Raw genomic sequence first — 288,358 nt, 5'->3', positions numbered from 1 at the left:
CTGATGAGCCTCGATATTGCAGCAAGAATGCTGCAACTCCCAAGGCTACCGACTTTAATTATCAACCCAAGGTTTGTACAAACTTAAGAGGTATAAGCACTATATGTGCAGTATACAATGTGTCCTTCCTTTTTTGTCATGAGAGAAAATAAATTCTTTCTATTTGCATAGATGAAAAACTGAATTTAAAAATTCTTGTAAAGTAACATGAAATCCTCTATCTACTTATTAACACACTTTGCTTGCAAAAGAACCCTATTTTAACCCTATTTGTCACATGTGATGTTTTAACTAATCTAAGCATGAAATCAGATCTAGAGACTACTAACTGATGTGTGCATGTGTAAATATAAAAGAACTCATTTTTAATCATTTTTCTTTATAAATGCAAATGTTAATCATTCATTGTTCTTTGGCAAGGAAGACAGATGTGGAGCAAGAGGGGTACAATGATTTTGATGGCTTGGAGGTCAAGTAGGGGTGTAATCCTAGCTTCAATGATGATTTTCCTCAATTCGGGCTAAAAACAGGCTGTTACAGGATTTCCTAAAGGATGTATTAGTTCTCCTATAGGATCCCCCAATTTACTATAGGATGATATAGATTTACTATATGAAATTACAATTCATCAAGTGACCAAGAAAATCAAATCCAAATTGGATGGGAATTCTTTTTTTATTGACTAAGATGTCTTAGGTCCCCATTCCAAGTGGAATCACTCAAAAATACCTCTGTTAACCCATGCTAAAAAATAGCACAAAATTACTAGTCAAAAATCTAGAAATTCAAGAACTAGTGAGCTAGTAAATCTATAAAATGCCTAGCCTAATCAAGTGAAAATGCAGTGGGGTAATTTTTTTTATGAACTAGAATTTTTTTTGATCTAATGCAAGTGGAACCAACGCAATTGAAGCTCGTTAGCATTGCTCTAAAATATAGCAGAAATTTATTGTTCTTTGCCACAAAGGAGTTCCAGAAATCTAGATTAGGGAATAAGAAAGCTAATCCAAGTAGCCTAATGATTACTATGAACTTCCAAAGCTCTTCCAAGGATGAAATGATGCTTTTGATCCTGCAAAAGAACTTACATAAACCATTTAACTCGATCCTACAACAAGAAATTATTAATACTAAATGCAGAAATAGAAAGAAAAAAACAAGAGATGCATGTGAATAAGAAGTTAAAAGAAGGAAAGAAAATGATACAAAAGGGCTCTGAGGCTCTTGGGATGGTCAAGCCCAAGGAAACTAAGAGACCTATGGAGGAGAACAAAATTTAGAAGATGAACATGACACCAATCTTCATTATTTTCATCAATACAATTACATCCCTGCAAGAAAATGCAATGGAACTATAGAAATACGAGTTCTCTCCACAAGAACACTAATGACAATCTATCCCTAGAGGCAAATTCAACTTGGTACTTATAAAAAATGATTAAGAATCATTCCCCATGAAAGTAGGAGGCTTTCCCCACCAAAATCCCTTGATTAGTGGATCTGGTTCCCAATGCTAGGAATCTGCATTAAATGGCAGGGAAGACATTCCTAGATTTTCTCAATCATTGGAGTTCCACAATCTGTTCCATAATTCCATAATATCTTGTTGATTTATTATTTAATAGTGATCCTCCTGTAATAGGGAGAAAGTCCCTAAATTATCTCCTCCTCCAAATCTTCATAATCAACCAAATATTCTCATAATATTCCACAAAAATAAATTATATTAGGCACAAATATGCAATTATTCATAAACATTCCTAATGAATATATTAAAGTTAAAAATACATTATCTATTGCAAAAAGAGAGGTTTAATATGTTGAAGGATGGTCATATGCCTTAATTTATGTTTAATTTAGAGGCATGGGCCTTAATTTATGTTTAATTTAGAGGCCCATCAAAGTCCAAGTAAGACTGATATGAAATGCAGAAAATTAGATCGTTCTTTCTCTCCTTGGAAAGAATAGTTAAATGATGCTTCATGCAACTTTGTTAATCAGTTTTTCATTATGGATGATTTCATCACATGTGAAATTAACTGTAAATAACTTTAAACAAAAGTTACGCAATCAACAAGATAGAAACATCGATGTTGATGACGGAGTTCACCCCGCCTGGGCTACGTCTCTGAGCCCTGTGAAAATGGCTAGGCCGCTCGTATTTCAGTGAATAAGAGGTATGTTACATTTGCTGCCACAATTGCGGCTATTTCCCTAGAATGGAAATGCTCTTGGACAGAGAGCTCTCGCAACTTCACATGGACATTCTACCAGTGAATTTTTCAATTACAACAAAACAAAAGAGTCTTAAATTGCAGACTCAAACCTCTACTAAAAATGAGAATATATCAACAACAATGAGAATACAAATCAAACCTCCCTCAACTTGACATAGGATTCAGATTGTCTTTGTACTGAAATCTGGAATTTTGGCTGCTTCATTCACCAAAAGGACCCTGTCAGTGTCTCCGGAGCACCTTAAAACCCCTGGCTAGGCTTTTGAATCACTCCATTTGGTTTCCGTATGACTTTGGAAAGCCCAAAAAGGAATGGATCATAACTTTAAGGTTCTCAATGCCTTGATCTGGCACAATGGTTCTCTACCTTCTGCGCAAAAATCTGGACTTCATCTCTTGAAATCGAATTGACTACTGCATCCTCTAATGCCTTCCTGAAAAGCTTCAAGAAGAATTCTCACACTTAATATGTGTTCTCCACAAGTGTGTTCCTTGTGCTTTAAACATTCGAAGCATTTATAGGATGGATGAATGCTACATTTAGCATAGTTTGTTTTAACAAACTTAGAAGCTGGCCAATACAATGGCTCGGGGCTTTTATAGTTTCAAACTATATAAAAAATTCGCATGATCACATGGGGTCAAATGATAATTCTTGTCCCTTTATGACAAACCATATGTTAATAAAACATCTGACCACCATTCTAAACTTAACCCTAAGTTCTGATTACGATGGTGCATTAATGCATATTAGCAAACCCTTATCCTAAGTTCTGTTTGATGTATAGTGCATTTGGATGGATTCAACAATATTGTTATTCTACCCATATTTTGATGCTTAACCAAAGTTTCAAATGATTCCAGCTATCATATCTCATGGATGATTCCCGTGACCCAATACCTGGCAATTATGTCACTCCTCATGGCGTTAGTTGTTAACACCAACTCCATGTTGCATTGAGACCCTCCATTGGACTAAAACTTTATGACTTGACAGTGTGCAACTAATTCCAGCAGTCATGCTCCCATGGCAATCCAACTGTGCCACAGACACCTCCACACCTGATTACTCTGCTCGCTTCGACAGTGACATGGTACATGTTATGCTCCTATACCAATAGGTGTCATATTTCATGATTGACTTGATCAGCTCTGCAATATGCACATACCTTTTCTTGTTGCAAAGGTTTTCCATATTTTCAAAAAAATAAAAAATTTTAAAAAATGTAAAGAGGTTATACCCTAAAAGAAAAATCAATGGGTGAAAAGATAAATGGTCAAAAGAAAAAATGAAAAGAAATGAACCCCAAATGAAAATGACCAGGAAAGTGTGCAAGTCGAAATGCCACTACTATTTCATTTTTCTGTAAATTAAGCATCATGTACAGCTTGTTGAACTTTTTACCACAATTGATGAATGGCCAAATAGCTTAATCTTGGCCAGTTCATGTTTGAATTTCCTGTTTTAGAGATAGAGAATAAAAATCCGTCCAAACTGTTTAATCTTGGTAGATAAGTAGATAGGTTGAGAAGCTAAGGAGCTCAACTGTTTAATCTGAGCTCTTGGAAGAAATAAGGGTAGACTTAGATAGGCTTATCATGCAAAGAAAAGAAAATTGTTGAGGGTTTGCCAATCCAAGTGCACCCAAAGAAAAAGAAGAGAAAATGTTAGGTACAGTAGGCTGGGTAGGCAGTTTTGGTGTTGCAGAATGAGACTTGTGATAGGTTTTGTCTCTCAAGTTGTTCATCTTACTATTATCACAAGTACCATGGCAAATGTTTGGATACAACTCAAGCAAAGCATGACTAACTCCCCTTCATCCCTTTCCCAAATCATTTACTAAACTCCCCCAGAGATATTAAGATCTGTTTAATATCCTTAAAAGACACTCATTCCCTTTTTTCATCAGATACCTGAGTAAAACCCCATTTTTACTTAGGGAAATGGCTTCATTTCTTGTATAAATCCCTGTTTTTTTCCCTTTTGCCTAATTTTTTAAACAATATGACTTGGCGTTTTCCAATTCATTTTTTCATATTAACTTTAATTTTATTATTTAAATCCCGCCCCATTACCCTTTCCCATATTATGTATTTAGAATATAATCCTCAAAATGTTAAATATCCCCCCTGGTTTAATTATAAACCATATCACTATGTAATCGGGGATTAAAGGTTTATCCAAAACCTTGTGATAACCCTTCACGCGCATAGCCTTGGGATTTATTAACCTCTGGTTAATTAAATAACCAAACCCGCAACCCTGCCAACCAATTGTAATAACCCCGATGCATTATAAAACTTTAATTTATTGTGTGTCGGTCCCGCGCCTTAACCATCTGCCACCTCCGACGAGTGCCCACCGTCCGATTGGCGCCCTCCCATCGGACGACCGATATCTATATCGCACCCCCCTCCATCGTTGAACTTTACCGCCCTGGATACTGGCGGTATCACGCGCGTACCTTGGACGCGTGTCAACCGCCTGCGCTCCTCACGCCCCCCCCATCCGAAACCACTTAAGCCCATAAGCGGTGCGGGGTAAACCACTTACCGCCCTCCCCCTGACCCCTCGCTGGCGTCATCCTGCCATGTCACTACCACATCACCATCCCGTACCCTCCACTAAACGACAAAGATGTCCCGTCATGCTGACATCATCCGCTCAATAAATGCCAAAAATTACCCGCCAAACTGAATTTCGTTAAAAAACGATGAAATATCATTTTCACTGTAATTCTCTTTGTTCACGCTCCCATGCAAAATAACGACTGGAGCCACTGTACCAGCTTTCAACCGCCACCCGGCCGAAGAGACCACAGCAACGCGCTCTGCAATTCGTCATCTGACCTACAGTTACTCAATTTGCCTCCTTAATCCAGGTATTTATCCATTTTACCGGCAACCCTGTAAATTTCAGTTCTTCGCTGAAAATTTTGCCTGTAAAAACCAAATTCAAGTAAAAACAGTCCGCAGCTACCATAAAAAGACTCCTAAACCTGCTGTTTAGCCCAGTTTTCCACAAGAATCCCGAATTCCAGTTTGAAAACACAAGAACCAAACATGGAAGCCCCTGCAGCTCTGAGCGTCGCACCCATCAATGCCCCCCACAAAGACTTAGATTATCTGCCTCTTGCAGACAAAGATTTTCAAATAAAGGACTTAACCACTGATTATAATCAACTTCAGGCCTTCTGCCAAATTAGGGATAGTTATCTAAGCAACTCTGATATTTTTGGACTATGGGAATCAAACCTTCCCATGTACTTCCTTCCCTCAGTCCATGTTTTCCCAGATATCATTCACCAATGTTGTGCCAGCTATGACCCTGTCCATAGAGTAGTTATGTCACCTTCCCAAACTATCCTTTTTTCCATAACTGCTGAATCCATCAATGAGATGATACATTTCCATTCCTCTGAGCCCCTTGCTCATCTTTCCATGGGATTTTTGCTAGAAAAAGCTTCTAAATTTCCTAACTCAGAGATAACTCGCATTGCCCAGATGTTCATGATACCAATGCACCAACCTAAAGGCCCTCCTCCTTATCTGCGCGCCTTTTTCACTGAGACTGGAAAACTCATTCTTGACATGATATCCTTGATTTTGGGATTTAGGTCCAGTGAATATGTGGATGATATCACCCTGGTTCTATTATCAATCTTTACTCCAAGACAACCCCCTGCTGTCAAGTATGACTATGCCACTTTTATTGCCAACAAAATCCATGATCAGTTTATAAATTTGGATAGAGAAGGAGTCTTCAAATACACATCTTTTATATACCATCTGTTGTTATATTATCAAGCAGACAACTTTCCATTTCCCATCAAGAAATTAAACTCAAAAGGAAATCGGAGGTCTGTGATATTTTGGAGCTCAGTCTTCCATGATACCTATGAATCCCCTTATACTTATAGTGAATTCATTGACTTGTTTGTACACCCAGCCTCCACTCTATTGATAGGAGCTCCTCCTCCTAGGATCACTGGTGATATGAAGAAGATTTTGCAACTTTCTAAACAATACAGGATAGGTGACTGGTACCTATACCAAAATTACACAGAGATCAGAATGTATGGGTGTGAACTTTTCCCTTTTAAGTTGCCTAAATATGTGCCCATGAGGTTATTTGCATTAGAATATTTTAGGCAGCTCATCAATGCAGACTTAACCCACTTTTGTAATGTAAAGAAGAAGGCTCAGCTGAGAATCAAAAACCAGTTAGGCCCTTATGTTATCCATTCTAGGGATGCATGGAAAGATGCTGAGAAGATATTAGAAGACCACCTTAGATTGAAGAAAAGTTTTCAGTGGTTACCATATGACCCATGTAGTTTCATAAGTGACAGAAGGGTAAGGTACAGGCTATCAGTGTATGTACATCATAAAATCCCAGAAATTGAACAGTATGCAAATCAGGAAGAATGGGTAGAAGGGACCTTAATAGAAAAAATTAGTGAACATGAAAAGATGGAAAAGGCTATGAAAGATCTTGAAAAAACCCTTGACCTGGACTCTTTTTGACAGGTATCTTTCAAGCTGCTTCAACAATCAGGAGTTGGGACATCCTCTGCTGGAACTTCTCAGCAGCCTGCACAGAAAACCAGCACATCAGTCACAAGGACTTCAAAGGGTAAAGATGTAGATACCATAGAGTATCCTATAATGATATATCTACCAGCAACGTCAAAAGAACAGAATCAGGGACAAATTCCTCCAGCCCAAACTAGAGCACCAGAAATTCCAGCACTGCAAACTCCTCTAAATGAGGAAAGAAGCAAGAAGAGAGACAGATAAGAGGCGACACCTATCAGTGGACTTGCTGAACAACCAGGAGCAAAGAGACAAAGACTGAATCCTCTGTCAGAAGAGGAAATTATTGAAGAAACGACAGACAGTCTAAGAGGTGAGAGGGTAGTCAGCCAACAGACTTCCCCAGTGGTAGATACATCAACTAGCTCACATAGGCAGGAGCTAGAAAGGCAACATAGTGTAGAGGTGTTGTCCACCAGGCCACAAAGCAAGCAAGCCTCAGACATCAAGAAAACTTTCACAGAGATAAAGGCCAAGAATGATCCCGTGAGAATTGAAATCTATAATCAATACTTGAAAATGGCCCCCTCAACCCAGCAAAGATTGATGTCTGCCTATGACATTAAAGAAGGCAAAATGTTAATGAGTTATTTTAAGCCAAAGGTACAGCAACCCCAGTCGGCAGCAGATTACATCAGAACAAACTTGGAGGTCCTATCCAAAGACATTCATCCACTAGACCAAATTGAACTTCACAAACAGACTGGGGAAATGGTTTATTCCACATTAACTGACAAAGCAATGTTGGCCCACCAGTTACAAAGTTCCTTAGACAACACAACAGCTCAGTTACATTGGGAAAAAGATTCTTCTCTGGCTAAGGATAATAGAATCAAATCATTGGAAGAGATCATCATGGAACTAGGGCATGACCCCCAAGATGTTAAAGGCATAAAGACACTAATAAAGAAGAAAGAAGAGGACATTGCTGCCCTGAGGAAACAGTTGAAGCTACCTCCTTCAAGGCACCCTCAAACTGTAGAAATTATAGAGTAGAAATCAGAAGAAGACATGATGGACCTGCTCATGAAACTTAATGAAAGATTAACTGATACAGAGCAGGCACTCGAAAAAGCATTAAAAGAGAAGCAGGGAGAGTCGACCTCCCAACCACCTGAGGTAATTCCTACAGTCACAACTGCAGTCCCCTCAACAATTGGATCAGCATTGGCCCCAAATGTCCCAGCAACCACAACAGAGGTAATCACAGGTACATCATCAGTAAGAGTAGCACCAGGCAGCAGTACTAATATGAACACAGAAGAATTAATAAAGCCCATGGAAGAATTGAGACTCCAAGTGTCAGAATTGAAACGAGTGAAAGAGCAATTGGAAAAAGTAGAAAAGAGTTATGATAAATCCAAAATAAGTGTGGCAGAGAAAATAAGAGAGGTTAAAACATTAGAGAATAAAGTGAGAACATTAGAGAAGGATCTCACCATGGATAAGCCTCTGGCAGAAATCAAAGGAATTCTTTGGACCAACATCAATCAATCCATAAATAATGTTTGGCCATCTATCCAAGCTATTTATGAGCAGATTGACTTAGTGAATGCAGCACATGGAGAAATTCAAAAATCAAGAGCTTTATTAGGACAAATGCCTGATCAAGCCAACCAAATCATACATTTTTTGAATAGCAGAAATAGGGAACAACTGGAACAACTCGGCATCCCAGGCAGGACATGCACCATTTTGGAAATCAAAGGAGTTCTAACCAAGAGAATTTTAATGCAGAATTTGGAAAAAAGATGCCAGGATATGCAAGTAGAAATTAATTCTTTCATGGAAAGGTTTACAGTTTTGCAGGATAAAGGGCTACCTAGTCTTTTAGGAAATAATGATCGGCTTATGAAACACGTAGATTATGTACATAAGCTGAACAAATATGTTGTTGATCAAGTTAATTCATCAACAAGTGCTTCAGGAGTAAAAGCACTCCCCACAGGCCAAATTCTCTATGATAACTTAGAAAACTTATTTTATATTGAGCATGAGGTAAAACATCTGTTTCAACTCTAGCCTAATTTTTTCAGATATACAGAAACTGATGAAACACTGAGGAAACTTCAGAGGCATAAATTGCCAGAGCAACAATGGTGGGAAGACATGTTGGGGATTTTGTAAATTTCTCTTGGGTAAAACGTACATTTTGGGTTATTTTTTCCGTGATAAAGATAAATAGAGATAAATGAGGCTCAGGCATGTCAAAGTATATCTGATCAAGGTCAAAGAATGTCCGACAATAACGGAGTAGCCAATACACACTATCAGTGGAAGACCGCTGTAAACTGACTCGTAGAACCTACCTCCAGCACATCCGACAAAGATGGAATAGCCAACATAGCATCGATTCATCTTTTCCCTATTTTTGAGACTGCTTGTCTCTATCTTTTGTAAAAAAGGGATTAGTCATCACTAGATATTATCTCTATCAGATATTTTGATATTTTGTATAAATACCCCTCAAACAAAGTATTTGGGGTTGGTGGGTATTCATAGATTTTGGCTACAATACTGAAACTTTGGAATAAAAAGTTGTTGGAACCATCTATTATCTGGCCTATTGGATGAGGAATTGATGCAGAAGACTTATCAAAGAATTCTCGAATTAAGCTCTGGATCAATAAGTCCCCTATATCTCATGTTTTATAGTTTTCTTGTTTGTTATATCATCTGTTTCATAATCTGAATGGTAAAGAAAAGGATTAATTCAGAATTTGCTTAAACTGCACTCTGTCTTCAGTCTTTATTATTCTTTGTGTTTTCTTCAGAATTAATATAAGAAATGAATTCTTAGTTTCTCCTGCTTCCTGGTTCTTGCATTTTGATTATTTGCTAAGGAATTCTTAATTGCTCCTTACCAGTAATCATCCATTTTCTCTCTTCCAATATGTTGAAGGATTCTTAACTGCCCTTCATCTAGTTGAGTCCATTCCATCTGATTTTAGCCTATATTTGTTCCATGTTTGACTACCTTGCTCTTTGATACCATCCTCTGTTAAGAAACCAAATCCAGAAAGCCATCCTTCTTTGACTCCATCATGCCCAATGGACTGAACTATTCATTTTGCCTCACTGTTATATCGAATTCCACCATCCAAACCCAAAACAAAACCCTTGAACTTCATAACTAGCCTAACACATTTCAAAACAAAGCTAAATCATAAAGAGGGAGCCCTCTCTGGATACAGATTGGCTAGATTCTGTATCTATAAGATTGGTCTGTGGTTACCTCGGCCGTATTCCCTTTCATACAACTTTGGGGAACAACCTAAGTGATAATAGTACATAGGACTGAAAACTCGTGGCGGTGACATATGCATCAGCGTCGATGATGTGAACTTGTTGCAAGACCGAGCAATGCACTGATGTACTGCCTTCGTGGCAGTCTCGACCTGCTCCACAGTGCCACCTCCGGCAGTTAGCTGACTCGATGGTTTTGTTGGGTGGTCAATCTCGACACATCACCCTCCGGCATTGTAAACCTGCTCTATCATCTTCAAGTTGTGCAACAACCGTCTGCTGACCTGTGGCTTCGATAATGGTTACCTCTCGACGGTGATGGCGTAGCAGACTTTGTACATCTGGCGGTTTCACTAACCCTCATCGCTCTATCTCTAGTGCAGTCACACAAGTTCTAATGCTTCCAATCCATCCAGATCCCTGTGCATGCAATCTTGCTGCCTTATCTTACGATTCTAGTACAATTTGTCGATGATTTGGTGCTTGGAATATCTCCACCTTCCAGTGGTCTCGCCCTGCGCGATGGTGCCACCTCCACGCTGCTTAATTGCATGCTGACCTGTGGCTTCGATGGTTCTAACCTCCTCTTTGTTGGCCCGTTGTAATGATATTCGAATTAGCCTTTTGGAAATGGACTTCATGTGGAAATTGGCATTACATTACGTCACATGAATAAGCCATTATAATGACATAATTTTTAAAAATTCAATGCACCATTATCTTTTGCATATAGTTTATAACTCCGTGATGTATGTAGCTTATATCTATATAAACAATTTGATAAATATGCCATCCACTTTGCATATAGTTCATAAACTATGTCTTTAGGCTATTTAATGCGCCCACCATGGTCCACTTACTATACATGTGCCCACTTTGCATTGTATAGTTTTAAGTTTATAAAACTTAACCATATAACATGTAATATTTCCACCTAGGGTTATGAAATAATGCTACCATAGTTTAGTACCTTAGGTAAAAATGTGCACATATTATAATGTTTTGAAACCATTAACATTATTGCACCTAATCAACATCTGCATCTTACCATCGTTCTTTTGCAGGATTTTGAACATAGGATTCGATTTGATGCCACATGTCAAGCGATGAAAATACCATGTCGAGCAACGGAAACTCCATATGACCAGTGAGGCCTCTTTTGCGTCTGCGCTTCATAAACTTTGATGGATGATTTCTCCATCATCTGAAGTCCAAATGAGAAATTGTAAGAAGTTTCATATTCAGAACAACAGACACTTCAACGTGATGTTGTTCTCGGGATGATCTCAGGTTGCCCATTTTCTACACAAGTCGATAACCAATTGCTACATGGGACCATCTTGGTCGTTAAGAAAATTTTTTGACTTAAACTGCAAGATCCATTTTGGATCACACCTTCCAACAAAAATAACTTTTGGTTCTCCAATTTTTTTTATTACAAACATGAGTAAAAAATGCATTAGTTACAAAAGCATCTAGATCCTAGTTACAGACTCGACTAGGTCTACTAAAACCTTTACAGACACTTTTTACATAAAGCATGAAATATGTCCAGTTCAAATCTAGAGACTTGCATTCCTCGACTCCAGGTTCTTTTTCTCTATGGATTTTGATGTTGTCTCTCGAGGTAGCATCAAATATTTTCTTGTTGAATTCCCTTTCAGCTTGCAATGTCAGAAAACTCCTTCAGATTTTGTGCTTGCTGCCTTTTTATTTGACTTTCCCGCTCTTTGTCTAGAGGTTGCAGAGTCCTTGCCTGACTGCAGAAAAATCTTCCTTGGATGCTTCTTTACTTGCAGTGCTGCGTCATTTGTACGTGGTTTAGTCCTTACTACACCAACCTTTTTGCTGAATTCCTTCTGCTTCTAGCATTCTTCTACACAATGTGAATTACTACCACAAAATGTACATGGGTAAATCCTCTTTATAACTTTTAACATTAAGTTTTGACTTGAGGACTCACCTTCTGAATCACTACTTGATTGATTAAGTTGCTTACCTTTTCAGTCCTGCAACTTTTTCGACAACAGTTTAGGATGTAGAGACCAACATCGATCTGCAATATGGCCACTCTTCCTGCAGTAGTCACATATCGATTGGTCGAAGCCTAAGCCTTCATAATTTGGCCTCTCCTGTACTAAAATCAGCTGAAGTCTACCCTAGCCTTGCTTTCCAAGACCTTGTCCTTCCTGGTAACCCATCTTCTCCATGAGCTTCTTACCCATTCCTTTGGTATGTTTTTCAAATGCCCCAATTTCCTGCTCACTGGAAGACTTGTTCTTCTCCAAGTCTTTTCTTGGTGAGGCTGGTGCATAAGAAGTTTCCTTGGAAGGTGAGGAAAATCGCTCGATAGATTCTTCTACTGACTAACTTTTTGGAGTCGTGGATAAAGATGAATTGTCTCCATCATCTAGATAAATAGGGGAGACCTCTTTCTTCCTTTCAGTGGATGCATTGTGAGTTGATGCACTATTTATCATTCGACTCCTTTGCAATTCTTCAATCATTGTTTGGAGGTTCTACGTGTCCTCCTCCAGAGATTTCACCAATCACCGCAAAGCATTGTTTTTCAAAGCTTCAATCTTCTGGAGTTTTTGCTTGTCTTTCTCTAGAGAATCTACCATCCACCGCAAAGCATTGTTCTCTCGTTTGAGTTGCTTGGAACCATTTTCCATTCTTGCGCTGGATGATAACCGACTCTGATACCAAAATATGATCTGAAATGCGGAAAATTAGAATGTTCTTTCTCTCCTTGGGAAGAATAGTTAAATGATTCTTCATGCAACTTTGTTAATTAGTTGTTCATTATGGATGACTTCATCACATGTGAAATTAATTGTAAAGAACTTTAAACAAAAGTTATGCAATCAACAAGATAGAAACACCGATGTTGATGACAAAGTTCACCCCTCCTAGGCTACGTCTCCGGGCCCTACGCAAAAGGCTAGGTTGCTCGTATTTTAGTGAATAAGAGGTATGTTACATTTGCTGCCACAATTGTGTCTATTTCCCTAGAATGGAAATTATCTTGGATAGAGAGCTCTCGTGACTTCAGATGGACATTCTACCAGTGAACTTTTCACTTATAGAAAAATAAAAGAGTCTTAAATTGCTAACTCAAATCTCTACTGAAAACAAGAATATATCAACAGCAATGAGAATACAAATCAAACATCCATCAACTTGACATAGGAGTCAGATTGCCTCTGTACTGAAATATGGAATTTCAACTGCTTTATTCACTAGAAGGACCCTTTTAGTGTCTCTGGAGCACCTTAAAACCCCTGGCTAGGCTTCTGAATAACTCCATTTGGTTTTCGTATGACTCCGGAAAGCCCAAAAATGACTGGCTCATAACTTCAAGCTTCTCGATGCCTTGATCTGGCACAATAGTTCTCTACCTTTTGTGCTCAAATATGGACTTCAACTCTTGAAATCAATTGACTATTGCATCCTCTATTTCTTTCCTGAAAAGCTTCAAAAAGAACTCTCACACTGAATATGTGTTCTCCATAATTGTGTTCCGTGTGCTTTAAACATTCAAATCATTTATAGGATGGATGAATGCTACATTTAGCATAGTTTGTTTTAACAAAGTTAGAAGTTGGCCAATACAATGGCTTTGTGGTTTTATAGTTTCAACTATATAACAAATTCGCATGGGTCAAATGATAATTATTGGCCCTTTATGACAAACCATATGTTAATAAAACATTGGACCACAATTCTAAACTTAACCCTAAGTTTTGATTACTATGGAGCATTAATGCATATTAACAAACCCTTATCCTAAGTTCTGTTTGATGCATAGCGCATTTGGATGGAGTCAACAATATTGTTATTCTACCCAAATTTTGATGCTTAGCCAAATTTTCAAATGATTATGACTATCATATCTCGTGGCTCATTTCCCATGGCCCGATACCCGGCAGTTATGTCACTCCTCATGGCATTAGTTGTAAACTCCAACTCCGCATTGCGGTGAGACTCTCCATTGGAATGAAAACTGATGACTTGATAGTGTGCAACTAATTCCAGTGGTCGTGCTCCCATGGCAAACTAACTATGCCCCAGACACCTCCACACCTAATTACTCCATTGGCTTCGACGGTGACGTGGTACACAAGATAGAAAACTCATGGCAGTGACATATGCATCGGCTTAGGTGATGTGAACTCATTGCAGGCCCAAATAGTGCACTGATGTGCCTCCTTCATGGCAGTCTCAACCTGCTCCATGGTGCCACCTCCGGTAGTTAGCTAACTCGGTGGTTTTTTTGGATGTTCAATCTCGACACATCACCCTCCAGCATTGTAAGCCTGCTCTATCATCTCTGAGTTGTGTGACAATCGTCTGCTGACCTGTGGCTTTGATGGTGCTTACCTCCCAACGATGATGGCGTAGCAGACTTGGCACATCCGGCGGTTTCGCTAACCCTCATTGCATTACCTATTGGAAATAATACTGAGAGGGGTGGGTGAATCAGTATTAGAAAATCAATAACCTTTTCATTTCCATTATCATATTCATATACGCTACTTCAGTTAAGGCAACCCGCGTGTATATGCAACTATGTTTAATACAACTAGCGTATATCCAACAAACTTATGATTCAGTTAATTGATCTTTAATGAGTGCATCAGAACATTATTAACCATATAAACAGTAAATAGGTGCAGTAAAATAGAATAGATCATCACACATAAGAAGCACACATGAACACCATGATATAAGGTGGAAACCCAATGTGGGTGAAAACCACCTGCTGCAATCATCTCTATCTTTCTTTTAATAAGAAACTTCTTTTTACAATATTTTGTACTAGTGCAGTCTTATACCAGTATGCAGGCTTCTATCTGCAGAAGGCTACAACCTTCTCTCGTTCTCCAGCTTCTCCTGGAAGGGAGCTACAACCCCCTAGCTCTTGTACTTGCTGATGTAATAGTATGTAGGTGCTGACCTACAGAAGGCTACAACCTTCTCTTTTCTTCCAAGGACCATGTTTCATAAATTTTCAGACTGGATCCATCAATAACATCAATAAAATGTCAAATATATCTGCATCATCCAATCTCCTTTGCACTAACCAAAAACTGAATCAAACAATCACTTCTTTGAATGTTGTAACTAGAATACAGTAACAGTAACTAGAACCCAAAACACCGCAACAGCAATCAAAAGTAGCTAAAGCATATTTTATGAGGTGTACACTACTTCAATGTGATGAACCTGCGTGCATACGCACTTGTATCAAGGCAAACCTACGTATATGCACTTTTGAAATGCCGAACTAGCGTGTATACGTGCCTTTGCTATAAGGAACCTACGTACATATCTGTAAATGATGATTTAACCTTTACAATTATTCAGACATCAGATATACCCAGATCATCATATTTACAGATTACGACATGCACCAATTATTAAGATAAAAGATCAAAACCACACAAAGATACTTCTCTTCAAGCCTTAATATCTTGACCCATCAATAGAACTTATCCTTAATTAAGCGCTCAGGTTCATCCTTAATTCAGATCCAGCTGTGCACCATAACCCAATACCCTATAATCTAGATCTTCATTAGATATGAAATTCGTAAGTGACTTAGCCTAATTATCTTCTCCTCCTTTTATAGCCTTAGGCCTTGCTGAAAGTGCGTGTGTACGCTCATATGCGCATTTTGGTCTGCGAACCCACGTGTACACGCGTCTTGGTCAATGGGAACTTGCATATACCTTTCTTTCTTTATTTAGTGAGCTTGAACTGTGATCCGTCATATGTGAGAGTTGCCATCAAGGACAACACCTATGCCTTAGCGCCAAATCTGTGTCATAATGCCAACAATCTCCCCCTTTGGACTTGATGGCAACCCCAAGTCACTCTCTCCCTTAGTAGTGGCTTCTACTGTGATATTCTTTTTGCAATCCATCATAATGGTCATCTTCGAGAATCTGTCGACGACCACAAAAACCAGTCGTTGTTGTGCTTAGTAGAAGGAAGGTCCGACATGTAATTCATGGAGATGGATTCCCAAGGTCGACTAGGGGTAGGAAATAGAGTATAGATGCCTTGCTTCTCAATGGCCGGTTTGGAAATGGCACAATCAGTGTAGGATCTAATGTACTTCCCGACATCCTATCGAAAATTCGGCCAAAAGAAATACTTCTGTAGTACTGTGACTATTTTTTCGACTCGGAAATTCCCAACAAATCGACTGTAGTGCCCTTCCCCAATCATCTTGGCACGCTTGCTTGAAGGAACACAAAGGTGTCCCAGGTGGCATAACAGTGCATCCTAGAGGTAAAAATCCGGAGCTTGTTGACCCTCCAAGAGTGCCTGGTATGTGTGGCCGAATTCTGGGTCGCTTTTGTAGAGAAGTGGCCAATCAGAAGTCTCGTTCCCATAAGGTTTAACACGGTGGTTAACACCATGATCAGTGGTCGGCTGAGGCAGTATGAAACATTATTGTGTTGCCCTTCTTGTACTTGATATTCAAATGGAACTGGTGCAGGTATGTGGACCACTTCTAATTGAAATCATTCTGAAATTTCCCTTGCATATGTATGAATTGCAGGGGTCGGTGGTCTGTGTGGATGACCGTTTGCTTTCCCAAAATGTAATTCTCCTATTGTCTGCAGGCCTGCACAATGGAATACATCTCTTTTCATAAGTGGAATACTTCCGGACTCTGTCTAAAAGTGTCTCACTGTGATATGCCATTGGATTCCCCTGTTGGGTAAGGAATGCCCCAATAACATAGTCAAAGGAATTTGTCTCGATCTGAAATGGCTGTTGCAAGTCTGGTAATGTCAGCACTGGTGCAGAGAAGAGACGATGTTTCAACTCTGGGAGTGCCTTTTGTTGAGATTCAGACCAAAATAAATTTACTTTTGCTCCTACCTTGGTGACTTGACTCAAGGGCCAAGTGATATGAGAGAACCCCAACACGAACCTGCAATAGAAATTGGCAAGACCCAGAAAGTTGTAGAGCTCTGTCAGAGTGGTTCAAGCTAGCCAATCCCAAATGACTTGGATCTTGGCTGAATCCACATGCACCCCCGGTTAATCAATAATGTATCCCAGATACTGAACCTGGGTCATGCCAAAGGTGCATTTCTCCAAATTGGCACACAACTTGTGTTTCCGCAGTGTTTAGAGAACGTGTTAGATGTGGTGGAGGTGCTCTTCCCAACTCTGGTTGAAGATCAGGGTGTCATCAAAGTGTACCACTACAAATGAGTTGGTGAATGGCTGCAAGATGTCATCCATCAGCCTCATGAAGGTTTCGGGAGAATTTGTCAACCTGAAAGGCATAACCAACCATTTGAAAAGGCCCTCCTTAGATTTAAAGGCAATCGTCCACACATCGAAGGGTTCGATTGGTCCTAGTGATATCCACACTTCAAGGTGATCTTGCTGAAATATTTTGCCCCTTTGAGTTAGTCCATAAGGTCATCAATCTGTGGGATTGGGTACTTATTCCAGATAGTGATCTTGTTCAACGCCCGATAGTCAATCCAAAGTCTCCATGTCCCATCCTTCTTCTGTACCAACACGATCAGGCTCCCACAGGGTGATGAAATTGGCCAGATGTGACCTTTCTGCAGCAGCTCCTAAATTTTCCTCTTGATTTCGTCATTCTCCATAATAGAGCATCGATAGATTGGTCCATTAGGCAATGACGCACCTGGGGTCAGATCGATGGAGTGCTTGATTTGATAGCACAGAGGCACCCCTGTGGGGGAGGTGAAGATGTCCTTGTACTCCTCCATGACCTTGTCCATCTGTTGTTGTCGTGTAGAGGAGATGGTGGTAGGTGGTGCTACCTCAGGTATCTTATACAACTTATTTCCTAAGGTAACAATAACAACGCGAGGCCTTGACTCATACATAACATGTCGCTTCCGCAAGTATGGTTGGCCTAATAATACATCAAAAACATCAAGAGGAGCAATGTTACATAATACCTCATCCGTGAAGGGCTTGATGTTGTATGGAAGGCAACACTGCTGGTTGACACGAAGATCCCGACCTTGGTGAATCCACCCGATGGTGTATGGTTGTGGGTGTGTTGTAGTTGGTAAGCCCAACCACTTCACGACCTCTTTTGAAATGAGGTTCTTTTGGCTCCTGATGTCGACAATGAATTGTAGCTAGGAGCCCTTTACCCACATTTGGGAGTGGAAGAGGTGCTCTTCCTCCTCTGGATCTTTGGGTTCCTCCTTTTGGATCTTTGTGGTGGAAACAATGACATTAGGCTCTCCATCAATAATTTTCTTCCCTTTGTCATTCCCTTTGTCAGGTTCTGACTCAGAGTCGAAACATGCATCTTCTTTAGAGGCCTTCATCTCGGCCACAAATGGCTGCTTGGCCTAACACTCACTTGTGTTGTGAGTGGAGCTCTAATGGAACTCAAACCACTTTCCCGTGTCCTTCTTCAGCTTCGCAGTGTTGTTCTTTGCTTGCATCTTTAGCGAGTTGTTCTGGGCCGCCCTACCTTGGCTTTGTCCTTTGTTCTGCGGTTTGGGGCACCTTTCCCTTGCTTGCGATTCGCAGATCCAAAGTCTCACTTTTTATGTTTAAGCTTATGCTCGATCTTGACAGCATATCGGTACGTTGTGTCGAGCAAGGAGATGTCCAAGAACTCCATCTCATCCTGGATGTACCTGTGTAGGCAGTCGCGGTACTTGAGTAGCAAATGTTTCCAGGTCCACCATTAAATAAATAGTTACAAATTGAAGTACTAGGGTTTTGATATCATCCATCACTAAAGTTCATATATCAGTTATATACTAGACTCTTTAAATTGTATTCTAGACTTTTAAATTTTAATTTAGACTTTCTAAATTGTAATCTTGAGTATATAAATAAATTGAAAAATGAAACAATTCAAATTTATGAAAATTACTTCAAAATTATAATTTCAATTAAAAAAAAATAATCTTAATTATAATTGACTTTAAAATATGATTCAATTTGAAAAAAAAAATATGATTGTTTTTTACCGTTTTATTAAATAAAGAAATAGATAAATTTAATAAATTTTTGAAATATATTATAATGATATATATAATTTCTTATTCCAATAAATAATTAAGAAAAAAAACAAAAAAGAAACTGAAACAATTGGATTACTATTTACCCTTTCCTTATGCTAAAGAAATAAATAGGTTTAAATTTTTGAGATATATTATAAAGATATTTACAAATTTTTAAATTTACGTAAAATTCACTAAAACATTGTTTATTTAAACCAATGGCTAAAAAATAATTGACCGCAAGCAAAAAGATAGATTACAATAAACCATTATTTAGTGTAATTAGTACCAGATCATTTACAGTGAACTAGATATCATATTTTGATGTGAAATTCAAAATAAATGAATAAGTTAAATACATTTTTGTTTTTATCGTTGTCTTTTAATAAAATATTGTACAAGTACTTAAAAAATATAGATATTTCTATCTTCTACCAATTATGTACATCATAAAGATTACAATACCTATAATAGAAAATAATAAAAAAATTAAATAATATATTAGTAGTTAATGCGATTATTATTTACAAAATCTATATAGTATCATGATGACTTGCATGTTCATGACGAGTGGTACATGAAATCAATCTAATAAAACTCCTCCAAAGTCATGGTTATTATTAAATGAACGCTTTATCCACAATTAATTAATTTTTTTTAAATAGAACATTATATAAACAAAGTTGCAGGGACAAAAAAACATGAACATAGCAGGGAAAAAATACATGAACACCACCATACAAAAGTTATAAAAAAGAGAAAAGGCTCACGTCGAAAATTCTTGAACTAATTGGCTCCGTAAATGGCACATTAAAAGAAAAAACACAATTGTTATATAACATCTTGGAAAAAAACAACATGACAACAACAATATTTTCTACAATTTTTTGAGTAATAAATACATTTAACTGAAACTAATCACATTATAGCAATAAAAAATAAATTAGTAGCTAAATTAAACTAAGCCAAAGAGAACACTAGCTATAGAACCTTATTATGTATGTAAAAAATGATGATATTCCCTATCATATTTAATGAAAATATGATAGCTATCTTCTTTGGAAAAAAAAATTAAAACTATATGGACAAGCTGCATGTGGCATGTTTTTTTAACACACGTGACACATTTACTTTTATATTTATTGAATGAAATGGAAAAGTGGACCTTGGATGTTAGGCATTTATATAGCAGTTGTCTATAATGAGACTTTTTGGAAGCTTTTCTGGTGGGTTCTTCCGGTCAAAATCCGGCAGCAATTTATTGGAATCGCAAGTTTGATAGCTACTTTCTGCACAATCCAGGCGTCCCAAGGGTTTTTCAGGGTGCTGAATCCAAATATGCAGTTAAAAAACCATTTTAACTGCAACAAATAAAGATTTAACCTCAATTTCTCCCGCCGGATTCCGTCACCGGAATCTCCAAAAAGTCGCATTATAGACAACTCCATTTATATATAGCAATTTATGCTACTATGTTTCTCGAAAATAACAATGGCGCTTTCAGTTATACTACTGCATAATAGGGTGTTATTGGGGTTCAATAGAAAAAAGGGATGTTATTGGGGTCCGAGCTGTACACGACGTGCTCCAAAGAACAAGGTTTTAGTTTGTCAGTTGTATAACAATACACTATGCATAGGGTTAATGTGACACAATTATTAATCTAGGGATTCTGTGAGGTATTGTCTTTCAAGCTTGAGAGGTTCTACATTGTATCATTTAGTTGATTAAAAAATTTGGGGTTGATTTGTTATTCAATATTGTCGCATTCTGGGAAAAACCATTGTTAAATGTATAATTATTTTTAATGATAGAGTTAAGGTCAATGTATAATTTATTTTTATGATAAAGTTAGTTAAGTAATTCCATCATTTAAGTTGGATATTGGAAATAACTTGTGCAAGTTGGAAAACATGAAATCAAAGATCTCCTTAATGTAATAAACCAAAAAACTTAATGGTACTCATTGAAGTTTATATTGAAAGGACTAGGAAAAATGATATTAACAAGAGGTTCATTTACATTTTCCATGTTCGTAAATGCCATGTGTCATTCCGTGGAATGGCTAGTTATCACCTTGGTCCCTTTATGTTATGTCACCACTGTGATATGGTACATTTTGATTTTTCCCTGCACTTGATAAGTAATCTTCAGTAACCTCACCATGGTGATGTGGCATTTTACAAACTTTCCACATCTATTTAATCCTACCAATCTATGAGTTATGGTGCCTTATGGTCTTGTATTGTCAATCTTTGTCAATATTACCTAATTTGGATGTATGCCACTTGGAAAGATTTTGTTCCTTTGTGCAGATTTCATTTTTTGCATTTTTCCTCTGTGTGAATCATCATAATGCACCCAACACTCCTCAAACCCAAAACATTATATGATCTAGGTTTGGCACATCATCTAGTATGTGGTAAATGTTATGATCTTTGTAACACAAAGGTTTGGACATACCTAACCAAGTTGGACTTGAAAACCTTATAAAACATAATGCATTCTAATCATCAAGTCCAAGTAAGAGGCTATGCAAGCTAGAAACATAAGGACACAACCTTGAAGACCCTATAAAATGTAATTAATCCCAATCATTGAGTCTAAGTAGGGGTTGATGCAAGACAAAAACATAAGGACACAAAATGCATCAAACCTATATACCTAAAAACATTGTCAAATGATGTTATAGATCTATTCTAGAATATGTAGCAAACATGATTCAGATTGGATCATTATATTGTTTTTCATCCATATCAATGCTTTAATAGTGGAAACAGGGCAAGAATCAACTCACAAGACCATTTTTATAGGTGGGACCTAGTTTGGCAGATTGGGATTCATCAAACGACATATTTTGGGCTTAAATTTTTTCAACACAACACCTTTTTTTCCTATTCTACAAATAGGCACCTTTCCAACAACACAAGAACCACCTCAATAGGAGTTCAGATGCAAATGTTATGCTACTTGGAAGTCGATCTTCATGTTTTCACCACCATAATTTGAGAGGATGTCACGTTCAGCTCCATAACTCATGTATAAGGGGCAAGCCATATGATTATGATGATGAAGACTCTAGAAGAGTCCATATTGCAACTATGGTTAAGAGCCGAGGGAGTAAAACCTAACCACTTGTAGGTTATCGGTCTGTGTTATAACCAGGTCACTAAGAGTAAAAGGGGTTCCATTATTTTTGAGTGCATTTGTTTCATAAACAAGAAAAGTAGCCAAGAGGGATATGGAGAGAGAACATAGAGAGGATTTGTACATTGTACTAGCCCACGGCCATAAGCCTACTTCTTTGTACTCACAACTATTTTCTATTTAGAGAAAGAGACCACAGCGACCTCGCCTTCCAACTAGGTTTTCTCTCGAAAGGGTTTCACATGATATATCTTATGTCTAATGTGGTTTGCGAGGTTTTATTTCAATTTTTCGATATATTCATAAATTTTAATTTGCATGCATACACAATAAACAATAATCTACAGATCTATAAATCCAAAGAGGAATAAACCCTAATAGTGTATATTTCTTTTATTTTTTGGTACAATTTTATAAGATTTGTTGTGACAAACTATCTAGTGGAATATCCATGACATATTATGGATTATATTGGTAAAATAATAGGTTTCCTTGGGTATATCATGGATATTTATATAGAATCTAGATCATATAAGCCAAAATTCATAAAATTCTAGTCATGGCCAATGAATATGTGAATGACCCTCATGATGTTGTTGAGGAGAGGTTTTTGCAGCTAGAAGTGCAAGTTGAAGATATAAGTCGTAATGTGAATCTCCTCATGTCATCCTTGATAAATATGCCCATTCACAATCCCTATTTAAAATGGAAGTGAAGGTATATATCAAGTCATACCAAGGAGATATCGATGCTTTGAAGCTAAATCACTGGTTGTGATAATTGGAAGCTAATTTCAATGTTCATCATATAGAGGAAGAACAAAAGAAATCATTTGCGCAACAAAAATTAGAGGATCGTGCCATGACATGGTGGGAAATTCACATGGAGACATTGAAGTTGGAGGAAGATCCTCGAGTGACTAAGAGGGAGGACTTTAAAATCGTCATAAAGTCACAATTTTATGCTATTAGGTACATAGAGGACCAATGGATCCAGTGGCACTACTTCAAGCAAAAGAGGGGGCATAATGTATAGGAGTACACCACATAATTCTGAAAGATGGAAATAATGTTGGGTATCTTGCCAAAGAACCTAGATGTGCTCCTCAATTATTTGGGGGCTCTACACTACTATTTGTAGAAGAAAGTGATGTTGTTTAAGCCTAGATCAAAGGACAAGGCATGCGTACAGGGACAATACTTGGAAAACATAGGCCAAAGAAAAAGAAAATCAAGTGGATCCACGCAAAAGGAACACTAGGATGATCCTAAGGAGAGGAAGAACAAGTGCAAATTGGGAAAAAATAAATAGGAAATAGCAAGAACACACTAGTTCAAAGACCCCAATAGCCACTGCAAGCACTGTCATATTGGTGGTCATGTAGAGAAGAAGTGATAGAAGTTGCATCCAGAGCTTAACCCAAAGAACAAAAAGAAACATAATAAGAAGAATAATCTCATGGCCATTGATTAAAACAACTAGGTTGAAAGCAGTTAGGATGTGGATGAAAATATTATCTGTATGTCAGTGCAGAAGGAAGTGAATTTCAACAGCCTTTAGCAACAGGAAGAGAAAGAAACAACCAAACTCTTCCACATAAAGATATGGGTTAATAAGACAAATATTGATGCTCTATATGACTTAGGATCACAGGGGAATCTCATTGCAGCATAGTTCATCAAAACATTGGGATTGGAAGTTCATGGTCATCCAAGCCCATATCCATTGGGATGGGAAAAAAAGGATGCAGAGTTAAGGTAACAAAACAATGCATTATCAGATTTTGTATTAGTGCTTCTTTTATTGATGAAGTAGAACTAGATGTAGTTCCCTTTGATGTATGTGGAGTGGTATTTGGAAGTCCCTACATGTACATGTAGGATACAATATTCATGTTGAGAGTCAACCAATATTGGCTCATCAAGGATGAAAAATTGTTCACAATCAATGCACGCAAAGGAAAGTAAAAAAAATTGCTAGTAAGTGCCAACTAAACCAAGAAATTGATTAGTTCTAGAAAGAAGTATGTTTTGTTGTTTTCAAGAAAAAATCATTATGTAGAAGAGTCAGTAAGAGGCAAGGAATCCTAGGATGGGTGTACTAAGAAACATAAAAAGCAACTGGAAGAGTTGATACAAACATACAAGGATGTGTTCTAGGAGCATAAAGGGTTACCACCCAAGTGGGAAGTGGAGCATGAGATCTAACTATTGTCAGAATCCCCATTACCAAACATTGGGCTATACAGGAAATCTGTTATAGAAGAAAGTGAGGTGAATAAAATGTTGCATCAACTACCGAAATAGCGTGCAATTTGACCGAGTACATCACCCCGTGGGTCGCCCATCATCATTGTACTAAAGAAGGTTGAGACTTTGCGGATGTGTATTGATTATAGGATAGTGAATAAAATTGCACTTAAGAGAAGATACCCCATGCCCAAGATAGATTATCTATTGGATCAGTTGCAGCAAGTGAAATACTTCACCAAGCTAAACTTAAAGTCTGGATATCACTAGGTTTGATTCAGAGAAGAAGAAACCTTGAAGATTGCCTTCAAAACCAGAAAATGCTTGTATAAGTGGTTAGTCATACCATTCAACCTATGAAAAGGACCAACTACATTTATCAGGTTAATTAATAATATACTACTCCCTTTAATAGATTCATTTTTTATTGTCTATTTGGATTATATACTAGTATATAGGGTTACCTTGGAGGAGCACATCTCACATTTGACGTAGGTGTTAAAGACATTAAAGAAGAACCAATTGTTAGTAAATATTAAGATGGATGAGATTGCACAACAATATTTATTGTATTTGTGGTATGTGATAGATGGAGGTGAGATAAAAATAGATCCTTCCAATATGGATGCCTTTATGAAATGGTTAGTGCCTACTAATTTTTCTGACGTTAGGAGTTTTTTTGGTGTAGCACAATACTTGAGGAAACTCATAGCCTCATTTCCAGTAGTAACATCACCACTCCATACCACAACAACAAGTGGCAAGGACTTCCAATGGGGAAAGGGTTAGCAGAGGGATGTTGAGGAGCTAAAGAAGAATATTGGTCGTGCACCAGTTTTGGCATTATCAAACTTGTAACATCCCTTCAAAGTTGAGAAATATGTGAGTGGGTATGCTATGAGAGCGGTCTTGATGCAGGGGTGAAGGCCTATATGCTACCATTATCAAGAATTTCATGGGGATGTTCTTAACTACCCTACCTATGGTAAGGAGCTTTATGCCCTGGTGCAAGTTATGAAGAAGTTGCAACAGTTAGATTTGATGGGAAAGGAGACAATAATCCACATAGATAATCAAAAACTACAATATTTATAGGCCCAGAGTGAGCTACAAAACAACGGGAATTACAAGTGGATGGGGTTTCTACATTGGTTCATTTAGTGATCAAGTACGAGAATGGCAGCAAAAACAAATCCGTCAACATGCTTTCAAGGCCACCCATATCAACGATCACAACTTTGGGAATTTTGATGCACATGGAGCCATTCACCCATGATCCATACAAAGAGTCGTATTCATAGGATGAGGACTTCAAGGAGGTATTTCAGCAATTGTAGATCTAAAGACATGTGCACGATGATGACCACATCATTGAATACAATCTCCAATATGGGTTACTCTACATGTTGGATAAGTTACCATTCCTAAAGTTGAGTCATTGTAGGTGAATAGAGAGGCTCACACCTCTAATGTTGTAGGGAGCTTTGGTGTAGGAAAGACAATGGCAAACTTACAAAGGTATGTGTATTGGTCCAAGATGTAAGAAAAAATATCTAGGTTCATAAGAGGATGCATGCTTTGTTGTACCAACAAGCCTAGTAACAAGAAACATGTTCTAGATCATCCCTTACCTATACCCACTCATCATTAGGAAATCATTTCCATGGAATTCATGGGAGGTTTACAAACAACGAGGAGGTGATATGACTACTTATTCGTGGTAGTTGATAGGTTCAACAAGATGTGTGCTCAAATTCCCTATAAAAAGACCATCAATGGGTAAGAAGTAGCGAAATTTTTCTTTAGACAATTTTGGTTGCTCTTTGGGATACCAAGGAGCAAAATTTCAGATAGGGACACAAGATTTCTTAGTGCATTTTGGACTACATTTTGGTAGAAGGTGGATATGAAGTTGAAAATATCTACAACATTCTATCCATGGACAAATGGGCATACATAAGTAGTAAACAAGATTTTGGTGTAGCTTTTGAGGAGTTATAATCAAAATCATACAAATACCTACGATGAAAATATGGTATATATCCAACACTCTTATAATAGATCAGTCCACACTTCTATAGGTAAGTCCCCATTTGAAACTTGTTTTGGATATTTGCCACCTTCACCTTTGGATATTGCATATGGGAAGCAAGAATGAGTAAGGGAGGATCTTACCGGGGATGCCTTTAGGGCTAAATAATTTGTAGAAAAGATGAGGAAAATCTATATAAAGGTACAAGAGATAATGTAGAAGTCACATGAAAAATACAAGCCAGGCATGTTCAACAAATAATAGAGAAGTTGTTCAAGGTGGGAGACAGAGTATGGTTACAGTTGAACAAGGAGAGGCTATAGGGTGGTAAGAAAATCAAGGATCTTTGCAATATGGCCCCTTTGAGATGCTAGAAAAGGTGGGAGACAACACCTATAGACTCATCTTAAGCCATACATGCACATTTACTCAATTATGAACATAGAGAATGTGAAACTCTATGAGCCTTCCATGCTAGATCAAGAAGGGGAACATGCATTGCCTTGTTTGGATGATTTGGCACCAAATTCTTAGGTAGAGTTAAAAGAAGATAGCATTTCTAAAAAGAGTTCGAAAGGACAAATTCTAGGCAAGGTTAAGTGGAACACTTGAGAGGAGGAGGAAAAATTTCCCCACCTCATTAAATAGAAGCTTTTGGGGACCAAAAGCCTCCCAAAATGGGGAGGTGTGATTCAAATTATATCATTATATCACTTTTCATCCATCTCAATGCCAGCATAGTGAAAAAGTGGAGGAACCAGCTCATGGGACCATTTTTACCAGCAAGACGTAGTTTGGAAAATTAATGTTTGAAACCTTGTAGCAGAATTTTGCGGCATCAAATTATGCTTTTTGGGGATAATTTTTCATCCTTAGAATCAAACCATTTTTCCTTATTCTACACATAGATACCTTTCCAAAAACATAATAATAAACTCAATCAAAGTCTGTATGCAAAATTTATGCCACTTGGAAGTTGACCTTCCTATTTTCACCACCATAATTTGAGAGGATTCCATGTCGGCCCCCATGACTCATGGAAAATGGGATATCCATGTGATTATGATGAATAATAATCTAGAAAATTCCATATTATATCTTTGGTTAGGACTGGAGGGAGTCATACCTAAACATTAGTAGGTTATCGGGTTATGTTATAATTAAGCCACTCAGAGGAAAAGGGGTTCCATTCTTTTCGAGAGAATTTGTTCCATAGACGAGAAGAGTAGTTGGGAGGGATAGGGAGAGACAACACAAAGAATATTTTTACGTTGTAGTATCCCAGGGTCCATAAGCCTACTTCTTTTTACTCGTAGTCATTTTCTATTCAGAGAAAGAGAGCAGAGTGGCCTCATCTTCTAACTAGATTTTTTATCAAAAGGTTTTCTTATGATATATCTTGTGTTGAATGATTTTTGTGACTTTTTATTTCATTGTTCTTTGTTTTCTGCATAGATATTAATTTGCATGCATACACAATAAACAATAATCTACAAATCCATAAATCTAAAGAGGAATAAACCCAAATAGTGTAGATTTTTCGATTGTTAAGGATGATTTTATCAGATCAGTTGTGACAAACTGTCTAGTGGAATATCCCATTAAAGATATTTTGAGGTCTAAAATGGGCCTCCTAAGGAATATTATAAAATAATAGTGGAAATAATAAAATAATATTAGATTACATCATCAAATTTTAGAGGGAAAAAAGAAAAAAATACTTTTTCAAATTATCTCCTTATGGTTCAACTCAAATTTCGAGTGGGAGCACTTGTTGGATGAAAAATTTAATTCCTCATCCAAGGATTAACCATGTTGCATACATTTGATGGACCCTGCTACATGAAAAATGTGATTGCAATCACATTTTTCCATGTATTTCTCATTTTTCATGTAGCAGGGTCCATCGAAAGTATGCAACATGGGTACTCCTTGGATAAGGAATTAAATTTTGCATTGAATGAGTGCTCCCATTCTAAATTTGAGTAAAATCGTAAGGAGATAAGTTGGAAATATGGGTTGAAAAAAATATTTTTATTATTTTTTTAATATTTTTACTTTTTTACTCCAAAAATGGTGAATGGATCCCCCATGGTTGACATTGTCATCTTGAATCCTATTGATTCTTATAAAGTTGATTTTGGTTGTACATTTTTGTTTTGAGGCCTATTTTAGACCTCAAAATTTCTCTAATGCATGCAATTTACAGATCATATAATAAAGGCTTGAAACTACTATTGTTTCTTATGCCAAAAGATTTACAAAAATCCTTCTAGTGACTAAGTCACCAAACACAACTTGCCATAGAAGGAAAAGCTAGAGATAAATCAAAAAATTCCATGAGATAAATCAATGTTTGACCAAATATATAAAACTCAAATTCCTCTTGATGTAAAGGACCATTTGCAAGTGCTAACAAATACCTATCAATAGAATCACTATCCACATGGCTATGTCATTCAATAGTCTCCTCTTGATGTCTTCTTGGCACATTGTTATCCACCCTTTGTTTAGGCCACCAATGGATCTTTTGATACCTATCTAATGGCGCCTTAATATGAAACGTATGCCAACCCTATGGTTCAATGGAGATTTCATTGTCATACACCAAATAATATGCTATTTCCATCTAACCCTTATTATTTTTTGAGCTAAGATTCAAGTCAACCCACAAATTCCTTTAAAATCATAATACTAACTTGTGAAACCAAGCATGCTTTTAGGGAAGAAAATTTCATGGAAAACATAGGAATGAGGAGCTAAATAGAGAAAACATCCTTTGACCATAACAACCAAAGAACCATTTTCCAACAATTTTCTTCTTTGGAAACCAAAACTAGAGAGAGGGGAGAAAATAGCTTCAAATCATATATTGTCTAAGGTCATTTTAATATTTAACAACAAAATGAGAAACGAAAGTTGACTAAAATCAATATTAACCTCTCACGATTGTGTTGGCCAAATTGTATACCTTCTAAGAAAGTTGTTGAGCATGTAGTACCAAGAACAGTTCCAAAATGATCCCAAATAGAGCTAATCTTCAACCAAGTTCTTCCAAAATAGAACTATAAACTTGGGCTTGCAGAGATAACCAATTCCCAGCAACAAATTCAATGCAATAAGACAACTTTCTAATAGACTAATTAATGCATAAGAAATATAATGTCCATGTGAGGCCCCAACTTTAAATTTGCATCATTGATAAAAAAAAAACCACAACAATGCCAACCCTCCTCAAAACCAATGCCAATAATATCATGTTTCATATGATAAATACACATAGGGTGAGAAGCAATACTCCCATATTGTTGATTGAGTCCAAAACACTATACCATATCAGTTCCAACATGCTTGAATATCACCGAAAATATAATCATGTATATTAATCATAAGTGTGCAAATCATATACCATGCCACGTTAATGTTGTGTGTTGTATGCTTGTCAAGTGATAAACATTGAGGTGTGGATATAATCATATCTTTCCAATGTAATAAAACCACCTTTTCTTTATTTTTGTTTTTTATTTATATAAACCAATACCATTTGTTGTCATATATAAATTGACTGTCATAATGTAAAATATGAAACCCATATTCACGTACACAAACATTAGACAAAGAAGCATATTGTGCAAGTGTTCATACTTGTTTCTCCTTTAAAATTCTGCAAATTTCAGTTCAGCAAAATTAGACTAGTCATTTCCTTTCTTTTCCTTCTACATTTCCTTGCTTTCCTTTTCAATTGTGTAAATTTCCATTCAACAAGTTCATTTCAGCTAGTTGCAAATTGTTTTGTTCAATCAATTTTAGTTTCTGCAGGTACTATCAGTGTGTGGAAAAAGAAACAAAAACCAACCAAAAAGATTTCCTTTCATGCCCCGTAGAAATAGAGATAACTCGGGAAAATTTTTGCCCAACACCCCCACTGCTTCACACAACCAACCTTCTCTCTTCTTCGGTAGCTGCAATCAAGAAGAACCCTTAGGTGAACAGCCAAACATATTTGAAGAACCTATAGGGGAAGAAGAAGAAGAAAACATTCCTTTGGAGCCAATGGCTGAAAACAAAAATGTTAGGGGGAATGCAGAGAGAATAGAGGGTACCTTTCCCATTCGAGAGACCAATGGGGACACCAAAAGAAAGAATATAAGCCCTTCCTCCCTACCTCATTTCCATGGTCTGACTACAAAATATCTTGACACCTTCTTGTTCGAGTTTGTTGTCATCTATCGAACTTATGAATATGCAGAAGATGAGCAAAATTTGAAACTGTTCCCTTCTACTCTCAAGGATGTAGCACTGCGCTGGTTCATGGGATTACCTGGCAATAGCATCACAACTTGGGCTCAGATGCAGCAAGCCTTTAACAACAAGTATCGAGACTATTGTAGGTCAAGAGATACTAAAGAAGAAATCTTTTGAACGACCATAGGCAGTGATGAGTCCCTGGAAGACTATGAAGAGAGGTTCCAACTCAGTTACAAAAGGGCCAGGTGTACACTTGACCCTGAGTCTCTGAAGTTGGTCCTGCTCAGGGGAATTCAGGAAGATCTTTTAGACACCCTTCATCTACTGGTCAGGGGAGACATCTACCAACTATCCTATGAGGACATAAAGATTGTTTTTAGAAACCATTCTAGAGTAGCCAGAAAGAAAGGTAGGGGGAGCCAACCCATAGCCAGTACCTCTTCCTCCAACTCATCCATTAAAGGAGAAATTGGAAACACGCTGGAAGACTTCAAGAGTGAGATGTTGCAGACTCTCACCATGCAATTGGATAACTTACATATCAAACAAAAACAAGAGGAAGTAGAGAGGGCTTTGGTCATTTTTTTCCCTAGATGCACCAGGAGGCATCCTAGGAATGAATGCCCATTGAACTCTATAGAGCTATGTTTAGTCTGTGAGGAAAATCATTGTACAGATAAGTGCCCTTCATTGCCTGGACTTAAAGCTGTATATCAAGGGGCTGAGGGAGTCGCTGAATAGCTCTATTACATATACTAAAGAAGGCTGCATGGACCTAGACCATACCAACAGGGGATGCAAGGGACATCTCAAGCATACTACAACCCCAAACAAGTCACCTCCATACCTTCTTGGGGCCCTCCTGCTCATCCTTCCTGGTCCACGCCTCCTCCTTGGTCCTTCACATCTATATATCATGCCCAACCAACCACCCATTCATTTCAATACTATGCTTAGCCAAAACCTCAGTGGAATGCATCTCATCAAGGGTGGAGGCCCCAGTACAACCCTCTTCCCACTATTTTGCCTCCACCACCTGCCAAACCACAACCGTTACCTTCTACTCCACCAAAGCAAACCCAAATGCCTGCCCATCCAAATCCAAACCCAAAGAATAGACAAGCTCAGCAAGTGTATAGTGGGGAACCATCATGCCCAACTTATGCTGTGGAGATTCAAGAAATTAACTTGAGATATGGGAAAGTCCTCCCAGATAGCCAGCCTCCACCCAGGGAGGTTGAGGAAGATAAAGAGGAAAGCGAACCTAAAGCAAATCCACCCTTTCTTGAGAGACTATCTGTGACAGTCCAGCCTACCCCAGAAGAGACTGAACTCCTGGGAGAATTGAAACATTTATGTGTAAAGATACCACTTCTCCAAGCCATAAAATATGTGCTTATCTACAATAGATTGATCAAAGAGAAGTGCTTTAGGCATCCAGGAAGACGCAAGAGAGATGCCCCAACCATCAATGTCATAGGACAACTGTTCAACCTGATGTTGGGGCAAGTAATCTGTCCAAAATATCTAGACCCTGGAAGCCCAGTAGTTGATGTCCACATCAATGGCATAATGATCCCGCATACCTTAATTGATCTGGGAGCTGCCATTAATGTGATGACAAAGGACACAATGCTCAAACTTAACCTCCAGGTCTCCTTGAGGAAGACCACGACAGTGCTACATTTAGCAAACCACTCCACAGTGACCCCTGAGGGGATTGTGGAAGATGTGATGGTCTCCATTGATTCTTGGGAGTACCCTACTGATTTCTTAGTTCTCCAGCCAAAGGCAAAGCTCACTGGGTATCCTCTCATTCTAGGAAGACCCTGGTTGGCTATAGCCGATGCCTACATCAGTTATCGAGCTAGGAACATGACCATAAAGAATGGGCACATGTCCAAGAAGTTAATCCTATATCCTCCTGCCCAACCCTTGCTATAACATGATCTACCTCTCTGGTTGGAGGAGGAAGATGAGGATGAAGTTTATTCTGCACCACTTTGTGCATTAGAAATTGCCATGGGGGGAAAACAACAAGATGAGGATGATATGATTGAAAATTTGATTCAAAATCCACCTCCCAGTGTATCACCATTAGAGGACATAGTAAGAGAAACCCAAAACAACCCCTCAACTGATCTCTATGTGGCCAACTCCACTTCTCTCCGTGTTAAGAATATAGAGTTTGACCCAAAAAGAACATTGAAAATCAATCCATCCTTATCCACTTCCCAGGAGAAGGAACTGTGCAGCCTACTGAGAAAACATCTAGATGCCTTCGCCTGGAGTTATAAGGAGATGAAGTGAGTGCACCCTTTAATATGTACTCATCATATATACATCAAGGAAGATTGCAAACCAGTCAGGCAACCTCAAAGGAGGATGAATCCAGCACTTAAAGATATTGTTAAGGAAGAACTGTAGAAATTGCTTGATGCAGGATCCATCTATCTCATCTCTGACAGTGAATGGGTCTCTCCTTTGGTGCTAGCGCCAAAGAAAAATGGTAAGTGGAGAATCTGTATCGACTATCGGGAATTGGACAAAGCCACTAAAAAGGACCATTTTCCTTTACCTTTCATAGATCAAGTGTTAGATGGTCTGGCAGGGAAAAAGTTTTTCTCCTTCCTAGATGGGTTTAGCGAGTACAATCAGATTCAAATCAGCCCGGAAGACCAAGATAAGACCACTTTCACTTGTCCTTGGGGTACTTTTGCATACTGGGTCCTTCATTTTGGTTTGTGCAACACTCCAACCACTTTCCAAAGAGTGGTATTGATTATATTTTCTGAACTAGTTCATGATGTAGTAGAAATATACATGGATGATTTTACTCCTTATGGTTCTGACTTTCAGGAAGCTTTATCTAAGCTAGGAAAAGTTATGGACAAGTGTATTGAGATGAACCTATCCCTCAGTCCAGAAAAATGTGAATTTTTGATGACTGAAGAGACCATGTTAGGTCATGCAATATCTCAGCAAGGACTGCAAGTGGACCCCAACAAAATTGCCATCATCCAAAGGGTCCCACCTCCTCAAAAGGTGAGAGATGTTAGAATATTCCTAGGCTTAGCTAGATATTATAGGAGATTCATTAAAGATTTTAGCAAGCTAGCCTCTCCTTTGTTTGGCCTCTTAGGCAAAGATGTTGAGTTCATATGGTCAAAAAACTGTCAAGAAGCCCTAGATACCTTGAAGAGCAAGTTAGTGACTACCCCAATTCTCAGAGGCCCAAACTGGGCCCTACCTTTCCACATTCACACAGATGCATCGAACAAAGTAATAGGAGCAGCCTTAGGACAAATGGATGAGAAGTTACTTTATGCCATATACTTTATAAGCAAAAACTTGTCAAAGGGAAAGTTAAACTATACAGTGACCGAGAAGGAACTCCTAGCTGTCGTGCATTCCTTGAACAAATTCAGACATTATATCACAAGCTATCAAACCTTTGTGCACACTGATCATGCTGCAATTAGATATTTAATGAACAAACCAGATGTAAATGCTCGCATTATTAGATGGTTTCTTTTACTGCAGCAGTTTGATCTAACCATTATTGATAAGCCTGGTAAAGAAAATGTTGTTGCTGACTTTTTGTCTAGAGTAAATTTGCCTGCAGGTGAAGAAGGAATGGTGGATGACCAAATGCTAGATGAGCATCTGTTCGCGATATCAGTACTCTCTCCATGGTTTGCTGATATAGCAAACTACTTGGTTTTAGCACAGTTCCCACCACACCTATCCTCAAAAGAGAAGAGCAAGATAGTAAGGAAAAGCGCCCCTTTCACCTGGCTTGGGGGAAATCTCCTCAAACTTGGCCCAGATCAGATCTTGAGAAGATGTGTCAGGGAGGAGGAAGTCTTTGACATCCTCCTGACTTGTCATGATGGGCCTTGTGGAGGTCATTTTGCAAAAAAAAGAGTTACCTTCAAGATATTGCAAGCAGGCTACTACTGGCCCACTCTTCATCAGGATGTTAGGAGATATACAAGCCAGTGTGATTGGTATCAGAGGATGGGGAAACCTACTCCAAAGGATGAGATTCCGATGCAACCTCAAGTGACCTTTGAGCCATTTGAGAAGAGGGGCATGGACTTTGTGGGGCCTATTAGCCCTCCTTCAAAGTAGAAACAATACATCATTGTGTGCACCGACTACCTGACAAAGTGGGCAGAGACAAAAGCAATCAAAGCAGTGACAGAGGAAGAAGTAGCTGAGTTTTTGAGAGAAAGCATATTCTACAAGTTTGGATATCCGAGAGAGTTGGTCACAGATTAAGGTAGTTAGTTCACTTCCAACCTGATTGAAGACATGCTCACACATCATAAGATCAAGCACAGGACTTCCACCCCTTACCATCCACAACCCAATAGGCAAGTGGAGGTCACTAATAGAGCATTAGAAGGGATCTTAACCAAGGTAGTAAGCAGCAATAGAAAATACTGGGCGGACAGGTTAGTTGAGGCCACTTGGGCCTACAACACCACATGGAAGACCACCATCGGGTTCACACCCTATGAACTGGTCTATGGGAAGAAGGCTTTGCTGTCAATAGAATTTGAGTTCAACACACTAAAGATGGCAACTCAGCTGGACCTAGACCTTAGAAATGCATAGAAAGAGAGATTATTTTAGCTCAATGGATTGGATGAATACAAATTGCAAGCCCTTCTCCATACAGAGGTAGTTTAGCTTCAGAGAAAGATATGGCATGACAGAAATATCAAAGAGAAGCAATTCCAAGAGGGAGATTGGGCACTACTCTATGATTCAAGATACAAGGATGTCAAAGGCAAGCTGAGGACAAGATGGCTGGGACCCTACACTATGGAGAAATGCAATGACAATGGTTCAGTTCTAATCAGCTAGTGGCTGGTTGATTCCGGAAATCAACCAGCGACCAGTCGCCCGCCCGGCTGGTAGCTGGGTGATTCTGGGAATCAACCAGCCACCAGCTGGGTGGCCAGCTGATGGGTGGTTTATTCGGGAATCAACCAGCCACCACCACCAGCTGGCCAATCAACTGCTGGCTGGTTGAATCCCAGAATCAACCAGCCACCAGCCGGCCGCACCAGCCACCACCCGCCTGCCCGGCTGGTGGCTGGGTGATTCCGGGAATCAACCAGCCACCAGTTGGGCGACTAGCTGGTGGCTGCCACCCAACTGGTGGCTGGTTGATTCCCGGAATCAACCAGCCACCAGCTGGTCGTCCAGCTGGTGGCTGGGTGATTCCCGGAATCACCCAGCCACCAGCCGGGCGGGGGAATCACCCAGCCACCAGCTGGCCGCCCGGCTGGTGCCTGGTTGATTCCAGGAATCACCCAGCCACCAGTAGGGCGGAGCCCCCAGACGGGCGAGCGGCTGGTGGCTGGTTGATTCCCGGAATCAACTAGCCACCAACCGCCCGCCCGGCTGGTGGCTGGTTGATTCCTGGAATCAACCAGCCACCAACCGGGTGGCCAACTGGTGGCTGGTTGATTCCCGGAATCAACCAATCACCAACCAGTCGCCCTGTTGGTGGCTGGTTGATTCGGGGAATCAACCAGCCACCAGCTGGCTGCACGCCTGGTGGCAGGTTGATTCTGGGAATCAACAAGCCAGCAGCCGAGCGGAGCCACCAGCCGGGTAGGCGGCTGGTGGCTGGTTGATTTCGGGAATCAACCAGCCACCAGCTGGCCGCCCGGCTGGTGGCTGGTTGATTCCGAGAATCAACCAGCCACCAGCCAGGCAGTGATTCTGGGAATCAAACAGCCACCAGCCGGGCGGGCGGCTGGTGGCTGGTTGATTCCCGGAATCACCCAGCCACCAGTCGGGCGGGCTGCTAGTGGCTGGTTGATTCCCGAAATCAACTAGCCACCAACCGCCCGTCCGGCTGGTGGCTGGTACCAACCGGGTGGCCAGCTGGTGGCTGGTTGATTTCGGAAATCAACCAGCCACCTGCGGCCGAAATCAACCAGCCACCAGCTGGCCGCACGCCTGGTCGCATGTTGATTCCGGGAATCAACCAGCCACCAGTCGAGCGGAGCCACCAAACGGGCGGGCGGCTGGTTGTTGGTTGATTCCGGGAATCGACCAACCACCAGCTGGCCACCCGGCTGGTGGCTGGTTGATTCCGAGCCACCAGCCGGGCGGGCGGCTGGTTGCTGGTTGATTTCGGGAATCGACCAGCCACCAGCTAGCCGCCCATCTGGTGGTTGGTTGATTCCATGAATCAATCAGCCACCAGCCGGGCAGTGATTCCGGCTGGTGGCTAGTTGATTCCCGGAATCACCCAGCCACCAGCCGAGCGGGCGGCTGGTGGCTGGTTGATTCCCGGAATCAACCAGCAACCAACCAGGCGGCCAGCTGGTGGCTGGTTGATTGGCTGGTGGCTGGTTGATTCCTGGAATCAACCAGCCACCAACCAGGCGGCCAGGTGGTGGCTAGTTGAATTCCGGAATCAACCAGCCACCAACCGGGCGAACGGTTGGTGGCTGGTTGATTCCGGAATTCAACTAGCCACCACCTGGCCGCCTGGCTGGTGGCTGGTTGATTCCTGGCTGGTGGCTGGTTGATTCCAGGAATCAACCAGCCACCAGCCAGGCGACCAGGTGGTGGCTAGTTGAATTCCGGAATCAACCAGCCACCAATCGGGTGACCGGTTGGTGGCTGGTCGAATCAACCAGCCACCAACCGACCACCCAGTTGGTGGCTGGTTGATTCCCAGAATCAACCAACCACCAACCGGGTGGTCGGTTGGTGGCTGGTTGATTCCGGGGAATCAACCAGCCACTAGCCGGGCGGGTGGCTGGTGGTTGGTTGACTCCGGGAATCAACGAGCCACCAGCTGGCCGCCCGGCTGGTGATTGGTTGATTCCGGGAATCAACGAGCCACCAGCCACCCGCCCAGCCGGTGGCTGGTTGATTCCGGGAATCACCCAGCCACCAATCGCCCGCGCTGGTGGCTGGGTGATTCCCGGAATCAACCAGCCATCGGGCGGGCGAGTGGCTGGTGGCTCCGCCCGACTGGTGGCTGGTTGATTCCTGGAATCAACTAGGCACCGGCCGAGCGGCCAGCTGGTGGCTGGTTGATTCCCGGAATCAACCAGCCACTAACCAGGCGGCTGATTGATTCCCCCACCTGGCTGGTGGCTGGATGATTCCGGGAATCAATGAGCCACCGGCCGGGCGGGCGGCTGGTGGCTCGATGATTCCGGGAATCAACCAGCCACCAGCCGCGCGGCGGCTGGTGGCTGGTTGATTCCCGGAATCAACCAGCCACCAGCCACCCGCTCGGCTGGTGGCTCTGCCCGGCAGGTGGCTGGTTGATTCCCGAAATCAACCAGCCACCAACCGGTCGTCCGGTTGGTGGCTGGTTGATTCTGGGAATCAACCAACCACCAGTTGGTCGCCCAGCTAGTGGCAGGTTGATTCCGGGAATCAACTAGCCACCAGCGAGGCGGAGCCACCAGCCGGGCGGGCGGTTGGTAGCTGGTTGATTCCCGGAATTAACCAGCCACCAGCCGGGCGGGCGGCTGGTGGCTGGTTGATTCCCGGAATCAACCAGCCACCAGCGGGGCGGCCAGCTGGTGGCTGGTTGATTCTCAGAATCAACCTGCCACTAGCCGGGCGGCCAGCTGGTGGCTGGTTGAATCCCAGAATCAACCAACCACCAACCGGGCGATCGGTTGGTGGCTAGTTGATTCCGAGAATCAACCAGCCATCAACCGTGTGGCCCGCTGGTGGCTGGTTTATTCCGAGAATCAACGAGCCACCAGCTGGCCGCCCGGCTGGTGGTTGGTTGATTCCGAGAATCAACGAGCCACCAGCCGGTCGCTGGTTGATTCCGGGAATCATCCAGCCACCAGCCAGGCGGGCGGCTGGTGGCTGGTTGATTCCGGGAATCAACGAGCCACCAGCTGGCCGCCCGGTGGTGGCTGGTTGATTCAGGGAATCAACGAGCCACTAGCCACCGGCCGGGGGGGCGGCTGGTGGCTCGTTGATTCAACGAGCCACCAACTGGCCACCCGGCTGGTGGCTCGTTGATTCACGGAATTAACCAGCCACCAGCCAGGCGGCCAGTTGGTGGCTCGTCGATTCACGGAATCAACAAGCCACCAGCCACCAGCCGCCCGCCCGACTGGTGGCTGGGTGATTCCCGGAATCAACCAGCCACCAGCTAGGCGAGCGGTTGGTGGCTCATTGATTCCCGGAATCAACCAGCCACCAGCCGAGCGACCAGCTGGCGGATCGTTGATTCCCGGAATCAAACAGCCACCAGCTGGCCGCCCGGCTGGTGGCTGGTTGATTCCGGGAATCAATGAGCCACTAGCCACCGGCCGAGCGGGCGGCTGGTGGCTCGTTGATTCCCAGAATCATCCAGCCACTAGTCGGGAGGCAAGTTGGTGGCTCGTTGATTCCCGGAATCAACAAGCCACGAGCCGCCCGCCCGGCTGGTGGCTGGGTGATTCCCGGAATCAACCAGCCACCGGCCGGGCGGGCGGCTGGTGGACCAGCCGGCCGGCCAGCTGGTGGCTGGTTGATTCCCAGAATCAACCAGCGACCAGCCACCGTCCCGGCTGGTGGCTGGCTGATTCCCGGAATCAACCAGGCACCAGCCGGGCGGCCAGCTAGTGGCTGGTTCATTCCCGGAATCAACCAGCTACCAACCGGGCGGCTGATTGATTCCCCCGGCCCGACTAGTGGCAGGATGATTCCAGGAATCAACCAGCCACCGGCCGGGCAGGTGGCTGGTGGCTGGTTGATTCCGAGAATCAACCACCGGTGGCTGGTTGATTCCTGGAATCATCTAGCCACCGGCCGACCAGCCATCTAGTGGCTGGTTGATCCCACCCGGCTGGTGGCTGGTTGATTCCCGGAATCAACTAGCGACCAACCGACCACTTGGTTGATGGCTGGTTGATTCCCGGAATCAACCAGCCACCAACCGGTCGCCCGGTTGGTTGCTGGTTGATTTCAGGAATCAACCAACCACCAGCTGGCCACTCGGCTAGTGGCAGGTTGATTCCGAGAATCAACCAGCCACCAGCCGGTAGGAACCACCAGCCGCCCGCCCGGTTAGTGGCTAGTTGATTCCGGGAATCAACCAACCACTAACCGAGCGGCCAACCTATGGCTGGTTGATTCCTGGAATCAACTTGCCACTAGCCGGGTGGCCAGCTGGTGGCTGGTTGAATCCCGGAATCAACCAGCCACCAACCGGGCGACCAGTTGGTGGCTGGTTGATTCCGGGAATCAACCAGCCATCAACCGGGTGGCCGGTTGGTGGCTGGTTGATTCCAGGAATCAACCAGCCACCAGCCGGGTGGGTGGCTGGTGGCTGGTTGATTCCGGGAATCAACAAGCCACCTGCTGGCCACCCGGCTGGTGGCTGGTTGATTCCGGGAATCAACCAGCCGCCGACCGGGCAGGCGGCTGGCGGCTGGTGGCTGGTTGATTGCCGGAATCAACCAGCCACTAGCCACCCTCCCTGCTGGTGGCTCCGCCCGGCTGGTGGCTGGTTGATTCCCGGAATCAACCAGGCACCAGCCGGGCGGCCAGCTGGTGGCTGGTTGATTCCCGGAATCAGCCAGCCACCAACCGGGCAGCTGATTGATTCCCCTGCCTGGCTGGTGGTTGGATGATTCCGGGAATCAACCAGCCACTGGCAGGGCGGGCGGCTGGTGGCTGGATGATTCCGGGAATCAACCAGCCACCAGCCGGGTGGCCAGCCTGGTGGCCATCTGGTGGCTGGTTGATTCCCGGAATCAACCAGCCACCAGCCGCCCGCCCGGCTGGTGGCTCTACCTGGCTGGTGGCTGGTTGATTCCCGGAATCAACCAGCCACCAACCGGCCACGCGGTTGATGGCTGGTTGATTCCCGAAATCAACCAGCCACCAACCAGTCGCGCCACCCGACTGGTGGCTGGGTGATTCCGAGAATCAACTAGCCACCGACCGCCCGCCCGACTGGTGGCTGGTTGATTCTCGAAATCACCCAACCACTAGCCGGGCAGGCAGCTGGTGGCTGGTTGATTACGGGCGGCTGGTGGCTGGGTGATTCTGGGAATCAACCAGCCACCAGCGGCACAGTCGCCCGCCCGGCTGGTGGTTGAGTGACTCCCGGAATCAACCAGCGTGGCTGGGTGATTCCGGGAATCAACCAGCCACCAACCGCACAGTCGCCCTCCCGGCTGGTGGTTGGGTGACTCCCGGAATCAACCAGCCACCAGCCACCCGCCCGGCTAGTGGCTGAGTGATTCCGAGAATCAACCAGCCACCAGTCGCCCGCCTAGCTGGTAGCTGGGTGATTCCGGCTGGGTGATTCCGGGAATCACCCAGCCACCAGCCAGACGGGCTGCTGGGGTGGGGCGGCCCGGAATCTCCCAGCCACCAGCCGGGCGGGCGGGCGGGCCACCGGGGTGGTGCTACCCTAGGCTGCGCCACCCCGGCGGCCCGCCCGCCCTCCCGGCTGGTGGCTGGGTGATTCCAGGAATCACCCAACCACCAGTCCCCTGCCTGGCTGGTGGCTGGGTGATTTTGGGAATCACCCAGGCACCAGCCGGGCAGAGGGAATCTCCCAGCCACCAACCAGGCAGGCGGGCGGGCCGCCGAGGTGGCGCGGCCTGGGCTGGTGCCACCCTGGTGGCCCGCCTGCCCGCCCGGCTGGTGGCTGGGTGATTCCAGCCGCCTGGGTGATTCCTGGAATCACCCAGCCACGAGTCGGGTGGGCGCGGGCGGCTGGTGCCTGGGCGATTCCTGAAATCACCCAACCACCAACCAGCCGGGCAGGCGGGGTGGCGCGAATCACCCAGCCACCAGCCGGGCGGGCAGGCGGGCCGCTGGGGTGGCCCGGCCTGGGCTGGCGCCACCCTGGTGGCCCGCCCGCCCGCCCGGCTAGTGGCTGGGCGATTCCGGGAATCACCCAACCACCAGCTGAGCGGGCGGGCAGGCCGCCGGGGTGGCACAGCTTGGGCTGGCGCCACGCCGACGGCCCGCCTGCCCACCTGGCTGGTGGCTTGGCGATTTCGGGAATTGCCCGGCCACCAGCCGCTCGCCCGGCTGGTGGATGGGTGATTCCGGGAATCACCCAGCCACTGGGCGGGCGGGCCACCCGGGTGGCGCGGCCTGGGCTGGCGCCACACCGGCTGCCCGCCAGCCTGCCCGGCTGGTGGCTGGGGGATTTCGGGAATCACCCAGTCACGAGCCGTGCCACCCCGGCGGCCTGCCCGCCCGCCCAGCTAGTGGTTGGTCGATTCCCGGAATTGCCCAGCCACCAACCGGGTGGGCAGGCTGGCCGCTGGGGTGGCACGGCTGGGCTGGCGCCACCCCAGTGGCCTGCCCGTCCACCCGGCTGGTGGCTGGGCAATTCCTGGAATCATTTTTATTTTGTATCTAGCATGTTATGGTTGAAAACATGTTGAATTTATACTTAGGAAAGAAAAATGATATCCTACCAAAAACATTAATGTGTTTTTTTCCTCATAAACAACTTTGTTTGGCACATAAAATTTTGGTTTTACTAGCATTTTTTAAAAATTTTGATAATTGACCCTAAAAAAAAGAGTCATTGTTCTAGTATCATCACTTTCGTTTTTAAGCTATATTTTGCATGAAAATTTCGTAGTAAATTTCGTAGTCACTACCATTTTTAAAACATGTTCAAAATTGACCCCTAAAAAATAAAATCATCGTTCCAATATACACACTTTTCATTTTTAGCACTGTTTTTGATGTTTTTTCGGGGTTTTTTGGCCAGAGTTCCCGTTTTGAGTTTATAGTTCCCGTTTCAAAGTTTACATTGTTTTTTTAACGCCATGTCATAAATGCACGAATGATATAAAAATTATGTCATGAATAGAGAGACACATAAGTGAGATGTAAAGAACATCACACAACACAATTGAACTTTAGCCGTAAAGAACATCACATAGCACAATTGAACTTTAGCTGATATTTTTTTCCTGGGACCCACCTACTTACATTAATTATTAAATTTGTACAACGATAGAAAGAATTGGCAATACTTTGCAAATTAAAAAATAAGCACAAGGGTGTAACGTGTAGGGGTGTATCACCCCCACTTAGTTGTGCTCTTGTAGCTTGAAATGTCCTTAACTAAGAAACTATAAGTCCACTATGGAATCCACCTCTATAAATAGTGTAAAGAGAATTATTCACAATATGTCCCCAAGTCCACATTTCACATAGATGACATTTATCTCTATGATTATGGGTAACTTCATTTTATTATCTCTTTTGCTTACCACCTTCTATATCATGCATTATTTATCTCTTTCCCTTTTTTGATATTTATAAAGTCAAAGTGAATCCTTATTGATTTCTATGTGTTTTTTTACCATTTCCATTACCACGTTCACTGCCTTGGTTGGATTTCATCACATATGTTGATTTTTCTCTTATCAATTGTATTGGTAACTTCTTTCATTAGGGATACTCTTTGATATGACCCCAAGGACGGAATATATGGGGTTCAATATATATGATATGACCCCAGGAGGGGCCATTTATGTGGTTAAAGGTACATGTAATGTATAAATGTAAATGTAATAAGGTTGGCCTAATAATAAAGGGGCTACATGTGTAATGTGTGAGTATGTATATATAGAGATCATGTTTTCATTATTGAGGACATTTGATTTGGATATATAAATGTATTGAATATTTGGAGTAGGTTCTCGTATTATTTAAGGGTTTATTGTGTAACTTATCTCTCTTATCTATGTTGGAGTTGTGCTCCATGCTCACAATTGTGTACATGTTGTGTACTTTTAGTTTTTTATATATTTGGATCAAAATACTTTTTGCCTATTTTCCATGTTCTTCGATTTGGATTCATCCTCCACATCTTCATTAGCTTGAAAAATCTAAATTGTATGTAGTTCCTTCAATCTTCATCAAGGGTATTGTCTTTTGTAACAGTGGAGAGTACGTTGCATGGCCACACTATTAAAAGACCCTTTTTCATGTTCCTTAACACTACAACCATAAGACTATTTTTTACTAAACCTAGTTGAAAAAACATTATTTTTATATCTCAAACACAATGCAAAATCACTTACAATTTATTTTTTGAAATTATTTTCCCATACTTTAAATATAGGTTGAGATTAAGTTCAATAGTATGATTAAAAATGTTTGGGCCAAAAAAATTTCAAAATATAGGTCAAAAATCCCATCAAAATAGTGGGCCAAAAATATTCATAAGAGCATTGTTTTAGGTTCAGAAACATTGGTTGAAACATACATTACAAATGTCGCTGAAAAATGATTTTACGAATGACATTTATTACACATTTTATTATTAATTCAAAAATTGTATTGAAATTTTGTCTAGAGTTATAAGTCAAATTTTATATTAAAAAATAATTAAAAATAATAGTTCTTAGTCCTGAGTCAAACCTTAATCCTAATCTTGATCCATGCACTTGAATTTGATTTGAGACACATAAAAATGACATCCTTTGCCCATACATCAAAACCAACACAATATTTTAGTGGCCTAAGATATGTGATGTTAAACGATCACTTAAGATAATTCTTTATGGAATCAATTATCTTTGCTAAGTGTTGAAAAATGCAACAAGAAAGTCTCAAATTGATTTTGCCCTCGTCAAATTCAGAAAAAATTGAATTTCCACATCAACGGACAACTTGGATGTAGTTAGCTTGTGTGACAGGGCTTGTGTTACCCAGTTTACTTAGTAAATTAGAGTTAGAGGGCTTGGAGTTCAGTTAAGCATGTGTGATTGCTAATTTGTAGAAATCAAGGTGAGTTATTTCAAGTTGTTTTCAGTTAAACTAGTTCCAATTGTTGGAGGAACTAGTGGAAGGTCAGTTGTGCAGTGAGACTTTAGTCTAACTCAATGATCATCCAATTAACTAATCAATCAAATAAAATTAGCTAGTGCACGCAGAGAATTTGATTTCCCCAGTTATGGGAGATTCCAAGGTAGTGTAACATGAGTTGTAGACTAGTCTTAAGTGTACAAGTGTTGGATGCAGTTAGATGATCAACCTTGGGAATCGTGCAATCATTTTGGAGGAAATTACTAAATAATAGGGGCCTAACAGAGTTTCTCAGTGAGCAGAGAGATAGGTTATTCACTTGTAGGTTGAGCTAGCAATTGTAATACATCTCTATTCATCATATTAACGCAAGCAAGCATAGGGGTTTTTAGTAGATTGCTTTCCCATGGAAAAATATTTTGTGCATGTGTGTTATTTCTCATTGCATGTGTTTGGTAAATTAATTGTTCTTGATTTACTTCATTAATTGTCAACCAGCATTCGTGTACTTGTGAAATGTATGCGCACTATATATGCTAGGATTCTTTCTGTGAATTAATTGATTCTAGAAATGAAACTAGTTCTAAGCATGGACACAAATTGGAGAGCAAGTATGGGCATATTCTTCCAATCTAAAGTTATATTAAATCCTAATTAACAGAATTAAAATCCACTTCTTTATAGAAATTGAAAATTTATCTTAAGTTGCATAATTCAAAACTTTCTTCTAATTGTATGAAAGAAAAATTCTTAAAATCCAAATTCGAAGAAAGAAACGATCTAATCTTATTTTCAGAATTCAAAGCATTCTACACTAACTTGCAGAAGGAAACTCTTATACTAAATTGCAACAAAGAAATTCTAGCTTAATTGCATGGAAGAGAAATTGCCATAAAAGAATCTACTTGCAGAAAATGAAATGAAAATCTTTACAACTTTAGAATGATTACTTGTGTGCATATTTATCCTCTAAAGAGTGTTTCATCAAAAATTAAGAAATCGATTTAAGCTATGAAATGATTAAGTGCTGGAAAGCAGATGCTCTCAATACTTGAAATCTTTTTAATGCTTTTCTATTTATGAGTATCTGCAATCAAAATGAGAATTCTCAGTGCAACTATAATGGAAACAATTCTAAAAGAAACTAGAACACGAAGGATAAGAAACTAAAAAAAAAAAAACAACTAAACCTCACAGCTCGACAAGGGACCCGCCCGTGAGTGTAGGTCAACTAGTAATCACAAAATCTTCATGCATCCATTGAGAAAAGTAGCTTATATTAAACTGAAACAAAGTATATCAGTCTTCAAAGTAAAACAACTATAAACTTCAATATTCTAAATTTACGTCTCTCGTCCTGGTGTAGGAATTTACAGGGTAAGTTCCTCAAATAGAACACCAAAGGACACCGCTCACAAACAGATTATAGATCAATATATCAGTATTTTTGACGTGGTTAAAACCCTCAAGGAGGGAAACAGTCCATGGCCTGAGCCAACGCGGCCACTTCAGGCAATTTATTAATAAAAGAATGAAAATTTACATAAGCTTCTCTCATGGACGGTTACCCTACAAATGACCCTCCATGCTCTTTAAATAGAGATCATGGACCAATCGGGTGTTAAGCCATGGATCAAGTGTCGATAATACCAAGGAGAGAATGAACCGTCGGATCACTACATATCGTGACCGTCGGATTGTAAGTTACAAAATGTACATAGTAAAGAAACACACTTTACCTAACTCTACACTAGACCAAGTTATACTTAACTATTTCCTATGTGTCGGAATATCCTAACATCCCCCCTTAAGAACAACTTGGGATAGGATTGAAGGATTTACAAATATGACACAATAGGAGAAGGAAGGAGGCACTAGAGCCTATCCCCCCTTAGTGACAACTTCCTGACTCCAACCATAAATCGAAGTTTAGTGAACTTCGCCTCTGTGAGAGCCTTTGTAAAGATGTCTGCAACTTGATCATCTGTTGAACAATATTGCACTTCAAGAACATGGTCGTGAATGAGCTTTCTGATGAAGTGCATGTGCAGTTCAATGTGTTTGCTGCGCTGATGTTGGACTGGATCTTTGCATAGTTGAATGGCACTTTGATTATCACACCAAAGTGTAGTCGGATGTTGCTGCTAAAAGCCAAACTCTGACAGGATCTGACGAAGCCACAAGGCTTCCTTACTAGCTTCTACGGCACCACGATACTCTGCTTCTGCTGAAGAAAGAGAAATGGCACCTTGTTTCTTTCAAGCCCATGTAATAGGTCCTGAACCAAGAGTGAACACATAACCTGCAGTAGACTTCCGATCATCAGGGTCACTAGCCCAATCGAAATCAGTGAAACCAACCAATAGAGGAGATGCTTCGGCACTGTAATGAATCCCAAACTAAACTGTACCTCGAACATAATGAAGTATTCTTTTAGCTTCTTTCCAATGACTTTCATGTGGGTTTTGCATAAACCGAGCAACAAGGCCAACAGCAAAGGAAAGGTCAGGACGAGTATGGGTTTGATACAAAAGTTTTCCTACAAGTTGACGGTATAAGGTAGCATCAACTTCAAGAGAAGTACAAGTGACTAAAAGTTTGACTCCAGAATGAAAGGGAGAAGGGGCTGGCTTACAGTCTTCCATGTAAAAATGGCGTAGAATATCACAGGCATACTTGGATTGGGAAAGGGAAATACCTTCCTTGGATTGCAAGATTTGAAGACCAAGAAAATAATGTAAGTGTCCTAAGTCTGTCATTTCAAACTTCCTTTTAAGGCAAGACTTCACATGGTTTATAAGGTTGGGATCACTACCAGTCAGGATAAGATCATCAACATAAAGAACAAGAATGATAAGAGACTTGCCCACTTTCTTGGTGTAGACAATATTGTCAGAATGACACCTAGAAAAGCCATTTTCTAAAAGTAAGTTATCCATTTTGGCATACCAAGCTCGAGGAGCTTGCTTGAGACCGTAAAGGGATTTCTTAATCCGACATACAAGGCTGGAGTTGTTTGTATAAAGCCAATAGGTTGTTCCATATAGATTTCTTCATGCAAGTCCCCGTGCAAGAAGGCAGATTTAACATCCATCTGATGGACTTCCCATTTGAAAGAGGCAGCAAGGGAAAGAACAAGGCGGATAGAGTTCATTTTGGCAACAGGGGAGAAGGTTTCAGTGTAGTCAATGCCTTCAACTTGTGAAAAACCCTTAGCAACAAGACGAGCTTTATGTTTATCAACTTTCCCATCTGGTCCATACTTGGTTCTGTAAACCCATTTGCATCTAACAAGTTTTCGTCCCTTTGGTAGAGGAACAAGATCCCATGTATCATTTGCCAATAATGCATGATATTCTTCATTCATAGCTGCTTTCCAATCTGGATGGCCTGAAGCTTCTGCAAAGGTGTCAAGATCATAATTCACTGAAGCTTGAGCCAGTAAAGAAGAGGCTCTATCAAACTGAGAACGTGTACGTCGCTGATCTATAGGATCACCGGCAAGATCACCTGCTGCATCCCGAGTAGCACGGACCCATTTTGGAAGCTGAGGAGCTGAAGGAGGATCCTGAGAAGGTGGGGGAGGATTTTCATCCTCGCTTTCATCATCTGAAGAAGAAATATTTTCAAAATTAGAAGAGATAAGGAGAGGTGGCACATCCGCCGAACTAGGCTCGTAGGCCAATATATTTTCAGCAAACTTTACATCTCTTCTAATGATAACATTTTTGGACTTAAGTGGAATAAGTCTATATCCTTTGACATCTTCAGAATATTCAACAAAAATACATTTTTCACTCTTAGGTTCTAAAGCTTTATGTTTCTCATCTGGAATATGGGCCCATGCTTCACTTCTAAAAACACGAAAGTGACTTACATCTGGTTTAATTGAGCTCCATGCTTCTTCTGGAGTGATATTCTTTAAAACCTTAGTAGGAGTGCGATTTATTATGTAATTTGCACAGTTAATTGCTTCTGCCCAATAATTAAGACTAAGTCCTTTAGATTGAAGCATACAATTAGCCATTTCCTTTAAGGTGTGATTCTTCCTTTCAGCTACACCATTTTGTTGTGGAGTATATGGAACAGTATGTTGCATTTGAATTCCATTCTCAGTGCAAAAGTTGATGAATTTGTTGTTAACATATTCTCCGCCATTATCAGATCTTAGCTTAAGAATTTGATGTCCAGATTGTTTTTCAACAAAGGCCTTAAAGGCCAAGAACATTTTAAATACTTCACTCTTGAGTTTTAAGAAGTATACCCAAGTGCATCTGGAGAAATCATCAATGAAAGTTAAGAAATACTTGTAGCCAGAGAATGAAACAACTGGAAGTGGACCACATAAATCACTATGCACAAACTGTAAAGGGGCTGAGGCATGCCAAGAGGCATGTTTTTCAAAACTGTCCCGATGATGTTTTCCGAGTACACATTCAGAACAAACACCATCTCTGCAAGATACCATTGGAAGACCTGTCACCATATTTTCTTTACATAGATATGAAGAGAGCGATAGTTTAAGTGACCAAATCGCCCATGCCAAAGTTTGCTCACTTCATCATTATGAGCAACAAATACCAAGGTAAGATTTGATGACTCAAAATTGTGAAACTTATACAACCTTGTAGAATCATCAGCAATGCCAGTAGCTAAAATCTGTCTAGGATCTCTTAGGTCCTTAATTACAACATCGTGAGGTGAAAATTCAACGATTTTACCTTCACCTGAATGAGTTATCTGATATACAGATAGAAGGTTGTAGGATAAGGTTGGAACACATAATACATAATTAAATTGACCATTGTCTATATGAACAGTTCCAGTCCCTACAACACTAAGAGATCTGTCATCACCAACACATATATTTTTGGTGTTACAATCATTTAAGGAAGAAAACATGGCTTTGTTTTTGGCCATGTGATAAGAAGCTCCAGAATCAATGAGCCACTCATGAGAATGAGAAGAAGAAGATACATTTAGTGCATAGCCAGACCGAGATGCTTGACAACCACATGCAGAAAGTGCTATCCCTGAAGATGAAGTTGAAGTTGAAGAGTGCTCCAAATGGATGTTATGCTTCTTCATTGCTGCTTCCAAGGCTTCCATCTTCTTAAAGCATTTGGATTCTAAGTGGCCATCTCGATTACAAAAGTTGCAATGTCTATCAGTTTTCTTCCCTTTGTTTTTATTTTTCTTATCATTTTGTTGAAATGATTTTTCATTTTGAGGTTGAAATTGCTTAGGACCCTTGTTTGGTTGCTACTGGGCGGCTAACGCTTTCTTAGAAAAGTTTCCAAGATGAAGAAGACCAAGGTGTAAGAGTTTTTCTTGTTCTCTTATTAAAGAATCACAAAAGGAATCAAAGGAAGGGGACTTGTAGGCTTGCCCTTGAGAAATGAAGGCTTCTCTTGTAGAATGGAAGGTGGAAACAAACACAGAATAGGCTGGTCCCAACTTAGTAAGAATGGAATAGATAAGGTTACTATCTTCTTTCTTAACCTTAACACCTTCCAAGAGAAGTCTAAGGGTCTTGAACTTGGACAAAAATATTCAATGCAAGAAAAATTATTGGGGTCCAATGTAAGCAACTCATTTTCGAGTTGATGGGCTTTAATTTTTAATTCCAAAAACTTTAGTGATCTGTTTCATTGCTTCCTCAGGAGTATCAAGTTCTGCAATATGGAATCTAAGATTGGGAGAAATAGACATCCCTATCAACCCACGTGCTTGATCTTGCATATTTTCCCATTTAGCTGCCTTATCTTCATCTTTCGGTTTGGTTTCTTGGCCTGAGGCTATTCTGTAGAGACCTTTACTTCTAAGTAAATCCACAATGTAGGACAACCATTGAAAGTAGTTGGAGTTGTCAAGAATAACTTGCCATGGACTTTCCATTTTAATAGAAACTGAAGCTATAGATGCTGAAACTAAGTGTTCCAATGGAAAGATCTCAAAAAATTAGACTGGTTAAAAAAAACAGCTCTGAAAACGGCTTCCGGGTGAAGAAGTTATGGCTTTTTGAAGAAAAGTTGATGAAGATGCCGACGAAGTGCGAGAATGTGCGGAAATGAAAAATCCGCCCCCACAAAAAGGAGACTTGAACTCAAGACCTCTACTCTCATAAATTAGCTTTGGACCAAGTGAGCTAAACTAAAAGCTTGAGAGAGAGAGGGGGGGGGTGTTTTTTTAGTCACTGAAGCTTTGGGTTGCGTGCTTGCTTGAGAAAGCTCTTTTTCCCTACAAAACAAAAAAAAAAACACAAAACCCAAACACGGACATACAAACACAAACAAGCCTTACGGCTTGAGGTTAGCTTTACCCGGAAACTAAATATTTTCCTCAATGTTTCTGATTTTCCAAGATCACACTAAGGCGCAGCGGAAAAGAGCATACACATGAGAAAAATCCTTTCTCTCTGTTTCTGATTTTCCCAGATCACACAGAGTCGCAGGGCAAAGAGCATACGCAGAAATGAAAGGTATAGATCCAGTAATAAAAAAAAAGCTAAATAAACCAAAATAATAAACAGAGAGAAAAAAACTAGACACTGCAAATAAACACTGTATACCTCCAGATCTTAAAAATGATGTAGCTAGGGCTACCAGAAACCTTTTCGCGTGAAAGGAAAGGGGTTCCTCACTGAAACAGATGCTCCTAACACAACAGAGCGGTCCTCTCGGCACGAAAGCAGTCAGAAACAGTAGATCTAGGAAATGGTAGTCGGATGCAGTTCTACTGGCTTCAGATTTGGATCACCAACGGACGCAGCCCTCAAATAGCTCTGATACCATGTGGGAATTTACAGGGTAAGTTCCTCAGATAGAACACCAAAGGACACCGCTCACAAACAAATCACAAATCAATACACCAGTATTTTTGACGTGGTTAAAACCCTCAAAGAGGGAAACAGTCCACGGCCTGAGCCAACGCGGCCACTTCAGGCAATTTATTAATAAAAGAATAAAAATTTACATAAGCTTCTCTCATGGACAGTTACCCTACAAATAACCCTCCATGCTCTTTAAATAGAGATCATGGACCAATCGGGTGTTAAGCCACAGATCAAGTGTCGGTAATACCGAGGAGAGAATGAACCGTCGGATCACTACATATCGTGACCGTCAGATTGTAAGTTACAAAATGTACATAGTAAAGAAACACACTTTACCTAACTCTACACTAGACCAAGTTATACTTAACTATTTCCTATGTGTCGGAATATCCTAACACCTGGCTTACAACCTTTGTTACAAAATCTATAAAATGATTTTGAGAGTTTTATGCCTACATGACATGTGTTTTTTTGACATCTACGAGATAGATTTGATTTAAAACTCAATCTCTTTATGACTTGCTACTAAAAGAGAAAGTCATAGGAGATTCATCTTGATCCAAAATCTAACAGTTGAACAGGTCTTCAATCTTGCTCGCTTGATGTTGTTCTATTCCTTCACTGGTTTTTCTTGATCGCTACATGTCGTTTTCAGAGTTTGACTTCTAGATCTCGCAATCCTCGTAGCTTTCCAACTTGTGTTGACAGGTGGTTATCCATATGGTGGACAATTGTCATCTTCAGGTAGTCTTCATCCTTTATTTGAAGAGTTGAAAATTGTCTAACAATGAACATTATTGTGGAAACTAATATTAGCTACAAAATGTTTGTAATTCCATTACTGTAAGAATATTTTCATTATAATTCATTAAGAAGCAGAGATTCTAATTATGGGTGATGAATACCTTTATGAGAGTTGAAATTGACCTTGAACATGATGAGATTGCTACAAAATGGTGATAAGAAGGTGAAATAAGAGGGCCTAAAGGATAGTAAAAAAGAAACAATTCTAGACTTCAACAACATGTGTGTGATTGATGTTCTAAATTGTGAATTGAATTCCGTAGAGCAGTATAGTAGGTTTGTGTCTCGTGATTTTGATTAAAACTTCATGAGTAGTTGCAAATCTACACCATAATTTCTACACTATGCTATGGGTGATGACTAGATCACTAACATACACCATGAGAATCACAACCTCCACCCTTGCTCCTTGATCCAACATTTTCTATCATATGGATTACATTGGAATCCATGTTGCACACGCTGCTCATTAATCTTGATGTACCAGGCTTGCGGTTCCTACTTGAGACCATACAAGAAATCAGTAAGTTTAGATACCTTTCATTCTTGACTAGGTGCAAAGAATACCTCTGATTATGTCATGTAAACTTCCTTTTGTAGATTCCCACTTGCAAAAGAAACTTTTTAGTTCCACCTGATGGAACTTCTAACCTAATTGTGCAATGATAAAAAACCATCCTTATTGGCTTTATCTTATTTTCATATTCATTATATTCATATTAATTTGATACAAATATTCGCTTGTATTTGTCAATGCAGTCATCTAATCCGTACTTGGTCCTAAAGACATAGTTGTAATTGAAAGGCTTCTTCCTTATTGGAAGATCAACAAGCTTTTGGGTATTTTTCTTCATCAATGAATGATATTCTACATGCATGGATTCTCCACAAGGCTTTGACTCTTGAGTTTCATAAACTATTGAGGGATAAAAAGGTTCTACATTTATGCTCATAAGGGCCAAATTTACCTCCTCATGATCATTTTATGAGTTTATAGTACCAAGCCAAAGTGTCTAGGAATCCATCCAATTTTGCATGTTGAATCTGATTAATACACCATGTGGGTAGTACTTGTGGATTGTGGAGCTAGAGAACCTAGATGATCATGACCATCATCCTCATCATTACTTCCACCATGAATGCCTTCATTATCATAAAAAATGTTTACAAGATCAATGTCTATAGCAGATGAATGTGTGGTGGGTGGATTGACTCACCCTTCTCATCAATTACAACATATATGTATATATATGTATGGTAACTAGGCTGAGTGTAGGCTAGGGTCAGCCCACTTTTGGATGGAAGAACAATCTACCACTAGTGGGAATTATGTGAAGCTCGATTGAGCTTAGATACCCCTTGGGATAGTTTAATTCCCCCAAATGTGGTTTCCATTGTCAACCCCTCCCCATTAGGTTTGAAACTGAGACGTAGTGGGGACTAAACCCCACCTAAACCAACTAGTGTACACCTCATAAGTTTTGCCTATATATATATATATATATACACACACACTTGGCTTTAGGATCTATAAATAGGTAGGGAGTTTCGACTCTTTATTATACCCTTAAAAATATACATTGTAAAGGCTTATTATCTAATTTCTTCTTTTGAACATGCAAATGAGATTTGCATCAAGTACATGAAAATGAGAAATAGAAGGATTATACCCACTCCATGCCTCATGTGGCATGATCTCATCAAGTGCTTTGGTTAGTGCATGGCTCAAGAAGTAAACTTATGTGCAAATTGCTTCTGCCCAATATAATCGATCTAAGTTTGATTTTCAATCATGTTGTGCAGAATTTCCATAATGTTACAGTTCTACCTCATAACAACACCATTTTGTTGTCATGTACACAAAGCATTTAACTGTTGGTGAATGCTATGCACTTTCAAAGTGGTAAAAGAGCTCATCACCCAATATACATCCTTTGATTTGAGTGGAGGACATGAAAATGGCAACCATATTGTCACTCCAAATACTTACAGATTTAGCTCCTACTTGTCTTGTGCACATTGAATGAGATTCCCCATCGTAAACGTAATTTGGTTAATTGTTAATTAGTTGGATCTAGGATATTTAGTTTAATTAAAACAGTTCCTAGTTTAGTGTTTGGTTGAGAGAGAATGAGAGATTTACTCAATTAAATGATTGTGTGATTAAGATAAAATTTCTATCTTAAACCAATAATTAATATATTTACATATATTTAATGCAATGTAAAACATGCTTTTTAATGTGCACTTGGTTTTTCGAATCACTCCAAATGTGATTTGAATTCTTGGGAAAATTTTGATTTTTTTTTGTCTCAAGTGGTATAACCACATTTATTGCCGGTGAACATGTATAAAAATCTCAAAATATTGGACTCTACATAGAGCAATGTGCACACCGAGTCAGTTGCCTAATCTGTACTTTTATGTTGTTTTCTAGCTAAACAACCAGAGAAGAAATCATTTGTCCAGTGGACTAGTTGCCTTTCACAATGTTATGCCTACTGGGTGCACCGTGCAAGCAAGTATCCAATACTTCCCGCATAAACCAAAGGTTTGCAAAGTCTATCCAATACTTACCGCATAAACCAAAGGTTTGCAGAGTCTGTAGCTTTGACACAGAGATCTTGATTCTTGTATTTATCAATACCACTTTGGCAAAAACTATTCTGAAAGGATCGTTGATCTCATTAAATTCTCATAATTTAACTGCTCTGAATAACAAGATTAAAACCAAAATTACTACGTATCCTGATCTCCAACCAGCTCTGAATGAATCAAATTGTTAAACTACTCTTTAAAACAACAGAGTAATAGAATGGGAAGAAAAAAATATTCGCCAAATTCCAATCAAAACCGTTAAAAAAATCAATTTAGTTGTTTCATAATATATTGGTTGTTTCATAATATACCCAGTAACTGTCATCACCTGAAAAAATTCAACATGTCCACACAATGCTAAAAATAAGAATAACCGAGTTTTTGTTATAACAATGATTAAAAATATATGCACAAGGAGGTACAGACAATATGCCTTTTTAAACACATGTGGCACCCTTATTTTTACATTTGTGGAATGAAATGGTAAACTGCCAATTCGCCTCAACAAAGAATAAATTTAAGAAAGGGATCTAATGAGTGCTGAGAATTTCAGAGAATCCTAATTATCCTCAGTAAAATGAGATGCCTATACAGCCGAACGGAATAGCAATTTTCTTTACAAATGACACTTTAGCAACATTACTACAACTAATTATAACTCCTCAACTCAATTAGCACCTCTGGCAAGCATCTCCTGGTACTCCAACCAAGAAACTTGGCGCTGGAATTTGATCTGTTCATAAAACCTCTCAATAAATTCCTCTGCTTCTCTATCTACTTGCCCTGCTCCCTCTGCAAGCGGCGATGTACTCAAGTCCTCCCCTTGAGCCAACTGGTACGTCTCCATACTGCTCACCCCCTCAGGAGACTCGATGGTATTCATCTGCTCCAACCAAGAAGCTGCAGCAAGAGCAGGGGATTCTTCTGTCTGAGGCTGGATGCACGGAAAGTAGTGTTGAGCAGTAATACGCCTCTTCTTTGGTGGATTTGCAGGGCTGTTGGAGCACGAAAACTCGTACTCATGAAGCCCAAACCCGCGAGGAGATGCGGCCATGTGCTGTCGATGAAACAGTTGCAAGTTCTTTCCGAAAACCTTAAATCCTCTCTTTCTCAATACCTGCAAATCTTCCTGCAATAATGTTCTGCGCTTCAACAGTCCTCTTCTCATCACGAAAATGGCGATCCTCAACTTATTCCACATACGCCTCTTCTTTCTCAGAGCACTTGCTCCCTCTTCTAACCCCATCGCTCTTATGAGTTGCTTCACGTCTGTTACAGTCGAATGGATTAATGCCCAATCGCCCAAGCGTATCACTCAATTAGCAGGGAAGAATTAATGCTCAGAATAGGAATTGAAAGAGTGACCAGGGAAGAATTAATGCTCAGAATAGGAATTGAAAGAGTGTGCTGATCATTAAATTGCCAGGCGAACTAACACAGAGACGGTTAAATAAGAATGTTCTGAAAACTTATCGACGAAGTTACCTTCGCAACCTTTGCTGTCCGAGCTGTACACGGCGTGCTGCAAAAAGGCAAAAGTGAGAGTTTACGCGTAACGACTTCCTTTGCTCGAAGTGGACAACCTGTGTACGGAATGACAACTCATCTTTATCGAACTTTACACGGTTTTAGAGTGACACGTCATCACTCAAATCGTATTCAAACATTCATTAAAAAGTTTCGTCGAACATGACGAGAACAAGATTTTAGTTTAAGTTTGATGTATAATAACAATACACTATACATACGGTTAATGTGGCAAATTTCTTATTCTACGGATTCTATGGGATAATTTAAATAGTACAAGAATAAGAAAGTGTTTAACCGATAAAGTTAATAGTATAAGAGGTTATGCTAATATTTTGTAACATAAACAAGGTAACATAGTTAGTTTGTAATATAATAAGTGATTTTTTTATTAATTTAAATATATTTGAACAAGTAAAAAATGTATATTAATAAAAATATACAATTAAAATGTCAACGTAATTCATGATTGCATTATATTTGGCTTGAGAGATATAATAAGAATTATATTTGTGGATGGTTTTTTATAAACTTCAATATCATATTTTTTCATTTTATGTTCTGATCAATTTTTTTAATTTTTTTATTAAATTATTGTAGGGGAGAATTGCAAGGCATTGTAATCTATTTATCATAACATATCTATTTTTCAATAGACATAAAAATTTATGTATCAATTTTTTTAAATATAATCATGAGATTTATTATCAACCATTGAAATTATTTTATTTTTTACTTTCAATAATAATAATGAAAATGTTCTAGTATTTTTGTGAAAATTTGACTACTAAATTATTAGAAAAGAAAATTGAAATATGTTATATAATTTATTAGTAAAGTTATTAAAACTAATTTGCTTTTCATTTTCAATAATTATATTGAAAATGTTGTATAATTTATAAAAAAGATTTATTATTATAACATATCATCAATTTATTGTAATATATGTATTTAAAAAATATATATATATATATATGTATTTTCCAATATAAATATAAATTTTCATAAGATTTATTCCAACTATTAAAATATATTACCCTATAATAATTCAATATATATTCATTCTATATAATATTTCAATAAACAAAGAGTTTATGAAAGAGACAATCTACAACCAACTTTAAGGAAAAAGAAAGAGATATTAATGAATATGAACTTTTAACATTTATTCATAACTTAGTGTTTGATTTATTTTAACATCCAATGTAGATAATAAGTTAAAGATTGATTAGTTCCATGAAAATGTTTGTTGGGTCAATACTTATGCATCCAATTTTATTATTGGATAATTTTTATTTTTATTTTTTATTTTTTTAAATGGTTTTTAGTCTACATAAGATTTCAACAAAAATTTGAAAGCATATAAAAGGGAGATAAATTTGAAGATTATTTACATTTTCTACAAAATGTAGATATAGCATTTTCTACAAAATATAGATATGATATTTTCTATATTTTTTTGAAGAAGAAAAAAATAGAAATTGTATTTGGTATAAAATGTAGATAAATTTGACGAATATTCATGAAAGGATGAAAGTGTATACACATCATTGTATTGAAAATTTAATAGATTAAAAAGTTATTGTCGTATGTTAATTTTGTACAGTTTTATCGGTTAACAAAAAGCATGGTGTTGTTGATAAAATGTTCTTGTCTTATTTTGGTTAATTTTGTTTTAGTTTTATCGGTTAACAAAAATCATGGTAGTTCCTAAAACAGTTGTTTTAGTGTGAATTTTTGGAAGTTTTTCGGGTGGGTTTTTCCGATTTAATATCTTTAAAATTTGGCAAGAATTTATTAAAATCGCAAGCTTGATGGGTAACCACAGTGGAAGTGCTCTAGGGGTTTTTCAAAGTGTTTAATCCATATATAGTCAAAAAACTAGTTTAAATAACACAAATCAAAATTTCACCTCAAATTTTTCCACCAAATTCCGAAAAAATCTAAAACTCGCGGTAAAAACAACTCCTTCCTAAAATGTACCCACCATAGTGTGTGAAATATATTTCTTTCAACTTTAGTTTCCATTGTTTTTTCATGGTTAGAAATAATGTTTACTTTGCATTTACCTTTTATGATAAAAAAAATATGACCATCATCGTAGTTGGCTCTAGGAGGAGTCGAGTGCAAACCGATAACGGGGAAATGAGAGTTTGATCGACTCCCAACACATGTGAGTCACCAGTCAGAGGTCGGGTTTTGGAGAAGGCCACGGAATGAGCAAGGTGAGAGTCTCTGACTCTCAACTTGAGTATGCAATAATGACTTATGTATGAAAAACCAAGTGAAATTCTATTTTGCCAGAGAAGAACACACCCATTTGAAATTTCCCTTTTTAGTCCCTGCCTCCAGCAATGTAGGGACTCTAGCGATCGATACGGCATTGACCAGACATTAATTGGTCCTTTGACCAAAAAAAATTGTGCGCTATCAAAATTTAACCAAACTCTCAGGTTGCAATTTCCCTTCACGCAAATTTTATCCGAAGTTTTGATTTGAGACTCTTATTGGAACCTTTGTGCATCTCGAGGTAATGTTATATGACTAACAAGATTTTATCCAAAGTTTCAAAAAACTCATGCATCGACTGCCATACATGAATTTTTATAACATTTTAGGTTTCAAACTTCATACATCTCCCAAATTTTGAAACTGCATATATATCCAAACTTTTAGACTGCTTATGTGTCCTTATGCAAACTCTGTTACACTTGCCACTTGACACTTACACTTGCCACACGCCACACAGCTGCGCCTCTTCTTCAGAGCTCGGGAGGTTGTCCAACACTGTAAACCTATCGTGACAGAAGCGTACGAAGAATCTGCCTTTTCTTTACAGTGTTCCATAGTTTCAATCTGTTCTTGAGGCGGTGGGATGGTTTCCTCCAGTGGTGTGTGTTGATTCTTCTCCGCAAATGTTCAAGGATCTGATGAATGCTATGATTATTATCTTATTTATAAGGCACACGTCCTTCTCAAGCCTCAGTCCAAATATTTTACCAGGCAAAGTTCAGGTCTAAAGCATGTTATTCTAATTCTTCCAACTGCATCAAAAAGGAGAAAAACATGTGGGTAAGCTTATGCTTTAATATTCATGACCATCCCTAAATTTCTTAGATTTATTATTCAATGCAACTATACATTTTTTTAAGTAAATTTTTTAATGTTTCTCCATAAATTTATGAATGTTTTTATGCATTTTCTAGCATTTTCTCCCTTAAGTTCTGCATAAACTGAAAAAAAAGATTTATTCGACTAGGTATGCATTTCCTTTCCAAAATAAAGTGGTTTCTCAACAAAACCTGTACAAATATGAAAATTATTTGATACAACATTTCTTGTTTCAGTGAATAAGCTAGAATCTCTATCAATATACATAATTTGGATAAGAGTCCTATACCAGACTTTTAGACTGACCTGGATGAATGAGGTCATTGTATTTTTCGTTGCCTATCATCTGATGGATTCGCAGGGAACCCCACGACGGAAGCATCATCTATGGACTGGAAGACGGAAGCATCATCTTTGGACTAGAAGATCTGAACATTCCAAGATTTCGGGCCTTCAAAATGTGTGTTGGGCGGTAGGAGACCCGGTAAATCATAGAGCTTTAGGAGGAGGCTCGGATAAGCCTACTTTGTCCAACGCTGAATAAATTTCGTCAGGACATTGTAGGCAGAAATTAAGTGAACAGAAAGCATAATTATAACATCAAGACCAGAACCATGCATTGTAAGCCTTACAGAACCAAAACTCTCTGACTCTATTAAACTGTTAAAATCCTCACGGAACCGCATGGCCATTATCAACTAAAAGCAAATTAAAATCCTAACTGGTGCATTCATCACTGTAGCCTCGAATTCGAGCGCTGAGAAAAAACATCAGTGCAGAGAATACAAAATAACAGTGTACATGCGTTAAACGCTGTAAGAGGCAAAGCCCTCCAAATTATCAAAGGAGGAAAAGAACATCAAATATATTTAAAAGAGGCTATTGCCCTTAAACAAATACAGTCTGTCGAGGCCTTTAAGCTGTAGCACAAGCTAGGCTGTTGAAACTACATAAATAATAACTCTTATACGAGTTTGAACAAATACATAGACTACCCAGAACCCGAAATGCACTTGTGACATCGCCTGGGAGCACCAACGGAGATTGAAACCAAATGAGCAGCAAGCCGAGTATCAAGGCATGCCAGGGAAACCAGAATTCCCATGGAATTAGCTAGAGTTGACAACATAAGAGGCTGGTAAGGCCAAAACAATGAAAACAAATACGCCAAAGATCTTACCCTGAAGCAAAACCCTAATGGTTTGAGCCTGTGTGCGAAGGAGGAAGGTCGACGGACTGTAACCTGTCAACAATAGAAAGAAAAACAATACAAAATAAAAAATAACTAAGGAAAAAAGGCTTTGGTTTTTGTGTATCCCTTAAAATTTTGGTGCAGGCATCATTAGCAAAAAACAGAAACCAAAGACAGGGACTAAATTGTATGAAGTTAACACTTTCAGCTGCAGAACGAAGATCTGAGAGAAAAAAACTTAAAAAAACTTATTCATAGTCAGAAACATCGCCATGGTTAAAGCAAAGGAAGTTGATGTTGAGGGCCTGAGGAGTCGATCTATGATGTATCAGTTCAGTTGTATCCATAATGTAGACAGTTGGAGTTGCATGCACTACCCCACATGGTTTTCCATTTATTATATTTCTTACTTTATTTTTTATTAATATTATTTTCCAATTTTGAATGAGCCTTGGTGAGTTGATTATGAATTCATTCATTTAATTTAATAATAAAAAACTTTGTTGTTTGTCCAAATGCAAGTTGATTATGAATTCATTCATTTCATTCCTAATTCCTATTTTAAATAGTAATTATTTGCTTTTTTAACACACCATCTATCGTCCTTCAAATCCAAATATGAAATATTTTTGCCTTTTAATAAAGATTCATAGTTCAATGTTTTTTTCTTCTTAAAGATCCAGAGTAGTCTCTGGTCTTCACGACACGATAGTGCCTCTCTACGGCCTTGCATGTGAATGGCTTTACAGGTATGAATTTAATATACAGATATGCATTTAATATACGCGAATTTCCATCGCGTTTCTGAAAAGATTCCTGGTTGCAGCGGATCATCTGCTGCAATATTCTGCAATGTAAGGTACGTGATCTTTGGACGTGGCAGCTATCTTGCAAATTGAGTAGGTAAATATTGAGGGTTACTTAGGTGGATCGCATAGCTTGCTATTTATTGTTATTATTATTATATCATTGCTATTTATTATTCTTTTTGGTGGTAGATCACACAGCTTGCTGCATCTGCTAAGCTATCTAATGCTCTCATATCATGTGCCCCTCAGAGATGAATACGCGCATTTTCATGATTGCAAGCCGATCATCTGCTGCACTAATCCGCTATCAGTGACTTTCGAGAAGATCCAAGCGATAGCTAAGTAACATATTCTAGATATGAGTTATTTTGTCTTTCGTTTTTATGGAAATATCCACAATACTCTAGGCCAGGTGAGGTAGTTGTTTCCTTTTGTTGTGCCCTACAACAACCCCCCATTTCATATCATTTATATTTACAAAATTATTATATGAAATAGGGTCCCTTTAGAAATTAATTGGTATCAATAGCGCATTATTTTAAAGAGGTCCGCAAACTAAATGAAGGCATTATTTAAAAACCTTTTAAAAAAATCCATTGTTGATCAAATAAAACATTCTTTCATCATTGCGATAAAGCGATCGCAAGATCGCATATCGCAATGACATAAAAAAAACACAAATAAGTGGCACATTGGTCTCCGCCGATGCGATTTCGCGATCGGCTATCGGCAATACACATTTTAAAACGCCCCCATGACATAAGCCCCGATGCGGTGCGCAATTGGCGATACTTTATATGCAGTCAAAGCACCTTAAGCCATTTACCCCGATCCGATGCGATTTCGCAATCGGCTATCGGCAATATCCTATGCTTAATAATGAGGCGCCCAGGTTTTATCCCCGATGCGATGCGATATCGGCGATCGGGCAATCGGCGATACACTATCTATGCACATTGTTATGTCTTTTCACGCCGATCCGATGCGATTTCGCTATCGGCGGTCGGGGGTATGCTATCCATATGTTTATATAACACCTATTCTCCCGATGCGATGCGATATCGCTATCGGCGATTGGCGTTTCAAAATTGTCAACATAAAGATTTAAAGTGTTCCCGATGCCCGATCATGATATAGCGCGGATTTCGAAAAAGCCGTTAAATGGAGGGATATTGTGATCCATTCGTATTTAAAGTTTGATCTTTTAAATAATCGATCACCTGCACTCAACCGCCAAAATATCCATAGCACGCTTAAGCGAGTCATTCGGCCGAATTATGGTGTAATGAGCATTTAAGGGGTGGCAGGCCTTAAACGGCCATTTAATGTATCTGTAAGATCTTCCCATCGATTGGATCCGCAACCATTTTTAAGAGTTAATCTCTCAGCACGCTTTGATCAATATATCTTTCCCGTATTGGATTTTCATTAGCATATTTCTGTGTTACGTTTATTTTCGCCTCTGTGCAGAATTCATCCATAGAAGGAAGCTTGAGCAAGATGGGGAAGAAATCCAAGAAGACCGCGGGCGCTTCCGCTACACCAGTTGCAGGACAAGCTGTCATAGACAAAAAGAAGGGCTTAATATCTGATACTACGTGTACGGGTCTCACCAGAGTTACTTGGCAAGGCACTTACAATCTGATTGAAGCCGAGCAACCAGTAAAGACAGTAACAGAAGCTAGTGTGGATTTACTTCGGAAGTCTGAGAGTACTCTCAAGGATTTAGCCGACTCTTTCCTTCACAGGATAGCAGCCAGGGAGCAAATTCTCCCATACACAGACGTCGTGCGATGGGCGATTGAAGAAATCCCAATCTTGGACAGAACTTTCAGCACCAGAGATGGGAGGATTTTCGGATCATTCAAGGCAGATGATCTAAGGCAAATGTATCATTTGCCCGAGCCAGAGAAGATATATAACAAGGCGTTCCTGGAGAAGTTTGCAAGCGATAATGAAGTTGAATCCGAACCCATCCGGGATTGGAGACAGAATCCAGCCAAACACAAACACGAATCTTCCGGTAAGTACTCGGTTGATTCTCTGGCTTCTCCTTATTGCTATGCGGGGATAATGATGTGTAGATTATGGGGATTGCATGACTCTGCTAATTTTACCATAGAAATGGTTCCTCTAATGGAGGCAGCAGTAAACAATATAATTATGGATTGGGCCACTATCCTTTCTGACAAACTAGCACAAGCTGTGCTTGAGTTTAGAAGCAAGACCCGGATTTCTGAAAGAATAATTCCCCCATTTTACTACAGTGCCTATATTCTAGATACCCTCTGTTATAATTCTGAATTCCCCGTACTCGGCTGGAGGTGGACTGCGCAAGACCCCTCACCCATTCATATATATCACCAGAAATTGTGGAAGTCTTCTTATAAACATCATCTATACCAAGTCTGTAATGGTTTTATGTTGCCTATTCATTATTCCATTTTTGATAGACCTGCTCCCAAGATTTCTTATCAAGCCGGAATTGATTTAACCGGAATAGGTAGTTGGTTTGGAGAGGAAAGGTTTACCTACATAAGAGTTTTCGGCAGCCAAGCCAGACCCCATGTCCTCCCTCTGTACATACCAGATAAACTTCTAGCAAGGGAAATTTCTTACCAAATCATTTCCGAGAGTGTTACACAAACACTCAAGAAGAATAAGAAGCAAGGCTGGCCCTCTTTTCCTTTGAGGTGTGGTGTATATACCCTACATGACCTCAAACATGCAGAAAAGGAAGCCACAAAAATTCAATCCTTGACTCTAGCGACTCTCCCAAATAGGCATTTCGATCCAAGAAAAGTTGCCTATAATGCATTAGAACAGGCCAAACTGACAAGATTTGATCATAAGGAAGATATCTTTGATGACCTGTTCTCCTCAGCCGAGTCAATAAGCCAGGTTAGGTAATTCGCCCTAGCAAAGTATAATGATGAAGGGTTGACTGAATTTAATAAACTTAGAGAACAGAGGTTGCAAACTCTGCCTCTAGATTTACTAGCAACAACCCCAGCAACATCATCAAGCGAGCCTGGTCGGCAACAGTCAAGCGAACCTCCTGTTATAACAAAAGATCATAAAAAAGAACAGGAGGAAAGTCAGAGGAAAGAACAGGCAGAAAAGCAGAGGAAAGAACAGGCAGAAAAGCAGCGGAGAGCACAAGAGGAAAGACAGAGGAAAGAGATAGAGGAACAGCAAATGAAAGAACAAGAGGAAAGACAGAGGAAAGAACAAGAAGAGCAACAGAAGAAACAGCAGGAAGAAGTGCAGAAGGAGTCTGAAGCCGAAAAGCAGAAACAAACCACCATTGATGTCAATATAGATACTCGTATTGACCCCAAATTGCTCCAGGAATGGAAGCAATTTGACTCTATCATCAGTGGGTTGGAATGTTCCAAAGATACAGACACTTCCAAGACAAACGATACACAGGACATCACTTCACCTCAGGTTCTAAGTGGAACCAGCGGCCCACCCATTTCTAAGGATGTTGAAGTAATACCAAAAGACCCCTCCGACCAAATCATTCTACAAGTAGAAGATATTCCTCCCCTGGATGTTTTCTACAGCCCGAGGCATAGAGCAGTGGTAAAACGGCAAAGGAAAAGAAGGAAGATTGATCAACCTTCCCTTTTCCCAGAACAAACTGTTACGGGCAGCGTGGTTTGGAAAGAGGAATTCGACCCCTCCGATGACCTAACAAAACTGTCGCAGTATGCAGGAGCCTATTCGGCAGCGACAATCGACAAGGCATCGGAGGTAAGTCTTCTACTGAAGACTAAGGACCAAGAAATTTTCGCATTACAGGCAGAGTTGGCTGAATCAAAGCAGAAGGCAGAGCAGGCGGAGCAGCAATTTTTGACACAACAACAAATGAACAGTCAATTAACTCAGCAATTGCAGGCAGAGAAGCAAAGGATCGACCAAAGCGCGATCTAGAAACAGAAGGAATTATCGGAGGCATTGGCACAATTGAGGGCAGCAAATGAGAAAATGATGAAAACAAAAGATGAGCAAATCGCTCAATTGTCATCGCAGCTCGAAATAATAAAGGGCGCTCCACAAGTGGATGAGTTTAGAGCAGAAGCATTGCAAATAAATACTGCATTAATATCACAAATTAGGCTCCTGTGTCAACAACTCACTGAGGCAGAGCCATTGTGTGAGCTAACGACATCCATAAATCAGCAGGTAGAAAAGGCCAGGAATGAGTTAGACCAAGCCGAAGAGATCATAACCGCATATCTTGACTGGCAAGATTCTGATCAAGGGAAAGCAGCAAATTTGCCCAGGATCCTAGAAACATATAAGGATATACTCTTCACAGAATGGCAAACTCAGGTGATGAAAGCAGAGAGGGCGGCTTCAAGATGTAAATCAACTTCCAGCAATCTAGTTGATCTGGTTAACAACACTCTCTACTTAGCAAATATGATTTCCCAATGTACACCAGGAAAGATGACAACAACAAACATGTTGGAGCAATCATGTTATCCTGACTTGGAGGAAAAGGGGAGATTAATCGCCGGGATTAACAGTTTAACCTTCGATGCATATTGGCTCTTCCTGATTAAGCCGCACACACAGAGAGCCGCCCTTAAGTGTTTAACAGATGCAATCGGGTGTATAATTCCCGATATTCAGGATGCCACCTATGCTGCCCAGCTCAGTTCGCGCCTCAACAAACCGCCTGAAGTAGAGCCAATGCTTGCGATAAGTCAGCTCAGATTTAAAGGCAAGCAGCCTACTTGATGAATCATGCCGCCGATTGCCAGATCGCTGAGGGAAATAGGATCAATATTTATTGATACCAATTTAGTAGGATTTCAGTTTAATAGATATTTAGATTAATTTAGTATTTATAGACCCTTTCATGTTTTTAGAAAGGGTCGTAAAGTTTTGTATCAGACTTAATAGACTGAAGTTTGCACTATTGTGCTTCAGTCAATATTCTTTTATAAAACTGGACCAGTTGTTCTTAATTCAACAAGGAAGCTTTTTATGCAATTGTGCACTATTGTCTTTGTTGAGAGTGTTTTTGCGTTGAAGGAAGAACTACAAATAGCGATTGATATTGGGAGTGTCGCGCAGCTCATATGGTATTTCTATCTATGTCTGAATTCATTCCTTTCATATGAATTGCTATGTGATTATTTCTGCTATTATTGATTATATGCATGCGCCGTAACAACAAATCTGTATTCATTCCACTATTGGATGTTTTATGATGTGTTTCTTTTTAATCATGTATATGTCAATGATATAAATGATGAGTGTGGTAATATAGCTTTAATCGCTTTGCTTAACTATTTAGGCACAGTAATCTTGAATGAATTAATATCTATGTCTGATAGATGGAGTCATTTATATGCCTGTCTTTAGACGCAGACCATCAAACGCTGCACTTTAAAGCTCAGATAAGTTCCCGGGATAGATTATAGTTTATGTATTCTTGTTGATAGTTTAGTTATTCGCCCCGCTAGCTTAGATTATAAATCATTCATTCATCCCGTTTATCTACTTTTGGGAAACTGGTCCCATTATCCCCAGTCGGAGCCACTATTCCAAACGGAAAAGGAGTTGTACTAAGGTCTGGACCGGGTGGTTATCCCCAATGTTGTTGCAGCGATTTTCGAGGCCTCAACATTTTTGGCGCTAGAAGGAGGGCCAACTGTGAATGGCAAACAAACCCAAATCTGCAAGCCATTCTAAGAGTAATTCTCCCTCCAAATCCCCTCGAACTTCTCATTCGAATGCTGGTTCGCCAGTATCCGAACAAGAAGAAGAGGAATCAACTACCACTGCTCAAACCCATCATACTCCAGAACAATTAAGTCTTGAATCACCTGAAGTTCAGTCTCTTATCCATAATCTTCAGAGCTTCTCGATTTCGCCACAGAAATCTGAGGTATCACAAAGTAGTGCGACTTCGCAGTTCAATTTACCTCACCCTCTCACCAGACTTCAGAGCGAAAAGCTCGGTATTGAACCCACTGAGTTTCCTTTACCTAAAAGGAAAAAGGCGAAGAAAACTACTGAAGGATCTGACAGTGAAGAGCTTTCATCCGCATCCTCCATTTCAACTTCTTATCTGCAAAGTCAACCACCCACTCCCCCATTACATATTGTCATTCACCAGGGATTAGAAGCTTCAGCATCCCAACCTGCACATTCCTCAACATTATTTCCTTCCCAGACATCTGGAGTTCCAGCGGTAGTATCAACCACTACTGCTATTATAATGGCAGATCCATGGACCAGACCTGGTGCAGTCAATATGCCTGCACCATTACATCCATTACCAGATCTTCCTGAAAAATGGCTACCCAAGTTTAATCCAGATAATGGGACCCAGGCTGAGGAACACATCAATAATTTCATGTTGGCAGTCAACTTGAAAGGAGTAACAGAAGAAGATGTTGTTGTTAGGCTTTTCCCTTATACCTTGCAAGGATCAGCGGGATCCTGGTATTTTTCCCTACCACCTGGTTCCATTACCAGTTGGAACACTTGCCAAGAGCAGTTTCTTACCAAATATGGAGATGATAGGTCTTTGGCTACCCTAATAAATGACCTCTCCAATTTGAGAATAGAGCATAGGGAGCCAATTAAGGAATTTAATGCCCGTTTCAATAAACTCCTAAATAAAATCCCCACAGCCTCCAAACCAAGTGAACAAATTCGGAGCGAATGGTATATAACAGCTCTGCCTGCCAATATAGCCATCTTTGTAGACAGGGCTGGGAAACCTACCTTAGCCGAAAACATGAAAGAAGCGCTTGCTGTGGAGAAACGCATCAATGCCCTGGAAAAGAAAGCTGCCTTGGAAGACAGAAAAGCCAAAAAGGTCTCTTTTAAAGATGACTCAAGAAAGAAAACCTCTAAAGACCCCTATGACATGGAAGGTTTGCAAAAGGTTCTAAAAACTTTATCAAATGAAATGGTTGAAATAAAGAAACAGGTAGCTGAAACATCAACCAAAAGGCCCTTTAGAACTTTTAAGAAAAATGAATCAAAGCCACCAAATGTCATATCTAATGCTGATTCAGAACAAGAAGAAGAGGAAGAGGAATCGATCTCACAAACTAGCGATGAAGAAGAAGTAGTAGAATGTCACGGAATGTGGGATTTTATACTCCCCAACTCTGATACCGAAAACGAAGAAGAAGCATTTCCGGTCACTACTAGAAGCAAAAGCTTTTCTGAACCTGTTCAGATAACGTCAAAGAAAAGGAGTGCTGGTGCTGCTACAACCAAAGAAAGAACACCTGCAAAGAAATCACCTGTGGCAGTTCCCCAAAACCAACCTTCAACTTCTAATACTCCTTCAACATCTAAAACATTAGTGGTATCAGATTCAATGGAGTATAATATTGTTGATGATATGAAGAAAACTAAAGCAAACATTACTATGTTTGAACTTAGTAAATTAAAGCATCAGCAGAAATTACTTCTTAAAGAATTGAATGCTATTCCTTCTACACCTCTTCCTAGTGCAAAAGCTGCTAATGATTCAGGCCAACCTCCTCCAGGAATGGTTGAAGCTACCGATTCAGTTCTGATTGGAGACAGGTCAAATTCTCACACCCCACCCTTCCTTTTAACCTATGAGATTTACAATAGAAACTTGCACAACTGTTTAATTGACTCAGGGGCATCATCTAACATAATGCCAGCTTCATTTTGTTCTAAACTGAACATAGAACCCCAAAAGTCTGCTATTCATATTGTACAGTTGGACAGGACCAAAGTACAGGTGTTAGGAGAAATTAACTCTGTAACCATTAGGTTATCCGCTGATCCAAGAATAGTGCAGAGGATTGATATCCTAATAGCTGATATACCTGAGTTTTACGGTTTAATTTTGAGTAGGGATTGGTCTGAGAAATTGCATGGATATATTTCCACTGATTGGTCACATATGTGGCTTCCCTACAAGGGCAAGCCAAATCAAATAAAGATCGATCGGGAGAAACATATGACCCATACGGTTACTGAATTCGAACAAGAAAACCAGCCAGTAGCATTCAACAACAACATTTTGGGGAATTATTCATCAGAGTCATTCTTTGGTAACTTTGTTGCCCCACCATCCCCTTTCTCTGTTAATCATTTTACATCTCAGATTGAGAATTTTTCACAAACAGATAGGTCTAGATGTTTCAATGACGCTGAGAAAACTGTAAATACATTTGTTAATACCTCTTTATTTTGGTCTTTATATTTCGATGGGTCCAAGTCTAACGAGGGATCAGGAGCAGGTGTATTTTGGTTAGCCCACAAGGAGAAAAGACAATGCTGTCCTGTAGGCTAGAATTTGAATGCACTAATAATATAGCCGAATATGAAGCTTTAGTTCAGGGATTATATAAAGCAATCGGCCTTAAAGTGCAATATCTAAAAGTATTTGGCGATTCTGAAATTATTGTGAAACAGGTAAGAAATGCAATTCATTGTCTTTCAAATCACCTCAAACATTATCAATCGCTAGTACAGGAACTTACCTCGCACTTTGCTGCATTCAACATTTCTTCTATTCCCAGGTCTCAAAACTCGGCAGCCGATCTCCTAGCTAATGTAGCTTCCAAGCTCTTACCTTCTGAAGACTACAGCCCAGATAGATTTTCTGTAGAATTGCTTTTTAGGCCTTCAGTGCCTGATAATGTCACTAATTGGAGAGTATTCAATCATGATGAGGATGTTTTACAATTCTTAATTTCCGAAAAGTCCTATGATAATCAAATCATTGAGGAAGATGAACATGACTCCCAAATGAGAGAAACACCTCAGGAAAATGCAATTCCTAGGCCTGTGGTAAAGCTGGAAGATCTTTATGATATTAAAGACAGGTTTAAACCTGTAACTAATGCAAAGCTCCAAAGCTCTACCCTTAGGTTTGAATTGATAAATCTAGGTACTGAACAAGCTCCTCAAAATATTAATTTAGGATTAGGACTTTCTTTTGAAGAAAAAGAGGCATTCATTAGATTGTTAAAGAAAAACAAACAGGTCTTTGCTTGGAAGTATGATGATTTGAAGACTTATGATACATCCATTATCCAGCACACTATTCCAATGCTGCCCGACCAGAAACCGATTCAGCAGAAGTTAAGGAAAATACATCCAAACTTAGAGAGCCAGATAAAATCAGAACTTAACAAACTCTTGAAAGCTAAGATTATTTTTCCTGTCTGACACTCAAACTGGGTCTCTAATATGGTACCAGTCAGAAAGAAAAATGGTGACATTCGAATTTGTATTGATTTCAGAAATTTGAACAAAGCAAGCTTGAAAGACAATTTCCCATTACCTACTATGGAGCAAATACTTCAATCGGTAGCTGGCTCTGAATTAATGTCCTTTCTAGATGGTTTCTCAGGATATAACCAAGTACTGGTTCATCCTGATGACCAGCTTAAAACTACATTCAGAACAAAATGGGGAACATATGCTTATCAGAAAATGCCTTTTGGACTTATAAATGCAGGAGCGACATTTCAAAGAGCTATGGATATAGCTTTTAGAGGGTTGATTAATAGAACAATAGTCGTCTATTTGGATGATATTACTGTATTCTCTAAAGAAAGATATAATCATTTGCATGATCTAAATCAAATTTTTCAGCGTTGCAAAAGATATGGTATTTCTCTTAACCCTAAAAAGTCTTTCTTCGCCCTTGATCAAGGAAAGCTCTTGGGATTTATTGTGTCCAAAGATGGCATTTATATTGATCCTGATCGGATCAAAGAAATCTCTGAAATTCCTTTCCCACACAATAAAAAATCGATGCAGTCATTTTTAGGCCAGATCAATTTTGTTAAAAGATTTGTTCCAGATTTTTCTCAAATTATTTTGCCACTTCAAACAATGATTAAGAAAAATTCGGTCTTTAAGTGGGGATCAGCAGAAAAGGAAGCTTTTGATCTAATCAAGCAATCAATAATCAATGCCCCAGCCTTGAATACTCCAAATTTTTCTAATCATTTTACATTGTATACCATTGCATCCGACTTGTCTTATGCTGCAGTACTCACGCAACTAAATGATCACAATTTGGAAGCACCCATTTCATTTTTTAGCTCTAATCTTCAGGGTGCTGAATTGAATTACTCCGATGTAGAAAAACAAGCCTTTGCTGTATTTAAAGCAGTCAAGCATTATAGACCCTTCCTTTTGAAAACCCACACAAAAGTTATAGTTCCTTTCCCCGCAGTTAGGCAACTATTAATCCAAAAAGAACTGGGTGAAAAAAGGGCAAATTGGGTCACAGCGCTTCAAGAATATGACTTAGAAATTAAACCAGCAAAGATTGTTAGGGGTCAAGGTTTTTGCAGGATATTGGCAGGAGCATCCAACATTCCAGAATCAGGCGATACAAGTCAAACTGAAGAAATCAACCAGATAAGTGTCACTGATTCTCAATCTCAATATGCAGATTTAATCTTTTATTTGAAGAATGGTTATGCCCCTCCAAACCTGTCTTATAAAAACAAAAGGGCCCTTAGGTTAAAAGCAAAGAATTTCACAATTATTGATGACGTGCTTTTTAAGCAGAATTATGATTCTATCTTGTTAAGATGCCTTGAGAAACCTGAAGCCCAAAAGGTTTTGCAGGAGTTACATGATGGACCAGCAGGAGGACATTTTGGAGCTGACACAACAGCTCACAAAGTTATTCATGCTGGGTACTATTGGCCTACTCTGTTTAGAGATGCCCACGAATATGTAAGGAAATGCTTCAATTGCCAGACTTCTAGTGGAAGACAACGTAAATCAGCTTTCCCTCTGCAACCAGTCAACATTGAACAACCATTTGAGCAATGGGGATTGGATATCATTGGGGAGATTACTCCACCATCTTCCAAACAACATAAGTATATCCTTACTGCTACTGATTATTTTACTAAGTGGGTGGAGGCCATTCCTTTGAAGACAGCAAATTCCGAGGCAATCATTGAGTTCATAGACCAATTCATCATTACCAGGTTTGGTGTCCCAAATGCTCTTGTTTTTGATAATGCATCCTATTTCTCAGGCAATGCTATGTTTGATTTCGCTATTAAAAGAGGGTTTAAATTGAAGTATTCTGCTAATTACTATCCCCAGGGTAATGGCTTAGCAGAATCTACTAATAAGAATCTGATCAAAATCATTAAGCGAACTATAGAGCAAAATCATAAAAACTGGCACAAATCTTTAATGTTTGCATTATGGGCTGATAGGATAACACAAAAAGCTTCTATAGGATCTTCCCCATTCAATCTTGTGTATGGAAAAGAAGCAGTATTGCCCACAAATCTTGTTCTTCCTTCTTTAGCCCTAGTACAGTACATTGAGGAAACTCCTTCTTCTTCTATTCAGCTTAGACATGATCAAATTCTAAAATTAGAAGAGGAAAGAGAAAAAGCTAGGGTTACTCATGCCAAACATTAGCAAATCATCAAAGCAGCTTTTGATTCAGTCTCATCCGGTTCAAAACAATTTCAAGTCGGTGACTTAGTTCTGAAATGGGACAAAGCCCATGAGGATAAGGGAAAACACACCAAGTTCCAGAAGATGTGGCTTGGACCATTTCAGATCTGTGAAAAATTGGGCCATTCGACCTTTATATTGCAAGACTTATCAGGGTTGAGAGATTCTCTCCCTATTAATGGCCTTATCTTGAAGAAATTCTTTAATTGAGGAGGTAATCCCTTCTCCTTTTAGTTTGATAAATTTTTGTAGTTTGTAGGATTTGTAGAAAATAATGTTGTAAGGTATCTACTATTGACCTTTGCTGTGTTTGAAAATTTGATCTACAGAAGTACTATGATATTGACTTTTAAAATAATAGAACTCTTAACCAAAAGGGATAATTTCTAGGAAATTAGGTATCATTGTATTCTGAAACCACATTTCAAGTTTTGTGAACTCCTCTCAGAAGTTTAAAAGTATTGTAAATCATTTTCTGTTTTCAAATCGGTCTCAAAAGGTTATCAATATTAAGATAGAAGCTAATCCGATTTCAGCATCTTCAACTCTTAACCTGTCATCCATTTACTCTTAAGGAGAAGGTTGTTCATCCCATTCACTAAAGTTTATGATTACTCAGAGTGTAATTCTAAAATATTTGATATTAAAGATAAGAGGTCTTATTACAAGCCTGCTTACCATGTTCATAGGGAAATAGTTTAACCGACATTACCAATACTGCATACCAAAACAGGGTAATGGCTTGAAATTAAAAGACAAGGGGTCTCATCATGAGCCAACTTGTTCGGTTAGATTACTACCAATGAATGGCATTGTCAATAGCTGGCCACCAAACCAGGACAATGGCTTTTTATCTTATCAACAACAGAAAAAGGAAATGAAATACAAAATATGAAAACATGTTTTGAATTCATTCTGTTAGTCACACTCTTAATTGAATGGAACAATGGACAATAGCATGGTTAAAAGGTATCCCTGTCGAAACTACAAATGTTTGCTGGTAGCAGAGGCTCTACCTATGACAGAGGAGTTCATTTTAAAAGCTGATGTGGAAAAGCTTTCTGTTTTATCATTATAAACCCATAGAGACCTATTGAAAACTTAAAATGTATCTATTTTCTTAAAAAGAGAGGAAATTAGCAAGAAATAGATTCATTTCACTTGGAATGCATATATACCTAATTATATTAGAATTTTCCCCTTTAATTAGAACTCTATTTTGCAAAAGTTTAAGTATTCCTGTACTTTTCAGAGATAACTGGTTCTTCCAGCGAATCGCCAATTGTTGTGCCCTACAACAACCCCCCATTTCATATCATTTATATTTACAAAATTATTATATGAAATAGGGTCCCTTTAGAAATTAATTGGTATCAATAGCGCATTATTTTAAAGAGGTCCGCAAACTAAATGAAGGCATTATTTAAAAACCTTTTAAAAAAATCCATTGTTGATCAAATAAAACAATCTTTCATCATTGCGATAAAGCGATCGCAAGATCGCATATCGCAATGACATAAAAAACACAAATAAGTGGCACATTGGTCTCCGCCGATGCGATTTCGCGATCGGCTATCGGCAATACACATTTTAAAACGCCCCCATGACATAAGCCCCGATGCGGTGCGCAATCGGCGATCGGCTATCGGCGATACTTTATATGCAGTCAAAGCACCTTAAGCCATTTACCCCGATCCGATGCGATTTCGCAATCGGCTATCGGCAATATCCTATGCTTAATAATGAGGCGCCCAGGTTTTACCCCCGATGCGATGCGATATCGGCGATCGGGCAATCGGCGATACACTATCTATGCACATTGTTATGTCTTTTCACGCCGATCCGATGCGATTTCGCTATCGGCGGTCGGGGGTATGCTATCCATATGTTTATATAACACCTATTCTCCCGATGCGATGCGATATCGCTATCGGCGATCGGCATTTCAAAATTGTCAACATAAAGATTTAAAGTGTTCCCGATGCCCGATCATGATATAGCGCGGATTTCGAAAAAGCCGTTAAATGGAGGGATATTGTGATCCATTCGTATTTAAAGTTTGATCTCTTAAATAATCGATCACCTGCACTCAACCGCCAAAATATCCATAGCACGCTTAAGCGAGTCATTCGGCCGAATTATGGTGTAATGAGCATTTAAGGGGTGGCAGGCCTTAAACGGCCATTTAATGTATCTGTAAGATCTTCCCATCGATTGGATCCGCAGCCATTTTTAAGAGTTAATTTCTCAGCACGCTTTGATCAATATATCTTTCCCATATTGGATTTTCATTAGCATATTTCTGTGTTACATTTATTTTCGCCTCTGTGCAGAATTCATCCATAGAAGGAAGTTTGAGCAAGATGGGGAAGAAATCCAAGAAGACCGCAGGCGCTTCTGCTACACCAGTTGCAGGACAAGCTGTCATAGACAAAAAGAAGGGCTTAATATTTGATACTACGTGTACGGGTCTCACCAGAGTTACTTGGCAAGGCACTTACAATCTGATTGAAGCCGAGCAACCAGTAAGGACAGTAACAGAAGCTAGTGTGGATTTACTTCTGAAGTCTAAGAGTACTCTCAAGGATTTAGCCGACTCTTTCCTTCACAGGATAGCAGCCAGGGAGCAAATTTTCCCATACACAGACGTCGTGCGATGGGCGATTGAAGAAATCCCAATCTTGGATAGAACTTTCACCACCAGAGATGGGAGGATTTTCGGATCATTCAAGGCAGATGATCTAAGGCAAATGTATCATTTGCCCGAGCCAGAGAAGGTATATAACAAGGCGTTCCTGGAGAAGTTTGCAAGCGATAATGAAGTTGAATCCGAACCCATCCGGGATTGGAGACAGAATCCAGCCAAACACAAACACGAATCTTCCGGTAAGTACTCGGTTGATTCTCTGGCTTCTCCTTATTGCTATGCGGGGATAATGATGTGTAGATTATGGGGATTGCATGACTCTGCTAATTTTACCATAGAAATGGTTCCTCTAATGGAGGCAGCAGTAAACAGTATAATTATGGATTGGGCCACTATCCTTTCTGACAAACTAGCACAAGCTGTGCTTGAGTTTAGAAGCAAGACCCGGATTTCTGAAAGAATAATTCCCCCATTTTACTACAGTGCCTATATTCTAGATACCCTCTGTTATAATTCTGAATTCCCCATACTCGGCTGGAGGTGGACTGCACAAGACCCCTCACCCATTCATATATATCACCAGAAATTGTGGAAGTCTTCTTATAAACATCATCTATACCAAGTCTGTAATGGTTTTATGTTGCCTATTCATTATTCCATTTTTGATAGACCTGCTCCCAAGATTTCTTATCAAGCCGGAATTGATTTAACCGGAATAGGTAGTTGGTTTGGAGAGGAAAGGTTTACCTACATAAGAGTTTTCGGCAGCCAAGCCAGACCCCATGTCCTCCCTCTGTACATACCAGATAAACTTCTAGCAAGGGAAATTTCTTACCAAATCATTTCCGAGAGTGTTACACAAACACTCAAGAAGAATAAGAAGCAAGGCTGGCCCTCTTTTCCTTTGAGGTGTGGTGTATATACCCTGCATGACCTCAAACATGCAGAAAAGGAAGCCACAAAAATTCAATCCTTGACTCTAGCGACTCTCCCAAATAGGCATTTCGATCCAAGAAAAGTTGGCTATAATGCATTAGAACAGGCCAAACTGACAAGATTTGATCATAAGGAAGATATCTTTGATGACCTGTTCTCCTCAGCCGAGTCAATAAGCCAGGTTAGGCAATTCGCCCTAGCAAAGTATAATGATGAAGGGTTGACTGAATTTAATAAACTTAGAGAACAGAGGTTGCAAACTCTGCCTCTAGATTTACTAGCAACAACCCCAACAACATCATCAAGCGAGCCTGGTCGGCAACAGTCAAGCGAACCTCCTGTTATAACAAAAGATCATAAAAAAGAACAGGAGGAAAGGCAGAGGAAAGAACAGGCAGAAAAGCAGAGGAAAGAACAGGCAGAAAAGCAGCGGAGAGCACAAGAGGAAAGACAGAGGAAAGAGATAGAGGAACAGCAAATGAAAGAACAAGAGGAAAGACAGAGGAAAGAACAAGAAGAGCAACAGAAGAAACAGCAGGAAGAAGTGCAGAAGGAGTCTGAAGCCGAAAAGCAGAAACAAACCACCATTGATGTCAATATAGATACTTGTATTGACCCCAAATTGCTCCAGGAATGGAAGCAATTTGACTCTATCATCAGTGGGTTGGAATGTTCCAAAGATACAGACACTTCCAAGACAAACGATACACAGGACATCACTTCACCTCAGGTTCTAAGTGGAACCAGCGGCCCACCCATTTCTAAGGATGTTGAAGTAATACCAAAAGACCCCTCCGACCAAATCATTCTACAAGTAGAAAATATTCCTCCCCTGGATGTTTTCTACAGCCCGAGGCATAGAGCAGTGGTAAAACGACAAAGGAAAAGAAGGAAGATTGATCAACCTTCCCTTTTCCCAGAACAAACTGTTACGGGCAGCGTGGTTTGGAAAGAGGAATTCGACCCCTCCGATGACCTAACAAAATTGTCGCAGTATGCAGGAGCCTATTCGGCAGCGACAATCGACAAGGCATCGGAGGTAAGTCTTCTACTGAAGACTAAGGACCAAGAAATTTTCGCATTACAGGCAGAGTTGGCTGAATCAAAGCAGAAGGCAGAGCAGGCGGAACAGCAATTGTTGACACAGCAACAAATGAACAGTCAATTAACTCAGCAATTGCAGGCAGAGAAGCAAAGGATCGACCAAAGCGCGATCCAGAAACAGAAGGAATTATCGGAGGCATTGGCACAATTGAGGGCAGCAAATGAGCAAATGATGAAAACAAAAGATGAGCAAATCGCTCAATTGTCATCGCAGCTCGAAATAATAAAGGGCGCTCCACAAGTGGATGAGTTCAGAGCAGAAGCATTGCAAATAAATACTGCATTAATATCACAAATTAGGCTCCTGTGTCAACAACTCACTGAGGCAGAGCCATTGTGTGAGCTAACGACATCCATAAATCAGTAGGTAGAAAAGGCCAGGAATGAGTTAGACCAAGCCGAAGAGATCATAACCGCATATCTTGACTGGCAAGATTCTGATCAAGGGAAAGCAGCAAATTTGCCCAGGATCCTAGAAACATATAAGGATATACTCTTCACAGAATGGCAAACTCAGGTGATGAAAGCAGAGAGGGCGGCTTCAAGATGTAAATCAACTTCCAGCAATCTAGTTGATCTGGTTAACAACACTCTCTACTTAGCAAATATGATTTCCCAATGTACACCAGGAAAGATGACAACAACAAACATGTTGGAGCAATCATGTTATCCTGACTTGGAGGAAAAGGGGAGATTAATCGCCGGGATTAACAGTTTAACCTTCGATGCATATTGGCTCTTCCTGATTAAGCCGCACACACAGAGAGCCGCCCTTAAGTGTTTAACAGATGCAATCGGGTGTATAATTCCCGATATTCAGGATGCCACCTATGCCGCCCAGCTCAGTTCGAGCCTCAACAAACCGCCTGAAGTAGAGCCAATGCTTGCGATAAGTCAGCTCAGATTTAAAGGCAAGCAGCCTACTTGATGAATCATGCCGCCGATTGCCAGATCGCTGAGGGAAATAGGATCAATATTTATTGATACCAATTTAGTAGGATTTCAGTTTAATAGATATTTAGATTAATTTAGTATTTATAGACCCTTTCATGTTTTTAGAAAGGGTCGTAAAGTTTTGTATCAGACTTAATAGACTGAAGTTTGCACTATTGTGCTTCAGTCAATATTCTTTTATAAAACTGGACCAGTTGTTCTTAATTCAACAAGGAAGCTTTTTATGCAATTGTGCACTATTGTCTTTGTTGAGAGTGTTTTTGCGTTGAAGGAAGAACTACAAATAGCGATTGATATTGGGAGTGTCGCGCAGCTCATATGGTATTTCTATCTATGTCTGAATTCATTCCTTTCATATGAATTGCTATGTGATTATTTCTGCTATTATTGATTATATGCATGCGCCATAACAACAGATCTGTATTCATTCCACTATTGGATGTTTTATGATGTGTTTCTTTTTAATCATGTATATGTCAATGATATAAATGATGAGTGTGGTAATATAGCTTTAATCGCTTTGCTTAACTATTTAGGCATAGTAATCTTGAATGAATTAATATCTATGTCTGATAGATGGAGTCATCTATATGCCTGTCTTTAGACGCAGACCATCAAACGCTGCACTTTAAAGCTCAGATAAGTTCCCGGGATAGATTATAGTTTATGTATTCTTGTTGATAGTTTAGTTATTCGCCCCGCTAGCTTAGATTATAAATCATTCATTCATCCCGTTTATCTACTTTTGGGAAACTGGTCCCATTATCCCCAGTCGGAGCCACTATTCCAAACGGAAAAGGAGTTGTACTAAGGTCCGGACCGGGTGGTTATCCCCAATGTTGTTGCAGCGATTTTCGAGGCCTCAAAACCTTTGTACACTAGGAATCATCGAGCCATCCACTGCGTATGGGGCTAATTTGCAAATAATTTTTTTCTTGTTGCACGGAATCTTTCAATCAATGGTATGCCAGTGTTTGAATTGAGGTTGCTTATTTGTTAAAGACCACATAGTTGTTACAAGCAAGATGAGTATGGATGGCTCGTGGATCTCTCGGAGACTGTCCATGTTAGATCAAAGAATACATAACACACAGTGGATTCATACTCAGAGACTTAAACAACAATAGTAGAGAATAATTCATAGAGACATACAAATGGAGAAACAACAAGATTACTCAATCAGAAACAGTGGAATAGATAAAGCAATCATTGGAGAACAGAAATCACTTTGCATTACATAAAAAGCTTGGGCCTTGGGTTGCTTTCCTTGGCCAGAGAAATATCAAATTTATAGAGGCAGAAGAAGGATCTAGAATCCTGTATGTGATTCAGATGGAGATCTGGAATGATCTAGAAACCACTGGCGGTGTAGGAGGATCTAGAATCCTGGAGATCTAGAAAAATCTAATCTAGAATCCTCTGTGAATTTGGCTTCACACTTAACATTCTCCCACTTGAAGCCAAATAAGAGTCTTCAAGTCACACCGAGTCCTACCATGCCTCTACATAACTCATGTTTATTTCGTGGTAGAATCTTAGTGAGCATATTAGTAGGGTTCCTATCTGTATGGATCTTTTCCAAGGATAACTATTCTTCCTCCAACACATGCCGGATCCAACGGTACCTTAAGTCAATGTGCTTGGTTTTTGAATGAAATGCTTGGTTTTTCGCCAAGTGAATGGCACTCTGACTATCACAATATAGCACATACTTGTCTTGCTTTATTCCTATCTCTCCTAGGAATCGTTGCATCCACAACATCTATTTACAAGCTTCTGTTGCAGCTATGTACTCTGCTTCTGTTGTAGAGAGGGCTACTATTCTTTGTAGCCTTGACACCTAAGATACTACTGCACCTGCAAATGTATACAAATAACCTATTGTTATAGACATTTTTGTGCCCTACAACCCCAAGCATGAAATGTCCATAAACCAAGGGCTCCTAAGTCCCTAAAAGTGTTTTTATAACCCCTAAAGGAACAAGGTCAACAGATTACAGCTTCTCCCAAAAGTTCTCCACCAGAAACTGCTCAGAATTGGTCAAAACAGGATCATTGCAGCTGCTCCATTGGCTAAGTGCATTGCATCTCACCTAAATACACTGTGAGGGTGCATTGCATTTCAAAAGTCCCTTTTGTGGGGTGCGATAGGCGAGAAATGACAAATGGCAGTGTCATTCCGCGAGGTGGAGAGGCAATGGAAGCTTCCAGAATCTTCCCCTGTGACACTTGCCTTACTGAATTCGACCAAGGATGAGTAAGAGGCCTTCAGTCTCCAAGTGGAAACAAGAACTATCAGAGAGAAGACACTAATCAAATCACAAGCTTACTCATCCCCCTTACAGATATCTATATATGGATCCCTCATCCCAGAGATCCAGAGGCTGGAATTTTGCATATTGTAAGGAATTGTTGTTGGTTTCTAGAGACAAACATCAAATTGTTGGGTGATCTATGCTTTGTTTGAGGTGAAGAGGGGCTTCTTTTTTGGGAGGTTGATGCTGGGTCAGAACAACTGGTTGTAACTCCTCCTGGACCTTTTCTTGTTTATCAATAAAAGCTATTTGAGTTTTCCTCCATGCTTTTGTATCATTGATGCTTGTTACATTTGTATGGTCAATTTACATCTGATCCTAGATTGTTTATGATTATAGATCCATGTCTTTGTATAGTGCTATGTTTCTGTGATCTTACAGGTACTTTGTGAAGCTGGGCGTGCAAGGGAGCAGGTAGCTGAGGACTATCAAAGAAGAGAGGGATCGAATCGAAGGATTAGCGCAAGACAGAGGTTGGTCTTTCTGTTCCTCTCTATCTATAATTCATAAAGGAAAAACAAAAGTAGCTTTTCTCTGTTTGTTTCTAAGGCAGCTGTCACACCTTAGTGGGATAGAGCAGTTCTATATAGTCACTTTTCCCTGTAACAAAATGGCGACTCCGCTGGGGAGCTAATTAGTTTGTTTGTTTATCATTCTTTGTTTTTTGTTTCATCTTACAAGTAGCATTCGAACTGCATTTGCCATAACAAATGCAAAGTAGATAACTGTTGCTTCAATCCATTCACTGGATCTGTTTATGATTTAAACAGCTGATTCACAAACTATCTGATTTCCCTTGTGATAGCTCTTAGATCCTCCTTAGATCTACCCCTGATTGTTGCATTACTGATTGCTTTTTATTCGGCCAAAAACCAAGGACTGAACTGCAAACTGTGACCCGGAACCCGAACAGAGTCTCGTTTCTGGCCCAACACAGGTACTGTTCAGAGATTCTGAATTTCAGCGCACTTCCCGAGTGGACAACCTGCGCTGCATTTCAGATTCTCTGTGTTACAGGTGCGCTGATAAGACTAGCTTTGTGCAGCTGTGGCTTCTGTGCTTCATTCTTTCCAGTTCTATCCCTGAATTTTGCTGCCTGTGATTAGTATATGTCTGTTTGAAACCCATTTTCCTTGCTGTTATTCCACCTCCTTTGTACAAAAGAATTGTAGATGTTTTTGTGTGTTTGTTGAGTCATTTACAGTTCTCCTTTGCAAAAGTAGCATAATCGTACTGTCGTCCTTTGATTTGAATCTGTCGCAAGTGTCGATTTCGATCGTAGGAAAAAGTTTTATTGTTGTTGATGGTCGATTATCCTGTTACTATTGCTTTTGGTTTGAATTTGTAATTTTCTAGTGTCAAGAATGAGTGTTCATTTCAAAATCGTAAGGTGTCGTAATCATCTCTATTTTTGATTTCGAAAAAAAAAAGCTTGTTTATATTTGTCGCTTGAAAAGAAATTCAGATTTGTACATCAACTTTCTTTTTAGCATCCATATACTAAGAAAGTCGAAAACAAATACATGCATGTGCATTTGCATATAGACAGTCTGTTTGGCTTGATTTAGGAAAGTGCATTTACAGTGTGCTCTTTGCTCTTTGTGAAAAGATTCTGTCTTTCTTTTCCCTAGTAGCTAGGATTTTCATTGCACAAAAGAGATAAAAAGTTTGTTTATCATCTTTAGATTGCATTTTAGGAATTACATCTACATCTCATGGTGAACCCAAAAGGCAAACTTCATAAAAAAGATCAACTTAAAATAAATTCAATGAATCTAACAACGCTTTGGAACTTAACGCACAACATTTAGAGGTCTAGGCTAGAGACGTATTCCGGCGTCGTAAAGCCTGGTACCTAATGTTCTCACTAATGGTTGGGTGATTCCTCCACTTTGAGACGATAAGTGCCAGTACGGACTTGTGCTCCCACGTACCGTCGAGTATATTTTGGGAGACCCCTATAGGCTCAATCCTTTATCCATAGGAAGCCGTGTCTGCCGCCCTATCGATCGCAATGCACTGAACACAGCATTCGGGAAGATTGACTGCCGTAGCGTAAAAAGTATTCTGCAGTTTTGCGATTGGTTTGGTGCTCCCTCTACCTAGATTTCCAGAGCAGTCCCTTTCATTCCTTTTCAGACTCCTTAACGGAAAAGGTCCATCTAAGCACTTGTCACTTCAGGCTCATTAAAAATCGAAGGCGACTAGAGTCATCTTTTGTTTTTTCTCGACTCTTAAAAACTGAAAAAACAAGTTGTGTCAAAGCGTCTAAAATTTATTTTAAACGGAATATTCATTACCCTTTCCCGCGTTGATCTTGAGTTGAGAAAATGGAGTCCACCAACCAAGGAATTCCCCTTGGAGGAAATCCTAGTCCCTTCTCCTCTTGGGGAGATGTTGGTGCACCCCATATGGCCACATTGTCGCTTCCAAGACTGACAATTGGTTTGCCTGTATGGCTCTTCTCAACCTCTGTCGTTCAGAACACCACTATTCCTGAACAATCGAATCAGCAATTAGACGAGTCCAGAGTTACCCACCAACCTTCTACTTCCTCTAATTCTTCCTCTCCTCCTTCCTCTTCGCTTGATGGGGCTGGTAAAGCTGAAAGTCAAGTTCCTAAGGAGAAGAAGGAAAAAAAGAAGAAAGAGAAGAAGAAGAAGGAGCCAAAAGCGAATGGGGCAAACGAGTGTCGTCTAACGAAAATCCACACACTGCACTGACCAGGCCTAAATCGCCATGTGTCATTTGCAAGGGAGACCACTATCACAGAGATTGTCCTTGCATCCCTCGGATCTTAAGGGACTGGTCTCCTCGTTTGCACAACCCGGTGTCATCAACCTCTGATGATCATGTTGAAAACACACCGTCAACTAGTGAAAGTGAAGCCCTAGGACAAAAAGGAAAATATAGATTTCCTTGTAAACTGTGCAAAGGCAATCACGCCATCCACCGTTGTCCCTTCTTAGATGAGGCTAAAAGAGTTTTGGACGATCGTCCAGTTTCACCGTTACGACTTCCTCCTGGATATAAAAAACTCTTGCCAAGTTCGTCACCAGTTGAAAATCCGGCTGGCCCGCTCAGGTGGTCGGCTAAAGCATCTGTCATTGAAGATAAACCATCTGAATCCATACTAGACAAAAGTCAAAAGGTCGAGGCGGCAGTTGACCCGGTTTTGCCTTCAGAGGTTCCATCTTCAGATGATATAATCACTGAAGAGAACAAGGATGACACCGTCCAAATTCTTTTCATAAGCACAGACTCCAACGAACATGGGGGCATTTTACCCGTTCCTTTACCACAGGAAGGAAGTTCGTCAGAGTCGTACCCGGCCGTCTATTCGGTCCCACCTCCAAGCAACCTAGTTGTCTCCTTCGACTGGAATCAACTAGGCAGACCCCGTTTACCAGCTAGTGTACCATTCTGAATTATTGTTCAAATATATAGAATGGTTATGGCTAGTACCATCATAGATGAGGGGGCTTCTGTGAGTATCCTTTCCTCAACTGCTTAGAAAGCGCTTGGTTTTCCATCGCTTTTGCCTGACATGAGAAATCTGACAGGCTTTGATAAAGGAACCAGTCGACCGTTAGGGATCCTTCCCAATGTGCCCATAACATTGAGAGGGAAAACCATTCACATGAACGTGATGGTAGTTCAAGGACCCCTGGATTACAATCTACTCCTTGGACGAGACTATATTTATTGCATGAGAGCCATTGTCTCATCACTCTTTAGAGTGATGTGTTTTCTGCACGAAGGAAGAGTGGTCAAGCTCGTAGACCAGCTTTCATTTCCCGGATCACGCATAACAAATAGTCATATACCATCCCTAAATGGTCTTTTCACGCAAGAAATGTCTCAATCTCTAGTCCGTCCACCCGATGAGCGCGAGTGATTCGGGGGGACATGACTGAAACCCAGGGGACATGCACCCTGGTCTGCTTCAGCAGGAAAACTTCGGGTATAAGGTAGGTTTCCGCGAGAGAATATGACTAGTCTGTACCCCCGTCCATGATTGGAAGAGGGGGTTATTCTGGAACAAGATTCTCTTGTCAAAGTTATGTGAGTTGGCGGGCATCGCCGCTCACCTTTGTTTGTTTCGATAAACATCGCCGAAGAAGTGTTTTGTTTGTGCTGTGAATAGAGCAATCTTTGGGTAACCTGTAAGAGGTATGCCTCTCTCGGTAAAACAAATGTTTTAACGGACTAAAGAAGGGGTAACCTTGAAACTCTGTTTTATACCTGGGGGCATGCAAACCTTTTGGAGTGCAAGAGAAGAGCGACTATTTATTTTTTAAATTTATAGGACCTCTAACCCTTTAAACTCGTAGGATTGGTCGTTTCCTAACTTGCATAAAGAAAGGATGTGGGGCAAATCTCTAAAAGTTGCCGTTTTTATATGAGACATTCTTATCACACGACTGGATTAATCGAGCAGTTTTAGCACATAGTTCAAGCTCGTTAAAAAATAAACATAAGACATGAGCAAATGTTTCCCCCTGCGTTTAAGCTCGTTAAAAAATGAACTATTCCCCGGTAAATAACCATCGTGAATGTAGTACTTCAGCCATTAAAGCCTTGGTCATGTTTGCACCGTCACCTCCACTTTTTCATTGGCCGATCATTCACCTCCATTTGATTGTTTACCCATTTTGAGGAACAGCTGCGAAGAGTGATTTCACTAACCATCCTTGTGACACCGCCGTGATTGGAAAATTCCAAACCTTACCTGGAATCAGCTGCTACCCGTTTTATCGCTCGTTCCTCAAAAGACGAGTCTCCTTTAAGCTATTTTCAACTGACTCATAAAATATGAAAAGATTGCCGAGCCATTGGCCTTTCCAGCTCGTTAAAGGGACAGGAAGTGCTATCCCTCCTCTAGATTTTAATCTTTTTGGACCTGAGGGATTATTACACAAAAAGATCGAGCGCTTGTTTTGTTCAGCTCGTTAAAAGTATCGAAAATTCATCCCTTTTGTATTGTTTTATACTTTTTCGGACTTAAGGGATTAGATGACGAAAAAGGAATTTTGGAGTTACCTTTACGTTCCTTTTCAGACTCTCTAAAATTGAAAAGGATCGAGTTATCTTTGTCGTTAAACTCGTTAAAAAGATTAATAGCGACAAACTTGTCTATAGACGAGAACGAGTTTCACTATCGCTAGGCTTGTTAAAACATAGCGATGGGTTTTCCCGAAGGGCAAATTATAGAACAAGCATATGTTATCCTCCTCAAGCTTGACAAAAATAAAGAGGTACTGGTCAGCAATGATTGGGGAAAAATTGGGAAGAAAACTCAAAGAAACTTTGTTGGTAGCAAGTCCCTCTTGAACATGACACTTCCACTCCGTGTCCGAGTCAGGTTGGGTTGTTTCATTCACCGGTCACATCACCATGGTCACGCCATACCATCTATATTTGGGGTTAATGCTACCGATCCATCACATCAGTGTCGCCAATATGTTCAAGAGAAGTCATTCAGAGGATTCACCTGTGTCTCACCCACTACCATACATTATACTCCATTTTTTCATGACCGCCACACTGAACCTTATATCACCTGATTGTTTTCACCTCCATTAAAATCATTTGCTCCGTTCCGTGTCATTGATGTGGGATTCATTAAGGCCCTCCTGTGACGTATCACTTCTTGTCGACATCAGCTCATTATCCAAGAAGTTGATCTAGGAACACCCCATTCAGTACTTTGAAGCTTGCATGCCTCAATGGCAAGTTTCTCACTTCCGGCGATAGGTTTACATCAATGGCCTTCGACCGAAAGATTTTGCGTGGTGTTCGACGCCAAGTCCTTTATTCACACCACGTGAATTGTACTGCAGTACCTTGAGGGTCATTATCATTATCGATGGTTCCTCTCGCGCTTGTTAACAGTTTACATCATTGACTGGTAATCAAGCGATGTCTTTCCATGTTCGACTTCAAGACATTTCTCACGTGGATCGACTTGTACTTCGAGTGAAGATCAGACGAGATTGAAGACCCCAGATCTAGTTTCATCCATCTGGGCTACGATATATATTCAGGGAAATAAAAACATTAAATGTACATCATTGCAGCACAGATAATCATCCTACCAAAAGGATGATGGCTCTATCAGAGTCATCAGTCTACACTCAGACGGTTGTCTGTCCTATGTACATGAAAATGAATTTATAAAGCTGAGCATGGGAATGCCCGCCTCAGCTAGATCATGAAAATATTATGAAGATAATGTATTGTATTGTATCTTATTACAGGTCTCCTCCCAGCATTGAAAGAACTTCAGATCCTCATAATAAAGCATTTCGACACCAAAAGGTTAACGGCCTCATACTGTAGGGGGCAACTGTTATAGACATTTTTGTGCCCTACAACCCCAAGCATGAAATGTCCATAAACCAAGGGCTCCTAAGTCCCTAAAAGTGTTGTTCTAACCCCTAAAGGAACAAGGTAAACAGATTACAGCTTCTCCCAGAAGTTCTCCACCAGAAACTGCTCAGAATTGGTCAAAACAGGATCATTGCAGTTGCTCCATTGGCTAAGTGCGTTGCATCTCACCTAAATACACTGTGAGGGTGCATTGCATTTCAAAAGTCCCTTCTGTGGGGTGCGATGGGCGAGAAATGACAAATGGCAGTGTCATTCCGCGAGGTGGAGAGGCAATGGAAGCTTCCAGAATCTTCCCCTGTGACACTTGCCTCACTGAATTTGACCAAGGATGAGTAAGAGGCCTTCAGTCTCCAAGTGGAAACAAGAACTATCAGAGAGAAGACACTAATCAAATCACAAGCTGACTCATCCCCCTTACAGATATCTATATATGGATCCCTCATCCCAGAGATCCAGAGGCTGGAATTTTTCATATTGTAAGGAATTGCTGTTGGTTTCTAGAGACAAACATCAGATTGTTAGGTGATCTATGCTTTGTTTGAGGTGAAGAGGGGCTTCTTTGCTAGGAGGTTGATGCTGGGTCAGAGCAACTGGTTGTAACTCCTCCTGGATCTTTTCTTGTTTATCAATAAAAGCTATTTGAGTTTTCCTCCATGCTTTTGTATCATTGATGCTTGCTACATTTGTATGGTCAATTTACATCTGATCCTAGATTGTTTATGATTATAGATCCATGTCTTTGTATAGTGCTATGTTTCTGTGATCTTACAGGTACTTTGTGAAGCTGGGCATGCAAGGGAGCAGGTAGCTAAGGACTATCAAATAAGAGAGGGATCGAATCGAAGGATTAGCGCAAGACAGAGGTTGGTCTTTCTGTTCCTCTCTATCTATAATTCATAAAGGAAAAACAAAAGTATCTTTTCTCTGTTTGTTTCTAAGGCAGCTGTCACACCTTAGTGGGATAGAGCAGCTCTATATAGACACTTTTCCCTGTAACACCTATAGTGGACTTTCTGGTATCCATATCTCCAGCCATATCTGCATCTGTAAATCCTTCAAGCACGGTCTCATCATGACCAAAACATAAACAATAATGACTAGTACCCTTGAGATACCTTAAAATCCATTTTACTGCTTGCCAATGTTGTTTGCTTGGATTGGTAAGGAACCTGCTCACTACTCCCACTGAATATGCAATGTCTGGTCATGTGCATACCATGGCATACATTAAGCTTCCAACTGCTGAAGCATAAGGAATTCTACTCATCTCTTCTTTCTCTTTGTCATTTCTAGGACATAATTCAGTACTCAGCTTGAAGTGGGCTGCAAGGGGTGTACTAACTGGCTTGGCATCCTTCATATTAAACCTGTCAAGCACCTTCTTGATATATTTTTCTTGTGACAACCACAACCTTTTGTTTTTCCTGTCACACATAATCCGCATGCCCAATATCTGTTGTGCTGGTCCCAAATCCTTCATTGCAAATTTTCTACCCAAATCTTTCTTCAACCTATTGATCTTATTCTTATCATGCCCAACAATCAACATGTCATCCACATATAACAATAATATGATATACTTTCCTTGATCATACCTCTTGATATATACACAATGGTCAGCTTCCAACCTCTGAAAACCATGTTCCAACATGAATGAATCAAATTTCTTGTACCATTGTTGAGGTGCCTATTTCAACACATAGAGACTCTTCTTCAACCTACAAATAAGGCCTTCTTTGCCTTTTTCTATGAAGCCTTCTGGCTACTCCATAGAAATTTCTTCCTCCAATTCACCATGATGAAATGTAGTTTTTACATCTAAATGTTCACATTCTAGGTCTAAAGTAGCAACTAGACCAAGAATGACTCTAATGAATGACATTTTAACAACAGGTGAGAAAATTTCAATGAAGTCAATACCTTCTTTTTGGGAAAAACCTTTCACCACCAGTCTTGCTTTATACCTCTCCTTCTTTTCGTCACCTTCATGCTTAATCCTATACACCCATTTGTTTTGTAGAGCCTTTCTACCTTTTGGGAGGTTTACCAACTCCCAAGTTTTATTTTCCCGCAAAGAGTTCATTTCTTCTTCCATTGCTTTCTTCCATTCTTTACTGTGCTCAACTTTACAAGCTTCTTGAAAACAATTAGGTTCACCTTCATCAGTCAACAAAATATTGTTTGAAGGAGGATACCTTTGTGAAGGCTTATGAGGCCTAGAATATCTGTGAACCAACTGTGGTGGTGCATTATCAGGTTGAATCTCCTGTAAAGGTTCCTGCAAGATTCCTTCTTCTTGTTGTTCATTATTTTCCACTTGTTGTTCTTTATGCTCCTGAATTTGCTGTTCATTTTCTTGTATTGGTGGTATGTTTTCATGTTGCTCTTCAAACCTGTCAATAACCTTCTTAACCTCCAACTCACCTACAGTCCTCTTGAACATTTATGACTCATTAAATATAACATCCCTGCTTCTAATAATTTTATGTTTGACTGGATCCCATAGACGATAACCAAGATCTTCATCCGCATATCCCAAAAAAATGCATTTCATAGATTTATCATCTAGCTTAGTTCTATTTTCTTTGGGAATATGTATGAATGCTTCACATCCAAAGATTTTCAAGTGAGAATAATTCAAATTCTTACCGGTCCAAACTTCTTTAGGGATACCGCAATCCAATGCTGTAGTTGGAGATCTATTTATGAGGTAGCAAGCAGTGCTGACCACTTCAGCCCAAAAATTCTTCTCCAAACCGGAATTGAGACAACATACTTCACAACTTTTCCATAATGGTGCGATTCATCCTTTCTGTGACACCATTCTGTTGAGGAGTACCAGGCACAGTCTTCTCATGCTTTATGCCAAAACTGTTACAATATTCCTTAAATGCATTTGAGCAATATTCTCCACCATTATCTGTTCTTAAACACTTCAGCAGTTTGTTAGTCTCTCTTTCAACAACAACATGGAATTTTTGAAATATTCCAAACACTTCACTTTTATTTTCATATGATATGCCCAAACTTTCCTGGATGCATCATCTATAAATGTTACAAAATATGATGCTCCTCCTAATGATTTGATGTTAACAAGCCCAAACACATCTGAGTGTACCAATTCTAACACATTTTTCTTTCTGTCATGGCCACCTCTAAGGAATGAAACCCTTCTTTGTCTACCATATATACAATGCTCACGAAGATCAAGATTGTAGGATTTCAAACCTGGCAATAAATTTTTATCAACAAGGATTTTTAAACCCTTCTCGCTTATGTGACCTAAACGCTTATGCCATAGATCTGCTAAATTTCCTTCTTTTGTGACAGCAGCCAAATCTAATTTTCCTATCAGTGTCTTCAATGTGTATAATGTTCCTGTCTTGGGTCCTTTGGCCACGAACAATGCACCTTTGCTAATTTTCCAACCTCCTTTTCCAAAGCTTGTCGAATAGACTTCATCATCCAGTCGTCCCATAGAGATTAAACTCATGCACATTTCCGGTACATGCCTGACCTGTTTCAACAATATATCTTGTCCATCTTTCATCTTGATTTGGACATCTCCCACTCCAACAATACTGCAACAATGATTATTCCCCAAATGCACTCTACCATAATCACCGGGATTATATGAAACAAAACTATCTTTACATGGGGTTACATGGTGAGATGCCCTAGAGTCAAGGATCCAATCAAAGCTACTGATAGATGTATATACACATGCATCCTCTACTGAAACAGTAAACAACACATCACCATTTATGGCTACAGTAGTAGTCTCACCTTCATTTGTGCTGGATGACTTGTGATTTATACTAGACGGTCTCTGATCCTTTTGTCCTTTCTTCCAGAATCAACATTCTTTCTTCATGTGCCCGGGTTTGCCACAATGAAAGCAGATGATCCTTCCTCTCCTTGATTTTGATTGGCCTCTCGATCTTGATCACCCTTGCCGGCCTCGATCCATTCTCCTACCACGATCAGCTAGAGCTAGAGCCTCTCCTCCCTGGTTTTCCGCAATTGACTTGTGTCGCAGCTCCTCATTCATTAAACTACTGCTGACATCATCAAACTTCAGGGTCCCTGTAGTTGTTGAAGTGCTCATAGCTACAATTAAATTTTCCCAGCTGTCTGGCATAGAACACATTAGCAAAATAGCTCTAATTTCATCATCTAAAATGATTTTAACAGAGGCAAGTTGATTAGTAATAATATTAAATGCATTCAAGTGCTCAGCAACTGAAGCACCCTCCTTCATTTTGAGATTATAAAGCTTCTTCATCAAGAACACTTTGTTTGATGCTGTGTTCTTCTCATATAGATCATGGAGCTTCTTCCATAATCCTTCAGCCGTCTTTTCTCTGGACACATTGAAATAAACATTCTTTGCTAAATATTGGCGGACTGTTACAATCGCCTTTCTATTTGGCTTATTCCACTCTTCATTTGTCATCGATGAGGGTTTCTTTGTTGTGCCCTCAATCGACAAATACTTATCCTCTAAAATCAGTATATCCTCCATCTGTGATTTCCATAGGGCAAAATTAGCCCTGCTCAACTTCTCCATATCTATAACTGTTGTCTCCATTTTCAATCAAATTCACGCCCCAAAACACAAAAAAACTCCACTTAAAAATAAAACTTTAATTATTACTCTTTCTCCTTTTAAAATACCCTTTTCAAAATTCCTGCTCCTTTTTAAAATATACTTTTCAAAACTTCAACATATAATTATATATGTTTCATAATAAATATAAAAACATATATAATGTTTTAACCTTTTCACATTTCACACATACATATGTTGGTTTAAAAAAAAAACTTGACGTATACGTGGAAGCTTGATGTAAAAAAAACTTACGAACACCACGTTTCAACTCCAATCTCCACGGATCTCCACTTTTCAAACTCCAACGACACGTTTCAACATAGATCCACGACCTTGTTTTTCTTGCAGCAACTACCTTTTAGTTCCAGCGTTCCTTAGTTATTTCCTGGACAGATCCTTCAACAACTCCAGGGGTAACAACCAACGTTTTAATGAACGTGCCAGAGCAAGGTGATGGCACTAAGCAGCTTGCACGGTGGATATTCGAAGTTGGCTCCGATACTAGTTGTTAGATTAAAGCATACATAACACACAACAGATTCATACTTAGATACTTAGACGACAATAGCAGAGAATAATTCACAGAGACAGACAAATGGAGAAACAACAAGATTACTCAATCAGAAACAGCGGAATAGATAAAACAATCACTGGAGAACATAAATCACTTTGCATTACATGACAGGCTTGGGCCTTGGGTTGCTTTCCTTGGCCAGAGAAATTACAAATTTATAGAGGCAGAAGAAGGATCTAGAATCTTGCATGTGATTCAGATGGAGATCTAGAATGACCTAGAAACCACTGGCGGTGTAGGAGGATCTAGAATCCTTGAGATCTAGAAAAATCTAATCTAGAATCCTCCATGAATTTGGCAATACGACAAGGACTACCGCTACGCAATTTCCCTTGTTTACTAAAGTTGTTCCAACGAATCTTCATATTCCATATCATTAACCAAAATCAAAATATACTAAATCTTAGAAGCATGGTACAAATTAATAACATCGTGATCAAATGTTATGTTGAAGAATGGAACGACATTCCAAGGTACGCATTCGTTGTATGTCTTCCCACCTTCAATATTCTCCATGTAAACGTATATTATATTTTGGTAGAAAAAGGAGCTATATTGCGGGAGATTTTTCTGGTATTATTTGATTGCTTTATGCACTTCATGGGAGTTCTATCAATAACATTGATATATCGTAAATTCTTTCACACTAATTTCTCTGGGAAATTATTTTTAGTAGTTGCCTCGGTTCATTGAATATGTGTGAGCATTATATCACATGCACTCATGTCAACTCTTCCCTTGTTATTATATTAAAAAATTTAATGAAATATTTTTATATTCAAAAATTTAATGAAAAAATAAATATTAGAAAAGTTAATTTTTTTCCAAAATAAAAGTTATTAATTTTTTTTTTTAAGAGTTACTGATTTGCAATTATTGTTATTTTATATATATTTTTAAATAGGAATTATTTTTTTTTAAATTGCAATTTGTCATTTTATAAAAAAAATTAATATAGAAATTATTTGTTTTAATTTTATTTTTCTACAAAAATTATTGTCTTTTTTTTATTTTTTTTCTAATAAGAATTACCAATTTGCTAATTCTAATAAGAAAAAATATAAAAGCTAATTGATCCTCACATTAGCTTTGCATTTCTCTACATTATTTCAATTTTCCATCAAGGTTGTAGAGTTTCAAACTTTTTCCCTTCCCTTTATTATTTCCACATGGCCTTTTTTTATTTTTTTTCCAATAAGAATTACCAATTTTCTAGTACTAATAAAAAAATTTATAAAAGCTAATTGATCATCACATTAGCTTTGCCTTTCTCTACATTATTTCAATTTTCCACCAAGGTTGCGCAGCTCCAAACTTTTGCCCTTCCCTTATTATTTACACTAGGGTTGCACAGGTCCAAACTTGTATCCTTCCAATGCATCAACTAAGAAAAGTTGGAATCAAAAAATTTACCTTTATGCCAAGGTGATTCCTACTCAATAGTTGAAGGATAAATTCAATGACCTATTTCCAGTTGCGCAGGTCCAAACTTGTATTTTTCCAATGCATCAACACATATCGAATGTGTTATATCTTGCCATCGGTGGGGATAATAATGAATATGAGTGTAGCATCATCAACACCATATGCAAATTTCACTTTTCCACATTTAGTATATTTACAAGATGTTAATATATTAATATTCATTTGGCATGTTGCACTTGTAAATGGGTTGAATAGTTGGCAATTAGTTGAGTTGTTGTTATGTGTAATAGGTTTCATGTTTATGATTTGGTTAATTAAAGTTTGGAGTTGATTTTTTGTTTAATATTGTCACGGAAATATTTGTTCAATGTATGGTTTTATTTATGATTCAGTTAGTTGAGTAACGTCATCATCTAAGTTTTTTTATGGGAATAAATTGTGCAAGTTGGTGAACATGAAATGAAAGATCTCCCTAATTTAGTAGACCCAAAAATTTAATAGTGCCAGTTTACTTCAAAGCTATATTGAAAGGACTAGAAAAAATTGCTTTTATCAATAGGTTCACCTACAATTTTCTTGTATCCACAAATGTCACATGTCAGTCCATGGAATTGCTAGCTACCACCTTGGTCCCTTTATGTTATGTCACCGTTGTGATATGGTAGAGTTTGAATGGTCCATGCACTTGATAAGTAACCTTCACTGACATCACCATGGTGATGTGGCATTTTACAAACTTTCCACATCTATTTAATTATACTCATCTAGAAGTTATGGTGCCATGTTGTCTTCTACTGTCAATCCTTGTCAACATCACCTATCTTGGATCTATGCCACTTAGAATGTTCGCCCAGATTTTCCATTGATTCAATTTGACGATTCGTAGAATTTCATTTTTACATTTTTCCTTTGTGTTAGTCATCATAATACACCCAACACTCCTCAAGCCCAAAACATTATATGCTCTAGATTTTGTTTGTCATCTAGTATACAGTGAAATTTATGATTCTTGTAACACAAGGGCTTGGAGCTACCTAGCTAGGTTGGACTTGAAGACCTTATAAGATATCGTAAGTTCTAATCATCAAGTCCAAGTAGGAGTTTATGCAAGCTAGAAACATAAGGACACAACCTAGAAAACCTTATAAAATGTAATTAATTCCAATCATCAACTTTAAGTGGGGGTTGATGGAAGATAGAAACATAAGTACACAAAATGTGTCGAACCTATATACCTAAAAACATTGTCAAATGCCCCGGATGCGGGTGAGGGCACGTCACACAGGGATGAGCCACATGCCCAGCATGTGCCGCCCCATGCTAGCAATATAGAGTAATGGGTCTCCGCCGCCAGGGGATTTGGTTTAGCTGCCCAAGCTCTTGGCATTCAATGCCGAGCAGGGTGAAACGATGGGGAGGCAGAGCGCAGTTAATGCATGCTCGTTTCGAGGTTTTGCTGCGAGTCTTCAAGGGGAAGGCAGAGCACTACAAATTCATAGGCATGGTGAGGCAGGGGTGTTGCAGGTTCAGAAGGAAGCTGATCGGGTGGGCGCTCCACCACCTCGCAAGGCAGTCACAGTACTCTGTAGCTGCTACTCAGGGGAATGTCTCGGGTGGAAGCGGCACATTCAGGACAATTGGGATAAATTGGAGGCGAGGCGGTCATCCTGTGCGTGGTCTGTGGCAAAGTCCTGCTCTGAAGCCGTTTTTCCTGTGCGTGGTCTGTGGCAAAGTCCGCTCTGTGATTTTTCTTACATCACAATTCGCTATATCTATGAGGAAGAGCCCGAAGACTAATCCCCAGAAGCGATCTCTGGCATACTCCCTTCTCTCTCAGCACCGGTCTAAATCAAAGGTCTCAGCGGGTATTTGGATTCTGTTCGTTACTGTGTTTACTACTGTGTTTGTTAATTTCAGTTATTCATTTTGTCATGTAATGTCAGTCACGCGTCTGGACAAGTTTCACTGCAAGTTTTTTGGATGGAAGCCCCTGCGTGGGCCGTCTCGTCACTGTCTAGCACAATGCTGTTCCATGTTCGACTATAGTCATGTCATTGTCATTTTGGTCTTTGCTTTAGTAAGCTTGGTAAGTCCTGTAGATGCTGCCCCTGCGAGGGAGTATTTTGGCAAGTCCTATAGATGCTGTCCCTGCGAGGGAGTATTTTGTGTCAAACTATGCTTTCCAAGGCGCCACAGTTGGCCCTGGTTGGCCTGTCTCTCAGCATGTAAAGTTTACCTGTAAATACTATATAATATACTAGATAGTCTTTTACCGAGAAAAAAAAAAAAAACACATTGTCAAATGGTATTAAAGATCTATTTTGGAATATGTGACAAACTTTAATAAAGGATTCAACCTACAATTGTTGCCTATACCAAAATATTTACCAAAATTATTCTAGTGGCTAAGTCACCAAGCACAACTTGTCATAGAAAGAAAAACTAGAGTACTCGAATATAAGGACAATAACTATAAATTCCATGAGATAAATCAATGTTTGACCAAATCTAAAAAACATAAATGACTTACAATGCAAAGGAGCATTTTCAAGTTCTAACAAACATCTCCCAATAGAGTCATCATCCACATGTCTATGTCATCCAGTGGTCTCCTCTTGATGTCTTCTTAGCACTTTATTATCCATCATTTCTTTAAGCCATTGATGGATCTTCCCATTCTCATCTAATGGTGCCTTAATAGGAATCTTAAGCCTATCCTATGGTTCAATGAACCTTTCATTTTCATTCACCAAATAATATGTTATTTCCATCTAACCCTTATTGTTGATTGAATCAAGCTTCAAGTGGGCCCACAAATTCCTTTAAAACTAGAAGACTCAACGTGTTAAACAAAGAATGCTTTTAGTGAAGCAAATTTCATGGAAAACACAAGTATGATGAGTAAGCTAGAGAAATTATCCTTTAACCATAGTCACCAAAGAACCACTTTCCACCAATTTTCTTCTTTGAAAACCAAAACCAAAGAGAGAAAGGAGGAGGAAAAAAGAGCTTGAAATCATTCATTATCTGAGGTAATTTTAATCTTTAACAACAAAATGAGCAGCCATAATTGATTGAAATAAATAATAACCTCTTGCAATTGCACAAGCCTGTTGTAGCGGCTATAACCACCTTCCAAAATTTTTCCTTAGCTTCATTTTGGAGCCTCCCTACCAACCTTTCACAGCAACATGTCTTGTTTCATCAAGTACACAAGCTTCAGTGATTTTCTTGTAGAATGACAGCCTATCCATGAGAGCTTGTTGCATTTCCCTCACAGGTTGTTTCTCCGAACTTGGTCCAGTTGCAAGCTGATCAGCTCCCTCAAGAAATTATGCAATTCCGTAGGGAAACAACCTTCCCTCCAGAAATTGCGCAATTCTGTCTAGCAGCCTGTTGGGCTCCAGAATTGCGCAAATATGCCACACAAGCTTCATCCAGAAAATTGCGCAATTCCTCCGAACAGGGATGCTCAATCCAGGAATTGTGCAATCCTGGGAAGTAGTCAGCTGCTCTGCCAAGAAATTGCACAAATATCCTGGGCAACTAGCCCAACTCCCTCCCAAAAATGCACATTTTTCCTAGCAATTGAGCAGGCTCTTGCATGTGCAGTTGGTTTGACCAGTTCCACTAGGGACCAAGGAAACTTGACTTGCATGCATGGGATGCTTTTTCTTGGAATAGAAAAAGAAACATGCAAAAAGCATCCCTAGATTTTAGGGAGCTATTTTTACTAGCTGGAGGTTACATGCAAAGATTGTTTTAGAATCTTTCCTCCAAGTGTTGCTTTTTCCTAGATTTGTGGCATGCACATCATGAGCTTCAAACTTATTTATTCAACGTTTCAGAGCTCATTTCGTCACATTGATATTGGAGCTCTAACACCCCACAACACATCCAGGACTCTTCGACACATCCAGCTCAGCTATTCACAGGTAAGTGGTCTAAACTTGTATTTTGCAGCATTTCTTTCACTTTTTGTGTTTTCGCTTGTGTGAGTAGTGCTTGCTTGATTTATTTGAACATTTGTTGTCGTTTACATTCATACTACCTTGTACTAGAATCGTTTAAGTTTTCGTTAACATCTCACATTGTCGCATGCATGAAATTGTTTTGCAGGAACAATCGTTGATTCGGCGACCCGCTTCACCCACTTGCATGTTGTTCCGTTTTCTGAATCATTCATTCACTGTTTTCATGCATGATCATTCACTTCAGCTTACATTTAATATTACCATGCATTCACTTTCACATTTTCTTTCAGTTTCGCGTTGGTGGGTCTGGGCAGCCTTGGCCCAGACTTTGCCTCACTAAGACGACATTGCGCAATCCTGAGAAGGAAGGCTCTGTCTTCCTCTCAAGAAATGTGCATTTTTACCAGTCACTATCCTCCAGTCTTGCATTGTGCAATCATAAGGAAAAGTGGCTGCTGGCCCAGAAAATTATGCAATGTAGTCACTGAGCCTGTAGTCATTTCCAATTGAAATTGCACATTGCGCCATTCCAACAGCCAGCAGGCCAGCCTGGATTGCATATTGCACAAATCCAATAGCCAATCAGCCTCCCTAGATAGCCTAGACTGAATTTTGCACAGTTCTCGTAGCCAGCCAATCAACCTCCAAAGAAATTATGCAATCCTTGCTTATCAATCCTCAGGTATGTTGCATGTCTTTCCTCAAGGTTCTTTGCTTATCGCTGACATATTTCTTGCCATGCATGTCACTTTGTCTCCAAATCTAGCAGGTGTTCATCTGCCTCTTTGCAGTTCAGGATCAATGGCCTCCAAGAGAGTAGGATCAAAGGACACTGACGGAAGTGCAACTGGAGCAGCAATTGAGCGAGTGTTTGCAAGTCTATCGATCTATGAAGATACTAAGCTGATTCTAGACAAGGACATCAGGCTGCAATGGCAAGAGGTCAACGATGCATTTGCAAGCACATTTGGGGAATACCTCGAAGACTGCTAGGTGTATGTGAACATCCACAAGTCTGGCTTATACCGGATTGCATGCAGGTATCATGTGCTCCCATGTGTGGACATGATACATTGGATCATCTCGCACATTGATTCTGAGACAATGACATTAAGTAGTGTCAACGGGACGAAGATTGCTACCTTTAGGGCACAGGATTATGATAAGATGTATCAGATGACAGAGCCCATGACCATCATGGAGACACCCTTCAGCTTACTCAGTAGCAATGTCAACTCCAAAGACATTTTGAAGAACTGGGTGAAGGATCTAGCCAAATTCAGGGTGACACCCAACTAGGTTTAGAAGGCGGAGATACTGCGGAAGGTGTATCAATACTTAGTCCTTTTTGCATGTCGAATGTATGCACAGAAACCTTCCCATAGAGTTGGGTGATTGCGCTAGACCAACTGGCCAGAGAGGGCAAAAAATGTAACTGGTCTAGCATGTTGGCTCATCAGTTGAAGGAATAGGTAACAAGGGCTCGATAGCCGCCCAAAGGTGTGCAAGCATAGATCTACATGACCGCCTACATCTTGGATGCAATCTGCATCCGACAAGAGTTCCTGGGCTTGAAGTGGGCATGGACACTGACAAAGACTGTTGTGAACACTTAATATAAGATGTTGTCTGAATGTAGCTTTAGAGGAGTTATCACACGACTGTCCGATCATTTTTTCACCCCAGTTTACAAGATGATATTAGAACAAGATCTAACTGACATGTCGAAGGCAACAATGGAGGCACTGATAGACATTGTTGATTGGTATGCCTCACTGTCAGGCACCTTCATATGGATGTACAACACAAAGAAGCCTCCACATGTTCTACCGAAGTTTGCCTTGGACATACTTGTCATGCAAGAAGTAGCATATCACATCTCGACATGATTGACAACTAGGCTGCACCGAAAGAAGAAGGCACCTTGGCCCGCTCTTTCAGTCTGCATTGGGTTATAAAAGATCCAGAGTTTCAAGCATGCAGATGTTGAAGCAAAGTAGATGAATAAGTATCCATTTGACCTCCGAAGTTATAATCCATATGACCCGCATTATCTCATGAAAGATCATTGCGTGAGAGTACAATTCAACTCGATTCATGGGGCATGTCATTGGGCAGAGGAGGGACCCATGGAGATAATATTACAACTCCTCCAATCTCAATGAACCAATCAACTTTGTTGTGGAATGGTTAGCAAAGAAATGTGAAGTAGCATCCTGGAGAGCACCAGAAGCAGCAATAGCAGCAGAGGTGAACATACCAGTGCACACCAAGGGCAAGAGGAATATTTTTGATCTCTTGGAGGAAGATAAAAGCTGCAAGTTACGAGCAGACCCACTTGTGGAGAAAGCAATTATGGCTATAAAGGTGAAGAGGCAATAACATGATAAGCAAAACACATAAGGGAAGAGAGAGAAATGAAGAATGGAGGAAACAGAGAAGGATTTTCATGAGTTGAAGGAGCAACTCCGAAAGGAACAAGAGTTGCGCAGACAAGAGAAGGAAGCACAACAAGAACAAGTACAATAGGGGGCACATCTTGTGCAGATGGATGAAACAATGCCCATACAGGTAGTGGATTCATTAGAACAACTGGCATCAGGTAAACAGGGTGAGCCATCACAAGAGCAGGACTTCGCTCAGGAGATAGAGCAAGCACTTGAACAAATGGATACAGATATGGAGCGACAAGAATTAGAGAAAGACACCAACCTCATGCATCGCCACCAAGAGGTCGACCCACCAACTTCACCACATCTAGAAGATGAGCAAGTCCTAAGCGACCAAGGACTGACATTGAGATCCTTGGAGATCAACCAGAAGGAGAGATGCACAACATCTGATTCGACGAGTCTCAACATAGAGTTGTGCAATATCGTAGAGTGTCGACTCCAAAAGATCACACATCTCCTACACAGTAGGAGGAACAAATGATCATGTTTGATGTGCGCAAACATCCAGTAGCATTGGTCGATGCTACCAGAGCTTATGCCGAAGCCAATATCTCAAGTGTTCACTTTCTGATCGCTGAGAACAAGTGAATGGTGAAGGAACTACAAATGGCTAAGAAGGGAGGAGAATTGGTTACATCATCCACCCAGGAAGAATTGGAGAAGGCAATATTAGATGAAGTGTTGTCCCTTGACACAGTCATGTGGGCGTTGTATTCCAAGTTTGGTACCGTGCATAAGGTAGTCGTCCATCTCAACGGATGGCAGCAGCGATGTGCTAGAAGAGCACGTATCTTGTTGAATGTGCATGTTGCTGTTGATTACATGCAAACATGTACAATGAGATACAAGGGAGCCTCGCTTCACTTGCCTAAGAAGATGAAGCCCAGAGCGGTCGAGCTGAAGGCACACATCCGGAGTTAGTATGAAAAACTCTTGCAGGTCATCAGTAGTCTACAGGCTTCCCGTGCACATGTATTCAAGAGTATGGATGTTGTGGTGCACACACATGCGATCCCATCTATTTGGACTCTCACCCAGGCGAAGACAAAGGAACAGGTCCGACTAGAACTTGACTCGTACTTTGACGAGTTGATGCGCATAGCCACCAGCCCAAACTTTCCAATCAGTGCAGACATCATGCACAAGTATGTTGTTGGTTCGACCGTGCTGAAGACAATGATGTGCATGCTTTCAGACGAGTTGGATAGAGGAGCCCGAGTAGTGTTCCTGGATGCTATGGAGGCAAGAGTTAGGTTCTAGAAAGATGTCACCTTAGAGTACATGCACACCATTGCTGACTATAGATCTTGGCATCATTTCGATACTGTCGATCATTGAGAGGATGTCGAAGAGTTATACTTCCCATGGTCGTTCGAGTCATAGTGATGTTTTGCATGGCTTGCTCAAGCCATTTTTTCTCACATGGGTACATGTGCATTGTAATGTAACGTCTTGTCAAGTGTAAGTTCAAGTGTCGATAGTTTGATGTAACAGTCATAGAGTAGATGAAGAGTCATGAGGGTAGATGAACTATCACAAAGGGGAATGTCAAGGGTCACCCAACCCTTTTCTATAAATAGTCCCTCATAACTCATTGTAAAGGTTTTTTTTCAGCCAAGCTTCGATAGGACTTTCTTAGAGAAAGCTTGGACAATATTGTAATGCACCTTGGCTTCTCCACTGTGCAGAGCTAGTACATCTCTTTAGAGGAGTAGGCAGTTGTTGTTGCAATGTTCCACTATTGGAACTAGCGGATGTACATGGATGTATTGTATGACTGGAACTTACACTTCTTAATATGATAGAGCCAGCACATTTTCATGCATATGTTTTTATTGTAGTTGGACTATTCTGGTTGTTGTAGCAATGTATGTTATTTGACTTACACATTTGTGTATGAACTATTTTGTATGAAATTGTATGAATCTTGTTGCAGATGTGCTGTTGATTTAAACATTGCTAAATGTTTATATTGTCAACAAGTAAATGCGGAATGTAAGCATCCAGGTGGTCTACTACAACCTATAACGATTCCAGAATGAAAATGGGAGGTCATTTCCATGGATTTCATTACAGGTCTTTTGAGATAGTGAGATAACATGATTCTATTATGGTCGTGGTCTACAGGCTGAGCAAGGTAGCTCAATTCATTCTGGTGGAGACTACATATTTAGCCAGTGAGGTTGCACAAGTTTTCATTAGAGAGATAGTGAGATTACATGGTGTTCTGAAGCATATTGTGTCAGACAAGGATGCAAAGTTCACTTCCAAGTTCTGGAAGGAACCATTTGTAGGTTTGGGTACACAGTTGGCTTTTGGTACATCTTATCATCCGTAGACAGATGGACAAAAAAAGAGGGTCAACAAGATATTGGGGGATATGCTGAGGATGTATGTGATGCACCAGCAGAGGAGATGGGAGGAGTATCTTCCATTGGTTGAGTTCGCATACAATAATGGTTATCGAGAGTCAAGTTTAAGGATGATTCCTTTCGAGGCATTGTTTGGGCAAAGTTGTAATACTCCCATTAGCTAGAGTGATCAAGTGAATAGGGTACTTATTGGACCAGATATGCTGGCAGACATGGAACATGGAATGCGGGTTATAAAGAAGAATCTTAAGGTAGCATAGAATAGACAAAAGAGTTATGCAGATCAACACAGGGTGTTCAAGGAGTTTTAGGATGGGGAGCACGTGTATTTTGCATCAAGTCAAAGAAGAGCTCTTCAAGAATTGGTTCATGTGCCAAGTTGGCCTGACAATATTACAGACCTTTTGAGATCCTTAAGAGGATTGGACCAATGGCTAAGTGAATTGCACTACCTCCAACAGTGAAAGTGATGCAGGAGCATGTGACTCAGAGGGAAAAAGTCTTCCAACTTATTCCAAAAATCCAAAAAAATCTACAGGCAAGGGAGTGGGGTCCTTTAGCCTGCAATTTCCATGTTTTTTTTAGTTAAAGATAGAATAAAATCTAGAAATAAAACATGCTAATATTATCACAGATGGATAGGATGTAGTAAAGCTTTTATGCTTTAAATCATTCTTGTAAAGCATGCTTTTGTAACGGATAAGGACCGAGAAGGCCTATCCTTTAATTATAAATAAAGAGGCAGCGATACTCTCAACAGAGAAGAGAGGAGCGGGTGCCGAAGCATTATTATTGAAACTTTTCTCTCGGTCTATCTGATTTAATAAGCCTTCTGTTAATTGAACTGTGCATGCGTTTATGTGTTTATTTACTGTGTGTCGAAGGTGGATGGATTGCCTTATAATTGCTGCATGATGTTTGATCAAGCCTTATGGGCGTTTCCCTTTCATTGCTGCGCCGCAGGCCCTTTAATTACATTTTATAAGTTTTGCGTATATTTCAGTTTACATTAAGGATTCATGCAATTTTCCATTAAGTGGGCATTGTAGCGGATGTCAAATATTATTAATATTGGTTCTTACCCTTATTGGGTCCGAACCAATATCGCATCGCATTGGGAGGGCCTTTAAACTCTTAACTGTGTAAGCTCCGACATATCGGAGCCGAAGTATTATAAAGTGCAGCGTATAAAGATTTCGGGTCCGAAAGGAGCCTTTGGTACGACTAAGTGGGAGAGCTTCGATATCCCGGAGCCGAAATATTATAGAGAGTAGCCTAAAGGAGTGTCGGGTCCGCGGGGTTCATCGCATATTAGAGGCATTGTGGTTTGAAGATCCGTCGATAGCGATCGCCCATATCGCATCGGGGAAAGGAAAGGGACAACATAAAGTGCCGATAGTATTTGGGGTAATTCTTTTAAGAATTACCGAATAAAGCCACTGTTTGTTAATTAAGCAAGGTTTGTGGAGTTTTAAAGAAACAAATGAAGATATCAGTTTAATGACTGATACACCAAAAGAAACAGAAAAGGGAGTTGAGACTGACATTGAATAACTTGCTGCCAGATTAGGAAGGTTATCCCTAACACCTGCACCCACACCATCAGAAAGTCCATGATGTTTCCCATATTTCATTGCTTAAGAGGTTGATAAAGGATGTTGATCATGTTATTTGTTTGGTCTGTATTTCACGTAGAGAAAGAAGGAGAGTTCAAGCCGAAGCCTCAGTGAATATTGCAGTGGAAGCATCTCATGCTCAGGAACAGAGCCATAGAGCAAGTTAAAGTGCAGTGGAAGCACTTTGGGCTTGAAGAAGCTACATGGGAGATGACGAATCATATGTGAGCCTTGTATCCTTCATTTTTTTCTAGTTGAGGCAAAGAAATTTTGGTTGGATGTTTGGTATATGTTTGGCATATGTTTTTCTAATGTTTTTGTATATGTAGATATGTATATGGATGTAAATATCACCATGATCTAAGTTGTAAACCTCCAATAGGTCGTATGGTTGTTATCTTGTCATGTTGTCATGATGTTTTGCTTTTGAGCAAGTCTTTCATTGTAAATACTACAATGAGCTAAGTTATAAAACTTCATGAGCGATATGTTTTCTTTTTAGCAGTTTTTTTGAGGTCTTGGTGTGGTTTAACACTGAAGACAGTGTTCCCCAAGTGGGAGGGTTCTGTAACAACCCTGGTGAAAAGTTCATTTCATAAAATTTAATAAAGGAAAAATAAGACTACTGTTAAGAGACACTTATTCCAAGCTAAATGTTGGGAAAAGATATCCTAGTGGGTATCACTGGATGTGTTTCTGGCTAAGGAAATTGGCAAAGGCATTAAAAGGAAAAATGACATTTTTGGCACATTTATTTATGAAAATAAAGGAAATTAGGAGAAAAGTGAGGTGAAAGGTCACATGTTGCATGTGAGGAGGAAAATGAAGGAAAATAATGGAAAATGAAGAAAATAGAGGCCTCATTAATAAAAAGGCTTTTAAGGATCTGTGAGTAACCTTTTTGTCAGTTCAAGTGTTGGAGCTCTCTCATTATTCTCTTTCTCTCTCACTCTTCGTCACTTAGAGTTTTCTTGGAACACTCTAGCTTTGGATCAAGGAAGGAAAAGCAAGCGAAGGGAAAGGAAGGAAAGCAAGGATCAAGGAAGGAAGAGAAGGATCAAGAAACTTTAGTAGGAATACTTGCAGATAACCTATTGCATGTGTGATTTCCTCACTAGTTTTGACACACATGGATTTGCATGTTGGTGTATGGTTCTCTTGCTGTCGGTGGCATGGTTTTTTTGGGTTATGACCATGGTTTTCAACCTAGCTTTTCCTTTTTCCATATGCCATGGTATGTTGGGATGTTTATCTCAGTTTGAGCTTTGGTTTTCCGGATGGATTTCAGAATCCAGGGCGGAGGTGGTCTCAAGGTTCATTCCCAAAGGCCTAGGAATCCCTTGACCGATTTTGGTAGGATACGTGATAAATCATGAGGGAGAAGTCTTGGTTTAGGGCCTAGTGATCCAAGTTTGGATTGTGGTAAGGCCTGAGAGACTGGTCTCATTTTAGGGCATAGTGATCCGATATTGGATTGCAGTAAAGCATGAGAGACAAGGAGATAGAAAATTCTTCAAGGATTGTGATGGATTTTGGATGGCATTCCAAGGTCGGTGCAATTGTGATCAGAGCACCAGTTTTGGTGTGATTATAGTTTGGTGAGGGTGGAGGTGGTTTAACCTATGGATTCCCTTGGTATTTTTTGGATTGGTTTACTCATGAGATCCCACATTCATGATTGGAAGATGTCACGTGGGTGACTAACTGAAAGACAGATTTGGTACAACCATGTCTACGTTTGAGTGGTATGTGGAAGTCCCGAACCTAGTCAGATTTTCGTATAATTAATGAAAGCTAAGTGCTCTTGCTTTTTCACTTCTTATATGTGGATTTAATGGTTGTTATATCTATGTTATTTACATGGTTTTATGTTGGTTATAAGCATGGTTAATTGACTGGTTCATGTCATGGTTATCTCATGTATTTACTTGATATTTTTAAATTGATGGATGCAAAACCTAATTGATGTTATAACAATTCAATGGAGAAGGTGGTGATCCTTCTTGTCATGTTTCATAAGAGTTTTCAGTCATTCATGCTCTATCTTGTATCCTAGACCTGTAGGTTTTATTGCTGCCAAGTGTTTGAAAAAATGTCAATCATGGCTGGGGATGGTTAGGCCTAGTCCTGAGGTTGATTTTTGGTTCAATATTCTTTTCATCATGTCTTTGATGGATTCTGAAAGTTATAACAAGTTCTGGGCAGTGGCCAGAATTCTAGGCTAGAAAAATGCCTTGAATTCCGCAATGTTGGCACAAATCTGCTGGGAAAAGTCCTTGGACGCTGGCTTGAAGGCCTGTGAGAGTGTCCAAAGGTCCTTGGATGTTAGCATGCCTATAGCATGAGAGCGTATAGAGGTCAAGAGGTCTAAAATATAAGTGGGACCTAGGGGCATGATGCCTTAGGGAAATTATTTGTGATTGTGTCTTTATTTTCCCTTTTAACAAAAATCACTAAGATGGAATGAAGGGTTGAAGTATAGTATTAAATAATTATAGAATCATGAGGTGGCACATTACCCAAGATTGTTTTCACAATTGTATTAAAGTCTTGATTAAAATATTTCGCCCCTTATTTTTTCCCCATCCTCAGGGCATTGAGCTCCCTTAATAGGGTTGTAGACGTTTTTTTCTTCTCCAAATTTATCCATAAATTCCCTTCCATAAATTCTCAAAAGTGTAAGGGAAACGTTTGCACACCACATCCTCATATTGAACATTCATTAGCCTTAGAGCTAGATAGAAAGCTTGAATATGATCTTCTACGGATGTAGATTTCTCAGGATCAAATTTTGGAGGAAACTTCTCTAGAGGGTGAGGTAGGTCATGTAGAGGACCTAGAGTGTTTAATGCTCCTTGGGCCATCCATGCCAATTGGTTACCAAACATACTGTTGATTAATTTCTCCTCTTCACTTTAGTATTAGTATGGTTATCCTCAAATTCAAGGTTTTTACTAGTTGTTGATCCTTCTATATGTTCACTAATTGGTGGCTCTTTGTATTCTTCATCAAATAGACGCAATTTTTCAATAGATTCTACTAAATCAACCAATGAAGCATCAACCAAATATTCCACAGAATCAATTAGTACACCATGATTAGATGTTTGTCTCCTACTCACATGCTTATGAGGAAAAACATCCACCGGTGGGAAGGATTCCTAGATTTTTTGTGTACACATGAGTGAATGATATAAGAGCTTTTAACTCCTCTTGAATAACCTCGTACAAATCCTCAGGACTCTTGGGAGGGGGGTAATATTCAAAATTAGGACCTTAGAACAAATGAGGGTTTGGTTAAGGGGAGCTGTTGAGTCCCAAACCTGCACTTCCCTAAATACCCTTTCAGCCTTCTTTTTCCATTTACTTCATCCACCAAGCTGTCAAATCGTTGCATATTAGTCTAAAAAGAGCTTATGAAATGGTTTCCTAACTATGTTTATGATTGTTGTTTGATTTAGATTTTTGTTCAAGCAGCTGCGGAAACTTGTCACTTTCCGCAACCAGCCCAGGTTTCCGCAACCATTTTGTTAAAGGCTATGCTACAGGTGTTCAATGGAGAAACCGGCCACATGGGTAAGCTGCAAGTGACGTGTACATGGAGTGTGTCCCCTCAGATCAGCCAAATCACTCATAAATGGTCGTGGTCAACGATGGTCAAAGGAGGGTCCAAATGAGGAGTTTTGCGGTGGCATGGCTCTGTTTTGCCCACGTGAAGGTTTGTGTGGCACGATCCTTAGTTTCTTGAGGTACTGGCACACCTATAGAGCAGCCCGTGAACTGAATCGAGCAGCCACCACTCCATGGATTCAACTGTCATGATGACCATCACGCTAGATCTCGGGTCAAGGAGATTTACGTGTCTCTTGGCAGCATAAAATCTAGGAATTAGTTGCAGCACCTTTACTTATAAATAACACGTTGATATACTTTGAATAGTTAGCTTTTGAAATGTAATTTTGACTGTTGTCATCAGCCCACTGTATTGTGTTTCACTTTGTTTTATTACTACACTTTAAATACATGAGAAGACAACTTTTCTAAATCTGATTTGTGAGTAAGTGATTGACTAGCCGAGGTTGCAGAGGGCCCCTGTACACCAAAGCTTTGTATAGTTTCTTACTTGCTTTCATTTACTGTTTTTAAATCATTGTTTGTATATATATTGTGTTGTTCTGATGTTCATTGCTGTCCATATTTCCTTTATGTTTTCTTTTATAACTGTTAGCTGATCAGTACTTCTTTTACAGGTTTTGTTGTAGGTAGCCCGGGCAGATTTACATATTTTTTTTTGATAACTACTGACATGAGATCATCTTGTCCTTTCTGCTGATTTTCATTTCCTGAGTTTAATTCCAGCACTGTCATTTTTCAAATTGCGTTTTTGCTTATTTACTTTTCTGCTACTTAGACATCATATTACTCATCTGTTTATGATTTCATTTCTATAGTCAAGCGACTCTATTAGTAAGGAATCAGAATATTACTTATTGTAGTATGATTTAGTTTGCTTTCCTGCAAGTTAGAGATTGAATTACTTATGTCATTTTCAAGTGTTGAAATATGAATGAGTAGCTAAAATCTTAGTTTCCTTTTATGCAATTTAATTTCCTGCAATTTAAATATCATATTACTCAGCTTGTTTATGATTACTTCCTATAGACAGATTGAGTTGAAAGGTGAAGGGTCAGAACGAGGGTTGAAGTAGTGTGATTTAGTTGTTTTTCTTTCAGTCTTTGAGTTGCTTTAAGTTCATTTTTTACTTTCTTTTCCATACAACAGTAAGGATACTGGGCCATTGTCAATAGTTCACTGTTTTGGTACATTTACTTCCTTTTGAGAATTGATTTCATTACAGTCAGTTTGGAGCTTTCTTTTTGAAAACTTTTAAGTTTGGAAAATCACTGTAGAAATCACCATTACCATCCATATTTAACTTTCAATTTCGCCATCACACACTAGGGAATCCATAGAAGATCAAACCAAAAACAAACTAAAAAAAAAGCTCAAAAACGACAAAAGACTAAGAAAATGGTTATCTTGTACATATAGTACACCTCACTTCGTCAGTTTACGAATCCCAGATTGACATTTTAATTAGCAATTTAGAACACACTAAATTGACCAAACATTTTGGCGCCATTGCTGGGGAAGTGAAACTAGGTAGCCAATTTCTTAAATATATATATATATATATATATATATATATATATATATATCAAGAAAGGAAAATTGATAACCTCTCAAAGTATGCTCTCCTCTTGCACTTAGCGTGACCTGGAGGATCAGAAAAGAGAAAGTTATTGGTTTAATAGTTTCTTGAGTATGCTCTCTTCTTGCACCTAGAGTGACCTGGAAGATCAGAAAGAGAATTATTAGCCTGACTTGAAGAAAAATAAAAAAGACATGCATAGAGCAAGAGATTCTAGGGGAAGGTTTTTAGCTAGAGCCAAGAGTTCGATTTTCACAACTCCATCTACTTCAAGGAATAGGCAAGAGACACCTCCATCATCTCCAACCCACACTCCTAGCCCTAGGATTCCTGGAATTCAAGAGGCAGTAGTTGAGTTAGGAGACTCTTCCACACCATCCATCGAATCTGAATTAGGAAAAGATCCTTTCTTTCCTTCTACAGGGAGACACATTGTAATTTAAGAAGTAGAATCACCTGAGGAAGAAGAGGGAGAAATTCCTCCTCATTCGCCATTAGTAGAGGAACCAGAGGACTCTGAAATCTCTGAGGAAGCTATCATGACAGAGGAGGTAGTTAACGGATTTGGTAGAGGTAGAGGTAGAGGAGGGGGAGGAGGAAATAATGGAGGAGGTAGAGGTAAAAATGGGGGAAATAGGGATGGAGATAACTCATTCGGATTTCCTATAGTCGATGAGGAATCTCGAGCAACAATGAAAAATATTTCACCATATGTCCTCCCAAACTTTCATGGGTTAAGAAATGAGGATCCTGAAACATTTCTATTTGAGTTTGAGGTCGTGTGTCGAACTTATGATTATCTGGAAGACTCTCAAAAACTCAAACTGTTTCCTTCAACATTGAAAGGAGCTGCTTTGAAATGGTTCATGGGATTACTCACTCAATCCATTAGGACTTGGAATGATATGAAACAAACATTTTTGGATAAATACCTGGACTATTGTATGCCCACCAACCACAAGGATGGAGTATTTAAAATGGTGCAAAGAGAAAATGAAAACTTGGAGGATTTACTTGAAAGATTCCAATACAACCTGAAAAGAGCAAAAATGAGTAACTTAGATGAGGAAACCCTGAAAGCCCTTCTATTAAAAGCCATTAGGGATGAATGGATAGATATTTTGAACATGATGGGAAAAGGAGACATATCTCAAATTCCACTTCATGATATAGCAGAGCTGTGTGTCCATCTCTCAAGAGGAAAATCTAAAACTGGAAAAGGGCCTAGAGATCCTTCTCTCATCAGAGCAAACAAATCTGCAACTGGATCAGTAAGTAGGGTTGAGATTGGCAATATTCTTGATGAATTCAAAACTGATATCTTAGGGAGTCTTAGTGAGCAACTAGACACTCTTAAGATCCACAATAAGCAGAAAGCAGAAGCTGAAGCTTTGGCCATCTTTTGCCCAAAATGTAGAAAGAAACATGCTCTTAGGGAATTTCCCTTGGATGCAAAAGTTGTAGAAACATGTGCGATTTTTTCAGAGAATCATGAGACCAAGGATTGTCCTTCAATTCCTGGGCTCAAAGCTGTCTTCCAAGAAGATCCAAATACAATTGAGTCTCTTTATTTTGTTGCAAGGAGACCTTGGCAAGGGCAACAAAACCAAGGGTTTAACAACTCTATGAACTTTCAGACCCCAGCAAATTGGAATCCTTGGCAACAACCTTGTTCCCAACCTCAAAATCCTTTTCAATCATGGGTACAAGGCATGCAAAATCCTTATGGGAGATTTGCTCAATTTTATCAATATCCTCCATCTTTTCAAAACCAACAAGCTCCACAACTTCCAAATCAAAATCCACAACTATCATTGCCATTTCAACAACAACCTTCTCAACAGAACCCAAATTATCAACTCTTGCTTCCATTCCAACAGAAGTCAAATCAACTTCCTTCCCAGCCATTTCCAAACCCCAATAATAAAAACCCTCAAAATGCTTACATGGTAGAAGGTCAACAATTTCCTACCTATATGATTGTTCCTCTCAATGATGTACAACTCAGATCTGGTAGAGTTTTAGATAAACCGTCTATAGATGCCCAAAAGAAAAGCATTTCTGAGGAAGATTCTCTTGAAGCCAATAAAGGTTCTGAAGCATCTCTTCAAAACCCAAGCACTCACAAAGAAAAAGAAAAAGAGCTAACCCCACAACTCCTATAGTTGAGCAACCTGCATCTTCATCCACACCTCCTTTTCCTGAAAGATTACAAATTGACAAAGGGGTGGAAAAACAAATCTTGTTGCCTGACTATGATTTTCTAGATGAATTGAAGAATGTCTGTATCAAGATTCCCTTGTTACAAGCCATTAGAGAGATTCCTATTCTAGCAAAAACAATAAAGGAGTTGAGTCTGTTAGTGTCAGCCTTTGTAGCCTTCCTCCAGTGATCAAATATGCTCTTACAAAGTGATTTTAAGGTGTCAAGGTCAATTTTGTCGTTTCAAAGAGTCTTCAAGCAAAATTTGGTCACTAGGCATTAGGTCTAGGGTTTGCTTTCACTCTTTTCAAAGTTGCCAAAATGTCAATCTATGTCACTATTCAGCTGAGTCTATCATCATTCATATGGGTTTTATCATCATGTCGAGTTCCATTGGGTCATTTTACAGCTTATTCATGCTTCAGTTGTGCCTTGGTAAGGTCCATTTCCCTCTCCTAGGGTTTTGGAGGTAATTTCTCTTGGATGGTCAAATCATCGAAAAAATTTGTATCCTGAAATTCATACACCTTCCCCTGTCATTAATGTACCTTATTAAACACTTCCCATTACTGAGATTCCCCAAATTCCTCATTTTTCCACAAACCCTAGTTTCTTGCCACAACTTGGCAATTTTCTAGGCTAGGCCTGTGTTTTGCCCTTTTGGACCCCTTCCCCTCACTCGATCTCTGAGATTCCACTTTCCCCTGCTTCCTAACATCCCTCCCTACTCCCAAAAATTTCCCCAAGAATTTAGAAGCCCCTTATCGCCTTCATTTCGCTTCATTTCGACAAAATCCCTTGTTTCACACATCGGGATAGGTTTTACTCAAATGATGTTTATGAGCAATAAAAGATGAATTTTGGAAAACGACAGAGGTTTTTGTCCAAAATAGGCCAAGTAAGAAAAACCTCTTTCACTTTTTACACAGGTCTAATGGTTTTGGATAAATGTCAAAAATACAATCGCCTTGGGAGAATTGATGCACCTCTGAAGTGACCTTGGGAAAATCATTTTTTCTCCTAGCTTGGTTGGCCAAATAACTTTCTTGATAAGTTAAAGGATAACTAGACAAAAATATATTTTCAATGAGCTATCATGAGCTCAATTTGGAATTGAGGAAGGCATTCAAAAGTTGACTGCAACAGCACTCTGCTTTAAGGCAGCCTCATTTGGCACATTTTGACCAGTCTTGGGAGATTTGATTTTTGACAAGGAAAATGAACTTCAAATTGAAAAATTATAGTTTTAGTGGAAATTAGACTTAGATACCTTTCCAACGAGCTATCCTGTGCCCAATTTCGACACCAGGAAGGCCTCCAAACACCTCTTACAAAATGCGCTACGCATTGGAGGTGTGCGCTACGCATTTAGGTGGTCGCTACGCATTGGGCCTCACTGGCCAGTGTAAAAATACACAGGCACTACGCACTGAGGTGTGTGCTATGCGTTGGGTTCGGGTGCTACGCACTCAGCCACATCACCAAAATTTTTTGTTCATGCGGCCAAATCTTATCAAATCGCCTCCAAATCTTGCAAGTAGGTGTTTCTTAGCTGCTCAGTCAATTTGAAATTGTTTGTAGTGTGTTTGAGGGGAAAATGTGATGTATTGAGTGTAAAAAAAAAAATGAAACCCTAGGGTCATACCAAAGTCATTATTTAGGGTTTTAAAGGACATGTGGGTGGCCGGTGAAGATTTTTTCACTCTCCCTTGATTAAACACAGCTCCATACTCATTTGTAAGATTTTTGCCAACATCACAAAGGGTACACTTCATACTTTTGTTCGTTTGTCAAAACTGTCCTTGTGATCAAAACAGTGATTGTTTCATGCCCAATACACTGAAACAGAGTATTACCATTATGGCATAATTCTTATGTGTTTCGGTTAACTTTTGAGTATGCATTGAACTTTTGATTTTAGTACACCTATATCAACATACATATTGCAGACATCTTGTTTTCAAAGCCATGTCAGACACATATTCAGTTTATAAGCAGGAGGTAGAGGCTAACCGAGAGTGTTGGCTTGAGAGGGTCAACATCCACTTAGAGAAGTTTCTGGCGAAGGCCAATAGAGACAAAGACATGCTCTGTCACATGAAACATCACTATTGGGCTCGCATGCATGTCGGCAAAGCAAAAATGAAGATTTTGAAAAGGAGGTTGAGCAGAGCATTAAAACGGCGAAAGAGGCTAGATCCACTTCGCGTTTTGGCCGAGGCTTCGCTGGCTGAGCATGATACATGATGGAGGGTCTTCGCTCTGAATTTGAGCAAATTCAGAGAAATTTTTGTCATTTTGAAATTTTTGGTCTCAAAAACAGTTTTTTCCGCTCTATGGATACCGCGTCGGCGCACTCGCTTTTGATTGGGACACTTTCTGGAGGGAAAATTTGTATTTTTGGGTTTTTCATGGTAAGTTATGCATGCTCAGTTATTGCCGAAGCATTTCATCAAGTTCTGGATGATCAAAAGGCCTAAAAACACCATGAAAACCACCTTACTGCCACCTTTTGCAACAGCAGGAAGTACTTCTGGGAGAATGTCGTTTTGGAGGGAAAAATGAGCTCCAAATTGGAAAATTCCACTTGGGTTGGAAAGTAGACATCTAGGGCTTTCCAATGAGCTATCATGAGCTAAATTTGGATGTCAGAAAGTGCCCCAAAAATAGGCTGAAAGGTGCGCTATGCATTGGGATTAGGGCACTACGCATTGGGGGTTTTGGTCCAGTTTTCATCCTCCAGCTCAAGAATTCGGCCAGTTTTCACCAGTTTCACTCCTTGATGTGATTTTTGACCGAACATGATGTAATTTGATGTATGTAAGGTAACATGGAACCTATCTACCTTCTTCTAGATGATTCATTCACAAATTAGCAAACAATTAATGTAATGAATCAGTTTCCTTCTTTTTAGAAGCAGGTTGTTTTGGTCACCTAGATTCCTGCTCCATGTTTAGAATTTGTTGAAACTGCTCTTAGAAGGAGGAGCTCAACCCCTAGAGGGTAGGGAATGAGGTTAGCTTGATCTATATATGTAAATTTTCATTCAGTAGCACAGGTTGGACTCTTGGGAAGATTTTGGACACTATTGTACATATTTTTCATATTTTGGCTAAGGAAAGATCAGAGATTTTGCAGCACCTGTTGGGATCCTTGTGGCTTTGTGTGTTGATGGTGTGTTTCTTTCTGTAATTGTAAGTTGTTAATGTGTATCATTTTCCTTCTTTCATCTTCTGCAATTGAACAAATGAAGTGTTAAGGTAGAATCCATAGATTGTTATGCTCTGCCTTTAAGTTTGTTTGATTTTCTATGTTTTCATCAATTTGAAGAGGATCCAAATTCTCTTTGCCCTCTTCAACTCCTTGTCAATCTAATCTGTCCATACACCTGATCAGAAGACATCAATACTATTGCCTACCTCGCCCCAACTCGACCTCTGCAAAAATCTGACCTCAATCCCCGCACCCAAAATTGGTTTTCCCATTTCTCCAACAAAAACTCAAAACTCTAAATCAAAAACTTTCTCATCTCTTTACTAGCCTAAAATCAGTATTCCTTATTGGTCATCTCAGTTCCTTTTGAAAACCTTTTGCTGAGATAGACCCGGAGAGAGCCCTCTCCTGTCCTCGTAGGGCTAGCTACGAGGCTGAGTGTGGTTGCCTTGAGTTTTGCCTTCCTCAGCCTGAGGCAGATTTGAGCATTAACAGAGTCTTAAAAGACCAGGAAGGAAACCTAGAGATACAATAAGAATCCACCTGGTAGGGAAAATTGCAGATATCATGATGGGAAAAATTACTATGCAGAAGTATGTAGATCCCGGTAGTCCAATTGTCAAAACACATATCAATGGGGTAGAAATTCCAAATACTTTGATTGATTTAGGGGTTGCTATCAACATTATGAGTAGACAGACTATGGAACAACTGAAACTTCCTAATCTTCTTTTTACACCTACTTTACTGCAACTTGCAGATCAATCAATTATCAAACCAGATGGTGTATTAGAAGACATTTCGGTCTCCTTAGACTCTTGGGAATATCCAGTATATTTCATGATTTTAACTCCCAAGAGTAATTTAGGAGGACACCCTCTCATCTTAAGAAGACCTTGGCTAGCCACAACTGATGCTTTCATCAATTGTAGGTCTGGGGATATGTATATTTCTGATGATAATTCGACAAAGAAATTCAATCTGTATCCTCCAGCAAAAGCAATTACAGAAATAGGAGATAATGGGTGGGTTGATGATGAGGATACTATACAACCTGTCTTTACCATTTCTGAAGTTAGTGAAGATAGTCAAATTCTGAACACACTAGAAAAATTTGAAACATCTTCAGAATATGACCACACACAATTTCAGTTAGATTCTAACATTGAGTATCTATCATCTAGACAAATTTCTCTTTTCTCTATGGAAGAGTTTGGTAGTTCTGCCATTGAGATCTTTCCAGGTAAAACATTGAATACCAACAAAAAGTTGGAAAGATCACAATATGAAGAACTAACCAAAATCTTGCAAAAACATTCTACTGCATTTGCATGGGAATATACTGATATGAAAGGTATTGACCCTAAGACTTGTATTCATCACATCTACATTGAGGAAAACAGTAGACCAATCAGACAACCTCAGAGAAGGATGAATCCAAAACTTAGGGAGATAGTGAAAGAAGAGCTCCAAAAACTACTTAATGTAAACTTCATTTATCCAATTTCAAATAGCCGATGGGTTTCTCCTTTGGTTATAGTACCTAAAAAGAATGGTAAATGGAGGGTATGCATTGATTACAGGGAATTGAACAAAGCAACTTTGAAGGATCACTTTCCTTTACCCTTTATCGATTAGGTATTAGATACTTTAGCAGGCAAAAAGTATTTTTCATTTTTGGATGGTTTTAGTGGCTATAATCAGATTCAGGTAGCACCTGAAGATCAGGACAAGACCACATTTACCTGTCCATGGGGAACTTTTGCTTACCGAGTACTTCCTTTTGGATTATGTAATGCACCCGCAACATTTCAAAGGGCAGTACTAGGAATCTTTTCTGATCTAATCCATGATTGTGTAGAGGTTTATATGGATGATTTTACAGTTTATGGTAATTCGTTTGAAGAGGCATTAGAGAATTTGGAAAAAGTCCTTATAAGATGTAAAGAAACAAACCTATCATTGAGTCATGAAAAATACTTTATGATGTTTACTGAAGGGATTGTTTTAGGACATCATATTTCAGGGGATGGGATTAAAGTTGATAGATCAAAAGTTGAAGTCATCTCCAAGTTGCCTATTCCAAATTGTCAAAAAGATGTTAGAAGTTTTCTTGAATTTACTGGATACTATAGAAGATTTATTGAAAACTTCACCAAAATAGCATCTCCACTCTTCAAATTACTTACAAAAGACTGTGAATTCAAATGGGATCCTGATTGTCAATCTGCATTTGAAACTTTGAAAACAAGAATATCTGAAGCACCCATTTTGAGAGGGCCAAATTGGAAACTTCCTTTCCATATTACCACAGATGCTTCAGATATAGCTCTAGGAGCTGTGTTGGGACAAAAGGATTTAGTTCCTTATGCCATTTACTACACCAGTAAAAATTTGACTCCCACCGAGTTAAACTATACTGTGACTGAAAAAGAGTTCTTAGCTGTTGTTCATGCAATCAATAAGTTTAGACACTATATAACAGGCTATGAAACTTTTGTCCATACTAATCATTCTGCAATTAGATATCTCATGAATAAACATGTTACTAATGGCAGAGTTACAAGATGGCTCTTACTTTTACAAGAATTCAATATTACTGTGTTGGATAGACCAGGGAAACAAAATACAGTAACTGATTTCTTGTCTAGAATCCAAAATACTAATGAAGATTCTCCTGTAGAGGATAAGTTTCCAGATGAGTATTTATTTGCAATAACTACTAAGACTCCTTGGCATGCAGATATTGCTAACTATTTGGTTACAGGAAAGTTACCTCCACATTTATTTCCTGGTGAAAAAAGAAGAATTATTCAGGAGAGTTCAAGTTATTCATGGATTTCTAATGAATTGTTTAAAACATGGCTAGATTGTGTGATCAGAAGATGTGTTCGGGAAGATGAAATGCCTGACATCCTCAAGGCATGTCATGATGAACCATGCGGTGGACACTTTGCTGACAAAAGGACGGCCTATAAAATCCTTTCTTTAGGATATTATTGGCCTTCCCTTTTCAAAGATACAAAACAATATGTTAGAAGGTGTGACAGTTTCCAAAGAGTTGGGAGACCGACTCTTTCAAATGAAATGCCATTACAACCACAGGTACTCATCGAACCCTTTGAAAAATGTTAGGATATTCCGACACATAGGAAATAGTTAAGTACAACTTGGTCTAGTGTAGAGTTAGGTATAGAGTTAGGTAAAGTGTGTTTCTTTACCGTTGTACATTTTGTAACTTACAATCCGACGGTCACGATATGTAGTGATCCGACGGTTCATTCTCTCCTCGGTATTACCGACACTTGATCCGTGGCTTGACACCCGATTGGTCCATGAATTCTATTTAAAGCGCATGGAGGGTCATTTGTAGGGTAATCCGTGCATGAGAGAAGCTTATGTAAATTTTCATTCTTTGATTAATAAATTGCCTGAAGTGGCCGCGTTGGCTCAGGCCGTGGACTGTTTCCCTCTTTGAGGGTTTTAACCACGTCAAAAATACTGGTGTATTGATCTGTGATCTGGTTGTGAGCGGTGTCCTTTTGGTGTTCTTTCTGAGGAACTTACCCTGTAAATTCCTACATGGTATCAGAGCTATTTGAGGGCCGCGTCCGTTGGTGATCCAAATCTGAAGCCGGTAGAACTGCATCCGACTGCTGTTTCCTAGATCTTCTGTTTCTGACTGCTTTCGGGCCGAGAGGACTGCTCTGTTGTGTTCGGAGCATCTGTTCCAGTGAGGAACCCTTTTCGTTTCACGCGAAAAGGTTTCCGGTAGCCCTAGCTGCGTCATTTTTAAGATCTGGAGGTATACAGTCTTTATTTGCAGTTTATTGTTATTTTCTCTCTGCTTATTTCGGTTTCGGTTTATTTAGCTTTTTTTTTAACCGGATCTATACCTTTCATTTCTGAGTATGCTCTTTGCCCTGCGACTCTGTGCGATCTGGGCAAATCAGAAACAGAAAGGAAGGATTTTTCTCATGCGTATGCTCTTTTCGCTGCACCTTAGTGTGATCTCGGAAAATCAGAAACATTGAGAAAAATATTTAGTTTTTCGGCTAAAGCTAACTTTGAGCCGCAAGGTTCAATTTTTGAAAATATTTATTTTTTTGGGTAAAGCTAACTTCGAGCCATAAGGTTCGTTTTCTTTGCATGTCCGTGTTGGGTTTTGTGTTTTGTGTTTTGTAGGGAAAAAGAGCTTTCTCAAGGCAAGCACGCAACCCAAGAGCCCCCCCCCCCCCCTCTCTCTCTCTCTCTCTCTCTCAAATTTTTTGTATAGATCAATTGGTTCAAAGCTATTTTAAGAGAGTAGAGGTCTTGGGTTCAAGTCTCCATTTTGTGGGGGCAGACTTTCATTTCCGCACATTCCCGCACTTCGTCGGCAACTTCAACAACGTTTTTTCAAAAAGCCATAACTTCTTCATCCGGAAGCCTTTTTCAGAGCCGTTTTTTTTTTAACCAGCCTAATTTTTCGAGATCTATCCATTGGAACACTTACTTTCAGCATCTTCAGGTTCAGTTTCTGTTGAAATGGAAAGTCAATACCAAGTTACCCTTGACAGCACCAACTACTTCCAATGGTTGTCCTACATGGAGGATTTACTTAGAAGTAAAGGTCTCTACCGAATAGCCACAAGCCAAGAAAAGAAACCGAAAGATGAAGACAAGGCTGCTAAATGGGAAAATAGACAAGATCAAGCACGTGGTTTGATAGGGATGTCTATTTCTCCAGATCTTAGATTCCATATTGCAGAACTTGAAACTCCTCATGAAGCAATGGAACAAATCAATAAAGTTTTTGGGATTAAAAATGAAATTAGAGCCCATCAACTTGAAAATGAGTTGCTTACATTGGACCCTAATAATCTTTCTTGCATTGAAGATTTCTTGTCTAAGTTCAAGACCCTTAGATATCTTTTGGAAGGTGTTAAGGTTAAGAAAGAAGATAGTAACCTTATTTATTCCATCCTTACTAAGTTGGGACCAGCCTACTCTGTATTTGTTTCCACCTTCCATTCTACAAGGGAAGCCTTCATTTCTCAAGGAAAAGACTATAAGCCTCCTTCCTTTGACTCTTTTTGTGATTCTTTAATAAGAGAACAAGAAAAACTCTTACACCTTGGTCTTCTTAATCTTGGAAACTCTTCCAAGAAAGCGTTAGCCGCCCAGCAGCAACCAAATTCAAAGAATCCTAAGAAGTCATATCCTAAAAAGAATGGTCCTAAACCAAACAAGGGTCCTAAGCAATTTCAGCCCCAAAATGAAAAATCATTTCAACAATATGATAAGACAAATAAAAACAAATGGAAGAAGACTGACAGACATTGCAACTTTTGTAATCGAGATGGCCACTTAGAATCAAAATGCTTTAAAAAGATGGAAGCCTTGGAAGCAGCAATGAAGAAGCATAACATCCATTTGGGGCAATCTTCAACTTCAACTTCATCTTCAGGAATGGCACTTTCTGCATGTGGTTGTCAAGCATCTCAGTCTGGTTATGCATTAAATGTATCTTCTTCTTCTCATTCTCATGAGTGGCTCATTGATTCTGGAGCTTCTTATCACATGGCCAAAAACAAAGCCATGTTTTCTTCTTTAAATGATTGTAACACCAAAAATATATATGTTGGTGATGATAGATCTCTTAATGTTGTAGGGACTGGAACTGTTCATCTAGACAATGGTCAGTTTAATGATGTATTATGTGTTCCAACCTTATCCTGCAACCTTCTATCTGTATATCAGATAACTCATTCAGGTGAAGGTAAAATCGTTGAATTTTCACCTCATGATGTTGTAATCAAGGACTTAAAAGATCCTAAACAGATTTTGGCTACTGGCATTGCTGATGACTCTACAAGGTTATATAAGTTTCACAACTTTGGGTCATCAAATCTTCCCTCAGTATTTGTTGCTCATAACGATGAAGTGAGCAAACTTTGGCATGAGCGATTTGGTCACTTAAACTATCGCTCCCTTCAGCATCTATGTAAAGAAAATATGGTGACAGGTCTTCCTATGGTATCTTGCAGAGATGGTGTTTGTTCCGGATGTGTACTCGGAAAACATCATCGGGACAGTTTTGAAAAACGTGCCTCTTGGCACGCCTCAGCCCCTTTACAGCTTGTGCATAGTGATTTATGTGGTCCACTTCCAGTTGTGTCATTCTCTGGTTGCAAGTATTTCTTAACTTTCATTGATGATTTCTCCAGACGCACTTGGGTATACTTCTTAAAACTCAAGAGTGAAGTATTTAACACTTTTTTGGCCTTCAAGGCCTTTGTTGAAAAACAATCTGGACATAAAATTCTTAAGTTAAGATCTGATAATGGCGGAGAATATGTTAAAAACACATTCATCAACTATTTCACTGAGAATGGAATTCAAATGCAACATACTGTTCCATACACTCCACAACAAAATGGTGTAGCTGAAAGGAAGAATCGCACCTTAAAGGAAATGGCTAATTGTATGCTACAATCTAAAGGACTTGGTCTTAGTTTTTGGGCAGAAGCAATTAACTGTGCAAATTACATAATAAATCGCACTCCTACTAAGGCTTTAAAGAATATCACTCCAGAAGAAGCATGGAGCACAATCAAACCAGATGTAAGTCACTTTCGTGTTTTTGGAAGTGAAGCGTGGGCCCATATTCCAGATGAAAAGCATAAAGATTTAGAACCTAAGAGTGAAAAATGTACTTTTGTTGGATATTCTGAAGATGTGAAAGGCTATAGACTTATTCCATTTAAGTCCAAAAATGTTATCATTAGAAGAGATGTAAAATTTGATGAAAATATATCGGCCTGCGAGCCTAGTCCGGCGGATGTGCCACCTCTCCCTATCTCTTCTACCTTTGAAAACATTTCTTCTTCAGATGATGAAAGTGAGGATGACAATCCTCCCCCTCCATCTCAGGATCCTCCTTCAGCTCCTGAGCTTCCAAAATGGGTTCGTGCTACTCGAGATGCAGCAGGTGATCTTGCCGGTGATCCTACAGATCAACGATGCACACGTTCTCAGTTCGAGAGAGCCTCTTCTTTACTGGCTCAAGCTCCAGTAAATTATGATCCTGACACCTTTGCAGAAGCTTCAGGCCATCCAGATTGGGAAGCAGCTATGAATGAAGAATATCATTCATTATTGGCAAATGATACATGGGATCTTGTTCCTTTACCAAAGGGACGAAAACTTGTAAGATGCAAATGGGTTTACAGAACCAAGTATGGACCAAATGGGAAGGTTGATAAACATAAAGCTCGTCTTGTTGCTGAAGGGCTTTTCATAGGTTGAAGGCATTGACTACACTGAAACCTTCTCCCCTGTTGCCAAAATGAACTCTATCCGCCTTGTTCTTTCCCTTGCTGCCTCTTTCAAATGGGAAGTCCATCAGATGGATGTTAAATCTGCCTTCTTGCATGGGGACTTGCATGAAGAAATCTATATGGAACAACCCATTGGCTTCATACAAACAGACTCCAGCCTTGTTTGTCGACTTAAGAAATCCCTTTATGGTCTCAAGCAAGCTCCTCGGGCTTGGTATGCCAAAATGGATAGCTTTCTTTTAGAATCTGGCTTTTCTAGGTGTCATTCTGACAATACTGTCTACACCAAGAAAGTGGGCAACTCTCTTATCATCCTTGTTCTTTATGTTGATGATCTTATCCTTACTGGTAGTGATCCCAACCTTATAAACCATGTGAAGTCTAGCCTCAAAAGGAAATTTGAAATGACAGACTTAGGACACTTACACTATTTTCTCGGTCTTCAAGTCTTGCAATCCAAGGAGGGTATTTCCCTTTCCCAGTCCAAGTATGCTTGTGATATTCTACGTCATTTTCACATGGAAGACTGTAAGCCAGCCCCTTCTCCCTTTCAGTCTGGAGTCAAACTCTCAGTCACTTGTACTTCTCCTGAAGTTGATGCTACCTTATACCGTCAACTTGTAGGAAAACTTTTGTATCTAACCCATACTCGTCCTGACCTTTCCTTTGCTGTTGGCCTTGTTGCTAGTTCATGCAAAACCCCCGTGAAAGTCATTGGAAAGCAGCTAAAAGAATACTTCGTTATGTTCGAGGTACAGTTCAGTTTGGGATTCATTACAGTGCCAAAGCATCTCCTCTATTGGTTGGTTTCACTGATTCCGATTGGGCTGGTGACCCTGATGATCGGAAGTCTACTGCCGGTTATGTCTTCACTCTTGGTTCAGGACCTATTACATGGGCTTGTAAGAAACAGGGTGCCATTTCTCTTTCGTCAGCAGAAGCAGAGTATCGTGGTGCCGTGGAAGCTAGTAAAGAAGCCTTGTGGCTTCGTCAGATCCTATCAGAGTTTGGCTTTGAGCAGCAGCATCCGACTACACTTTGGTGTGATAATCAAAGTGCCATTCAGCTATGCAAAGATCCAGTCCAACATCAGCGCAGCAAACACATTGAACTGCACATGCACTTCATTAGAAAGCTCATTCACAACCATGTTCTTGAAGTGCAATATTGTTCAACAGATGATCAAGTTGCAGACATCTTCACAAAGGCTCTCACAGAGGCGAAGTTCACTAAACTTCGATTTATGGTTGGAGTTCAGGAAGTTGTCACTAAGGGGGGATAGGCTCTAGTGCCTCCTTCCTTCTCCTATTGTGTCATATTTGTAAATCCTTCAATCCTATCCCAAGTTGTTCTTAAGGGGGGATGTTAGGATATTCCAACACATAGGAAATAGTTAAGTACAACTTGGTCTAGTGTAGAGTTAGGTATAGAGTTAGGTAAAGTGTGTTTCTTTACCGTTGTACATTTTGTAACTTACAATCCGATGGTCACGATATGTAGTGATCTGACGGTTCATTCTCTCCTCGGTATTACTGACACTTGATCCGTGGCTTGACACCCGATTGGTCCATGAATTCTATTTAAAGCGCATGGAGGGTCATTTGTAGGGTAATCCGTGCATGAGAGAAGCTTATGTAAATTTTCATTCTTTGATTAATAAATTGCCTGAAGTGGCCGCGTTGGCTCAGGCCGTGGACTGTTTCCCTCTTTGAGGGTTTTAACCACGTCAAAAATACTGGTGTATTGATCTGTGATCTGGTTGTGAGCGGTGTCCTTTTGGTGTTCTTTCTGAGGAACTTACCCTGTAAATTCCTACAAAAAATGGGCTTTAGATTTCATTGGACCTATTAATCCACCATCTAAACAGAAAAAGTATATATTGGTATGCACTGATTATGTCACTAAATGGGTAGAAGCCAAAGCATTGCCTTCTGCCACTGAAAATTCAGTTGTTCAATTTCTTTTTGAGGATATTTTTACTCGTTTTGGTGTCCCAAGAGAAATTGTGACAAATCAGGGAAGTCAATTTACATCTAACTTGATGGAGAAGCTGATGGAAGAATACAAAATCAAGCACAGAAAATCTACTCCTTACCATCTGCAAGAAAATGGCCAAGTGGAGTCTACAAACAAAGTTCTTGAGAGCATCATCACCAAAACTGTTCATCTACACAGAAAAGATTGGGCAGAAAGGCTTCCTGAAGCCTTATGGGCCTACAGAACTACATGGAGGAATACAACATGACATTCTCCCTATGAACTTGTTTATGGGAAAGAAGTCGTGCTCCCCATTGAGTTTCAAGTCAAGACTTTCAAGATGGTAGTCCAGTTGGGGATGAATCTATCAGAAGCTCAAAAGCACAGAATGGAGCAGCTGAACGAGCTAGATGAGATTAGACAAGAAGCAATTTTAAAGACTGATCTAGTTCAACATCAAAGAGCTAAGTGGCATGACAGATACATCAAAGAGAGAAAGTTTCAAGAGGGAGATTGGGCATTACTATTTGATTCCAAGTTCAAAGACTTTAAAGGTAAATTTCAGACCCATTGGCTTGGGCCATATGAAATTGACAAAGTCTTTAACAATGGAGCGGTAAGAATCAAGACCATTGATGAATTTCAGATTTCTCTTATTTTGAATGGCCACCGATTGAAAATTTATCATAAGCCACTCTCAAAAGAAGAATTTGTCAAGATGTTCCAAGAGAATTCTACAATAAGGCTGGTGGAGAAGAATCCTTCTTCCCCACCAGCCTATCCTTTGATTCTTTCAGTTAAAAAAAAAAAAAAAAAAAAAACAAAACAAACAAACAAAACAAAACAAAAAATTGTATAAGCCTGAAAACCAATCATAGATTGGCAGTCTTATACAGAAAATATCGAGTGAAAATCAAGGACACTTGACACTCTATATTTTCCAAAAAAAAAAAATCTCCTCTCCTTCTCTTTCCATCTTCACTCCACCTCATTTGCCATTCCACTCCATCTCCATCTCATTCACATTTTCTCTTCACTTCACTCCACTTCATTTTCATTCCATTCCACTCATTTCATTTTCATTTCATTAATAAAAGTTCCTTTCAGGACTATTTTCACTCAGTTAGTTCTTTTCTAACCATATTTGTTCAGCTAAGTGCGTGTTGTCCCAGTTTCTGCAGCTGGAAGCAGTTTCCGCAGCTAGAAACAGTTTCCGCAGCCAGAAACGATTTCCGCAGCTACCACCACTCTGTTTTTCAAATTCACAGTCAAAATGTTAGTACAAAAATCATGAAAATGCAGGTGTAAGTGAGCAAATGCCATGAAGACATGGAGCATCTCTAAGACATCAAGAAAGAATAGTTGGTTAAAAGCTATGGGCAAGAAATGACAAAGTTTCCAAAGGTATGAGCAATTTTTTTTATCAAATAGCAATTAAAGTCATGATTATGCATAGTTATCAAACCATGAAAAGTTCTACTATGTGCAATGATTCGATATGATAGCTCCATTACCCACTCCTATCCCACGATATTACTCCATACACCATGCATTCATTTCTTAACAGTCTCATGATGGGTTTTTGGGTTTAAACTCAAGTTGACTGCACTTTCATTTGCCACCTGCGCTCATAAGATGTGACCAATCCCTTTACAGCTCTTCTCCACCGTATTTTCTGCAGCCATCTATCAAAACGTGTGATCTCCCGTACGCAGCCGTTAATTCAAAAAAAAAAAAAAAAAGATCTCGCCTCCACTACCATTCACTTACCATTTCATTTAAGACCTTCCTTTTCATACACACGCATTTCAATTTGTAAACCCATTCACTACTGCTTATCCTCTGTTCCGCCTATAATCTGAAGCATTCCCGTTACCTGCTATCGATTGTAGCCATTGCATTCTACCATAAACCCTGCAACCGAGCTACTTCCCTCTGTTAAAATCCTCATACGCAATTGCATCCTCAGTTGAAATTTAAAACAGAGAAAGGGATGGGAAAACTACTAAGGGCAGAGCCAGAAGGACCGAAATATCTAGAAGGTTACCCTCAAGCCAAGGATTTACTGAAGAAAGCCAAATGGTTACGGTTCATTCAAAAGTTTAAAGGCTATAACAAAGAAGTAACCAAGGCTTTTTCACGGTCGTTCGATGGTCAAAAGGTGGAGATTGGAGATTTGAAGCTCACGGTGACCGAAACAACAGTAGTAGCTGCCACAGGCTTACCTCAGGAAGGTGAGAGATGGTTCAAAAATAAAAGCGTGGATGAACATGCATGGAGAATTATGCTAAGAAACCCAGGTATGGACACCACTGTGTTTACTAAAGGAATTCATGTTCATGCATAAAAGGAAGAATGGGCTAGTCTGCTGTTAGTTATCCAAAAAATTTTCACTTGTCAAGGACGCTTTGGTTCGATGTACATGTACCATGCTAGACTGTTGATGAATTTCTTAGAGAATCAGACTCTTAATTTGCCTTATTTATTACTCTTGAGTTTGAAGAAGATGAGCATTACAGTCCAAAAACACATAGGCAATATAGACCCTCATCTATACCATCATGGACTTATAAAAATTCTTATTGAAGACCACTTAAAGAAAAACAAAGATACATGGGAACAATTCTTGATAAGAAACTACTTCCAAGAGCCATCTGAGGCCTCTAAAAGTAGCAAACCAAAGACACCAAGAAAAAGTAGGAGAAGAGAAAAGAGCACTACAGTCCAAGACTCCCCTACTATAGAAACTCAAGAAATTGGTCAAAAAGAAGGAGAAGACAGAACTAAAGACAAGAAACAGAAGAAAGAAAAAGGCAAAAGGACCATCCAAGAAGTCTACCAATCATCTGAGCAATCCATAGAGGAGGATTATCAACCACTGTCAGAAAGATTAGTACATCTTCAGGCTGCTGCTATAGCAAAGAAAAAGGCAAAAGGAAAATAGAGTATACAAGACAAGAGTATTAGTCCACCATACTTAAGGAGAAGCACAAGCTTAAGAGGAAAAGGGAGTAAAACGCAAATAAAACGGCCCCACTTCATTGGCTTGCGTGGAGAGACACCTGAGAAAACTCCAGCTAGCCGTAGTCCACCTTATCCTCAACCAAGCATTGAAATCAATCCTCCACATGATGAAAGCCCTTCTTGGCCAGAGCTAGAGAGCAATCCTCCTCCTCCACCAGATTTTGAACTCAGTCCAAGAAAGACACCTGAAGTAGACCCCAATCAACAGGAAGTATATGACTACTTGGAATCATTAGAAAAATCAGCTGCAGGTCCATGTACCACTCTGCCACTAGATGCACAAGTTCAGTCCTTAAAACAGGAGGTATTTGAATTAGAAGTCCTAAAGAGGCATATCAAGCAGGAAAATGAAGCACTCAAAGAGCAGAGCAAAGTAGATAAAATTATTCATGATAACACTATGCTCCATTTAGAACTATGGCAAAAGAAAAACAAGAAACTGAAGAAAAAGTGCAAAAAGTTGAGCAGAGCATTGATCAATCTCAAGTTCAGATGTCTAATAAGGAAACCAAGAATGGTGGTAGCACCAAAGAAGAAGAAAAGAGGGCTAGATGTCCTAGCAGAAGCATCAGAACATATGGATTAGAGAGGAGTGACTAAATTTTGGTTGCATGTGGACATGCAACACCTTCACAGTGGGGGTATGTTGAGTCCCAAACCTGCACTTCCCTATATACCCTTTCAGCCTTCTTTTTCCATTTACTTCATCCACCAAGTTGTCAAATTGTTGCATATTAGTCTAAAAAGAGCTTATGAAATGGTTTCCTAACTATGTTTATGATTGTTGTTTGATTTAGATTTTTGTTCAAGCAGTTGCGGAAACTTGTCAATTTCCGCAGCCAGCCCAGGTTTCCGCGGCCATTTTGTTAAAGGCTATGCTACAGGTGTTCAATGGAGAAACCGGCCACATGGGCAAGCTGCAAGTGACGTGTACATGGAGTGTGTCCCCTCAAATTAGCCAAATCACTCATAAATGGTCGTGGTCAACGATGGTCAAAGGAGGGGCCAAATGAGGAGTTTTGCGGTGGCACTGCTCTGTTTTGCCCACGTGAAGGTTTGCGTGGCACGTTCCTTAGTTTCCAGAGGTACTGGCACACCTGTAGAGTAGCCCATGAACTAAATCGAGCAACCACCACTCCATGGATTCAACTGTCATGATGACCATCACGCTAGATCTCGGGTCAAGGAGATTTACGTGTCTCTTGGCAGCATAAAATCTAGGAATTAGTTGCAGCACCTTTACTTATAAATAACGCGTTGATATACGCTGAATAGTTAGCTTTTGAAATGTAATTTTGACTATTGTCATCAGCCCACTGTATTGTGTTTCACTTTGTTTTATTACTGCACTTTAAATACATGAGAAGACAGCTTTTCTGAATCTGATTTGTGACTAAGTGATTGACTGGCCGAGGTTGCAGAGGGCCCCTGTACACCAAAACTTTGTATAGTTTCTTACTTGCTTTCATTTACTGTTTTTAAATCATTGTTGTATATATATTGTGCTGTTCTGATGTTCATTGCTGTCCATATTTCCTTTATGTTTTCTTTTATAACTATTAGCTGATCAGTGCTTCTTTTACAGGTTTTGTTGTAGGTAGCCCGAGCAGATTTACATTTTTTTTTTTGATAACTACTGACATGAGATCATCTTTTCCTTTCTGTTGATTTTCATTTACTGAGTTTAATTCCAGCACTGTCATTTTTCAAATTGTGTTTTTGCTTATTTACTTTTCTGCTACTTAGACATCATATTACTCATCTGTTTATGATTTCCTTTCTATAGTCAAGCGACTCTATTAGTAAGGAATCAGAATATTACTTATTGTAGTATGATTTAGTTTGCTTTCCTGCAAGTTAGAGATTGAATTACTTATGTCATTTTCAAGAGTTGAAATATGAATGGGTAGTTAAAATCTTAGTTTCCTTTTATGCAATTTAATTTCCTGCAATTTAGATATCATATTACTCAGCTTGTTTATGATTACTTCCTATAGACATAATGAGTTGAAAGGTGAAGGGTCAGAACAGAGGTTGAAGTAGTGTGATTTAGTTGTTTTGCTTTTAGTCTTTGAGTTGCTTTAAGTTCAGTTTTTACTTTCTTTTTCATACAGCAGTAAGGATACTGGGCCATTGTCACTAGTTCACTGTTTTGGTACATTTACTTCCTTTTGAGAATTGATTTCATTACAGTCAGTTTGGAGCTTTCTTTTTGAAAACTTTTAAGTTTGGAAAATCACTGTAGAAATCACCATTACCATCCATATTTAACTTTCAATTTCGCCATCACACACTAGGGAATCCATAGAAGATAAAACCAAAAACAAACTAAAAAAAAAGCTCAAAAACGACAAAAGACTAAGAAAATGGTTATCTTGTACATATAGTACACCTCACTTCGTCAGTTTACGAATCCCGGATTGACATTTTAATTAGCACTTTAGAACACACTAAATTGACCAAACAGGAGCCAAATTTATTTCTACCTTGCTTAGATATTTCATGATAATGAGAGTGAGAGAACCTACCATCCATACAAAGGTGGCCCTCCTTCTAGAACTAAAAACTGTTGACGAACCGATATGCACAACCAATGGTCAAGGGATCTCCCTAGTATAAAGTCCTAACTAGACCTTACACCATTTGGGATAGGAGTCCCATATAGTATGTCGGCTTGGCTACCACCATGTTTTTTTGAGAATTGGTTTTGGATGGAATGAGTGAGAGAAAGGAAACCCTGATGAGATTTCTAACATATTGCAAGTTAAAACAACTTTATGAAGTACGTTAAGCATAAGAAACAAAAATATACTAGCAGATAAGTAAGTAGACATGAATCTTAAAAAAAATGATAGAAGAATTTAATTAAGACATATGGATAAGAAAATAAATTTGTTATCAATTGTGAATTAGTTCTCAATTAATAACAAGCATGAAAACATAAATCAACAAACAACTTCGAATATGTTTTGAGTTTCAAATTAATGAAATAGTTCATCAATTCTTAACACATAAATAGAAATTACATAACATTGAATCACCACAAGAATGGTATTACAATTCTCAACAACACATGAATGAATTGCATGCCTTGGCCCAAAAGAGCCTCCTAAAGTTAAACTGAAATATTCAATGCCCCATTACATAAAGCATCCATGAGATCCAAAAGTGGAAATGCTAAAATGTTACTTCATCTTCGAAAATAATGTACAATATTTCCTCTACCAAGGTGCTCAAAGGAATCCAAAACTAAAAGTGCTTTCTAACTATCCATGAGGGCATATTTATACCATGGGAGCTTCACTCAATGAACCTCTGACATAGCACGTGCGTTTGTGGCATACTAAACAATACCCTTAATTTGAATACATATTGGAAAATATCTCTAAAAATCACATTATTTAACCCCTACCAATATGAGCCCAATACACCTTCCCAATTTAAAAAACCCATACTTTCACTAGATATTGTAGGTATCCAATTTTTCATTAACATTTTTTCTAACCCTTTATATTTTTTCACTTTGAGCTCCATTTTTTATACCTGCCAATATAAAAACCCTTCACCCCCTATTATATGCTCAATATATTATGCCATTTTTTCCTCAATATATCTCCCCAAATATGAATTCATGTGGTGTAGTATTTCTCCCCTAGTGAAGCCCCTATGATTTATACAAAGTGAGGTGACCTTTCACCTCATATGACCTTTCAACATCCCCGTTGACTTTTCAACTTCTTAATGGATTTCCACTTTCCCTGAGTATTCTAATTTCTAATTCATTTTTTATTATAATTCTATTTACATAATACACATGAAAACTCAAAATTAATAAAATAATGCTCTTCATGGCACTAATCTCAAAATTCCCAAAGATAAGACTTCAACTTGTAATTCTTGAGTTAGATGATCACGAAAATATTTGTAATCGGTCGTGATGGATATGACTTTGTTGGATACGAGCCTTTCATATCTTATTTCACACTCAAGAGCATTGGGAAACATTGTTTTCATATTTGTTTGAACTTCGTGGAAAAGTGTAGAGATCATTGTTTGCAGCTTTGTTGGTTCCACCACATGTCTGGCAATGGATTCCTTGATAGGATTTAGTTCTTTCTAAGAAACAACTTGCCTACATGCATCCACCATTTCTTGAATTTCTTGCAAGATTTCCTATTCTAGCCTTAATATTCCCTATGCTCTGATGGAAGGTATTTTATGAGATTTGATAAAGAATTATAACATGTTTTGATCTTGTTTATAAGTAATCATTGTCCTATATATATCTTTCCTCGGGTTTTCCTGATATTACATGATAGTCCTAACTTCTACCTTGTCCCGTTCCTTAACCATTTCACCCTTTCTCGGTAATTTTATGGGTGTATTAGAATAATTTGTTCCCCATTCATACATGATGTCTACTACAGTCAAGGTTTCTTTTAACAATGCACATTCTTTCTCCCTTGAGCTCATTTTGCATGGCCATTAGTGAGAACGGTGTTTTATGAAGAGGGACCATTTCTTTATATAATTCTTTCATGCTTTTGTCTAGAATTCTTATCGCCCCTAACATAGCTTCTCAGAAATATTCCTTGTGAGAACTTCAAGTAGGAAACTCTTGGATTTCTCTATGGAGCCTTTCATTTTCTTGTTGTTAATTACTCAGATTCTTTTCTAGCTCATTTAATTTTTTCAATAGATTTTCAATGTTCTTCTTCATTGCAATGGAGAGTGTTGATTTTGTGGAAGTTATTCCCATCGGGTTGTTTGTTGTATCTAACACTATATCCCACTCAGTTACCACAAATATTGGTTTGGCCAACTCCCCAACTAAGTACTTCTGCATCTCTTGAACAATATTGATTATGCTACAGTCAAATCTGAAACTTGATAGATCTAACCCTTGATTTTCTTCACCAACCAAAATTCCCATCTACCCAAGTTGCAACTGTCCTTTGATGAGCAGTGTAGAAGTCTCAATATCCATTGGAGGAAATATGGCTTCTACTTCCTTTTGGGCTTGATCCTTTTGTATAGCTTTCACACTCACCTATCCGCTATCTCTTTTGCGAGTTTTTCTCCTTCAAGTATCCTTGATACTTCCTCTTGTTTCCTTTTCTCTTCCTCTTACTTTCTTTTTATTTCTTCCTTCTAATTTTCTTCTTCCATTTTTTACCTCTCTTCTTCTTGCTCCTTAGTTTGTTCTTCTTCTTTTCCTCCTCCTTCTTCTTATCCTCTCACTCAGGCTTTAGCTTTTTCAGTCTTGCATTCTTGGTCACTCCTTCTCCCTTCCCCCCTTACCAAAAAATTTCTTTTCTTGGTCTTATTTTCTTTGGGAGGATTCTATATTTGTAGGTTTGAGATTTGTTATGGGTTGAGAGCTACCTTTGTTTTCATTAATGGATTTGGCAACATTGTAAACATTCTTTACCTTATTTTCCTCCTCATCAATGGTTGGGGTGTATGGCCAAGTGTACTTTATTTGTTTATAGTGGCTTGTTGTGATAGCCATGGGATCATATCTGTGAAATTTCAATGCACCAAACTTGAAACGTTCTAGATCACTAGATTTTACTTCTACCTCTCAAAAATTTGAACATAATATGTCCCCACATATATTGGGAAGGAGGGCCATGGTGCTTTCAATGCTTTAGATAACATTCATATAAGTTTTGTTGTGATATGGTATGCAAATTCCTACAAGATTATTTTATTAATAACAAACATAGGAAGCTAATGAGGAGACCTACATACTCTAAATTCCTTGATATAATTTGAATATGGCAATGTGAACCAATTTGCAATATCCTGTAATGTTTTTTTTGCCCTATCTAATATGCATGGAGATTCTGTGTCAATTATCATATGGTATAGAGGTGAAATAAAATTTTCAATAATTTGGTGGTACATGCCCCTATAAATAGTATCCCATAAAATCCTGCAGTCGATGTGTACAGGTGGTATGTCTTGAGAAATGTTCTACATCCATCCCATTAAATCGAATTGACACCTTGCACATATGGAATCCAATAGATATTATGCCATGCAAAATTCCAAATGTTGTCTTGTTGGTTACTCCTTAGCATGTCTTACATTTTCCATGATGGACGTTGCTAGTATTTGTACCCAATTAAATATAGTTCCATCTTGTGTGCATGTGTATAGCAGTGGTACCCAATTTTCTTCAAACATTTATATTCTTGTCTACCGTACAATATGCAACATATTGCTTCCATCATCAAGGATGCCTTCCTTAATATCTTGTTTTTGTACACCCCATCAAATCTATATCAAATGTTTTTGAGTTCTTACCACTATGTCTTTAATACATCCTTGTAGGTTAGAAGTAAATTGTTAAACCATTTGGTTGTGAGTTTCACTTGATAAATTGGAAACTTGTCATATTCATCTATTTAAGGGTATATTTAAGTTGTTATCTCTAAACCATTACCATCTTGGATAATCATAGCTCTTGCATATGTGCACTTAACTATCCACTCAATAGTTTTAGAACATGGTAGGATGACATGAGTTGTTGCTACTTTGTGGAGCCATGATTTCTTGACATTATGATACACCTCATTTCCCTATTCATCTTAAGGGACTTCCTTCTGAGAAAATAGTTGATATATCCCAAACCATGTCATAGGTATAAATTTTTCAATATAACAGGCAATGTCCATGTAAATTTGATTATAAATTATTGGACTTTCCACCACTCGTTCTTCGCTAGCTTCAACAATCCCTTTACTGATCTAGATTTAAACAGGAATGCAACAAATTACAGATATAACCACAAATATAAAGATGCAATAGAAATAACATTTCATTTCATTAATATCAAATATTAAAATATGCTTACAAATAGAATGGAAATAAGACTAGCTCGGGTGATGGTAACTTATCTGTGAGAAGAGATGTGGCGGCTACATGCCTCTTAACTATGTTACAATGATGCTCAAAGGCCTATTTATTATTGAGAAACAATGGAAAGCCCTAAACATCCAAAAACCTAACCCTAGGACATGAAACGCTAACCTATGGGCCCCGTTTGGGTAAATTGGTACATCAACTTCCCGGGGTCATAACTTTGGCATATGATCTCCGTTTGATGCACACAATACCTCGTTAGAAATATCTATCCGAGGACTACAACTTTTGGGTGACCAACAATAATTTAAAACTCATATTGGTCTCGTTTTTCCAAAAAAAAAACATCGTTTAGGGCCTAAAAACGGCTCCGGAAGTTCAAGACCTGAAAAACTGCAAAAAATAGTAAATTGTGCTACAAATAAGGAAACTGAAAAACTAAAAGAAATAATGGTGGGGGTCCAAGTGGAATAGGCGGGTGGCCACCAATATGAGAATTTTGAGATTAGTACCATGAGGGTCATTATTTTATTAATTTTCAATTTTCATGTGAATTACGTAAAAATAATTAGAATAAAAAATGAATTAAGAATTAGAATATGGAGGAAACATGAATGTCATGGGAGTAAAAGGTCATCTCCCTTTATATAAATATACCCTCATGGCTAGTTAGAAAGCACTTTTAGTTTTGGAACCTTTTGAGTGCCTTGGTAGAGGAAAACTAGTACATTCTTTTAAAAGTAACAGTTAAGCATTTCCATTATTGGACTTCATGGATGCTTTGTGTAATGGGGCATTGAATATTTCAGCTTAATTTGGAGAAGCTCTTTTAGGCTAAGGGAAACAATTCATTGATGTGTTTTGAGCATTGTAAAAATATTCTTGTGGTGATTCAATGGCATCTGATTGCTATTTATATGTTAAGAATTGAGGAACTATTTCGTTGATTTGAAACTCACATCTTATTCGAAATTGTTGGTTGATTTATCCTTTCATGCTTTGAGAATTAATTTCACAATTAATAACAAATTTATTTTCTTATCCATGTGGCTTAATTAGAGTTTGTTATCATTCTTTTTTAAAGATCCATGTCTACTTATTTGCTTATAAAATTTGTTTCTTGCGCTTAAAGTATTTCATAAAATTATTCTAACTTAAACCAATTCTCAAACAAACTTGGCAGCAGTTTGGGTCCGTCCACATATGGGAAGGTCTAGTTGAGACCTTTTACCGAGAAAGTCACCTAACCATTAACGGTACATTTCATCGCGTCGAACACATTTCTCAACCTCTCCCATGAAGTTTGAACCTAAGAACTTGTGAAGACTAACCCCAATCGCCCAAGCGTATCACGCAATTACCAGGGAAGATTTAATGATCAGAATAGGAATTGTGTACCCTGCAGCTGATCATTAAATTGCTAGACAAACCAAATTTCCAAAAACTTATCTATGAAGTTACCTTCACTGTACACGGAGTGCTGCAAAAAGGCAAAGAAGTGGACAACCTGTGTACCGAATGGCAACTCATCTTTATCGAACTTTACATGGTTTTAGAGTGACACGTCATCACTCAAATCGCATTCAAACATTCATTAAAAAGTCTCGTCGAACATGACGAGAAGGAATTCAACTCTTACTTTTTCAGGTTGAGAACAATATTTTAGTTTAAGTTTGATGTATAATAACAATACACTATACATAGGGTTAATGTGGCAAATTCCTTATTCTATGGATTCTATGGGATAATTTAAATAGTACAAGAATAAGAAAGTGTTTAACCGATAAAGTTATAGTGGTAAGAGGTTATGCTAAAATTTTGTAATATAAACCAGTCAATATAGTTAGTTATTAGACCATTGTACTATCAATTTTTTATTTTTATTTTTTCATGTATATTTGATTTTTTTTCTTGAACTTTGATCTTCGATCTTTTTGCCTTGATTTTTTTTAAAATGGATTAAAAGGTAAAATGCAATGTTTTGAAGAAAAAGCTACAGTGAATTTGTGATTAAGATAGTGGGCCATTTAGGTAAAAAAAAACGTTTCTTAGGCCTCACTTATGGGGTATGTTTTCTTGAAGTAATTATTTTTTTGTTAAATATAATTGAATTAGAGTTTTTTTTTTTGTAAGCTGCGGTGTTGCTCTTCTTTTTCTATTACTTCAAATAAAAAATAAACAGTATGAGTAAGGTTGCCTTCAACTCGCCCTCTTGGGGAAACCGAGTATTTCAGCCACCTAAAGTTCTTAATAGCCGACCAAAAATAGAAGATCCATAGTCTGATTATCCAAGCTAAATACACTAAATAGTCTTGCATATTTCTAATTCTACTTGCATGCATATATCGATTTTCCTCTTCTAATACTTGAAACAAACTGAAATTATCTATACTATGCAGCTTCATCAAAATTGATACATATCTATATTTAATCAGCTTCTGCCTCTAGTCGCTGGTTAGTCTCCTTGTTTGCATTCTGATGTCCTTCCCTTATCATTTGCTGAATCTCCTCAAGCTTCTTTTCTTGCATCTCCAATGTAATCTGAATAATCCTCAGCTCCCTCCTTAGGTTGGGGACTCCTTGCGCCAATTCTGCCATCTCTGTTGCAGCTTGTTCCAAAGCTTTAGCCAACAATCTCTTCATCACCCAGTAGACATGCAAGGACTGTTTAAATAGAGACATTCTACCCCTAGTGTTGCCAGGGTCGTGGAGTAAAAACTCCCAATCTTCCATCTCTGAGTCGGACTGAGCTTGAAGCGCATCTTCCTCCATATTCTGGATAATTCCCCTGATTCTTGGGTTCGTGTTCTGATTATACGCCTTTTCTGCTTGTTGAATTTTCTTATCCAACGACCGGCTTGTCTTTTTACCCAGTCTCCCTCTCTGCCCCTGTCGTCTTCCCCTTTCTCCTCTGTCTCTGCTCATTCCTCTGCCTCTCCTGCTGCTCGGTTCCAGCCAGCTACCCGCGCCTCTTCTTCCCCTCTGTCTGTCGCGCTGCCTTACCTTTCCCTCCCGCTGTCCTAGCTGCTCGTCACTGGTTTGCTGGGTTTCCCAGCCTCCTACATTTCCGCCTCGCTCCTTACCTTGCCTGCCTTGATCTTTCTAGTCCTCTTCATCCTCAGAGTCATCATATATTTCATATATCTCCTCTACAGTCTCTTCCTTCGCTACCGCCTTGCCCTTTCTGTCCCTGTCTCTGCACTCCACGGCTTCTAGTTCCTCTACTGCCCTTGCTCTCTTCCTGGTTTCCATAGCATCCTCAGTGAGTTTTCGACGCAACTTCGCTCTGTGCCAGCTCTCCACCACCTTTCCTCTCCTCACTCTCTGAGTTCCTAAACAGTTTCCTCGCTGTCGATTCTTTCGCTGCCACCCGTTTATAATCTTCCTTGCTCTAATCCGCCTACCTGTCAACTTGGCCTTCCGCTGCCACCTGTTACCTTGCCCTCTGCTTTTCCTATCAATTATCTTTCTTCCCTCATTTCCATTTATGGATTCTGACATACCGTTTTTTCCTCCTCTCCGATCACTTGCGTTTATTATCTTGTTGTGTGGTGGTTGTTTCTTACCTGTCGTCACACACTTCTGTTGTACTGTAGCTTGCTTGCCCATTATATCATTCCCCCACCTTGACTGACACTCATTAAATTTCTGGGATTGCCGATCCATCTCACCTGTCTGTCGCACGAGTGCTATGATTCTCGTTTGCTGCTTGCCCATTATTTTCATTCGTTGCTTGTCCATGGTCATAATTAATAATACTGGCCAATTCCTCCCATTCTCTGTTGGGTCGCAACATTCTCCACTGATTGTCTATTTTGCTGTTTCACCCCTTGCAACCCCAATTCGCAAGGAAATCTGATGCTCGGTTTCCATTCCTTTTCACATGGTTAAAGATTTTATAGTCAATTCTTTTTAGTAGGTCCGCCATTTCTTGAACAATCCCTGCCGTTCACCAACTATTGGTGATCTGCTCCCAGTTCTTCCCGTTATTAAGTTTCTTTAGGGTTTCAATTGCTATCTGAGAGTCTCCTTCTATCTCTAGGTTTCTACAGCCATTTCTAATCGCAATTCTCAAGCCTTGGTGAATCGCCCATAACTCGGCCTCATTATTTGTCATCTCCCCGCCCCACTCTGCATAGATCCATCTTGTGTTTCTCTGGCTATCTCGGAAGATACCTCCGAATCCGGCATTACCTGGGTTCCCCTTCGATGCCCCGTCAAAGTTTAACTTCGTAAAATTGTCTTTGGGGTATGCAAACTTGTCATAGCTTTGAGGTCTCGTACTATTTCTGCCAATTTTTTTGGTATGCACCATTTCATATTTCAAATTTAGTTTCTTTAAAATTTGCTCCTCTCCCTGATCTACTTTCCAATCATCTGCATCCCATTTTTCCACCAGAATTGATTCTCTAGTTAAGTTCACTACTCTGTTCCATATTGTTTCCGTGTTTTTAGATTTGTCTTGGAATACTCTGCGATTCCTTTCTTTCCATAACATCCAAATCACAAAACCCGCAATGAGATCCCAGGCCTTTCGGACTACTTTACATTGGAAATTTTCCTTCTGCCAAAAAAATCACTTCATTTATTTCTCTCGGGGGCCTCTCAAGTTTCTGGAATAGTTTTCCGGTTTCAATCCATAACTTCCTAGCATATACACACTTGATTAACAGATGATATTGAGTTTCAGCTTCCTTATTGCATAGATAACATTTTGAAGGCCCACTGAAACCTTTCTTTTGAAGTTTATCCCACGTCAGGATCTTGCCCTTAGCTACTAGCCATGCAAATAAGGTAATTTTTGGCCACCAGTTTTTACCCCAGATGACCTTCCAGTCTTGGTTTTCTTCGTTGGTCCCCTGTTGGTCTGCCAGATAGTATGCCTCCTTGACCGTGAAGGATCCTTTCATTGAATTCCCCCATCTGAGGATATCCCTACCCGTTCGAGCTTTTATTTTCCTGGACTCTACCTCTTCCATGAACGCTTCCTGTTGTTCTTGATCTATCTCGATACCCCATTCCTCTGGTGTTATCCATTTCCGCCAGATTCCATCCAATTCGTCTTCTTTCCAGTAATATTTGACATATATACGGTTATCCCCTATTTTTTCCTGTATGTTTTGGATTTTTTGTATTCTGCTCATTTTCCCTCTTTGCTGCCATTTCTCGTCCCAGAATTTGGCTTCCCCTCCTCCTCGAATTTCCCAGAAAGCATTCTTTTCTACTATATCACGATTTTGTCGAGCTAGATCCCAGATTGCCGAGCCTTTCGGGGTTTCCTGCATCCGGTAAATATCCTCCGTAGTGTCTGGCATATTGTACTTGTGCCTCCATAGTGCCTTCCATAGGTCATTGCCCCCTCTTAGCCATCGCCACCAAAGTTTTGCACCGAGCACCTTGTTGAGTTTATCCGGATCGCGCAGACCCAAGCCTCCTTCCTCCTTTCGTTTCGTCAGGTGTTTCCATGATACTAAGGCCCACTTCTTCTGTTGGGTCGATCCTCCCCAAATGAACTTCCTCAGAATTTCTCTGATCTTGGTGCAAACCCCTTGAGGTACTGCCATAATCGATAGCGGATATATGGGGATTGCCTGCAACACTAATTTCACTAAAACAATCCTTCCAGCAATATTTAAAGTTCTGAAGGCCCAGTTAGCCACTCTGTTTTTTAATTTCTCTAAGACTCCTTGCCAATTTTTCTGTCTTTTAGAGTTGAAATCCAGTAAGTTTCCCAAGTATTTAGTTGGGAGTTCCCCTTGCTTAAAACCTAGCATCCTGGTCAAGTGGATTTTGACTGATTCCATGGTATTGAATATAAAGGTGCATGACTTTTCCTTATTGATCTCCATCCCAGATGCTTCCACAAATAAGTCCAGAACCTTCTTCAGATTTCTCACTTCTTTTACAGTTGGCTCCCCAAATAACATGATATCATCAACGAATTGCTGATGGGTTATAGGCAATTCATTACCCCATAGTCTTAGCCCTTTGATTTTATTTGCTGCTCTTTCTTTTTTAAGATACCTGCCCAGACCCTCTGCTGCTAGTATAAATAGGAAAGGAGATAAGCGATCACCTTGTCTTATTCCTCTAGATGCCTTAAAGGTTTTCGAGGGAGTTCCATTGACTAATATTGAAAAATTTGGAGTTGATATGAGACTGTGAACCCACTTTATCCACCTAGTACCAAAACCGAAACTTCCCAAAATTTCTTCCAAGTATTGCCAGTTGATTCTATCATAAGCTTTCGACAAGTCCAGTTTGATCATCATTCCTTTTTGCTTCTTTGCCTTCAGTGAATGAATTACTTCTTGAGTAACCACTAAACCATCTAGAATTTGTCTACCTTCTACGAAACCAGTTTGTTCAGGGGATATTAATCTGTCTAACAGGGGTTTCAGTCTTTTGGCCATCAGCGATGTAATTATTTTGTAGATAACATTACATAGGGCAATGGGTCTAAATCCCTTAGCATCCTCTGAATTGTCATTTTTTGGAATCAAAGTGAAAAAAGTAGAGTTAATGGCTGGCCATACCTTTTGATTTATACGGGATTCTTCTATCAGGTCCAGAATCTCCCTTCCCATAAAGTGCCAGCCCGCTTGATAGAAATCAACCGTAAAGCCGTCCGGTCCTGGCGCTGTACCCTTCTTCATGCTCATCACCACTTCCTCCACCTCTTCCAAACTAGCTGCTCTCATTAGGGCTCTATTCTGGTCTTCAGTTACTATCCTGGGAATGGCCTTGCAAACTTCCTTTATAGCTTCAGACCTGTCCATGTGGGGTTCAGTCAATATTCCTTTGTGGTATTCCATCAACACTTTTTCAATTCCTTCCTGATCAACAATCCTCTCTCCACTCTCGTTCTTGATAGAAAGTATCCTATTCCTTTGCCTGTGTTGTATCATTGCTTGATGAAAAAATCTAGTGTTCCTTTCCCCCTCCCTAAGCCACTTTATTCTAGACTTCTGTCTCCATAAAACTTCTTCCTGCTTTCTCCTCTCCTCCAGTTTTCCTAGAATTATCCCTTCTTCTCTGCTACTTTCCTCTGTCCTCCCTTCATTTATTATCCTTTGTTGCAGAGCTTCCATTTCTTCTTCCAGCTTCTGTTTTTCCTCCATGATGTTTCCGAATTCTTCCTTGTTCCATTTCTTTATCCTTCCTTTTAACTCCTTAAGTTCAAGTTGAAAGGTATGCATTTTTCCCTTTCCCTGTACTGTGCTTTGCGTCCACCATTCTTCCATTTTTTTGATAAATTCCGGTCTCTAAGCCAAAAGGCTTCAAATCTGAAGGGCTTCTTGCCGAGGTTATTCTTAATATCCACTTCCAGTCTAATTGGCCAGTGATCTGAGCCAAGGGATGGCATGATCTTTGCTTCTATGAATACATCTCTGTTCATAATTGTTTCTGATACTGAGAACCGATCTAATCTGGATGCTATTTGATTCCTTCCCCCTCTCCTGTTATTCCATGTATAGACTCCGTTGATAGTTGGTAAATCTACCAGCCTCAGAACATCTATCATGTCATTGAACATTTCCATATATTGGTCTGTTTTCCTTATACCTCCCTTTTTCTCTTCTAGAGACCGGATTAAATTGAAATCTCCTCCTACAATCCATGTTGTCTCTGGATGTAATCTTCGAGTTGCTTGCATATTTTTAATGAAATTTTCTCTGTCTCCCGGAGTATGAGGACCATAAACCCTTGAGATAATAACCCTTTCCTTCGTCCCCGCTATTCTTCCTGTGCCTGTAAGGATTCTGGTCATGCTGGTCCAGCTCTCAAAAATTATCTCGTTTGGGTTCCACAAAATTGCAATGCCTCCCGCTGATCCGATTGCATCTTGTCCCATGACTTCGTATTGGAGTTTGCTGTTTTTGATTATTCCTTCCATCTGCTGCATGGTGATCTTTGTCTCTTGTAGGATCATAATACTTGGTCTGTCTTTTTTAAGTTTCTCTTTCATATATCTCTGCTTACCCTTACTATTCAGACCCCTAATATTCCAACTGATAATAATCATTTTAAACTTTTGGAGGAGTGGAAAAATACCTCTGACAGAGGTATCACTTTACCTGAGTTTATCAATACTTCACCAACTGTTTGGATCGTTTCATTCATCGTTTTCCTCCCTCTTTTCCTGCTGCTTTTGCCAGCACCGCCAATTCCCATCTGACCTCTTTCCTGTTCTCCTGATGTGGTATCCTGTTTATCCATATTCTCCCCATTTTTATCTTTGTATTTTTTAAATGCCTCCTTATATAGTTGTTTTTGACTGTCTGGTATGAATCTTTCGTCCAAGTTTTTCCATTCCTGAATTAGTTGTCTCATAATTCTTTCTTCCTCTGCCTCGTTTTCCTTCTGGCTTTCCGTCTCCATTTGGGTTTGGTTAGTTAGTATTTCTATCTTTTCAGCAGCTTCCCCTTCATTCATTACTCTTGCTCCTGTGTCTTTCTCTTTGGTTTCCTTGACTATTTCCATGGGTTCATTCTCTGGATCTTCTTCCTCTTCACTTTGTCCTCACCCTCTTCACTATTTTCCTGGAGGATTTTGAACTTGTTCTGACTTTCGATGCTCAGTGATTTCACTTGTGTCTGTGTTTTTAGACCTTCTTTACCAGCTTTCTTCTTTCTGGTAACCTGTTGGAAACCCTTGTCTGTCTCCTCAGTTCTCTCTGCTTCCCTTTGCTGTTCTTCTTTTTTCCTTATGTATTCTTCCTCCTTGTTTAATGGGCATTGTCTGTATAGGTGTCCATACTCATGGCATCTTCTGCATCTGAAGGGGATATGCTCATAATCTAATGGCTGTTGCCATACTTCATCGTGGTATTCTAGTTCTATGTATTCCGGCAGAGGTTCGGCTATATTCATGTATACACATAATCTTGCATAAGATGTATACTTGCCTTTTTTCGTTGCTTCCGCTACCTTGACAAAAGCACCAATCGTGTTGCCTATCCCCTCCATAATCTCAGGATCTAAAAATTCCACTGGTAATCCAAACAGTCTGACCCAGATCGGGGCTTCCAGCATCTTTTCATTATCAGGGTTATATCTTTCTTCCCAGTACTTCATGAACAGTCCTGCATTGTTCATGAAATATGGCCCTTCCTCAAAAACCCTTTCTTTATCCCCCAGATTCGCAAATATGGCTATAAAAAACCCTTTTACTCCTAGTTTCAGCTCAATGTGCCCTTTTGGCCTCCATCTTTGGTAAATCCACCTGTGTAGTTCTTTTTCAGTAGGCCAATACCCTACGAACTTGCAGATCAGTGCATGATCTTTCATGTAGCTGTTGTATTCCTCCAGCTTGTTGTTGGGTATTACGTATCTAGGTTTTTTCTGAGCCCTAGGTAAGCACTTTCCTCCGGTCTTCATTTGCCACAAATTGCCCATCACTGGTGCTTCTTTGTTATTCTCCCTGGCATCGTTCTGGTTGCCGCTGCCGCTTGCCTCTCCTGCAACGATATTCTTATAGGAGGGGATCTCTCCCCTCCCTTGCCGATTTTCCATTTTTGCCCTCAGCACGAACTGAATTAAAAGCTTCCGCTCCTATGCTAAGGTTTCTTGCTATCTCTTTCGCTCCAACCCCGACGTCCCCTGCTCGTTTCCCCTGGGCGCGTTTCTTCCAGCCCTCCCTGCTATTCCACCTGCAAACCCTAGCCCGCCGATTGCAGCCGACTCTCCTGCTCCTTCATCCGCTCCGTCTCGACCGCCCAAATATAATTGAATTAGATTTAAAAACAATAACGATACACAATTTTATATTAATGAAAATATACAATTAAAGTGTTAAAATAATTTATAATTTCATTATATGTGACTAAAATGAAGTAATAAGAATTCTATTTGTGGATGGTTTTTTATAAACTTTAATATCATATTTTTTCATTTTATGTTGTGATCAATTTTTTTTACTAAATTATTGTAGGGAAAAATTGAAGGGCATTGTAATCCATTTATCACAACATATTTATTTTTCAATATACATAAAGATTTATGTACCATTTCTTTTAGATATAATCACGAGATTTATTAACAATCATTGAAATTATTTTATCTTTCACTTTCAATAATAACAATGAAAATGTTTTAGTATTTTTGTGAAAATTAACTACTAAATTATTAAAAAAGAAAATTGAAATGTGTTATATAATTCATTGATAACGTTATTAAAATTAATTTGCTTTTCATTTCGAATAATTATATTAAAAATATTTTATAATTTATAAAGAAGATTTATTATTATAATATATCGTCAATTTATTATATTATGTATATTTTCTAATGTACATATAAATTTTCATAAAATTTATTCATAATTATTAAAATATGTTATTTTATCATTTAATTTCAATAATTATACTTACCATAAAAATAAAATAAAATATATTATAAATAAAACAACTACATCAATATATATTTATTCTATATAATATTTCAATATTTATTCTATATAATATTTCAATAAACAAAGAGTTTATGAAAGGGACAATGTACAACGAGCTTTTAAGAAAAAGAAAAAGACCATTAATGAATATAAACTTTTAACATTTAGTCATAACTTATTGTTTGATGAGTTCAAGATGATTAGTTTGAGGAAAATATTTCTTTGGTCCATGGAACTTTATTATTTGATGAACATTTTTTTATGAATAGATTTTTTAGTATATAAGATTTCGACAAAAAGTTAGAAGTATAAAAGGGAGATAAAATTGAAAACTATTCACATTTTCTACCAAATATAAATTTGAAAATTATTTACAATTTCTATCAAATATAAATATGACATTTTCTACCAAATATAGATATGACATTTTCTACCAAATATAAATTTAAAAAGTATTCACAATTTCTACCAAATATAAATATGACATTTTCTACCTTTTCTTAAAAAACAAAAAACACTTGCATTTTCTATAAAATATAGATAAATTTGAGAAATATTCATGAAAGGATGAAAGTGCATATACATAATTGTATTGAAAAGTTAATAGGTTAATTTTTTTTCTTAGAGCATTGTGTGGCTGATAAAAATTTATTGTCCTATTTCGGTTATTTTTGTTATAGTTTTATAAAATGATAACTAAATAGTTTTTTTCAATCGTTAGAATTGTTTTATTGGTTAACAAAAATCATGGTACTTACTCCAGTTACTCGAGCATTGCTAGTAGATTCTTAAAATGAGTTGTTTTTAGTGTGATTTTTTGGAAGTTTTCCAGTTTAATTTCTCTAAAACCTGGTAGGAATTTATTTAAATCACAAGTTTGATGAAAACCTCTACACAATCGAAGTGCCCTAAGAGTTTTTCAAGATGTTGAATCCATTTAAAATAAAAAACCAATTTAAATAACACAAATTAAAATTTCACTCAAATTAAAAAATTTCAAAAAATCAATAAAAACAACTTCTTCTTAAAATGTACCCATACCCAACCATTGTTTGTGAAATATTTTTCTTTTCAGTTTTTATTGTTTTTCCATGATTAGAAATATATGATAGTAAAATATGACCGTCACAGATGTCGGCTCTAGGAGGAGTGCAAGCCGACAACGGGGAAATGAGAGTTGATCTCCGACCCCGACTCATGTGAGTCACCAGTCAGAGGTCGGGTTTTGGAGAAGGCCACTGAATGAGCGAGGTGAGAGTCCCTGACTCTGAACTTGACTATGCAATGACGACTTATGTATGAAAAACCAAGTGAAATTCTATTTCGCTGGAGAAGACCACACCCATTTGAAATTTCCCTTTTTTACATTTTAAGGAGTTATCCCAAAAAATCACAGTAAAAATAACTCCTTCTTAAAATGTACCCACCATAGTTTGTGAAATTTCCCTTTCTTTCTCAAGCTGTTCCAACGAATCTTCGTATTCCAGATCATTAACCAAAATCAAAATATACGAAATCTTAGAAACATGGTACAAATTAATAACATCGTCATCAAATGTTATGTTGAGGAATGGAACGACATTCCAAGGTACGCATTCGTTGTATGCCTTCTCACCTTCAATATTATATTCTCCATGTAAAATGTATATTATATTTTGGTACAAAGAGCAGCTATATTGAGGGAGATGTTTCTGGTATTTGATTGCTTTATGCACATCATAGTTATGTCAATAACATTGATATATCGTAAATTCTTCTATAACAATTACACACTAATTTCTCTAGGAAATTTTTAGTAGTGGCCTAGATTCATTGAATATGTGTGAGCATTATATCACATGCACTCGGGTCAAGTCTTCCCTTATTATATTCAAAAATTTAATGAAAAAATTTTTATATTCAAAAATTTAATGAAAATATAAATATTAAAAAAGTTAATATTTTTTCCAAAATAAAAGTTATTAATTTTTTTAAGAGTTACTGATTTGCAATTATTGTTATTTTATAATTTTTTTAAAATAGAAATTATTATTTTTAATTGTAATTTGTTATTTTATAAAAAAAATTAATATAGATATTATTTGTTTTAATTTTATTTTTCTAGATTTTTTTTATTTAATTTATTCTTTTTTCTAGTAAGAATTACCAATTTGCTAATTCTAATAAGAAAAATTATAAAAGCTAATTGATCCTCACATTAGCTTTGCATCTCTCTACATTATTTCAATTTTCCCCCAAGGTTCCCGAGTTCCAAACTTTTGCCCTTCCCTTTATTATTTCAACATGGTCTTTTTTTATTTTTTTCCAATAAGAATTATCAATTTTATAATTCTAATACGAAAATTTATAAAAGTTAATTGATCCTCACATTAGCTTTGCCTTTCTCTATATTATTTCAATTTTCCACCAAGGTTGCCCAGCTCCAAATTTTTGCCCTTCCCTTTATTATTTCCACCAGGGTTGAGTAGGTCCAAACTTGTATCCTTCCAATGCATCAACTAAGAAAAGTTGGAATTAAAAATTTACCTCCGTATGCCAAGGTGATTCCTACTCAACAATTGAAGGGTAAATTCATGACCTATTTCCGGCTGCGCAGATCCAAACTTGTATTCTTCCAATGCATCAACACATATCGAATGTGTTATATCTTGCCATCGGTGGGGACAATAATGAATAGAGTATAGCATCGTCAACACCATATGCAAATTGCTCTTTTCCACATTTGGTATATTTACAAGATGTTAATATATTAATATTCATTTGGCATGTTGCACTTGTAAATGGGTTGAATAGTTGGCAATTAGTTGAGTTGTTGTTATGTGTAATAGATTTCATGTTTATGATTTGGTTAATTAAAGTTTGGAGTTGATTTTTTGTTTAATATTGTCACGACAATATTTGTTCAATGTATGGTTTTATTTATGATTCAGTTAGTTAAGTAACGTCATCATCTAAGTTGGTTTATGGGAATAATGAAATGAAATATCTCCCTAATTTAGTAGACCCAAAAATTTAACAGTGCTAGTTTACTTCAAATCTATATTGAAAGGACTAGAAAAAATTGCTTTTATCAAGAGGTTCACCTGCATTTTTCTTGTATCCACAAATGTCACCTGTGAGTCCAGGGAATGGCTAGCTACCACCTTGGTCCCTTTATGTTATGTCACCGTTGTGATATGGTAGAGTTTGATTGGTCCATGCACTTGATAAGTAACCTTCACTAACATCACCATGGTGATGTGGCATTTTACAAACTTGCCAGATCTATTTAATTATACTCATCTAGAAGTTATGGTGTCATGTTGTCTTCTACCGTCAATCCTTGTCAACATCACCTATCTTGGATCTATGCCACTTAGAAAGATATTGTTCATTTGTGTAGATTTCATTTTTTACATTTTTCCTTTGTGTTAGCCATCATAATACACCCAACACTCCTCAAGCCGAAAACATTATATGCTCTAGATTTGGTTTGTCATCTAGTATACAGTGAATGTTATGATTCTTGTAACACAAGGGCTTGGAGCTACCTAGCTACGTTGGATTTGAAGACCTTATAAGATATCATAAGTTCTAATCATTAAGTCCAAGTAGGAGTTTATGCAAGCTAGAAACACAAGGACACAACCTAGAAGACCTTATAAAATGTAATTAATTCCAATCATCAACTTTAAGTGGGGGTTGATAGAAGATAGAAACATAAGTACACAAAATGTGTCGAACCTATATACCTAAAAACATTGTCAAATGGTGTTAAGGATCTATTTTGGAATATGTGACAAACTTTAATAAAGGATTAAACCTACAATTGTTGCCTATACCAAAAGACTTACCAAAATTATTCTAGTGGCTAAGTCACCAAGCACAACTTGTCATAGAAAGAAAAAGTAGAGTACTCAAATATAAGGACAATAACTATAAATTCCATGAGATAAATCAATGTTTGACCAAATCTAAAAAACCCAAATGCCTTACAATGCAAAGGAGCATTTTCAAGTTCTAACAAACACCTCCCAATAGAGTCATCATCCACATGTCTATGTCATCCAGTGGTCTCCTCTTGATGTCTTCTTAGCACTTTATTATCCACCTTTTCTTTAAGCCATTGATGGATCTTCGCGTACTCATCTAATGGTGCCTTAATAGGAATCTTAAGCCTATCCTATGGTTCAATGAACCTTTCATTTTCATTCACCAAATAATATGTTATTTCCATCTAACCCTTATTGTTGACTGAATCAAGCTTCAAGCGGGCCCACAAATTCCTTTAAAACTAGAATACTCAACGTGTTGAACAAAGAGTTCTTTTAGTGAAGAAACTTTCATGGAAAACACAAGTATGATGAGTAAGCTAGAGAAAGTATCCTTTAACCATAGTCACCAAAGAACCACTTTCCACCAATTTTCTTCTTTGAAAACCAAAACAAGAGAGAGAGAGGAGGAGGAAAAAAGAGCTTGAAATCATTGATTATTTGAGGTAATTATAATCTTTAACAACAAAATGAGCAGCCATAGTTGATTGAAATAAATAATAACCTCTTGCAATTGCATAGGCCTGTTGTAGCGGCTACAACCACCTTCCAAAATTTTTCCTTAGCTTAATTTTGGAGCCTCCCTACCAACCTTTCACAGCAACATGTCTTGTTTCATTAAGTACAAAAGCTTCAATGATTTTCTTGCAGAATGACAACCTATCCATGAGAGCTTGTTGCATTGCCCTCACAGGTTATTTCTCCGAACTTGGTCCAGCTACAAGCTGATCAACTCCCTCAAGAAATTACGCAATTTTGGAGGGAAACCAACCTTCCCTCCAGAAATTGCACAATTCTGTCTAGCAGCCTGTTGGGCTCCAGAATTGTGCAAATATGCCACACAAGCTTCATCCAGAAAATTGCACTATTCCTCCGAGCAAGGATGCTCAGTCTAGGAATTGTGCAATACTAGGAAGTATTCAGCTGCTCTGCCCAAAAATTGCACAAATATCCTAGGTAACCAACCCAACTCCCTCCCAGAAATGCACATTTTTCCCAGCAATTGAGCAAGTTCTTGCATATGTAGTTGGTTTGACCAGTTCCACTAGGGACCAAGGAAACTTGACTTGCATGCATGTGATGCTTTTTCTCGGAATAGAAAAAGCAACATACAAAAAGCATCCCTAGATTTTAGGGAGCTATTTCTAGTAGCTGGATACATGTTCCTCCAAGTGTTGCTTTTTCCTAGATTTGTGGCATGCACGTCATGAGCTTCAAACTTATTTATTCAACGTTTTAGAGCTCATTTCTTCACATCGATATTAGAGCTCTGACATCCCACAACACATCCAGGACTCTTCGACACATCTAGCTTAGCTATTCACAGGTAAGTGGTCTAAACTTATATTTTGCAGCATTTCCTTCACTTTTTGTGTTTTCGCTTGTGTGAGTAGTTCTTGCTTGATTTATTTGAACACTTGTTGCCATTCACATGCATACTATCTTGTACTAGCATCATTTAAGTTTTCATTAACATCTCATGTTGTCGCATGCATGAAATTGTTTTGCAGGAATAGTCGCTGATTCAGCGACCCGCTTCACCCACTTGCATGTTGTTCCATTTTCTGAATCATTCATTCACTGTTTTCATGCATGATCATTCACTTCAGCTTACATTCAGTATTTCCATGCATTCACTTTCACATTTTCTTTCAATTTCCCGTTGGTGGGTCTAGGCAGCCTTGGCCCGGACTTTGCCTCACCATGATGACATTGTGCAATCCTGAGAAGGAAGGCTTTGTCTTCCTCTCAGGAAATGTGCATTTTTTCCTAGTCACTGTCCTCCAGTATTGCATTGTGTAATCTTGAGGAAAAGTGGCTGCTGGCCCAGAAAATTATGCAATGTATTCATTGAGCCTGTAGTCATTTCCAACTGAAATTGCGCATTGCACCATTCCAATAGCCAGCAGGCTAGCCTGGATTGCGCATTGCACAAATCCGACAACCAATCAGCCTTCCTAGAATGCCTAGACTGACTTTTGTGCAGTTTTGGCAGCCAGTCAATCAACCTCCCAAAGAAATTACGCAATTCTTGCTTATCAATCCTCAAGTATGTTGCATGTCTTTCCTTAAGGTTCTTTGCTTTTCGCTGACATATTTCTTGCCATGCATGTCACTTTGTCTCCAAATATAGTAGGTGTTTGTCTGCCTCTTTGCAGTTCAGGATCAATGGCCTCCAAGAGAGTAGGATCAAAGGACACTGACGGAAGTGCAACTGGAGCAGAAGTTGAGCGAATGTTTGCAAGTCTACTGATCTATGAAGATACTAAGCTGATTATAGACAAGGACATCAAGCTGCAATGGCAAGAGGTCAACGATGCATTTGCAGGCACATTTGGGGAAGACCTCGAAGACCGCTAGGTGTATGTGAACACCCACAAGTCCGACTTATACCGGATTGTATGCAGGTATCATGTGCTCCCATGTGTGGACATGATACATTGGATCATCTCGCACATTGATTCCAAGACGATGACATTAAGTAGTGTTAGCGGGACGAAGATTGGTACCTTCAGGGCATAAAATTATGATAATATGTATCAGATGACAGAGCCTGTGACCATCATGGAGACACCCTTCAACTTACTCAGTATCAATGCCAACTCCAGAGACATTTTGAAGAACTGGGTGAAGGATCCAGCCAAATTCAGGGTGACACCCAACCAGGTTTACAAGGCGGAGATACTGCAGAAGGCGTATCAATACTTAGTCATTTTTGCATGTCGAATGAATGCATGGAAACCTTCCCATAGAGTTGGGTGATTGTGCTAGACCAACTGGCCAGAGAGGGCAAAACATGTAACTGGTCTAACATGCTAGCTCATCAGTTGAAGGAACAGGTAACAAGGGCTTGACAGCCGCCCAAAGGTGTGCAAGCATAGATCTACATGTCCACCTACATCTTGGATGCAATATGCATCCGACAGGAGTTCCCGGGCTTGAAGTGGGCATGGACACCAACAGAGACTGTTGTGAACACTTAATATAAGATGTTGTTTGAATGTAGCTTTAGAGGAGTTATCACATGGCTGTCCGATCATTTTTTCACCCCAGTTTACAAGATGATATTAGAACAGGATCCAACCGACATGTCGAAGGCAAAAATGGAGGCACTGATAGACATTGTTGATTGGTATGCCTCACCATTCGACACCTTCATATGGATGTACAACATAGAGAAGCCTATGCATGTTCTACTAAAGTTTTCCTTGGACATACTCATCATGCAGGAAGTAGCATATCACATCTCGACATGATTGACAGCTAGGCTATACCGGAAGAAGAAGGCACCTTGGCTCACTCTTTCGATCCGCATTGGGTTATACGAGATCTAGAGTTTCAAGCATGCAGATGTCGAAGCAGAGGAGATGAAGAAGTATCCATTCGACCTCCGAAGTTATAATCCGTATGACCCGCATTGTCTCATGAAAGATCATTACGTGAGAGTACAATTCAACTTGATCCATGGGGCATGTCATTGGGCGGAGGAGGATCCATGGGGATACTGTTACAACTCCTCTAGTCTCAATGAACCGATTACTTTGTTGTGGAATGGTTAGCAAAGAAATGTGAAGTAGCATCCCGGAGAGCACCAGAAGCAACAATAGCAATAGAGGTGAACATACCAATGCACACCAAGGGCAAGAGGAATATTTTTGATATCTTGGAGGAAGAGAAAAGCTGCAAGTTATGAGCAAATCCACTTGTGGAGAAAGCAGTTATGGCTATAAAGGCGAAGAGGCAACAACACGATAAGCAAAACGCACAAAGGAAGAGATAGAAATGAAGAATGGAGGAAACAAAGGAGGTTCATGAGTTGAAGGAGCAACTCCAGAAGGAATAGGAGTTGTGCAGAGAAGAGAAGGAAGCGCAACAATAACATGTACAACAAGGGGCGCATCTTGTGCAAATGGATGAAACAATGCCCATATAGGTAGTGGACTCATTAGAACAGCTGGCATCAGGTAAACAGGGTGAGCCATCACAAGAGCAAGACTTCGCTCAGGATATAGAGCAAACACTTGAATAAATGGATACGGATATAGAGCGACAAGAATTAGAGAAAGACACCAACCTCATGCCTCACCACCAAGAGGTCGACCCACCAACTTCACCGCATCTAGAAGACGAGCAAGTCCTAAGCGACCAAGGAGACATTGAGATCCTTGGAGATCAACCAGAAGGAGAGATGCAAAACATCTGATTTGACGAGTCTCAACATAGAGTTGTGCAATCTCGTAGAGTGTCAACTCTAGAAGATCACACATCTCCTACACAGTAGGAGGAAAAAATGATCATGTTTGATGTGCGCAAACATCTAGCAGCATTGGCCGATGCTACCAGAGCTTATGCAGAAGCCAATATCTCAAGTGTTCACTTTCTGATCGCTGAGAACGAGTGAATGGCGAAGGAACTATAGATGGCTAAGAAGGGAGGAGAATTGGTTACATCATCCACCCAAGAAGAATTGAAGAAGGCAATACTAGATGAAGTGTTGTCCCTTGACACAGTCATGTGGGCGTTGTATTCCAAGTTTGGTACCATGCATAAGGCAGTCGTCCATCTCAACGAATGGCAGCAATGATGTGCTAGAAGAGCACGTATCTTGTTGAACATGCATGCTACTGTTGATTACATGCAAACATGTACAATGAGATACAAGGGAGCCTCGCTTCACTTTCCTAAGAATATGAAGCCCAAAGCGATCAAGCTGAAGGCATGCTTCCGGAGTTAGATCTAGAACTATGAAGAGCTCCTGCAAGTCATCACTAGTCTACAGGCTTCCCATGCACATGTATTCAAGAGTATGGATGTTGTGGTGCACACACATGCGATCCCATCTATTTGGACTCTCACCCAGGCGAAGATAAAGGAACAGGTAGGACTAGAGCTTGACTTGTACTTTGACGAGTTGATGCACATAGCCACTAGCCCAAACTTTCCAATCAGTGTAGACATCATGCACAAGTATGTTATTGGTCTGGCCGCGCTGAAGACAATGATGTGCATGCTTTTAGACGAGTTGGATAGAGGAGCCCGGGCAGTGTTCCTAGATGCTATGGAGGCAAGAGTTAGGTTCTAGAAAGATGTCACCTTGGAGTACATGCACACCATTGCGGACTATAGATCTTGGCATCATTTCGATAATGTTGATCATTGAGAGGAAGTTGAAGAGTTATAATTCCCATGGTCGTTCGAGTCATAGTGATGTTTTGCATGGCTTTCTCAAGCCATTTTGTCTCACATGGGTACATGTGCATTATAATGTAATGTCTTGTCAAGTGTAAGTTCAAGTGTCGATAGTTTGATGTAACAGTCATAGAGTAGATGAAGAGTCATGAGGGTAGATGAACTATCACAAAGGGGAATGTCAAGGGTCACCCCATCCTTTTCTATAAATAGTCCCTCATAACTCATTGTAAAGGCTTTTGTTCAGCCAAGCTTCGATAGGACTTTCTTAGAGAAAGCTTGGACAATATTGTAATACACCTTGGCTTCTCCACTACGCAGAGCTAGTATATCTCTTTAGAGGAGTAGGCAGTTGTGGCTGCAACGTTCCACTATTGGAACTAGTGGATGTACATGGATGTATTGTATGACTGGAACTTACACTTCTTAATATAATAGAGCCAGCACATTTTCATGCATATGTTTTTATCGTAGTTGGACTATTATAGTTGTTGTAGCAATGTATGTTATTTGACTTGCGCATTTGTGTAAGAACTATTTTGTATGAAATTGTATGAATCTTGTTGTAGATGTGCTATTGGTTTGAACATCACTAAATGTTTATATTTTCAACAAGTAAAGGCGGAATGTAAGCATCCAGGTGGTCTACTACAACCTATAGCAATTCCAGAATGAAAGTGGGAGGTCATTTCCATGGATTTCATTACAGGTCTTTTGAGATAGTGAGACAACATGATTCTATTATGGTTGTGGTCTACAGGCTGAGCAAGGTAGCTCAATTCATTCTAGTGGAGACTACATATTTAGCCAGTGAGGTAGCACAAGTTTTCATCAGAGAGATAGTGAGATTACATGGTGTTCTGAAGAATATTGTGTCAGACAAGGATGTAAAGTTCACTTCCAAGTTCTGGAAGGAGCTGTTTGTAGGTTTGGGTACACAGTTGGCTTTCGGTACATCTTATCATCCGCAGACAGATGGACAAACAAAGAGGGTCAACAGGATCTTGGGGGATATGCTGAGGATGTATGTGATGCACTAGCAGAGGAGATGGGAGGAGTATCTTCCATTGGTTGAGTTCGCATACAACAATGGTTATCGAGAGTCTTTGAGGATGATTCCTTTTGAGGCATTGTTTGGTCGAAGTTGTAATACTCCCATTAGTTGGAGCGATCCAATGAATAGGGTACTTATTGGACCAGATATGTTGGCAGACATGGAACATGAGATGCAGGTTATAAAGAAGAATCTTAAGGTAGCATAGAATAGACAAAAGAGTCATGCAGATCAACACAGGGTGTTCAAGGAGTTTTAGGTTGGGGAGCACGTGTATTTTGCATCAAGTCAAAGAAGAGCTCTTCAAGAATTGGTTCATGTGCCAAGTTGTCCCAACAATATTATAGGCCTTTTGAGATCCTTGAGAGGATTGGACCAATGGCTAACCGAATTGCACTGCCTCCAACAGTGAAAGTCCATGATGTTTTCCATATTTCATTGCTTAAGAGGTTGATAAAGGATGTTGATCATGTTATTGATTGGTTTGTATTTCACGTGGAGCAAGAAGGAGAGTTCCAGCCGAAGCCTCAATGAATATTGCAGTGGAAGCATCTCATGCTTAGGAATAGAGCCATAGAGCAAGTTAAAGTGCAGTGAAAGCACTTTGGGCCTGAAGAAGCTACATGGAAGATGACGAATCATATGCGAGCCCTGTATCCTTCATTTTTTTCTAGTTGAGGCAAAGAAATTTTGGTTGGATGTTTGGTATATGTTTGGCATATGTTTTTCTAATGTTTTTGTATATGTATATATGTATATGGGTGTAAATACTGCCATGATCTAAGTTGTAAACCTCCAATAAGTCATATGGTTGTTATCTTGTCATGTTGTCATGATGTTTTGCTTTTGAGGAAGTCTTTCATTGTAAATACTACAATGAGCTAAGTTATAAAGCTCCATGGGCGATCTGTTTTATTTTTAGCAGTTTTTGTGAGGTCTTGATGTGGTTTAACACTGAGGACGGTGTTCCCCAAGGGGGAGGGTTTTGTAACAACCCTGGTGAAAAGTTCATTTCATAAAATTTAATAAAGGAAAAATAAGACTACTGTTAAGAGACACTTATTCCAAGCTAAATGTTGGGAAAAGATATCCTAGTGGGTATCACTGGATGTGTTTCTGGCTAAGGAAATTGGCAAAGGCTAAGGCAAAGACATTAAAAGGAAAAACAACATTTTTGGCACATTTATTTATGAAAATAAAGGAAATTAGGAGAAAAGTGAGGTGAAATGTCACATGTTGCATGTGAGGAGGAAAATGAAGAAAATAGAGGCCTCATTAATAAAAAGGCTTTTAAGGATCTGTGAGTAACCTTTTTGTCAGTTCAAGTATTGGAGATCTCTCATTATTCTCCTTCTCTCTCACTCTTTGTCACTTAGAGTTTTCTTGGAGGAGTCTAGCTTTGGATCAAGGAAGGAAAAGCAAGTGAAGGGAAAGTAAGGAAAACAAGGATCAATGAAGGAAGAGAAGGATCATGAAACTTCAGCAGGAATACTTGCAGATAACATATTGCATGTGTGATTTCCTCACTAGTTTTGACATACATAGATTTGCATGTTGGTGTATGGTTCTCTTACTGTCGGTGGCATGGTTTTGTTGGTTATGACAATGGGTTTTCAGCTTAGCCTTGCCTTTTTCCTGATGCCATGGTATGTTGGGATGTTTATCTCAGTTTGAGCTTTGGTTTTCCAGATGGATTTTAGAATCCAGGGCAGAGGTGGTCTCAAGGTTCATTCCCAAAGGCCTAGGAATCCCTTGACCGATTTTGGTAGGATACATGATAAATCATGAGGGAGAAGTCTTGGTTTAGGGCCTAGTGATCCACGTTTGGATTGTGCTAAAGCCTAAGAGACTGGTCTCATTTTAGGTCCTAGTGATCCGATATTGGATTGCAATAAAGCATGAGAGACAAGGAGACAGAAAATTCTTCAAGGATTGTGATGGATTTCAGATGGCATTCCAAGGTCGGTGCAGTTGTGATTAGAGTGCCAGTTTTGGTGTGATCATAGTTTGGTGAGGGTGGAGGTGGTTTAACCTATGGATTCCCTTGGTATTTTTTGGATTGGTTTACTCATGAAATACCACATTCATGATTGGAAGATGTCACGTGGGTGACTGACTGAAAGACAGATTTGGTTCAGCCATGTCTACGTTCGAGTGGTACGTGGAAGTCCTGAACCTAGTCAGATTTTCCTATAATTAATGAAAGCTAAGTTCTCTTGCTTTTTCACTTGCTTATATGTGGATTTAATGGTTGTTATATCTATGTTATTTACATGGTTTTATGTTGGTTATAAGCATGGTTAATTGACTGGTTCATGTCATGGTTATCTCATGTATTTACTTGTAATTTTTAAATTGATGGATGCAAAACCTAATTGATGTTATAACAGCTCAATGGAGAAGGTGATGATCCTTCTTGTCATGTTTCATAAGAGTTTTCAGTCATTCATGCTCTATCTTGTATCCTAGACCTGTAGGTTTTATTGATGCCAAGTGTTTGAAAAAATGTCAATCATGGTTGGGGATGGTCAGGCCTAGTCCTGAGGTTGATTTTTGGTTCAATATTCTTTTCATCATGTCTTTGATGGATTTAGAAAGTTATAACAAGTTCTGCGCAACGGCCAGAATTTTGGGCTAGAAAAGTGCCTTAAATTTCGCAATGTTGGCACAAATTCGCTGGGAAAAGTCCTTGGATGTTGGCTTGAAGGCCTGTGATAGCATCCAAAGGTCCTTGGGCATTAGCATGCCTATAGCATGAGAGCGTATAGAGGTCAAGAGGTCTAAAATATAAGTGGGACCCAGTGACATGATGTCTGAGTGGCCGAGATGTCTCCTGAGGCTGTTGTTGGTTATATGGAAGGTATGGTTGATGTGTTCAGTTGATTCCATTTCCTTAAGGTCACCAAGGAGGTTTGAATCATATCATAGTGGCCAAGGAGATATGATATCTATATGGGTGCACCATACTTTGGGATGTCTAAGGAATTTTTCCAGTGGATTTTGAATATTCTTGAGTATGGTGTACCCATATAGATATCATATCTTTCTCTACTTCCAATGCCTTAGGGAAATTATTTGTGAATGTGTCTTTCTTTTCCCTTTTAACAAAAATCACTAAGATGGAATGAAGAGTTGAAGTATAGTATTAAGTAATTATAGAATCATGAGGTGGCACATTAGCCAAGATTGTTTTCATAATTGTATTAAAGTGTTGATTAAAATATTTCGCCCTTTATTTTTTCCTCATCCTCAAGGCATTGAGCTCCCTTAATAGGGTTGTAGACATTTTTTTCTTCTCCAAATTTATCCATAAATTCCCTTTGAAATTGTTTCCAATCTTTGATAGAATTAGCTTGGAGATGTAGTAGCAAGTGGCATATTTTTTCTCAAAAGTGTAAGGGAAACGTTTGCACACCACATCCTCATATTGGACATTCATTAGCCTTAGATCTAGATAGAAAGCTTGAATATGATCTTCTACGGATGTAGATTTCTCAGGATCAAATTTTGGAAGAAACTTCTCTAGAGGGCAAGGCATGTCATGTAGAGGACCTAGCGTGTTTAATGCTCCTTGGGCCATCCATGCCAATTGGTTACCAACCATATTGTTGATTAATTTCTCCTCATCACTTTAGTATTAGTATGGTTATCCTCAAATTCAAGGTTTTTACCAGTTGTTAATCCTTCTATTTGTTCACTAATTGGTGGCTCTTTGTATTCTTCATCAAATAGACGTAATTTTTCAATAGATTCTACTAAATCAACCAATGAAGCATCAACCAAATATTCCACAGAATCAATTAGTACACCATGATTAGATGTTTGTCTCATACTCACATGCTTATGAGGAAAAACATCCATCGATGGGAAGGATTCCAAGATTTTTTGTGTACACATGAGTGAATGATATAAGAGCTTTTAACTCCTCTTGAATAACCTCGTACAAATCCTTAGGACTTTTGGGAGGGGGGTAATATTCAAAATTAGGACCTTAGAACAAATGAGGGTTTGGTTAAGGGGAACCAAAGTTATTTCTACCTTGCTTAGATATTTCATGATGATGAGAGTGAGAGAACCTACCATCCATACAATGGATTCCAAGATTTTTTGTGTACACATGAGTGAATGATATAAGAGCTTTTAACTCCTCTTGAATAACCTCGTACAAATCCTCAGGACTCTTGGGAGGGGGGTAATACTCAAAATTAGGACCTTAGAACAAATGAGGGTTTGGTTAAGGGGAACCAAATTTATTTCTACCTTGCTTAGATATTTCATGATGATGAGAGTGAGAGAACCTACCATCCATACAAAGGTGGCCCTCCTTCTAGAACCAAAAACTGTTGACGAACCGATATGCACAACCAATGGTCAAGGGATCTCCCTAGTATAAAGTCCTAACTAGACCTTACACCATTTGGGATAGGAGTCCCATATAGTATGTTGGCTTGGCTACCACCATGTTTTTTTGAGAATTGGTTTTTGATGGAATGAGTGAGAGAAAGGAAACCCTGATGAGATTTCTAACATATTGCAAGTTAAAACAACTTTATGAAATAATTTAAGCACAAGAAACAAAAAATATACTAGCGGATAAGTAAGTAGACATGAATCTTAAAAAAAATGATAGAAGAATTTAATTAAGACATATGGATAAGAAAATAAATTTGTTATCAATTGTGAATTAGTTCTCAATTAATAACAAGCTTGAAAACATAAATCAACAAAAAACTTCGAATATGTTTTGAGTTTCAAATTAATGAATAGTTCATCAATTCTTAACACATAAATAGAAATTACATAACATTGAATCACCAGAAGAATGGTATTACAATTCTCAACAACACATGAATGAATTGCATGCCTTGGCCCAAAAGAGCCTCCTAAAATTAAGTTAAAATATTCAATGCCCCATTACATAAAGCATCCATGATATCCAAGAGTGGAAATGCTAAAATGTTACTTCGTCTTCGAAAATAATGTACAATATTTCCTCTACCAAGGTGCTCAAAGGAATCCAAAACTAAAAGTGCTTTCTAACTATCCATGAGGGCATATTTATACCATGGGAGCTTCACTCAATGAACCTCTGACATAGCACGTGGGTTCGTGGCATACTAAACAATACCCTTAATTTGAATACATATTGGAAAATATCTCTAAAAATCAAATTATTTAACCCCTACCAATATGAGCCCAATACACCTTCCTAATTTAAAAAACCCATACTTTCACTAGATATTGTAGGTATCCAATTTGTCATTAACATTTTTCTAACCCTTTATATTTTTTCACTCTGAGCTCCATCTTTTATACCCACCAATATAAAAACCCTTCACCCCCTATTATATGCTCAATATATTATGTGATTTTTTCCTCAATATATCTCCCCCAATATGAATTCATGTGGTGTATTATTTCTTCCCCAGTGAAGCCCCTATGATTTATACAGAGTGAGGTGACCTTTCACCTCATATGACCTTTCAACATCCCCATTGACTTTTCAACTTCTTAATGGATTTCCACTTTCCCTGAGTATTCTAATTTATAATTCATTTTTTATTATAATTCTATTTACATAATACACATGAAAACTCAAAATTAATAAAATAATGCCCCTCATGGCACTAATCTCAAAATTCCCAAAGGTAAGACTTCAACTTGTAATTCTTGAGTTAGATGATCATGAAAATATTTGTAATCGGTCGTGATGGATATGACTTTGTTGGATACGAGCCTTTCATATCTGATTTCACACTCAAGAGCATCGGGAAACATTGTTTTCATATTTGTTTGAACTTTGTGGAAAAGTGTAGAGATCATTGTTTGCAGCTTTTTTGGTTCCACCACATGTCTGGCAGTGGATTCCTTGATAGGATTTAGTTCTTTCTAAGAAACAACTTGCCTACATGCATCCACCATTTCTTGAATTTCTTGCAAGATTTCCTTCTAGCCTTATTATTCCCTATGCTCTGATGGAATGTATTTAATGAGATTTGATAAAGAATTATAACATGTTATGATCCTATTTATAAGTAATCATTGTCCTATATATATCCTTCCTTGGGTTTTCCTGATATTACATGATAGTCCTAACTTCTACCTTGTCTCGTTCCTTAACCATTTCACCCTTTCTCAGTAATTTTATGGGTGTATTAGAATAATTTGTTCCCCATTCATACATGATTTCTACTGCAGTCAAGGTTTCTTTTGATAATGCACATTCTTTCTCCCTTGAGCTCATTTTGCATGGCCATGAGTGAGGACGGTGTTTTATGAAGAGGGACCATTTCTTTATATAATTATTTCATGCCTTTGTCTAGCATTCTTATCGCCCCTAACATAGCTTCTCAGAAATATTCCTTGTGAGAACTTCAAGTAGGAAAATCTTGGATTTCTCTATGGAGCCTTTCATTTTCTTGTTGTTAATTACTCAGATTATTTTCTAGCTCTTTTAATTTTTTCAATAGATTTTCAATGTTCTTCTTCATTGCAATGGAGAATGTTGATTTTGTGGAAGTTATTTCCATCGGGTTGTTTGTTGTATCTAACACTATATCCGACTTAGTTACCACAAATATTGGTTTGGCCAACTCCCCAACTAAGTACTTCTGCCTCTCTTGAACAATATTGATTATGCTACAGTCGTATCTGAAACTTGATAGATCTAACCCTTGATTTTCTTCATCAAACAAAATTCCCATCTACCCAAGTTGCAACTGTCCTTTGATGAGCGGTGTAGAAGTCTCAATATCCATTGGAGGAAATATGGCTTCTACTTCCTTTTGGGCTTGATCCTTTTGTATAGCTTTCACACTCACCTATCCACTATCTCTTTTGCGAGTTTTTCTCCTTCAAGTATCCTTGATACTTCCTCTTGTTTCCTTTTCTCTTCCTCTTACTTTCTTTTTATTTCTTCCTTCTAATTTTCTTCTTCCATTTTTTACCTCTCTTCTTCTTGCTCTTTAGCTTGTTCTTCTTCTTTTCCTCCTTCTTCTTCTTATCCTCTCACTCAACCTTTAGCTTTTTCAGTCTTGCATTCTTGGTCGCTCCTTCTCCCTTCCTCCCTTAACAGAAAATTTCTTTTCTTGGTCTTATTTTCTTTGGGAGGATTCTATATTTGTAGGTTTGAGATTTGTTATGGGTTGAGAGCTACCCACTCCTTTGTTTTCATTAATGGATTTGGCAGCATTATAAACATTCTTTACCTTATTTTCCTCCTCATCAATGGTTGGGGTGTATGGCCAAGTGTACTTTATTTTTTTATAGTGGCTTGTTGTGATAGCCATGGGATCATATCTGTGAAAGTTTAGTGCACCAAACTTGAAACGTTCTAAATCAATAGCTTTTACTTCTACCTCTCAAAAATTTGAACATAATATGTCCCCACATATATTGGGAAGGAGGGCCATGGTGCTTTCAATGCTTTAGATAACATTCATATAAGTTATGTTGTGATATGTGTTATAGACATTTTTGTGCCTTACCACATTGAGCATGAAATGTCCATAATCTAAGGGATCCAAAGTCCCTAAACATGTTGTTCCTACCCCTAGAGGAACAAGGCTAACAAACCACAGCAATTCACAGAAGTTCTCCACCAGAAACTGCTCAAAAACAAGTCAATTCAGGATCAATTCAGTGGCTCCACTAGCTGTCTGCGCTAAAATGCAAAGTCAACACTGGCTACCTGCACTGCAACGCAGGTAGAAGCACTACCAGGGTGCGCTGAGCGAGAGTTGACAAATGGCAAGTTCATTCCACAAGGTGTCAAGACCCAGGAAGCTTCCAGAATCTTCCTCAATGACACTTGCCTCAGTGAATTCGACTGGTGATGAGTAAGAGGTTCTCAATCTCCAAGTGGAAGCAAGAACCTCCAAGTGGAATCAAGAACTGACAGAGGGAGAGGACACTAGTCAGATCTCAAGCTGACTCATCCTCTCTCCAAACATCTATATATGGATCTCTCCTCCATGAGATCTAGAGGCTGGAATTTTGTTATTGCAAAGAATTGCTGTTGGTTTGAGACTGGAATCATTGGGTGCTTAATGCTTTGAAGGGAGGTGAAGATAGGAATTCCATTTGCTGGGAAGGAGATGCTGGATTGGAGCCTTCTTGGTTGTATCTCTTCCTGAACCTTGTTATTCATCAATAAGGCTATCTTGGTTTCTCCTATATACTGATGTATCTTTGATGTATGATTGCATTAGTATGTTTAGTTTATTTCTAATCCTGAACTAGTTATGAATATGAATCTATGTCTTTGTAGTGTTCTCTTCTTGTGATCTTGCAGAGACCTGTTGAAGTTGGGCGAGCGAGAAGGCAAGTAGCTGGGAACTCTCAAAGAGAAGAGAAACCGGATCGAGGGACAAACGGAAGACACCGGTTAGTCCATCCATCTCTCTTCATTCTTAATTCATAAAGGAAGAATACTAGAATAGCTGTCTCTGTTTGTTGCTAAGGCACTGTCACACCTTAGGTGGATAGGATCATCCTGCATAGGCATTTTTCCCCACAACAAATTGGCGACTCCACTGGGGAGATATGTTTAGTCATTTTATTTGTGTCTCTATCATTGTTTGTTTCATAGAATCAACAACAACAATCGAACTGCATCTGCTATTCTGAGATGCAAAGTAGACAGTTGCTGCTTTGATCCAATCACTGGATTTGTCTATGATCTGAACAATGGACTCACAAATGATTTGATGATCCTTTGTGATAGATCTTAGTACTCCCTCAAAGCATCCCTTTGATTGTACCTTGCTTGTTGCTTTTATTTGGCCTGAAACCGTAGATTAATCAGCAAACTGTGACCCAGAACCCAGTGAGAAACTCTCGTTTCTCCTTCAGCGCAGACCCTGTGAAGAGGTTTTGCATTTCAACGCAGGTCCCGTGAAGGCTACCTGCGCTGAATGTCAAAGCCCCTGTGTTGAGGTTGCGCTGATCCAATTAGGCCTTGTGCAGCTGGGGTTCTCTGCTCTGTTTTGCCTTGTTTTGATCTCTGTTTTTTGCAGCCTGTAACCAGCATAGGTACCAGTCTGATAACTCCTTTTCTCTGCTTAAATTCCGCCTCCTTTTGTACAAAAAGACTGTGAGTGTTTTTATGTGTTTGTGGCGTCATTCACAGTTTTCCTTTGCAAGAGTGAAATAATCATCCTGTAGCCCTTGATTCAGATCTGTTGATTGTGATCTTAGGAGAGAGTTCATTGGCTGTTTACAGTTGATTATACATTTACTTTTGCTTTTGGTTTGAGTTTGTCTCTTTTAAGTGTCGAAACAAGTGTTCATTTCGAAAGTCGTAAAGTGTTGTATTCTCTTCTACCCTTTCTGATTTCGAAAAAGTAAACTTGTTTGTATTGGTCATTTAAAATCAAATTCAAAGTTGTACAAAAAGATTTCTTTGTAGGCATCAATACTAAGAAAGCGGAAAACAAACACCTGCATTGTGCATTTGCATCTTGATAGTTTGCATGTTTGATTTAGGAAAAGTGCATTAGAGTGTGCTGATTGCTCTTTGAGAAAAGATGGTGTCTTTCTTTTCCCTTAGTAGCTAGGATTTTCATAGTTGAAAAGATATAAAGCTTGCTTATCATCTTTAGACTGCATTTAGGAATTGTATCATACATCTCGTGGTGATCCAGAAAGGCAAACTTCTAAAAAGATCAACTTAAAATAAATTGAATGAACTTAACAACTCTTTGCAACATAACGCAGGACATAGAGGTCTAGGCTAGAGACGTGTTCCGGCGTCGTAAAGCCTGGTGACTGTCGATCTCGTTGATGGTGGGTGATTCCTTCTGAGGGACGATAGCGCCAGTACGGATTGTGCTCCCACATACCGTTGCGTATATATTAGGAGACCCCTATAGGAATAAAACCTTTATCCTTAGGAAACCGTGTCGGCTGCCCTACTAATCGCAATGCACTGAACACAGCATTCAGGAAGATCGACCGCCCGTACCCTAAAAAGTATTCTGCGGTTTTGCGAAAAGTTTGGCACACCCTCTGCCTAGAACTCCAGAGCAATTCCTTTTGGCCTTTTTCAAACTCTATAACAGAAAAAGTCCATCCGAGCATTTGTCACTTCGGGCTCGTTAAAACATCGAAGGAGACTAGAGTCATCTTTAGCTTTTTCTCTACTCTCTAAAATTGAAAAAGCAAGTTGTGTCTAAGCGTCGTTAAAAATTTATTTTAAACGGAACAATCACCCTTTATTCCTGCGTTGATCTTTAGGTTGAAAAAATGGAGCCCACCAACCAAGGAATTCCCCTTGGTGGAAATCCTAGTCCCTTCTCCTCTTGGGGAGATGTTGGTGCGCCCCATATGGCCACATTGTCGCTTACAGGACTGACAATTGGCCTGCCGGTCTGGCTCTTTTCAACCAATGTCGTTCAAAACACCACTATTCCTGAACAGTCGAGTCAACAGTTAGACCAGACCAGAGTTACCCACCAGCCTTCTACTTCATATAATTCTTCCTCTCCTCCTTCCTCTTCGCTTGACGGAACTGGTAAAACAAAAAACCAACTTCCTAAGGAGAAGAAGGAAAAGAAGAAGAAAGAGAAGAAGAAGAAGGAGCCAAAAGCGACTGGGGGCAAACAAGTGTCGTCTGACAAAAATCCACACACAGCACTGACTAGGCCTAAATCGCCATGTGTCTTATGCAAGGGAGACCACTTCCACAGAGATTGTCCCTGCATCCCTCGGATACTAAGGGACTGGTCTCCCCGTTTGCACAATTTGGTGGCATCAACCTCTGATAGCCATGTTGACAGCACATCGTCAATTAGTGAAAGTGAAGCCACAGGACAGAGAGGGAAAGCTAGATTTCCCTGCAAACTATGTGAAGGCGACCATGCCATCCACCGTTGTCCCTTCTTAGATGAGGCTAAAAGAGTTTTGGAAGATCGCCCGATTTTACGAGCGCAACTTCCTCCTGGATATCAAAAACTCCTGCCAAGTCCTTCACTAATTGAGAACCCGGCTGGCCCGCTCAGGTGGTCAGCCGAAACACCTATCATTGGAGATGAACCGTCTGAATCCATACCTGACGAAAGTCAAAAGGTTGAGGCGGCAGTTGACCTGGTTTTTCCTTCAGAGGCTCTATCTTCGAATGATACCATCACAGAGGAGAATAAAGACGACACCGTCCAAATTCTCTTCATCAACACAGACTTCGTCGAACACGGGGGCAATGCACCCATTCCTTTATCGCAGGAAGGAAGTTCGTCAGAGCGATATTCGGCCGTCTATTCGGTCCCACCACCAAGCAACCTAGTTGTCTCGTTCGACTGGAACCAACTAGGCAGACCCTATTGGCCAGCAAGCATACCATTCAGAATTATCATTCAAATATACAGAATGGTAATGGCTGGCACCATCATTGATGAGGGGGCATCTGTGAGTATCCTTTCCTCTATTGCTTGGAAAGCGCTTGGTTCGCCAACGCTTTTGCCTGAGATGAGAAATCTATCAGGGTTCGATAAAGGAACCAGTCGACCTTTAGGGATCCTCCCCAATGTGCCCATAACATTGAAAGGGAAGACCGTTCAAATGAACGTGATGGTCGTTCAAGGACCCTTGGATTATAACCTACTCCTTGGACGAGACTATATATATTGCATGGGAGCCATCGTCTCCTCACTCTTTAGAGTAATGTGTTTTCCGCATGAAGGAAGAGTGGTCAAGCTCGTGGACCAACTTTCATTTCCCGGATCACGCATCGCAAATAGTCATATACCTTCCCTAAATGGTCTCTTCACGCAAGAAGTGTCTCAACCCACGGTTCGTCCTCCTGATGAGCGCGAGTAATCCGGGAGGATATGACTGGAACCCAGGGGGCATGCGTCCTGGTCTGCTTCGGCAGGGAAACTTTGGGTATAGAGTAGGTTTCCGCGGGAGAATATGACTAGTTTGTACCCCGTCCGTCTAGGAAGAGGGGTTATTCTAGAATAAGATTCTTTTGTCAAAGTTATGGGAGTTGGCGGGCTTCGTCGCTCACCTTTGTCTATCTCGGTAGACATCGCCGAAGAAGTGTTTTGTTTGAAAGATTAACGAGACAATCTTTGGGTAACCTGAAAGAGGTAGGCCTCTCTCGGTGAAACAAATGTTTTGACGGAAATGAAGTAGAGGTAACCTTGAAATCGTACTTTATGCCTGGGGGCATGCAAACCTTTTGGAGTGCAAGCAAGGGACGGCTATTTATTTTTTAAATTTTTAGGTCCTCCCTTTAAACCTGTAGGTCTAACCCTTTAAACTCGTAGGATTAGTCGTTTCCGAACTTGCATAACAAAAGGATCCGGAGCAAAGCTTGGTGAGATGAAGCTCCATAAAAAATAGAATCTTGATGAGACACTCTTATCATATGACTAGGTAAATCGAGCAGTTTTAGCACACAGTTCATGCTCGTTAAAAAATAAATGCAAGATTCGAGCAGTTTTAGCACACAGTTCATGCTCGTTAAAAAATAAACGCAAGATCTGAGCAGTTTTAGCACATAGTTCATGCTCGTTAAAAAATAAACATAAGATCGAGCAAGTGTTTCAACCCGCGTTTAAGCTCGTTAAAAAATGAACTACCCGGTAAATAACCACTGTGAATGTAACATTATCAGCGATTAAAGCCTTGGTCGTGTTTGCACCGTCACCTCCACTTTTCCATTGGCCGATCATTCACCTCCATATGATTGTTTACCCATTTTGAGGGATAGCTGCGAAGAGTGATTTCACTAGCCATCCTTGTGACACTGCCGTGATTGGAAAATTCCAACCTGTACCTGGAATCCGCTGCTAACCCGTTTCATCACTCGTTCCTCAAAAGACGAGTCTTCTTTAAGCTCTTTTCATCTGACTCGTAAAATATGAAAAGATTGTCGAGTCCTTGGCCTTCCAGCTCGTTAAAGGGACAGGAAGTGCTATCCCTCCTCTAGATTTTAATCTTTTTGACCTGAGGGATTATTGCACAAAAAGATCGAGCGCTTGTTTTGTTCGGCTCGTTAAAACTATCGAAAACTCATCCCTTCTGTATTGTTTTATACTTTTTCGGACTTAAGGGATTAGATGACGAAAAAGGACTTTTGGAGTTAACTTTATGTACCTTTTCAGACTCTCTAAAAATGAAAAGGACCGAGTTATCTTTGTCGTTAGACTCGTTAAAATCATTAAATAGCGACAAACTTGTCTTTAGACGAGAACGAGTTTCACTATCGCTAGGCTCGTTAAAACATAGCGATGGGCTTGCCCGAAGGGCAAGTTATAGAACAAGCATATGTTATCCTCCTCAAGCTTGACAAAAATAAAGAGGTACTGGTCAGCAATGACTGGGGAAAAATTGGGAGAAACTCAAGAAAACTTTGATGGTAGCAAGTCGCTCTTGAACATGACACTTTTCCTCCGTACCACAATCGGGTTGGGTTGTTTTCATTCACCGGTCACATCACCATGGTCTCGCCATACCATCCATATTTGGGGTAATGCTACCGATCCATCGCATCAGTGTCGCCATATGTTCAAGAGAAGTCGTTCAGAGAAGTCAACCGTGTCCCATCCACTGCCGTACATTATCCTTCATCCTTTCATGACCGCCACCCTGAATCATATGTCTCAGATCGTTTTCACCTCCATCAAAATCATTAGCTCCGTTCCGTGTCATTGATGTGGGATTCATTAAGGCCCTCCTTTGACGGATCGCTTCTTGTCGACATCAGCTCATTATCCAAGAAGTTGATCTAGGAACAACCCCTTCAGTACTTTGAAGCTTGCATGCCTCAATGGCAAGTTTCTCACTTCCGGCGACAGGTATACATCAATGACCTTCGACCGAAAGATTTTGTGTGGTGTTCGACGCCAAGTCCTTTATTCACACCACGTGAATTGTACTGCAGTACCTTGAGGGTCATTATCATTATTGGTGATTCCTCTCGTGCTTGTTAACGGTTTACCTCATTGACCGGTAATCAAGCGATGTCTTTCCATGTTCGACTTCAGAACATTTCTCACATGGATCGACTTGTACTTAGAGTGAAGATCGAACGAGTTTGAAGACCCCGGATCTAGTTTCATCCATCCAGGCTGCGATATATATTCAGGAAAGATAAAGACATTGACATGTACATCATTGCAGCAGATAATCATCCTACCCAAAGGATGATAATTTCATCAAAATTATCAGTCTACCATCAGACGATTGTCTGTTCTATGTACAGAAAAATGAATTTATAAAGCTGAGCATGGGAATGCCCGCCTCAGCTAGATCATGAAAGCAGTATGAAAAATAATGTATTGTATTGTATCTTATTACAGGTCTCCTCCCAGCATTGGATGAACTTCGGATCCTCCTGATAAAGCATTTCACCCGATAAACGACCTCATACTTTAGGGGGCAACTGTTATAGACATTTTTGTGCCTTACCACATTGAGCATGAAATGTCCATAATCTAAGGGATCCAAAGTCCCTAAACATGTTGTTCCTACCCCTAGAGGAACAAGGCTAACAAACCACAGCAATTCACAGAAGTTCTCCACCAGAAACTGCTCAAAAACAAGTCAATTCAGGATCAATTCAGTGGCTCCACTAGCTGTCTGCGCTGAAATTCAAAGTCAACACTGGCTACCTGCACTGCAACGCAGGTAGAAGCACTACCAGGGTGCGCTGAGCGAGAGTTGACAAATGGCAAGTTCATTCCACAAGGTATCAAGACCCAGGAAGCTTCCAGAATCTTCCTCAATGACACTTGCCTCAGTGAATTCGACTGGTGATGAGTAAGAGGTTCTCCATCTCCAAGTGGAAGCAAGAACCTCCAAGTGGAATCAAGAACTGACAGAGGGAGAGGACACTAGTCAGATCTCAAGCTGACTCATCCTCTCTCCAAACATCTATATATGGATCTCTCCTCCATGAGATCTAGAGGCTGGAATTTTGTTATTGCAAAGAATTGTTGTTGGTTTGAGACTGGAATCATTGGGTGCTTAATGCTTTGAAGGGAGGGAAGATAGGAATTCCATTTGCTGGGAAGGAGATGCTGGATTGGAGCCTTCTTGGTTGTATCTCTTCCTGAACCTTGTTATTCATCAATAAAGCTATCTTGGTTTCTCCTATATACTGATGTATCTTTGATGTATGATTGCATTAGTATGTTTAATTTATTTCTAATCCTGAACTAGTTATGAATATGAATCTATGTCTTTGTAGTGTTCTCTTCTTGTGATCTTGCAGAGACCTGTTGAAGCTGGGCGAGCGAGAAGGCAAGTAGCTGGGAACTCTCAAAGAGAAGAGAAACCGGATCGAGGGACAAACGGAAGACACCGGTTAGTCCATCCATCTCTCTTCATTCTTAATTCATAAAGGAAGAATACTAGAATAGCTGTCTCTGTTTGTTGCTAAGGCACTGTCACACCTTAGGTGGATAGGATCGTCCTGCATAGGCATTTTTCCCCACAACAATATGGTATGCAAATTCCTACAAGATTATTTTATTAATAACAAACATAGGAAGCTAATGAGGAGACCTACATACTCTAAATTCCTTGATATAATTTGAATATGGCAGTGTGAACCAATTTGCAATATCTTGTAATGTTTTTCTTGCCCTATCTAACATGCATGGAGATTCTGTGTCAAAAATCATATGGTATAGAGGTGAAATAAAATTTTCAATAATTTGGTGGTACATGCCCCTATAAATAGTATCCCATAAAATCCTGCAGTCGATGTGTACAGGTGGTATGTCTTGAGAAATGTTCTACATCCATCCCATTAAATCGAATTGACACCTTGCACATATGGAATCCAATAGATATTATGCCATGCAAAATTCCAAATGTTGTCTTGTTGGTTACTCCTTAGCATGTCTTACATTTTCCATGATGGACGCTGCTAGTATTTGTACCCAATTAAATATAGTTCCATCTTGTGTGCAAGTGTATGGCAGTGGTACCCAATTTTCTTCAAACATTTATATTCTTGTCTATTGTACAATATGCAACATAGTGCTTCCATCATCAAGGATGCCTTCCTTAATATCTTGTTTTTGTACACCCGATCAAATCTATATCGAATGTTTCTGAGTTCTTGCCACTATGTCTTTAGAAGTAAATTGTTAAACCATTTGGCTGTGAGTTTCACTTGATAAATTGGAAACTTGTCATATTCATCTATTTAAGGATATATTTAAGTTGTTATCTCTAAACCATTACTATCTCGGATAATCATAGCTCTTGCATATGTGCACTTAACTATCCACTCAATAGTTTTAGAACATGGTAGGATGACATGAGTTGTTGCTACTTTGTGAAGCCATGATTTCTTGACATTATGATACACCTCATTTCCCTATTCATCTTAAGGGATTTCCTTCTGAGAAAATAGTTGATATATCCCAAGCCATGTCAGAGGTATAAATTTTTCAATATAACAGGCAATGTCCATGTAAATTTGATTATAAATTATTGGACTTTCCACCGCCCCTTCTTCGGTAGCTTCAACAATCTCTTTAATGATCTAGATTTAAACAGGGACGCAAAAAATTATAGATATAACCACAAATATAAAGATGCAATAGAAATAACATGTCATTTCATTAATATCAAATACTGAAATATGCTTACAAACAGAATGGAAATAAGACTAGCTCGGGCGATGGTAACTTATCTGTGAGAAGAGATGTGGCGGCTACATGCCTCTAAACTATGTTACAATGACGGTAAAAGGCCTATTTATTATTGAGAAACAATGGAAAACCCTAGACATCCAAAAACCTAACCCTAGGAGATGAAGCGCTAAACTATGGGCCCCGTTTGGGTAAATTGGTACATCAACTTTCTGGGGTCATAGCTTTGGCATATGATCTCCGTTTGATGCGCACAATACCTCGTTAGAAATATCTATCCGAGGACTACAAATTTTGAGTGACCAACAATAATTTAAGACCGATGTTGGTCTCCTTTTTCCAAAAAAAACATCGTTTAGGGCCTCAAAACAGCTCCGGAAGTTCAAGCCCCAAAAAACTGCCAAAAATAGTAAATTTTGCTACAAATAAGGAAACTGAAAAATTGAAAGAAACAATGGTGGGGGTCCAAGTGAAATAGGTGGGTGGCCACCAATATGGGAATTTTGAGATTAGTACCATGAGGGGCATTATTTTATTAATTTTCAATTTTCATGTGAATTATGTAAAAATAATTAGAATAAAAAATGAAATAAGAATTAGAATATGGAGGAAACATGAATGTCATGGGAGTAAAAGGTCATCTCACTTTATATAAATATACCCTCATGGCTAGTTAGAAAGCACTTTTAGTTTTGGAACCCTTTGAGTGCCTTGGTAGAGGAAAACTAGTACATTCTTTTAAAAAATGAAGTAACAGTTAAGCATTTCCACATGGATGCTTTGTGTAATGGGGCATTGAATATTCCAGCGTAATTTGGAGAAGCTCTTTTAGGCTAAGGGAAACAATTCATTGATGTGTTTTGAGCATTGTAAAAATATTCTTATGGTGGTTCAATGGCATGTGATTGCTATTTATATGTTAAGAATTGAAGAACTATTTTGTTGATTTGAAACTCACGTCTTATCGAAATTGTTGGTTGATTTATGCTTTCATGCTTTCAGAATTAAATTCACAATTAATAACAAATTTATTTTCTTATCCATGTGGCTTAATTAGAGTTTGTTATCATTATTTTTTAAAGATCCATGTCTACTTTTTTTTTGAGCGTGGTTCACGGACACCTTTAGTCAACGGGGGGTGCTATGTCCACTGGAAAAATTTGGGCTGACGCCCCTCGGCCTACCGCAAGACCTGACCCTAAGAGCTTTCGGGAATTGACCCTGTGACCTCCCATCTGGCGAGGCCCCGCCTAGACTGATTGAGCTAACCCTTGGGGCTTAATCCATGTCTACTTATTTGCTTATAAAATTTATTTCTTGCACTTAAAGTATTTCATAAAATTGTTCTAACTTAAACCAATTCTCAAACAAACTTGGTGGCAATTGGGTTCGTCCACATATTGGAAAGTCTAGTTAAAACCTTTTACCAAGGAGGTCACCTAACCATTCGCGGTACATTTCATCACATCAACACATTTCTCAACCTCTCCAATGAAATCAGAAGGTCTAGTTGAAACCTTTTAGCAAGAAGGTCACCTAACCATTAGTGTTACATTTCATCGCATGAACATATTTCTCAACCTCTCCAATAAAGTTTGAACCTAAGAACTTGTGAAAACTAACCCCAATCGCCCAAGCGTATCACCCAATTAGCAGGGAAGAATCCCCAATTGCCTAAGCGTATCACCCAATTACCAGGGAAGAATTAATGCTCAGAATAGGAATTGTGTACTCTTCAGCTGATCATTAAATTGCCAGACAAACCAAATTTCCGAAAACTTATCGATGAAGTTAGGGGCAGCGCCTAACCAGCATACCATAGGGTATTCAATGCCCTGGGAGATGTAGGAGAGATAGCGCACTAACACGCGAATTCCCATTTCTTGTTTAGTGCCGAGTTTCTGAATTCGCGTGTTAGCGCGCTATCTCCACTGCATCTCCCGGGACATTGAATACCCTATGGTATGTTGGTTAGGCGCTTCCTGAAGTTAGGTACCTTCGCTGTACACGGAGTGCTGCAAAAAGCAAAGAAGTGGACAACCTGTGTACGGAATGGCAACTCATCTTTATCGAACTTTACACGGTTTTAGAATGACACGTCATCACTCAAATCGTATTCAAACATTCATTAAAAAGTTTCGTCGAACATGACAAGAAGGGATTCAAATATGGAAACTTGCTCTCTCTTACTTTTTCAGGTTGAGAACAAGATTTTAGTTTAAGTTTGATGTATAATAACAATACACTATACATAGGGTTAATATGGCAAATTCCTTATCTCATAGGGGATTCTATGGGATAATTTAAATGGTACACGAATAAGAAAGTGTTTAACCGATAAAGTTAGAGTGGTAAGAGGTTATGCTAAAATTTTGTAATATAAACCAGTCAATATAGTTAGCTATCAGACCATTGTAATATTAATTTTATGCATGTCTCTTTGATTTTTTTCCTTTGATCTTCGATTTTTTTTCCTTGATGGATTAAAGGGTAAAATGCAATGTTCCGAAGAAAAAGCTACAGTAAATTTGCGATTAAGATAGTGGGCCATCCGGGTCCAAAAGAACGTTCCTTCGGCGTCACACATAATTTATATTAATAAAAATATATAATTAAAGTGTTAAGATAATTTATAATTTCATTATATGCGACTAAAATGAGGTAGTAAGAATTTTATTTGTGGATGGTTTTTTATAAACTTTAATATCATATTTTTTCATTTTATGTTTTCAGAGGGGGGAAGGGCATCCTTGCTGAAGAAGCAACATATACAATTATGTACATCAGAATTGAAACCAACATCTGTTGCGCACAGGTAACACAACAAACCGACGGAGTGGTGAAACACAATGTTACAACATCATGCATGGTGAATTGAACCGGGGTGGGGGGCCACAAGCCGACCGTCCCAACCACCAGGCCAAATGACCACATGCAATTTTTTTTTTTTTTTTTTTTCATTTTATGTTGTGATCAATTTTTTTTACTAAATTATTGTAGGGAGAATTGAAGGGCATTGTAATCCATTTATCACAACATATCTATTTTTCAATATACATAAAGATTTATGTACCATTTCTTTTAGATATAATCATGAGATTTATTAACAATCATTGAAATTATTTTATTTTTCACTTTCAATAATAACAATAAAAAGTTATAGTATTTTTGTGAAAATTAACTACTAAATTATTAAAAAAGAAAATTGAAATATATTATATAATTTATTGATATGGTTATTAAAATTAATTTACTTTTCATTTTCAATAATTATATTAAAAATATTTTATAATTTATAAGGAAAATAAATTGCTATAATATATCGTCAATTTATTGTATTATGTATATTTTATAATGTACATGTAAATTTTCATAAAATTTATTCATAATTATTAAAATATGTTATTTTATTATTTAATTTCGATAATTATACTTACAATAAAAATAAAATAAAATATATTATAAATAAAACAACTACATCAATATATATTTATTCTATATAATATTTCAATAAACTCTTTAGGGACAATGTACAACGAGCTTTTAAGAAAAAGAAAAAGGCGATTAATGAATATAAACTTTTAACATTTATTCATAACTTAGTGTTTGATGAGTTAAAGATTGATTAGTTTTAGGAAAATATTTCTTTGGTCCATGGAATTTTATTATTTGATGAACATTTTTTTATGGATAGATTTTTTCAATCTATATAAGATTTCAACAAAAAGTTAGAAGTATATAAAAAAGAGATAAAATTGAAAACTATTCACATTTTCTACTAAATATAGATTTGAAAATTATTCACAATTTCTATCCAATATAAATATGACATTTTCTACCAAATATAAATATCACATTTTCTACCAAATATAGATATCACATTTTTTACATTTTCTACCGAATATAAATTTGAAAACTATTCACAATTTCTACCAAATATAGATATGACATTTTCTACATTTTCAAAAAAAAAACAAACTCGCATTTTCTATAAAATGTAGATAAATTTGAGAAATATTCATGAAAGGATGAAAGTGCATATACATAATTGTATTGAAAAGTTAATAGGTTAATTTTTTTTCTTAGAGCATTGTGTGGTGGATAAAAAGTTATTGTCCTATTTCGGTTATTTCCGTTATTTTTTTATAGTTTTATAAAATATAATTAAATAGTTTTTTTATCGTTAGAATTGTTTTATTGGTTAACAAAAATTATGGTATTTTTGACTCTAGCATTACTAGTAGGTTTTTAAAACGAGTTGTTTTTAGTGTGATTTTTTGGAAGTTTTCCAGTTTAATTTCTCTAAAATCTGGTAGGAATTTATTGAAATCACAAGTTTGATGGTAACCTCTGAACAATCAAGTGCCCTAAAATTTTTTCAAGATGTTAAATCCATTTAAAATCAAAAACCAATTTAAATAACACAAATTAACAATTCACTCAAATTAAAACAAAAACCAATTTAAATAACACAAATTAACAATTCACTCAAATTAAAAAAATTTCAAAAAATCAATAAACACAACTCCTTCCTAAAATGTACCCAACCATTGTTTGTGAAATATTTTTCTTTCAACTTTATTTTCAGTTTCCATTGTTTTTTCATGGTTCCAAATATATCATAGTAAAATATGACCCTCACCGTTGTCGGCTCTAGGAGGAGTGCAAGCCAATAACGGGGAAATGAGAATTGATCTCCGACCCCCGACTCCTGTGAGTCACCAGTCGGAGGTCGGGTTTTGGAGAAGGCCACTGAATGAGCGAGGTGAGAGTCCCTGACTCTCAACTTGACTATGCAATGACAACTTATGTATGAAGAACCAAGTCGAATTCTATTTAGCTGGAGAAGAATACCACCCATTTGAAAATTCCCTTTCTTTCTCAAGCTGTTCCAACGAATCTTTGTATTCCAGATCATTAACCAAAATCAAAATATACGAAATCTTAGAAACATGGTACAAATTAATAACATCGTTATCAAATGTTATGTTGAGGAATGGAACGACAATCTAAGGTATACATTTTAAGGTTAGGAATGGAACGACATTACCAAGGTAGGAATGGAACGACATTCCAAGGTACGCATTCGTTGTATGCCTTCTCACCTTCAATATTATATTCTCCATGTAAAATGTATATTATATTTTGGTACAAAGAGCAGCTATACTGAGGGAGATGTTTCTGGTATTATTTGATTGCTTTATGCACATCATAGTTCTGTCAATAACATTGATATATCGTAAATTCTTCTATAACAATTACACACTAATTTCTGTAGGAAATTTTTACTAGTGGCCTAGATTCATTGAATATGTGTGCGCATTATATCACGTTCACTCATGTCAACTCTTCCCTGGTTATAAAAAACTTTTATATTCAAAAATTTAATGAAAATATAAATATTAGAAAAGTTAATTTTTTCCCAAAATAAAAGTTATTAATTTTTTTAAGAGTCACTGATTTGCAATTATTGTTATTTTATATTTTTTAAATAGGAATTATCTTTTTTTTAATTGCAATTTGTCATTTTATAAAAAAAATTAATTAGAAATTATTTTTTTAATTTTGTTTTTCTACAAAAATTATTGTTTATTTATCTATTTATTTTTCTAATAAGAATTACCAATTTGCTAATTCTAATAATAAAAATTATAAAAGCTAATTGATCCTCACATTAGCTTTGCATTTCTCTACATTATTTCAATTTTCCACCAAGGTTGCAGAGTTTCAAACTTTTTCCCTTCCCTTTATTATTTCGACATGGCCTTTTTTAATTTTTTTTTCCAATAAGAATTACCAATTTTCTAGTTCTAATAAGAAAATTTATAAAAGCTAATTGATCCTCACATTAGCTTTTCCCTTCTCTACATTATTTCAATTTTCCACCAAGATTGCGCAGCTCCAAACTTTTGCCCTTCCCTTTATTATGTCCACCAAGGTTGCACGGGTCCAAACTTGTATCCTTCCAATGCATTAACTAAGAAAAGTTGGAATTAAAAATTTACCTCTATGCCAAGGTGATTCCTACTAATAGTTGAAAGGTAGATTCAATGACCTATTTCCGCAGGTCCAAACTTGTATTCTTCCAATGCATCAACCAAGCAGAATTGGAATTAAAAATTTACCTCGCAATTAGATAATAAATACCAATATGACTCCTGTAATTTCAAAGACATTGAAATAAAAATAAGTTTTATTTAAAAAAAAATACAATTAAAAAAAATCCATCAATACTTTTCAATTTACATACATATTCTGAATTTTAAAAATGTATTTAAACAATGTTTGAAAATCGTGTAATGTTGCATAGTTCATTGCTTTCCCAATTACCTCTGTCAAGTAGATGTCGTGACAATTCCTTTAGGTTCTTGTACTATATGTGTTCATTTAGAGGCACAAAGCACAGTGAATGTTGGAGACAGTGCACTCAAGCAAGTGGCTTTGAAAAAAGTAGAGCACCATACCGAATTGGAATTCTTCAAATTAATTACCGTACCGAACCCAATCGGTGAATTTACATATTTTTTTCGCCAGTGCGGCTGGACTTGGTAACTATGGTCTGTATTGTTAACTGGTGCACTTCCCAGGGATGTTGGCTTTTCAGGCATGCAACATACAAAATACCAACCCAGACAATGTACTTTGAATATTGTGATAGAAAAACAAAGACAATACCTTATGATTATTAATTTTGTTTACATCGCCATACAAACATGAAGCTTACACGAAAACGATGACTTGAGTCGGGCCCGACCACCTGACCTCGTGGACTTGGGCCATCAGTTAGTCGAAAGTCGGAACAATCAGCTGCAATGAATACTCCCTGCACATGTTTGCAAATAATTGTTTTTATAAAATACAAAAGATTATTTAATAAAATCATTAGGATGGTACACTGCATTAATGTTAACATTGTCAAATGGTGTTAAGGATCTATTTTGGAATATGTGATAAACTTTAATAAAGGATTAAACCTACAATTGTTGCCTATACCAAAAGATTTACCAAAATTATTCTAGTGGCTAAGTCACCAAGCACAACTTGTCATAGAAAGAAAAACTAGACTACTCAAATATAAGGACAATAACTATAAATTCCATGAGATAAATCAATGTTTGACCAAATCTTAAAAACCCAAATGCCTTACAATGCAAAGGAGCATTTTCAAGTTCTAACAAACACCTCCCAATAGAGTCATCATCCACATGTCTATGTCATCTAGTGGTGTCCTCTTGATGTCTTCTTAGCACTTTATTATCCACCTTTTCTTTAAGCCATCGATGGATCATCCCATACTCATCTAATGGTGCCTTAATAGGAATCTTAAGCCTATCCTATGGTTCAATGAACCTTTCATTTTCATTCACCAAATAATATGTTATTTCCATCTAACCCTTATTGTTGATTGAATCAAGCTTCAAGCGGGCCCACAAATTCCTTTAAAACTAGAATACTCAACATGTTAAACAAAGAATGCTTTTAGTGAAGCAACTTTCATGGAAAACACAAGTATGATGAGTAAGCTAGAGAAAGTATCCTTTAACCATAGTCACCAAAGAACCGCTTTCCACCAATTTTCTTCTTTGAAAACCAAAACCAAAGAGAGAGAGGAGGAGGAAAAAAGAGCTTGAAATCATTCATTATCTGAGGTAATTTTAATCTTTAACAACAAAATGAGCAGCCATAGTTGATTGAAATAAATAATAACATCTTACTGTTGCATAGGCCTGCTGCAGCGGCTACAACCACCTTCCAAAATTTTTCCTTAGCTTCATTTTGGAACCTCCCTACCAACCTTTCACAGCAACATGTATTGTTTCGTCAAGTACACAAGCTTCAGTGATTTTCTTGCAGAATGACAGCCTGTCCATGAGAGCTTGTTGCATTCCCCTCACAGTTTGTTTCTCCGAACTTGGTCCAGCTACAGGCTGATCAGCTCCCTTAAGAAATTATGCAATTCTGGAGGGAAACCAACCTTCCCTCCAAAAATTGCGCAATTCTATCTAGCAGCCTGTTGGGCTCCAGAATTGCGCAAATATGCCACACAAGCTTCATCCAGAAAATTGTGCAATTCCTCCGAGCAGGGATGCTCAACCCAGGAATTGTGCAATCCTGGGAAGCAGTCAGCTGATATGCCCAAAAATTGCACAAATATCCTGTGCAACCAGCCCAACTCCCTCCTAGAAATGTGCATTTTTCCCAGCAATTGAGCAGGCTCTTGCATGTGCAGTTGGTTTGACCAGTTCCACCAAGGACCAAGGAAACTTGACATGCATGCATGGGATGCTTTTTCTCGGAATATAAAAAGCAACATGCAAAAAGCATCCCTAGATTTTAGGGAGTTATTTTTAGTAGCTGGAGGTTACATGCAAAGATTGTTTTAGAATCTTTCCTCCAAGTGTTGCTTTTTCCTAGATTTGTGGCATGCACGTCATGAACTTCAAACTTATTTATTCAACGTTTCAGAGCTCATTTCTTCACATCAATATTGGAGCTCTGACATCCCACAACACATCTAGGACTCTTCGACACATCCACCTCAGCTATTCACAGGTAAGTGGTCTAAACTTGTATTTTGCAACATTTCTTTCACTTTTTTTGTTTTCGCTTGTGTGAGTAGTGCTTGCTTGATTTATTTGAACACTTGTTGTCGTTTACATGCATACTATCTTGCACTAGCATTGTTTAAGTTTTCATTAGCATCTCACTGTTGTCACATGCATGAAATTGTTTTGCAGGAACAATCACTGATTCAGCGACCCACTTCACCCACATGCATGTTGTTTCATTTTCTGAATCATTCATTCACTGATTTCATGCATGACCATTCACTTCTGCTTACATTTAGTATTGCCATGCATTCACTTTCACATTTTCTTCCAGTTTCCCATTGGTGGGTCTGGGTAGCCTTGACCCGGACTCTGCCTCACCAAGACAACATTGCCCAATCCTGAGAAGGAAGGCTCTATCTTCCTCTCGGGAAATGTGCATTTTTTCCAAGTCACTGTCCTCCAGTCTTGCATTGTGCAATCCTGAGGGACAGTGGCTGTTGGCCTAGAAAATTGTGCAATGTAGTCACTGAGCTTGTAGTCATTTCCAACTAAAATTGCGTATTGATCAATTCCAACAGCCAGCAGGCCAGCCTAGATTGCGCATTGCACAAATCCAACAGTCAGTCAGCCTCCCTAAACAGCCTAGACTGACTTTTGTGCAGTTCTGGCAACCAATCAGTCAGCGTCCCAAAGAAATTACGCAATCCTTACTTATCAATCCTGGGGTATGTTGCATGTCTTTCCTCAAGGTTCTTTGCCTTTCGCTGACATATTTCTTGCCATGCAGTCACTTTTTCTCTAAATATAGCATGTGTTCATCTGCCTCTTTACATTTTAGGATCTATGGCCTCCAAGAGAGTAGGATCAAAGGACACTGACGTAAGTGCAACTGGAGTAGTATTTGAGCAAGTGTTCGCAAGTTTACTGATCTATGAAGATACTAAGCTGATTCTAGACAAGGACATCAAGCTGCGATGGCAAGAGGTCAACGATGCATTTGCAGGCACATTTTGGGAAGACCTCGAAGACTGCCAGGTGTATGTGAACATCCACAAGTCTGGCTTGTATCGGATCGCATGTAGGTATCATGTGCTCCCATGTGTGGACATGATACATTAGATCATCTCGCACATTGATTCTGAGACGATGACATTAAGTAGTGTCAGCTGGACGAAGATTGCTACCTTCAAGGCACATGATTATGATAATATGTATTAGATGATGGAGCTCGTGACCATCATGGAGACACCCTTCTGCTTACTCAGTAGCAATTCCAACTCCAGAGAAATTTTGAATAACTGGGTGAAGGATCCGGCCAAATTCAGGGTGACACCCAACTAAGTTTACAACACAAAGATACTGCAGAAGGCATATCAATACTTAGTCATTTTTGCATGTCGACTGTATGGCCAAGAAAGCACAGAAACCTTCCCATAGAGTTGGGTGATTGCGCTAAACCAACTGGCTAGAGAGGGAAAAACATGTAACTGGTCCAGCATGTTGGCTCATCAGTTGAAGGAACAGGTAACAAGGGCTCAACAACCGCCCAAAGGTGTGCAAGCATAGATCTACATGTTGTAGAGCTGTAACAAGGGTCTCTTTCACCTCTAGTTATGCCACATTAATAAGTCAATCCGGGAACGCTTTGTTATTGCAAAGAGTATCTCAATCTGAGGTTATTCGTCAGAGTAATGCTTAGTAGTACAGTGTTCAAAAAATACAAGAGTAAACGGATGCTAAACTATGACTAGATTACCTTAAAGTCATAAAATAACACAAGGCAGCTTATCAGTCAAGGGTGCGGAAGCGATAACCCATCCCTCTAGAAACTGATGGAAAGGAAATTAGAGCATGGACCATAGGTCTGGGAGCTAGGCAGCGACAGCTGAGGCTCTCTACAGCCTTAGACCTTCTCTCACACCAAAGCAGCAATTGCAAGTAAATAGAACGACAGAAAGTAAAATGGAACAACAAACAGGAAATGGAATAGCAAGTCTGAAATAGAACAGCAGTAAATGGAACAACAATCAAATAAATTAAGTCTCGCGAGTCAGAACTAAACTTGCTCTATTGAGCCAAACTCACATAAAATGTAATAAAATAGCAATCTTCTCTCTTAAAGAAAATTGGATGGAATGTACTTTACTGATAAATTATGGAACAGCAAGCATCAACCATATATACACACACCACGCTAATATAGCAATCTGATGGTTAAAGAAGATATGACTATGTTTCCAAATAGAATAACATTACTTCCGGATTCCAATAATTGGGATTTCACACGAATCCAATAACAGTAATATTCAGTACAAATGATCTGTAACAGAAATAGCTGGCTTAGACTGATAACATGCAATCAACTCTGAAAGGATTCACTCATATGATACAGAGTCACTACATAAATCTCCTGAAGAAACCATTAATGAATTAGTCGGAACAGAGCATGGAATAGCATATAAAAAGCATGTCAGATTGCTGAGCAATAAAGATAAGCAAATCACGCAGAAATCAAATTATAATGATACAAAAGCAAGTGTCTTTCGGAGCCGGGCCCTTAGCTTCCAACGGTACACCGCCTTAGATTACTCCAGACGCAGAGATGAAATAAACACCAAGTCTTTTATATTAACGCATCAACAAACGTACAACAAACCAAGTCTCAGTGAGAGTCGATGACCAAAGTTTAGTCTGAAACTTAAGATTACATAAAAAAAGTCCCTTTGCTTAACGGTGTTGTTCCTTTTTATAAAAGTAACGGCGGAGGTATCTAGGTAACAAAAATAAGCAAAACAGCGATCCCATCCTTTACTTTTCTTTCCCTGTTCCGCCGAATTGATAACCCTTCTTTCTTCCCTGGGTCATTCTGCTTCGATCTATTTGATCTCGTTTGCATCCGGTTTCCTTCTAGAGGGACAGCAGTTATTCCTCCTTTGTCTTTCCCTTTTGGACGACAGCTCTTCGTTTCCACCTTTTCCTGCATAGAAAAATTACAATTATCAGCGATTAAGCTTTCCATACTAATTCTCACGCATTCTATTAAAATTCTTTATTTCTTTAAGTTCATTATGCAGAAAGGGTTACAATTGTTACTGAAAAGTCACTAAATTGTTCGTCAAAAACATACCTTTCCAGTGCTCCACACACCCCCCTGCATACCCTGTTTCATGCCCTCATGAAAACATTATAGTTGACATGCAAGGCGGTAAGAGAATAGGCTGGAGAGGGAACCTCGTGTGGAGGCCTACAACCGTGATGAGCAACTAGATCATCAAAGAACTGCTTTGTTTGACCTTCAGGCATTTCATACAAGGCCTGATATCCGGGTGCAGGGTGCCAAATGATTGGACTACGAAATCGATACCCTAACCAAGATGGCCCTGCTTGCAAAATACGCTCGCCATAAAGGTTCAATCGGCTGGCAGCCATCTCAAAATTTTCGTATTTGAACGGTTCCCTGAGCTGGATGTTTGGGTTAGAAGTCCGGTATCGGAATTTCGCAGCATCGATGGCGAGGTCTTTAATAGTCAGAAAATATTCCAGACTGTGTCGGATTAGGTCCTCATGCATGGGTCCTAATGTCTCCATAACACCCGGGGTTCTCATAAGGTTCCTATGTGCTCTCCATAACAGCACTGGTTCTCTAGGCTTGGCTCTTACCCACAAGTCTAGGCTATTTTCCTGTCTCTGAAAAGTGTTATAGGCCCTGAGCCATTTTAGCTGATTAACCCCGAATGAAACGAAGGCTTGCAATTGTATGTCCCCAACAAAAGGGCCAGGATTTAAATTAGTTTCCTGGTCTAGCATGAGGTTATGCAAGTAAAATTCACACAATAATCTTTGAACCTTAATTCCATAATGCTTGCAACAATCTATAAAATCATTAACAGTATTGATTTGTATAGGGGCACCCACCCTGACAGCTTTTATCTTTAATCGTAAATATCGTTCAAGCAAAAATAAAGCATAGTTTTTAGCATAGGCCCTACATGCCAGAACGTCATTATACAAAGAACACATAGTGTCCATCTGCCTAACAACAATATCTAATCGACGAGTTACCTTGGCAACCTTTTCTTGCTCCTTTTGCCAGCCTTCGAAGGCCTCGCTCTCGGACTGACTCATATCCCGAAGTTGCTGTTGCAACTCTTCATATTTCTCCCGAGGGACTGTTTGTTCTCTCAACTATTCAGTTTCTTGCTGAGCTTGCTTCATCATCTTGTGCAAGGTTCTTGTTTTCGGATCCTTTTTCCATAGAGCCGTAGAGGCCGGGAGTTTTACCTGAACCTTTTTGTTATACTGTTTGGAGTTCAGAACCCGAATTACCCCTGAGGGTGGTGCCTCTGTTTGGATCTCTTTATTCTCCTTTTCTTTCTTAACACGAATGAAAGGTTGCTGTGGTTCCCCTGTTAATGGAACATCATCCTGTCCCTCTGCCTCAATTGGAACGGAAGTCCGTTCTTCAGTGTCAATTGGAACAACAGTCTGTTCCTCAACGTCGTTTGGAACAGCCGTCTGTTCTTTTGTGTCAATTGGAACAACAGTCTGTCTTCCAGCAGGGTTTTGACCAACAGGGCGGCTGTAAGTCCTTCGTCTTCTTGTTCTATGGGATTTTGCTGTAGTGGCCCTTTTTCTTTTCCTTGTGGTCCTTTGTATCCTTAGATTGGCTTTCAGAATCTGAATTTGCTGTCGGAGCTAGGCTATAGTGTTCAGCAGCCTCTGCTGTTTTCTCGTTAATTTCTTGATTTCCCTTGCCTCAGCAGAGGGCTTATGACTGGCCCTTAAATCTGCTCCTACTCTGTCTAGAATTTCTTCTGGTGCCTTGGGAACAGATTGTTCCTGATTGGTGTCCCTTATTTCTTCCTCATGAACGGGCGGGTTTTCTTCTCCTGCCTTTTCTGCATGTGATTTCTCAGGTATGTCTTCCTCTAGAGGTCCATCGGGAGGACCTATTGGGCTAGAGGGTTGGCCATATTCCCCCATATTGGCCAGGATTGCGGCCAATTCATCTTCGCCCACAGGGTCTCGCAGCGGGCTGCTCTCTAGCTGTACTACTTCCTCCTCCTGATTGTCCTGCTCAGTGACTGCCTTGGAGTGTTCAACTTCTGTTTTTGTTTCGGAGTGCACTTCTCCCTCCTCGCCTCCTTCTCTGGCTTGCTCAGCCTCGCCCCCAGATTGTCCAAAATTTTCTTCAGAAGGTCCTCCTTCTGGTTCTGGAGGTTCGTCTGTAATCTCGATTGGCTGGCTGGTGCTTTCCCGAATATTTTCCAGCCTCTCTCGTATTCGAGCTAGCCGGTCTGATTTTCTTGGTTTCTTAGGTTGTTCAGGTGTACAAGCAACAGGTTTTTCTGCTACCAATTCTCTGCGTTTTTCTGGTCGCTCCGGTGTACTTGAAGAATGTTTACGTTTTGGAGCAACACGTTTTTCTGCTGCCAATTCTCTGCGTTTCTCTGATCGTTCCGGTGTGCTAGAGGAATGTTTAGGTTTTGGGGATGGTGCAGCCAATCCCCCCTCAATCAATGCAATGAGCTCCTCCCAGCTGCTCTACTGTTGAGTGAGACTATGGCTCACTATCAATCGAATCAATCCATGGTGGCTAACAACTGCTTCTACGTGCTGTGCCTTTTTCAGGCTTCGGGCCGCATCATGCAATAGTGAATTTAAAAGTGCAGGCAGATTTACAGAACATTTTTCTTTCAAAACAGCTAAGAGTTTAAGATGACATGGTCTTACCACGTCTTTCCTTCATTCACAAGTAATGTAGCTCTCCACTATCTTTGCTAATTTGGTCCAGGGTTCTCCTAACGTTGCTGGCAGAACTCCCTTCCCCTTAACTGTCAAGCTTTGGCCTTCATCTTGGAAAATCTCCATAATCTTTTGTAGTCTTTCTTTCCTCAGCGTCCATACAAGTCCGGTGGCTGGTAGTCCTGAGACTTCTGCAATTACATCATCAGTGACCGCTATCCACCTTTCTCTTACTATGGAGTAGTCCTCCTGCAAGTTTTGCATAAATTCCAACGCCACTGTCTCGTTTGATTCTTGTAGGCGACTGAAATAATTCAGCCATCTAGCCTTTTCCAGGATCTCCCGGGCAGCAGCGGAGACTGTCAATTCCTGAGGTTCGCTTCGGATTTCCTTTCCTCCCATGGTTCCACTAAGAATTTCCAATGGAACAGCAACTGCCTGTGCTGTTTTGAGACGCAGAGAGGGTGATCGTCGCAAAAAAAACAGAGTATGCAACAAAAATGGATTGTGGATGGCAACTTTGCGTAAAATAGAATTATCATACCGTTAAACCATGCCATACCTTCGTACACTATCTACCCCGAATGGTGTGCTGACACGTAACTCGTGGAGTAATGAGATTACCTTCCCCCCCGCGATGTGATAGGCTACCCCAGCCGTCAAATAGAGGAGCAGCAGCCATCGTGTAACCAGTCATAAAGGAACAACATATAAAATTACGCCATGTTTTAGATGGACAACGAAATACCGAAATCGAGGCAAAAAGGTGGATCGCGTTTTACATAAGAGCCTGTGTGATATGATGCGAGGCCGGGGGATGGGACGTCTGTCAATCGTACGAAGTCTCCAGAGGTCATTGTCAGTTCCTTTGCCATGATTGGTGGTAATGAGTGTTCATGCGATATATTCATTGGGACATAAAATATGAATTATTCATAGGATATAAGAGACAAAGAAGTATTAATATCATACCTATTGGTGTAACCATTATGACTTCGATACCATTAACAGAGCTCTGCTGCCGACAGGTGTTCATAACCTTGGCAGAGTTGTTTATTTCACCCTCGGAACCATGATCCTTTGTGTGTATTTTGAAAAATATTTTGTCGAAATGCAGGCCATTATGCTGGCTTGGTAACCAGGTAGCCATAATGCCATTCACAAGGAAGGTGCGAAACGTGGACAGGCCGGCTCGTGATGAGACCCCCTGTTCCAAGGTCTGTTTATTTAGTGTACCTTTTGGACCATATCCCTGGTGTGGTGGCCATACTGGGAATGCCACTTCGCTTCCATCCTGATGATCATGGTAGGCTGGCTCGTGATGAGACCCCCTATCCTGCATTTGACAATCCATATTCATTTTTTCTTTTTGCAAAACACTTTTTTCTTATTTATTTACACATAAGGGTGGTTCAACACTCCTTAAGAGTGGGAATGGTGGAAGAAGTCTTATCATCCCAACAGGAAGATATGAATCCTCTGCTCTTATCCCTAAGTAATAATCAAAGAAAATTTTTAAGGAAATCGCCATGATAAAGATAACCAATCAAAACAATGGGAATAAGTCAATGACAACGGAGATGAGAGGTAAGTATGTCCCTCCTCTTGTCCTCTTATCAATACTAGGCCCTATAAAGATAGCGATCTATGATCTGCTGACCTCGGTATGTCGTAATTTATGTTCATTGCATAAGTGCATAGCTGTATCTTAAAGACGGAGAGAATCTGGTGTTCCATTAAGACCTATAGTAAACACTATAGGATCTCCCACTTACTGGTTAGCTAAATATCTAGCAAGCAAACTTAGACCTTTATCCGGTAATACTCCCTCTTACATCAAAGATTCCGCTTCCTTCATAGAATGGATCAAAAACCTAGAATTTAATGACAATGACCTAATGGTTAGCTTTGACGTGGTGTCTCTCTACACTATGATTCCAGTAGATGAAGCCTTAGAAGTCTTGAATAAAATTACAAACCCTGAAATGGTGGAACTTATTAGCATTTGCCTTAAATCTTCATACTTCAGTTTTAAGGGAAAAATTTATGAGCAAACTCATGGTGTTGCAATGGGTTCTCCATTATCACCATTAATTGCCAATCTTTACATGGAACACTTTGAGCAAATGGCCCTTAGGTCTTTCCCCTTTACCCCTGAAGAATGGAAACGATTTGTAGATGACATTTTTGCTAAATGGAGCCATGGTTTGGATAAGCTGAAGGAATTTTTATCTCATTTAAATAGCCTCTCCAAACACATAAAATTCACCATTGAAATTGAAAAAGACAACCAGCTCCCCTTCTTAGATGTCCTCCTTACCAAGAAAAATGGCAAGCTTAGCCACCAGGTCTTCAGAAAGCAGACACACACTGACAGGTATCTTCATGCAAACTCCCACCACCATCCAAAACAAAAAGTTGGTGTCATCAAAACCCTAACCACCAGAGCCTCTAGAATCTCTGACCTGGAACATTTAGAAGAAGAACTTGTCCATCTCCATGAAGTCTTTTTAAACAATGGCTATCAAAATCACACTATCCATAAAATAATTAAAGATTCCATAACCAATAAACAAGAAAGAAAATCTCTTGAAAACCCTAGAATCTCCTTACCCTATATTAAAGGAACCACTGATAAAATTGCCAGAGTTCTCGCTAAGCATAACATTATGGTTGCTTTCACGCCCCCTAACACCATAAAAAACATGCTTGAGTCTGCTAAAGACACAATAGACCCAAAAAATCATAAAGGCGTTTATTCGATTCCCTGTTCTTGCGGTAAAGTTTATATAGGGGAAACAGGGAGATCCTTTGGAGTAAGATTAAAAGAACACATTAATGATATTACTAGAAATAAATCAGGTCTAGCAGAGCACGCTTGTTCCTCTTCTCACTATATATGTATGGAACAAGCTAAATTAATCCATAAGGAAGACCATTATTTAAAAAAAAAGAATTAAAGAAGCAATTGAAATTGAGAAATCCTCCAATAATATGAATAGGGATGATGGTCTTAAGCTAAGTAGTACCTGGAAACCCTTATTAAATAAAATGAAGAAAAAAACTTTAAACTAATCTAATTCGCCCTTATAACTGCATTTGACAATTCATAATTTATTTTATTAATTAAATAATTTAATTATTTTAATTTAATTTAATTTAACTTTGAAATTTAAAAAAAAAAATAATAAAAATTAAATTAATTGAAAATTAATTAATTAATTAATACATAACATATCACATAATTTAAAAAATATATATATATATATTTATATATAAAGTCTTTTAAATAAAATTTATTTATTAATTTAATTTAATTTTGAAAAAATATTAAAATTAAATTAATTAATTAATTAATATATAACATATCACATAATTTTAAATAACATGAAAAAATATTTATATATGTCTTTTAAATAAAATTTATTTATTAATTTAATTTAATTTTGAAATCTAAAAAAAAAAATTAATTAATTAAAAATTAATTAATTAATTAATATATAACATATCGCATAATTTTAAATAACATAAAAAATATTTATATATAAGTCTTTTAAATAAAATTTATTTATTAATTTAATTTAATTTTGAAATAAAAAAAAAAAAAAATTAAATTAATTAACTAATTAATATATAACATATCACACAATTTTAAATAACATAAAATATATTTATACATAAGTCTTTTAAATAAAATTCTTTTATTAATTTAATTTAAAAAAAATAAAATTAAATTAATTAAAAATTAATTAATTAATAAATGTAAATCAATCAAGCCGACATCATAAGCTAAGAGATATCTTTCTATTCTTCTATTAATAGCTTCTTAGTTTTCTCGACACTCTCTTCTCAAAATACAGATCTTATTGCCCTGATGATGGACTCACCTAGCTAGTCCGAAACGTCGGTTTCATAAATTGCTCACAGGTTTTCCATTAACAAAAAAAAAAAAAAAATCTGCCAGCCTGTATGGAATCTCTCTTTAACATCCTCAATATAAATCATCACAGAGAGCAAAAACATGGCTATGGTGTTCTTTTTGAAAAAGGAACAGGAGAGAAGAATCCATGCAAAACAAATAGTTGAGATGCCGTTCTTTGAGAAAGAACAGCCGAAGATCATGAATGCTGTCTCCTTTGAAAAGGAACAGCAAAAACTCTCAAATGCTGTTCCTTTTGAAAAAGAACAGCAAAAACTCACAAATGTTGTTCCTTTTGAAAAGGAACAACAAAAACTCACAAATGCTGTTCCTTTTGAAAAGGAACAACAAAAACTCACAAATGTTGTTCCTTTTCAAAAACTCACAAATGCTGTTCCTTTTGAAAAGGAACAGCAAAAACTCACAAATGTTGTTCCTTTTCAAAAGGAACAGCAAAAACTCACACATGCTGTTCCTTTTGAAAAGGAACAGCAAAAACTCACAAAAGTTGTTCCTTTTGAAAAGGAACAGCAGAAAATTACAAATGCTGTTCCTTTTGAAAAGGAACAACAAAAACTCAGAAATGCTGTTCCTTTTGAAAAGGAACAGCAGAAACACAAAAACAAGCAAATGCTGTTCCTTTTGGAAAAGGAACAACAAAGACACGCTGAATGCAAAAATCAAAATTAAAAAAAGAGAAAGATCAAAAAAATGTTAAGAAAACGTATATACAAGAACTTATGTACAAGTCATAGGAAAAAAAAATGCATTCCTTACTGAATTATAGGTGAGGAAGATTTTACTTCCTCTCCTAAAATTTCCATATCAGTGTCTTGACGTAGCTGCTGACAGAAGGATTCCCGAGTGAGTGGCCTGCGATAGAGACGAACTCGGTGGCCATTTACCTTGAATGCATATCCAGAACCGTCGATTGTGATCAGAGTAAGGGTCCCATTATCATGTACTTTCTGGATTTCGTATGGTCCCAACCAACGAGTCTGCAGTTTCCCCGGGAAGTCCTGAAACCGAGAGTCATATAACAGAGCCCAGTCCCCTTCGTGAAAGACTTTGTTCTTGATAAGTGCATCATGCCATTTAGCTCGCTGTTGTTGAATAAGTGTTGTATTCTGTAATGCAGAGAGCCTTATTTCGTCCAATTCATTAATCTGCTGTAATCGATTAATTTGTGCCTCACTTAAATCTAGGCCAACTTCCTGTGCAGTTCGTAACGTTTGGATTTCGAATTCTATGGGGAAAATAGGTTGTTTTCCAAACACTAATTGATAGGGTGAATAATCGGTGGTACTTCTCCATGTGGTTCTATAAACCCAGAGTGCTTCAGGTAGTCGGGCGGCCCAATCACGCCTATGTGAAGCAATGGTTTTTGTTAAAATTGATTCTATTACCTTATTGCTACTTTCTACTTGCCCATTTGCCTGCGGGTAATATTGGGTAGTAATTTTATGCTGGACGTGATAATTGTTAAGTGTTGCAGCTAATTTGTTTCCGACAAATTGTGGTCCTCCATCTGTAATTATTTCTCTCGGAAGGCCATAACGTACAAACAAATGGAACAGGAACTGTATTACAGAATCTTCTGTAGCTCTAGGCAACGCTTCGGCCTCAACCCATTTAGTGACATATTCTGTGGCTACCAAGATATATGTTCTCTGATTTGATGATGGGTTGATGGGTCCAACGAAATCAAGAGCCCATCGTTCAAATGGTTCAATGACTAATTGTGGCCTCAGAGGCATTTCGTCGGCTTGACCAGGTCGTCCTGCTCGCTGGCAGCTGTCACAGGCTTGGACAAATTTCTTTGCATCCTTAAAAATTGTAGGCCAGTAGTATCCTGTCTGCAATACTTTATGTGCTGTTCTTTTTTCAGCAAAGTGTCCCCCACATGGTCCGTCATGACAGGCTTTTAAGATGTCGAAAATTTCATCTTCTCGAATACATCTCCTAATTTGCATGTCTGCCCCTGTGTGGAACAAATGGCCCCCAATCCACGAAAATCGAGTACTCTTCTGAACAATCTGCTTACGTTCATTAGGGGTTAAGTGTTTTGGTAGCTTACCTACTGCAAGGTAATTGGCAACATCAGCATACCAGGGTGTTTGAACAGCAATGGCAAACAGGTGCTCATCCGGAAATTGGTCTTCCACTGCTGCTGCCTCAATTGATTTTGGTATTCGTGAGAGAAAATCAGCTACAGGGTTTTCCTTGCCGGGTCGATCCTTGATTGTGATATCGAACTCCTGCAATAAGATCAACCATCTAGTTATTCTAGCATTTGTAACAGGCTTATTTGCTAAATATTTAATAGCAGAATGATCTGTATATAAAATAAGGGGATAGCCTGTAATATAATGTCTAAACTTATTGACAACATGTATTACAGCGAGGAATTCTTTTTCAGTGACAGTGTAATTCAATTCAGCAGGGGATAAATTTTTGTTGATATAATAAATAGCATATGGTTTTTTATCCTCTTCTTGCCCAAGGATTGCACCGATTGCTATATCTGAGGCATCAGATGAGATTTGGAATGGTAACTTCCAGTCTGGTCCTCGAAGGACTAGAGCTGTTGATACAAGCTTCTTTAATTCCTGGAAAGCGCGGTCACATTTTTCTGTCCACATGAAATCAACATTACCAGTTAGTGCATATAGAGGTGCAGCAATGTGTGAATAATGTTCTATAAATCGTCTATAATACCCAGAAAATCCAAGAAAGCTGCGTACCTCTGTTTGAGTAGTGGGGGTGGGGATAAGCAAAAGTATTTGAATTTTGGCCGGATCTACCTGAATGTCGGCTGCTGAGACAAAGTGTCCTAGAATAAGCCCTTCAGTCATCATCATATAACATTTTTCGTGGCTTAAGCAAAGCCTGGTAGCAATGCAACGCTGTAGGACTTTTTCTAGAGTGTCTAAAGCTGGATCAAAATCATCTCCATATGGTGTAAAGTCATCCATGTACACTTCAAGTCCATCATTTATTAAATCTGCAAAGATGCTAAGAACAACCCTTTGGAATGTGGCAGGAGTATTACATAGGCCAAAGGGTATAACTCTATAGGCAAACGTTCCCCAAGGACAAGTAAAGGTAGTCTTATCCTGGTCCTCAGGGGCAATCTGAATCTGATTGTATCCACTGAAGCCATCCAGGAAAGAAAATAATTTCTTTCCTGCTAAAGTGTCCAATACTTGGTCTATGAATGGGAGATGGAAGTGATCTTTTTGTGTGGCTTTGTTTAACTCCCTATAATCCACACAAATCCTCCATTTCCCATTCTTCTTGGGTACAACCACAAGCGGAGAGACCCATTTACTATCAGAAATAGGGTAGATAAAATTAACATCTAAAAGTTTCTGAAGTTTAGCTTTTACAACATCTTTTAGATGAGGGTTGAGTCTTCTTTGCGGTTGACGGACAAGTGTTGCATCTTTTTCTATATAAATATGGTGGGTGCACAATTGGGGATCAATCCCTTTCATATCAGGGTAATCCCACGCAAATGCTTCTTGATACTTCCGTAACAGATGGATGAGTTTTATTTCTTGGTCTGGTGTAAGGTTGGCATTGATGTTTAGAGTTTTTCCCGGTTCAATTTCCACTACTTTACTATTGGCAACAGAAGTCACAGGTATCGTTTGGTCATGCGCATCTTTCAAGGGATCTTCTTCTAGTTCGCTATCGAATGCAGCTTCTATCATGAAACACTATGTGTGAGGTATAGATTCAGTTTGACTAATGAAGTTATTGATAGCATCGTCTTCTGTTTGGTATTTAAAGTCTAGGGCCTTCTGTATAGTCAATGGTGATCTGATATTGTCAGTAAGATATGATACAGGGTGCTGGTTAGTTTTTATCATTGTCAGACTTGGCTGTGCTGGAGGGTATAGAACTAGATTTTTAATATCTGGTCCTCTGGTTATGGTCATATTTCCCTGCCGGCAACCAATGTAAGCATCGGCGGTAGCAAGCCAAGGTCTACCTAAAATTAGCGGGTGTCCATCCAGTCGGGTTTTTGGATTAATTACCAGGAAATCGGTTGGGTATTCCCAGGAATCTATAGAAACCATGACATCGTATAGAGTACCTTCTGGTCGAACTACAGATCGGTCGACCAATTCTAACAGAGTAGAAGTGGGTTCTACCGATGTAATGTCGAGCTTTTGGCAAGTAGAAGTTGTCAAAATATTAATTGCAGCTCCTAGATCAACTAAAGCATTAGTCATGGTCTGACCATAGATTTGAACAGTTACGATTGGATTTCCCGGATCTTCATATTTAATGGGTGTTCCTGATAACAGGTCAGATAAAGTGCCGACTACTTGAACTCTTGGGTTAGTCGTTGCATTCCTCCTTGACTTTTTTATGCACAATTTTTTTATAGTTTTTGCATATATAGGGATGTCTTGAATGGCTTGGAGGAAAGGAATCCTTATGTACAGATTTTGTAACTCTCCCAGAATATCAAAGTCTGGATATTGTACAGGTCGTGGTATGACTAATCGTTCTGGGAAGGGAGGGGAGGATGTACTTGCTTGCTGATGAGTCTGCTCCTTATTTACACCCTCTTGTTGTAACGGTTGTTCTGTTGGTAACTGATCTTCAATGTGAACTGTTTTATCTCCCTCTGTTTCTATTATACGTCCAGATCTTAACTGAAGATCATTGCACTCCCTCAGATCAGGTCTGATTTCTGATGATTCTATGATTTGGAGGGATTGGACCGGTCTATTATTTGGATTGGGATTGGGTTGGGCTGGGAGTTGCGGTCTCAGATTAGACTGGGGATTTTGTTGTAAAGCTGGCAGAGTCGGTTGAGGGAGTGGAATAGTTCCTGTTGGCTGATATGTCGATTTTGGCCAGTTTGTCTGCTAGGGTGAACCTTGTGAAGTAGGGGGGGTCCATTGTGGAGGATATGGGTTATTCTGCCAATATGGTGGAGCGTAGGGAAAATTCGGCCAACCAAATTGGCTTGTCTGATTCATCCACGGATTTGGAGAAGGAAAGGGTTGTGATGACCAGTTCGGAAATGGGGGTTGAGATTAGTTTTGCCACATACTATATTGCTGAGCATTATACTGCGGAGGCTGGAAAGAAGAAGTTGGGTCTGAAAACATACCAGATTGCCTTGGTTGCCATTGGCGACACTGGTTAATGAAGTATGCTGATTCTGGCTCTTCTTCTGCTTCCTTATATACTGCCTTCAATCCAGGAAGTGAGGGGCAGCTCTCAGTAAGGTGGTCTTTTGTACAGATAGCACATGTTTGAACTGCATCCAGTGGACATTCCTTATGACTATGTTTTCTTCTACATCAGGGGCAGAAGATCGCCAAATTCTGTTCTGCCTCCATCTGCTTCTGTTTAGCCTGCACAATATCAAGTTGTGTAATTAATGTCCCCAGAATATCAGTTTTAAAATTTTCTAATAAATTTCCAAGTTCTACACGTGTTACTCCTTCTGTTGATATTTTGTTATCTCTGACAAACCGATCATATTCTGCTGGTTTTATCCTTGTGCTGCCTCTCGAGCTCCTGATACATAAGTCGATGATGTCAGCAAAATTCTCTTGATAAATATCCCCTTTTCCCATGATATTTAATGTTTCAATCCATTGTTCCTTCATGCCTCTGATCAATGCTGTTTTTAACACATTATCAGGCAGAGGTAGTGATGCATATGGAGATCTTTGTAAATTATACTGAAAACGTTCTACATATTCTTCTAATGTTTCATTTGGTCTAGCTATCATCTAAAATATTTCATCTTTCAGTTCTCTAGACCTACAGTAATATTGATATTTCTTTAGGAAAGATTCCTTCATTTGCTCCCAGTTATTTATAACTCCACCACCTAAACCCATAAACCATCTTAAAGCTGCCCCTTTCAAGGTGGAGGGGAACAGTTTTAATTTCTGGGGGTCAGTGGTGTAATCATATCCCCTGCATAACACATCAAATTCAAATAAGAATGCATCAGGGTCCTCTGATGTAAGTCCGTGAAATGTAGGAATGTGTTGAAGGGGAATTGCTTTCATAGGAGCATTTGCTGCGGAATCCACTATAGGATATTGTAATGTAGAAGTTTGAGTATTTGGCTGATTCTGCGCCATAGGGTCGAATATGTGCCAATAACCTTCCGGGATTTCTAGGAGGGTATTCCTAGGCTGAGAAGGAACGACCTTGACAGGGATTGTTTTAATAGCACTTCCTTTGTCTGGAATAATAGAAGTCCTGGTTGTTTGAGGAGATTGAATCCCCCCAACAATGATTTTTGCAGCGCTCCCTTTATCTGGGCTATTTAATGGCTGAATTATCCTAGGAGAAGATCTTGGCTCCTCAACTTCCCCTGTTTCCCCTTCTCCTTCACAAAGATTGCTTAGATTCCCTTCCTGCAGTCGTTCCAGAATAGAATTTTCAATTTCTTGAAAGTCCTGTTCATCAGTCTGACTATGCACCTCAGCGAAGGCTACAGATGGTGATCCTGCGGCCTGAAGGGAGCTAGTAGGTTGTTTAGAATTGGTTTTCATGGGCCCTACTGATGGCTGAGATTCAGTTTTCTTATAGATTTCATTTATGAAGGTTGTTTGGCCAAGGGTCACCGGCCCTTTGGCTTTTTCGGGTTTGAATGGAAGTTTGATATTTTTTTCTGGCTTTTTCTGCTTAGTCATGCACTCTATAAACTACCAGATCCTATTCAACCCACAATTCTGCCAGGAAAGCGGACGGTGGAGCAGGGCTTTTGCATGCTCCGTATGCAGGTTCTTACCTTCCGTTTTTAAAATCCAACTCTCCCCTAGCAGACTCGTACACTACTCTGTAAAATACAAATGGCTATACTCTTTCCCCGGCAACGGCGCCAAAATGTAGAGCTGTAACAAGGGTCTCTTTCACCTCTAGTTATGCTACATTAATAAGTCAATCCGGGAACGCTTTGTTATTGCAAAGAGTATCTCAATCCGAGGCTATTCGTCAGAGTAATGCTTAGTAGTACAGTGTTCAGAAAATACAAGAGTAAACGGATGCTAAACTATGACTAGATTACCTTAAAGGCATAAAATCACACAAAGCAGCTTATCAGTCAAGGGTGCGGAAGCGATAACCCATCCCTCTAGAAACTGATGGAAAGGAAATTAGAGCATGGACCATAGGTCTGGGAGCTAGGTAGCGACAGCTGAGGCTCTCTACAGCCTTAGACCTTCTCTCACACCAAAGCAGCAATTGCAAGTAAATAGAACGACAAAAAGTAAAATGGAACAACAAACAGGAAATGGAACATCAAGTCTGAAATAGAACAACATGAAATGGAACAGCAATCAAATAAACTAAGTCTCGCGAGTCAGAACTAAACTTGCTCTATTGAGCCAAACTCACATAAAATGTAATAAAATAGCAATCTTCTCTCTTAAAGCAAATTGGATGGAATGTACTTTACTGATAAATTATGGAACAGCAAGCATCAACCATATATACACACACCACGCTAATATAGCAATCTGATGGTTAAAGAGGATATGACTATGTTTCCAAATAGAATAACATTACTTCCGGATTCCAATAATTGGGATTTCACACGAATCCAATAACAGTAATATTCAGTACAAATGCTCTGTAACAGAAATAGTTGGCTTAGACTGGTAACATGCAATCAACTCTGAAAGGATTCACTCATATGATAAAGAGTCACTACATAAATCTCCTGAAGAAACCATTAATGAATTAGTCGGAACAGAGCATGGAATAGCATATAAAAAGCATGTCAGATTGCTGAGCAATAAAGATAAGCAAATCACGCAGAAATCAAATTATAATGATACAAAAGCAAGTGTCCTTCGGAGCCGGGCCCTTAGCTTCCAACGGTACACCGCCTTAGATTACTCCAGACGCAGAGATGAAATAAACACCAAGTCTTTTATATTAACGCATCAACAAACGTACAACAAATCAAGTCTCAGTGAGAGTCGATGATCAAAGTTTAGTCTGAAACTTAAGATTACATAAAAAAAGTCCCTTTGCTTAACGGTGTTGTTCCTTTTTATAAAAGTAACGGCGGAGGTATCTAGGTAACAAAAATAAGCAAAACAACGATCCCTTAGGATCAAAGATCCTGAGGGATTCGCCAAGCCGTTAATCCTTTACTTTTCTTTCCCTGTTCCGCCGAATTGATAACCCTTCTTTCTTCCCTGGGTCGTTCTGCTTCGATCTGTTCGATCTCGTTTGCATCTGGTTTCCTTCTAGAGGGACAGCAATTATTCCTCCTTTGTCTTACCCTTTTGGACGGTAGCTCTTCATTTCCACCTTTTCCTGCATAGAAAAATGACAATTATCAGCGATTAAGCTTTCCATACTAATTCTCACGCATTCTATTAAAATTCTTTATTTCTTTAAGTTCATTATGCAGAAAGGGTTAAAATTGTTACTGAAAAGTCACTAAATTGTTCGTCAAAAACATACCTTTCTAGTGCTCCACACATGTCCACCTACATCTTGGATGCAATCTGCGCCCGACAGAAGTTCCTAGACTTGAAGTGGGCATGGACACTAATAGAGACTGTTGTGAACACTTACTATAAGATGTTTCCTGAATGCAGCTTTAAAGGAATTATGATGGGATGAGAATTTGGGGGTTGCCCAAAATCCCAATTCCCAGATAAAATTCGATCCTGGACCGTGGGTTATGGCCCACTAAGTCCCGTCGGAAGCGATTTAGGCTTTTAAGCCAGTTGATTTTACAACGTGGATTTTCATTAATATCGATCATCCTTTTAACCCAAATCAAGCATGCACTCTGAATATTAAAACCTTGCGGCCACATGGTAATACAGAACAATAGATGGATAAAAAATATATATATGGACGCCTCTGTATACGTCAGCAGATCCGCCGATACACCAACTCCATCCAATGCCGACGTAATTCTCCACTGCTCCGATCTGAGTTCCGAATCCGACTTGACCTCCAACCTGATTCATAGCAAATTGCGTCCGGCGGTATGGGTTACCTTTGGTTCCGATGCGAAGTTCGACTTCTGATAACAGCGTTCAGGGTTTACACGCCGACATGACAACCACAAACTTGTAGATTCAATTTCAGATTTGAACGACCATTACAGCAACCACCAATTTAATACTACAGAAATGCTCAATCGATCTTCCTTCATCGACGTTGGACGTTACCAGCTCCACGCATACACATCGCCTCTTCACTGGCACTCAACGCCATTAACCAATGTCTGCCACTCCATACGATGATATACATAATACACAGAACAATCACATATAATAGTTAAACAAGCTCACACACGGAATGAACGCAATTATAAAACACACATGTACACAACAACACTAAACCCAGGTTTATATATTAAACAAAATGGTTACAAAATTAAGGCATTCCAGCCTTAAGAACGAGCTCACGCTCGACTACATCTTGCCACTCACAAATTACCTCACAGAATAGATATCTCACGCCCTCTCAATCTTTGTCTTATATAAGAAGCGTATGAAAGGAAGAACTGCTCCTTTTTCTCCCAAAAAAGACGCATGCATGCTTTAAATCCACTTTAAGTCTACTTTATCCGCTTTAAATCTATTTTTCTGCTTTAAGGCAGACTTTCCTCTGTTCTCATCCTCTGGTCCACGTTTGCCACTGAGTGCTCCCGCATCAAATTATCACATGGTTGTTCGATCATTTTTTCACCCCAGTTTACAAGATGATATTAGAACGAGATCCAACCAACATGTTGAAGGCAACAATGGAGGCACTGATAGACATTGCTGATTGGTATGCCTCACTGTCCGGCACCTTCATATGGATGTACAAAACAAAGAAGCCTCCACATGTTCTACCGAAGTTTTCCTTGGACATACTCGTCATGCAGGAAGTAGCATATCACATCTCAACATGATTGACAACTATTCTACACTGGAAGAAGAAGGCACATTGGTCCACTCTTTCGATCTGCATTGGGTTATACGAGATCCAGAGTTTCAAGAATGCGGATGTCGAAGCAGAGGAGATGAAGAGGTATCCATTCGACCTCCGAAGTTATAATTCGTATGACTCCATTGTCTCATGAAAGATAATTGCGTGAGAGTACAATTCAACTCGATCCATGGGGAATTTCATTGGGTGGAGGAGGACCCATGGAGATACTGTTACAACTCCTCCAGTCTCAATGAACCGATCAACTTTGTTGTGGAATGGTTAGCGAAGAAATGTGAAGTAGCATCCTGGGGAGCACCAGAAGTAGCAACAGCAGTAGAGGTGAACATACCAGTGCACACCAAGGGCAAGAGGAATATTTTCAATCGCATGGAGGAAGAGAAAAGTTGCAAGTTACGAGCAGATCCACTTGTGGAGAAAGTAGTTATGGCTATAAAGGCGAAGAGGCAACAACACGATAAGAAAAACACACAAAGGAAGAGAGAGAAATGAAGAATGGAGGAAACAAAGAAGGAGTTTCATGAGTTGAAGGAGAAACTCTGGAAGGAACAGGAGTTGCGCAGACAAGAGAAGGAAGCGCAACAAGAACATGTACAACAAGGGGTGCATCTTGTGCAGATGGATGAAACAATGCCCATATAGGTAGTGGAATCATTAGAACAACTGGCATCGGGTAAACAGGGTGAGCCATCTCAAGAGTAGGACTTCGCTCAAGGGATAGAGCAAGCACTTGAACAAATGGATACGGATACGGAGCATCAGGAATTAGAGAAAGAGACCAACCTCATGCCTCGCCACCAAGAGGTCGACCCACCAACTCCACCGCATCTAGAAGACGAGCAAGTCCTAAGCGACCAAGGAGACATTGAAATCCTTGGAGATCAACCAAAAGGAGAGATGCACAACATCTAAGTTGACAAGTCTCAACATAGAGTTGTGCAATCTCGTAGAGTGTCGACTCCAGAAGATCACACATCTCTTGCACAATAGGAGGAACAAATGATCATGTTTGACGTGCGCAAACATCTAGCAGCATTGGCCGATGTTACCAGAGCTTATGCCAAAGCCGCTATCTCAAGTTTACACTTTCTGATCGCTAAGAACGAGGGAATGGCGAAGGAACTACAGATGGCTAAGAAGGGAGGAGAATTGGTTACATCATCCGCCTAGGAATAATTGGAGAAGGCAATACTAGATGAAGTGTTGTCCCTTGACACAGTCATGTGGGCATTGTATTTCAAGTTTGGTACCGTGCATAAGGCAGTCGTCCATTTCAACGGATGGCAGTAGTGATGTGCTAGAAGAGCACATATCTTGTCGAACGTGTGTGTTGTTGTTGATTACATGAAAACATGTACAATGAGATACAGGGGAGCCTCGCTTCACTTTCCTAAGAAGATGAAGCCCAGAGTGGTCGAGCTGAAGGCACGCATCCGGAGTCAGATCCAGAACTATGAAGAGCTCCCACAGGTCTTCACTAGTCTACAGGCTTCCCATGCACATGTATTCAAGAGTATGGATGTTGTGGTGCACACACATGCGATCCCATCTATTTGGACTCTCACCCAGGCAAAGACAAAGGAACAAGTCCAACTAGAGCTTGACTCATACTTTGACGAGTTGATGCGCATAGCCACTAGCCCAAACTTTCCAATCAGTGCAGACATCATGCACAAGTATGTTGTTGGTCTGGCCGCATTGAAGACAATGATGTGCATGCTTTCAGACGAGTTGGACAAAGGAGCCCGAGTAGTGTTCTTGGATGCTATGGAGGAAAGAGTTAGGTTCTAGAAAGATGTCACCTTGGAATACATGCACACCATTGCGGACTATAGATCTTGGCATCATTTTGCTAATGTCAATCATTGAGAGGATATCGAAGAGTTATACTTCCCATGGTTGTTTGAGTCATAGTGATGTTTTGCATGGCTTGCTCAAGCCATTTTGTCTCACATGTGTACATGTGCATTGTAATGTAACGTCTTGTCAAGTGTCGATAGTTTGATGTAACAGTCATAGAGTAGATGAAGAGTCATGAGGGTAGATGAGCTGTCACAAAAGGGAATGTCAAGGGTCACCCCACCCTTTTCAATAAATAGTCCCTCATAACTCATTGTAAATGCTTTTTTTCAGCCAAGCTTCGATAGGACTTTCTTAGAGAAAGCTTGGACAATATTGTAATGTGCCTTGGCTTCTCCACTGCGCAGAGCTAGTATATCTCTTTGTAGGAGTAGGCGGTTGTGGCTGCAACATTCCATTATTAGAACTAGCGGATGTACATGGATGTATTGTATGACTGGAACTTACACTTCTTAATATAATAGAGCCAACACGTTGTCATGCATATGTTTTTATTGTAGTTGGACTATTCTGGTTGTTGTAGCAATGTATGTTATTTGACTTACGCATTTGTGTATGAACTATTTTGTATTAAATTGTATGAATCTTGTTGTAGATGTGTTGTTGGTTTGAAAATCGCTCGATGTTTATATTGTCAACAAGTAAGGGCGGAATGTAAGCATCCAGGTGGTCTACTACAACCTATAGCGATTCTAGAATGAAAATGGGAGGTTATTTCCATGGATTTCATTACATTTCTTTTGAGATAGTGAGACAACATGATTCTATTATGGTTGTGGTCTACAACCTGAGCAAGGTAGCTCAATTCATTCTAATGGATACTACATATTTAGCCAGTGAGGTAGCACAAGTTTTCATCAGAGAGATAGTGAGATTACATGGTGTTCTAAAGAATATTGTGTCAGACAAGGATGCAAAGCTCACTTCCAAGTTCTGGAAGGAGCTATTTGTAGGTTTGGGTACACAGTTGGCTTTCGGTACATCTTATCATCCGTAGACAGATAGACAAACAAAGAGGGTCAACAGGATCTTAGGGGATATGCTAAGGATGTATGTGATGCACCAGCAGAGGAGATGGGAGGAGTATCTTCCATTGGTTGAGTTTGCATACAACAATGGTTATCGAGAGTCTTTGAGGATGATTCCTTTTGAGGCATTGTTTGGGCGAAGTTGTAATACTCCCATCAGTTGGAGTGATCTAGTGAATAGGGTACTTATTGTACCAAATACGTTAGCAAACATGGAACAAGAAATGCAGGTTATAAAGAAGAATATTAAGGTAGCGTAGAATAGACAAAAGAGTTATGCAGATAAACACAGGGCGTTCAAGGAGTTTTAGGTTGGGGAGCACGTGTATTTTGCATCAAGTCAAAGAAGAGCTCTTCAAGAATTGGTTCCTGTGCCAAGTTGGCACGACAATATTACAGGCCTTTTGAGATCCTTGAGAGGATTGGACCAATGGCTAACCGAATTGCACTGCCTCCAATAGTGAAAGTCCATGATGTTTTCCATATTTCATTGCTTGAGAGGTTGATAAAGGATGTTGATCATGTTATTTATTGGTTTGTATTTCACGTGGAGCAAGAAGGAGAGCCCAAGTCGAAGCCCTAGTGAATATTTCAGTGGAAGCATCTCATGCTTAGGAACAGATACATAGAGCAAGTTAAAGTGCAGCGAAAGCACTTTGGGCCTGATAGTGAATCATATGTGAGCCCTGTATCCTTCATTTTTTCTAGTTGAGGAAAAGAAATTTTGGTTGGATGTTTGGTATATGTTTGGCATATGTTTTTCTAATGTTTTTGTATATGTATATGGATGTAAATACCGCCATGATCTAAGTTGTAAACCTCCAATAAGTCGTATGGTTGTTATCTTGTCATGTTGTCATGATGTTTTACTTTTGAGCAAGTCTTTCATTGTAAATACTACAATGAGCTAAGTTTATAAAGAGATAGGTATTACAGGTATTATAAATTTTTACGTTTTTTTAATGAAGTTAAACGTCAAAACGACGGGTTGGGAAGATATACCACGCGTCTAACTTGACGTGGAAAATTTTCTCCGTGCCGTCAAATACGTTCTAAAATCAAAAATACGTCCTGTGGGACGTCAAATTCCAGGCCTGGTGTTATATCTTGCCATGGGTGGGGATAATAATGAATATGAGTGTAGCATCATCAACACCATATGCAAATTGCACTTTTCCACATTTAGTATATTTACAAGATGTTAATATGTTAATATTCATTTGACATGTTGCACTTGTAAATGGGTTGAGTAGTTCGCAATTAGTTAAGTTGTTGTTATGTGTAATAGTTTTCATGTTTATGATTTGGTTAATTAAAGTTTGGAGTTGATTTTTTTTTGTTTAATATTGTCACGATAATATTTGTTCAATGTATGGTTTTATTTATGATTCAATTAGTTGAGTAACTTCATCATCTAATGGGAATAACTTGTGCAAGTTGGAGAACATGAAATGAAAGATCTCCCTAATTTAGTAGACCCAAAAATTTAACAGTTTACTTCAAATCTATATTGAAAGGACTAGAAAAAATTGCTTTTATCAAGAGGTTCACCTACATTTTTCTTGTATCCACAAATGCCACGTGTCAGTCCATGGAATGGCTAGCTACCACCTTGGTCCCTTTATGTTATGTCACCATTGTGATATGGTAGAGTTTTATTGGTCCATGCACTTGATAAGTAACCTTCATTGACATCACCATGGTGATGTGGCATTTTACAAACTTGCCACATCTATTTAATTATATTAATCTAGAAGTTATGATGTCATGTTGTCTTCTACTGTCAATCCTTGTCAACATCACCTATCTTGGATCTATGCCACTTCGAAAGATATTGTTCATTTGTATAGATTTCATTTTTTACATTTTTCCTTTGTGTTAGTCATCATAATACACCCAACACTCCTCAAGCATAAAACATTATATGCTCTAGGTTTGGTTTGTCATCTAGTATACAGTGAAAGTTATGATTCTTGTAACACAAGGGCTTGGAGCTACCTAGCTAGGTTGGACTTGAAGACCTTATAAGATATAGTAATTTCTAATCATCAAGTCCAAGTAGGAGTTTATGCAAGCTAGAAACATAAGGACACAACCTAGAAGACCTTATAAAATGTAATTAATTCCAATCATCAACTTTAAGTGGGGGTTGATGGAAGATAGAAACATAAGTACACAAAATGTGTCGAACCTATATACCTAAAAACATTGTCAAATGGTGTTAAGGATCTATTTTGGAATATGTAACAAACTTTAATAAATGATTAAACCTACAATTGTTGCCTATACCAAAATATTTACCAAATTTATTCTAGTGGCTAAGTCACCAAGCACAACTTGTCATAGAAAGAAAAACTAGAGTACTCAAATATAAGGACAATAACTATAAATTCCATGAGATAAATCAATGTTTGACCAAATCTTAAAAACCCAAATGCCTTACAATGCAAAGGAGCATTTTCAAGTTCTAACAAACACCTCGCAATAGAGTCATCATCCACATGTCTATGTCATCTAGTGGTCTCCTCTTGATGTCTTCTTAGCACTTTATTATCCACCTTTTCTTTAAGCCATCGATGGATCTTCCCATACTCATCTAATGGTGCCTTAATAGGAATCTTAAGCCTATCCTATGGTTCAATGAACCTTTCATTTTCATTCACCAAATAATATGTTATTTCCATCTAACCCTTATTGTTGATTGAATCAAGCTTCAAGCGGGTCCACAAATTCCTTTAAAACTAGAATACTCAACGTGTTAAACAAAGAATGCTTTTAGTGAAGCAACTTTCATGGAAAACACAAGTATGATGAGTAAGCTAGAGAAAGTATCCTTTAACCATAGTCACCAAAGAACCGCTTTCCACCAATTTTCTTCTTTGAAAACCAAAACCAAAGAGAGAGAGGAGGAGGAAAAAAGAGCTTGAAATCATTCATTATCTGAGGTAATTTTAATCTTTAACAACAAAATGAGCAGCCATAGTTGATTGAAATAAATAATAACATCTTACAGTTGCACAGGCCTGCTGTAGCGGCTACAACCACCTTCCAAAATTTTTCCTTAGCTTCATTTTGGAACCTCCCTACCAACCTTTCACAGCAACATGTATTGTTTCGTCAAGTACACAAGCTTCAGTGATTTTCTTGTAGAATGACAGCCTGTCCATGAGAGCTTGTTGCATTCCCCTCACAGGTTGTTTCTCCGAACTTGGTCCAGCTACAGGCTGATCAGCTCCCTTAAGAAATTATGCAATTCTGGAGGGAAACCAACCTTCCCTCCAAAAATTGCGCAATTCTATCTAGCAGCCTGTTGGGCTCCAGAATTGCGCAAATATGCCACACAAGCTTCATCCAAAAAATTGCGCAATTCCTCCGAGCAGGGATGCTCAGCCCAGGAAATGTGCAATCCTGGGAAGCAGTCAGCTGATATGCCCAGAAATTGCACAAATATCCTGTGCAACTAGCCCAACGCCCTCCTAGAAATGTGCATTTTTCCCAGCAATTGAGCAGGCTCTTGCATGTGCAGTTGGTTTGACCAGTTCCACCAAGGACCAAGGAAACTTGACTTGCATGCATGGGATGCTTTTTCTCAGAATATAAAAAGCAACATGCAAAAAGCATCCCTAGATTTTAGGGAGCTATTTTTAGTAGCTGGAGGTTACATGCAAAGATTGTTTTAGAATCTTTCCTCCAAGTGTTGCTTTTTCCTAGATTTGTGGCATGCACGTCATGAGATTCAAACTTATTTATTCAACGTTTCAGAGCTCATTTCTTCACATCAATATTGGAGCTATGACATCCCACAACACATCTAGCACTCTTCGACACATCCACCTCAGCTATTCACAGGTAAGTGGTCTAAACTTGTATTTTGCAACATTTCTTTCACTTTTTGTGTTTTCGCTTGTGTGAGTAGTGCTTGCTTGATTTATTTGAACACTTGTTGTCGTTTACATGCATACTATCTTGTACTAGCATTGTTTAAGTTTTCATTAGCATCTCACTGTTGTCACATGCATGAAATTGTTTTGCAGGAACAATCACTGATTCGGTGACCCGCTTCACCCACATGCATGTTGTTTCATTTTCTGAATCATTCATTCACTGATTTCATGCATGACCATTCACTTCTGCTTACATTTAGTATTGCCATGCATTCACTTTCACATTTTCTTCCAGTTTTCCATTGGTGGGTCTGGGCAGCCTTGACCCGGACTCTGCCTCACCAAGACAACATTACCCAATCCTGAGAAGGAAGGCTCTATCTTCCTCTCGGGAAATGTGCATTTTTTCCAAGTCACTGTCCTCCAGTCTTGCATTGTGCAATCCTGAGGGACAGTGGCTGTTGGCCTAGAAAATTGTGCAATGTAGTCACTGAGCTTGTAGTCATTTCCAACTAAAATTGCGTATTGATCAATTCCAACAGCCAGCAGGCCAGCCTAGATTGCGCATTGCACAAATCCAACAGTCAGTCAGCCTCCCTAAACAGCCTAGATTGACTTTTGTGCAGTTCTGGCAACCAATCAGTCAGCGTCCCTGATGAGCCCCAAAAATGTACAATTATTTGGGCTCATTCAACCTCCTAATTTGGCTTAGTCCACCATTCTCATTTGTTTATTGCATGTTTTTGATTATTTTTATGTTAATAGAGTGAATTTGGTTAGTCATTATGCCAACAAGTCTAATGGGTGCTTTGTGTAGCCTTTTTGGTCAACTTGGAGACAAATTTGAAGGTCTTAATGAGCACTTGGCAGCCAAATTCGTGGGAGAACAAGCTAGAGGATTTGTAGGAAGGTGTCCCCCTCATTTATGGGTCCTTACCTCGAATTCTCCACCATCAGCTCGGAGTTCAAGGGCCACCGAATCAATCAGCTCAAGGGCAGCCAAGCAAGTCAAGTTGGACTGTTGTTAACTCCAAGTCTTGGGCAGCCAAGTCCCTAACTTTTAGGAGGACTGGTGGGTCCTCAAATTGTATAAATAAGAAGGCTTGGGGCCTCATTTTGGTTAGCTAGTTGGTAGTCATTTTTGGTAGCTAGTAGTTAGTCATTTCGTAGCAGCTAGTTAGTCAATTTGGTTTTCGCTCTTTGTAAGCCAGTTTTGGCATGACATTAGACTTTTGATTATGAATAAAAGCAAGCAGTTTTGGATCAGATTTTGAGTTTTTAAAGGAGCCTAAAGCTCTCGGGGTTGGGCCCAACCTGAGAGCTCAGGCCTCCTTCCTTTGTATCAATATTGTTCCTTTCGCATTTCGTTTCCATTTTCCTCTACATGCATTCGAGTATAGTTGCTGATTTGGATTTCCTGTAGAAGTCAAACAGATTGGTTTTATCAGTTAGAATTGCTGTAGTTGTTTGGAAGTAGGCTGAGGCATTACTTAGATCCATTCATGCACTTTTATATTTAGCATTACTTCTTCATTCCATTGCCATGCATGAGTTTCCTTCACAATTTATATTGTTGTTCATTGATTTTATGTCACAGGTAGCTCAGGTTGAAGCATTCTCGTTTTGGTGACACTCATAAACAATTTGTTTCATCTGCACTGCTCCATACCACTCCATTACCTTCCTCCTCTTATCAACCACACCTAAAGCCACTCAACCACTCTCTGTTCAGCTCATTCAACCTCCAGCTCTTCTATTACTCACATAGCCCCATCTACTTAACCTTTCATAGATACCATCCTTCCATTCACCAACCCACTCCGTGCACTCTTTCCCCATCTGACTTCTCTGTCTCTGAGCCATCACCAGTCCCATCTCCACCTCACCTATCCTCCCATACCGCTCCATCACTTCACCATCACTCAAAACCCTCACGGCCAAACATCCTGTAGAAATTCCTTAGTTTCCTGTAGAAACCCCTGCAGACTTCCTGTAGAAGCCCATAAACACGGTTCCTTGACGGCCAAACTTTGTGAGACTCTCTGGAAGGGTGTTAGGGACCCCTTAGATCCTCTATGAACCTTCCCAACCTGTCCCACGCTTTCCTTCCTTCTCCATCCCATTTGCACAACCAAACCCTAATTAGCACACAATCACAATCATTCCATACACTTAAAGGAAAAATACAAAAACATGTCTTTTATGATGCAAGTAGCTTAGATCCATGCATTTTCACTTATTAGAGGTAATGACAGCATTGGTAGAAGTTTTATTCACATTCTTTGCATTGTAGAGGTTAGACTAGTCAAATTAGGGTTTCCTAGGTTTACATGCTTTGATTTGCTTTCAGTTCATTTTTGTCAAGTAAAGTAGCTTTCCTTTGAGAATAGCTTTCGTCCATCAATTAGCAAGCTTCTTCTGAGAGCCTATAGAAGTTGGCTTGAGCCCTAGCGGACTTGTGCCAGCTGACCAAGTGACAGCTGCGACAAGAGCTAGTACTTGTGCATACATCACCGTCGCTTCCAAGTTTGTACGAACTACCGGGTTGATAAAATTAAGAGACAGGAAGCCCCAGGAGTTGTAGCATTATTGCTACAATACTGGAGCTCACCATCTTTTTGGCGCCGTTGCCGGGGAAGCGGCAGAGTATTGGTGATTGTTGCTATTCTTCTATTTTCTACTACAACCTTCTTCTAAGTAGTTTATTTCATTTCCATTATGCAATTTCATTTATGCAAAAGTAGATTAGCCTTTCTTGCTTTCCTAGATTAGTATTTCCCGCTTTCATAGACTAGCATTTCCTGCTTTCCTAGAATAGCCTTTCAATTCCGCATTTCAATTCTGCAAGCGTAGATTAGTGTTTTAATTTCGCAAGCGTAGCCTAGCATTTCATTCTTGCAATTTCATTTGAGCAAAATAGATTAGTCCTTTCCTACTTTCATTTCAATTTCGCAAGATAGTTAGTTGCAGTTCAATCTATTTCATGCCTTGTAGGAGTAGAGATAAGTTAGAAAAATGATTGCACAACACCCCCACTGCTTCACACAGCCAACGTTCTTCTTCGATGGCTGTGATGAAAGAACCCCTGGGTGGACATCAAGACATATCTGAAGAACCTATAGGGGAGAAGAAGAAGAAAACATTCCTCTGAAGCAAATGGCTACAAGTAGAGATGTTGGGAGCAACATCTTGTCCAAAGATGAATTTGAAAATCAGATCAAAGATTTCAAGAGTGATATGAGGCAGTTTCTTGCCATGCATCTGGATACCTTGCGGATCCAAAAGAAGCAAGAAGAAGCCAAGAGCGCTTTGATCATTTTTTGTCCTAGGTGCCTTAAAAAGCATCCTAGGAACGAATGTCCAATGCACTCCCTAGAAGTGTGTTTTGTATGTGAAGAATACCATCCTACAGATCAGTGCCCTTCCTTGCCCAGAATCAAAGCTGCATATCAAAGAGCCAAGGGAGCCACTGAATCACTCTATTATATGAACCAAAGGAGGCCACATGGACCTAGATCTTACCAGCAGGAGATGCAAGGGATACCCGAGACCTATTATGACCCTTATCAAGCCACTTTCATGCCTTCTTGGGATCCCCCTGCTCATCCTTCCTGGTCTACACCTCCTCCTTGGTCATATTCTCCTTGTTCCTTCACAGATCCATATTATGCCCAACCAGTTGCTCATTCATTTCACTCTTATGCTCAGCCCCAGCCTCAGTGGAATGCACCTTATCAGGAGTGGAGGCCCTAGTACAACTCTCATCCCGCTCATTTTCCTCCACCACCTGCTCATCCACAACCATCGCCTCCTCCTCCACCAAGGCAACCCAAAATGCCTACCCAATCACAATGCCATCCATCTCCATCTCAATTTCACACCCCCACTCAGCTACCCGTACCATTTCAAAAGCCATGCAATGGAGTAGCTCAACCTAATTGCAAATCTGAGGCACAACATATCCAAACAACTCCTCTTGAGCCCAATGATCTTCACCATAGCTCAGGAAAAGCATTGCAAAAAAGAGATCATCTTGAAAGCATTGAAGGATCACATCCAGTAAAAGAAAATTCAAAAGAGGAGATCAAAGAACCATGGGCTGCACTTGATGAAGAAAAGAGATCTAAATCAGAGATCGAGAGAGATCCCTCATGGTTACCATCAAATCTTCCATGTATTCAAGAGAAAGATCAGCAAAAAGAGGAAGATGAGAAGGTCATGATAGAAGGTGACATGAAGAATGATCCAGATCAGCAAAAGAACCAAGGATATCAAAGCTATATTGAGATATGGTTCCAGACAATCACTAAGTTGCAGCAGTACTCTCTTCCTCAGCTATGTTTTGTACTTTCAAAGTCAGATCATTTTGTCTCTGAAAGTTGGATAGTTGTCAAAGCATGCATTCCGAGCCTTTACATCATCTTGTCTCTAATCTCGATGTGCACATGGCTCCATTGGAAGTATTCTTATACTTGAAAATGATTTTGTTTTTCAAGTAGGGTAGGGTAGAAAAAAGAAAAAAAGAGAAAAAAATGAAAAAAGAAAAAGAGAAAAAAAAATGAAAAAAGGAAAATAGAAATCTAAGGTGAAAACCTCCTCGGAGGCGCCTTAGGTTGGCTCATTGATTGAAAACCTCCATGAGGCAGTCAATGGGTTGAAAAAAAAAGAGAAAAAAAGAAAAAGATCTTTGGGTGAAAACCTCCCTTGGAGGCGCCCAAGGCAGGCAATTAGGGTGAAAACCTCCATGAGGCGCCCTAGTTGTTTTTCAAAAAAAAAAAGAGAAAAAGAAAAAAAAGGAAAAATAAAGCTAATCTCCATTGAATAAGTTCATGTTGCAGCAATGACATTGCAGGTTAAAGGAGGACGTTTCATGATAGGAGGAGCACTCAAATCAAAGACAAAGGAGTTTTTGTGCCTTCTACAGGAAGTTTCGTATCTTCTACAGGAAGCTTACAAAAAAGCCAAATTGATCTCCAAAGAGGACCTGAAGGCTTGGAATATGTCCATGAGGCCTACACTCATCTATGTTTCCACTCCTCACCCCTTTTCCATCATTCTTTTCATGTCATTATGCTTCTTTCCTCAAAACTGTGTTTTCTACAGGATGCTCTATATTTCTACAGGAAACATCCTGTAGAACCTTTGGACGAGCCAAATTCAATCTCAAAAATGAATCTAATGGTGGGAATCTGTTGATTAGGCCTACAAGCACTTGTGTGTCCATCCCTTGCCTTCATCCATCATTTTTTCACCTCCTTGTGCTTCTCATTGTGCTTCTAGAGGATCTTCCTGTAGAAATTGTGGGAAACTAGGCATGCATTTCAAAAAGTGGTTTTGCAAGCATGGTAGCTTCCTCAAAGGTTCAAGAGTCCTCCTGCAGTCTTCCAACTCATCCTCCATCATCTCCATACCTGCATCACAGCAAAAATTCATTTTGTCATACCATGCAAACACATGCAAAATGCCTTGAAGCCAAAAACACATAGAGCAGAATTTGTTTTTGCCATAACTTGAGAACCATGCATCCATTTGACAAACCATTTTATGGGGGATTGTACAAGGTCGATGACAACATGCCTGAGCAGTTTCATGCAATTCCGGTGCACGGTTTCCAAGAAATCAGCCTCCATCACCATCAGCCATTTTTGCATTTTCTCCATAACCGTGCATCTGTTTCAAAACCTGTTTCATGGGGAGATGCACGTGGGTGATAGTAGCCTACCCAAGCAGTTTCAGCCAATTCTGATGCACGGTTTCCGAGAAATCGAGCTCTGAAATCTTCAGCCATTTTCCAATTTTCTCGAAATCCGTGCATCCATTGATCACGAATTTGCTATGGGAGATGCATCATGATGGTAGGAACATTCCCACCAAGTTTCAGCTCAATCCGGTTTGCCGTTTGGGAGAAATGGAAAAAAGAAGTTCTGGTCCTGTGAAAATTCAATGGCAGCAGGTTCAGGATGCAGATCTGAACGTGGAAATGAATTCTTGTTGCATGCATCTGGCCAGAGGACACCTGCACAAGAAAACTAGCCATGGATTAGCAGCCCAGCCATCATGCAACTATAAAATCAAATGCATGCAGCAATGACAGCCCACAGCAGCTCACGGCAACCATCCAGCTTCGAGGTATGTGACTAATCTCATTCTTCTATTGCATAGATTTAATTGGGAACTGCATAAACGAATGGGATGAGGGATTAAGCCACGAATGTAGCAAGGCTCAACTAATTGTCTGCTTCAGAACTCAGCTGGCAGCCACGCAGTGCACGTGGACAATGGACTCACGTAAAAATTAAAAGATTGTAAAAGAAAAAAAACAGTGATCAGAAGTTTGACTCTAGTGCAGTCGATTAACAAATAGAAGACATGCGGTTCATCTTCAGTTCGAAAAGGCCAGCGTGCATGTGTTTTGCCACCTCACCACAAGTCACGCAGTAATTCAAGGGACGCTTGGCTGCAACTCTCACCACTCTTTGTTCAACTGCGGTCAACTGAAGCGCATGTCCACCATCCAGATCAGTTAACCAGTGGTCCTCTACAAGATTTACGCCTGGGTTCTCAAGATTTCTACCGTTTCTTAAAGAAATTTCCGCCTGTGGCACTCTACAGGCGTTTCTACAGGAAGCTGCGCTACAGGAGACCCAGCATACAATGAAGCTTGGATTGTTCACATCGAGGGTGGAAATTCTCAGTGAGTACAACATAGCCCATGCTTTGGAGAAGACCAAATATTTAGATTCAGACATATACTGAAAAATATGAAGAAAAATACCATTTCTCTTGCCAGTTTGCTGCAGATCTAATTGCAATGAATCATACAGATTTTATTATCACTAGCACATATCAAGAGATTGTTGGGAGCAAGGATACTGTTGGCCAGTATGACAGGAACTGCTTTCACCCTTGTTGGTCTTTATCGTGTGGTTCATGGAATTGATGTTTTTGATCCCAAGTTCAACATTGTTTCTCCTGGAGCAGACACGCAGAGTTATTTCCCGTATACAGGGAAACAGCATCGTCTTACTGCTTTACATGGTTCAATTGAAAAACTCTTGTTCAATTCCGAACAGACAGCTGAACACATGTGTATTTTGAATGACCATAAAAAGCCCATTATCTTTTCTATGGCAAGACTCAATAGACTGAAAAACATGACAGTACTGGTTGAATGGTTTGCAAAGAGAAAAAACACTTGAGGGATACTGTCCTCCACATCCTGGGGAGGAAACCATATATAGAATTCCCATTCTGATCAGTGCACAAGCCAAAACTCAGCTACAAGTCTGTTTCTACAGGAAGACAGAGTCTGTTTCTACAGGAAGACAGAACAGTTTCTACAGGAAGTTTGGAAAGAGGGAAGCCAAAGGAGAAATCAACCGAGATGTTAGCCAAAGAAGCCACCAGGGCCATCAGATGAGGAGAGAGATTGGTTGCTCAGAGGATGAGCAACACTTTCAGTAGGGGGGTGATGATGAGCCCCAAAAATGTACAATTATTTGGGCTCATTCAACCTCCTAATTTGGCTTAGTCCACCATTCTCATTTGTTTATTGCATGTTTTTGATTATTTTTATGTTAATAGAGTGAATTTGGTTAGTCATTATGCCAACAAGTCTAATGGGTGCTTTGTGTAGCCTTTTTGGTCAACTTGGAGACAAATTTGAAGGTCTTAATGAGCACTTGGCAGCCAAATTCGTGGGAGAACAAGCTAGAGGATTTGTAGGAAGGTGTCCCCCTCATTTATGGGCCCTTACCTCGAATTCTCCACCATCAGCTCGGAGTTCAAGGGCCACCGAATCAATCAGCTCAAGGGCAGCCAAGCAAGTCAAGTTGGACTGTTGTTAACTCCAAGTCTTGGGCAGCCAAGTCCCTAACTTTTAGGAGGACTGGTGGGTCCTCAAATTGTATAAATAAGAAGGCTTGGGGCCTCATTTTGGTTAGCTAGTTGGTAGTCATTTTTGGTAGCTAGTAGTTAGTCATTTCGTAGCAGCTAGTTAGTCAATTTGGTTTTCGCTCTTTGTAAGCCAGTTTTGGCATGACATTAGACTTTTGATTATGAATAAAAGCAAGCAGTTTTGGATCAGATTTTGAGTTTTTAAAGGAGCCTAAAGCTCTCGGGGTTGGGCCCAACCTGAGAGCTCAGGCCTCCTTCCTTTGTATCAATATTGTTCCTTTCGCATTTCGTTTCCATTTTCCTCTACATGCATTCGAGTATAGTTGCTGATTTGGATTTCCTGTAGAAGTCAAACAGATTGGTTTTATCAGTTAGAATTGCTGTAGTTGTTTGGAAGTAGGCTGAGGCATTACTTAGATCCATTCATGCACTTTTATATTTAGCATTACTTCTTCATTCCACTGCCATGCATGAGTTTCCTTCACAATTTATATTGCTGTTCATTGATTTTATGTCACAGGTAGCTCAGGTTGAAGCATTCTCGTTTTGGTGACACTCATAAACAATTTGTTTCATCTGCACTGCTCCATACCACTCCATTACCTTCCTCCTCTTGTCAACCACACCTAAAGCCACTCAGCCACTCTCTGTTCAGCTCATTCAACCTCCAGCTCTTCTATTACTCACATAGCCCCATCTACTTAACCTTTCATAGATACCATCCTTCCATTCACCAACCCACTCCGTGCACTCTTTCCCCATCTGACTTCTCTGTCTCTGAGCCATCACCAGTCCCATCTCCACCTCACCTATCCTCCCATACCGCTCCATCACTTCACCATCACTCAAAACCCTCACGGCCAAACATCCTGTAGAAATTCCTTAGTTTCCTGTAGAAACCCCTGCAGACTTCCTGTAGAAGCCCATAAACACGGTTCCTTGACGGCCAAACTTTGTGAGACTCTATGGAAGGGTGTTAGGGACCCCTTAGATCCTCTATGAACCTTCCCAACCTGTCCCACGCTTTCCTTCCTTCTCCATCCCATCTGCACAACCAAACCCTAATTAGCACACAATCACAATCATTCCATACACTTAAAGGAAAAATACAAAAACATGTCTTTTATGATGTAAGTAGCTTAGATCCATGCATTTTCACTTATTAGAGGTAATGACAGCATTGGTAGAAGTTTTATTCACATTCTTTGCATTGTAGAGGTTAGACTAGTCAAATTAGGGTTTCCTAGGTTTACATGCTTTGATTTGCTTTCAGTTCATTTTTGTCAAGTAAAGTAGCTTTCCTTTGAGAATAGCTTTCGTCCATCAATTAGCAAGCTTCTTCTGAGAGCCTATAGAAGTTGGCTTGAGCCCTAGCGGACTTGTGCCAGCTGACCAAGTGACAGCTGCGACAAGAGCTAGTACTTGTGCATACAACACCGTCGCTTCCAAGTTTGTACGAACTACCGGGTTGATAAAATTAAGAGACAGGAAGCCCCAGGAGTTGTAGCATTATTGCTACAATACTGGAGCTCACCAGTCCCAAAGAAATTACGCAATCCTTACTTATCAATCCTGGGGTATGTTGCATGTCTTTCCTCAAGGTTCTTTGCCTTTCGCTGACATATTTCTTGCCATGCAGTCACTTTTTCTCCAAATATAGCAGTTGTTCATCTGCCTCTTTACATTTCAGGATCTATGGCCTCCAAGAGAGTAGGATCAAAGGACACTGACGGAAGTGCAACTGGAGTAGTAGTTGAGCAAGTGTTCGCAAGTTTACCGATCTATGAAGATACTAAGCTGATTCTAGACAAGGACATCAAGCTGCGATGGCAAGAGGTCAACGATGCATTTGCAGGCACATTTTGGGAAGACCTCGAAGACTGCCAGGTGTATGTGAACATCCACAAGTCTGGCTTGTACCGGATTGCATGTAGGTATCATGTGCTCCCATGTGTGGACATGATACATTAGATCATCTGGCACATTGATTCTGAGACGATGACATTAAGTAGTGTTAGCTGGACAAAGATTGCTACCTTCAAGGCACATGATTATGATAATATGTATCAGATGATGGAGCTCGTGACCATCATGGAGACACCCTTCAGCTTACTCAGTAGCAATTCCAACTCCAGAGAAATTTTGAATAACTGGGTGAAGGATCCGGCCAAATTCAAGGTGACACCCAACTAAGTTTACAACACAAAGATACTGCAGAAGGCATATCAATACTTAGTCATTTTTGCATGTCGACTGTATGGCCAAGAAAGCACAGAAACCTTCCCATAGAGTTGGGTGATTGCGCTAAACCAACTGGCTAGAGAGGGAAAAACATGTAACTGGTCCAGCATGTTGGCTCATCAGTTGAAGGAACAGGTAACAAGGGCTCAACAACCGCCCAAAGGTGTGCAAGCATAGATCTACATGTCCGCATACATCTTGGATGAAATCTGCACCCGACAGAAGTTCCTAGACTTGAAGTGGGCATGGACACTAATAGAGACTGTTGTGAACACTTACTATAAGATGTTGTCTGAATTCAGCTTTAAAGGAATTATCACATGGTTGTTCGATCATTTTTTCACCCCAGTTTACAAGATGATATTAGAACGAGATCCAACCAACATGTTGAAGGCAACAATGGAGGCACTGATAGACATTGCTGATTGGTATGCCTCACTGTCCGACACCTTCATATGGATGTACAAAACAAAGAAGCCTCCACATGTTCTACCGAAGTTTGCCTTGGACATACTCGTCATGCAGTAAGTAGCATATCACATCTCGACATGATTGACAGCTATTCTACACTGGAAGAAGAAGGCACCTTGGTCCACTCTTTTGATCTGCATTGGGTTATACGAGATCCAGAGTTTCAAGAATGCGGATGTCGAAGCAGAGGAGATGAAGAGGTATCCATTCGACCTCCGAAGTTATAATTCGTATGACTCGCATTGTCTCATGAAAGATAATTGCGTGAGAGTACAATTCAACTCGATCCATGGGGAATGTCATTGGGCGGAGGAGGACCCATGGAGATACTATTACAACTCCTCCAGTCTCAATGAACCGATCAACTTTGTTGTGGAATGGTTAGCGAAGAAATGTGAAGTAGCATCCTGGGGAGCACCAGAAGTAGTAACAGCAGTAGAGGTGAACATACCAGTGCACACCAAGGGCAAGAGGAATATTTTCAATCGCATGGAGGAAGAGAAAAGTTGCAAGTTACGAGCAGATCCACTTGTGGAGAAAGTAGTTATGGCTATAAAGGCGAAGAGGGAACAACACGATAAGAAAAACACACAAAGGAAGAGAGAGAAATGAAGAATGGAGGAAACAAAGAAGGAGTTTCATGAGTTGAAGGAGAAACTCTGGAAGGAACAGGAGTTGCACAGACAAGAGAAGGAAGCGCAACAAGAACATGTACAACAGGGGGTGCATCTTGTGTAGATGGATGAAACAATGCCCATATAGGTAGTGGACTCATTAGAACAGCTGGCATTAGGTAAACAGGGTGAGCCATCTCAAGAGTAGGACTTCGCTCAGGGGATAGAGCAAGCACTTGAACAAATGGATACGGATATGGAGCAACAGGAATTAGAGAAAGACACCAACCTCATGCCTCGCCACCAAGAGGTCGACCCACCAACTCCACCGCATCTAGAAGATGAGAAAGTCCTAAGAGACCAAGGAGACATTGAAATCCTTGGAGATCAACCAAAAGAAGAGATGCACAACATCTGAGTTGACAAGTCTCAACATAGAGTTGTGCAATCTCGTAGAGTGTCGACTCCAGAAGATCACACATCTCCTGCACAATAGGAGGAACAAATGATCATGTTTGACGTGCGCAAACATCCAGCAGCATTGGCCGATGTTACCAGAGCTTATGCCAAAGCCGCTATCTCAAGTGTACACTTTCTGATCGCTAAGAACGAGGGAATGGCGAAGGAACTACAGATGGCTAAGAAGGGAGGAGAATTGGTTACATCATCCGCCCAGGAATAATTGGAGAAGGCAATACTAGATGAAGTGTTGTCCCTTGACATAGTCATGTGGGCATTGTATTTCAAGTTTGGTACCGTGCATAAGGCAGTCGTCCATTTCAACGGATGGCAGCAGTGATGTGCTAAAAGAGCACATATCTTGTCAAACGTGTGTGTTGCTGTTGATTACATGAAAACATGTACAATGAGATACAGGGGAGCCTCGCTTCACTTTCCTAAGAAGATGAAGCCTAGAGTGGTCGAGCTGAAGTCACGCATCTGGAGTTAGATCCAGAACTATGAAGAGCTCCCACAGGTCTTCACTAGTCTACAGGCTTCCCATGCACATGTATTCAAGAGTATGGATGTTGTGGTGCACACACATGAGATCCCATCTATTTGGACTCTCACCCAGGCAAAGACAAAGGAACAAGTCCAACTAGAGCTTGACTCGTACTTTGACGAGTTGATGCGCATAGCCACTAGCCCAAACTTTCCAATCAGTGCAGACATCATGCACAAGTATGTTGTTGGTCTGGCCGCATTGAAGACAATGATGTGCATGCTTTCAGACGAGTTGGACAGAGGAGCCCGAGTAGTGTTCCTGGATGCTATGGAGGCAAGAGTTAGGTTCTAGAAAGATGTCACCTTGGAGTACATGCACACCATTGTGGACTATAGATCTTGGCATCATTTTGCTAATGTCGATCATTGAGAGGATATCGAAGAGTTATACTTCCCATGGTTGTTTGAGTCATAGTGATGTTTTGCATGGCTTGCTCAAGCCATTTTGTCTCACATGGGTACATGTGCATTGTAATGTAACGTCTTGTCAAGTGTCGATAGTTTGATGTAACAGTCATAGAGTAGATGAAGAGTCATGAGGGTAGATGAACTGTCACAAAAGGGAATGTCAAGGGTCACCCCATCCTTTTCAATAAATAGTCCCTCATAACTCATTGTAAATGCTTTTGTTCAGCCAAGCTTCGATAGGACTTTCTTAGAGAAAGCTTGGACAATATTGTAATGTGCCTTGGCTTCTCCACTGCGCAGAGCTAGTATATCTCTTTGTAGGAGTAGGCGGTTGTGGCTGCAACATTCCATTATTGGAACTAGCGGATGTACATGGATGTATTGTATGATTGGAACTTACACTTCTTAATATAATAGAGCCAGCACGTTTTCATGCATATGTTTTTATTGTAGTTGGACTATTCTGGTTGTTGTAGCAATGTATGTTATTTGACTTATGCATTTGTGTATGAACTATTTTGTATTAAATTGTATGAATCTTATTGCAGATGTGTTGTTGGTTTGAAAATCGCTGGATGTTTATATTGTCAACAAGTAAGGGCGGAATGTAAGCATCCAGGTGGTCTACTACAACCTATAGCTATTCCAGAATGAAAATGGGAGGTCATTTCCATGGATTTCATTACATTTCTTTTGAGATAGTGAGACAACATGATTCTATTATGGTTGTGGTCTACAACCTGAGCAAGGTAGCTCAATTCATTCTGATGGATACTACATATTTAGCCAGTGAGGTAGCACAAGTTTTCATCAGAGAGATAGTGAGATTACATGGTGTTCTAAAGAATATTGTGTCAGACAAGGATGCAAAGATCACTTCCAAGTTCTGTAAGGAGCTATTTGTAGGTTTGGGTACACAGTTGGCTTTCGGTACATCTTATCATCCGTAGACAGATGGACAAACAAAGAGGGTCAACAGGGTCTTAGGGGATATGCTAAGGATGTATGTGATGCACCAGCAGAGGAGATGGGAGGAGTATCTTCCATTGGTTGAGTTCACATACAACAATGGTTATCGAGAGTCTTTGAGGATGATTCCTTTCGAGGCATTGTTTGGGCGAAGTTGTAATACTCCCATCAGTTGGAGTGATCTAGTGAATAGGGTACTTATTGTACCAAATATGTTAGCAAACATGGAACATGAAATGCAGGTTATAAAGAAGAATCTTAAGGTAGCATAGAATAGACAAAAGAGTTATGCAGATAAACACAGGGCGTTCAAGGAGTTTTAGGTTGGGGAGCACGTGTATTTTGCATCAAGTCAAAGAAGAACTCTTCAAGAATTGGTTCCTATGCCAAGTTGGCACGACAATATTACAGGCCTTTTGAGATCCTTGAGAGGATTGGACCAATGGCTAACCGAATTGCACTGCCTCCAATAGTGAAAGTCCATGATGTTTTCCATATTTCATTGCTTGAGAGGTTGATAAAGGATGTTGATCATGTTATTTATTGGTTTGTATTTCACGTGGAGCAAGAAGGAGAGTTCAACTCGAAGCCTCAGTGAATATTTCAGTGGAAGCATCTCATGCTTAGGAATAGATACATAGAGCAAGTTAAAGTGCAGCGGAAGCACTTTGGGCCTGATGGTGAATCATATGCGAGCCCTGTATCCTTCATTTTTTTCTAGTTGAGGAAAAGAAATTTTGGTTGGATGTTTGGTATATGTTTGGCATATGTTTTTCTAATGTTTTTGTATATGTATATGGATGTAAATACCGCCATGATCTAAGTTGTAAACCTCCAATAAGTCGTATGGTTGTTATCTTGTCATGTTGTCATGATGTTTTACTTTTGAGCAAGTCTTTCATTGTAAATACTACAATGAGCTAAGTTATAAAGCTCCATGGGCGGTATGTTTTCTTTTTAGCAGTTTTTTTGAGGTCTTGGTGTGGTTTAACACTGAGGACAGTGTTCCCCAAGGGGAGGGTTTTGTAACAACCCTGGTGAAAAGTTCATTTCATAAAATTTAATAAAGGAAAAATAAGACTACTGTTAAGAGACACTTATTCCAAGCTAAATGTTGGGCAAAGATATCCTAGTGGGTATCATTGGATGTGTTTCTAGCTAAGGAAATTTGCAAAGGCTAAGGCAAAGGCATTAAAAGGAAGAACAACACTTGTGGCACATTTATTTATGAAAATAAAGGAAATTAGGAGAAAAGTGAGGTGAAAGGTCACATGTTGCATGTGAGGAGGAAAATGAAGGAAAATAATGGAAAATGAAGAAAATAGAGGCCTCATTAATAAAAAGGCTTCTAAGGATCTACGAGTAACCTTTTTGTTAGTTCAAGTGTTGGAGCCCTCTCATTATTCTCTTTCTCTCTCTCACTCTTCGTCACTTAGAGTTTTCTTGGAGCACTCTAGCTTTGGATCAAGGAAGGAAAAGCAAGCGAAGGGAAAGGAAGGAAGGCAAGGATCAAGGAAGGAAGAGAAGGATCAGGAAACTTCAGCAGGAATACTTGCAGATAACATATTGCATGTGTGATTTCCTCACTAATTTTGACATACATGGATTTGCGTGTTGATGTATGGTTCTCTTGCTGTCGGTGGCATGGTTTTGTTGGGTTATGACAATGGTTTTCAGCGTAGCCTTGCCTTTTTCCAGATGTCATGGTATGTTGGGATGTTTATCTCAGTTTGAGCTTTGGTTTTCTGAATGGATTTCAGAATCCAGGGTGGAGGTGGTCTCAAGGTTCATTCCCAAAGGCCTAGGAATCCCTTGACTAATTTTGGCAGGATACACGATAAATCATGAGGGAGAAGTCTTGGTTTAGGGCCTAGTGATCCAGGTTTGGATTGTGGTAAAGCCTGAGAGACTGGTCTCATTTTATGGCCTAGTGATCTGATATTGGATTGCAGTAAAGCATGAGAGACAAGGAGACAGAAAATTCTTCAAGGATTGTGATGGATTTCGGATGGCATTCCAAGGTTGGTGTAGTTGTGATCAGAGCACCAGTTTTGGTGTGATCATAGTTTGGTGAGGGTGGAGGCGGTTTAACCTATGGATTCCCTTGGTATGTTTTGGATTGGTTTACTCATGAGATCCCACATTCATGACTGGAAGATGTCACGTGGGTGACTGACTGAAAGACATATTTGGTTTAGCCATGTCTACGTTCGAGTGGTACGTGGAAGTCCCCAACCTAGTCAGATTTTCCTATAATTAATGAAAGCTAAGTTCGCTTGGTTTTTCACTTGCTTATATGTGGATTTAATGGTTTTTATATCTATGTTATTTACATGGTTTTATTTTGGTTATAATCATGGTTAATTGATTGGTTCATGTCATGGTTATCTCATGTATTTACTTGTAATTGTTAAATTGATGGATGCAAAACCTAATTGATGTTATAACAGTTCAATGGAGAAGGTGGTGATCCTTCTTGTCATGTTTCATAAGAGTTTTCAGTCATTCATGCTCTATCTTGTATCCTAGACCTGTAGGTTGTATTGATGCCAAGTGTTTGAAAAAATGTCAATCATGGTTGGGGATGGTCAGGCCTAGTCCTGAGGTTGATTTTTTGTTCAATATTATTTTCATCATGTCTTTGATGGATTCTGAAAGTTATAATAAGTTCTGGGCAGTGGCCAGAATTCTGGGCTAGAAAAGTGCCTTGAATTCTGCAATGTTGGCACAAATTTGCTGGGAAAAGTCCTTGGACGCTGGCTTGAAGGCCTATGAGAGTGTCCAAAGGTCCTTGGACATTAGCATGCCTATAGCATGAGAGCGTATAGAGGTCAATAGGTATAAAATATAAGTGGGACCCAGGGACATGATGTCTGAGTGGCCGAGATGTCTCCTGAGGTTGTTGTTGTTGATATGGAAGGTATGGTTGATGTGTTCCGTTGATTCCATTTCCTTAAGGTCACCAAGGAGGTTTGAATCATATCATAGTGGCCAAGGAGATATGATATCTATATGGGTGCACAATACTTTAGGTTGTCTAAGGAATTTTTCCAATGGATTTTGAATGTTCTTGAGTATTGTGCACCCATATAGATATCATATCTTTCTCTACTTCCAATGCCTTAGGGAAATTATTTGTGAATGTGTATTTCCTTTCCGTTTTAACAAAAATCACTAAGATGGAATGAAGGGTTGAGGTATAGTATTAAGTAATTATAGAATCATGAGGTGGCACATTAGCCAAGATTGTTTTCATAATTGTATTAAAGTGTTGATTAAAATATTTCGCCCTTTATTTTTTTCTCATCCTCAAGGCATTGAGCTCCCTTAATAGGGTTGTAGACGTTTTTTTCTTCTCCAAATTTATCCATAAATTCCCTTTGAAATTGTTTCCAATCTTTGATAGAATTAGCTTGGAGATGTAGTACCAAGTGGCATATTTTTTCTCAAAAGTGTAAGGGAAATGTTTGCACACCACATCCTCATATTGGACATTCATTAGCCTTAGAGCTAGATAGAAATCTTGAATATGATCTTCTACGGATGTAGATTTCTCAGGATCAAATTTTGGAAGAAAATTCTCTAGAGGGCAAGGCATGTCATGTAGAGGACCTAGCGTGTTTAATGCTTCTTGGGCCATCCATGCCAATTGGTTACCAACCATATTGTTGATTAATTTCTCCTCTTCACTTTAGTATTAGTATGGTTATCCTCAAATTCAAGGTTTTTACCAGTTGTTAATCCTTCTATATGTTCACTAATTGGTGGCTCTTTGTATTCTTCATCAGATAGACGTAATTTTTCAATAGATTCTACTAATTCAACCAATGAAGCATCAACCAAATATTCCACAGAATCAATTAGTACACCACGATTAGATGTTTGTTTCCTACTCACATGGTTATGAAGAAAAACATCCACTGATGGGAAGGATTCCAAGATTTTTTGTGTACACATGAGTGAATGATATAAGAGCTTTTAACTCCTCTTGAATAACCTCGTACAAATCCTCAGGACTCTTGGGAGGGGGGTAATATTCAAAATTAGGACCTTAGAACAAATGAGGGTTTGGTTAAGGGGAAACAAATTTATTTCTACCTTGCTTAGATATTTCATGATGATGAGAGTGAGAGAACCTACCATCCATACAAAGGTGGCCCTCCTTCTAGAACCAAAAACTGTTGACGAACCGATATGCACAACCAATGGTCAAGGGATCTCCCTAGTATAAAGTCCTAACTAGACCTTACACCATTTGGGATAGGAGTCCCATATAGTATGTTGGCTTGGCTACCACCATGTTTTTTTGAGAATTGGTTTTGGATGGAATGAGTGAGAGAAAGGAAACCCTGATGAGATTTCTAACATATTGCAAGTTAAAACAACTTTATCAAATACTTTAAGCACAAGAAACAAAAAATATACTAGCGGATAAGTAAGTAGACATGAATCTTAAAAAAAATGATAGAATAATTTAATTAATACATATGGATAAGAAAATAAATTTGTTATCAATTGTGAATTAGTTCTCAATTAATAACAAGCATGAAAACATAAATCAACAAACAACTTCGAATATGTTTCGAGTTTCAAATTAATGAAATAGTTCATCAATTCTTAACACATAAATAGAAATTACATAACATTGAATCACCACAAGAATGGTATTACAATTCTCAACAACACATAATGAATTGCATGCCTTGGCCCAAAAGAGCCTCCTATAATTAAGCTGAAATATTCAATGTCCCATTACATAAAGCATCCATGAGATCCAAGAGTGGAAATGCTAAAATGTTACTTCGTCTTCGAAAATAATGTACAATATTTCCTCTACCAAGGTGCTCAAAGGAATCCAAAACTAAAAGTGCTTTCTAACTATCCATGAGGGCATATTTATACCATGGGAGCTTCACTCAATGAACCTCTGACATAGCACGTGCGTTCATGGCATACTAAACAATACCCTTAATTTGAATACATATTGGAAAATATCTCTAAAAATCGCATTATTTAACCCCTACCAATATGAGCCCAATACACCTTCCCAATTTAAAAAACCCATACTTTCACTAGATATTGTAGGTATCCAATTTTTCATTAACATTTTTTCTAACCCTTTATATTTTTTCACTCTGAGCTCCATTTTTTATACCCACCAATATAAAAACCCTTCACCCCCTATTATATGCTCAATATATTATGTCATTTTTTCCTCAATGTATCTCCCCCAATATGAATTCATGTGGTGTAGTATTTCTCCCCCAGTGAAGCCCCTATGATTTATACAAAGTGAGGTAACCTTTCACCTCATATGACCTTTCAACATCCCCATTGACTTTTCAACTTCTTAATGGATTTCCACTTTCCCTGAGTATTCTAATTTCTAATTCATTTTTTATTATAATTCTATTTACATAATACACATGAAAACTCAAAATTAATAAAATAATGCCCCTCATGGCACTAATCTCAAAATTCCCAAAGGTAAGACTTCAACTTGTAATTCTTGAGTTAGATGATCACGAAAATATTTGTAATCGGTTGTGATGGATATGACTTTGTTGGATACGAGCCTTTCATATTTGATTTCACACTCAAGAGCATCGGGAAACATTGTTTTCATATTTGTTTGAACTTTGTGGAAAAGTGTAGAGATCATTGTTTGCAGCTTTGTTGGTTCCACCACATGTCTGACAATGGATTCCTTGATAGGATTTAGTTCTTTCTAAGAAACAACTTGCCTACATGCATCCACCATTTTTTGAATTTCTTGCAAGATTTCCTATTCTAGCCTTATTATTCCCTATGCTCTGATGGAAGGTATTTTATGAGATTTGATAAAGAATTATAACATGTTATGATCTTGTTTATAAGTAATCATTGTCCTATATATATCCTTCCTCGGGTTTTCCTGATACTACATGATAGTCCTAACTTCTACCTTGTCTCGTTCCTTAACCATTTCACCCTTTCTCAGTAATTTTATGGGTGTATTAGAATAATTTGTTCCCCATTCATACATGATGTCTACTGCAGTCAAGGTTTCTTTTAACAATGCATCTTCTTTCTCCCTTGAGCTCATTTTGCATGGCCATTAGTGAGGACGGTGTTTTATGAAGAGGGACCATTTCTTTATATAATTCTTTCATGCTTTTTTCTAGCATTCTTATCACCCCTATTGTAGCTTCTCAAAAATATTCCTTGTGAGAACTTCAAGTAGGAAAATCTTGGATTTCTCTATGGAGCCTTTCATTTTCTTGTTGTTAATTACTCAGATTCTTTTCTAGCTCTTTTAATTTTTTCAATAGATTTTCAATGTTCTTCTTCATTTCAATGGAGAATGTTGATTTTGTGGAAGTTATTTCCATTGGGTTGTTTGTTGTATCTAACACTATATCCCACTCAGTTACCACAAATATTGGTTTGGCCAACTCCCCAACTAAGTACTTTTGCCTCTCTTGAACAATATTGATTATGCTACAGTTGAATCTAAAACTTGATAGATCTAACCCTTGATTTTCTTCATCAATCAAAATTCCCATCTACCCAAGTGGCAACTGTCCTTTGATGAGCGGTGTAGAAGTCTCAATATCCATTGGAGGAAATATGGCTTCTACTTCCTTTTCGGCTTGATCCTTTTGTATAGCTTTCACACTCACCTATCTGCTATCTCTTTTGCGAGTTTTTCTCCTTCAAGTATCCTTGATACTTCCTCTTGTTTCCTTTTCTCTTCCTCTTACTTTCTTTTTATTTCTTCCTTCTAATTTTCTTCTTCCATTTTTTACCTCTTTTCTTCTTGCTCCTTAGTTTGTTCTTCTTCTTTTCCTCCTCCTTCTTCTTATCCTCTCACTCAGCCTTTAGCTTTTTCAGTCTTGCATTCTTGGTCGCTCCTTCTCCCTTCCTCCCTTAACAGAAAATTTCTTTTCTTGGTCTTATTTTCTTTGGGAGGATTCCATATTTGTAGGTTTGAGATTTGTTATGGGTTGAGAGCTACCCACTCCTTTGTTTTCATTAATGGATTTGGCAGCATTGTAAACATTCTTTACCTTATTTTCCTCCTCATCAATTGTTGGGGTGTATGGCCAAGTGTACTTTATTTGTTTATAGTGGCTTGTTGTGATAGCCATGGGATCATATTTGTGAAAGTTCAGTGCACCAAACTTGAAATGTTCTAGATCACTAGCTTTTACTTCTACCTCTCAAAAATTTGAACATAATATGTCCCCACATATATTGGGAAGGAGGGCCATGGTGCTTTCAATGCTTTAGATAACATTCATATAAGTTATGTTGTGATATGGTATGCAAATTCCTACAAGATTATTTTATTAATAACAAACATAGGAAGCTAATGAGGAGACCTATATACTCTAAATTCCTTGATATAATTTGAATATGGCAGTGTGAACCAATTTGCAATATCCTGTAATGTTTTTCTTGCCCTATCTAATATGCATGGAGATTTTGTGTCAAAAATCATATGGTATAGAGGTGAAATGAAATTTTCAATAATTTTGTGGTACATGCCCCTATAAATAGTATCCCATAAAATCCTGCAGTTGATGTGCACATGTGGTATGTCTTGAGAAATGTTCTACATCCATCCCATTAATCGAATTGACACCTTGCACATATGGAATCCGATAGATATTATGCCATGCAAAATTCCAAATGTTGTCTTGTTGGTTACTCCTTAGCATGTCTTACACTTTCCATGATGGACGCTGCTAGTATTTGTACCCAATTAAATATAGTTCCATCTTGTGTGCAAGTGTATAGCAGTGGTACCCAATTTTCTTCAAACATTTATATGCTTGTCTACCGTACAATATGCAACATATTGCTTCCATAATCAGGGATGCCTTCCTTAATATCTTGTTTTTGTACACCCCATCAAATCTATATCGAATGTTTCTGAGTTCTTGCCACTATGTCTTTAATACATCCTTGTAGGTTAGAAGTAAATTGTTAAACCATTTGGCTGCGAGTGGCACTTGATAAATTGGAAACTTGTCATATTCATCTATTTAAGGATATATTTAAGTTGTTATCTCTAAACCATTACTATCTCGGATAATCATAGATCTTGCATATGTGCACTTAACTATCCACTCAATAGTTTTAGAACATGGTAGGATGACATGAGTTGTAGCTACTTTGTGGAGCCATGATTTCTTGACATTATGATACACCTCATTTCCCTATTCATCTTAAGGGACTTCCTTCTGAGAAAATAGTTGATATATCCCAAACCATGTCATAGGTATAAATTTTTCAATATAACAGGCAATGTCCATGTAAATTTGATTATAAATTATTGGACTTTCCACCGCCCCTTCTTCGCTAGCTTCAACAATCCCTTTACTGATCTAGATTTAAACAGGAACGCGAAAAATTACAGATATAACCACAAATATAAAGATGCAATAGAAATAACATTTCATTTCATTAATATCAAATACTGAAATATGCTTACAAACAGAATGGAAATAAGACTAGCTCGGGCGATGGTAACTTATATGTGAGAAGAGATGTGGCGGCTACATGCCTCTAAACTATGTTACAATGAGGCTCAAAGGCCTATTTATTATTGAGAAACAATGGAAAACCCTAAACATCCAAAAAGCTAACCCTAGGAGATGAAGCGCTAAACTATGGGCCCCGTTTGGGTAAATTGGTACATCAACTTCCCAGGGTCGTAACTTTGGCATATGATCTCTGTTTGACGCGCACAATACCTCGTTAGAAATATCTATCCGAGGACTACAACTTTTGAGTGACCAACAATGATTTAAGACCCATGTCGGTCCCGTTTTTCCAAAAAAAAAATCGTTTACGGCCTCAAAAGGGCTCCGGAAGTTCAAGACCCGAAAAACTGCGAAAAATAGTAAATTGTGCTACAAATAAGGAAACTGAAAAACTGAAAGAAACAATGGTGGGGGTCCAAGTGGAATAGGTGGGTGGCAACCAATATGGGAATTTTGAGATTAGTACCATGAGGGGCATTATTTTATTAATTTTCAATTTTCATGTGAATTATGTAAAAACAATTAGAATAAAAAATGAATTAAGAATTAGAATATGGAGGAAACATGAATGTCATGGGAGTAAAAGGTCATCTCACTTTTATAAATATACCCTCATGGCTAGTTAGAAAGCACTTTTAGTTTTGGAACCCTTTGAGCGCCTTGGTAGAGGAAAACTAGTACATTCTTTAAAAAAATGAAGTAACAATGAAGCATTTCCACTATTGGACTTCATGGATGCTTTGTGTAATGGGGCATTGAATATTTCAGCGTAATTTGGAGAAGCTCTTTTAGGCTAAGGGAAACAATTCATTGATGTGTTTTGAGAATTGTAAAAATATTCTTGTGGTGATTCAATGGCATGTGATTGCTATTTATATGTTAAGAATTGAGGAACTATTTCGTTGATTTGAAACTCACGTCTTATTTGAAATTGTTGGTTGATTTATGCTTTCATGCTTTGAGAATTAATTCACAATTAATAACAAATTTATTTTCTTATCCATGTGCCTTAATTAGAGTTTGTTATCATTCTTTTTTAAAGATCCATGTCTACTTTTTTTTTTTTTGGGGGTGGTTCATAGAGACCTTCGGTCAATGTGGGGCGCTACATCCACTGGAAAAAGCTGCGCTGACGCCCCTCGGCCTACCGCAAGACCTGACCCTAAGAGCTTTCGGGAATTGACCTTGTGACCTCCCATCTGGCGAGGCCCCGACTTGACCGATTGAGCTAACCCTTGGGGCTTGATCCATGTCTACTTATTTGCTTATAAAATTTATTTCTTGCGCTTAATGTATTTCATAAAATTGTTCTAACTTAAACCAATTCTCAAACAAACTTGGCGACAATTGGGTCCGTCCACATATCGGAAGGTCTAGTTTAAACCTTTTACCAAGGAGATCACCTAACCATTAGTGATACATTTCATTGCATCAACACATTTCTCAACCTCTCCAATGAAATTGGAAGGTCTTGTTAAAAACTTTTACCGAAGAGGTCACCTAACCATTAGCGATACATTTCATTGCATCAACACATTTCTCAACCTCTCTAATGAAATTTGAACCTAAGAACCTGTGAAGACTAACCCCAATGGCCCAAGCGTATCACTCAATTACCAGGGAAGAATTAATGCTCAGAATAGGAATTGTGTACTCTACCGCTGATCATTAAATTGCCAGACAAACCAAATTTCCGAAAACTTATCGATGAAGTTAGGTACCTTCGCTGTACACGGAGCGCTGCAAAAAGGCAAAGAAGTGGACAACCTGTGTACGGACTGCAACTCATCCTTATCGAACTTTACACGGTTTTAGAGTGACACGTCATCACTCAAATCGTATTCAAACATTCATTAAAGGGTTTCGTGGAACATGACAAGAAGGGATTCAAATATGGAAACTTCCTCTTTCTTACTTTTGAAGTTGAGAACAAAATTTTAGTTTAAGTTTGATGTATAAAAACAATACACTACACATGGGGTTAATATGGTAAATTTCTTATCCCATAGGGGATTCTATGAGATAATTTAAATAGTACAAGAATAAGAAAGTGTTTAACCGATAAAGTTATAGTGGTAAGAGATTATGCTAAAATTTTGTAATATAAACCAGTGAATATAGTTAGTTATCAGACCATTGTAATATTAATTTTTTGCATGTATCTTTGATTTTTTTCCTTTGAACTTTGATCTTCGATCTTTTTCCTTGATGGATTAAAGGGTAAAATGCAATGTTATGAAGAAAAAGCTACAGTAAATTTGTGATTAAGATAGTGAGCCATCTGGGTCAAAAAAACGTTTTTCCGGGGTCACTTATGGGGTAAAAAACGTTTTTCCGGGGTCACTTATGGGGTATGTTTCCTTGAAGTTTAAAGTAATTATAAAGTAATTATTTTTTTGTTAAATATAATTGAATTAGAGTAAAAAACAATAATGACACACAATTTTATATTAATGAAAATATACAATTAAAGTGTTAAGATAATTTATAATTTCATTATATGTGACTAAAATGAGGCCACAAGCTCATTGTCCCAACCACCAGGCCAAACGACCACGTGCAATTTTTTTTTTTTTCATTTTATGTTGTGATCAATTTTTTTAACGAAATTATGTAGAGAAGAATTGAAGGGCATTGTAATCCATATATCACAACATATCTATTTTTCAATATACATAAAGATTTATGTACCATTTCTTTTAGATATAATCATGAGATTATTTATTTATTTTTTTTTTTTTTTTTTTGTGTAAGTGAGTAGATTATATTATATAACAAGTATAATACAAAAAACTGCCGAAGCAGTGTGAGCAGGGATGTACAATATTCCTGGGCTGATCGCCTGCTCAGAGGAAGTGATACAAGTAAACCAAAACGTAGCACACCACTCAGGGTGGCGAGGAACAGAACAAAACATTACTAAACCTCAGGAACTACCGTAAGTAGACAGGAGAAGTAACAACAGAGCAACAGACAAACACTGAAGCCGAGATAACAGAGTGAAAAGATAACAGAGAAGCAAGAACCCGAGTCGGTAAGAGAGCCAACATAATGAAACTATTTTATCTTTCACTTTCAATAATAACAATGAAAATGTTATAGTATTTTTGTAAAAATTAATTACTACATTATTAAAAAAGAAAATTGAAATATATTATATAATTTATTGATAAAGTTATTAAAATTAATTTACTTTTCATTTTCAATAATTATATTAAAAATATTTTATAATTTATAAAGAAAATTTATTGTTATAATATATCGTCAATTTATTGTATTATATATATTTTCTAATATAAATGTAAATTTTCATAAAATTTATTCATAATTATTAAAATATGTTATTTTATCATTTAATTTCAATAACTATACTTACAATAAAAATATAATATATTATAAATAAAACATCTACATCAATATATATTTATTCTATATAATATTTCAATAAACAAAGGGTTTATGAAAGGGACAATGTACAACGAGCTTTTAAGAAAAAGAAAAAGGCGAGTAATGAATATAAACTTTTAACATTTATAACTTAGTGTTCGATGAGTTAAAGATTAATTAGTTTTAGGGAAAATATTTCTTTGGTCCATGGAATTTTATTATTTGATGAAATTTTTTATGAATAGATTTTTTACTCTTTAGAAGTATATAAAAGGGAGATAAAATTGAAAACTATTCACATTTTCTACCAAATATAAATTTGAAAATTATTCACAATTTCTATCCAATATAAATATGACATTTTCTACCAAATATAGATATGACATTTTCTAATTTTCTACTAAATATAAATTTGAAAACTATTCAAAATTTCTACCAAATATAGATATGACATTTTCTACATTTTCTTAAAAAAACAAACTCGCATTTTCTATAAAATGTAGATAAATTTGAGAAATATTCATGAAAGGATGAAAGTGCATATACATAATTGTATTGAAAAGTTAATAGGTTAATTTTTTTTTCTTAGAGCATTGTGTGGTTGATAAAAAGTTATTGTCCTATTTCAGTTATTTTTGTTATAGTTTTATAAAATGATAACTAAATAGCTTTTTTTATTGTTAGAATTGTTTTATTGGTTAACAAAAATTATGGTATTTTTGACTTCAGCGTTGCTAGTAGGTTTTTAAAACGAGTTGTGATTTTTTGGAAGTTTTCCTGTTTAATTTCTCTAAAATCTGATAGGAATTTATTGAAATCACAAGTTTGATGATAACCTCTACACAATCAAATGCCCTAAATTTTTTTCAAGATGTTAAATCCATTTAAAATCATAAAACCAATTTAAATAACATAAATTAAAAATTCACTCAAATTAAAAAAATTTCAAAAAATCAATCAAAACAACTCCTCCCTAAAATGTACCCAACCATGGTTTGTGAAATATTTTTCTTTCAACTTTATTTTCAGTTTCCATTGTTTTTTCATTGTTAGAAATATATGATAGGAAAATATGACCGTCACCGTTGTCGGCTCTAGGAGGAGTGCAAGCCAATAACGGGGAAATGAGAGTTGATCTCCAAGGCCACGGAATGAGCGAGGTGAGAGACCCTGACTCTCAACTTGAGCATGCGCTGACGACTTATTTATGAAAAACCAAGCGAAATTCTATTTCGCTGGAGAAGAACACACCCATTTGAAATTTCCCCTTTTTTACCAAAATCAAAATATACGAAATCTTAGAAACATGGTACAAATTAATAACATCGTCATCAAATGTTATGTTGGGGAATGGAACGACACTCTAAGGTATGCATTTTAAGGTTAGGAATGGAACGACATTCCAAGGTACGCATTCGTTGTATGCCTTCTCACCTTCAATACTCTCCATATAAAATGTGTATTGTATTTTGGTACAAAGAGCAGCTATATTGAGGGAGATGTTTCTGGTATTATTTGATTGCTTTATGGATGCACTTCATGGCCGTTCTGTCAATAACATTGATATATCGTAAATTCTTCTATAACAATTACACACTAATTTCTCTAGGAAATTTTTTAGTAGTGGCCTAGATTCATTGAATATGTGTGAGCATTATATCACATTCACTCATGTCAACACTTCCCTCGTTATTATATTCAAAAATTTAATAAAAAATTTTATATTCAAAAATTTAATGAAAATATAAATATAAGAAAAGTTAATTTTTTCCCAAAATAAAAGTTATTAATTTTTTTAAAAGTCATTCATTTGCAATTATTGTTATTTTATATTTTTAAATAAGAATTATTTTTTTTTAATTGTAATTTGTCATTTTATAAAAAAAAATTAATTAGAAATTATTTATTTTAATTTTATTTTTCTATAATTTTTTTTTTTTTTCTTCTAATAAGAATTACCAATTTGCTAATTCTAATAATAAAAATTATAAAAGCTAATTGATCCTCACATTAGCTTTGCATTTCTCTACATTATTTCAATTTTCCACCAAGGTTGCGGAGTTCCAAACTTTTGCCCTTCCCTTTATTATTTCCACATGGTCTTTTTATTTTTTTCCCAATAAGAATTACCAATTTTCTAATTCTAATAAGAAAATTTATAAAAGCTAATTGATCCTCACATTAGCTTTGCCTTTCTCTACATTATTTCAATTTTCTGCCAAGGTTGACGAGCTCCAAACTTTTGTCCTTCCCTTTATTATTTCCACCAAGGTTGGGCAGGTCCAAACTTGTATCCTTCTAATGCATCAACTAAGAAAAGTTGGAATTAAAATTTACCTTTGTATAACAAGGTGATTCCTACTCAAAAGTTGAAGGGTAAATTCAATGACCTATTTCCGGTTGGCCAGGTTCAAACTTGTATTCTTCCAATGCATCAACCAAGCAGAGTTCGAATTAAAAATTCACCTCTCAATTAGATAATAGATACCACGGTGATTCCTATTCAACAGCTGAAAGGTAATTTTCTAGGTCATTGAAATAAAAATATTTTTTTTTTTAACAAAATACATTAAAAAAATCGATCAATACTTTTCCATTTACATACATACAACACCATCTTCTGAATTTATAAAATATATTTAAACAATCTCTGAAAATCATGTAATGTTGCATAGTTCATTGCTTTCCCAATTACCTCTGTCAAGTAGATGTTGTGACAATTCCTTTAGGTTTTTGTACTATATGTGTTCATGTAGAGCCACAAAGCACAGTGAATGTTGGAGACAGTGCACTCAAGCAAGTGGCTTTGACAATCGGTGAATTTACATATTTTTTTAACCAGTACGACTGGACTTGGTAACTATGGTTTGTACTGTTAACTGGTGCACTTCCCAGGAATGTTGACTTTTCAGGCATGCAACATACAAAATACCAACCCAGACAATGTGCTTTGAATCTTTTGATATGAAAAACAAGCAAAACACCTTATGATTATTAATTTTGTTTACATCACCATACAGACATGAAGCTTACAGGAAAACAATGAATTGAGTCGGGCCCGACCACCTGCCCTCATGGACTTGGGCCGTCAGTTAGTCTAAAGTCGGAACAATCAACTGCAATGAATACTCTCTGCACATGTTTGCAAATAATTGTTTTTATAAAATACAAAAGATTATTTAATAAAATCATTAGGATGGTACACTGCATTAATGTTTACAAATAATTGATTTGAAGCCAAGAGAGTATGAAGATGCACTGCATTACGACGAATGCTATTTTCAACCCTATAACCTCTCTCTCCACGCTTCATTCATTTGTTCACGTGCTGTCACTCAAAGGGCGAGCGCTATTTCCCTCGCATGTCAGAGGGCATTTATGTTTCTATAGGGTTGGAAATAGCATTCGCTCTGCATTATTGTAAACTGCCATGAAAAATATCATTGCGGAATAAGACCCCAGGTTCATTAACCAATCAGAACGTAAATAAATATAATTCATAAAAAAAAAAAAAAAAAAAAATATTTTTCTCTAATGTTTATTTTGGAAATTCCCTGTTTAACTTTTGGTCAATTGCGGATTAATTAAAGGGTCAACACATATCAAATGTGTTATATCTTACCATGGGTGGGGATAATAATGAATATGAGTGTAGCATCATCAACATCATATGCAAATTGCACTTTTCCATATTTGGTATATTTACAAGATGTTAATATATTAATATTCATTTGGCATGTTGCACTTGTAAATGGATTGAAGAGTTGACAATTAGTTAAGTTGTTGTTATGTGTAATAGGTTTCATGTTTATGCTTTGGTTAATTAAAGTTTGGAGTTGATTTTTTGTTTAATATTGTCACGACAATATTTGTTCAATGTATGGTTTTATTTATGATTCAGTTAGTTGAGTAACTTCATCATCTAAGTTGGTTTATGGGAATAACTTGTGCAAGTTGGAGAGCATGAAATGAAAGATCTCCCTAATTTAGTAGACCCAAAAATTTAACAGTGCCAGTTTACTTCAAATCTATATTGAAAGGACTAGAAAAAATTGCTTTTATCAAGAGGTTCACCTACATTTTTCTTGTATCCACAAATGTCACGTGTCAGTCCATGGAATGGCTAGCTACCACTTTGGTCCCTTTATGTTATGTCACCATTGTGATATGGTAGAGTTTGATTGATCCATGCACTTGATAAGTAACCTTCACTGACATCACCATGGTGATGTGGCATTTTACAAACTTGCCACATCTATTTAATTATACTAATCTAGAAGTTATGGTGTCATGTTGTCTTCTACTGTCAATCCTTGTCAACATCACCTATCTTGGATCTATGCCACTTGGAAAGATATTGTTCATTTGTGTAGATTTCATTTTTTACATTTTTCCTTTGTGTTAGTCATCATAATACACCCAACACTCCTCAAGCCCAAAACATTATATGCTCTAGGTTTGGTTTGTCATCTAGTATACAGTGAAAGTTATGATTCTTGTAACACAAGGGCTTGGAGCTACCTAGCTAGGTTGGACTTGAAGACCTTATAAGATATAGTAAGTTCTAATCATCAAGTCCAAGTAGGAATTTATGCAAGCTAGAAACATAAGGACACAACCTAGAAGACCTTATAAAATGTAATTAATTCCAATAATCAACTTTAAGTGGGGGTTGATGGAAGATAGAAACATAAGTACACAAAATGTGTCGAACCTATATACCTAAAAACATTGTCAAATGGTGTTAAGGATCTATTTTGGAATATGTGACAAACTTTAATAAAGGATTAAACCTACAATTGTTGCCTATACCAAAAGGTTTACCAAAATTATTCTAGTGGCTAAGTCACCAAGCACAACTTGTCATAGAAAGAAAAACTAGAGTACTCAAATATAAGGACAATAACTATAAATTCCATGAGATAAATCAATGTTTGGCCAAATCTAAAAAACCCAAAACAATGCAAGCGAGCATTTTCAAGTTCTAACAAACACCTCCCAATAGAGTCATCATCCACATGTCTATGTCATCCAATGGTCTCCTCTTGATGTCTTCTTAGCACTTTATTATCCACCTTTTATTTAAGCCATCGATGGATCTTCTCGTACTCATCTAATGGTGTCTTAATATGAATCTTAAGCCTATCTTATGGTTCAATGAACCTTTCATTTTCATTCACCAACTAATATGTTATTTCCATCTAACCCTTATTGTTGATTGAATCAAGCTTCAAGCGGGCCCACAAATTTCTTTAAAACTAGAATACTCAATGTGTTAAACAAAGAATGCTTTTAGTGAAGCAACTTTCATGGAAAACACAAGTATGATGAGTAAAATAGAGAAAGTATCCTTTAACCATAGTCACCAAAGAATCACTTTCCACCAATTTTCTTCTTTGAAAATCAAAACCAGAGAGAGAGGAGGAGGAAAAAAGAGCTTGAAATCATTCATTATTTGAGGTAATTTTAATCTTTAACAACAAAATGAGCAGCCATAGTTGATTGAAATAAATAATAACATCTTGCAATTGCACAGGCCTGGTATAGCAGCTACAACCACCTTCCAAAATTTTTCCTTAGCTTCATTTTGGAGCCTCCATACCAACCTTTCACAACAACACGTCTTGTTTCGTCAAGTGCACAAGCTTCAGTGATTTTCTTGCAGAATGACAGCCTGACCATGAGAGCTTGTTGCATTCCCCTCACAGGTTGTTTCTCCAAACTTGGTCCAGCTACAGGCTGATCAGCTCCCTCAAGAAATTACGCAATTCTGGAGGGAAACCAACCTTCCCTCCAGAAATTGCGCAATTCTTTCTAACAGCCTGTTGGACTCTAGAATTGTGCAAATATGCCACACAAGCTTCATCGATAAAATTGCGCAATTCCTCCGAGCAGGGATGCTCAGCCCAAGAATTGCGCAATCCTGGGAATCAATCAGCTGCTTTGGCCAGAAATTACACAAATATCCTAGGCAACCAGCCCAACTCCCTCCTAGAAATGCGCACTTTTCCCAGCAATTGAGCAGGCTTTTGCATGTGCAGTTGGTTTGACTAGTTCCACCAGGGACCAAGGAAACTTGACTTGCATCCATGGGCTTCTTTTTCCTGGAATAGAAAAAGAAACATGCAAAAAGAATCCCTATATTTTAGGGAGCTATTTTTAGTAGTTGGAGGTTACATGCAAAGATCATTTTAGAATCTTTCCTCGAAGTGTCGCTTTTTCCTAGATTTGTGGCATGCATGTCATGAGCTTAAAACTTATTTATTCAATGTTTCAGAGCTCATTTCTTCACATCGATATTGGAGCTTTGACATCCCACAACACATCCAGCTTAGCTATTCACAAGTAAGTGGTCTAAACTTGTCTTTTGCAGCATTTCTTTCACTTTTTGTGTTTTCTCTTGTGTGAGTAGTGCTTGCTTGATTTATTTGAACGCTTTTTGTCGTTTACATGCATACTATCTTGTACTAGCACAATTTACGTTTTCATTAGCATCTCAATGTTGTCGCATGCATGAAATTGTTTTGCAAGAACAATCGCTAATTCGGCGACCCGCTTCACCCACATGCATGTTGTTCCGTTTTTTGAATAATTCATTCACTATTTTCATGCATGATCATTCACTTCTGCTACATTCAGTATCGCCATGCATTCACTTTCACATTTGCTTTCAGTGTCCCGTTAGTGGGTCTGGGCAGCCTTGGCCCAGACTCTACCTCACCAAGACAACATTGCGCAATCCTGAGAAGGAAGGCTCTGTCTTCCTCTCAGGAAATGTGCATTTTTGCCCAGTCACTATCCTCCAGTCTTGCATTGTGCAATCCTGACGGACAGTGGCTACTGGCCCAGAAAATTGCCCAATGTAGTCACTGAGCCTGTAGTCATTTCCAACTGAAATTGTGCATTGCGCAATTCCAACAGCCAGCATGCCAGCCTGGATTGCGCATTGCACAAATCCAATATCCAGTCAGCCTCCCTCGATAGCCTAGACTGCCTTTTGTGCAGTTATGGTAGCCAGTCAATCAGCCTCCCAAAGAAATTACGTAATCCTTGCCTATCAATCCCCAGGTATGTTGCATGTCTTTCCTTAAGGTTCTTTGCTTTTCGCTGACATATTTCTTGCCACGCATGTCACTTTGTCTCCAGATCTAGTAGGTGTTCGTCTGCCTCTTTGCAGTTCAGGATCAATGGCCTCCAAGAGAGTAGGATCAAAGGACACTGACAAAAGTGCAACTGGAGCAACAGTTGAGTGAGTGTTCGCAAGTCTACCGATCTATGAAGATACTAAGTTGATTCTAGACAAGGACATCAAGTTGCAATGGCAAGAGGTCAACGATGCATTTGCAGGCACATTTTGGGAAGACCTCGAAGACTGCCAAGTGTATGTGAACATCCACAAGTCCGGATTGTACTGGATTGCATGCAGGTATAACATGCTCCCATGTGTGGACATGATACATTGGATCATCTCGCACACTAATTCTGTGATGATGACATTAAGTAGTGTCAGCGGGACGAAGATTGCTACCTTCAAGGCACAGGATTATGATAAGATGTATTAGATGATGGAGCCCGTGACCATCATGGAGACACCCTTCAGCTTACTCAGTAGCAATGCCAATTCCAGAGACATTTTGAAGAACTGGGTGAAGGATCTAGCCAAATTCAGGGTGACACCCAACCAGGTTTACAAGGCGGAGATACTGTAGAAGGCATATCAATACTTAGTCATTTTTGCATGTCAAATGTATGGCCAAAAAAGCACAAAAACCTTCCCATAGAGTTGGGTGATTGCTCTAGACCAACTGGCCAGAGAGGGAAAAACATGTAACTGGTCTAGCATGTTGGTTCATTAGTTGAAGGAATAGGTAACAAGGGCTCGACAGCCGCCCAAAGGTGTGCAAGCAGAGATCTACATGTCCACCTACATCTTGGATGTAATCTGCACCCGACAGGAGTTCCCGGGCTTGAAGTGGGCATGGACACCGACAGAGATTGTTGTGAACACTTACTATAATATGTTGTCCGAACGCAACTTTAGAGGAGTTATCACACGACTGTCCGATCATTTTTTCACCCCGGTTTACAAGATGATATTAGAACAGGATCCACCCGACATGTCGAAGGCAACAATGGAGGCACTGATAGACATTGTTGATTGGTATGCCTCATCGTCCGGCATCTTCATATGGATGTACAACACAGAGAAGCCTCTGCATGTTCTACCGAAGTTTTACTTGGACATACTCGTCATGCAGGAAGTAGCATATCACATCTCGACATAATTGATAGCTAGGCTACACCGGAAGAAGAAGGCACCTTGGCCTGCTCTTTTGATCTGCATTGGGTTATACGAGATCTAGAGTTTCAAGCATGCGGATGTCGAAGCAGAGGAGATGAAGAAGTATTAGGGAAAATTTTAAGAACCCCCCAACCCCCCCCCCCCACCCCTAAATTTATATGTATAATAAATGGGCGAATCTCCATGGTATATAGGAAAAATGGAAGGCGATTTTATCAATAATATAATATGTATATATAATTTTTTGGTGAATCTCTCACCAAGCATGGTGAATATTTTACTCAATTATAAAATCTTGTAAGATCTTGGTGAGTCTTTCACTAAATAATAAAACTTTCTGAAGTCCTAGTGAATCTTAGCATTGTGAACTCTTAGAGAATTTTTTGAAAAAGTATAAAACCATATATGACAAGAGCCACATGGTGGCAATATCATTGTTTTTTTTTCACATTTCCACGACATGGAACTTGTTTATAAAATTATAAAAAAGCCAACCAAGTCCCTTATAATATGCAGGTAAGCTTATAACAGAGTCTGATACCTTTACTATGCTTGTCTTCATTCAAGTGTCATAGCTGCTATACTTAACACTATGAATCACAACTCTCTCAGAACTCAACTCTATAGTGTAATTAAAACCTTTGGAAATTGAATCTGACAACTCTATAAAAAGGATTAGTGAAATAGAAGCTTTTGTGAATGAGCCCACTAACTATCACTGCTAAACAATCAATCTAGACTATGAAGTCTTCCATCTTGATCACAATCGTGCTCACGATCAAGGGAGTGCGACCACCTGGCCTGACATAATGGCCATCATAGCTTCCAATAATCAACAACCACCTTGCAAGGACATCCTAGCTCATGTCTCATGAATTTTATTCATCAATCTTAACTGATATAAATCTTATAAAGATTATGTTAGAATCCTCTCCAGATTCATTGTTAATACAAGGGTAAAGGAAATTTTCTAGCTCAAGGCACTAGCCAATAACAACTTTGGTATTTGTGACCCCTTTGTGGGGATGCACCTACCCTGCCCCGTTGGGTTTCTGCCTTGTAACATAGTTCAAGGATCACAATACTTTCCAATCTTCCTACTCCATTAGACACACTTTATATGCTATACATAGTGAATGGAAAAGAAGCATTATAGAACACACGATTTCCCAGAAGGAAGAAAAATCTTAGCGAGTTCAATATCAAAATCTTAACCACTGATTAATAAAGAATAACAAGTAGTGTAATGAATTGTTCTGAGTTATTTATTTACAAGCTATAAAGAATGTAGTGGAATGGAAAATATTACTTAGGCAACCCTTCAATATTTTCTACTAATATGTCTGTGCATGTACATATGAAATTAAGAGCATTGTTGAATACAAAGTTTCCTTTTCTCTTGCCTCCATTTTGACAAATCAGTGTGAAACCAGTGTCACTTTGAATCTCCTTTCCTGTGTGGATGTTTTGACAAATCAATGTGAAATCAAAGTCACTTTGAATTTCCTTTCCTGCGAGGGATCACATCCACAGTTGATTAGTAAAAGATAATCTACTATATATTATGTTCAAGAAACTCACTGCAATCTACAGTGGAAACGAGACCTCAATTCTTATTATGAATTTGAATATCTCAGGACAAAATAAGAGATAAAAATGCATATGGCCTTAGTAGCTAGAAAACAATCACTCCATCATTACAATACCACCTAGATTTCGACACTTAATCTAAATAATGGCACTAGTTGCAATGCTTATTTGCATTAACAAAGAAACAACAATGTTTCAAAGCACACTTACTGGAAAAGTTGTAACGCTCTGAGAATATTTAATGATGGCATCTGAACCTCATAGCTATGGTGGGGAAAATAGGGAACCCAAATCTTGGAAGATATCTCATACCAAATCTGAGAAAAAAATAAAAAAGGGAAAAAATCAAAATCTATAAATCAAGCAATGAATTGTTTACAAATCAAATACAATTCCTTTAACTAACAGTTAAATTGTGGTGATATATTTAAATATTTAGTAAGAGGGGAACTTCAAACCCTGGAATATTACCTTTGTCATTATTGTCATCCCTCAGTGACTGAGATTACAAATCAATACTTATGGAAAGATTATAAGAAATTATGTGAAATAGTAAAGCGTAACCTCTATTTTCAAGCAACAAAATCAAGACATTGTTACATCAAGAGCCATAATTGATACATAATCAATGAATCAAGTCCTTGTATGGCACAGGCTTGTTTCACAACCTCTATTTTCTCAATAACAAAAACAAGACATTGTATGTGGTTATTGCCAAAAGGAAACTGCGTTCTAATTTGGAAGAGGATCTTATCAGAAGACATGGATTTATTCAAAGCTACAAAGCCTAATGGGTTACTAAAAAATAAGTTGGAATATGGGATCATGATACTTAAATTGAAAAAATATGCTTTCCTTTTAGAAAAATTACAGTTATACAATGTTTTTTAAAGCAATAGAATTTGAAATTGGGCCTTTCTATCAAGACAAATTTTCATTAACAGAATGTACTTTCCTACCTGAAACGTTGTAGATATCCAAGAAAAACTTGAAAATCATAAGAGAACTTAGCATAATGTACTTTCTTTCCTTCCTTAACATTCTTAAAGAGTTGAGGTTCCCCAAGTCATCAGGTAACTTTCGAAGGAAATCACAGTTAGTAATAGTCCAATTCACAAATGAAGATGTGTCACAAATACGATGGGGCATCTCCTCCAAATCACAAAAGTGCTCCGGGTTAAAATCTAGCATTATTGGAAACTTAATGCTCGACTGGGTGTTATTGAACCCATACATTTTTCCAATCTTCACTAAAAGCTTAAAGATAGCTTCTCTAAGTTCTACATGACTTTACTATGCTCTTGAAGTGGGGGCACATGCAACCTCTCCAAGTGAATAGTCTTAAACTAAGTGAAGATAAGGCCGATAGATCATTCAGTGTGGATCTCTTTAACCCATAATTGAATACTATGTCTCTCTTGAACCCATAATTGAATACTATTAGGACTTTCAAATTTTTCATGGAACTCAAAAATGTTCGAAGAAAGTATTTGCTTCCAGAAAAGAGTAAAACTAAAGCCTCTGCTTGAGGACAATTGATGTCACACCACTAATACTTCTCCATGGAATCTGTATAAGTAAACCACAAATGCAGAATTCCATTAGAATATTGTGTTTATTGAATACACAAATGAAATCATTGCATTTCTTTAAAATATCTTTTGAAATCAAAATTACCAAAATTACATATCGATAACCTAGTGGGTGTAGGATAAAATTCACCCGTGTCATTCACAGAAAGCATGAGAAAAAACCTAATACTATATATAAAACCAAGAAAAATTCAAATTCATCACTTCTAGGGACCTCGTAACCACCCTGCCAATACACAAGTATGTTCCTGTTTGCAGTTAGAAAAATTACCCAAATTACAATCTGTTTACTCTAGCCTATGTTGGAAAGTTATAGAAGGATGACTAGTGCAATCAATCCATTCCTTTTAGCCCTGGATTTGTTTCAGTTTAAAACAGAAGTATACAAATATACTTGTCCAATGTCTATGCTTTAACCATTCACCTTAAGATGTTTTTACAATATAAGTTCCTAAGTCTATATAATATCTTCATTATCATAAAAACCAACCTATATCCATCTTAAGTCCACATCTACCACTCTTAGGGGGATGAAATCTATTTATCCCTCTGAGCACTTGGTAGACCCAGAATTAAGATGGATCTAAGATGATATAATTTCCCCTTTAAATAGTCTATGCTCACATGAGTACCATGGTATTACCATGGGTCAATACCATGGGTTATCATAAACCTGAAGCTTAAAAATTACTATTATTAATTTATAAAAATTAATAAAATTAATAGTTGATTTTTATTTTATTTTTTATTTTAACCAAGCTAAAATGTTTAACATACATTAAATTACAACATCTATTTTACTCTTGATGCACCAAGCCCCGAGAGGGATCAAATATTTTTTTGCTCTATGCTAGTTTGCATATCACGATATTTGATACCTCTCGGGGGTTAGTAGATCCAGAGTAAAGATGGATCTATGCTGGTTTAATTCCCCCATTTAAATAGGCTACATTCCAGGTGAATACCATGGGTCAATACCATGTGCCTTTTTGGTGAATACCATGGGTCAATACCATGTGCCATTTTTATTTTTATTAATACTAATATTAGGGTTAATAATGTTTTTTAGCATGGTATTAATAATAATCTAGCCTATAGTATTTGTCCCATAGTATTTTTATTTTATCTGTTTACCATACCTCTCGTTTATTTATATTTTTATTAATTTACCATACCTCTTTTACAAATATGGTATTTGGCCCATAGGATTCACTTAAATAAAACCTATTTTTTAGGCCTTCATAAATAGAACAAGGGTTATGGACTAAATATAAAAAGAGGTTTTATTTATTTACCATACGTCTAGTTTATTTATATTTTTATTTATTTACCATACCTTTTGAGTAAGTATAAAAAGATGTTTTATTTATTTACCATACCTTTTGAGTAAGTATAAAAAGACGTTTTATTTATTTACCATACCTCCACTTTACTTATATTTTTATTTGTTTACACCCTTGCATGTATATAAGGTGACTTATGGAGTAAATATAAAAAATGTTTTATTTATTTACCATACCTCTCATTTATTTATATTTTTATTAATTTACCATACCTCTTTTATAAATATGGTATTTGGCCCATAGGATTCACTTAAATAAAACCTATTCTTGAAAATTAGGGTGAATGGAAGGTTGTAACTCCTAATTTCAAGGGCTAAATTTACCTTTTTTACCCTCTCCCTTAAAATAAGGTGGGCTATTTGAGGTGATTTGTAAAAATGTACTATGATACAAAATATTCGCCCACTGAAAATTTAAAACCCCTTAATTTTGCCAAAGGGCGAACATTCGCCCCTAAAATTTTCCATGAGAAGTATCCATTCGACCTCCGATGTTATAATCCGTATGACCCGCATTGTCTCGTGAAAGATCATTGCATGAGAGTACAGTTCAACTCGATCCATGGGGCATGTCATTGGGTAGAGGAGGACCCATGGAGATATTGTTACAACTCCTCTAGTCTCAATGAATCGATCAACTTTGTTGTGGAATGGTTAGCGAAGAAATGTGAAGCAGCATCCCGGAGAGCACCAGAAGCAGCAACAGCAGCAGAGGTGAGCATACCAGTGCACACCAAGGGTAAGAGGAATATTTTCGATCGCACGGAGGAAGAGAAAAGCTACAAGTTACAAGCAGATCCACTTGTGGAGAAAGTAGCTATGGCTATAAAGGCGAAGAGGCAACAACGCGATAAGCGAAACACACAAAGGAAGAGAGAGAAATGAAGAATGGAGGAAACAGAGAAGGAGTTTCATGAGTTGAAGGAGCAACTCCGGAAGGAACAAGAGTTGCATAGACAAGAGAAGGAAGCGCAACAAGAACATGTACAATAGGGGGTGCATCTTGTGCAGATGGATGAAACAACTCCCATATAGTTAGTGGACTCATTAGAACAGCTGGCATCAGGTAAACAGGGTGAGCCATCGCAAGAGCAGGACTTTGCTAAGGAGATAGAGCAAGCACTTGAACAAATGGATACGGATATGGAGCGATAGGAATTAGAGCAAGACACCAACCTCATGCCTCACCACCAAGAGGTCGACCCACCAACTTCACCACATCTAGAAGATAAGCAAGTCCTAAGCGACCAAGGAGACATTGAGATCCTTGGAGATCAGCCAGAAGGAGAGATGCACAACATCTGATTCGATGAGTCTTAACATAGAGTTGTGAAATCTCGTAGAGTGTCGACTCCAGAAGATCACACATCTCTTGCATAGTAGGAGGAACAAATGATCATGTTTGACATGCGCAAACATCTAGCAGCATTGGCCAATGCTACCAGAGCTTATGCCGAAGCCACTATCTCAAGTGTTCACTTTCTGATCGCTGAGAACGAGCGAATGGCGAAGGAACTACAGATGGCTAAGAAGGGAGGAGAATTGGTTACATCATCCACCCAGGAAGAATTGAAGAAGGCAATACTAGATGAAGTTTTTTCCCTTGACACAGTCATGTGGGCATTGTATTCCAAGTTTGGTACCATGCTTAAGGCAGTCGTCCGTCTTAACGGATGGCAGCAGCGATGTGCTAGAAGAGCACGTATCTTGTCGAACATGCATGCTGCTATTGATTACATGCAAACATGGACAATGAGATACAAGGGAGCCTTGCTTCACTTGCCTAAGAAGATGAAGCCCAGAGCGGTTGAGCTGAAGGCACGCATCTGGAGTCAAATCCAGAACTATGAAGAGCTCCTACAGGTCATCACTAGTCTACAGGCTTCCCATGCACATGTATTCAAGAGTATGGATGTTGTGGTGCACACACATGCGATCCCATCTATTTGGACTCTCACCCAGGTGAAGACAAAGGAATAGGTCTGACTAGAGCTTGACTTGTACTTTGATGAGTTGATGTGCATAGCCACCAACCCAGACTTTCCAATCAGTGCAGACATCATGCAAAAGTATGTTGTTGGTCCGGCCACACTAAATACAATGATGTGCATGCTTTCAGATGAGTTGGATAGAGGAGCCCGAGCAGTGTTCCCGGATGCTATGGAGGCAAGAGTTAGGTTCTAGAAAGATGTCACCTTGGGGTACATGCACACCATTGCGGACTATAGATCTTGGCATCATTTCGCTACTGTCAATCATTGAGAGGACGTCGAAGAGTTATACTTCCCATGGTCGTCCGAGTCATAGTGATGTTTTGCATGGCTTGCTCAAGCCATTTTGTCTCACATGGGTACATGTGCATTGTAATGTAACGTCTTGTCATGTGTAAGTTCAAGTGTCGATATTTTGATGTAACATTCATAGAGTAGATGAAGAGTCATGAGGGTAGATGAACTATCACAAAGGGGAATGTCAAGGGTCACCCCACCCTTTTCTATAAATAGTCCCTCATAACTCATTGTAAAGGCTTTTTTTCAATCAAGCTTCGATAGGACTTTCTTAGAGAAAGCTTGGATAGTATTGTAATGTGCCTTGGCTTCTCCATTGTGCAGAGCTAGTATATCTCTTTGGAGGAGTAGGTGGTTATGGCTGCAATGTTCCACTATTGGAACTAGCGGATGTACATGGATGTATTGTATCACTGGAACTTACACTTCTTAATATAACAGAGCCAACACGTTTTCATGCATATGTTTTTATTGTAGTTGGAATATTCTGGTTGTTGTAGCAATGTATGTTATTTGACTTACGCCTTTGTGTATGAACTATTTTGTATGAAATTGTATGAATCTTGTTGCAGATGTGCTGTTGGTTTGAACATCACTTTGGATTTTTCGCTCTCTTGATTTCCAGCCGGTGATTCATCTTTGCTCGTGTGTTCCCTTCCAAGACGAGTACTATTACAGGTTTCCAAGGGGTGCACTCACCTCACTCCCCATGTGTTAGAACCTCTAATGCACCTTCCTTAGCTCGCCGTAGCCACACACCCTTGCTACCAACAGAGACATCCCACTTGCCTCCGTGCGAAATCACGGTCAAGGCCTTATCGTATGACCCATTGCTAGGACTCCTACACCAAACGGTTTGAGGTATAATTGGGACTTCTTACTGGGGAGATCCCCTGACATGTTGGTGGGTCCATCACCATCAACAAGACCATAGTTTATACCTTCTATGCAAGTTGTTGAGTGTCCAAGACCAAAAAAATTACCAAAATGCTCTAGAATAGTGCCAACCATCAACCAAGAACTTCCAAAATGAAACTATAAACTTCCAAACACAAAGGTTAACTTAATAAGGAAGCATTCCAATCTCATTAATGTATGGCCAATGTAGTGACCATGTCAGGCCTCAACCTTAGATCTCTATCGTTGATTAAAAAAACATACAATGTGAACCCTCATCAAAACCAATGTCAATCATATCATGTTTCATTTGATAATACACATAGGTTGACAGGAAATAGTCCCATATTGTTGGTCAAGTGATCCATAAAATTCCTTGGATATTCCACTAGATGGTTCATCACAACAGATATGATAATATTTGATTAAAAATATGAGATCCAACACTATTACAATTTTTTTAAACTTTAAGATTTCTGTATTTAACTGTGATTACTGCATGCATGTGAATGGAAATTATGAAAAAAAGTAGAGAATCAAAAAATAAGCTCACACACACACATAAGACACAATATATGCTCTCTAGGAAACCCTTTTGAGAGAAAACCTAGCTGGAAGGTGAAGCCACTTCAGTCTCTTTCTTTGTCTGGAAATATGGCTGTAGGTACAAAAATGTAATGCCTATGCCCTGCAGACTGCTACAATTCACATATCCTCTCTGTGTGTTTTACCTCCTATCTCTCATGGCTATCTTTTCTCAACTATGGAACAAAATGCTCTCGAAAGAATGGAATGCCTCTTCCTCCTAGTGGCTCGGTTATAACACAACCCGATAGCCTACTAGTGGTTAATTTTGACAACACCAACTCTTAACTAGATTTACAGTATAGACTCTTCTATAGTATTTTACATCGTAATCATGTGGCTAGCCCATTTTCCATGAATAATGGGGGCTAACATGGAATCTTGCCTAACTATAGGTGTGAAAACATGAAGGTCAACTTATGAGTGGCATAACTTTTGCATACAGACTCCGATTGATGCATTTTTTGCATTGTTGGAAAGACATATGTGTGTAGAATAGCATGAAGTGGTGCACACTAAAGAAACAAAGTTTTACCCTCAAAAAATGTCCTTTGATGCCTCAAAACACTCCTGAAAGGTTTTAGAACCCGTTTTTCCAAACTGGGTCCTGCCTATAAAAACGGTCCCATTGTGTTGATGCCTCCACTTTTTCCACTCCAAATGTATAAGTATGGATGAAAAACAATATAATGACCCAATTTGGATCATCAAGTCTAAAATACTATGCCATATCAATGCCAAAAGGCTTGAATATCACCAACAATATAATCATGTATATTAACCATAAGTGTTTGAATCATATACAATGACACATTCATGTTGTGTGTTGTATTATTGTTGAGTGATAAACATTGAGCCATGGTTATAATCATATGTTCCAAATTCCAACGTAATAAAACCCCCTTTTTCTCTATTTTTAATTTTTTATTTATATAAACCAATTCCATTTGATGTCATATATAAACCAAATGGCATAATCTATGATGAAAATATGAAACCAATATTCGTCTACATGGAATTTAGAAAAAGATGCATATAGTGCACGTGTTCATCCTTGTTTCTCCTTTTAACGCCATGTTATAAATGCAGAAATGATAGAAAAACTCAATCATGAATAGAGACACATAAGTGAGATGTGAAGAACATCACATAACACAAATGAACTTTAGCTGATTTTTTTCTCTAAGGGACACCACCTACTTAAGTTAATTATTAAATATTCATAAAAATGGAAATAATTTGCAATACTTTGCATATTTTAAAAAACTGCAAGGGTCATCAACCCCACAGGGGTAGGCGAGTTGGTAATCACATTGTGGTGAAGTTCGTTTGAAAGGCGGGCTCCGTACTGAAAGGTCACGAGTTCAAATCCCCCAGACTTACCCTGGAGCTATATAGAGGGGCGGGCGCAGCTCCCAATGGTTATAGAGGTAGCGGTTAGAATCGACCCCGTGTAAAGGCTTCCCCTGTTGCAGATTCCACTGTAATAAAAAAAAAAAAAACTGCAAGTGTGTAAGTGTCAACATATCATCCATCTGGACTCTATTGGGATTTGTCCCCTCAAATTATTTTTTTGTGTATGGGTTTATTGCGCCACTTTTTTGTGCTCTTGCAGCTTGAAATGCCCTTAAGTAAGAGACTTTAAGTCCTCTATGGAATCCACCTCTATAAATAGTGCAAATATATCTATGCACATATGTCCCAAGTGCCCACATTAACATATATAACATTTATCTCTATGATTATGGGGAGCTTAACTTTATTTAGCTCTTCTGCTTGCCACCTTCTTTATCATTCATTATTTATCTCTTTCCCTTTTTTGAGATTTATAAAGTTCAAAGTGGATCCTAATTTATTTCCAAGTGATCTTTTATCATTTCCATTGTCATGTTCACTACCTTAGTTGGATTTCTTTGCACATGCTGATTTTGTCTTATCAATTGTATTGCTAACTTATCTCATTATGGATACTCTTTGATATGACCCCAAGGGGGGCATATATGGAGTTAAATATATATGATATGACCGCAAGAGTGAGCATATATGATATATATGGGGTTAAATATATATGATATGACCCCAAGAGGGAGCACATATGGGGTTAAAGGTGCATGTAACGTATAAATGTATATGTAATAGGGTTGTCATAATAATAAAGGGGCCACATTTGTAATGTGTATGCACATAAAGATCATGTCGCCACTATTTTTTTTTCTAAGTTATGCTAATTCTATTACTGAAAAAATATCGTACACTGAGGCCTTAGCCTATACCTATCCATGCATGAGTAATGGAAAAAAATAGTAGAGTCTAGATCTAGACTGCTCAAGAAGGGAAACCAGTCCGTAGCAAAAGTAATTTAAAAAAATTAGCTTTCTGCCCACGCAGGGGAAACCAACAAAGTGCATAGTTTGTTCTCAGTTTTCATAATGAAACAAAATCCAGCTGAAGAGCCTAAAACCTGTAGTTTTTTCCTCGGAACCTCATTGAAACAAAAAACTAAAAAGCAAAGTTCCAGAAACCTAAGAGAAGAGACATGTGGCATGCTGAGTGGCAGACAAGTGGTACACTGTGCGGTGGACACGCGACAATCAAAGTGGCTGACTAGGAGCAAGGCGGAGACGGCGGGTGTTCCTCCACGATGAAACACCTGTACTCCTCCATGTCGCCACCTGCCTGATGCGAGGTCTCCGTGTTGCCTGCCTGCTGCTCCGGGTGTTCTTCCTCGATGAAACAACAATAAGGGTCCATTACCTCATCTGCATGCTGGCCCTTGTACACCTCCTTCCCTGCACGTCTCGTCTCCTGCTCAGTGTTCCGCTTCCCTGCCTCTTGGATGCTCGTCTGAGCCATGTCTGGTTCAGCTTTGGTGTGGCTACATCCTTTTGTGGTGCGTCCACCACCTGCAATGTCCTGTCCCTCAATTACTCTGGTGCTACCATCACCCATTGTGCCCTGCTCCGCAATTTCTCTGGTGCGACCACCAACCTCTGTGGCCTGTCCCTCAATGACCTGCTCCACCTCATGAAAGAAAATGGAGATAGTGGTCGTGATGATGGGCCTGTTCAGGGTAGAGCGGAAAGTGAATTGAGCATTCTGGGGTTGCAGCTGTGGATGGGATGGAGTGCCTCTGGGAGACGAAATAGAAATGGACGGAAAGCTACTGGGAGGTGAGGCCAGGGGCACCGAATGGAGGCGGCCTCTTCCACTATGGGTATTTGGGTAACGCCCGGGAGCCTGCTCGGCCAGGGATGAAGTGGTTTCCGAAATAGGAGAATGTCGGGGGTGACTCAGGCTTCCTCTACTTCTGCCCCTGCGGCTGCGCATACGGTGTCACATTCTTGGCATGTTGTCTACAGGAGTATGAGAATTCCTTCCGAAATTGGGCACAGTGTGATGCAGAGACGCAATTGAACTTACAGACTGCTCAGCGGAGGGATTAACAGCAAGGGCCGAATGGAAGACAAAATGGCAATCCAGGCTCTAGGTGAAGTGAATTCCGGGGCTAAAATCAATGCAGCATAAGAGGTGGCAGCGTCTCCTGGTGGTTGTGCGGGAGCTGGGTGCTGCAGCGTCTTGAGGGCAGAGGCATTGCAGTGGCAGAGGTTGATGGATAGATGCAGAGGTGAAATTCTCCCGAGGATTCATGTTTGCACAGAGCCGAAGTGGGTGACGGTTAACAGGTTGGAGACAGCACCCTCTTAAAGTGCATTTATGGCTGTTGTGAATGCCGATTTTAGACCACTGTGCCAGTCTACGGAAGGCCATGTGGTCTAGCCACATGCCAACCCAATCGACTGCCACCTCACTGTCCTTGTTGATCACCCGCATCTGGGAATCATGTCGCCACTATTGAGGACATGTGAATTGGATATTTGGAGGAGGTTCTTGTTAGCTCTACTACAATTTGCAACATTTGATGGATAAAAATAGGTGTTGAGCAGTGCTGGTTTGGTTGTATAAGGCTGGCAACAATCTTTCATGCTTTCTCCTTCATTTTCCCCTTTCTCCTTATAACTCCTACACCTCCATTTCCTCCTTCCCCTTAAATTCTCCTCATTCCCCTTTAAGCCCCTTTGTTCTTGGTTTTCCTCCCATAACCCCGCATAAACCTTTAAATCGAATTTTGGGCGCGTTCTTTGTTATAATTTTATATTCCCCTGAAAACCTTTATAAATCCCTAATAACCTTTTAAAAACCCCGATAACCCTATAAAATCCCGTATTAATCCATTTTTATTTAAATCCCGGCGCTAAGGCCCTAACCCATTATAATGCGCGGATATAATAAAAACATAACCTGGCGGGCCTTTTACCTGTCACATCACCTGTCACATCAACCCCGAAGCACATGATTTAATTCCGTGACCGTCCGATCATCTCCCGCAGATCCAACGATTGACGCTTCCCCCACTCCGCCAACCTGCTCGACTGTTAACCCGCGGGGAAGTGGTTTCCCGCCGGCCACGTGTCATATTTTAATTGCATCGCTTGCCCTCATACGGATACTGCCTTTGCCCGAAAAGTGGTGCGGGGAGACCGCTTACTGCCCTTCCGGTACAGTCCCCCGCTCATTAACCTGTGCGCAGCTCCCGCTCCCGATAGCCGTCTGATCTTTCCCGCTGTGATCTGACGGCCCAAATCCGTCTCCGCCCATCTTCCCCGATAGCGCCCTCTGATCCAATCTGCACCATTCGTTTTCATGATCTGACAACTACTATTGAACCCTGCGCCTCTATGTTGTCCATCACTGCCCGCCAACAGATCTCAGTCGTCCATCTGAGCTATCCAACGGTTAGAACACATGCCCAGTTCATCATCCATTTTCAATGCATTTTCAGTGTTTTCGAACTATTTTGTGCCCGTGAAGAAGCAAGAGATGATCCGGTTTTCAGTGCATGAATTCCTCACCTACCACAGTTAAAGAACAACACGGTCAAGGACAGAAAGGACACCCTCGAGTAGTTCAACCATTTAGCAGTTATGGAAATGCATTCAAATCATATTTCACCTGTTCAGGAAGGACATCAAAGTACAGAAAGAGCCATTTTGTTCATTAAAAACAATCAAACTGTATCAGAGACCCATATATAACTGTAAATGCGGTTGGTGGTCAGTTATGACCCCTCCACGCATGAGTTATGCAGAGCAATTTTGTATTCAACCTCCATATATACCCAGAGAAACGATGTAATGAGGTTGATGAGTGTTATTTTGCTGTAAGGTTCAACTTCTGGAGATTGTAACTGCTGTGACACCTGCAGCATCTGGTCTTCATTTTCAGCTAATGCAAGCTTCTTTTGCTATTAATTGCTCACTGTCCACTTCTTCTTCTTGTTCTAGGCTGTGCCTGTTTTGCATTTATTCATGTGCTGTTAATGTTTAGCATTAGAGGGGCTGTCATCCCACCTCTGTGTTAGGATTTAGCATGTATCATTGAATTTGTATGCAAGTTTCTGTTATTTTAATGCCAGAGAGCTGTCATCTTGTCTGTGTATTAGAAAATAGACTTACAGACCTTTTAACTGGTTGGAGCCGACCATCACAGGGTCCTGTGCATCTGTTGGTGTGGTCAGTCTTCTCCATCATCACATTTTTCTTAAATTGTGAGTAATTGGTGGTTAAAATCTTTGTAGTCTGGGGGTGTTCACCCATGTCTGGGGTTAAGCATAGTAGAAGTGGTTATTTGGCTTGAATATGCAGCATTTCTTTCATTCATCCACCGTTTATCCAACTTTTTGTTGAGTTTCTAATTTTCCTGAGCATCTCTAATATACAACCTAGGAGAGTTTCTTGGGGTGATAACAGTTCTCATATTATTTAAGGATTTATTTTGTAACTTAAATCTCTTATCTATCTTGGAGTTGTGCTCCCTGCTCGCATTGGTGTACATGGTGTGTACTTTTAGATTTTTATATATTTCGATGAAAACACTCTTTTCCTCTTTTCCATGTTCTTAGATGTGTCTTCATCATCCACATCTTGGTTAGTTTTTCAAATCTAAATTTATTTAGTTCCATCAACCTTCACCGAGGGTATTGTCTCTTGTAAAAGTGGAGAGTAGGTTGCATGGTTGCACTATGAAAAGACCCATTTTCATTGTCCTTAACACTACAACCACAGGACTATTTTTTACCAAACATAGTTGAAAATATATTATTTTTATGTCTCAAACACAAGGAAAAATCACTTACAACTTTTTTTAGACTATTTTTTACTGTAATTTAAATATAGGTTGATTCTAAGTTGAATAATATGATTAAAAATGTCGAGGCCAAGGAAAACATCAAAATATTGGGGAAAAATCACATCAAAATAGTGGTCAAAGTTATTCATAAGAGCATTGTTTAGTTTCATAAACATTTGTTGAAACGAACATTACAAATGTGGTCGAAAAATGATTTCACAAATGGCATTTATTACACTACTTTTTATTAATGTAAAAAATTGTATTGAAATTTTGTTTGGAGTTATAAGTCAAATTTTATATTAAAAACAATTAAAAATAATTAGTTCTTAATATTGAATCAAACCCTAATATTGATCTTGGTCCATGCACTCGATTTTGATTTGAGACAGAAAAACATGATATCCTTTTTTCCATTATACCTCAAAACCAACACTATATTGTATTATTATGAGATTAATGTGATGTCGAAGGAACACTTAAGATAATTTTTGTGGAATCAAAAATCATTGCTAATCTATGGGTGATAGCTAGATCACTGACATATACAATGAGAATCACTGGAATCCATGTTAAATAAGCTACTCAGTAATCTTGTTGTACTAGGCTTGGGGATACTACTTGACTAGGTCCAAACAAAACCTATAGTTGCGTCATGTAAAATTCCTTTTGTATATTCCCACTTAGAGAGGAAATTTTTAGTTTTGTTTGATGTACTTTCTAACCTAATTATGAAACAATAGAAAATCATTCGTATTGTCTTTATCTTGGCTATATGGGAAAACACTTTTCCTAGTCGACACATTTTTTTTATTCACATCCATTTACTACAAATATTGGCTTGTATTGTTAATGCAACCATATAATTTGTACTTGGTATTAAAGATACAATTACAATTGAGAGGCTTCTTCCTTATTTGAAGATCAACAAGTTTCTGGGTATTGTTCTTCATCAATGACTAATATTCAACATGCATGGATTCTTTCCAAGGATTTGACTCTTGAGTTTCATGAACCATCGGGGGATCAAAATGTTCTACATATCTACTCATGAGGACCAAATTTACCTCCTTATGAACCATGCTATGAGTTCATGGTCCCAAAGTCATAGTGTTTGGGAATCCATCCAATTTTGCATCTTAAACAATATTAATATACCACTTGGGCAATTCTTGTGGAAAGTGGAGCTAGAGAACCTAACTAATCATCACCATCATCATCATTATTACTTCCACCATGAATTCCTTCATCATCATTAAAAAATTTTACAGGATCAATTTCTATAGCAAGTGAATGTGTGGAGGGTGGGTTGACTCACCCATCTCCTCAAATATAACATATTTTCTTATAGTAACTAGGTTGAGCCTAGGCTAAGATCATCCCTCTATTTGCTGGAAGAATGGGCTGCCCACTAGTGGGATGTTATCACTGGGATTATGTGAAAACTTGATTGAGATTGAATGCCCCTTGGGATAGTATAATCTCCCCAAAATTGACTTCAATTATGTTGTATCCATTACAACAACCCAAAATTTTGACATATTCTAAACTTTAGAGTCCCCCTTCTTTGATTTTTCAAGTGATAAATCTCCATGTTTTCTCGAAGTCATCTATGAGGCAAATGCACGCACTTGCTAATTTTGTAAAAGAAGCTTAGCAAATTTTTTATGGCTTAGTGTTTGTTGCTTCTTTAGCGCAATGCAACTTTGTCTACTAGTGCAATGTAGATATGATGTCTAATGTGGTGCGATGCTAACCTACCTCACATAGTGCGATCTCTCCAGTGTATTTGTGACTAGTGCATCCCTACACCCTTGTCTTTCCGCCCGTTGTAGTGAAAACAAAACACCCCCATTTTATTCTATGATAATAAACATGGGGACCCTTTTTTGCATTGTATGTAGGCTTTGAGTGTGATTACTTCATTTCAAGTCATTTTTTTTTTTATTTACATTTGTTTTATTTTTATAGTTTGCCTAAGTTTGAATAAGTTTGTTTGTTAATATTGTAAATAACATTTTATTTTAAACATATTAATTAATTAGATTAATGAATAAAATAGTCCCTGAAACCAAGATGTGTGCATAGGATTTAACCCTTAATAATTAAACAAGTGGTTATAATATATCGAAATATCATAGCTTTGACATCAAAGTAACCCTTTTAGAATTCCTTGATGTAAAAACCCCCATTCATAATACAATGGCTTAGCCCTTTATAATAAACATTCAAATATAAACTCTGAACCATATGACAAATGGCTTTAATACAAATAAACAAATATAGGTTTTGGTGATATATATTATAAAGTGGTTGAGGTATTATAAAGGATCCACATTCCACATCATTTCCTCTGGTCCCTTAGATAAGAGAATCCCTCATATCAGAGCTTTTGTTATGTGTCACCTCTTAAAAGTTCTGATATGTCAATGCTCTGATATCTATGCTGATCTATGATCTCTGATAAGCCAATCCCTCCAATCTCCAATTTCCAATATTCATATTCCTCCGATATTTGATAACCCAATGTGCCCCTGACCTCTGACTTCTGATATCTTCCAGGCTCTGATATCTGACCTGATATGCGTATTAACGATGGTCTAATTAGAATATTGCGTCCACCTATATATCAAAACTTTTAAATGGTTACAATTGTAAAACCTCTCATATCAAATCTCTGATATATGGACTGAATAAATCTCTTAAAGGGAGTTGAATACGATATCACATCTGCTCCATATTGGAGCTACCCAATATCAAGAATAGTTCATTTTGTCTCATTTTAAAAGTTCTGATGAGCTTACCTCCTATACCACTTGGCTCTTGCCACTTGTCACTTCAATATGGGGCCGCTGCTATAATAATTGAAAAGGCTATTTTCAATGGTTTTGCGGGAAGCTTGTTGTGTTTATTTTTCGATTTGGTTTTTGGCTAAGTTTAATAATAGAACTAATAAGCTCTAATTGGTTGAAATAGGGATGAACCCACCAGGGTCAATAAGAATGAAGTATCAACTCGATCTGTGATTTCCAAAGACTCTCTGCCATGTGACACAACACAGTTCTAAACTGGGAAGATTGTTGTAACAGAGACTAAAAAGGCCATCACCGTGAGCAGCAAATCAACCTTTCAGCTAAAGAAAAACACTTCATTGCAACAATTTCCCAAATTTGGCCTCCATTCAACTAAAACAATCTATTTTCAACCTGCTGAAGAAAACCTCTAGATTTAGTTGTTGAGAGATATAAGGGGGGTTGTTAGCTCTCTAAATTTTGTATAAATACCTTGTATTAAATCTTGTAAGGGGGAGGTCGCGATCGCACACAGGGGGATTTGTAATAATTTGATTTGTTCTTTCACACTATTGTAAAGCGCATAGAGTTTTATTGTAGAGATTGTAGAGAATTTATGGCTCTGTGATAAAGGGACTGTGCACTATTGCAAGCACTTTCATTAAGGGTAAGAGCTACTCTCAAAACTTCGGTAATAAAATTTTGACATGGTTTTAATTAATTCTTATTCTTGTGTACTATTACCAAAATGTAGGATTATTGTCTCACTGATAAAGTTTCATTTTTGGTTATGAGCTTTATTATAAACATTATTATGTTTTAACAAAGTCTTTCGGTAGAAATCACATGAGAGAATTTTTTGGCCGACATGTTTTGAACCAACAAGTGTGGTTCATCATCAGGACCAGATGAAGAAGCAGACCATGGCAAAGGCTTAAATAGAAAGCAATGTAGAGGTATAATTTCAAGTAACAGCTATATTTGAACAATTTTGTTTAAATTATAATATTAATTTATTAATATATTAAAAACAAATATTATTAAGTAATGGCTATATTAAACGGCTAGTTTTTGAAAAATAATATTCAAATAATGATATTAGTTTATTAGTTTATTAAAATATTAATATGTAACGGCTATATTAAAAAACTAGTTTTTGAAAAATAATATTTAAATTAATTTATTAAAACCAAATATTATTAGTTTTTGGAAAAAAAAATATTAATAAGTAACTACTATATTAAACAACTAGTTTTTAAAATAAATAAATAGATAATCAAAGTCAAACTTTAAAGGAGGGGAGTAAAAATTATAAAAACGAGTAAAGGCCCTAATCGAGACAAGATCATTTGATAAATAAAATAACTAATATAAATAAAATAAAATAAATTAAAAATAATTAATGAAAAAATAAATAAAAGAAAACAAAAATATGCACAAGTCAATATATATATATATATATATATATATATATTCCACTGGAAAAATCCGTAAATTTCATTAATATGAAAATTTACATATGTAGATGCATGAAGCATATGCCATAGTCAATCTGTTGTATCTGTTCTTTTCCAAAATTTATCAGTTTGGATTGCTGTATGTATTTACCTCGCAGGGTATTCAGTATGTTGCTATTTACAATGTGCCTTTTCGGCATCTATCTAGCTGGAAATAAACAAAAAATTACAAAAATGGCAATATATATACTGCTGTCATGTACATGCACGTTCCCTTTAGGCTGTTTGGTGACCCGTGGTTGGATATTCCGGGTCTATGTAAGGACGATGGTAAAATTTTTGTTCCTGTTGGTCTTTGATCTCGGTGATCTCCCACATGCCTTTGTCCATCATCGCTGCCTCCTTGGATAATTTATCAGCGCCTTTGTTATGTTCCCTGTAGATGTGTGAAACAATGATATTGTTAAATGCTGCTTTGAGTTCGAGAACTTCATTCAATATAATGCTGAGTGTGTGTATGTGACATGTGGATGTGCCATTGATCCAATTTATGATGATCCGAGAATCCTCGAATATGTTGATATTAGTGCAGTGGTGGCTCAGTGCAAAATGGAGTAAATGACGCAGTGTGATGAGTTCTGCGAAGTTGTTGGTTCCGGCTCCCAGTCCGGCCTTGATTTTGTAAAGGTGATGCTCGGATAAATGGATAATGATGTCGCCCCCATAGCTCTGCGAGTTCGCAGCTCCGTTGAAATAGGCCCAAGGGATGCTTTGATCGATGAGAGGAGCCTATATATATATATATATATATATATATATACATACATATATATATATATATATATATATATATATATATATATATATATATATATATATATATATATATATATATATATATATATATATATAATATATAACAGGGTCAACGATAAAATATGGGGCTCAGGCCCATTAAACAAATAACAAAAATACTAAAAGGAGTTAAGAACAAATAGGGTGATAAAATACATAAAAACACGAAGGATAAAGAAAATAAACTCTAATGAAGAATAAATCAACAACAAATACTATAAAAAGGATGCCAATACTTACATAGATTACAAAAAAAAAACCTCTAGGAGGACAAGACAGGGACCCAACTACTATTAATATTCCAACCATCATCTCTATTCAAATTATTGGGTCTTTTTTCAATTTCCAAGGCCTCCCTCAATTTTCGATGATGAAAATGACTAACCTTAGTGATGCAGGAGCATCTAACCCCCTTCTTAATCAAAGAAGAATCCAAGTGGAGTGAGGAGGACGTGGACAGCAAAGCTGAGCGACGGGAGGAAAATCTGCTTAAAACATATTTAAAGTGGATTAAAGCGGATATGTCTCAAGAAGACTTACTATTATTAATAGCCGTGCATCAATTATGGAGCGTTCTGTTGGAGGAAAATAAGGATCGGATCCCTCCAATCTAACATTTCTTATATAAATGCAATGTCACAGTGGTAGAGATAGATATATATCTATAGGAATCGATAGGCGTTGGAAAGGAGCAAAATGTAATCCAAAAGCGATTTTGTTCTAAGGCTGGAATGCCTTAGGATGAACTGTTTTTTAAATATATAGAAGCATGTTCAGTGTTAATTATATACGCGGTGAATGTGGGTATTTTGTAAATGTTTTAATCAACCATCGATCAGTCAAAGGATCGATGACGACCTAAAATGTTGTTTAATTGTTATATATGGAGTGTTAATTCACATATTTGTTAGAATGACGCAGAATTGATATCATGAATAATGGCCTTGCGTTGTATTCTACTTGGAAGTGTGTTTTGGTTCATTTTGTGGTTTGTACAGGTGTTACATGCGTTTGAATTCCAAACACTGTGAAGTGGAATCACAGATTGTAAGTGCAGCATTGTAATGCTATAGTCACGACTGAAGAAAGTATATGGGGAAGCGTTGATGGAACGCAGAGTTAAATAAGTAAAGGCAAGTGATTAAAAGGCGGAGTTTGGAGTTGAATCGAGTGCAGAATGCGTGACTTAAAGTGTCAGCAGTGAATGGACTGATGCCAGAAGTGATGGCGATATAAATATTCGTTTAAACGTTAATAAGTCTGCATTGAATAGCGACCGGATAGGAACTGTAGCGAAAGTAATCGGATCGGAGAAGTGGAGGTTTGTACCAAATCGGAGACGGTTGGAAATTGCATGCGATCGCTGATGTCTATAGAGTCGGAGGTGGATAAACGTTGGTTCAATATTCATAAAGGTCCATGTTTAATAAATGAAAAGGTTTAAGCCTAGATCGCTTCCGATTAGGCTTAGTGGGCCATAACCCACAGGCCCAGGTTCGAGATTTTTACATGAAAAGGGATTTTGGGCTTACACCAAGATCACTTTTCATCAGGTGGTATCAGAGCAGGGAAAGGATTTCCTACGAGAAGGAGAAAGAATGCAAGCAGAAGGGGAAAGAGGTACAGTTGTGGTAAAGCTGGAGAGTTTATGGTCTTACCATCGTGCGGATGGCGGCAGCGAAAGGTGAGAAGATTTGAAGCAACCTAGAGCAAGGTGTGCTCAATTGGTTCAGAGGAGAGAACCAGAAGGATGCCAAAAGACCGAGTGCGGAGGGCTTGGTGAGGTATCGTGTAACAGAAGGAGACTGTTACTGCAGAGGTTGGTTGCAGCTCATAAAAGATCATGAAGGCAGTTCCACTGAAGAGATACAGTGGGTAGAATTGCTGAGGACCAGGAGAAGTATATGACCAGGAGGTCATCAATATTTTTTTTTACCTCGGGAGTCTGATGCAGGAGCATCTAACCCCCTTCTTAATCAAAGAAGAATCCAAGTGGAGCGAGGAGGACGTGGAAAACAAAGCTGAGCGACGGGAGGAAAATCTGCTTAAAACATATTTAAAGTGGATTAAAGCGGATATGTCTCAAGAAGACTTACTATTATTAACAGCCGTGCATCAATTATGGAGCGTTCTGTTGGAGGAAAATAAGGATCGGATCCCTCCGATCTAACATTTCTTATATAAATGCAATGTAACAGCGGTAGAGATAGATATATATCTATAGGAATTGATAGGCGTTGGAAAGGATCAAAATGTAATCCAAAAGCGATTTTGTTCTAAGGCTGGAATGCCTTAGGATGAACTGTTTTGTAAATATATAGAAGCATGTTCAGTGTTAATTATATACGCGGTGAATGTGGGTATTTTGTAAATGTGTTAATCAACCATCGATCAGTCAAAGGATCGATGGCGACCTAAAATGTTGTTTAATTGTTATATATGGAGTGTTAATTCACATATTTGTTAGAATGACGCAGAATTGATATCATGAATAATTTCCTTGCGTGGTATTCTACTTGGAAGTGTGTTTTGGTTCATTTTGTGGTTTGTACAGGTGTTACATGCGTTTGAATTCCAAACACTGTGAAGTGGAATCGCAGATTGTAAGTGCAGCATTGTAATGCTATAGTCACGACCGAAGAAAGTATATGGGGAAGTGTTGATGGAACACAGAGTTAAATAAGTAAAGGCAGGTGATTAAAAGGCGGAGTTTGGAGTTGAATCGAGTGCAGAATGCATGACTTAAAGTGTCAGCAGTGAATGGACTGATGCCAGAAGTGATGGCGATATAAATATTCATTTAAACGTTAATAAGTCTGCATTGAACAGAGACCAGATAGGAACTGTAGCGAAAGTAATCGGATCAGAGAAGTGGAGGTTTGTACCAAATCGGAGACGGTTGGAAATTGCATGCGATTGCTGATGTCTATAGAGTCGGAGGTGGATAAACGGTTGATTCAATATTCATAAAGGTCCATGTTTAATAAATGAAAAGGTTTAAGCCTAGAACGCTTCCGATTAGGCTTAGTGGGCTATAACCCACAGGCCCAGGTTCGAGATTTTTACATGAAAAGGGATTTTGGGCTTACACCAAGATCACTTTTCATCACTTAGCAACGACTTGGGCCTCCTTAATGCATATGTGATTGAAGGAGGCCCTAGAAATTGAAAAAGACCCAGTGATTTGAATAGAGATGATGGTTGGAATATTAGTAGAAGTTGGGTCCCTGTCTTGTCCTCCTAGGTTTTGTTTTTTTTTTTTTGTTAATCTATGTAGGTATTGGTATCCTTTTTATAGTATTTGTTGTTGATTTATTCTTCATTAGAGTTTATTTTCTTGATCCTTCATGTTGTTATGTATTTTATCACCCTATTCGTTCTTAACTCCTTTTAGTATTTTTGTTATTTGTTTAATGTCCCTGAGCCCCATATTTTATTGTTGACCATGTTATATATATATATATATATATATGTTTCTGTTTTATTTATTTATTTATAAATATATTTATTTTGACTTGTGTATATTCTTGTTTTATTTTATTTACTTTTCCATTAATTATTTTTAATTTATTTTATTTATTTCCATTAGTTATTTTATTTATCAAATGATCTTGTCTCGGTTAGGGCCTTTACTCGTTTTTATAATTTTTAACTCCCCTCCTTTAGAGTTTGACTTTGATTATTTATTTTAAAAACTAATTGTTTAATATAGTAGTTACTTATTAATATTTTTTTATTATTTTTCAAAAACTAATAATATTTGGTTTTAATAAATTAATTTAAATATTATTTTTCAAAAACTAAGTGTTTAATATAGCCGCTACATATTAATATTTTAATAAATTAATAAACTAATATCATTATTTAAATATTATTTTTCAAAAACTAGCCGTTTAATATAGTCGTTACCTATTAATATTTTTAATAAATTAATGAAATAATATCATTATTTAAATATTTTTTTAAAAACCAGCCGTTACATATTAATATTTTAATAAATTAATATTATTTTTCAAGAACTAGTAATATTTGGTTTTAATAAATTAATTTAAATATTATTTTTCAAAAACTAGCCATTTAATATAGCCGTTACCTATTAATATTTTTAATAAATTAATGAAATAATATCATTATTTAAATATTTTTCAAAAACTAGCCTTTTAAAATAGTCGTTACTTAATAATATTTGTTTTTAATATATTAATAAATTAATATTATAATTTAAACAAAATTGTTCAAATACCGCTGTTACTTGAAATTATGTCTCTACATTGCTCTCTATTTAAGCCTTTGCCATGGTCTACCTCTTCATCTGGTCCTGATGATGAACCACACTTGTTGGCTTGAAACTCGTCGGCCAAAAAATTATCTCATGTGATTTCTATCGAAAGACTTTGTTTAATTCATTATGGATCACAGAGGCTTGAATACAGAAAGTATTATGTTTCTTTGATATTATGCAATATTGTTGTGTCATTGACATTTTGTTGTTGAAAATTTGTTAAATCTATCTTTGCAGGGTAGAATGAGATCATAATCAATCTTAATTCATTGAAGTAATGCTATGGTGACTGATAACTAGTTATTATTCATTTGCTCGCTTATTTTTCTTTCACTTGTATTAGTTAATGTGAACTACTTTGTTTAATTAAAATAAAATAATATGATGAATTATATCAGTCCTTCGCCCCTTTTTAGTTAACTTGCTCTTATATTAGGAGAGGGATGTCCCATTCTAGTTCGAGATAGGATTACATGTTTTAGATTAATTTTACATATGCATCTTAGTTTTGCTTTAATCCCTCTCTTAAAGAGGCAAATAAATCATTAGATTCTAGTTTGATTAGCCTTTAATTTGATCAAACCTTTATGTTGATCTATTCCTTTAATTTACATCTTTAAAGATCGATATAAAGGAAATGTAACATAGTATGACGTAAATAGAGTAATTATTAGTTTAGGTTAGATTAGTATTAGATTAGTTTTAGGTTAGCCTTAGATGACAGGGTAACTAGACCCATAACCAGTGGGAACCACCATCTTCAACACAAAAGGAGTTGCTTTAAGTTCTCGACCGGGTGGTCTCCCCTAATGTTGACGGAGGACATTTTTGCCAATCAACATTTTTGGCGCTAGGAGGGCTAGCATCTAATTGGCTTCTTTAGAGATATTGTTTTTAAAGTTTTATTTGATTTCAATGGTTCCTCCTAAGAGATCACTTTGGAATTGCTTTACTTGACTTCCATCTGATTCGACTCCAATTTAGGTAGCCAAACTCTTGTCAAAGAAGAAGTTTAATGGTGACAATAATGCCTCTGGTTATGAACATGTTTATCAATATATTTTAAATTGTAATCATTATGATCTTGATGAAGGTGTCATGTGTAGGTTGTTTACCCTTACTTTGGCAGGAATAGCGAAAGACTGGTGAAAATCCCAACCATTTGCTTCCATACGTACTTGGGACACTTTTGTAATTCTTTTGTTACACACTTTTCAGGATTACGACTTTCAAACAATATGTGATCAATTGGAGAATCTTCGTTGTTTTGAAGGTGAATCAATAGATAACTTTCGTATTAGATTCAAATTAATTTGGTCTCAATTTCAACCTGATGATTTACCTTCATAATTTCAATTAATAGGATGGTTTGATACATTAATTATTTTCCTTCCATCCCTAATCCATATGAAATAATTTCAAGTTTAAATGAGTCTTCTTCGCCTTCCATTAACATGACTGAAAAATATGACATGGAGAAACATGTTAATTACGATGAAATTGTTGCAAATATATATGATAGGTTTCTCCATTTAATTCATACTTCTTATAGTGTTAATGACAATTTAGACTCACTTTCACATGATAATGAATTGCAACCAACTAACTTGGAACAAGTTGATAATTGTTTGCAAGATCACATCAACAAATTTGAAGAACCAATGATCTGGAAATCAAATAATCAGGAGACAACTCAAATACCAATCGTTCAATCTGAAAAATTATGATTTTTGTCCTAATGATCACCTGAAAAATTCAAGACAATAGGAAAGTATGATCAACAAAGAATCTGAAATCAGCAAAGGAGAATACACAAAGGAATCTGCCCATAGAGAGCTTTTTAGGTTCATTATCTCAAACTCTCATTTTCATTTCTATCCTGATATTTTTAGCAACTCAGTTCCTATTCATATTAATGATATCTCTGAAATCAAAGAACTTGTTACACAAGAATTTCTAGTTGATTATTGTTAGGATAAATAAATATTCAATGATCATTCTTTCAATTTTGGAAAAATGTGCCCAACGCTTCTTCTTGTTTTGATATGTCTAATGGGAATGCTGGAATTTTTAAGGAAAGTTGTGAAGTCATTTATGAAAAATATGCTAATAATGAGGATCTTGATCCATCTCATTCTTCATTAAATCCTCATGATCCAAGTAAAAGCACATTTTAAAGTGGAGAAAACTCTAGTTCAAAAATTATCCCAATAATTTCTCATTTTCAATTTTATAATAATTTTAATGATTTCATTGCTCAAGATTTCATCCTGGTTTATGATTATGTTGATGATCACATTACCTTTTCTATTCCTGATCTATTATCTCATGCACAAGATGATGCCGATAACAATTCCAATTGCATTTTGGCTAATTCTTGTAAGAAATAAATCTTTTCAAACATGTCCCAATTGTGGTGTAACAATAATTATAATATAAGTAGTGATTGGTTAGATTTTTCTTCTTCCTTTATTTTTCAACTCTTTGATATTGTATGTCATTATGTTAAACTTATCGATATTGCACATGTATGAGATACATTCATAGAAAAGGATAAAGTTGAAATTCGAAGCTTTATTTCTGAACATCAAGTGCCATTACTCTTCCAATTTTGTCTGATTTTCAACTCATATCAATTTTCTTCTCCTTCTCAAAGGTATTTCCAGCAAAAAAATGTACTTGAGTGTGTACCTTTACAATATGACCATCCATCTAACACAATTGATGACCTTTCATCATATGTACATAAAACTGACAATTTGATGTAGGTCATTGCATTTAAAAGAATATTTTCACAATCTGACCTGTTATCCTCTTCTTCAGATCAATTCCAATCTCTAACTAATATCCATCCATATTTTTATGATCCCGTCAAGATCTGGTTGGAAGAAAATCTACAAGAGAGGGTGAATGTAAATAAGTTACTTCTTGTACATATATTAACAATAGTTGTATATAATGTTTTTAGTTTTGTTTCTTTTGGTTTAAGTAGATTTATACTTTTGTTACTGATGTTTGATGTGCACATTCATGCAAAAAATAAAATGCTTGAATGGCTTCATTGGAAGCACATTTAACTTAGTCCTAGTCTGCTTTTTAGATTAGGATTAGGACTAGTTTAGAAATTAGTTTAAATTGAATAAGAAGATGGTTTTGAACTTTGATTAATACATGGGAGAAAATAAAGATTCATGAGGTAAAATTATGATTGAATTATTCAAGGTACACATTTATATGTTCATCCTCATCTAGTTTGAATTTTATTTTAGCTTTTCTTTTTTCTATTAATCATTATTCCTTTCTTATATTTTGTTGTTCTTCTTGCAGGTTCCCATGGAATTGATTTGTAGATTCATCTTTGCTAGCAATTAACATTTCGGAAGAAAAATATCATACGATATTAGGGAGTTTTCTCTTGTCTAAATTCACTTACATTTTGAAATCGATTGTTAGTCTTATTCTTAAAATTGAATCTATAAAGACTCACAAACTATCTTTAAGCAATATTTTCAAAATTAAGAAATCCCCTTTCAAAGCATACAACAATAACTCTAAATCAATAACTATGCTTTGAAACAAAAGAGATTTATTAACAAATCATCATACAATATAAAATCAACATAATCTCATTTTTATGTTAATCCTCTATTTATATTGTAAGATGTATCTCAAGGTTCATTCTCTTTATGGTCTTTCTGATTTGATAAGCATTTTAGGCTTAGCTGGATTGTCTTTTCATTTCATTTCACAATAAAGTGGAGTAATGTTTTCTCTTTCAGCTTAGCATAATCATTGGGCGAGTCATTTTCATGATCTAATTTATACTAACATAACCCAATATCTAAGGATCACTTCAATAAAGATGATTTCATTTATGTTCATTTTCAGCTTTCCTAACCAAGTAGAGTCCTTGGTTTTTGTTCTTTGAGTTTAAATCTTTCCGATATTTGTTAATGAATTATATTTAACCCCTATCTTTGAAGAAAGTAAAACACATTTAACAACAGTTACTTAAGGTCATGAGTTCTTTTGGCGAACAAGTGCAGTCAAGTGAATAGTATTCAGCTTAAAGATATTTACGCCATCCTTTTCTATTAAGGAGAAGTATGCCACCCTGTATATTAAGTAATATATATGAGATTAACAGTAACCATAGTTAAACATAAAAATAAAAATGGTTAATTGAAGGATAGGAGGTCTCATCATGAGCCGACCTACTGTGATCATAAGTTCTAACATTGTGACATTACCATTATTGGTCACCAAACCAAGGTAATGGTTTTCGACCATAAGGTTGAAGGACAGGAGGTCCCATTATGAGCCGACTTGTTCACCTTGTTAGATCTCGTGAATGGAATTTTCCTTAGATGGTTACCACGCCAGGACAATGATCTTCAGTTGGAATTCAAATAAGTTTAATATGGTCTTTTGCAACTATGCATTTATTCCTAATAGATGGGACACTAGCACCTAAAAGGGTTAAAATGCATCCATGTTGAGGCTATAGATGCTTGCTGGCAGCAGTGCCCATGCCTATGGTACGGAAGTTAAATTAATACTATTATTTCTTGATTAGATTGTTTACTCAAAAATTGATTCCTAACTAAGCTGATTATTGTACATATAAATTTACTGAAACATTGAATTCATGGGGTAAATTTTTACAAGTTCATGAACGATAATGGTATATCTATTTATTTGATAGCATATAATAGGGATAAAATGCTTAGGATATCTAAATTTTAGCATTTCAAATTATCTAATTATAATCCCTTCATTTTTAAACTAGGTTATGTATCTTTACGACAAAGATAATAGCTTCACCCCTGTGTGTCGCCATTGTTGTAGTGAAAAAACAACACCCCCATTTTGCTCTATCATAATAGATATGGGGACCCTTTTTTTCATTGTATGTAGGCTTTGAGTGTGATTACTTAATTTCAAGTCTAATTTTTTATTATTTACATTTGTTTTATTTTTATAGTTTTCCTAAGTTTGATTAAGTTTGTTTATTAATAAAATTTGTAAATAAGTTTTTGTTTTAACCATCTTAATTAATTAGATTAATGAATAAAAGAGCCCCCGAGACCAAGATGTGTGCATAGGATTTAAGCCTTAATATTTAAACAAGTGGTTATAATATACTAGAAATATCATAGCTTTTACATCAGAGTAACCCTTTTAGAATTCCCTGATGTCAAAACCCTCATTCATAATACAGTGGCTTAGCCCTTTTTAATAAACATTAAAATATAAACTCTGAACCATATGACAAATGGCTTTAATACAAACAAACGGAATAGGTTTCAGTGATATATATTATAAAGTGGCCAAGGTATTATAAAGGACCCACATTCCACATCATTTCCTCCACTCCCTTATATCGGAGAATCCCTCATATCAAATTTTTTGTTATGTGTCACCTCTTAAAGTTCTAATATGCCAATGCTTTGATATCCATGCCAATCTCTGATCTCTGATAATCCAATCCCTTTTATCTCCAGTATTCATATTCCTATGACATCCGATATCCCAATGCGCCTCCGACCTCTGACTTCCGATATCCGTCACGCTTCGATATCCGGACCCGATATATGTATTAACTATGGTCTAATTGTAATATCGTGTCCACCTGTATATCAGAACTTTTAAATGGTTACAATTGTAAAACCTCTGATATCAAATCTCCGATGTAATGGACTTGATAAAGCTCTTAAAGGGAGTTGAATATGATATTACATCCGCTCCATATCGGAGCTACCCAATATCACAAATATTTCGTGTTGTATCGTTTTAAAAGTTCCGATGAGCTTACCTCCTATGCCACTCGGCTCTTTCCACTTGTCACTTCCATATGGGGCCACTGTTATAATAATGAAAAGCCTATTTTCAATGGTTTTGCGGGAATTTTGTTGTGTTTATATTTTGATTTGGGTTTCGGCTAAGTTTAATAGCAGAACTAATAAGCTCTAATTGGTTGAAATAGGGATGAACCCAGGGTCGATAATGAGGAAGTACCAACTCGATCTATGATTTCCAAAGACTCTCTGCCATGTGACACAATGCACTTCTAAATTGGGAAGATTGTTGTAACAGAGACTAAAAAGGTCATCACCATGAGTAGCAAATGAAACCTTCGGCTAAAGAACAACACTTTGTTGCAATAATTTCCCAAATTTGGCCTCCATTCAACTAAAACAATTTGTTTTCTACCTGCTAAAGAAAACCTCCAGATTTGGTTGTTCAGAGATATAAGGGGGGTTGTTAGTTCTATAAATTTTGTATAAATACCCTTGTATTCAATCTTTTAAGGGGGAGGTCGCGATCACACACAGGGGACTCTGTAATAATTTGAGTTGTGCTTTCGCTGTATTGTAGCAAAGAGTTTTATTATAGATATTGTAGAGAAGTTATGGCTCTTTTATAAAGGGACTTTGCACTATTGCAAGCACTTTCATTAAGGGTCAGATCTACTCTTGGAACTGTGGTGATAAAATTTTGACATGGTTTTAATTAATTCTTATTCTTGTGTATTGTTACCAGAATGCATGATTATTGTCTCACTGATAAAGTTTCATTTTTGGTTCTGATCTTTATTCTAAATAGTATTATGTTTCTTTGATATTATGCACTATTTTTGTGTCATTGACATTTTGTTTTTGAAACTTTGTTAAAGCTATCTTTGCAGGGTAGAACGAGATCGGAATCAATCTTAATTCGTTGAAGTTTTCCTATGGTGACTGATAACTATTTATTATTCGTTTGCAGGATTGTTTTGCTTTCACTTGTATTTGTTAATGTGAACTACTTCCTTTAATTAATACAAAATCATATGATGAATTATATTAGTCCTTCCCCATGTTTTAGTTAACTTTCTCTCGGATTAGGAGCGGGTTATCCCATTCTAGTTTGAGATAGGATTACATGTTTTAGATTAGTTTTACATTTGCATCTTAGTTTTTCTTTAAGTCCTCTCTTAAAGAGGCAAATGAATCATTATATTTTGGTTTGATCAACCTTTAATTCGATCAAACCTTTTTGTTGATCTATTCCTTTAATTTACATCTTCAAAGATCGATATGAAGGAAATGTAACATAGTATGATGTAAATAGATTAATTATTAGTTTAGGTTAGATTATTATTATATTAGTTTTAGGTTAGTCTTAGATGACAGGGTAATTGGACGTATAACCATTTAGAACCCCTATCTTCAATGGAAAAGGATTTTCTTTAAGTTCCTGACCGGGTGGTCTCCTCTATTGTTGATAGAGGACATTTTTGGACGTGTTGTAAATCAATCCCACCCTGCTATTCATTGTGACCCTGCTTCCTTGTTGTCCAAAACTCTCACTTGTCATCGCAAGAGAGATTAGTAGATCACACTTTGTTGTTGGAAACCCCGTCGTCGCTAGGAGCTCAACCGTCGTGCTATGTAATGAGTATGTTCATGTGCCCACCTTTCATTTTGCTTGGCGCTTTGTCTTCCACAACCCTTTGCCTTCTATTCTTTGAAATTCCATTGCTCCCTTTATCACCTTCTATATAGTTGAATGTCGCTCATTTTACATCTTTACTCCTAGTATTTCTTCACCCTTTGAGCTTTCCACACTGCATACTTACTCATTTTTCTCCTTCTTTCTAACTCTATAGTGGAAGCTAAGGAGCATTCTAGTGTAATGACACTACCACTTCCCTACTTTTATGCAGAGATGTCAACCCCAACTACCTTTGGTCACTATATTTTGCATAATGGTGCAAAGATTCATAGTAGGTAAATAACCTCGCCATGTGTAGCTACGCACTCAAAAACATTCTCTATTAAATTCCCCCCTGTCATTGCTTCTTTTCCCTATGCACTATGGTGCACCTTCCATTTCAACCACATGCAATGACGCGTAGTGAAATAATCTCTCTCTCTCTCTCTCTCTCTCTCTCTCTCTCTCTCTCTCTCTCTATATATATATATATATATATATATATATATATATATATATATATATATATATCTGTGTCGTTATGGCGCATTTGTTTCCTTGGCACAACCTTTCTCCTCAGCTTGTGTAATAGCGCATTGACCTTCCTTAGCCCACACAACAAATTGTACTTGTTTAGCTTTTTTTCTTCTAACATATTGTCCTCATGAACATTTTTGAGATGTTAGGTATTATGAAATTAGGGTGCTTCAAAATTTTATCACCAAGAGGAGACATGGATCTACCCATTAAGAAAATATGAGGTAAAGATATTGTAGAAGCTAGCGAAGAAGGGGCTGTGGAAAGTCCAATCATTTATGCTCCAATCTACACAGACGCTGTCTGTTATATTGAAATTTTTATACCTATGATATGGTTCGGGATCTATCAACTATTTTATAAGAAGGAAGTGACTTAATATGAATAGGACAATGAGTTGTATCATAATGTCAAGAACTCATGGCTCCACAAAGTAGCAACAAATCATGTCATCCTACCATGTGTTGAAACTATTGAGTGGATAATTAAGTGCATATATGCAAGTTTTATGATTATCCAGGATAATAATGACTTAGAGATAAAAAGTTATAGATATCCCTAAACAGATGAATACGACAATTTTCCAATTTTTCAAGTGAAACTCACAGTCAAACATTTTAACAATTTACCTCTAACCTACAAGGATGCATTAAAGACTTAGTGGAAAGAACTTAGAAATATTCAATATAGATATGATGGGGTGTACAAAACCAAGATATTAAGGAAGGCATACTAGATGATGGCAAAAATATGTTGCGGATTGTATGGTAGACAAGAATATAAATGTTTGAAGAAAATTGGGTAGCACTGATATACTCTTACACACAAGATGCAACTATATTTAATTGGGTAGAAATACTAGCAACTTCCATCATGGAAAATGTAAAACGTGCTTAGGAGTAACCAACATGACAACATATAAAATTTTGCATGGCATCATATCTATTAGATTCCATATGTGCAAGGTTTCAATTGGATCCAATGGGATGTATGTGGAACATTTCTCAAGACATACCACCTGTACACATTGACTACGAGATTTTATGGGATACTAGTTATAGGGGCATGTACCACCTCATTATTAAAAATTCCATTTCACCTTTATACCATATAATTTTTGACACATAATCTCCATGCATGTTAGATAGGGCAAGAACAACATTACATGATATTTCAAATTGGTTCACAATTCCAGATTCAACTTATATCAAGGAATTTAGAGCATGTAGGCCTCATTAGCTTCCTATGTTTGTTATTAATAAAATAATACTGTAGAAATTTGCATAACATATCAAAAAATGGCTTATAAGAATGTTATCTCAAGCATTGAAAGAACCATGGCCCTCCTTCGCAATATATGTGGGGACATATATTAAAAAATTTGAGAGGTAGAAGTAGAAGCTAGTGATCTAGAACATTTCAAGTTTGGTACACTGAACTTTCACATATATGATCCCATGGGTATCACTGCAAGCCACTATAAACAAATAAAGTACACTAGGCCATACACCCCAACCATTGACGAGGAGGCAAATAAGGTAAATAATTTTTACAATGCTGCCAAATCCATTAATGAAAAAAGGAGCGGGTAGCTCTCAACCCATAACTAATATCAAACTTACAAATAGAGAATCCTCCCAAAGAAAAGAAGACCAAGAAAATAAATTTTCCCTTAAGGGAGGAAGGGAGAAGGAAGCGACAAAGAAAGAAATATTGAAAAAGCTAAAGGATGAGTGAGAGGATAAGAAGAACGAGGAGGAAAAGAAGAAGAAAACACTAAGGAGCAAGAAGAAGAGAGGTAAAAAAGGGAAGAAGAAAAAGAGAAGAAAGAAATAAAAATAAAGTAAGAGGAAGAGAAAAAGAAACAAGAGGAAGTATCAAGGAGACTTGAAGGAGAAAGACTCACCAAAGAGATAGCAGATAGGTGAGTGCAGAAGCTAGACAAAAGGAGAAAGTGCAAAAGGAAGTAGAAGCCATATTTCCTCCAATGGATATTGAGCCTTATACACCGCTCATCAAAGGACAATTGCAACTTAGGGAGATGGGAATTTTGGTTGATGAAGAAAATCTAGTGTTAGATCTATCAAGCTTTAGATTCGACTATAGCACAATCAATATTGTTTAGGAGAGGTAGAAGTACTTAGTCAGGGAGCTGGCCAAAGCAATATTTGTGGTAACTGAGTCAGATATAGTGTTAGATACTACGAACAAACCGATGGAAATAACTTCCAAAAAATCGACATTCTCCATTGCAATGGAGAAGAACATTAAGCATCTATTGAACAAAGTAAAAGAGCTAGAAAATAATCTCAGTAATTAACAACAAGAAAATGAAAGGATCCATTGAGAAATCCAAGTTTTTCCTACTTCAAATTCTCACAAGGAATATTTTTGAGAAGCTCCATTAGGGGATATAAGAATTCTAGAGAAAATCATGAAACAATTATATAAAGAAATGGTCCCTCTTCATAAAATAACTTCCTCACTAATAGCCATGAAAAATGAGCTCAAGGGAAAAGGTGCATTGTTAAAATAAACCTTGACTGTAGTAGACATCATGTATGAAAGGGGAACAAATTATTCTGATACGCCCATAAAATTACCGAGAAAGGGTGAAATGGTTAAGGAACAAGACAAGGTAGAAGTTAGGATGATAATGTAATATCAGGAAAGGCTGAGGAAGGACATACAAGACAATGGTTACTTATAAAAATGATCATAACATGTTAGAATTCTTTATAAAATCTCATAAAATACTTTCCATAATAGAATAGGGAATAATAAGAATAGAATAGGAAATCTTGCAAGAAATTCAAGAAATGGTGGATCACATAGGCAAATTGTTTCTTAGAAAGAACTAAATCCTACCAAGAAAGCCATTGCCAAACATGTGGTGGAACCAACAAAGTTGCAAACAATGACCTCTACACCTTTCCACTAAGTTTAAATAAATATGAAAACAATGGTTCTCGATTCTATTGAGTATGAAATAAACTATGAAAGGCTCATATCCATCACGGCCGATTACAAAGCTTTTCATGATCATATAACTCAAGACTTACAAGTTGAAGTCTTACCTTTGGGAATTTTGAGATTAGTGCCATGAGGGGCATTATTTTATTAATTTTGAGTTTTCATGTGTATTATGTAAATAGAATTACAATAAAAAATGAATTAGAAATTAAAATATGGAGGGAAAGTGAAAATTCATTTAGAAGTTGAAAAGTCACGGGGGATGTTGAAAGGTCATATGAGCTGAAAGGTCACCTCACTTTGTATAAATCATGGTATAAATATGCCCTCATGGCTAGTTAGAAGATACTTTTAGTTCTGGATTCCTTTGAGAACCTTGGTAGTGGAAATCTTATACATACTTTTCAAAGACGAAGTAACAATTTAGCATTTCCACTCTTGGATCTCATGGATGTTTTATGTAATGGGGCATTGAATATTTCAGCTTAATTTTGAGAAGCTCTTTTGGGCCAAGGAATGAAATTCATTCATGTGTTGTTGAGAATTGTAATACCATTCTTGTGGTGATTCAATGGTATGTAATTGCTATTTATGTGTTAAGAATTGATGAACTATTTCATTGATTTGAAACTCAAAACATATTCGAAATTGTTTGTTGATTTATGTTTTCATGCTTGTTATTAATTGAGAACTAATTCACAATTGGTAAAAAATTTATTTTCTTATCCATATGTCTTAATTAAAGTATTCTATCATTTTTTGTTTAAAATTAATGTCTACTTGCTTATCTGCTGGTATATTTTTTGTTTCTTGTGCTTAAATTATTTCATAAAGTTGTTTTAACTTGTAGTATGTCAGAACTCTCATCAGGGTTTCCTTTCTCTGGCTCATTCCATCCAAAACCAATTCTCAAACAAACATGGTGGTGATGGGCCTCTAAATTAGACATAAATTAAGGCCCATGTCTCTAAATTAAGCATAAATGAAGGTTCATCTAACCATCCTTAAGCATATTAAACCTCTTTTTTTGCATTAGATAATGTATTTTTAACTTTAATATATTCATTAGGAAGGTTTATGAATAATTGCATATTTGTGCCTAATATTATTTATTTTTGTGGAATATTATGAGAATATTGGGCAGATTATGAAGATTTGGAGGAGGAGATAATTTAGGGACTTTCTTCCTACTATAGGAGGATAAATATAAAATAATAAATAAACAGGATATTATGGAATTATGGCACAGATTTTGGAACATAATGATTGAGAAAATCTAGGAATGTGTTCCCTACCATTTAATGTAGATTCCTAGTATTGGGAACCAGATCCACTAATCAAGGAATTTTGGTGGAGAAAGCTTCCTCCTTTCATGGGGAATGATTCCTAATCATTTTGTATAAGTACCAAGTCGAATTTGCCTCTAGGGGTATATTTTTATTAGTCTTCTTGTGGAGAGAACTCGTATTTTTGCAGCTCCATTGTATTTTCTTGCAGGGATGTAATTGTATTGATGAAAATAATGAAGATTGGTGTCATGTTCAGCTTCTAAATCTTGTTCTCCTCCATAGGTCTCTAAGTTTCCTTGGGCTTGGCCATCCCAGGAGCCTCAGAGCCCTTTTGTATCATTTTTTTTTATTCTTTTCACTTCTTATTCACACGCATCTCTTGTTCTTATTTCTTTCCATTTTTGCATTTAGTATTACTGATTTCTTGTTGTAAGATTGGGTTAAATGGTTGATGTAAGTTCTTTTGCAGGATCAAAAGCATAATTTCATCCTTGTAAAAGCTTAGGAAGGTCATAGTAATCATTTAGCTATTTGGATTAGTCTTCTTATTCTCAAATCTAGATTTCTGGAACTCCTTTTTAGAAAAGAACAATAAATTTATGTTATTTTTTAGAGCATGATAACAAGCTTCAATTGAGTTGGTTCCACTTATATTAGATCACAAAAACATTCTATTTAATAAAAAAATTAACCCATTGCATTTTCACTTGATTAGGTTAGACATTTGATAGATTTACTAGCTCACCAGTTCTCGAATTTCTGATTTTTAGGCTAAGTAATTTTCCGTTATTTAATAAATCTTTCCCATGTATAAATGAATTTGTGGATAGATGCAGAAAATAATGTGTGTTGTTGCAGGAGATTCTACATTGCAGGGAGACCTCATCTCATTTGCCTCATCCAAGCCTCATCCACCCATGTCACCAAAGCAAAAATTGTCATTTCCATTGAGAAAATCTACCCATCTTGAAGCCCTTGCTTGAGTTTTGGGTAGTGTCAACCACCTCCATGCCTTATTCTTCCATTATCACCTTTCCCAAGCTCCGTTCCACCTTCTAGACCACTTCCTGAGATTTCAGCCCTTTTTTTGTAATAAAACAGGGGATCTTGTAGACATCCTGTAGGAACTAGTACTTCCTGTAAACATCCTGTAGGAAAACCTGTAGTGGAATTTTTTGAGCCTGAATTGAGAAAAATCATCACTAGAAGCTAGGATTAGGCCCCTACTTTCCCTCCAAGCAATCTGAACCATTGTACTGCTTTTCCTCCACACTGTCTCCCCTACCAAAGAACCAAGCAAGATTAGCATTTACATTTTTCAAGCAAAAAGATAAAAACGAAAAAGTTATTTTATATTTATTCATGCACACAACAGTTAGCACTCTCTAGATCAGATTCCATGCTTATTTAGTTTAAATCATCACATGTGATAAATTGGGTTAAGTTAGGTTTCTTTTACATTTAATTCATGATTTTAATGCAATTAGAATATGTTTATTTCCTTGTACTTTATTTCCTGCAATAGGTTAGAGTTTCCATTTCAGTTCATTTTTTGCAATTAGTTTAGGGTTTGATTTCAGTACATGCACTCCATTACATCATGATAGCAAAGGAAGGACACATTGTATGCTTCACATATAGTGTTGGTACCTCTTAAATTTGCACGAACCTGTTGTAGCAGCTACAACGACCCTCCAAAATTTTGCCTTAGCTTCGTTTTGGAGCCTCCCTACCAAATTTCATAGTAGCATGTCTTGCTTCATCAAGTAAACAAGCTTTAGTGATTTTATTGCAGAATGATAGCCTGTCCATTAGAGCTTGTTGCATTCCCCTCACAGGCTGTCCTTCCAGACTTGGTCCAACTGCAGGTTGAGTAGCTCCCTCAAGAAATTGTGCAATTCTGGAGGGCAACCATTTTTCCCTCTAGAAATTGTGCAATTTTGTCTGGAAGCCTAATGGGTTCCAGAATTGCGCAAATTTTCCAGTCAAGCGTCACTGAGAAAATTGTGCAATTCTTCCGAATAGGGCTGCTCAACATAGGAATTGGGAAATCCTGGGCAGCAGTCAGCTACTCTACCTAGAAATTGCACAAATATCCTTGCAACCAACCTAGCTCCCTCCCAGAAATGCGCATTTTCTCCCAGTAGTTGAGCAGGCTCTTACATGTGCACTTGAGTTGACTGGTTCCCTCCGAGACTGAGAAAAACTGATTTGCATGCATGGGTTGCTCCTCCCAAGGCAACATGCAAAGTCATCCTTTGATTCAAGGATCTATTTTTAGCAGTGTTGAGGCCTCGAAAATCGCTGCCACAACAAAGGGGATACCACCCGGTCCGGACCTTAATGCAGCTCCTTTTCCGTTTGGAATAGTGGTTCCGACTGGGGATAATGGGACCAGTTTCCCAAGAAGTATAAGTGAATGGGATGGATGAATGACTTATGAGATAAGATGGTAATGAGCGGACAGCTAAACTATAAACAAAATGTAATAACTATAATCGGATCCCGGGACTTATTACTAGGCAAAGCGTAGCGTTTGATGATCTGTGCTTTAAGGCAGGCATATAAATGACTCTAACACTTTAAGCATAGACGTTTGAACCATTTAAACATTGCTCTGCATAATTAGTTATGCAGAGCGATTAGAGCGAATTACTACGCTTAATCATTCATATCATTGATACATGCACGAGTGAAAGAGATAACAAATCAACACAAACATTCAATAGTGAAGTGAAATGACGATTCGCTGTTATATCGCATACATGCATTCAACAATAGCAAAGATAATAACACAGCAATTCATATAATCAGAAAGAACACAGATACAGATAATAGTACCATGTAAGCTGATCGATCAATCCAATACATCAATCACTATGTCGCAGTCCTTCCTTCCAATCGGAAAGCATTCCAAACAACAGACAGTCGTGCGCAATTGTATAAAACAGCCTTCTAATCAAAATTCAGAACCATTGGTCGAGTTTCACAAAAAGAATATAGACTGAAGCACAATAGTGCTAACTTCAACCTTTAAATCTTATTACAAAATTTTACGACCCTTTCCAAAACAATGAAAGGGTCTATAAATACTATACTAATCTAAATATCTAAACAACTGAAAAGCTATTAAATTGGCATCAATAAATGTTTGTTCCATCTTTTTTGGCCATCTGGCAGTTGGCGGCAATGCTTCATTTGATGGGTTCTTTGCCTTTACTCCTTAGCTGACATATCGCCAGCATTGGCTCTACTTCTGGTGGAGTGTTGAGACGCGAAGTTAGCTGAGCATCATATGTAGCATCTTGAATGTCGAGGATCAGGTATCCGAGGGCATCTGTTAAACACTTGAGAGCAGACCTTTGAGTATGTGGCTTGATTAGAAAGAGCCAATATGCATCAGAGGTTAAAGTATTTACTCCGGTAATTAATTTCCTCTGTTCCTCCAAGTCAGGATAACTTGATTCTTCAAGCATACCTGCTGTTGTTATGCTTCCAGGTGTGCACTTGGAGATCATGTTCGCCAAATAAAGTGTATCATTGACTAGGTCGATCATATTGCTGGCAATTATTTTACACCTGGAAGCCGCCCTTTCTGCTTTCATTACCTGAGTGTTCCATTCCGTGAAGAGGATGTCTTTGTACGTTTCATGGATTCGGGACAAATTCGCCGCTTTCCCTTCGTCAGTATATTGCCACTCAATATAATCGGATATGGCTTCTTCGGCCTGATCTAGCTCATTCCTGGCCTTCTCTATTTGCTCACACACTATTGTAGATATTTCGCATAATTGCTCAGCCTTAGCAAGTTTTTGACATAAAAGTCTGATCTGAGACAGTAATGCGCCATTTATTTGAGTTGCCTCTGCTCTGAAGACTTTCACATTCTGTGTGCTCTTGATACCTTCGAGCTGTGTTGATAGTTGAGCTATTCGCTCATCTTTTGATTTCATCATCAGCTCATTTGATGCTTCCAACTGTGACAATGCCTCCGACAATTCTTTTGCCTTCTGAGTTTCACTTTGGTCTATCCTTTGTCTTTCAATTTGCAGTTGCTGGGTTAACAAATTGTTCTCTTGCTGTTGAGCCAACAACTGCTCTTCCACCTGTGCTGCTTTGTTTTTCGCCTCAATTACCTCCGCCTGTAATGCATATATTTCATGGTCCTTAGTCTTCAACAGAAGACTTACCTCTGATGCTTTGTCGATAGTTGCTGCAGAATAAGCTCCCGCGAATTGCGACAGTTTTGTTAGATCATCGGAGGGATCCAAATCCTCCTTCCAGACCATATTGCCCGTGACTGTTTGCTCAGGAAAGATAGAAGGTTGATCAAGCCTTCGTCTTTTCTTAGAGCGCTTGATAACGGCTCTATGCTTTGGGCTATAGAAAATATCCAGGGGAGGAATTTCTTCCACCTGGAGAACAATTTGATCGGAAGGGTCCTTATTGATAATCTTAACATCCTGTGAAATGGGTGGGCCGCTGGTTCCTCCTAGAACCTGAGAAGAAGTGATATCGGGCGCATCGCTTGTTTTAGAGGAGCCTGTGTCTTTGGAGCCTTCCTTACCACTGATAATGGAATCGAATTGATTCCATTGTTTAATCAATTCAGGATCAATGGAAGATTGCTTATGGGCTTTGCTCCGTTCTTTCTCTTGTTCTAACTTCTGCTGTTCTTCAAGTGATTTTCGCTGCTGCTCCTCTTGCGTTTTCCGCTGCTGCTCCTCCAATTCCTTTTTCTACCTATCTGCTAGTTCTTTCTCTAATCTTTCTTCTTCCTTCTTCTTCCTCTGCTCTTCTTCCCTCTGTGTCTTTTGCCGCCTTTCTATCTGCTCATTTTTCTGCCTCTCTGCTTACTCTTTTTTCTGCTTCTCAGCCTGCAGCTTTTTCTGTCTTTCCTCCTGTTGTTTATCCTGTTCTTTAGTTGTAACAGGAGGTGAATGTATCTGTTGCCGACCAGGCTCGCTTGAGGGAGACGCTGGGGTTGTGGATAATAACTCTAGGGGCAGAGTTTGCAACCTCTGCTCCCTAAGTTTATTAAACTCAGTCAACGCCTCATCGTTGTATTTCATTATGGCAAGCTGTTTGACTTGGCTTATTGTCTCGGCACCTACGAACAAGTCATCAAATATATCCTCTTGATGATCAAATTTTGTTAATTTTGCTTGTTCTAGGGCAATGTAGGCAGTTTTCTTTGGATCATAGAGTCTGCTTGTGAGAGTGGCCAGGGATAAAGCTTGGATTTTTGCTGCTTCTTTTTCTGCGTGCTTGTAATTAAGCAGAGTAAAAACCCCAATTCTTAAAGGAAAAGAGGGCCAACCTTTCTTCTTCTCTTCTTTGAGAGTTTGCGTGACACTGTCGGCCATAATCTGGTAGCAGATTTCCCGGGCTAACAGCTTGTCTGGGATATACAAAGGGAGGACATGTGGCCTAGCCTTACTCCCAAAAACTCTGATATAGGAGAAATACTCTTCCCCAAACCAACTCGCTACGGCAGGTAAGTCAAAGGAGGCTTCATAAGAAATTCTGGAAATGGGTCTGTCAAAAATAGAATAGTAAATGGGCGCCATGAAACCATTACAAATTTGGTACAAGTGGTCCTTGTAAGAGGACTTCCACAATTTCTGATGGTATAAATGAATGGGTGTTGGATCCTGGGTGGTCCATCTCCAACCGAGGACAGGAAACTCAGAATTAAGACACAAGGTATCCATAATGTAAGCAGAATAATAGAATGGAGGGATTTTCCTTTCGGAGACTATAGTTTTGTTTCTGAATTCACGAACAGCTACGACCAATTTATCGGAAAGAATAGTGGCCCAGTCCATGATTATAGAATTGATAGCCGCTTCCATTAGGGGAACCATGTCAATATTGATATTAACAGAGTCATGTAATCCCCACAATCTACACATCATAATCCCCGCATAGCAATAGGGAGAAGCCAAAGAAACATTGGAGTACTTACCCGAACTTTCATGCTTGTGCTTGGCTGGGTTCTACCTCCAATCTCGGAGGGGTTCGGATGGTGATTCATTTTCTTTTGCGAATTTCTCCACGAAGGTTCTGTTGTAGACTAGCTCCGGTTCAGGCAGATGATACATTCGCCTCAAGTCATCAGGCTTGAATGACCCGAAAATCCTTCCGTCCCTTGTATGGAAAGTTCTATCAGTGATGGGGATTTCTTCGATTGCCCAGCGCACCACGTCTGTGTAAGGGAGAACCTGCTCTCTGGCCGCTATTCTGTGTAAAAAGGAGTCGGCCAAGTCTTTGAGCGTTGCATCAGACTTCCTTAATACATCTACACTAGCCGTTCTCACTGTCACTTTTGGTTTCTCGGCCTCCAACAGATTATATGTGCCTTGCCATGTGGTCCTATGAAGACCAGCGCACGTAGTGTCCGAGATTAAGCCTTTCTTTGAAATTGGAGCAGCTTGACCTGCAACAGATGTTGTAGTAGAACCAGAACTCCTCTTATTTTTCTTCCCCATCATGTTCAGGCTTTCTTCAACAAACGAACTCTACACAAGTGCGAGAGAAATCGTAACACAAGGAATAATGAAGACAAAGCATAATTGGAAAGGTATATATCACTTGAAGCGTGGCGCTATTAATCTTCAAAAAGTGGCTGCGGATCCAATCACTGGTAAGAGATTGCATATGCATTAATGGTGATTTTAAGGCTTGCTACCCATTAAATGACCATTTACGCTGTTATTCAGTTGAATTACCACCCAACGCGTGCAACAGATATGATATGCCTTAGACGCAAGTATTCGTTAATCGAAGGGGCAAGGTTATTAAATACGCATGCATTACCTTATCCCTGCATTTAACGGCATTTTGAAATCTGCACCTTATCAACCGGATTTAAATATAACTTTAAAGCTTAGAACAATCACTTTTTGAAAATGCCGATTACCGATGAACAATGTCGCATCGCATGGGGGGAGAGTGTTACATTATCGTTTGAAAGTAGCCCTGGCGAACGCCGATTGCGATATCGCATTGGACTAGCATATGAACCCATTACCAGATGCAATTTAAGTGATTTTCCAAACTCCGATAGCGAATTCGCATCGCATCGGGGAAAGAGCTGGGCGCCTTATAAAAATGCATGGGATACCGTCGACGGCCGATAGCGATATCGCATCGGGTCGGGGTTTATAACTTAACGCGTTTTCTCATAAGAGGCAGTGCCGATAGCCGATCGCCGATATAGCGTCGCATCGGGGTGTGAGATATGTGCTCTTTCTGTGTATGCAAATAAAACGCCGACTGCCGATAGCGATATCGCATCGGCAAAGGCCAAAGTGCCGTTTAAGTGCGCCTCTCTTGTCATTGCGATATGCGATCTTGCGATCGCTTTATCGCAATAACAAAAGATTGTTTTATTTTGGAAACATTGTTATTCGAAAAAGGCTTCAATTTACATACTCATTTGATTATCATACCTTTTCCGAACTAATTCATTAATACCAATTAATTTTTTAAAAGGGACCCATTTCATATGTTGATTATTTGTAAATACAGATGATATGAAATGGGGGGTTGTTGTAGGGCACAACAAGCAGCTAGAGGTTACATGCAAGGATCATCTCAGAAACCTCTCCCCAAGTGTCTCTTTTCCTAGATTTGTGGTATGCGCGTCACAACCTCGATCTTATCAAAACTCAACAACTGGACGTTGTAGAGCTCATTCCTCACATCGAATTTGCATCTCTAGCATCCCACATTGCATCTAAGACTCGTCGGCACATTCACATCAGTTGTCTTGGGGTAAGCTCATTGTTCGTGACTTACGTGCGTTTTTGTCGCTTTTTTTGTTTCGCTTTGTGTGAGTGCTTTTTGCTCAATTTCAGTGAGTGCTTGCTGTTGTTTATATGCATACTATCTTGTACTAGCACCATTTCAGTTTTCGTTTGTGGCCCACTGTTGTCGCATGCATGGAACTGTTTTTTCACAGACAGTCGCTATTACAGTGACTCGCTTCACACACTTGCATGCTTCCCCATTTCCTGAATCCTGCACTTGTTGTTTGCATGAATGATCATTCACTCTTGTTTGCACTCATCTCTTCATGCATTCACACTTCTCATATTTTTCAGTTGCCCATCAGCCAGACTGGGCTGCCTTGGCCCGAACTGTGCCTTGCCCGGCTAGAACTGTGCATTTCGGGAAGCGAAGGCTCTAACTTCCCTCCAGAAATTGCGCAAATCTAGCCAGGCAGTGACCTCCAGGCTTACATTGCACAATTATTGGAGGTAGTGTCCTCTTGGCCCTAGAAACTATGCAATGTAGTTTGCTGGTTGCATGTCACTGCTGACTGAAATTGCGCATTGCGCAGTTTCAGCCCCCAACAAGCCAGGATAGATTGTGCATTTCATAGTTCTAGTAGTCAATCAGCCCCCTGAAAACCCGGATTGTGCCTTATGCAGTCTTGGCAGTCAGTCTCCCAACCTCATGGTGGAAATTGCACAACCTTCATGATTAGTCCCACAGGTATGTTGCAAGTAAGCTCTCAAGTTCATTTTGGTTTTGAACTGATAGATTTCTTGTCATGAGTGTTTCCATGTCTCTAGGTATCATAGGTGTTCATCTTCCTCTCACCAACATAGGTACAATGGTTTCTAGGAGAGAAGAGTCGAAGACACCGTTCATAGTACACTTGGGGATGCAGTCAATCAAGTGTCTATGAACTAGCCTACCCACGAAGATATCAAGTTGTTTGTAGAAAAGGAAATCAAGGTATGATGGCAGCAACATCACAACAAGGAACACCATCAACAGTAGCTGAAGGAAGCATACCAAATGCAACAAACGCAAGAAGAAATTTGTTGACAACACAGAGGCGGAATAAAGTTGAAAGCTCAAGCAGAACCACTTGTGATGAAAGTAGCTTTGGAGACTCATGTTATGAGGTGACAACACGACATGAAGATTGCGCAAAGGTGGAGAACGGAACAGAGAAGGATTTTCATGTGCTCAAGCAGGAACTCAAGGAAGAACAAGAGCTGCATAGACAAGAGAATGACTTGCAGCAGGAACAGGTACAGTAGCCGGCGCAACATGCACTCACGGATGAAACTGCACCCATACACGTTATAGATCCATCCTAGTAGCTGGCATGGAGCTAACATGGTGAGTAGTTTTGTTGATCACATGCAAGGGAATTTATGGTGAGTAGTTTTGTTGATCATCGGGGCAAAGACAAGAAGCAAGTCTGACTAGAGATGAACATGCAGTTGACAATTTATGTGCATGACCACCAGCACACACTGGAAGATCAGCATAGACACTATGCATCAGTGTGTTGTCGGTTCATCCTAACCCAAGAAGACCATGTGCATGTTAGTAGACAAGTTAGATGGAGGAGACATGCACCGAGATGCAACGGAGGTAAGAGTTTGCTTTAGCAAGATGTCACCATGGAGCGCATGCACACCATCACAGAGGAAAAAGCTTGGCATCATCTCACCACCTTCACTATCAAAAGCATGTCAAAGAGTTGGTCTCATCACAATGGACCGAGTGTCAGTGATTTCTTGCATGGGCACATGTGCATTGTAATGTAATGTCTTGTCAAGCAGAAGTTCAAGTGTCGATAGTTGGATGTAACAGTCATACAGTAGATGAAGAGTCATGAGGGTAGATGAGCTGTCACAAAGGGGAATGTCAAAGGTCACCCCACTCTTTAATATAAATAGAACCTCATTACTCATTGTAAAGGCTTTTGGTCAGCCAAGCTTCATATAAGACTATATTAGAGAGAGCTTGGACAGTATTGTAACGAGCCTTGGCTTTTCCACTGCGGAGAGCTAGTACATCTCTTTGGCGAAGCAGGCGGTTGTGGATGTAACATTCTACTATCGAAACTAGTGGTTGGACATGGATGTATTGTATGACTGGAACTTACACTTCTTCATATAACAAAGCCAACACATTTCATGCATATGTCATATTGCATTCCAGCTATCTTATTTACTCTAAATGGTATATGTATAGGTTTGCTTATGCATGCATGTATGGACTATTCTTACGGAAATGTGTTGATTGGTTTAACCATCACTTTGGATTGTTAGCTAACTTGCTTTCCAGTTTGTGATGCATCTACGCTCATGTGTTCCCTTCTAATCTGCGTGCTATCAAATGTTTTCAAGGGGCACACTCACCCCACTCTTCGTGTGTTAGAACCGTTCATGCACCTTCCTTGTCTTGCCGCAGCTGTCACACCCTTGCTACCAACAGGGACATCTTACTTGCCTCTGTGTGAAATCGCGGTCAAGGCATTACTGTACAACCCAATGCTGGGACTCCTACACCAAACATTTTGAGGTCTAATTGGGACTTCTTATCGGGGAGATCCCTTGACATGTTGGCAGGTCCAGTACTGTCAACATTTCTGGCGCTAGAAGGAGGTCTAGATGACAAGTTATGTCCTCTCATCCTGTATTGAACCTTTGCATATCTATCATGGAGTCTTGCACTCTTCTCCCTCCATGATGTTTTTCACATGCCAAATCTATTACCATCACAAGGGAGTTTTTCGATCACTTTCCACATGCACGTATGATGGTGAAGGCGAAGTTGCCTGGCCTGAGTTCTTACGTGACTTTATTTCCATGCTTCATGAGGAATATGGATGTTCTGACGAGCAAGCCAGTTCGCTGCTTGCATACACACTTCGTGAATCTCCACATTGATGGTTGTGCAGCCTTCCGGCTGACACTGTGCACTCACTTGAGCACTTCTGTGATCTCATTGAAGACACTTTCTATCATTTTGAATCTTGACCAAAAATTGTTAGAACAACAGAAGGCTCCACAAGAATCGCCTATGTATTTTTGGCAGCACTTCCGTGATTTGCAGTTTCAAGCTCTGAAGAGCTAGATGAAATTTTTCTATCTTTGAGACCAATTCGAGTATTGCGTTAAGAAATTTTCTCGTCCCAAGAAGAGGTTTGAAATCAAGCCTTGCTCAGTATTCTTCAGTGATGGAGCTTCACAATCACAGACAAATATGATCACTGTCACAAGTGATTGTTTGTCGTCCCCTCATCAAATAGCTCCACCACTGTAGAATGATGCAGGAGATCATGCTCACACATCTGTTCAGATGTCACATCCTCCCAACATCACTTCGCTTAATTTTCACACAGATTTGGTTGTGAGTCCATTGATTTGTCATATGCATTTTGTTCCACAACCTTCGTCTTTGTACTCGGCTAATCCTCTGGATGATATTGTCTTGTGTTCTTCCATTCCGGACTCTACACTTGTTGTGAACGAGGATCAAGGCATCGAAGGAGTTGGTGTTGGACAACCAACATGCGCTGTCATTCATGAAGAGTATGACTGGGAGCTTGAGCATCAACACTCAAAGAAGGATGACTCCCTTTCGTTCGAGCCCTCTCTGTTCTTTCCTGACATTTTTGGTGAACCTGCCATCCCTAATTTCACATGTGTATCTCCATATACAGATGCACACATTTTTGATCACTTGCAGGACACACCGGATGTCAGTCCATCATCTGACAAAGGAGAGGATAAGTTATTCATTGAAAATCCACTTGATTTTTCATCTGCCTTTTATGGAAACATTGAAGATGAATTTGTTCGCTTCTCATCTACCCCTCTATTTGATTCATCAGATCATGAGGATGTTGATGAAAACATTGATTTTTATGATCATGGTTGTCGTGATCCATTTCCTTCCATATTCGATCATGATCATGATTCTATCGTAGTCAATTTTTTGAAGCCACCGGTCTATGATGATCTATTTGACAATGAAGTCGAAACACCCAAGACTGTCGAGGGACTTCAGCCCGAGTTGATGGTTATGTTAGGACCTCGCTCTCTTGGGGTTAGTTTCACTTCTAATCAGGAAATTTCTCAATCTCCCAAGGCTCTTCATCACTCATCTGTATGCATTGAAGATCAATCTCACACACAGATCATGCTTCCTCCACTTGAACCACACGATCCCATCGCTCATGCATTGGAGGAAACTTACATTGCAAGCACGCGTGCACGATGCAAG

The 288,358-nt window shown here is 38.6% G+C and overlaps 1 protein-coding gene across 1 annotated transcript; it reads right to left on the bottom strand.

Annotated features, from left to right (window-relative positions):
• Positions 1–55,182: 55,182 nt before the first annotated feature.
• Positions 55,183–230,135, bottom strand: LOC149163295 (uncharacterized). The gene is made up of 2 exons (XM_089430707.1): positions 230,104–230,135; positions 55,183–56,231 (listed from the first exon to the last, which is right to left on the bottom strand). Exon 2 carries the CDS (start codon positions 56,068–56,070, stop codon positions 55,492–55,494), a length of 579 nt encoding a protein of 192 aa, XP_089286833.1. The 5' UTR covers positions 56,071–56,231; positions 230,104–230,135; the 3' UTR covers positions 55,183–55,491.
• Positions 230,136–288,358: the final 58,223 nt, after the last annotated feature.

This window comes from Pinus tabuliformis, chromosome 5_1, assembly GCF_031772625.1.
Source record: "Pinus tabuliformis cultivar Carrire ecotype Pingquan chromosome 5_1, CPIR1, whole genome shotgun sequence".
In the NCBI taxonomy this organism is placed as follows: domain Eukaryota; kingdom Viridiplantae; phylum Streptophyta; class Pinopsida; order Pinales; family Pinaceae; genus Pinus; species Pinus tabuliformis.
Note: the sequence above shows the minus strand (reverse complement) of the source record. Positions and strands in the feature narration are given on the sequence as shown.

Excerpts from the sequence above, each read along its gene's own strand:
- LOC149163295 (XM_089430707.1), bottom strand. The coding sequence starts at position 56,070 with ATGGGGTTAGAAGAGGGAGCAAGTGCTCTGAGAAAGAAGAGGCGTATG.